The 253,506-nt window shown below is 36.7% G+C and overlaps 4 protein-coding genes and 3 pseudogenes across 17 annotated transcripts; 4 read left to right on the plus strand and 3 right to left on the minus strand.

The window, feature by feature from the left end:
* Window positions 1-22,213: 22,213 nt before the first annotated feature.
* Window positions 22,214-54,852, plus strand: Ildr1 (immunoglobulin like domain containing receptor 1). Of its 5 annotated transcripts, none has more exons than XM_078044133.1 (8): window positions 22,219-22,516; window positions 35,903-36,073; window positions 37,315-37,464; window positions 41,487-41,606; window positions 41,994-42,140; window positions 48,662-48,793; window positions 49,007-49,824; window positions 50,143-52,959. In XM_078044133.1, exons 1-8 carry the CDS (start codon window positions 22,462-22,464, stop codon window positions 50,350-50,352), a joined length of 1,803 nt encoding a protein of 600 aa, XP_077900259.1. In that variant the 5' UTR covers window positions 22,219-22,461; the 3' UTR covers window positions 50,353-52,959. The 5 variants fall into 5 exon arrangements, with proteins under 5 accessions (XP_077900260.1, XP_077900259.1, XP_077900262.1 ...); XM_005327657.4 differs by lacking the exon at window positions 50,143-52,959 and adding an exon at window positions 54,065-54,852 and having other exon boundaries at window positions 22,220-22,516; XM_078044135.1 differs by lacking the exon at window positions 50,143-52,959 and adding an exon at window positions 54,065-54,852 and having other exon boundaries at window positions 22,220-22,516; window positions 49,007-49,783.
* Window positions 54,853-83,955: 29,103 nt separating this feature from the next.
* On the plus strand, window positions 83,956-86,201 carry LOC144375876 (large ribosomal subunit protein eL29 pseudogene; annotated as a pseudogene).
* A 3,592-nt stretch (window positions 86,202-89,793) lies between these two features.
* Window positions 89,794-125,284, minus strand: Slc15a2 (solute carrier family 15 member 2). 2 transcript variants are annotated; one of them, XM_005327655.5, is made up of 22 exons: window positions 124,988-125,280; window positions 123,090-123,177; window positions 122,398-122,539; window positions 117,394-117,486; window positions 116,201-116,300; window positions 114,237-114,327; window positions 113,849-113,926; window positions 107,908-107,990; window positions 107,405-107,491; window positions 107,162-107,251; window positions 107,026-107,070; window positions 105,683-105,715; window positions 104,732-104,820; window positions 103,480-103,561; window positions 102,570-102,704; window positions 101,881-102,045; window positions 101,684-101,730; window positions 100,058-100,168; window positions 99,325-99,421; window positions 92,791-92,937; window positions 92,097-92,201; window positions 89,794-91,763 (listed from the first exon to the last, which is right to left on the minus strand). In XM_005327655.5, the coding sequence occupies exons 1-22, from the start codon at window positions 125,123-125,125 to the stop codon at window positions 91,593-91,595; spliced, it is 2,217 nt and encodes a 738-aa protein (XP_005327712.2). In that variant the 5' UTR covers window positions 125,126-125,280; the 3' UTR covers window positions 89,794-91,592. The 2 variants fall into 2 exon arrangements, with proteins under 2 accessions (XP_005327712.2, XP_040126215.2); XM_040270281.2 differs by lacking the exon at window positions 92,097-92,201 and having other exon boundaries at window positions 124,988-125,284.
* Window positions 125,285-132,121: 6,837 nt separating this feature from the next.
* LOC101970062 (protein yippee-like 2 pseudogene) lies at window positions 132,122-133,209 on the minus strand (annotated as a pseudogene).
* A 9,444-nt stretch (window positions 133,210-142,653) lies between these two features.
* On the minus strand, window positions 142,654-192,332 carry Eaf2 (ELL associated factor 2). 6 transcript variants are annotated; one of them, XM_078044139.1, is made up of 7 exons: window positions 192,120-192,177; window positions 188,812-188,876; window positions 184,396-184,490; window positions 167,772-167,908; window positions 162,887-163,032; window positions 153,473-153,733; window positions 142,654-148,743 (listed from the first exon to the last, which is right to left on the minus strand). In XM_078044139.1, exons 5-7 carry the CDS (start codon window positions 162,978-162,980, stop codon window positions 148,697-148,699), a joined length of 402 nt encoding a protein of 133 aa, XP_077900265.1. In that variant the 5' UTR covers window positions 162,981-163,032; window positions 167,772-167,908; window positions 184,396-184,490; window positions 188,812-188,876; window positions 192,120-192,177; the 3' UTR covers window positions 142,654-148,696. The 6 variants fall into 6 exon arrangements, 3 of the variants coding, with proteins under 3 accessions (XP_077900265.1, XP_005327710.1, XP_040126217.1); XM_005327653.4 differs by lacking the exon at window positions 188,812-188,876 and having other exon boundaries at window positions 192,120-192,331; XR_013436854.1 differs by lacking the exons at window positions 142,654-148,743; window positions 188,812-188,876 and adding an exon at window positions 162,474-162,575 and having other exon boundaries at window positions 153,585-153,733; window positions 192,120-192,332.
* LOC101963419 (armadillo repeat-containing X-linked protein 3-like) lies at window positions 181,351-182,452 on the plus strand (annotated as a pseudogene).
* A 47-nt stretch (window positions 192,333-192,379) lies between the features above and the next one.
* Iqcb1 (IQ motif containing B1) lies at window positions 192,380-241,815 on the plus strand. Of its 4 annotated transcripts, XM_078044137.1 has the most exons (16): window positions 192,380-192,534; window positions 192,966-193,048; window positions 195,315-195,927; window positions 196,035-196,146; window positions 196,349-196,511; window positions 198,551-198,680; window positions 206,037-206,130; window positions 209,357-209,456; window positions 215,742-215,920; window positions 218,486-218,595; window positions 220,006-220,115; window positions 225,386-225,528; window positions 228,039-228,187; window positions 234,288-234,419; window positions 240,321-240,477; window positions 241,237-241,815. In XM_078044137.1, exons 4-16 carry the CDS (start codon window positions 196,047-196,049, stop codon window positions 241,464-241,466), a joined length of 1,797 nt encoding a protein of 598 aa, XP_077900263.1. In that variant the 5' UTR covers window positions 192,380-192,534; window positions 192,966-193,048; window positions 195,315-195,927; window positions 196,035-196,046; the 3' UTR covers window positions 241,467-241,815. The 4 variants fall into 4 exon arrangements, with proteins under 4 accessions (XP_077900263.1, XP_005327708.2, XP_013215151.2 ...); XM_005327651.5 differs by lacking the exon at window positions 195,315-195,927 and having other exon boundaries at window positions 192,966-193,056; XM_013359697.4 differs by lacking the exon at window positions 195,315-195,927.
* Window positions 241,816-253,506: the final 11,691 nt, after the last annotated feature.

Raw genomic sequence — 253,506 nt, forward strand, 5'->3', positions numbered from 1 at the left:
AACCGGGCGGCTAGAGATTGCCTGCCCACCAGTGACAGCTGGCCCATTGCCCCTGCGACTGGGCGGATGGAGACCACACGCCGGCCGGCGACTGATCGCCAACCAACCAGCTGCCCACGCGACTGGGCAGCTGGAGACCACCCGCCCGCTGGTGACTGACGCACGACTGGGCGGCTAGAGATCGCCCGCCTGCCGACGACAGCCCACCCGCTGTCTGCGCGACTGGGCGGCTGGAGACCGCCCGGCCGCCCACCGGAGTCCAGGAGCTCAAACAAACCAGAGACAGTCCAGTCCCACCCCCCCATTTGGGGCCCGCCATAACAGAGAGGTGACGTCACTGGAGCTCGGCTGTCGGAATTCCTTCCCAGCGGAATCCACTTTAGCAGGCATAGTCTACCAACACAAAGGAGAGACAACAGAGATATACAAAAACAAAACAAATTTATAGAAGAGAGCAGAAACACAGCAATCAAATAGAGCTGGAAAGTAGCCTGAACATCATGAAAAAACAAGGAAAAAAAAAAGTACAAACAATGCAGGACAACTTAAATCTACAGGAGGACCTAGAAGCATCAGAAACATGGATAGGGAAAGAACTCAAGGCATACCTAACTCAGATGGAAAGGAATATTAGAGAAGTCATGAGACAGCAAGTCCAAGCAATAAAAGTATATTTTGAAAATGAATTAAACAAACAAATTCAAATAGCAAAGAACGAGCTTTACCAGGAGATAGAGATCTTAAAAAAATCAAACAGTAATCCTATAAATGCAGGAAACTATAAACCAAATTAAAAACTCAAATGAGAATATTACAAATTGACTAGATCAAGTAGATGTCAGAACATCAGATAATGAAGACAAAGTTTATCAACTTGAAAAGAATATAGTCAACACAGAAAAGATGCTTAAATCCCACGAGCAATCTATTCAAGAGATATGGGGTGTTATAAAAAAACAAATTTGAGAGTCATCAGGATAGAAGAAAGCATAGAGATTCAAACTAAAGGAATGGACAACATATTAAATGAAATAATTCTAGAAAACTTCGCAGAGATGAAAGATGGAATGGATTGCCAAATCCTGGAAGCCTACAGGAACCCAAACATTCAAAACCATAATAGACCAACTCTAAGACATATAATTATGAAGATAGCCAACATACAGAACAAGGAGAGAATATTAAAAGCTACGAGAGAAAGGAGGCAGATTACATTCAGGGGTAAACCAATTAGGTTAACGACTGATTTTTCATCACAGACTTTGAAAGTGAGAAGATCCTGGAACACTGTATTTCAAACGCTAAAAATAATGGATTCCAACCAAGAATACTGTATCCAGCAAAATTAAGCTTCAGATTTGACAATGAAATTAAAATCTTTCACGATAAACAAAAGCTAAAAGAATTCAAAGCCAGAAAACCAGCACTACAAAGCATCTTGAGCAAAATACTACAAGAAGAGGAATTGAAAAATAGTGCCCAAAAGTAACAGCAGGAGGTATCTCAGAAAAGGGGGAGGAAAATAACCAAAAAGTAAAAACTAGCCAAACTAAAATAAATAAATAAATAAACGTGACTGGAAGTACAAATCATATTTCAATTGTAACCTTAAATGTTAATGGCCTAAACTCACCAATCAAGAGACATAGGCTAGTAACCTGGATCAAAAAAACTAATCCAACAATATGCTGCCTTCAGGAGACTCATATGATAGGAAAAGACATACACAGGCTGAAGGTAAAAGGTTGGGAAAAATCATACCAATCACATGGCCCTCGGAAGCAAGCAGGAGTGGCCATGCTCATATCGAATAAAATCAACTTCAAACCTAAGTTAATCAAAAGGGATAAAGAAGGACACTATATATTGTTAAAAGGAACCATCCACCAACAAGACATAACAATTATCAATTTGTATGCACCAAACAATGGAGCTGCAAAGTTCATAAAACAAACTCTCCTCAAGTTCAAGAGTCAAGTAGACTACAACACAATAATTATGGGTGACTTCAACATACCGCTCTCGCCATTAGACAGATCCTCTAGACAAAAGCTGAATAATGAAATTATAGAACTCAATAGCACAATCAATAACCTAGACCTAACCTACATATATAGAATATATCAACCATCATCAAGTGGATACATGTTCTTCTCAGCAGCACATGGATCCTACTCAAAGATAGACCATATATTATGCCATAAGGCAACTCAGTAAATATAAAGGCGTGGAGATAATACCATGCACCATATCTGATCATAATGGAATGAAATTGGAAATCAATGATAAAAGAAGGAAGGAAAAATCCTACATCACATGGAAAATGAACAATATGTTACTGAATGATCAATGGGTTACAGAAGACATAAAGGAGGAGATAAAAAAATACATAGAGACAAATGACAATATAGACACAACATACCGGAATCTATGGGACACAATGAAAGCTGTTTTAAGAGGGAAATTCATTTCTTGGAGTTCTTTCCTCAAAAAAAGAAAAAACCAACAAATAAATGAACTCACACTACACCTCAAAAACCTAGAAAAGGAAGAGCAGAACAACAGCAAATGAAGTAGAAGACAAGAAATAATTAAAATTAGAGCAGAAATCAATGAAATTGAAACAAAAAAAACATTGAAAAAATTGATAAAACTAAAAGTTGGTTCTTTGAAAAAATAAATAAGATCGACAGGCCCTTAGCCATGCTAACGAAGAGAAGAAGAGAGAGAACTCAAATTACTAACATACAGGATGAAAAAGGCAATATCACAACAGACACTATAGAAATACAGAAGATAATTAGAAAGTATTTGAAACCCTATATTCCTATAAAATAGAAGATAGTGAAGATATCGATAAATTTCTTAGTCATACGATCTGCCCAGATTGAGTCAGGAAGACACACACAATTTAAACAGACCAATAACAAAGGAAGAAATTGAAGAAGACTACCAACCAAAAAAGACTACCAACCAATCAAAAGACTACCAACCGAAAAAAGCCCTGGACTGGATGGGTATACAGCAGAGTTTTACAAAACCTTCAAAGAAGAATTAATACCAATACTTTTCAAGCTATTTCAAGAAATAGAAAAAGAAGAAGCTCTTCCAAATTCATTCTATGAGGCCAACATCACCCTGATCCCGAAACCAGACAAAGACACTTCAAAGAAAGAAAACTACAGACCAATATGTCTAATGAACTTAGATGCAAAAATTCTCAATAAAATCCTGGCGAAATGAATACAAAAGCATATCAAAAAAATTGTGCAGCATGATCAAGTAGGATTCATCCCTGGGATGCAAGGCTGGTTCAATATACGGAAATCAATAAATACTATTCACCACATCAATAGACTTAAAGACAAGAACCATATGATCATCTCGATAGATGCAGAAAAAGCATTTGACAAAGTACAGCATCCCTTTATGTTCAAAACACTAGAAAAACTAGGGATAACAGGAACTTACCTCAACATTGTAAAAGCTATATATTCTAAACCTCAGGCTAGCATCATCCTAAATGGAGAAAAACTGAAGGCATTCCCTCTAAAATCTGGAACAAGACAGGGATGCCCTCTATCACCGCTTCTATTCAATTTAGTTCTTGAAACACTAGCCAGAGAAATTAGACAGACAAAAGAAATTAAAGGCATAAAAAATAGGAAAAGAAGAACTTAAATTATTGCTACTTGCTGATGACATGATAATATATTTAACAGACCCAAAAGGGTCTACAAAGAAACTGCTAGAGTTAACAAATGAATTCAGCAAAGTGGCAGGATATAAAATCAACACACATAAATCAAAGGCATTCCTGTATATCAGCAACAAAACTTCTGAAATGGAAATGAGGAAAACCACTCCATTCACAATATCCTCAAAGAAAATAAAATACTTGGGAATCAACCTAACAAAAGAGGTGAAAGATTTATACAATGAAAACTACAGAACCCTAAAGAGAGAGATAGAAGAAGATCTTAGAAGATGGAAAAATGTACCCTGTTCATGAATAGGCAGAGCTAACATCTTCAAAATGGCGATATTACCCAAAGTTCTCTACAGGTTTAATGCGATGCCAATTAAAATCCCAACAGCATTTCTTGTAGAAATAAATAAAGCAATCATGAAATTCATATGGAAAAACAAAAGACCCAGAATAGCAAAAGCAATTCTAAGCAGGAAGTGTGAATCTGGAGGTATAGCGATACCAGAGTTCAAACTGTACTACAAAGCAATAGTAACAAAAACAGCATGGTACAGGTACCAAAACAGGCAGGTGGACCAATGGTACAGAATAGAGGACACAGAAACCAATCCACAAAATTACAACTTTGTTATATTTGATAAAGGGGCTAAAAGCATGCAATGGAGGAAGGATAGCATCTTCAACAAATGGTGCTGGGAAAATTGGAAATCCATATGCAACAAAATGAAACTGAATCCCTTTCTCTCGCCATGCCAAAAGTTGACTCAAAATGGATCAAGGAGCTAGATATCAAATCAGAGACACTGTGTCTAATAGAAGAAAAAATTGGCTACCATCTACATACTGTGGGGTCGGGCTCCAAATTCCTTAATAGGACGCCCATAGCCCAAGAGTTAATAACAAGAATAAATAAATGGGACTTAAACTAAAAAGTTTTTTCCCAGCAAGAGACACAGTAAGAGTGGTAAATAGAGAGCCTACATCCTGTGAACAAATTTTTACCCCTCACACTTCAGATAGAGCCCTAATTTCCAGAATATACAAAGAACTCAAAAATTTAAACAATAAGATAACAAATAACCCAATCAACAAATGGGCCAAGGACCTGAACAGACACTTCACAGAGGAGGACATACAATCAATCAACAAGTACATGAAAAAATGCTCACCATCTCTAGCAGTCAGAGAAATGCAAATCAAAACCACCCTAAGATATCATCTCACTCCAGTAAGATTGGCAGCCATTATGAAGTCAAACAACAAGTGCTGTCGAGGATGTGGGGAAAAGGGTACTCTTGTACATTGCTGGTGGGACTGCAAATTGGTAAGGCCAATTTGGAAAGCAGTATGGAGATTCCTGGGAAAGCTGGGAATGGAACCACCATTTGACCCAGCTATCGCTCTCCTCGGACTATTCCCTGAGGATCTTAAAAGAGCGTACTATAGGGATACTGCCACATCGATGTTCATAGCAGCACAATTCACAATAGCTAGACTGTGGAACTAAACTAGATGTCCTTCAATAGATGAATGGATAAAAAAAATGTGGCATCTATACACAATGGTGTACTATGCAGCATTAAAAAATGACAAAATCATAGAATTTGCAGGGAAATGGATGGCATTAGAGCAGATTATGCTAAAATAATCCTTAAAAAACAAATGCCAAATGTCTTCTTTGATATAAAGAGAGCAACTAAGAACAGAAGAGGGAGGAAGAGCATGAGGAAAAGATTAACATTAAACAAAGATGAGTGGGGGGAGAGAAAGGGAGAGAGAAGGGAAAGCATATGGAAATGGTAGGAAACCCTCAATGTTACACAAAATTACGTAGAAGAGGTTGTGAGGGGAAAGGGGGGGAAATAAGGGAGAGAATTGAACAACAGCAGATGAGGTAGAGAGGGAAGATGGGAGGGGAGGGGGGATAGTAGGGGATAGGAAAGGTAGCAGAATACAACAGTCACTAATATGCCATTATGTAAAAATGTGAGTGTGTAACCGATGTGATTCTGCAATTTGTATTTGGGGTAAATGGGAGTTCATAACCCAATTGAGTCAAATGTATGAAAGATGATGATATATCATGAGCTTTGTAATGTTTTGAACAACCAATAAAAAAAATTGTTCTTGTCAGGTCTTTGGGTCACAGCAGAAAAAAAGCTGACTAAAACACTGGCTTCCATAGTGTCTCGAGGGGGCAAAATTACGACGTATGCAGTCGAGGAGAGAAACAAAGAATGTCCATGGGCTTCTGCCCCTTTCAATGCTTTATTCACTCAAATTACTCAATACAATTTCATTCTATAGGTTCTTAAGCAAGAAAACGATAGTCCTTAATGCTAGGCACTGCAATTGACACCATCAATTCACAGCAAACAATTCTAGATTAATTCTAAGCACTGCAAAACACATTGAATCACTTTAGGCTAATGACAGACATTCCCTCTGCATGTTAAGTTCAAAGGTCTTAAGTCTCAGGCTTTGAGTCCAGCAGATGCACACTCACTCAGACCGCAGTAATCAGATCCAGAACCAAGTCAGGTTTTTTTCCTGGTGTGGAGTGGACGACCCATTGAGGAGAGGGTCCTAGGGAGAAGTTGCAGCTCTCACCAAGGTCCAGAGGAGGTGATAGTGGATCATGCAGAGGATCAGGAATGATGACAAGTGATGGGACCTCAGGTCCTTATCAGGCTCTCCAGCTGAGTGCATTTTTGTTTCGGCTGGCTGATCCCTGTTTATCAGCTCTATTATTTATACTAAATTTGGGGGCTTTTGACCTCCCTTTCAATCCTTACCAGTTACCACTGGATTTCTCAGTGACATCATTTACCCTGGGGTCAGAAACATCTGGTTTGGTGGTCTCCACCCTGATCTTCTGGCCTTTCCCTCTTACCAGGCGAGGACAGCCTGCCAGGGGCTTTGCTGTGTTTATCAGGGTGAGGGAAGTAACTTGTCTGAGGCCATACTGGAGGGCTGTGTGTGTGTACCTGGTGAGACTGCAGGTTTCAAACTGGAGTTTTTAAAATGGAGTTGCTTAGGCTCAGGCCTAAGGACATCCTCATACACGGCATCTGGAAGAATCTACCCCAAGTAATGAAATACTAAGACTGTTTTTCCATATGTCAGCCTGAGTCTTGCCAGATTTTATCTAAAGTTTTGCCTTGTGACTTCAGTTCTCTTCATTAGTTTTTAGTTTGTCCATGTTTTTCTTGTTGTAAGAATATGAGCAAATCTTTCTAGCTGTCTACATCTCAGAAATGAAACCAGAATTTATATAATTTTCCATATGTAAGTCCTAAAAATCAATAAAAAATAATCAGACACAGAGGTGTCTGGATATAAGATCAGTCTTCAAAATCAACTGTATATCTATATAACAAGAACAAACAATATAGAATATTAAATATTAAATGTCACTAAAATAAATAATAAAAATATCTCTTCATTAATCGACATCATTAAGAGAACAAAAAGGCAAGTTTCAAATTGGGATAGTTTAATATCCCTAACTACAAAAAATTTACTATATCCAGGATGGATAAAAAATTCTTATAGATTTAAATAATAAAACAACAGAAAACTGAATAGACAAGTAAACAAAAGAATTCAACAAAGTCCCAAAAGGGATATCTAAAAGTTCAAAAATCTAACAACTATATGAAAAAACATTCAACTTCATTAGTCATCAGGGAAATGCAAATTAAACCACAGCGCTAAAATACACCCACCAGAAGAGCTATTATTGAAAAGACTGTTGATTCCAAATGTTATCAAGTATGTTAAACAACTAAAAATCTCAAACATAACTAGTTTGAGAAAAATGTTTGGCATTTCTAAGGCTGAACATGTGCATACTATATTGGTCACGTATTGCTGCATAATGTATTCTCCTAGGACTTAGTGATTGAAAACAATAAACATTTCTTTCACCATTTGTGTATGTCAGAAATGTGACAGCAGTTTAGCTGGGTGGTTTTTGTCTTATGGTCTTATGAGTTTGCAGTCAAGATGTCAGCACTTCTGAATACCCGACTACAGCTAGCAAATTGGCTCTCAAGATGGTGTACCCATGTGACGATCGGCAGGAGAGCTTAGTTTTTCACAACATGGACCTCCCCATATAACTACATGGCAACTAGCTTCCTCCAGAGCATGTAAGAGAGAAGTTATGGTGCTTTTGATGACCCAGTATTGGAAGTAACACTCTGTGACTTCTGCTATTCTATTCATTAGAAGTGAGTCACTAAGCTGTTCACACATGAGGCTCATGAATTTAGCCCCCTACCTCTCCACCCCCACTTTTGAATGGAGGAGGGTTGAAGACCACACACACACCATATGACCAAACAATTTCACTCTAAGCTACAGAAGCAAAAATGGGTAGGTGTGTGGCTTCCCAAAGAAGTACAAGAATGTTTGTGGCATCATTATTCATAACAGCCAAGTAGTAGAAACAAAGTGAGAGTCTATCAATAACAGTGTAATGGTGTTCCACTTTACCTTTTGAATAATGCCCTTGTTTCTTATTTTAAAAGGGACATGTTTTTCTTTTCCTCTTCTTCCTCTCCCCCTCCCAAAACCTGAGTTATCTGTTCTCTATAGGAAGGAGAAGTCATCCCAAAAACTAGGAAGTGACTATCTCCCAAATTAACAAGTGGATTTCAATTCACCCTCAGGATGCACCTGGAACACCCCAGCCCCAGGTCAGAGCACACCTGGAATGTAGCCTTTGAATAGCTCCTTTAAAAGCCCTCTGTTTTCCCTGATGGACAGAATCACAGCCTCCAGTACTGGAGTCCCCAGTGTTTCTCCTTTGCTAGCAAGGCAAAAAAACAAAACAAAACAAAACAAAAAAGCCCAAACCAATCAACCAAACAAACAAAAAACCAAACCAAACAAAAAAACTTTTCTTTTTCTTAAAACCATGTCCTCATTATTAAATTGTTATAAATTCGTATCAGAGACAAGGACCAAGATTTTTGTAACAATAGCATGATTAAATAAATTGTAATATATTCTTTTATTTTTAAGTTGTTTTATTTGTTTTAATTAGCTATACATGACAATAGAGTGCATTTAAGTACTTGGATATATCATACATCAATGGAGTACAATTTATTATTTTCTGATCATATATGTTGTAGAATCACATGGATCATGCAGTCATATATGTATATAAGGTTATAATGTCTGTTTCGTTCTACTATCCTTCCTATCCCCATATCCCCTGCCTTCATTCTCCTCCTACCTAAAGTAAAACTATTCTTCCCTAGCACCACCCCTATATTGTGAATTAGCATCTGCATATCAGAGAAAATATTCAGCCTTTGTTTTTTTAGGACTCACTTATTTCATTTAGCATGATATTCTCCAACTCCATTCATTTACCAGTAAATGCCATAATTTCATTCTTTAAACCTGAGAATATTCTATTAAATATATATACACCACATTTTCTTTATCCATTCATCTATTGAAGGGCATCTAGGTTGGTTTCATAGCTTAGCTATTGTGATTAAGCTGCTATAAACATTCATGTGGCTGCATCACTGTAGTATGCTGATTTTAAGTCCTTTGGGTACAAATCAAGGAGTGGGATTGCTGGATTAAATGGTGGCCCATTGTGAGTTTTCTGAGGAATCTCCATATTGCTTTTCATAGTGGTTGTACCAATTTGCAGTCCCACCAGTGATGTATGAGTGAGCCTTTTCCCCCACATCCTTGTCAACATTTATTATTGCCTATATTCTTGATGATTGCTATTCTGACAGAAGTGAGATGAAATCTTAGGGTAGTTTTGCATTTCTTTAATTGCTAGAGATGTTGAACACTTTTTCATATATTTGTTGATCGATTGTATTTCTTCTTCTGTGACGTGTCTGTTCAGTTCCTTAGCCCATTTATGGATGGGTTATTTGTGTTTTTGTTGTTGTTACGTTTTTGAGTTCTTTATATATCCTAGAGATTAATGCTTTATCTGAGGTGCATGTGGCAAAGATTTTCTTTCAGTCTGTAGGCTCTCGCTTCATGCTATTGATAGTTTCTTTTGCTGAGAAGAAGCTTTTTAGTTTGAAACCATCTCATTTATTGATTCTTGATTTTACTTCTTGTGCTTTAGGGATCTTATTAAGGGAATTAGATCCTAGGCCAACATGGTGGATGATTTGGGCCTATTTTTCTTCTAGTAGGTGAAAGGTCTCTGATCTAGTGCCTAAGTCTTTGATCCACTTTGAGTTGAGTTTCATGCAGTGAGAGATAATTAATTTCATTTTGTTACATGTAGCTTTTCATTTTTCCCAGCACCATTTGTTGAAGAGGCTATCTTTTCTACAGTGAATGTTTTTTAGCACCTTTGTCTAACTATAAGAAAACTGTATTTGTGTAGGTTCAATACTATGCTATTTTTGTTACTATAGCTCTGTAGTATAGTTTTAGGTCTGGTATTGTGATACCTCCTGCTTCACTTTTCTTGCTAAGGATTGCTTTGCCTATTCTGGGTCTCTTGTGTTTTCAAATGAATTTCATGATTGTTTTTCCTATTTCTATGAAGACTGTCATTGAGATTTTAATAGGAATTGCATTAAATCTGTATAATGCCTTTGGTAGTATGGCCATTTTGACATATTCATTCTGCCTATCCAGGAGTATGGGAGATATTCCCATCTTCCAAGGTTTTCTTCAATTTTTTTTCTTTCGTGTTCTGTAATTTTCATTGTAGAGGAATTTTGCCTCTTTTATTAGATTGATTCCCAAGCATTTTATTTTTTCAAGGCTATTATGAATGGAGTAGTTTTCCTAACTTCTCTTTCAGTGGCTTCATTGCTGATGTATAGGAACAGTGATTTATGGGTATTGATGTTGTATCCTGCTAATTTGCTAAATTCATTTATTAGTTCTAGAAGTTTTCTGGTGGAATTTTTTGGATCTTCTAAATATAGAATCATGTCATTGGCAAATAGTGATAGTTTGAGTTCTTCTTTACATATTTTATCCCTTTAATTTCTTTCTTTTGTCTAATTGCTCTGGCTACAGTTTCAAGGTTGATGTTGAATAAAAGTGGTGAAGGAGGGCATCCTTGTCTTATTCCAGTTTCTAGACGGAATGCTTTTAATTTTTCTCTGTTTAGAATTATGCTGGCATTGGGTTTAACATATATTGCTTTTATGATGTTGAGATACGTTCCTGCTATTCCTAGTTTTTCTAGTGTTTTGAACATGAAGGGGTGCTGTATTTTGTCAAATACTTTTTCTGCATTTATTGAGATGATCACATGATTCTTGTTTTTAAGTCTATTGATATGATGAATTATGTTTATTGATTTCCATATGTTGAACCAACCCTGTATCCCTGGGAGGAACACCACTTGATCATGATGCACTATCTTTAAGTGTAATATAGTCTAATACAGTGTAATACTATTAAGAAATGAAAATAAACTACAAAAATGTCCAAAAACACGTGAATCTCACTAACATAGTATTGAGCAAAAGAGACAAATCCAAAACATATGTACTAGATAATTTCTTTTATATAACTGTTTAAAGGAGGCAAAGCCAATCTATGATGTAAGAACTCAAGATGGCAGTTACATTTGAGGAAGAGAAAGGAAGGAATGATGAAGAGGGGTGGCCAGAAGGAGCTTCTGACGTGGCAATACTGGTTTTTTGTTTTGTTTTTTTTTTTTTGTTGTTGTTGTTGTTGTTGTTTGTTTTTTGGTACCAGGGATTGAACACAGGGGCACTCGACCACTGAGTCACATTCACATCCCCAACTCCACTCCCCCTCCCTTTTAAAATTTTATTTAGAGACAGGGTCTCACTGAGCTGCTTAGTGCCTCACTGTTGCTAAGGCTGGCTTTGAACTCACAATCCTCCTGCTTCAACTCCTGAGCTTCTGGGATTACAGGAATGTGCCAATAATCCCAGCAATCAGCAATATTGTTTTATATCTTGCCAAAGTTTTTGCAAGGGTATTTGTACATTATGGTTCATTGAGCCAATTATCTCTGATTTTTGTGTATTTCAGAACTACCTTCTACTTCAATTTTAAACTACCTTCTGCTTCAATTTTCAAAAGTCTTTGAAAGATATCAAGGAAAGTAAAAAAGCACTTTTTGGGAAAAAGAGTGTTGGATTTGGCTTGTAGATAGTCAGTTTATAATATCTGATCTAGACCAGGGGTAGTGTCTTAGTCCATTTGGGCTGCTATAAAATAACTACAATTAGACAAGGTAGCTTATATAAACAACAAAATTTGTTTCTAAAGTTTGGAGGTTAAGAAGTCCAAGATCAAGGGGTTGGCAGACTCGACACCTGTAAGGCCCACTTCCTAGTTCACAGATGGACATCTTCTTGCTGAGTCCTCACAGGACAAAAAGGGCAAGGGAGCTCTCTCTTAAAGGGATGCTAAGCCCATTCATTGTCATTAGTTAACTCCCAAAGACCTCATCTCCAGAGATGATCGCTTTAGGAATTAGGTTTCAATGTGAATTTTTGTAGGGACATAAACATTCACTCTACAGTAGCCTGTAAATATAATCTTTGGCTGCAAAGCATATGGTTATGGTGAGACTTTGGTGGTAGCATCCATCTAATTCCTGTAGAATTTAGAACTACAGAATGTTGGTAAAGACCTCTGGATCATTTGTTCCAGGGATTTTTTAAACCAATGCCCTTGGCAGAATGTCAGAGCTTCTCAGAACATAGTATGAAAACTACCAACCTGTTAGCTACCTGGTGTTATGAATAAAGAAACTCAGGTTTAGAGAGGCTGTGTTACTTGTTTGGCATTACATAGCTACTTGGTGGTAATGTCCTGAGATTCACTCTTATCTGGATGTACCAGGAGAATGTTAAGATGTACTGATGGAGAAGCGAGAAAGGAAAGTTACACACCTCAGTGTCACAGGAAAGCAGGGAGCTGAAACGCCAAACCTCAGTTCTTGTGTTAATATGAAAGATAATTTAAAATTAGACACCAAAAGTTATGCAAGAGAACTTATTATTAAAAGTAGAAGTGAGGTGAAAGTAAAGTAAAAGCAAATTGAGGCTCAAGCAGAGAGCACACTCGAGAGAAAGAGTGGACCATATCTGAGAACGACAAAGGAGACAATGCTGTCCCCAAATTTATTATTGTTTTATGGTCGACTTGAAAACTGGGGTCCTCCTTCAGCAAGCTTCCCCAGGCAGGTGTTCAAGTCCTCCTTCAGGTCAGGCGGTGGAGTTTTTGACTTTAGTTGGTCCTCTCCAGAACTGTCATGGTGGCCATCCAATTTAGGGGTGCTTCATCTAAAAGTCAATCCCATGTCAATGTGGGCACTGGGGTCAATCGCTGGTCTGGAGTTACCTTAGTGCACCTGCGCTACTAAAGGAGTCTTCCTTCCCAGACAACTGGAGACACTTAAAGCCAGAAATTCTTTGCATGAACCTCAGTGGATCCTATCAAAAATTAGTCCCATTAATCCTTTTCTCTTGATGTGTTTTGCAAATAGCTCCCTTGCTTTTGTTTTCTACAGATTAACTGCCACCATTTGATTTCTTAAAATAGTTTGAAGAAGGACCCTTAAGTAATTTAAAGAATACTTTGTGACATTACCATGCCTTTCACTGCTTATTGATAAGCTACTACCTAACATCAGGACCATGAACTTTGGAGTAGAAAGTCTCCCATTCTGCTATAGGTGGTAGCAAATCAAAGTTACCCGAGAGAAGCTGAGATAGAAAATGTGTTGGAAAGTGTTCCATTTAGGGACTGCCCTGGGAAATGCCCTGTTTGGTCACAAATGTGTGGGGCATTCTCTCCTTCAACTCACCCTTTAAATTCTCAACTCTGGGTACACATTAGAACCACCTGGGAACTTTTTAAAAAATACCGTTTCCTGGGCCTCTCCATAAACCATTTGAATCAGACTTTCTGAAATGGGATAGGAGAACTGGATATTCTCTCATCGAGCATTGCTGAAATGTGCATGGAATGAGCTCTTCTCATTAGAGAAACTCAGAGTCTAAATAGCATACTGGGCCTTTGTTTCCTCCCTCTGGGTCTGTCTGAGCTCCCAGAGTTCATTAAAGGAAACCATTGACACCAGCTTATCCATGGTTGGCTTTAGTGAGTGGTGGCATGATCCAAGAGGAGAGCTTCAGATCCACTTGGCACAGCCTCTTACATTTTGGTCAAGAAGAATATACACAGAGATGGAGAGAGGGTGGCAACTGGCAGTGGGGGAAAGGAGAGGATGCATGACTGAATGGTATTGTTTCTGTTTCATCACTGTATTGTTGATTCTCTCTCTCCTCTTTTATGAACTTCACATGGTCCAAGGTGGGAGTGGCAACCTCCAGGCTCTGTGCCTTTGTTGCTACAACCTGAGGACTTAGAACGCTTTTCAGTGGCTCTATCCATAGTGCATTAGCCTGGGTTCCATTAGTGTAACAAATGCTAGAGAAAAATTAAAAGAGGAAAGGTCCATTCTGACACACAGTTTTGGAGATTTCCGTCCATGACCATTTTGGCCTCATTGCTTTGGGCCTTTGGTGGCACAGGAGCATGACAGGAGCATGTGGTGGAGCAAATTGCTCACCTCTTGGCAGGGAAGCAAAAGAGAGAAAGGGCATGGTTCCACTGTCCCCTTCAAGTGCACAAAAACTCAGTGACCTCCTACCAGGACCCAGCTCTGAAAGGTTCCACCACCTCCAATTCAGCCACTCTGGGCATCAATCCTTTAGCCTAGGGATAATTTAATATCCAGACTATAGGAATGCAGTCGCCCATTTTTCCCTGATTTCTCTCCTTATAAGAAAATGTTGACAGAATCGGATTCTTAAGTGTTGCCTGGAAAATGCAATAGAAGTATTTGGGGTTCATGCATGGTCTTTGGCAGGGCATGTAGTCTACATCTCTGCTTAGAGTGATTGGATCCTAGCAAGTATCTCTAGGGTGACCCTTAGAAATATTCTAGTTCTTTTTGCCTTCCTTCTGTCCTGCCAAGGGAGCCTTATACTTTCCTAACCTGGTTCTTCTCCTCTTTGAACAGTAGAATGCTAGAGATGAAAAGGGCTGAAGAGGTTATTTCATCTAGTTCACCATCTTATAGATAAAACCATTCTTAGACAAAAGTGACTTATTCCAAAGTCACACAGTGTGTCAGTGGAAATGTGAGGAGACATTCTATGCTGACTCAATACCCAGTGCTCCCTCTTTTTCACCTATAAGTATTTTAATGATAAAATATGCCAAATATACATGATAGTACACAAAATATTATCATCCGTGCCATGTATTTGATACTACCTAAATTTAATGATTACATTTTAGTGTATTTGTTTCATATATATATATATTTATTTCATATATGTTTCATATATGTTAAAATCTTTAACATTTTATTCATAAAAGACATTCAAAATATTCCCCAACCCATTTCCTTTATTCCCTCCTTCAGAAGTAACAACATCCTAAGATTGGTGAGTCACATTCCCCTGAATGTTCTTACACACACACACACACACACACACACACACACATACACATGCATGTATCAATACTTCATGATATTGTTTTGTGTCTTAACAGTTGTCTTTTGTAGCTTTTTAATTCATAAAAATATTTTAATATTCATCCACGTTGTCTCTCTTGATAATTCATTTTAACAACTGTGTACTATTTCATTGCATGAATGAATGACACACTATTCATTTATTATGCCTCCGGTGGAAAGTTGTTTCCAAGTTGTGCACAAATTGCTTTGCATCTAACATTGCTTACATATGTGTCTGTGTGCACAAGAACATGAGTTTCTGTGCAGTGGAGGCCTAGAAGGGAAATCATGAGGTCCTAGGATATGTACGCCTTCTGATGTACAAGCTGTTGTCAAATGGTTCTTCAAAGTGGTTGAATTCATTCACCCTTTTCACACCTTTTCCAACACTTGATTGGCTCAAATTTTTTATTTTAACCAGTTTGATGTATGTGAAAATCATGGATTGTTTTAATTTTCTTTTTTTTAATATATTTTTTTAAATTTTTATTATTGGTTATTCAAAACATTACAAAGCTCTTGATATATCATATTTCATACATTTGATTCAAGTGGGTTATGAACTCCCATTTTTACCCCATATACAGATTGCAGAATGGTGGTCCAAGTTAGTGGTCCAAGTTGAGCATCTTTTAATGTTTCACAGTGAATCAAATTACCTCTTAGGTGAATTGCCTGTTTATCTGCCTTGCCTTTGGGCTGTTTCCTACTGAATTTTAAAGAGTTCTTGTATATTCTAGGTTTTGCAGGGTTTTTTTTTTTTTAGCCTTTTAATGCACAATAGATATCTTTTCCTAGTTTGTGGTTTATTTTTTTTCATTTTGTTTTGTTACTTTTATTTTACAGAACTTTTTAATTTAATATAGTCCCCTTATACTCTCATGCAGTAATTCACTTCTGACTCCAGATATGGCTAATTTCCATCCACAACATAATTCTTTATTTCTCTGAGAACACAGACCCTACAATTTAGCTCAATTCTGACACTGTGTACCTGGATATAGGGGACAGAGTCAGATCCCATAGGTTAAAGTCTCTGTCTTCCAAGACTGTGCTCCCCAATTTCAAATGTCAATTGCAAGTGGAAATTGTCACCTGTGATTCTCATTGTCTGGCTATGGTTCCTACAACTCCAGTCCATGCTTCCCACAACTCCTTCCTTGGGTTCAGTAATTTGCTGCAATGGTTTATGGAATTCAGGAAAACAGTATTTACTAGATTACTAGTTTATTTTAAAGGATACAACTCAGACATAGACAAGTGGAAGAGATGCACAAGACAAGGTAAAGGAGAAAGGGTATGGAGTTTCCATGTTTTCTCTGAGCACATCACTCTCCCAGTACCTCCACCCAGAAGCTCTCCAGAGCTCATTCTTTTCAGGTTTTATGGAGGCTTCATTACATAAAGCTCAATTGATTAAATCATTGGCCACTGATGATTGAACTCAAGCTCCAGTTCCTCTCCTCTCTGGAAGCTGGGAAGTGAAGCTTAAAGTTCCAACGCTCTACTCACATGGTTGGTTCCTGTATGAGTCAGCTTTGCACCACTATAATGAAATACCCAAGATGGACTGCTTACATAGTAAAAAGAGGCTTGTTTTGATTCGTTGTTCTAGAGGTTAAAGTCAAAGATTGGGCAGCCCCATTGGTTTGGGCCTCTTGTGAGGGTGGCACATTCAAAGCAGGAGCCATGTGTGGAAGTGAGTACTCACATCATGAGCCATGTGAGTACTCATATCATGAAAGATGAATGGGGTGCCACAGCCCCTTTTGACCACACATCTTTAATGACCTAAGGACATCCCACTAGGTCCTACCACTCAAAAATCCAGAGAACCTATCAAATGATATCACTCTGAGGGCAAACTCACACATGGGCATTTGAGGGACACCCATCCAAACCATAGCAGTTCCCTTGGCAAGCAGCTCCTACGCAGGAGCCTTCTACCTTCAGTCATCTCATTAGCTTACAAGAACACTTATTACCTCAGAGATCCCAAGTCTTTAGGAGCTATATTCCAGCGGTGGGGGTTGGGGGTATGGGTGGAGAAGACAAAATAGCATTTCTTATTGTGTTGACAGTCTTACGTATGTCTTTTAAAATGAATTATGTTTTAAAACTTCTATTTAAATGTCATTCTTTTCTTCAAAGTCCTATGGATATTCCACCATATTTATTCTAAAACCTTGAAATTTTTGCTTTTAACATTTGGAGTATAAGAAGTTTGAAATTTTTGCATGCAGTATGAAGAAATGATACATATTTTACCTTTTAACATACAAAAAAGACATTTGTCTCAGCTTTGCTTGCTAAATAGTTTATGGTTGTCCCACTGGAATATGCCACCTCTGTTACATATGAAGTCTCCATCACGTATAAGAGTATGTACTTCTTGAATCTCTTTTATGTTTCACTTGTCTGTCTGTCTGTCTCCAAGGATGCAAACACCACACTGTTTTCCTTACTCTAGCTTTCTAGTTTTGAAGTCTGTTAGAGCAAATTCCCCCACTTCCTTCTTCAAAATTGTGTTGACAACTTACTCCCCTATAATTTCTATTCAATTTTAGGAACAGTTTGTAAAAAATTCTGGGGAAACTTTTCAGATTTTTGTGAGCAATATATAGAATTTATTAATTTTGGAAGAATTATCATCCTTAAAGGTATTGAGTATTCTCTCCAAGAACATGATCTATCTTTGGATTTATTTAGGTCTTTAAAAACATGTTTTCAGTAACTATTTATGATTTTCTTAAGATATTCTATGTATTTCATTAAATTTATTTTTTGTTACTTTTCAGGTTTATTGTTATTGTAAGTGTGTATTTTAAACTCATAATCTTTCAAATGTATCTTGCTGGCATATTCAAATGTCAGTGACATTAATATATTGACCTTGTTTCCAGCAACCTCATTTGCTAGTCCTCATATGCAATGCATAGATTCCTTTGATATGCTGTTTAGATAATAGTCATAATATTGTAAATAACAACATCTTTATTCTTCAGTTCCAACCTTTTGATTCTTTTTTTTTCTTATTGTGCTAATTATCCAGTAAAATGTTGAATAGGATTGGTAATTACGGAACACACTTTTTTCAAAACTTCTTTCACTAGATTTTACCACTCTCTGACTTTAGCCCAACTTCAAAATGAACTGTTTCCTTATATCCTACTAAGCAAAAATAGGTCTCCCAGCCCCTACTGACCCAGACTTCCCCACACAGTGATGAGCTCATTCACCCAAACTTATTCAGCCACTTCCACTTAAGAAAATTGTCCAGCCATCCATAGGACTTTTATTTGGATGATTCACTATTCTCTCTGGTGTAATGTGTCTGAAGTGATTAAAAAAACCTGCTCTTCTCTCTGTGTATCTATATTCTTCACATGCAGGACCATTCATCCAAGGTCAACAGACAAAAACTTATATTCTTCCCCCAATCACCACTAATGATTGGTTTGGGCCCCCAGTATCTTCCACATTAATTATAGTTACAATTCCTTCATTAGTCTCCCACTTTTGGTTTCATTTCCCACCTACCATTTTTCTCACTGCTGCCAAGTTTATCTTTCTACAGTGCACTTCTGCCTCACCCAACTTAAAAATGCTTCGTTGGCTCCTCATTGTCTATTGTATGAAGCCTTAGTTCTCCAGCTGGTCAGACAAGGCCTATTATTCACCTTAGCTAGATCTCTATCATACTAGTCTAGCAAAACTGAAGCACTTATAGTTCAGCTGTGCTGTTCCTTGGTGCTGTGATTTTTTTTTTTTTTTTTTTGCATGCTGATCTCTCTCTTCTTGGATTGCTTACAAAGTAAGACTCATTTTCAAACCCAGATCAGATGCTACTTCCTCTAGGAACTATTAATAAAGAGCTAAACAAATATTTATTGAGTGTTATTTATTATGTCAGGTAACTATACAAATGCAGGGCATATAAAAATACATAAGACATAGTCCAAGTTTGCTAGCATTAGTTAACTATTCTCATTTTTTTGCCTTCCATTAGTCCTAAGTGCCTGGTGCATGATTTTAACTTACATGATTCTTCACTTTCTTGTGGGTCTAACAAATAATTTCCATTTTTGCTCAATACACTCAGAAATGAGTGAATATTACATTCTTTAAATACAGAGGCATATGCCCAGTACTCAGAAAACACACAGTATTCAGCAACATTCATGGATTAAGTTTCCACTAAGAAGTATAATAATAAATAATGAGATCACAGCACAGTACTGGTAGTCAGTCCCTGGCTCAGTCAAAATGATATAGACAGGGTGGTGATTAGGGGTACCTCAGCCGACAGACTGCCTAAGTTTTTATCTCAGCTCTGCTGCCAATAAACTTAGGAAATTTGGATAAGTTACTAAAACTTAGTGCCTAAGTTTCTCCTTTTTAAAATAAGGACAATGATACCTCATTGCCTAACAGTGTTGTTAAGAGGATTCATACCAAAAAATGGTTGTTATTATTACTAATTTGTATATGAGAATAGTTATCTCTCTGATAGTGAGCTGATAGTGCTGGTCAAGCAATTTTTTTTTTTTTACTTCTATGTCTAGCAATGAGACAACTGTCTGTTGTTCTGAGCCAAATAAATGCTCTTACTTAATGTTGATTGAACTAATAGCAATGTTGGAAGAATAACTGGCTCAAGAGAGTTTAAGGCTTGGAATTGAGATTTCCTTTATGTAGAGCTGAATGATACAAGTGGAAAAACCTATATTAACATACACTGATAGAGTTGGCCAGCTATGAACACAGATTGAGACACACAGAGGTAAGGGTCAATGGTATGATAGCTAAGCTGGAATCAGACTGTCTCACCTAGACTCAGTACTCCACCTCTGACTAGTTTTGTGATCTTGGGCAAGTTACCTCTTTGTCATCTTCGTTTTCACATCTATAATAACAGCCCTTTCAGCATACAGTTCTATTGTGGGAATTTGATGAGCTAATGCATGCAAAGCTCTAAGCATACTGCATGGCACATGGTGCATAATAACTGTGAAGAACAACGATGCACATAGTAGACAGAGAACAGATTGAAATAAAATTAACCTAAGTGTTCACCAAGAAAAGCCACAGAGGTATTCAACTGAATAATTCAACTGAGTAATTCCTAAGAGAAAAATAAGGCAATTCTAGTTCTTGATTAAAGTCATTTTGTTTGTTTCTACCTAATTTTCCAACTTATCTCAATTATGTTTGGTTTAGAACACCAGGATTTCACAAAATGTGTTCTATAGAACATCTGCCCTAAAATATCTGTAAGAAAAGGGTTTTGAGTGATGCTGCATGCCATATTCCCTTGGAGATTCAAACATTCAGTAACACTCCAAAGGTTTAGTAAGTCCTGAAATTTTGATTCATTTAGCTTAATCCAGCTTTTCTCAAATTGATTTGATCTTAAAACACTTTTTAAAGTAAACTCTTAAAAATTCCATGAAATTACCATTCCATGGAACAAACATGGAGAAATAATTGCTTGATGGGTATCAGAGTGGCATTTATATCAAAGCAGGGACTGAAGGGTATGGGAAATAAGTGGGAGAAGGAGAAGGCTCAACATCACAGACACCCAAACATATACAATGTTCCTGGGTTTATGTGCAAAATCCCCCTCAAGGGGTTAAAACAGCCCCCCCCCCCCCAATGCCCTCCTCCTGCTGCTGCTGTGCTGGGATCCTATCCTGGCAGATCTAAAGTCTCTTACACGTACTTGACCATCTGCTTTTGGCCACACACTTCCTGAATTTACTTCCTATTTTCTGGGAGAGACTATAAGAAAAACATTTAAAGTGAAGAGGCCTATTGTGGGAACCAGAGGCCAGACCCAGGAGTGGGGGTGGGGGAGGAGGGTGAGTTGAGACTTTCAATCAGATCCAGGACAAGCATGTTCCTCTGAATGGAGCTGAGATGAAAGACACCAGCAGCACCAGTAAAGAGGACCCAGCAGAGCAGGGCAGGAAATGTGCTTAGGAGAAGTAATAGTGATTTCTAAAGTAGTGACCAGAGAGGAGCCTCCTGAAACTCTGTTTAACATATTTTTATAATTCTATTCTTAAAAAAAAAAAAAGGTTATGGGAGTGGTTGTGTTTGTTACAAAGGGGGAGCAGAGTCAATGAGAAAGCACTGATAAGAGAGAGGTATTTAAAATGCTTGCTCTCTACTTAACATCAACCAGAGTTATCTGTGATTTTGCAAGTTAATGTTGTTGTTTGGTTGGTTCCCAAAGGCAAGTGTGCCTTTCTCCCCTTTGCCCTTCCTATGGGTCCCTACTAGGAAGAGAGACTGAGATTCCATCCTAGGTGGCCTGCGGAAAGAGACCTAGTTGTCTTAGTTAAGAGCTTTGTAATGTTGTGAACAACCAATTAAAAAAAAAAAAAAAAAAAAAACAGTCAAAACCTTGACCTTGGGAGAGCATCCAGAGCAAGGAAGGATGCGGGCGGGGGCGGGGCGAGGGCACATTAGTGATGCCTACCTATGGATGGTGGGAGAGGGCTGTTTTATTAAAGTTTCATTACATTTTTTTCCCTACTTTTTCTATAATGAGCTTCTGTTAATTTTACAATCGTGGAAAATTGTTTATGTCTGTGGTTCACACCTCACTTTCTAAGATCTTTAGTTTCCAGAAAACTTGAATATACATCCCACATAAATTTCATTAGTGTTTGTGTCGCGGGGAGAAAGTTTTCTAAGCATAGAGGAGGGGACGGAAATATAACACAGGAAACACACCCTAGAAAGTTTTATCCACATAATTCTAGAAATCGACAGGGGAGAAATTTGCAAGATGCGAGACTGCCCATGAACGTCTGGAGGAAAATGGCAACGTTCTGCAAGGCGGGCGGGGGCGAGTGGCAGCAGAAGTGCTTCGGTGGGAAGGACGGTCACCGGGCAGCCTGCTCCGCCGGAGGTGTGTGGGTGGGGGCGCCAGGTAGGGCAGGTGCCCGAGGTCCTCCGGAGCCGGGGGCGGAGCAGGAAACCGCTGCCTGGCCAGGTGCAGGGCGGAGCCTCCGGGAGCGCCGCAGGTGCGGATGAGCGGGTGTCACCTGCCGGGTGACCAGAACCTGCCCTCCCACCGAGCGGCGCCGGGTGAGGGGAAACCCGAGGGGATTCTTTGGAGATGAGCGTCCTGGGCGGCGGCTGATGAAGAAAGACACAGGAGTCCTGAAACCCCTGAGCTGAAAGGGGCCAGAAAGGGGTCAGCATGGGCTCAGAGCTGCCTCCGTCTTGGCTGCTACTCTTCACCTGGCTCCCAGCAGGTGAGCCGTGGAAAAATGGGACCCATTCTGGGCCCAGGGAGACAGGAAGCCATTGCTTGGCCTTGCAGAGCTGACCGCCAGCAAGGCAGTGGAGGCCTGGGCTGCACTCTGGCGGAGCTCGGACTGGATCGAGTTTCTGCCTGTAGCAACCTGTTGTTTTCCTCTTTTATTAGTCCAGGTCCTTTGAAATCCGGAGCATTTGGACTTTCCCTCCAGATCTATTCTTGATCTTTAAAGCTGAAGTGATAGAAGGAAAAAAAAAAAAAAAGCAACATTCCTAATTACTTTCCCTGTTCATCTGATACTTGCTTTTTGGTTATAGATATACTAGCGACCATATTGGCCCAGAAGTGCATTTCTTTCATTTCTGAGAAGTTATAGTGTATCATCAGCATATGAAGGAATGTTTGACAGAATCCTGAGTCTATTTTATAGACCCCAACATGTGCCTTTTTGCTAACAGTGTTCAGTGCCACTTTCCTACTTTGTAACCACTCACTTCCTTAACTTTACCCCTGCTTGTTAACTCTCCTTCAGGTGCCCAGCCACCTACTGTCTCAGCTTCAGCCTCCACACTAACTCCCTCTCTACTTTGGAAAGCATGATTTTGAGTGTTCTGGGTATGGCTCTGGAAATAGAATTGAAGCATGCACCAGGTAGGAAAGGGTAGCTGGGTGACAGAATGTGCAGGCTTTTCTGGTCTTTTCAAATTTAGGTGTAGGTGTGACTTTGCAAACAAGAATTATAAGTTCCCTTGGAAGTTCCACCCTGTTTTATATCATTTTACCTTTTTCCCCTACCAGTAGCTACCCACTTATCTTTAAGTTGTCAGTAGAAGTTTAGCTCAGAATTTGCTCACAGACCAATATGAGTATGGTATGTTTTTTGAGGGGAAAGAAAGACGTAATATGGCCATGTAGGCAGAATTTCCTTTTTATAGGATTGATAGCACAGAAGCTGTGCTCAGGAGTAACCAAATCTCACCCAGACAGGATTCTACAATAACTTAAGCTTAATGCTAAGAATAAAAGCAAGGGAGGATTGCAAGAGGGTAAGAAAAACAGAAAGTTAGTATTGCCAAGGCCCTCTGGCTTACAAGATTTTCTGGAGAATATAGTTCTTATAAATTGTCTGATACTCCCTAGACAAGATATTGGACACTCACAGTGCATAAGAAAATGGGCTAAACCTCACCTAAATTTAAGTACCCCAAATTCCACTAGAGCAGTCACCAGCTTAGACTGTGAATGCAAATTCAGAAAAATCCACAGTTCACAGTCTTTTTCTCAGTGCTCTGCATGTTCATCTCAAACTCCACAAATCTGGGGTCTTCAGAAGTTATCTGGGCTCTCTTTTCAGAGAAATAGAGGTCTGCTCTCACCTTCCACTGGGAATCTCATTCTCACAGTTAGGATTTTAGAAACAGCAGTTACCTGGGTCAATAAAACAAGAAAAGAAGTCTTACAGATGAAAATCCCTGTAGGGGTATTAACCCAGTCCTTAAATCATCAGCATAATGTTTTAAAAAGCTATCTAACTCTAATGAACAATATTGAACATGGAGCATTTCTCAAATACAGTGAATATAACCAAAGAGTATATTCTTAGAGTAAGCAGCTTGCTAAATGGTCAGGGACTTAAAATCTCTGTGCACCTGCCACAAGGTATTAGTAGCTCAGACACTGAAGTAGTACAATTACACAGACTGCTTATTTGCCTGATGTGCCTTAAAAGGAAACTTGTCTGCATGATATGTTTTAGAAAAAGAGAGTGCCAAAAGAAAGAAAGTCCTAAAATGAACATCTAAGTCCACTTTCATTTCATACATGAGAATTTAAGATTTCAACTTTAACTCCAACACTTTGAAGGGAAATAGCTATTTTAGCAGATATTTTCCCTGAAAAATATATATATATGAATGTAAATAAAATTGCACTCATCTATTTAATGTGGTTTTCCATCAGTAATGTTTATGTGACTCTCTAGGCAATTTATGAAATTGTTCAAGGTTCCAGTAAATAGTGATGACAATAGTACATGAAAGGTTTTTGTGATGTGTAATTAAAATGAAATTTTAAGGCACTTTGTTCAGTTCCTACACAAAGCAAGAATAATAAATATCAGCCTGGTGATAATAGTAGACTCGATTTAGGACCAAGTAGGATTGTTTAAATATAATGTTAAAGAAATTAACTCCCCCTTCCCCTGTGGCTAAGAAACTGAACAGAGAGATGACTGTTTTTCAGCTTTTCATCACTGTTACAAAATAACTGAGATGATCAACTTAAAAAATAGGAAAGACTAAGCACAGTGATGCATGCCTGCCTGTAATCCCAGTGGCTTGGGAGGCTGAGGCAGGAGGATTGCAAGTTCAAAGCCAGCCTCAGCCACTTAGTGAGATCCTAAAGCAAGTGAGACCCTGTCTCTAAATAAAATACGTTTCATTTTGGTTCATAGTTTTGTAGGTTTCAGTCATGGTTGGCCCCATTGCTTTGGAGCCTGTGACGAGGCAACACACCATGGTAGGAATGCTTGGTGAAAGAAGCTGCTCACCACATGCAGTCAGGAGCAAAGAGAGAAAGAGAAAGAGATCTGGGTCCCAATAACCCCTTCAGGGGCATGCCCCAAGTGACCTAAGACCTCCCACTAGGCCCTACCTCTTAAAAGTTCCATCACCTCCCAATGGCACCAAGCTGGGACAAAGCCTTTAAGATCTAGGCCTTTGTTGACACTGCAGATCCAAATTGTAGCAATGATTATCAGGTTAGAACTCAGAATCTACCTCATGTTAACTGCGACTTAGGGAAATTAATTAAACTCCCTTTATCTGGAAAACAGATAAATCTCTACTAAGTAGTCCCCTGCAAACCCAATAAGGCCACCTCTTATCAGGTGGATTAAGATCAAGCACAGCATCTATAGCATGGTCATCACTCAAGAAATATTAGGAATGAGTCCATTCCTTCTGTTCTCACCTCTTTCTTTACTTTTAAAGCAAACCTCCCCAAATGTCTCTTGAGATCAAACTGAAAATCAAGCTTCCTTTCTTTCTTTTCATATGTTTTTCACTATTCCCAGCTAAATACAGTTTACAACGGACATATATGCACATAGGCAAGGTTTATAAAAAAGAAACAAAAGGGTCACAAAAATCTTGTTACCATGTCAGATAAAATCATTATATCAAATATTTAAATTCATATAAATTAATCCTGACATTAAAACTATTAAATAGAAAAATCCAGTAAGTTCATTTCCAGTAAATATGTCTTTTGGAAAATCCTATACTAGAGTGTGTTCATTGTGGTCCATCACCTGTTCTCTTCTGTTTTCAAAGAAGAGTCATCCCAGCTCTCTGATTAGCATTCAGATTCCCACAACTGCAAAGTATAGGCCACTAGTATAATGGTGTCTGGTTTAGGTACTCATTGGTTAGTGTGGCTTGGGGCCCTGATGGAGGTTCTGAGGTCAGGGAGTCTTGTGAAGTTACCACAGTCCTCATACTCTGAGCTACGGAAAAATTAGCTGACAGAGGTGGGTGGGTTTTATTTTAAAAATTTTTTAATTCTTTGATTTTTTTTCTTTAGAAATACATCTTTATCACTCAAATGATGCCTGGATACCTGCTCCTTAGTGCAAAATATTAAGATAAGGTGAAAGTACCTGTAGCTCTTTTGCATTATTTGCTAATATCTCTGGTTGCCTTCACCCAACCTCAAAGTTTATTCTTGGAATGAAAGTTTATTCCTGTCCCCTACCTCCAAATTCTAAAAGGGTGTGCGTCATTTGTGCTTTTGTGAAAACTTTTTAACATTGTTGAGTGGTATTACCTTACAGAACCACCAGTTATCAACTTGTAATGTTTTGGGAAATCAGAAAATGTATCCAGACTAGTAATCTCCCCTGAATGGTGGGGAAGAGGAGTAGATTATTCCACAGACTTCATGAAACCTGATGTGACAGCTAGCAGAGCTTCTCTGTGATAGACAAAGAGACTGCCCACTCAGCTTCTCCTTGCCCCCTTGGAGGCTCCTGAAGTACCTCCCCAGAATCCCAGTGCTCTGTGGACACAGGCAGAACTCTCATCCTCTGTCTTCCTCTCTCAGCCAGTTGTACAGATAGGGAAATCTTGTGTCTTGGACTGGGACAGGGGAATGTTTGAGAGCTGGGACGACGACCAGAGCTCTGGCACTCTCTAATCCTTTGCTCTTTGCCCTATCTCGTACGGTGGAGCAGGTTTGTTTTATTTGGTTGAATCCTGGTATACAGAAATAGAACCAAGTTTGTCTGACTAAATGCCAATTATTAAACCCCTGGCCCCACCCACAGTACAGTGGAGAGAGATGTTGGGAAATTAATGGATTGTCGACTGGGTTTCTTTTAGCATAATAATTTGTTTCGTTGTTTGTAGTCCTAGGGAGAAAATAAAATTACATGTTTTAAGAACTTGGAAGATTCTCACATCTTATCTTTCTGTAGTTCTTATTTCTAGATCTCCTGGTTTGCACATGTTAGAGGACACCAGTGTGATACTTTTCTTCATTTCCCATCTTCAATTAATCCCCCAATTCGATTGCTCAGTCCCACAATCTGCTGCTGCTTTACTGTTGTAGGCAGCAGTACTCTCAGTAGCTTCCGTTGAGCACTTTAACTCTGTCCTCCCCTCTGGGACTGCTACCTCTCTATCCACTTCCAACTGTCCTCTACTCAGATGATAGGTTAACCTACCTGGATTAATTTTTCCCATCTTCACTTGAATCGTGAACCTCCCTATAGCTTATAAGCTTTTTGTTTGGAATTCAAGGCTCACTATCTTGGGCAGCCTTGTTCCCACTGATATGGGCATGGTTTAGTGTACCCCATGTCCCTCTAAAACACACAGTTCTTCCTTGCTTTTAGTCTGGCTATTCTACAAATAGTTAAGTTTAACCATTTATTCTATGAACTTTTAGAGCACTTAAAATTTGTTCCAAACCTATCTTGCATACATTCATTCTTTCATTTAGCCAGTGCTTAATGCAAGCCATGTGCAAGGCATTATGCTGGCAAACAAAAGCCGTCATGGCCCTCACTGCCGTGATACTCACTGTCAAGAAGGGATACAAAGAAATGTACAAAGGCAACTGTGAATGAGGCATATGGTACTACAAGAACGCGTAATGGATGGATTCTGTTCAATCAGGAGGCCCTCCCTGAAGACACAATGCTTGAATTGATAGCTGAGGAATGATCATTCTAAGCCAAAGGAATAGCATGTGCAAGATCACTGGATAGGAGCTCAGTGAGTATGAGAGATGGGAAGAATGCCAGTGTGACTATAGGGAGGCAGCTACTGGGAGTGTGGTAGAGACAAAGCCAGAACCGCGGGTAGGACCAGGTATACTTGTTTTCATGGGCCATAGTAAGAGGTTTAGCATTTGTCTTAAGAGCAATGGACAAGCTATTGGAGGTAAGAGTTAGGGGATGGAACAGCAGTATGGAATCCATATAGAGAGAATTGGAGGGTGTGCATGAATGAGGGCAGATAAGGCAGAATGCAGACTGGAGGTTATGGCAGCTTGTACTAGGATGGTTGTGAAGGTGGAAAGAGATTCCAGAAATATTTAGAAGATAAATAAACCCAACGTGATTACAGATTGCATATGAAGAGTGAGGGAGAAAGAGAGATCAAGGATGATTTCTAGTTTTTGATCTTGTCCATTCACTAATAAACATGTAAGAGACCCAGGTTTGTAGGAAGGATGATGATTTATGCTTGATTCAGAATATGAAACAATCAAGAAGAAGCATCAGGAGCATTGGATTCATGTATCTGTGTAGTGCCTTTTTGTACAGAGATAGGATTTAATATTCAAAGCTCTAATAGTTTCTGAGCCATATTGTAAGACTTATCCATAACAAAGTATTTTGTTTATGTGTTTATACTTGTTTATTGTTGACTCTCTCAGTGAATATAATTTCTAAGAGTAGACCAACCTTGTCTCTTTTATTTGCTGTTGTATCCCTATCATCTAGAATAGTGCTTGGCTCAGAATAGGTACTCAAAAATTGATGCATATGTGCATTCTCATGGGGCCCAAATTTGCATGTGCTCTGAGATTAGTATGTGGGTACATGAGTCACTAATCTGGGTGAATGGCTTTGGGAAACCCCGAGTGTCTGCCCTTCAGCCAGATCTTATTCTTTACCCCTAGTAACCAAAGGAATGTCAAATTCAAATCACCTGAGTGATTTTTTTTAACCTAATAGTTTATCAAAATTTTTTTGAAGATTGAAATTTTCCCCTTTTGGAAAGATTGTGGTGAAGCATGGATCTCTTATTCATTGTTCACAACATTTTTTCCCTAAAATATCCATTAAAATTTAGAAGACTTTGACCTAGCAAGCTCTCACTGAGATACATATTCTACTGAAATAAAAGTATGCATGTAAAGATATACTTATATAAAAATATTCATTTCAGCCCAGCATGGTAGCATACCTTGTAATCCCAGTGACTGGGGAGGCTGAGGCAGGAGGATTAGAAATTCAAAGCCAGCCCCAGCAATTTGGTGAGGCTTTAAGCAACTTAGCAAGACCCTGTCACTGGATAAAAAAAATTAAAAAGGGACTGGGGATGTGATTCAGTGGTTAAGTACTCCTGTATTCAATCCCCAGGACCAAAAAAAAATTTTATTTCAGCAGTTCTTGTCAACATTGTTCATAAAAAAATGAAAAATCAGAAGCAACTTAGATTCCCACTATTAGAAAAATGTGTAAATGAATTACACTTCATCCATGGAGTAAATTTTCATATAGTCACTAATAAAAATGAGATCTGAATGTACTAATATAGACTATGCTATTCATTTGAAGAAAAAGTTGCAAACCAATGTGTATAATATGATTAATAGTTTTTAAAAATAATGTAGGAAAAAGTATAGAGAGTTATACACCAAATTATCAACAATAGTACTTCTAGAGAGTAAAATTCATGGTAAGCAAGGAGGAACTTTCTATTTTACCCTTCTCTATTGTTTATTTTATATTAATCAACAGAAAGAAAGATGTGATTCTTTTCTTCTCCCCGCCCCTTCGGTATTAGGGATTGAATCCAGGGGCACTTTACCACTATGCAATATCCTTAGTTTTTTAAAAAAAATTTTTTTAAGACAGGGTTTTGCTGAGTTGTTAAGGCTAGCCTTGAACTTGTGATCCTCCTGTCTCAGCATTCCAAGTCACTAGAATTACAGACATGCACCACTGCATCCAGCTGAAATAGTGTTTCTGTACAAAATGATGGAAATACATTTGTGAACATCTCTTACATTTATGAAGTCTCCTTAAAGGGTCAAATCACATTTAGAAAACTTATCTAAAAGACAGGTGGCACATTAGAAACAGCATAGGCTCTGTGGCCTTAAGTAAGTTAATGTATCATGGGTGATTTTCTTCACCCATGATATTGAGGGGGGAAAAAGCCCACATATCTCCTGTTTTGTTGGAGTTTTTCTTTTGTAAATATTAAATGAGATAAAATAATGTATATCCAAGAACTCAATATCACGTCTACCAAGAAAGTAAGTGCTCAGTGTCCATCACTGTCCTCCTCGGCATAGCCACATGCTTAGCTCCCTGCCCCTCTAGCCTAGCACTGTTCAACCAGACCTTGTCGCACGCATAATTCCTGGACAAAATTCCTCCCTCCTATCTCACTGTCCTCACCCCATTTCTCCTGTCTCCATACTCTCTCCCTTCTTCTCCATTATTCATTGCCAATCTCTTTCCTCCTTGATTCTTCTAGTATTTACACTGTTATCTAAGGAAATGTAATAAGTATTGATGGTAAATATACTTGGGGAGATAGCTTGCTCAGACGTAAACTCTGATAGGATTGAAAGTGTGTACTTTTTGTTAACCTGCTGAATAGAGCTGAGGAACCTGTGTTTTTGAGAAACACACAGAGCCCAGAACCCCCATCTGTGTCTGCATCAGGCTGCAACCATTACCAGGCATGACTATACTCTGTGGCCTTGCTTACTACCCTGTATTAGTTAGCTTTACAAAACTATAACAAAATACCTGAGACATCAATTTGGAAGAAAGGATGATTTTGATTCACAGTTTTAGAGGTTTCTGTCCATGGTTCATGGCTCAGTTGCTGTTGAGCCTAAGATGAGGCAATGCATCATGGCAGAAGCACATGTAGAGTAGAGCAGTTCATTTCATGGAAGCCGGAAAGCAAAGAAAGAGCTGAAGAGACCAGCATTCCACAATTCCCTTTGAGGCCTAAAAACTTCCCATTAGGCTCCACCTCTTAAAGGCTCCACCTCCTTCTGAGAGTGTCTAGCTGGGTTGTAAGCCTTTAGCACATGGGCCTTTGGAAGACATTCCAGATATAAACGATAACACTCCTTCTACCAAACCAGACCCCTTTGTATGGAACAGAGGAGGAAACACCATGTAGTCCCCTCAAAGCACTCTTTAATTTAAAATATTTTATTTTGCATCTATATTCCTATACTATGTAGATGATATCATCTATGAACTGGAACATCTTCCTCAATTTGATACAACATAAGAGAGAAAGACTGAATTAAAAGATGTACAAAGATAAACCTGTGTTTGGGAATATAGGTATTTAGCTGCCAAATACTTGGCTTTTATAGGTCTATTTTGCTTTTACTTTACCCTGGGATGGTAGTGTCCCCTTGGCATAGCACCATGGTCTTGGAAAGTACCTTGTGGCGGGAAACAGAGAATCCCCTTTCCCATCCGTCCTTCCCATAACTCTAACATCTTATTCTAAAGTTTCCTTTTCTACCCTTCAATGACAGGTCTCCCTCTCTTCCTCTTTCACAGATGAGGCAAATCAAATAGGCTCGCTGGTATACAGAGCTACAGAGTTTTTAATATATTAATTCATTTATTGCAATGAAAAGACTATAATGATAGTTTTCATTTGTATAATTTTAATTCTTTCAAAATGATTTTTTTTTACATGCTGGCCTCTAATTTAGTCTCCTAAATTAGACAAGATCAGTACAAATGGTACAAATGAGGTCTGACGTGTATTGAATGTCTACCATGTGCCCGGCTCTTTGCTAAGTGGGGAACATTTATTATCCTTTAACCCTAGGAGGCATGTATTGACATCACATATAATTTTGCATATAATGAGAAGGTGTAGTTTGGAAATAACTTACCAGGCCTCTAGGGTGAGGAGTGAAGGCAGAGTCTGAACAGAGGGAGTCAGGCTCCAAACTTAAAATTTTCAAGAGCAAATGATAACAGACAGTTAGGTGGCGATGGATCTGGAAGAAGGAAATGCCCTTAAATCAAGGGAATTTAAGAATTTGGAAACTTTTGGTGCTAAGTTTGAAAGAACAAGGATGCCATCAAGATGTTTATTTTGAAATACCCAAGGGGCTATTTCTCTTTTTGAAACTGCACATATTTTCAACACAGATTCTGCTTGTTTTTGGTCTCTTCTTCGAAACCCTACCTACTTACTGCTTAGTGTGGATGCCCAGTGTGGTTCGTTGTACAGAAAAGCAAGAGACTAAGGGTAAAGAGAGATGGAAGATTTTGGCCTTTGACATAGGCTTTTGCTACTTACTTTTTCTCCTTCTCAATCTGGAAAATTGATATTTTTAACAGTCCAGTGCCTGACTTCCACCTTGGAAGATTACGCTTGCCTACTTGGGGAAAAAATGAGTTTTATGTGTCATTAGGACTTAAATTAAAATCTTGGTGCTGATATGTATTAGGTTAGGTGTGTGTTGGTGTGTACATGGGGGCTTGGCTAATATCCTCTGAACTTTTGTCCACATAGGTGAGCAGAGCTGATCCTGCTCTAAGGGGGTTTTGAGATGATTACAGACAAAGAACATATATTATCTGGTGGACAATAGATGCTGAGGGCCAGCAGCAGCAACTGAGAAGGAAGAAGTTTGCTGGGTTGTTAAGACCTCTTCTCTGGGGACTCCTCCAAGTGTGTGGGCGTGGGTGTGGCAGGGCAGAGGGTGAAGGTGTGAGATCTGTGCGAGATGATGTGAGGCTGGCATTCCCCTGGAGAGAGGGTGAGTGAGCTCAGTATGCTCAGAACACGTGGGGACCTCATATATGTTAAGCCTCAAAATTCATATGGGGGGGGTGAAGTTGTAGAGAGAATAAAGAGCACCAGGCAGCAGGGCCAGCACTGACGCTGGCAAAGGTGAGTTGGGTTCCCCAGACGTGCCTTGCCCATAATAAGGGCATTCACATAAGGAGATCTAGTGTGTATTTGGTGATCAAGGTGATTGCTCTTGTCCTCATTTCCCTCCCTCAAAGGGATCAGATTCACCAATCTTCAAAGCTTCTGGTGCCAGCCAAATTTTTTTTTTCTGACCCTCAGCAAGCCTGCCCTCCCCTCTCCCAAATGCTCCATCTCTGTACAAGTAATGTTGACTAGAGTCTTTGAATAGACTATATCAAATTACCCTTCCACCAAATAAAGAACGGGTAGGTTATTAATCGCCATGCTAGAGTGGCAATCAATAACCTGGCCCCAACCGCCAATTTGCAAACTTTGAATGCTAATTATTCTTCTTTTTGTAAGAAATAGCCAGGCAGAGTGGCAAGAACACTGCTCGGGGACAGAATGTTGCCTCTGACTCCCTTAGAAAAACATAGATGGAGATGATTCACTTAACTTTTCCAAGCCTCAGATGTGTTGCATATGAAGTGAGCACAGCTTGTCTCCTTCCAGGATCATGTTAATGTGTAAATATATATATATATATATATATATATATATATATATATATATATTGGAAGGTGCTATGTGAATCTAAGGTTTTGTTTTTCTTCAGTCAGTATGTTTTACTGAATAAAACATGCCCTTGTTGACAATGGCAGTCTCCACTCATTACCAGAATCTTATCTGTAGTGCTTCTATTGTTCAGTGAAATCTGCGATGGCTGAAAGCTGCAAGGTCTATTTCAGGACAATTCTGGAAGAACAAACAAACAGCAAAGGGGTTGGTGAGGGAGGAGCAAGAATAAAAGAATCAGACTGTGAAATAATCCATGATAGACTTAAGGTACGCACAGGGGCCTTCCATTCTGATTGGCCTGAGTTCTAAGAATCCTATGGTTGGTAGAAGTAGCAGCTATTTTCCCCCAAACTCCTGAAGGTTTATTCTGAAAACAATGCTCTTTTCCATTCACAGCTGAATAAGGAAGTCACCTTTCTTCTACTTTGATGCTTTAGAAAAACATACAGAAATCACCTGTGAATTGGAAATAGGCAGTGGATTGTGATTTAGACTCCTCACCATACCCCAGCCTCCCCCCCCAGCAAGGCTGCCATTAGCCCCCCTTGTTTATTCCCCCACCTCCCTGGCAGCCAGAGGCACCAGCTTGAGTGGATTCCTTTAGGCTCCCTAAGTAACTGCCCCTTCCTGATGAAAGTCTTTGCTTACTCTTTTTCTTCTTTCCTCAGTGAGTTTCCCTGCCCTTTCCCTATTTGCCTGCATAATCCTAATCCCACCTGAGCCTTAGGGTCCAGTTTAAATCCCTTTATTCTGTGCAGTCTTCCTGCCCATGTCTCCCCTGCCACGAAGCAGAGCCCTCTTCCTCACATCTGTCATAGGAGCAGGGTGGTGGGGAGGGGCATCTTTATCACAGCCTAGTCTTGGGGACGTGACAGGTCATTTCTGAGGGCCAGAGCCTGCCCTGAGCCGCATTCCACTGTCCCTTCTGGACATGAGAAAATCAGGTGACAGTACTTCAGAGGATGGTTTCATGAGGGCTGTGGCCAGAGATGAAGCAGGACCCAGAATCACAAGGCTTTCGCTATCAAGACGGGCCCACGACAGGCCCACTGAGCTGCTTTGCGAATGGGGACACTCCACCAAAACGAAGGTGGCTCCCCCTGAAAACTCTCTGGAAGAAAATGCTAGAATCCCCTTCTCCTTGGCTCTCATAAGGGAAAAGAGGGAAGACACTCAGACGCGAACACAGCAGTGTCCGTGTAGGTTCTGATCCAGGCATCAAAGTGAATTAGTTCATTCATTCTTGCCAGGACCTGATGAGGTTAATGCAGGTTAATGATAACCTCTTTCTGGAGATGCTTGGACCCAGAAGTGTTTTAGATTTTTGAGTTTTTCAAATTTTGGAATATTTGCATAGATTTTACCTGTTGAGCATCCCTAATCTGAAAATATGAAGTCTGATATGGTCTAATCAGAAACTTTTTGGGTATCATATTAGCATTCAAAAAAGTTTTGGATTTTGGAACATTTCAGATTTTGGATTTTCAGATTAGGGGTGCTCAACCTATAGTATTATCATTATTTCCACTTGGAGCTGAGGAAATAGATGCTTAGACAATAAATAGCTTGTCCCATGTCAATGAAAAAAAAATTGATTTGAACCAAGTTATAACTGAATCCAAAGCCTGTGGGTTGAGTTTTTTTTTTTTTTTTAAATCTACTCTAGACCAGTGGTTCTCAAGTATGGTCCCTAGAGTAGTAGTATCAACATCTCCTGAAAGTTTATTAGAAATATAAGTCCTTGGGCCTCACCCAAGTTCTATTGAATCAGAAATTCCTGGCACAGGGTCCGGCACTCTGGGATGTCTCCAGTCCTGCTGGTGATGCACACTCAAGTGTGAGTGCTGCTAATCTATACTAACTCTCCCCCAACAAGAGGTCCCCGGTAACTCGGCCTAGAAACCATGCTAACATAGGAACATGCCAAGACATGGTTACTGATTGACCCCTGACTGTGCCAAGCCCCTCCTGGTATTTCTGTGCCACCTGGCTCCTCCTCCAGGTACGCTTGGAACTTTAAGGATGCCTACAGGTTTGGAGGGTGGTGTGAAGGAATTTTTTAAAAGAAACAATTTCTCCAAGTCTTTCTTAATCTGGTTTGTCACCATCTGACCATTTATGTTTGATTTGCTCTGTGATTATGTTGACTGGCTGTCAGATTTTCACTGGTTACTGTGTCCTTGGTCATTTATTCCATCATATATTCAACAAATATTTATGGAGTGCCCTGTAAGTGACAGGCATGGTATGAAGTATTTGTGTTTGAAGAACAAGCTAGAGACAAACCTGCCAGCTGTCCCAGAACCTCCAGGGAGCAGACCACCACCAAGAAGTGGGAAAGGTGCTGCCTGATGTAGGCAAGGTTCTCTAGAGTTCTTAGGAGTTAGACTTCTTTTTTCCTGTCCCTGCCCAGGGTGCTGAGGGTATTCTCCAGCCTCTGTTCTGCCCAGTAAGAAGCCAGGCTCTGCCTATGAGCTCCCAGCCAGCCAGGCAAGAGAACAGGCAGTGAGTTTTGCTCATTTGCATTGCTTTTATTACGGCAAGAATAAAAGTAGATCACTTTCCACATTGTCCCCTGCTCTTGCCTACAGGGTGCTTGTCCTTGCTGGTGACGGTCCAACACACAGAGCGTTATGTCACTCTGTTTGCCTCTGTCGTCCTCAAATGTGACTATACAACCTCTGCCCAGCTCCAGGATGTGGTGGTGACATGGCGCTTCAAGTCCTTCTGCAAGGACCCCATCTTTGACTACTTCTCTGCCTGTAAGTGTCCTCCCCCTTCTTATTCTCTCCACTTCCCCAGCACCTCTGTGATGTTCTATGTCTGGGATCTAGAAATTATTTAGGATCCCAAATCCTCATAGTGAGAAGAAGCCACAAAGATGTAGTCCCTTCATTTCATAGATAAACTGTGCATAGGCTGACAAAATAACTTGTTCTAGGTCACATATAAGTTTATTTAAATTTTTTGTTTCACCTTGTTCTGAAAAGATTTAGGACAGCTCAGACATTAAGCAAAAGTAGAGCTAGTCCTGCTTCTTGGTCCACTCGTGGGTCAAGCCAGTCTGCTAAGCTGATGATGCCGACCTGTCTCCCATCACCCCAGGGCCTTAGAATGCAGATGAGAAAATTCCAACACCACTTAGGATGCAGGGCCTTAATGGTCATTTGTGAAGCCTCCTGCCCTTCCTCAGCCAGCCCTCCTGGCAAATGGCCATTCCTCAATGGTCTACACACTTGCAATGGTGAACAGCTTGGTTCCCCTGGCTGCCCCTTTGCAGTTGCCCCTCTCGGTACTACACAGCCCCTCCTATGTTCAGCCAAGTCCCACCTCTCAGTAACAGTGGCCTCACTCATCAGCTCTGCTGCCTGGAATCAGAATCCAGAGCCCCATAGTCAACCTGAGACAATGAATCTTTTGGAAATGTTGAGAATAGAAGTCGATGCCCTGTTTGGAGGAAGGAAATGCACTTTCTGAGATGAGGCAGAAGGAGCAGGAGGCATCAGCTTGCCATTTTTAGCTCTGGGGTATTTGAGCAGAACCACAAAATCTGACTGTTTGAGCCACTTACCAAACCAAAGCCACTTATCACCCCCAAAGACTCCTCTCTAAATTGAGGCTATTTCCTGGGGTTACTTTTAAAATGCTTGGGTTAAGTGGGGAGGAAGGGGACTAGCATAGCAGGCACTGGCTACCAGAAGATTTAATAGCTCTCAAAGCTCCTAATGGAAGGGCAGGTGGAGGAACACCGGGAACAGAGACTGGGGAAACTCTGAAAATGAGACTAGGGAAGTTGGGCTGGGAGATGAAGGATACAGCCAGAACTTGAAAAATAATGACCTGTAAGGGGGCTGGAGGCTCCTTGCTGAAAGTGGGGTTCTGCTATCACCTGTGGTTGAGTAACATCACCTGAGAATTTACTGGGCATCAAACGCTCAGATCGTATTCCAGACCTGCAGAATCAGAACTTTCTGTGTGACTTGAGTGTGTCTTCTCTCCTCAGCATACCAAGCAGCTTTATCCCTGGGCCAGGACCCCTCCAATGACTGCAATGATAATCAGAGGGAAGTTCGCATCGTGGCCCAGAGACGGGGACAGAATGAGCCAGTGCTGGGGGTGGATTATAGGCAGCGCAAGATTACCATCCAAAACCGTGAGTGTGGGGGAGGTACAAAGAAACTGGGGGTGGAGGGAGGAGCAGACTTGGGTCTGGCAGGCTGAGTCAGCATGGGATTTCCCAGTTACTTCTCCTCCTGGGCTCCTTGTTCACTCTCATTGAGGAAAATGCCAGATTCTTAGAATGTGCTGCATGGACGAAGGTCACTTTCCTGGAACGTGTTGACTAGATGTTCAACAGCTTTGGCTAAAGGTTTGGATGAAATGAGTTTCCTTGCTTTCCTGAGATTCAGGGCTAAAGTGTGGATCCAGTTCTTTTGATCCTTTCCACAAATTATTCTCAGGGTCTACACAAACCCCAGGTCCTTGAGTTCCTCTCGGGTCATTCTTGTTGCCCATCCAATGAAAACAGGGACTTGCAAGTAGGTGGCCACTTCGAGACCACTGTCCTCCAGTGAGAGCCGAAAGAGCACGGGACTCAGATACGAAACCCTGGTGAGAATCTCACTGCTTCTGCTCATTAGCTCAGTGACCAGCGACAGGTCAGTTATTATCCCTGGCTTTTTCCTTCATCGGAGAGTTGGGCATAATGTAATGGCTTTGTCTCCCCACATGTGATGTATAGGAGCTGGGTCTACAGCAGTTTTATTCTCTGTGCCCGGTGCGGGGAGCATAGCCAGATACCGGCGTGGCTGCCAATTCTGCACTTGGAAGGCACATGAACTTGGGCAAGCCCCTTTAAAATTTTTAACCTCAATTTCTATATAATGGGACTTGCCATAGTACCTATCTCAGAGATTTCTGAGGACTACGTGAGATTTTGTGTAAGCATCACTTAATATACACTGATTGTACAGTGAACATCAGTTATTCATCAGTACATTTTGTATGAATGGGTGCGTTAGCTCCCCATGCTCCTAACCTATGATCCAGAATTGCTGCACGGTATTCAGAGCCAATTTCAATGAGTGTTATGTGCTGTAGTAATTTTTTTCCTGATTAACAAAAGGGAAAATATACCCCGCAGGCCACTCAAGATGCCCATAGCTATATCCTGAAGAATCAGTGAATATTCAATGACCACTCAAAGGTAGATCATTTAAAGGTCAGTTTGACCATTGCTTCCAACTTTCTCTATAATTCTGAAATCTTATCCTTTTACATTCAACCTCTGATTTGCTCAAACCAGCCCTTGAGTTCTTGGCTTTAGGGAACCTTTGTCCTTCTTGAGTCTCTAAGTGCATCCTCAAAGATTCAAGGTGGCTTTACTTTCTCCAGAGCCCCAGCAGAATTAGTTCTGATCCAACCCCAAGTTTAAATCCTCTTTCATTAGCAACCCCCCTTTATAGTTTCCAAAGGACACAAGTCCCCTTGGATGACCATCCTTACTCTTTTGTCATGTTCTAAGTCAGAGCAGTACCTTCGGCACCTCCACTTCCTCACGCTGCCTCTTCCTCATTCCTACAGGAAAGCAGTCTTTCCCCTGGGTTTTATTTCTGCATCTGGGCTCATTGAGACTTCCTGGAGCCTTTGCTTTCTGATACTTCCATGGCTGTGTTTGTATCATTTGAGATGCCCTTGTCAAATCAGTTCTTGGGTCATCTAAAATATTAACCTATCTGAATGTCCTTATTATACTGACATCCCTTAAAAAAAATCTCTTTATCACTCCAATAAAAAGATGGAGCATATTTACAATACTTATCAAGCTTAAGGGGGGGCTTTCTCTTAAAGCACTTTCACTGTTCTTCCAAGTCTAGGGTGAGCTTGTTTATGGGAAAGGCAGTGGGTTTGGAAAATTGTGGGTAGGAAAAACATCATAGGCACTGACGTAAAAGAGAAGGAAACAGAAGTCAAAGTTTGCTCCAGTGTTGCATGACCTTGTGTTTTTGTTTCATTTCCTCAATAAATATCTCTTGACAAACAGACAATAAAGAATTGCAGATATGACCACCAACTAGGCCAGGGCAAATCTACAATGCTAAGTTCTTTGAGACTAGCCAATGTCCTTTTGACGGAGGGGGTAACAGCAGGTACTGCCATCATTCAGGAATGTGGAGCTGCTCTGCTACCTCTGACTGGCTTTTAAACCCTTCCAGGACAGAGAAGTCCTTGTTCCTCTTCAGATCTCCCACAGTGCCTGACGTGGTGTTGGGCCCAGGAAAGGTCTTTAGTGAATATTTGTCCAATTTGCTGAACTTCAATGTGTATGTTAATATTTATTGTCACAGGGGGGGCAGAGTATTCAGTGCTCATGAGAACTTCAATTCTTTTCTTGGGTAACTGACTCTTAAAATATTGGCATTTCATTCATACTGCTTCAAGTTCGTCTCATAATCAGTCCTTTCAAGATCCAGAGATACTTGCTCATCTCTAATGAGGTGTCCAGGCCAGAGAGTTTTTTTCTGGTTTGGAGAGTCCAGTAGAACTATGTTTGGGAGCACTAGATTTGAGGGCGGAGAGACATGGGTTTGAACCCATCTCTGCTAAGCACCTTCTGCACATTATTTGGCCAACTCCCTGACCTATTTATGTTTCATTTTCTCATCTTAAAATGCAGTGAAATTCCTACACATCAGGTAGGATTAGATTGAAAGTAAGCAAAAGCCCAAAATATTAGTGACTTAAGGAATGAAGAAGTTTGTTTCTCTCTGATGTACAAAATCAGAAGTATATAGCCCAGGCCTAATGTGGTCTTGTTCCATTAAGTCCTCAGGGACACAACTTCCTTCCGGCTCAGCAAGAAGGTCATCTTCTTCCTCCTAGCCCAAGATGGAGCTGTAAACATTTGTTCTTCAGATGTATTAGTCCATTTATCTATTGCTATAAAAAATGCTAAAGCTGGGTAATTTGTAAAGAAAATAGTTTTATTTATTTAACTCCTCATTTTGGAGGCTGAAAGTTCAGGATCAAGATCGATGGTTCTGTCAGTTTGGTCTTGGCAAAGGCCGCCTTGGCTGGATGGAGGATGACCTCATGGTAGGAGTGTGTGTTAGAGGCAGAGATCACATGGTAAAATAGGAAACCAGAAAGCCAAGCGAGCCAGGCTTGCTCTTTTATAACAGTCCACTGTCTTGGGAACTAACTGAGGTCCTACAAAAACAATGTTAATCTCCTTTCAGATTAACATTGCAATAAGCTCACCTCTTATAGGTTCCACTATCTTCCAACATCGCTACACAGAGGACCATGCTTCCAACATAGGAAACTTGGGGGACACCCTCAAACTCTATCCAAACCATAGCACCAGATAACAGAGTAGAGAGGAAAAGATAAATGGGAAAAGGGGGGAAAAAGTGTTCTCAAGCTGTTTGAAGCCATTATGTGACACTTCTGATTGCATTTTATTGGCCATAACTGAATCACTTCTGCACGTCCATCTGTAAGAAAGAATGGAAAACACTTACCTTATTTTGGATACCCCCTATTTTGTGCTGCTATTATCAGAACACCTGAAACTGATTAATCTATAATAAGTAGAAATGTGTTGGTTTACAGTTCTGAAGGCTGAGAAATCTGGTGATGGTCTTATTGCTGTATCATCACACAGCAGAAGGTGAGAGCGTGAGAGGGTCCCAGACTTACCCCTTTGTAATCCCACCCATGAGGGTGGAGCCCTCGTGGCCCAGTCACTTTTTAAAGGCCCTACCTCTTAATACTGTTTTACAAGGCAATTGAATTGTGGCATGAGTTCTGAAGGGCCAGACACTCAAATCACAGCAGCTGCACATATGGCCAAAAATTCAATTCTATGAAGGGAAGCATATATGCTGGGAGTCAAGGTGTAATTTCTGCCTCACCCACTTACAGGGTCTCAGTGAGAATTGAGTGAGGCCATGTATGCAGAATCCTTGTGACGTGCCTCGTGGTAGGCTCAGGGGTAATAAACTCCACCATCATTATACTGTTTGGAGAAGGAGGAAGGTCTCAGAGGAAGGAACTGATACCCATTTACCAGGGCTCCTGAGGATGTGGAAGGATAATGCTGGGGTCTTGAAGCTACCGTGGGTCTGAAACCAGTGCCTGTCTACTGGCACTTTCTCCTTCTTTCCCATGTAGGAGCTGATCTTGTGATTAACGAAGTGATGTGGTGGGATCATGGAGTGTATTATTGCACCATTGAGGCCCCAGGGGACACATCAGGAGACCCTGATAAGGAGGTGAAGCTCATCGTCCTTCGTAAGTGCTGCTAGAATTTTCTGCTTGACTAACCCACCACTGTGACACTTTTACCCAGGGGAAAACAACAACAACAACAAAAACAGAAATGAACCTGTTATTGTCATTGGATTATGAACCTCTGAAGTTCCCTTATCAAAGCTAAACCTAGGGGCTAGGGCTGTAGCTCAGTGGCAAAGCGCTTGCCTAGCATGTGGGAGGCACTGGTTCAATCCTCAGCACCATATAAAGAATAAATTCATAAGTGAAATAAACCTATGTTTCCAGCATAGTGCTCCACTTTACCATGTGGGTCAAGAGCTGTGTTTGCTTAGACCTCTAGAGTGTTAGAACAGGTGGCATTCTGCTGAATATCCAGTACACTGCTGCTCGTCTTCTCCCCTGCAGACTGGCTGACAGTGATCTTCATCATTCTGGGAGCACTGGTCCTCTTCATGCTGATTGGAGTGTGCTGGTGCCAGTGCTGTCCTCAGTATTGCTGCTGCTACATCCGTTGTCCCTGCTGTCCTACCCGTTGCTGCTGTCCTGAGGAAGGTGAGAGGGGACAGACCAGCAGTGAGATGGGGGTGGGATGCTCAGCACTCCAAGTAGATGGGCTTCCCATGCCAAGGTCAAGGCCCTGGGATCTTCCTGTTCCCCTCTCTGCATTCTCCCATCACAGGCCCAGAGGACATGAGCCTCAGCCTTGTAAATGATGCTTAGGGAAGCTGTAGAGCCTTGCAGAAGGTGGCTGATAAGGGGATTTCTGCCTGTCCACCTCTTACTCTGCCTAAAGCCCCTTTCATATACCTCTGTGTACCGGTGGCATTTCCTCAGTGTCCCTGATTATCCTGTGCTACAGGCTTTGCTCCCAGAACTGACCTTGCTTGGGCATGAGGAATCTAGAGGCAGCGGTGTGAGAGAAGGCTACCTGTAAAGGAAAAAACAAAAACCACTTAGCACACTTCTGATGCCAGATGTGGAACGTGGTTCCTTCCCCCCATACCACGCAGTTCTCCAGCAGACACCAATTTAACTCCCTTCTGACTCTGTCTCCCTGGAGGTAGCAAATATCCCCAGGTTAAGAGTTCAGTCCTACAACTGCTCCCCAGGTCTGATGGCACTTGCAAGTAATAGGATGTCACCTATTCTTCTGACCAGCTGACTATAAATTGGGATTTCCCCCACCCACCTCCTTGGGCTCTATTCATTTGCTAGAGTGGCTTGCATAACCCAGGGAAACACTTCATTTACATTTACCCATTTATTACAAAGCATATTTAATGAACAGCCAAAGAAAATGAACAACGAAAGAAAGAGACACATAGCGCAAGGATTGTGGAAGGGGACATGGAGCTTCCTTACTGTTTCCAGGTGCACGAAGTGTATTCTAAACAATTCAGTTTACCCAGCAGCTTCCTGGACCCAGTCCTTGGGGGTTTTTAATGGAGGCTTTATTATAGATGCTTGATTGGTTAAATCACTGGCCACTGTGATCAACTCAACATTCAGCTCTTCTCCCCTCCCAGGAGGCTGGGAGTTGGATAGAGCTGAAAGTTCAACCCTCTGATCATGCATTGGTCTGAAGCTATCAAGAGGCCCCTGGCCACCAGTCATCTCACTGACATACAGAAAACTCACTACTCTGGAAGTTCCAAGGATTTTAGGAGCTTATGTCAGAAACCAGAGGCAGAGTTCAAATATGTATTTCTTATTCTATTATAGTTTCATGGTGCTCCTTCAAGATGATTGAAATAACAGGAGAAAGGTCTTAAGAGCAGTGATTCTCAAACAAGCTCACGTTAGAATGGAGTGGAGGTTTCTTCACAGTGAACTGCTGGCCCCACCCCCAGAGTTTCTGACCCAGTGGATCTGGAGTAAGGCTCAAGAATTTGTATTTCTCAAAAGTTCCCGGGTGATATAAGGCTGCTGATCTGGGAGTTATTTCTTTCCCTCCATGTGTTAGGGGCAGGGAAGAGGGAGCAAAATATCTTGTTCTTACTTTGGTCTTTCTTAGGACTAAAATTTGATTCTTTAAAACAACTACAACATGCCCTCAAAAATTTGGCTGCAGAATACTTGGTAAAGGTGAAAGAATAAAAAGTTATAATGTGAAGATCTTTTCTTAGTGAATGGAAAGGAGTAGAATCAACTGCTTTAAATGAAAAGAATTATTTGAAAATGATATTTCCTATTCCTGATCATGTAAATAAAGTACCACATTGTGGAGTATTTGGAAAATTCAGGAAAATGTAGACTAATCTGAGCACCCAGAGATAGCCACTTTTATCATTTTAGTTCATTTGAAAGTAAAGGCTTTAAAGGCAAATACAGAATTGCCCAGTAAGATAGAAACAAAACCTAACCTGCAAGGTCAAAAAGGTCATGGGTCATTGTTTCAGGCCTGTGCTCCAAAGTTACTGTCTTACAGGAAAAGAGAACTAACTTTTGTTGGGCGACTATAATGCATATGTCCTTTGTATATATTTCCTCCCAACAACCCTAGAAGTCAGATGTCATCACTGTTTAACAGATGAGGGGACTGAAAGTCGGAGAATTCTCACAGCTAGCAAGTAGCAGTGGCAGTGCAGTGTTCAATCCATGTGCATCTGGCTGTGAGTGTCTGTGTGTCCCACAACAGGGGCTGCCTCTGCCTCTGTGGGTATGTCACCCTGGGACAGACTGAGACAACATGAACTCCTTAAAGAGGAGCTTCAGGGAGAGAGCCCATGGAGAAGTCACAGTTGCTGCATAGTTTTATGTGAGATGGGAGGAGAAAAGCTCTCAGGTTGCCTTCCTAGAATCCCTAAGCCTGTGGAGCATTAAAAATGGGCAGAACTAGGGACAAACCGAGCACAGATGATAAATGCATCCAACCAGTGAACTGATTAAACAGAGGTTCCGGCAGAGAATAGTTTCTCTAAGTGGTTGGAGTTCATTGAAAAGGACTGGTCAAAGGAAGAAGTGCAGGCCACAAATAAAGATCCCAGGGCTTGAGCGGATGAGGTCACTTCCAGAGTACGTCACTAGGGCACACTGTCCTGAGAACTTTGGTGACAAGAGGAGAATTGCGTGGAGGGGAAGGAATTATTCACGAAGGCTCTCTGATGGGGGAAGCGGGTATAGACTAAGGTCACTCTAAGCATGTTTGTAAGTAAAGAACCAAGACCAACCACAAGGAAGGGAGAGATCACTGAGGGTGATGGCGCTATGGTGGCAGGGGTGGGGGCGGGGAGTGGTGGCAGGCCTATAGGGAAAGAACTCGCCTTAGAAAGGGAAGGGAGGGAGGCATCCTGACCTCTGAAAAGGCAGAGGAAGTCATTAAATGTGGAGGCTGACTCGGGTACAAGGGAGGAAGCTGACCCAGCTCGTGTCAGCCTGTCTTGATTTCCCCAAGTCAAAGCACTACACACAGAAGGGACTCCGGGAAGGATGCCCGTGGTGTCCTGGAACTTCTCTAACCACAGCCTGGCTTCCCAAAATGTGAGCCACCTTCCTGTAAGAGGTAAAAGTAGAGAGGAGAACAATGAAAGTGACACCCAATTTTAATAGCCTATGATTATCCACTGAGCACGGTAAACAACCCTCAGTAGGACTCACAGATGAAAGTTCTTGAAATGGAGTCTTTTTTTTTTTTTTTTTTCCATGAGAACTGGAGAAACAGCTTCTCAGTCCCTAGGTCGGTTACTGGCTCTGTTCCGCAGAGAACCTCCAGGCACACCCCAGAGCAGGGCTAGTTCCTTGTCCTCAACAGCCATGATGTCACCAGCTGAAAGTTCATGGGGGAGGGAAGCCCTGAGAAGTGGAGGATGTTGAGGGTGCTGCTGGAGAGGAGGGAGTGCGTGCGTGGTGGACAGATAACCTAGGAAAACCCAGTTGGGGGGAGGGCCATCTGAAGCAGTGGCCCGATTGGGTACAAGGAGCATGGCTGGTGGTTCCCCAAGGCTAAAATGACAAGAGTTCAGGGGGCCTAGGGATTCCAGGAAGCTCTTGAGAATGTCGCTGAGAAGACTGGCTGGTCAAAGTAGGGGAGACCGGTAGTTTGGGAAAAAAAAAAAAAAAAGGACTGAGTCCCCATGATTAAAAGGAAGACAAAGAAAGGGGATGGTAAGGACTGGTAACCAGTTTACGGGGAAAGTGAAGTTAGGGGTCTCAAGGGCACGAGTTTACACGGTGAGGCATACAGAGGACACCTGCTGGAGGGGAGGGAACGTGCTGGTCTCTGTAGGAGGGTGAGGTGTTGAGTGTCACTTCTGCCACACAGGGGATGTCTTAAAGAATGTGCCCTGAGCCTGGTGTGGTGGTTCAGGCTGTCATTCCAGCTCCACGGGAGACTGAGGCAGGAGGATTGCAAGTTCAAGGCCAGCCTGGGCAATTTAGCAACAAGACTCTGTCTTAAAATAAAAAAGGACTGGGGATGTAGCTCAATGGCAGAATGCCCTGGGTTTATTCCCCAGTACTGAGAACTGAGATTTTTAAAAGATAGGAAGAGGGGAAAAAAAAGGGAAAAGAGTACAACTTATCTTTTCCTCAGAGATAAAGATTAATATGCCTTTGGTGGTTTAGTCTCCTGTGAGTTCTATGGCAAAAGAAGCAGTTTATCTCCAGGTGTGGAGGCGCACACCTGTAATCCCAGCAGCTCAGGAGGCTGAGGCAGGAGGATCATGAGTCCAAAGCCAGCCTCAGAAAAAAACAAGGCGCTAAGCAACTCAGAGAGACCCTGTCTCTAAATAAAATACAAAACAGGGCTGGGGATGTGGTTCAGGGGTCGAGTGCTCCTGAGTTCAATCCCCAGCACCTCCCCCTCAAAAGAAGCAGTTTATTATAACAATTTATTATAACAATGAGAGCCCCTGTCTATTGACCATCTGTCTTCTGTGTTATGCATTTGATGTGTATTGCCTCATTTAACCTCAACAACCTTGTGAACGATTATCACCTCCAGCTCACAGATGAAGAGAGTGAGCACAGAGACTGGAAATTCACTCAAAGTCCCACAGTTAGTACATGCTCAGAGGCAAATTGAAGTCCATGAGACCCTCAAAGCCTATATTTAAGGAAACCTATCCCTGAGGGTCCTTCTCTCCAAGTGTAGTTGAGGCTCCTTAGCAGTCACCTCTAAGGTGACTCCCAGCGTGTGTTTGTTGAAAACACATGCTTTCTTGCCTTCTGTTAGACTAACTGAAGGAAAGTCTCCAGGAGTGGGACCCAAGGAAGTTGCCAAATTCGGGAACATCTGAAAGAAGCCAGGATTCAGTTAAAGCAGTGGCGGTAGGCAGGGCTGTTCCCAAGGGAATCAATCAGATGTCCCCAGGCCTTAGGGGCAGAAGCTAGTTGAACTACGTCTTTAAAGTTGTGGAGTTGAGTTAGAGAGTTGTAAACTGAAGAGGTTCTCCTGGGGAAGGTTTATTGATTTCATCAAAGAAAATAAAAGAGCCTAGGGACACTGTGGTGCAGCAATAAATAGGCTTGAGCATCCGAGAGTCACAGGTTCACACCCTGATTCTGCTGGTCACTGTGGGACCTTGGACTGGGAAGGCCTCCTCTCCCAGCCCAACTTCCTTGTCTGAGTCCCACATTAAGAGATTTCTCAGAGGATTAGCTAGTTTATGTAAAATGGCCAGGTGTGGTGAGCAAAAAGCATTGTGCTTGTCCATGATGGCCGGTAGAGGGAGCCAGGGGGAAGGCACCTGTTAGCAAGAGGCAAAGTGCTTACTTTGTGGACTTCTCCTCTGCCAGGGTGGAGGGCTGTCAGTTGGCATAAAGGCGTGGCAGCTGAATGAGCTACTTAAAGTTTGCATCCTATTTCCTTCAGGCTGGGCCGTGACTCACCATCAGGGCTGGAGCTGCAGACACTTGTGGGGGCTCTGCTGCCACCACTTCCTGTTGTGTTGGAAGTTTGCTTCTCACTGGAGCCTCCAGGTGGCCCTCCAGATGGCCCCTTGGCCACTGGCCTCAGCAGACCTCCTACTCTGTGTAGCGGGGGTCTAGAGTGCCTGCCTTCTGCTCCCTCCTGCTGTTCTGTGAGGAAGGCTCAGGCAGAGCCGTGCTATTCTCAGGGTGGTCCCAAGGTCTGGTGAATTGAGCGGGCATTGAGAGTACCAGGCTACGGGATCTGTCATGGTTCAGAGGCCAAGTATAACATGCAAGTATGTGTTCATGCGTGAATAGGCAGAGACTTTAGGAGTCATGCAGTGCTCAGCTACACTACCTCAAAATAGAGATTTGTGAACAAAACAAACAAATACTTTTATTTTTAACTTGTACTCATTGTAGGTTGTGTGCTTCAGACCAGCTGCATGTGGAGTGACTTTTCTATGGACCCCTTGTGCTGCTTTTTTGCACTCTTTTCTTTGCCCTGAAAAGGAGTGGTATTTCCCTTCCCCCTTCCTAACCCCACTCTATCCCTTAGAGATTTCCCCTAATTAGGGGAAACCCCAATACTTCATAAAGTGCGGAGAAGAGTAGAAAAGAATTGCTGGAATCTACTTCAGTTTTTGCACGCTAGGGCCTTTCTCCCATGGCGCTCACCCATGGCACCCTCTTGCAGAAACACCTCTGGGCTTCATGCCCTTCCCTTTGCTCCCATCAATGGACAGCCCTAAGCTTGCCTAGCTGGCAGACCTAAGGAGCCCCTAAGCCCTGACTTACAGCTTCCTCTAAGACCTTTGCATCTGTACCTTTTATTTCTGGCCTGTGGCTTCTGGTTTTGCTGCCTGTGATCTGAGATGTGATTGTGAGCTAGTATCTGTGTATATATCTATGCACTTCAGGTGGTCTGGGAGTGGGCAGGATGAGGAAGTATTTTTGAGGCTAGGAAGTTGAGTTTGAAGAGTACACTTTCCTGGGGTGCAGAGGTTATAGTCTTGTCTACAGGAAATTTATTCCCAGCTCCTTGCCAGAAACATGGGTGACTTGCTACGCCCTTAACTCTTACTCCCATGCAAGATGGTGAGAATGGACACTGGAGGAGAGAAGCTGGCCTCGTGGCAAGACTATTAGGTGGACAGAAGTGAAGTGGTAGGTGTGGGGCCTTCCCTGGCTGAGGGTCTGCATTTCTCCTTCTTCCCCTGCAGCCCTGGCCCGCCACCGCTACATGAAGCAGGCTCAGGTCCTAGGTCCTCAGATGTTGGAAAAACCCCTGTACTGGGGGGCGGACAGGAGCTCCCAGGTTTCATCTTATGCAATGAACCCGCTGCTGCAGCGAGGTAAACCTTGCCAGAGTCTTGGGAGGGGGAGGACAGAGGGTAAGGGTAGGACCATGGGTGCATCTGGGCCTCCATGACCAATATGGGAGGTGTGTATGATTGAGGATGGGAAGGAGTGGAATCAAGCTAAATAATGTGACTTTTGATATCCTGATTTCAAGGTATTTATTTTGAGCCAGTAGTTCTGCATGTTCTGTCCTTGTTTCCATTCAGATTTGTCCTTACGGTCCAGCCTCCCACAGATGCCAATGACCCAGACCACCACTCACCCTCCTATCACCAATGGTGTCCTGGAATATTTGGAAAAAGAGCTGCGGAACCTCAACCCAGCCCAACCTCTGCCCACTAACCTCAAAGCCAGGTCTGGCCATCCCTGCAGCATGCTGTCCTCCCTGGGTTCTGAGGTTGTGGAACGCAGGATCATCCACCTGCCCCCACTGATCAGAGACCCATCCTCCTTGGGGAGGACCAGCGATTCTTCACATCAGCTGTGGCACACCCCAATTTCCTCCAGACCCTGGGATCTGAGGGAGGGGAGAAGGCAGCACCATTACTCTGATTTCCACCAGGAGCTCCAGGACTGGGGTCCAAAACCCTGGGCACTGGGGAGAAGAGAGCTGGACCACCCAGGGAGTGGAAGGCGCCACCATTCCAGGCGGAATGGGTCACCCACGCCACCCTGGTCAGACAGGGACAGCCTGAGCGATGGCTTCTCGTCCAGTGAGGCCTGCTGGCAGCCCAGCCACCCGCCTCCCAGGAGCCACTGGGAGAGGCCAAGCAGGCGCAGGCCCCGGGAGAGTGTCCCTAGACGCGGGAGACGCAGGGCCAGCAGCTGCTCCCCGCCACCGCCCTCTGGACTCAGCTCTGGGAGCTCAGAGGAGGAGAAGGAGAGGCCGCCCCGCAGCTGGGGAAGCCGCCGCCACCGCTCGCAGTCCCCGAATTGGCCAGAGGAGAAGCCACCCAGCTACCGCTCGCTGGATGTCACTGCAGGCAAGAATGGCAGGAAAAAAGGGAGTGTGGAGAGGCGCTCGGTGAGCCTGGGGCATCCTGCTGAGGGTTGGGCGTGGGCAGAGGACCCCTCCAGCTAGGACTGGCTGAGACTGGCACGGGCGCCTCCTGCTGGTGAGCCGCCTGTCAGTGCGGGGTGCAGGGGGAGGCTCCCAGCTTGCAAGGGCTTCTGGGCCCCATCACTCCTGCTCACCTGGTCCTGTGAGGCAGGTACAGTAGGGTCCTCCTGTTTCTCAGGTGAGGAGATGAGGCTGAAATGATTTGCAGCCTGCGGGTGGGGATGCAGGCCTAGGCCTTGGCCCTAAGCCTTTACCTTCCTTTTTTTTTTCTTCTTCTTCAAGGTTTTGCCTCCTGTCACAGCTGCCTGGCTTTGCTTAGAACCCTTATTTTCATACCCCAAATTAGAACATGCAGGGGGCTTGAGGATGTTTGTCGATTCAGCATGCAAAGCCCATGTATATGTGAGGATGAGGCCTCTCATACACCCCTGGGAAGGTGTCGTTAAACTGATACACAAATCCTGGTGTCCCCAATATGGCTCAAAACTTTAGGGTATGTGAACAGACAAGGTGTCAGAGGGTCTTCACCCCAAAAAGGGAACATAGGAAGACACAGGCTTTTGGGGTCTCCAAATATAGATCTTCTTTTTTAAAAGATCATTATATGATTAATACACGCAAATGACAGTCTCCCTTTAATACTGCTAATTGTTGCCATCACTCAAAACAAACAATTAATGAACTTCTGAGAAACAACTTTCAGGCTGCCATGAAAATCTTTTTTTTTCTATTCAACAAGATCATTTTCTCTTTTGCTTCTGTTGAGCTAGTCAAAGGGAACTGTAGACAGCTCTAAGGAAGTTCCCAAAGAGTAGAGGGATATTATCAGAAAAGTGTTGTCTCTTGTGGGCTTTGAAGGATACATCTTTCATTTGGAAATGTTTTTGTTTTTGTTTTTTTAAATCCATCATGCATAGTGTGTGCCAAGGAGCAGGCCCACTTTCTAGAGCAAATCTTGGTTAGAGAGCAATTTTTGAGGCAAGAATAAAGACCAATAGGCATTTCTGAAATAATAGAAGTTGTGACATATTCTCCCCAAGTAGCCCATGAGAGACCAAGATCAGCAAGCGTGGAAATAGCTGGGGTATGCAACTGGACATCTTATGCAACACCTCCTTGCATCCACACAGCAATCTGAGTTCAAGCAAGACTACGATTTTCTGACAATTACTCTGCTCTGGGAACTTCTCTCATAATCCTTTGACTAGCATAACAGAAGCAAAAGAGAGTAGTGTTTTCACAGTGATCCTCACTTGCAGGTGGCACAGCTATTCTTCCATGTTAGCATTAAGAAAATTAAATCCTGAAAGAAAGTGCAGAATTAGTCAAAGCTGGGACAACTATAGTTACTTTCTTCATATAGTAACTAAATATGTCTTTTCATTTTAACAGAAAAAAATGTAATTTTTTAAAAGTTTTGGCCCAAGATCGGAACTCTACTTTCTCCTAAGTTAAATCTTTAAGTTAAATTATATGACTTGTAAGTGAGAGAAGTGTTCCAAACACTGGAGTAAATCCTTTCCAAGTCCTATTTCATTTAATCCTCACAACAACCATGTGAAGCTCAGAGAAGTCGAGTAACATGCCCAAAGCCAAAGAGCCAATAAGAGTGAAGCCAAAGTTTAACTCCCCTCTGACTCTCAAGCCTGTGCATTTTTCAGTAACTCATACTGCCTCCTTAGAAAAAGGATCACTTAGAACAGTATGTTATAGGACAGATCCCTCCCCCAAGAGGACTTCTCCTTTGCACACCATGTATGATGGATCGTTTTTTTTTAGTCACAATAGAACACACACTTCCAAATGAAAGGCATACCCTTCAGAGCGCACAAGAGACTAACTTTCTTAAAATATCCCTCTACTCTGGGAACTTCCCTAAAAGCCGTTCACAGTTCCCTTTGACTATCTAAATAAAAGTCAATGAGAAAAAAAGGTTTTGGTCAAATAGAAAAAAGATTGGGAAAGGTTGGGAAGAATGACATTTTCTAGTGACGTTATTTCTTCCTAATTTTCTGGAAGTATCACAGCTTCCTTTATCCTCAAGACGTATACAGCAATAATTTTACCATGAGTCAACCAAATTTTCAACCATAAAGTCATTTTTGAGAGGCAAAGTGTTTTTTTCAAGGTCATTTAAAAAAGTTCCATTGTTTGGGGTGTCTTTGAATTTGTTTCCCAAAGAGTTACCACTTGACCACATTCAACATATTCTGACAGTCCCCAGAGGCGGAGAGACAAAGCTGGATTGGTGGATTGATTATTTTGAAGGGCCAGTGTTTGTTTTATTTATAGCTTGAATTTAGAATGCCTTTAGTGGGGCCAAAAGTCTTCAGGTCAAAGTCTTTCTCTCCCCCTCTTTCCTTGGTGGGTCTGGGTGCTCCCCACAAAGGTTATCTTCCTAGCTTAGCAGCTTGCAGCTAAATTCAGACATTATAGTACTGTTAGGCCACTAGATGGTGATCTTTGATCATGTGTCACCTGAAATTTGCTTAATTTATAGAATTAATCGTATGTATCACTATTTTCTTAAGTCAGACTTTAGCTCTTACAGCATTACCATAACTGCAACAAAACATTGATTAAAAAAGTCTTCATAGAAATAGCAATTAAACTAAATATTTTGGGCTTACATGGAACTTTCTCTTTCAAGAGTAATGTTTAAGAAACAGAAACCTGGCTATTGGACATGTAATCTCATTGTACCTGAAATACATGAGAACTGTTCTCTGCACAGTACCCAGGAGAAGATGGATCTCCTACCCCACTACAGTTCAGAGATCACGTCCACCAAAACTACACTCTCTGAAGTAGAAAAGCAGAAACTTTAAGCTTTTTACTCTAGAGATTACAGACTGAATGGTCCCTGTGTTCTGGCCTCCTTAAAATTGATGATATTTCTCTTCACTCTTACCCTAATAGAAAGGGTTTCCAAAGGAATTTTGGGGTTGTTCCAAACTTGACTCACACTTATCTGTTCTAATACCAAGAGAAAACTACCATGTTTTTCTCTCTGGGTTAACCTCATATTTTCTGTAAACAATCCCAGCTTTTTTTCTTTTTGTCTTTGACTTTTTGATTTAATAAAATATTACATTAGAATTTTTATAGCTTAAATCTACTTTAAATAAAATATCTACTCCTTCAACTTTCTAGGTCTTCCTTTAACAGGTTCCTTTTGCCCCATTTCATTGTTTTCCTCTCTCAGAGAATATTCATCCCAGAAGATTTTGATTTAAAAGCATGTCCCCTAAAACTCACTTTCCTAATAAATTGGAAACAGGCTTTTTACAGCAACACGAATGTCATACATATATGATACCTTTGCAATAGTATATTATAGGACAGATCCCTTATCTCCCTATTTCAAATAAGATGAAGACTTACATGCTCATAGATTATAACTATAGATGTTTGAAAGTGATCTCTACAATACATAATTAGAGAAATATATTAGAGAAATGTGAGAAACATAAACCATAGTTCCTCCTCTCATTCAACATGTAGAAAAAGCTCCAAGACCAAGTGGAATAACTTTTGAAGAAAAGACACTGAGAGCTGGGGTTGTGGCTCAGTGGCAGAGCCCTGGCCTAGCATGTGTGAGGCACTGGGTTCGATTTTCAGCACCACATATAAAGAAATAAAATAAAGGTCCATTGGCAACTAAAAATATATTTTTTAAAAAAAGAAATGAAAAGCCACAGAGTTTGGTCAGGAAGAGGTAGTGATTTTTGAAAAATAACTCCAGAAAAATACTAAGGTATGAAGCTAAACATTTTAGAAAAGGGTGGAAGAAATGATTCAGGAGATACACATAGGAAGAGGAGACTACCTCCACAATGAGTGGGAGAGAGATATTGATGAATGGAACAGGGTATCTTTTTCTTTCTTTTTTTTTTTTTTTTAAGTCTACAAGAGACTTGAAAATGTTTGAAAAACAGTAAGCAGGAGGCAGAGTGAATAAGACTCAGAACTTTTCAGAAATAAACATTGTGTGAGGGAGACTATAAAGAAGGAGGAAAACAGAGAAGGTTAAGCCTGGGGAAGGAGACTGACTCCATGAAGAGTCAACAGTTTTCTTCAGGTTCAGATCTGCAGTACCAGCAGCCCACACTCACTCGGTTGTGCACCAGCGCACCGTGTATGTTGTTTGCACAGACAGTGGATCACAGCTGACTGGATTGCTTTGTGTTCTTCTCTTCCTCAGGAGAAAGACAGCTCCCATAGTGGAAGGAGTGTGATCATTTAATCCCCAGGCACGGCACCACTTCTGTGGCTCCATCTCTGCTCCTGTGTGTCATCAGTATCACCCAGGTTCCCAGCTGACTTGGGGGCAGGGGACACTGCAAGTCTGCCACCAACAGCTTTGGCTTAGATTCTGAGAATCAAATAGAGGAATTTTAAAAACAAGAGTTTGAGGAATCGATGACTAGTTTTAGCCTTGGTCTATGCTCTCTGCATAATTTGTACCGTCTTTGATCCGTAGCGGACCCTAGCTGGTTCCCTCGGGAACATAGTAGCCTGAGTCTTCAAGTAGGTTACAGTGCTAAGGACCGGGGCCATTCTCAAACTGAGATCTCAGGAATCTTTAAGAAGAGATTAAAAGTGCTTTAGGAACAGGAAATCCAGAGTAATGGGGGAGAAATTCCCATGGGAACTTGTCTCCCTCTATTGTAGATCTTGGATATCTTGGATATTGTAGACCTTCCATGTTTGGAGTCTGGCTTCCTGCTCCCATCTCCACTCCTGAGGACTCCTGAATTTCCACTCCAAAATAGTCCAGAGATTCTATAGCTGTGAGTCCTTTCTCAGGCAGTTTATTGACATGTAGAAAAATCACAAGGAGCAGTTTTGCACAAACCTTATTCCTGTCTTCTTTTCTTGCTCATTCCCCCTCTACATCTAATTTATATTTTCTTATATATTATGTATCCATTAAAATCACTTTAAGTGTTTCTTTGTAACCACACAGTCTAAATAAATAAGTAAAGTGTACTGGGCTGAGGATTCTGCCTCTTATAAATATCTGCTTTTATACTTTGGTATCCTTAATTACAGTAGCTCATTCTTCTCCCTGAATCTAATGGAGTCATGGATAACCTCAGGCAAGGGGACCCGTTGGGAGTCCTGCCAAACAACCATGGGATGCCCTCTCCTTCCCTCCTGGACCAGAGACTCCTTTTCTCCTGAGGTGAGATTCTAAAGTGAGTCTGAGGAGCCAATAAGAGAGGCCCAGGTAAAGAAGATGACTCAATCAGGGAAGCTGAACTGTTTCCTGAGGCCCAAGGCTCTTCTTCCTTGCCCAGAGACAGTAGGGCCGACTGGTAGAACCAGGAAAAGAAACCTGTCACAGCTAGCAACCTGGTCCTAGAAGCTGTTTTGTGGAACCAAGACTCTCCTCCCTGGCCCAGAGAAAGCCAGGTAGCAAGATTCTCCCACATTCCTACCTCTCCTACAGATATCTGAGACCCTGTCAGGGGGTATTCCTCCTTTCACAGAGCACCAGCAGAGACTAGTGGGGCCCACGCAGCACCAAATGAACCAACCAAGCCAAAATAACATTACAAGGGCTTTGGAAATTGAACTTCCATTGGACAGTAGGCAAAGACCTGGAAGCAAACAAAAACAGAATGATTCCCTATAAAACAAAATAATAAATAGGACCCAGAGTCACCTAACATAACAGACAAAATGTTTAGAATATACATCAAGAATCAAGAAATCAACTTCATTGAAAATGGAAATCAACAGATGCTGCCACTTGATCAATCAGATGTTAGAATTATCTGATGAGAATTTTAAAAGAAACATAATTACTGTGCAGATCAACTACAAATTCTCTTGAAACAAATGAAAAAAAAATTAAAAATCTCAAAAAAATTAATAAAAAGTGGAAATTATAGAACTGAAGAATACAACAACAAATTCAAAACTTGCAAGGTGGGCTCATCAGCAGAGATGACAGAGGATAGAATCCATGAGCTTGAGGGCTGAGCAAGAGAGGCAAAATAGACTGGGTTCTGTGGACAATAACAAATACACAACATTCATGTCACTAGAGTCCCAGAAAGTAAAGAGAAAGAGGGTGGGGGTGATTGAATATTTGAAGAAATAATAGCTGAAAACTTCCCAAATTTGACGGAAGTCTCCAACATAGGGATCCAAAAAGCCAAGTCAATCCCAAACAAGACACACCCAAAGAAATCCATGCCAACACATGTCATAATTAAACTTTGAAAAATAAAGTCAAAACTTCATTTAAGCAGCCAAAAAGAAATAATGTACTACATGCAGAGGAATACTAGAGGATTTTTCAACTGAACAACAAAAAAAGGAAATGTTCAAATATTTCTTAAGTGCTGGATGAAAAAACGTCCGTCAACCTACAATTCTATTGCTGATGAAACTACCTTTCATGGGTGAAGGAAAGATAAAAACATTCACAGATGAGTGAAAAACAAAAGATTTTGTGACTAGGAGACCTATCCTTAAAATGCTGTTGAATAGGAGTTCTTCCAACAGGAAACGGTAAAAGAAGAAAACTTGGAAGAAGAAACAACAAAAAGAGCAGAAATATGGGTTCATACAATCTCTTTTAGGAGTTTGATGATTGAAACAAACTTCAATGTTGTCTGATATTCAAAACAATGATATTTAAGGATGAGAAAGTCAAAGGGTCTTAAATGGAATTGAGCTTCCATATTTCATTTAAAATAGCAAATATTGATACTTATACAATTTTAAAAATAACGTGTAACACCCAGGGCAACCAGTGTGACTTTTTGTGTGAAGAAGCAAACCCAAAACTACTATAAATAAATCAAAATGGAATATTTTCAAATAAACTGCAAAAAGATAAGAAAGAGAAAAAGATTAATTAGAACCAGTGAAAACAGAAAATAAATAATAGAATAGCAGATTAAAATGCTAGCATAACAATGATTACGTTGGATGCAAATGTTCTAAATATACCAATCAAAAGATGAAGATAGGGAGAGTGAACTAAAAATAACCTACATGTATTAATCTCCTACTACATATGAGAAACTCCAAACACAGATAAACTGAAAATAAAAAGTAAAAAAAGATATACCATGTACACATTAATCAGAAAAAGAAAGAGAACGGTAGTAGCAATAACAAAGATTTCAAAGCAAAGAAAATTACCAGAGACAACATGGGATATTATATAACAATAAAACGATCAATCCACCCAGGAAGCACAACATACTAAAAGCTAAGCCACAGATAAAGCTAAAACTGATAAAACTGAAGTGAAAATTAGAATAACCTACAAATACCATTAAAAACTTCAACACCACCCCAGATCCCATCCCCAGTAACTGATAGAGTTATGAGGCAGAAAATCACAAAAACATGGGAAATCTAAACAGTGCAGTCAATCAAGAGGATCTAATTAACATATCAAATATACGACCCACATCAACAGAATACATTTTTCTCATTTGCCCATTGAACACTGAAAATATACATAAACAAACAAAGTATACTCTAAAACAAAACTTGATGGCCAGGCATGGTGGCATATGCCTGTAATCCCAGTGACTAGTGAGGCTGAGGCAGGAGAATCAGAAGTTCCTGGCCAGCCTGGGGTTACAGCTCAGTGATAGAGAACTTGGATTACAGGTGTGTGCCACCTTCTCCAGCTTAGTAAACTTCTAAAGGGGAATTAACACCTACTTTACACACTGTCCTCCAAGAAATGGAAGAGGAGGTAAAATTTCTCCTCATTCAGTACAAAACCAAAGAAGGACATTACATGAAAAGAAAACCACAAACATCTATCCTAAATTTAGAAACAAATTCTTAAATAGAATATTAAGCAAACCTTTTGGCACATAAGAATAATTATATGCCAAGAACAATTGGGATTTATTCCAGGTTAGTGAGGTTTAAGGATTTGCATCTAAATCTTGGAGAGATGTTTGTTTATAGTTATCTGCTTTTGAGAAATAGGAATCTAATTTCATTCTTCTTTTCACCAATGTATGTTCCTGGCTCCCTTGTCAAGAATCAGATGACCGTTGCTGTGTGGGTTTGTCTCTGTGTCCTTTGGCTATTCCATTGGTCTACATATCTGTTTTAATGCCAGTACTATTATTTTGTTTTGTTTTTTACTATGGATCTGTAATATAATTTGTGCCTCCAGCTTTGCTCTTTTTGCTCAGGATCACTTTGGCTATTCTAAGTCTTATTCTTCGATACCAATTTTAGGATTTTTCTTTTTCTAGTTCTGTGAAGTATGTCATTGCTATTTTGATGTCTCTTGCATTGAATTTGTAGACTGCTTTCAGTAATATGCTCATTCTAATTATATTAATTCTGCCTATTCATGAACATGGTATGTCTTTTCATCTGCTAGCAACTTTTTCAATTTCTTTTTTAAATGTCTTATAATTTCCTTGTAAAAGTCTTTCTCTTCCTTAGTTAGATTTTTTCCCTAAGTGTTTTTTTTAAACTATTGTGATTGTTTTCCTAATTTCTTTCTGAGCAGAAAAATCAAATTTTTTTAAGATAGAAAGATTTGAATAAAAATTTCACCAAAGAATATATGAAAGTTCCTAATTAGTACATAAAAAATGATTCATGTCATTAGTCATTAGGAAAATGCAAATTAAAACCAGAATTAAATGCCATTGCACTGCCACTAGAATTGTGTGCTAGTTTTCTAAGTGTTAGTTTGCCTCTAGACTGGTGTTTTCCATGACAAAATGCCATAGATGGGTGTCTTAAACAAAAGTAATTTATTTCTCACAGTTCTGAAGACTGTAAATCCAAGATCAAAATTACAGCAGGTTTAGGTTTTTCTGAGGTTTTTCTCCTTGGCACATAGATGGCTGCCTTCTCTGTATGTCCTAATCTCTTTATATAAGGACATCAATTGGATTGGATTAGGACACTCTATAAACAGATTGATTTTAAGTTAATTGCCTCTTTAAAGCTTTATCTCCAAAAACAGTCACATTGTGTTGTACTGGTGGTAGGACTCCAACATATGAATGGGGGTAGGGCACAACTCAGTCATCCCATGGATACTCATACATAGGATTCTGTCTACAATAGAAAGGAACACTTTACCAACACATACTATGAAATGGATGAGTTTCAAAAACATTATGCTAAAAGAAAAGAAACCAGATGCAAAGACCTCATATTGCATGATTCAATTTATATGAAATATCCAGAAAAGACAAACCTATAGAGACAGAAAGTATATTAGTGGTTGCCTGGAACTGGGTTGAGCAAGAGATGTTGGCTGGATAAAAATGCTCTTACTGGGATGATGTGAATGTTCTAAAGTTGGGTTGTGGTGGTAAGACAGAGTTCACACACAGGGAGCTGGGGATTCTCCACCTGGACCTACCACGTTGCAGCCAGGATCTCTGAACCTCACAATGAGGCCTTTTGGAAGTCAATGGTACCCTACAGATATCAGAGAACAGAGAGCAGACTGGAATTGTGTGGCATGCAGACATGGAGATGGTTGTGAAGATGAGAAGAGAAGTGAAGAGAAACCAAGTTTTGGTCATTATGAACTTGTCAGACTGAAGTCCAAAAAGGGCACTAAAAATATGCTATTAAAAAACCAAAGATGGATGTGCTGGGGAGGTGGCTCAAGCGGTGGCGCGCTCACCTAGCATGCGCGGGGCACTAGGTTCGATCCTCAACACCACATAAAAATAAAAGAGATAGCATGACCACCTAAAACTAAAAAATAAATATTAAAAAAAACCCCACAAAGATGGATACAGTGGTTACTTGAAGAAATTGCCATGAAGGAATTAAAACTTAATACAGTGACTAAATCTACTCTTGATGATGATATTGACTTTGAAAAAATCTGAAAAAAGAAGACTTATCAACTATTAGTGTAGGATGACTTTTCCTCACTGAGTTTCAGTAGCACCACTGAAAAGGATTTTGAAGCCAGATTCTACTCCACTGATAGAGCAATTGCCAGGTTAGCAGTACACTCTCTTTTGAAGAAAAAAAAAAATAGATGTGCTAAAAGCTTCTGCCCAAGCCTTTAAAGATGCAAGACAAAATGCTACCCAAGTTGACTTTTCAAAAAATACTTCAGAAGAAAATCATTTTAAAGATACCTTATGTTCAAATGATGATACAAGGAAATTACAGCATGAAGAAACTATCACCAGTGATCAAAAAGTGAAAGAAGCCAAAATACTGGCCAAGAAACCAATAAATAATTCAAAAGAAAAAAATAACCAAGGTGGAACATGGATCCATTACAGATTCTCTGTCAAAGCCTTTGGGAAAGGATTCTGTAGTTCTTTGAGAACCTGAGCGGACACCTGCTGAAACAAATATAAAAACATTAAGTCAAAAGAAGAAGAAGAAGAAGAAGAAGAGGAGGAAGAGGAAGAGGAAGAGGAAGAAGAAGAAGAAGAAGAAGAAGAAGAAGAAGAAGAAGAAGAAGAAGAAGAAGAAGAAGAAGAAGAAGAAGAAGAAGAAGAAGAAAGAAAGAAAGAAAGAAAGAAAGAAAGAAAGAAAGAAAGAAAGAAAGAAAGAAGAAAGGAAGGAAGGAAGGAAGGAAGGAAAGAAAGAAAGAAAGAAAGAAAAGAAGAGAAAAAAAGAAAAGAAAGGGTCTGGTAGCTCAGTTAGCAGTAACAGTGATAATTAAGAACAATTATGTGAAGAGAAAAAGGAGTATTTTGATGCAGCACAGAAGAAAGCTTCTACAAACAGTCTTCCAGTCCGAGGATAGTGACAGCGGTGAGGACTTCCTCATTGGGAAAGCCAGGTGGACCTCAAGGAAGGAAAGTAGTTTCCATTCTTCAGCTAAGGAACAAAAGCCCCTCCAACAAGCGTTACCCAAGGAAGATACACATGAAGCCCATTGGAATATAAGAAGTGACCAAAAAATACCGAGTACAGAAGCCAGAAAGTTAGAATCAGTGTTTCTCCACTCTTTATCTGGATCTAAAATCTCTAGAAGGGATTATAGACAACAAGCTCCAAAGAACAAAACCCCAGATTTTCTGGAAAACAAACCTCAGATTGATAATCAGTTTTAAAAGAGGTGTAAAGAACAGCCATCTAAGAGGACATACAATCAATCAACAAATACACGAAAAAATGCTTACCATCTCTAGCAATCTGAGAAATGCAAATCAAAACTACTCTAAGATACCATCTCACTCCAGTAAGAATGGCAGCCATTATGAAGTCAAACAAACAACAAGTGCTGGTGAGGATGCTGTTGAAAAAGGTACACTCATACGTTGCTGGTGGGACTGCAAATTGGTGCAGCCAATTTGGAAAGCAGTATGGAGATTCCTTGGAAAACTGGGAATGGAACAACCATTTGACCCAGCTATTCCTCTTCTCGGACTATACTCAAAAGACCTAAAAACAGCATACTACAGGGACACAGCCACATCAATGTTTATAGCAGCACAATTCACAATAGCTAGACTGTGGAGCCAACCTAGAAGTCCTTCAAAGGATGAATGGATTAAAAAAATGTGGCATTTATACACAATGGAATATTACTCAATACTAAAAAATAACAAGATCATGGCATTTGCAGGGAAATGGATGACATTAGAGCAGATTATGCTAAGTTAGCCAGTCCCCCAAAAACAAATGCCGAATGTCTTCTCTGATATAAGGGAGGTGACTCAAAATGGGGTAGGGAGGAAGAGCATGAGAAGAAAATTACCTCTAGATAGGAAGAGAGGTGGGAAGAAAAGGAAGGGAGAAGGGGAATTGCATGGAAGAGGGAAGGAGACCCCCTTCATTATACAGAATTCAGGTATTAAGATATGAGGGAAAGAAAAAGAATTGTGTCACATTAGATTGGGTAGAGAGAAGTGATGGGAGGGGAGGGGAGGGGAGGGGAAGGGGGGAATGGAAGGACAGCAGAATAAAATAGACATTATTATTGCTGTGGGTATATACGTGATTGCATGACCAATGTAATTCTGCAACCTGTACACTCAGAAAAATGAGAAATTACATCCCATCTGATTCAAATGTATGATATGTCAAGATCATTGAACTGTCATGTGTAACTAATTAAACAAAAAAGAACAGCCATCTAAAATTGCTATGTTTTTGGGGGGGTGAATTACATTTGATAAATTAGTGCTTCCTTTTGGAAAAGGATTTCCATCTAAAGTTATTTTCCTGTTCCCCCCGTCCTGCAGGATATTCTTTTTTAACTAGATTTTTATTGTACCTAATATCTGAATGTTATTGATATAAATTATAGAAGGTTAAGTGAGAGTTTAAGTTGTGTTTATAAGTGTCTTTCAGAATCAAGTACATACTTAAATTCATTTTTTATAGTCCTCCTTGGATTATTTCTTCCATAAAAATTTGGGAATTATAGCAATCTTAGGATTTCTCATTTGTTCATATCATTTCACTGGTCCAACTTTTTTATTTGTTATGAAAATAAATGTCCAGGTGTATTTAAAATATCAATAGAAAAATTTGAGGAACTCATTTAAAAATAGATTACCTTTGTTAGAAGTTATTCTTTTTTTCTTGTCTCTCTTTTTTAAAATTTGCTCTAATTAGTTATACATAACAATAGAATACACTTTGACATATCTGATATAAATGGAGTATAATTTCTTATCCTTCTGGTTGTACATGATGTAGAATCACACCAGTCACGTAGCCATACATGTACATAGGGTAATAATGTCGGATTCATTCTACTATCCTTCCTCCCCCCATAAGAAGTTATTCTTTTGAGCAAAACAAAAACAGTTGCTTTAATATGGTTGTACAGAAAATAAATTACATAAATAAATATTGATTTTTATTATAGTCCTAAAAGAGCTTGACTGTGGTGATGGTGAACAGCTTTTTAAATTTATAAAGTTATTAATCCATACATTCATAACAGATGAATATCCTGTATATTATACCTCAATAAAAACTTTAAATATAGTTAGATGAACATCATTCCAAGTATGTTCTCCTCTGCATATATAAAATGTAAACAATAGATATCCTTTTAAAGTGTACTTACATGAATGCTGTTTTTAGATTTAAAAAAAAAACTGGCTTGACTTTAACAGAAGAAAAGGAAATTGAAGTGAAACTGGAGGAATTTTTAAACTTCAATCTTTCATATTGAGGTATATTACTTCTTACAGGAACTCTCCCAGATTATGAAATAAAAACAAAGGAAAAATTTGAGCAACCCTAGTCATTGTGCTTTAAAACGTCAGAGTTCAAATGGACTTCCTGGTATAAAATCATAAATGTTACCACTCATACTTCCTTTAATATTACAACCCCTTGCCTCCCAGCTTAGTTTTATTTGTAAAATTAAACAAAACTCCTAGTTTATGTTTATTTTAGAAAATCTTAAAAATATCATTTTTATTCAAGGTTTTTTTCCAACTTCTGCCAGGAAAAAAAAAAAAAAGATTTCTGCTGGTCATCTTTTAAAAAATCAAAAGCTATTCTGGTCTTTTACAAGTCTGTAGAAACAAAGTTACACTTTTTGCAGGGAGGAATTTTCCAGAGAACGGAGGTCATAGACCTCCTTACAAGTTTAGGTACATCAAAATATGAACTGACCAACCCTTTGGACTTTTGAAATGAGCTCAAACATTGCACAATTCTTAACAAACAAAATGGCTTACATTTCAGATAAGTCTTTAGATAGCATGACGGTATGTGAATCTTAATTTCTTTACCATGAATGAAAGGAAAGCAAATAGAGAAATAATGGGTAAAGACAGAGGATAGTCAAGTTTTATATTACTGGAAACCTTATCATGCCTGAATGAGTTTGTAAATCCAACCTTTCTTTAAACAGCCAGGTCATAAATACACTGCGCTTCCTAGATCCTGTTATCAGACAAAAACATAGTTTACAAGATAGTGTCTGAATTTTTTAAAAGTATTTTTAGTAACTGGTTTTGATTTTGTTCAGTTTCCTTTTACATTGATACTCTTCTTGGAAGCTTAAATTTTGGCTTATATATCTTATTCCTTATAAATGAGAACTATTAATCCATTTACATATGTAAGTATTATTTCATCAAAGTTTATAATGTTATCTGTTTAACAATCACAATTCTCATAATTTTACACTAACTCAGCTTCTCCATTCCTGAGATCTTTATTTTTATTCATCTTTTCTTATCTGGATTTTGATCATCAAAGAGCTTTTGCCAAAAGTTCTTATATAGGCAAAGTTCCTTGAGTTTATTCATGCTTATGGAAGTTGTCAGTAGCCTTAAAATGTCAACCACATCTTGGAATATTTTTTCTTTTGAATATTGTAGCAATTGCTTAATTATCCTTTCTTTGATATTAAATGTTGCTATGGGAAAAAAATGAGGACAGTCTGTGGGGCTTGTTTTAATCTCTATTTCATTTTCTCTCTTTCCCTGCTTCAATAGATCAATATTTCTTAAAGTCTGGTACCTGGGTGATCTGCATCAATTCAATTCCATTTCTCAGGCCTTTATATCTATTGAATCAGGAATTCAAAGTACAGAGCTCAGTACTTCATTCTAACAAACTCACCCAGGTGCTTCTCATGCACACTGAAACTTGATAACTGATTAATTATTTACTTTGTCTGCCTGAATGCTTGAGAATGTCTTGCTTGAAATTCAGGACAGAATCGAGAGCTCTCTATCAAAATTCGATGGATTCCTTTTTTAGCTCTGGCTAATTGGCTCTTCAGCTTGATGATCATCCATCCTGGGATGATTTTAATTTATGCCTATTTTTCCCAGACTAGTGCCTCCTTTCACTTTCTAAACTTCTCTAGTTTAGGTGATAGGGTACATGGTCACTCTACTTATTACCATTGAGCCCAGTTGTTTTCAAAATATCTATGGCTTGGGGCAGGAGGTGTAGCTCAGTGGCAGGCAGTTTGCCTAGCATGTGTGAGGCTCTGGTCCAATTTCCAGCACTGAAAAAAAAATGTGACTGATCAAAATGTGAAGCCATGACAGGAGAACTCAGCTAGCATCCCATAAGGGTTCGTAGCAAAATCATGCCTGTTTTGAATTATCTTCATTTTGAGAGCGAGCTCTTGGCTCTGTATGGGGCCTTCATAGAGACTGGACACCTACTTATCTGTTGGACACCAGCTGCTTCCTTGATCCACCCAACCATAGTCTAGCATACCATTAATACTCCTTCATCATTTGCTGTACTGTATTTGGGATTGGGCTTGAGCAGGTCCAAAAGGTAAGCTGGACGAGCAGGTGGCTGTCACTCCTGGTGTGGTATTCCCATCCTACTGTTGTCCTGCCCTCATCTATGTTTAAGCCACATACAGTGTTTCCTATGACCAGTTAAATAGAAAAAAAAGAGTCTAATTTACACTTTTGCATGAAAGCTGGAGATGAATTTTTGTAATGCTGCAGCCCCATTAAGGGATGACCCTTCAGTAAAAGAGTAGAGATTTCCTTTGAATGGGAGGAATTTTAAGTGAGATATCTCATTGGGCATCTTGACAAAAGGAAAGATGGTCTGAGGAACAGTTTTAGAGTAATGAATGGTTAGGAAATAATGATTTGGCATGTCAGTCAAGGAAAGGAATAAGATATAATAACTTGGAAAAACTTGTCCTCTCTGAAGAAAGGTATGTTAAGGGACCTCCCAAGTCTAAGAACATTTGTGTCCTATGGCTCTTTCTTTCTGCTGAGAAAGCTTTCTTTACCCAGGTAAACATGATAGCCCTCCTATTGGAACCCGATGATCATTTATTCAATGCCAATCATTCCTGTGTCAAGCTACCATGGATTTTTGCATCAGCCCTTCTACCTATTAAAATAATCAATCCAAGCTGTCTCTGATAACAGGATGCTTCTCATTAGTTTCATCCTGAGACGACATCATCCTTATTTAAATCATAGAAGTTCTTTCAACATCAGTATTTTCCATCTTAACCTCTGGGGTATAGAGTACAGACAATATAGTGCTTTTCAAATATTTTGGCACTACCTTCATTAATGCATCTCTCAGAGCTCTTATGACAAGCTGTAGGGCTCAGAGGTAACAGAATAAATCCATTCTTACATTCTCAGCTGCCTAAATCTTTCTACTACTTTATCTACAAGGGATTTCTAGAATTTCAACTCAGCACTGGCCATAGTTGAATCCAATTTTCCACCTATCAACAACAACAAAAGGAAACAACTGCATGTATTAGCATATTGGATGCAGAATCTCTGCTAAATACACCTGTATAATAATATAAGCTTAAATTTATTTGCATCCATCCCTGGTGTGGTACTCTTATAATTCTATACTTGGACGATAGAAATTGGTGCAATTCTAAAACTCCTGCACCAGGCAGGCCTCTTGCTCCCAAGTTTGACTTTGCCCATGGGTATTGTAGGATCTGCTTCTAGTTATAGATTTGGAGGCAATGAGGGAGAGTAGAGGAGGGCAGGAGGAGAATTGGCACTCACTGGACAATTAATCACCCAAGTGGAACCACTAGAAGGTCTTCAAGCAAAGCAAGGTCACCATTAGGCAAGGGTTAAATGGAGCTGCTTCTGATGGTAACAGAAGCCCATTGGGGCTTATAGTTACTAGATATTGGAGCCATCTGGATCCTTTTGGAGTAATCATTCCAGTTAATGGTTCTATATTTTCCTAATTGATAGCCTGTCTGGTTAACTCTCTCATCCAGAAGGTCTCAGAACAATGCAGAAATCAGGTCTGTTAGAAGTAGATTGGGCTGGCTGGGTTTGTTGGTTATGGCCAGCCTAGGAAGCAGGCCTCATGCCATGTCTCAGGCTGCACATTTCAACAAGCCAAGCCCCACTGTACAGGCCTCCTAATTTCTTAGGAACCACAAAAGATCGCATAAACTCTCCCTTGCTGCTGTACCAAACATTAATCTCACCCTTGAAGAGGTTGCCACTTAAGTCTGTTGGGGCGGTGGGGTGGTGGGGAGATCAACAAGACAAAATAAAAATCATGTGTGTTTGAGTTTTTCAAAACTATGTTGGAAAAACTGTTCTTCTTCTACACAATATTATCAACACAGAAGACTTCTGGGTCCCCAAAAGTATAGAGGTCCTCACCAGCAAGCAAGCAATGAATTCTGCTGTAGCAAACCCCAGCTGGTGTCCTATAATCCAAGTCCGCTCTAACGCTGTCAATATGGAGGAACCCTGGCCTTCTCATTTTATGGAAACCTCATTGCATATCGAAGGCTAGTAGACTGAGGGAGGAAACCCAGGAGGTCTCTCTGTTCAGATTCCTCCTTTTCTCTCTACGCGGCATTTCTTCCCGCAAGGTATGGGACAGAACTTTCTGAATGGTAGTCTTGTCATCTACTTTCAGATTGCCTTTTTCTGACCCACCTTAGGGAAGAAAACTTCTAGTTTTAATGACTGCCTTAGGGGAGGGAGTTATAAGCCAAGAACCACGGGCAAAAAATTATATCTATCATTACATCACACAAAGCAATTTTTTTTTTAATTTAAAAAAGTCTATGATAGTAGGGGAATGACCGAGAAAAACAGTTTTTAAAAAAATAGGTTTTATTTACAATGTACCTTTTAAAATATCTTAAAAGTTCTGGTTCTGGCCATGGTTGAAGTTTCCATTCCTTTCTAGCTTTCCTAGTAGCTAAAATAATATAGGGCACAGGAAGACCTGAAGATGGACAAAAAAAAGTGGACCCGCAGAGACTTTGAGATTTGAGGAACTAGGTGGTAGTAAATTTGGTTTTCTTTTTACCTCCTACATATCCCAGATAGGTGCCAGAGAACTTGCAAGTGGGAACCAGCCAATCAATCAATCAATCAATCAATCAATAAAAGTCTTCCATTTGTATTCCTATTGACCTTCTTTGGCTCTGTTCTGGGGTGCAGTGAAGTTAATTGAAACAGTGTGATCCTTTGCATCTTACCCGTGGGATTTGTCAGGCAGATCCAGGGCAGTGTTCATTCTAGGGATAATTAATTCCCACTACAAACATTCTCAGTACTTTACCCAGTATCCCACAAATTGCTAATTTTCCAGTCTAGTTTGCGGAACAACACATTATTCTCTGTCCTGTGTGGCAGATACTCTTCTCTCATATCCTTTCAAATAATTCTTTCTGAAGTTCTGGGTGGTTTCCTCACATGCCTGCACTGAATGTTGGGGGGCACTGGTCTCTGATGCTGCCCCCCCACCAACACACACTTTCATGCAGCTCCTTTCACTTTGGTACTTACTCCTATGAATTCTTGTCACGTTGGTTTTCCTGGACTCCTTATCTCAGGGAGTCCACTAGGATAATTAAGTTTTCCCTCTTTCTTCATGACTAATATCTCAAACTCAGACCTTTGTATGGCTCATTTCATTTCTCTCTCATCTCAGGGACAATTTTCCTTTGAGATCTGTTTTTTCGGTGCCTTTAAAATCAGTGCCATGCCTTTTGTCTGTTTTTGTTTGTTGATTTCTTTTTTTCACATAGGATGGTAAATTCAGTCCCTCTTCCTACATCTTGACCAGATGCTGAATTCTCTATTTACTTTTTGAAGATGTACTCTGGGATCTGTCATATTTGTGTCGATTAATGTCTCTAAAAGTGTAGCTCTTAAACCCATTTCAAAATAAACGCTAATGCAGACCTATCGTTTAAAATAGTTCAGCCTGGCATGGTGGTGCTCATCTGTAATCCCAGAGGCTCAGGAGGTTGAGGCAGGAGGATCATGAGTTTAAAGCCAGCCTCAGCAAAAGCAAGGTACTAAACAACTTAGAGAGTCCCTGTCTCTAAATAAAATACAAAAAAGGGCTGAGGATATGGATCAGTGGTTGAGTGCTCCCAAGTTCAATTTCTGGTACCAAAAATAAAATAAAATAAAATAGTTCTATGGGAAATATTATAAAACTTTATTGCAAGATAATAAAAAGATCTAAATACATACAGAAATATACCATGTTTATAGGGGGAGATACTTATTATCATAAGGAAGTTGACTTTTCCCTCAAATTGGTCTATATTTTATCTATATTCATATCTAAGTTCATGTACTTTTTGATGTTTTGGTTGATTTTTTAAAGCTTTCAGGTCATTTTTCTCTCTTTATGATATACAGTTCTATGAGAACATGGTTTCTCAACTGTTGTACTAGTGTCATATTGGATCAGATAGTTCTTTGTTGCAGGGAAAGGGATTGTTTTGTCCCTTGCAGGATGAATAGAAGTATCCTATGCTAGTAGCACTCTTATTTGTGATCACCAAAACTGTCTCCAGACATGGCAAAATCATTCTCAGTTGGGAACAATCAAAATATTCAATGACTCCACTATTACACACAACACTTCCATCCTCTGAAACACTTTGCTTCTCCACTGTGGTCCACAGCTCCCTCCTCTCCAAATCCTGGCAACCACTGGCCTGTTTTACATCCTATAGTTTTGCCTTTTCCAGAAGGTCATATGAAGGGCACCACACAATATGCAGCCTTGCAGGTGTGGTGTGTTTCTCTGAGTAAAATGCATTTATGATTCCTCTATGTTGTTTTAAAAATCAGTAGCTTCTTCTTTTTATTTATTCAACTATATGAATGTTCCATGGTTTATCAATTTAACTGTTGAAGAACATCTTGGTTCCTTGCAGGTTTTGGCAAGATAGATGAAATCTGCTATAAACATTTGTGAACAGCTTTTGGTGTGCACATAAGTTTTCAGTTCACTTGGATGAATACCTAGAAGTGAGATTTTGAGGTCATGTGGTAAAGTTGTGTTTCAGGTATGTGAGACAGCCTCTCTAGCTATCAGTCTTATGGGGTTAAGGGACATACCAGAAAATTAGGAGTTAAAAAAAGTCAATAGAGCCAGGTGCAGTGGTGCACACCTGTAATCCCAGTGGCTTGGGAGGCTGAGACAGGAGGAGCACAAGTTCAAGGCCAGCCTCAGCAATTTATCAAGGCCCTAAACAACTCAGTGAGACCCTGTCTCAAAATTTAAAAAAACAAAATAAGAAAGGGCTAATGGTGTAGCTCAGTAGTAAAGTGCCTCTGGGTTTAAAAAAAAAAAAAAGACCCATCTTCAAGGTCATGAAAGTAAGATAACACACCAGGAGACAGGAAGTTGAGAAGTCCAAGTTGAGAAGCTCAGCTTTCTGAGACTATGTGGACGACAGAAATATCAAGAAGCTAGAACCATACAAGATGAGGTCATTAAAATCAAACCCAATGAGACAGGATAATAGCACGCCTTGTAAAGTAATATTATAATATTAGAGATTCTCCTAGATGATAAGGGTCACATTCCAGGTGGTGAAAGGCAAATACATGCATACAATAGTCATAGATGTAACTTGCAGTTGCCCTGACTTTATTAGCACAGTAAAGAACAACACCCTGTGGTGCAGACTATGATAAAACATTCACACAAAGAAGCACTATAAAGAAGTGGTCTGGCACAACTAAAACCCCACCTCGACCTGTAATGACATTGAGTCAGGGTCCCTGCCTACCCTACAGACACCATAAAAGCTGTACACTTTTGTCCTCTGTGACAGCCTGACACGCCCTGTCAGAGCTGCAATGCCCTTCAGAGCAGAAGTCCCCATGAAAGCCTCGCCTGTATAGTCACACTTACTATCAGTTTCATCGCTACTGTCACTGGGTCAGACGGTCCATCTCCAGTATCATATTTAATCAACTTACTTATAAACTATCAAACAGTCTTCAAAAGTGGCTTTACCATTTTGCATTTCTATAAGGGAACAAATGAGATCTCTGGGTGTTCTTTTATCCTCCCCAGCATCTGGGGTTGCTTTGTGTTAATTTTTGTCTTCTTGTTTTGTTTTTTCTTCACATTGTAATAGAAGTGTAGTGGTATCTAACCATGAGTTTAATTTGCATTTCTCTAATAACAAATCTCTACATGTGCTTCATCCATATTCTCTGGTGTCTGTTTATTTATTTTGCTTATTTTTAAGTTGAGTTGTTTGTATACTTGAGTTTTAAGAAGGAAAAAAATGAACTACATAGAGTCACATTTGGTTTGATCCCATTTCGATAAGTTACGATAATATTCAAAATGAAATAATACATTGTTTTGTATACAAATATATTTGATAAAACAATTTTTAAAAAAGCAAAAGACTTGGCAATGAGGCTGATAGTAGTAAGGTACATTTTTTACCATTTGTTTCTTTTTAATTTAACTTTTAATTTTGAGACATAATACATTCATGTGTAGTTGTAAGAGAGAATACAGAGAAATCCTTGGTACCCTTTACCCCAATTTCAACATCTTGAAAATCTGTGACATAAACAGTATTACAAGTAGGATCTTGACATTGGCACAGTCAAGAGGCAAACCATGTCCACCACCACAGGGTTCCTCATATCACCTTTTTATAATGTCCACTTCCTTCTGCCCACCCATTCTGTAACCCCTAACAACCACTAATTTGGTCTCCATTTCTATTTTTGTTGTTTGAAAATTTTTGTTGTATTAATGGAGTCCAAAGTTATGTATCCTTTGGGAATTGGTGTTTATCACACAGAATAATTCTCTTGAGATGCACTCAGGTTGGTGTGTGTATCAATAGCTAATTATATTTTACTGTCTAATAAGGATGAAACATAGTTTGCTTAACTACTTACTTCCTGAAGAACATCTGAGTCTTTCACATTGTTTGGATATACAAACACTATAAAATTTTCATATACGGAGTTTTTCTTGTTCTAATGAATGCCCAGGGTCATATGGTTTGACATTTAGTTCTATAAAAACTGTTAAACTGTTCTAAGGTGTGGCATTTTACATTTCCACCAGCAATACATGAGTGTTTTAGTCGGTTTTTTTTTTTATAGCTATGACTAAAAGACCTGACAAGGAGGAAAAGTTTATTTGGGGGCTCACAGTTTCAGAAGTCTCAAACCCTAAGAGCTGGCTCCATTCCTCAGGACTAGAGGTGGGCAGAACATCATGGCAGAAGAGTGTGGTGGAGGGAAGTGGCTCATATGATGATGGGAAAGCAGAGAGAGACTCCCCTTGCTGGATACAAAATATATACCAAAGGCACACCTCCAGTGCCTCACCTCCTCCAGACACACCCTACTCACTTTGAATTACTGCTTAATTAATCCCTATCAGGGTTAAGGCTGATTAGGTTAAGGCTCTCATAACCCAGCCATTTTACCTACGAATGTTCTTGCATTGTCTCACACATGAGCTTTGGAGGGACATCACAAATCCAAACCATAAAAGTGGGTGATGCAGTTTCCCTGCATCCTCACCAGAATTTAGTGTTGCAACTATTTATTATTTTAGCTACTCTAATTTATATGTAGTTGATATTTTATTGCAGTTTTATTTTCCATTTCCCCTGAAGCTAAATGATGTCAAACATCTTTTCATGTGCTTACTTGTTATCCATATGTACTACCTTTTAAAGTGACTCTTCATATTATTTGCCTGTTTCCTAATGGAATGATTTTTTATGCATTTATTTGTTTACTTACAAAATTTTTTAACAGTTCATAATTTGTCTTTTTATCCTTTTCACAAAGAAATTTTGATGGTTATTTAGATTAACTAACTTTCCCTTTTATGGATCATGTTTCAGTACTAATTCTATGAACTCTGCCTAAATCTAAATCTCAAAGATTTTCTCCTATGTTCTTTCATAAATGTTTTATGTTTTCCATTCAAGTCTATGCATTTTGAGTTGATTTTTATATGAGGCATGACCTTTAAATAAAAATTCTTGGTGTTGTTGTCTGTCTGGTTGGATTTTTGTTTTGGTAGGGATGTTTTTGTTGTTTAGTTTTTATCTGTAGCAAAAAATGCTTCAGCACTTTTTGTGAAAAAGGAAGTTCTTCTTCCACAGAATTATTTTTGCACCACTTTCAAAAATTAGTATTCACAATACTGAAGAAGAACAAAGTTGGGAAACAGATGCTACTTAATTTCAAGAGTCACCATAAGCTATGGTAATCAACTGTGGTAGCAGCAAGAATACACAAATAGGCTCGATAGATAAGAGCCCAGAAATAAAACCATTCAAATACAGTTAACTGATCTCTAACAAAAAAGCAAAGGTGGTATAATGGAGTAAAGAGTGTCTTCTCAGTATGTGTTACGGCAACAACTGGAAATCACATGAAAGAAATGAAAATAGACATAGGCTTTACGTTCTTGGCAAAAATTAACCCCAGATCAATCATGGATCTAAAGGTAAAATGCAAATCTATGAGACTTCTAGAGGAAAACAGGATAGAATCTAGGTGACCTTGAGTTTGTAATAACTTTTTAGATATAACACAAGAAGCATTATCCATGAAAGAAATAACTGATAAGTTAAACTTCCTTAAAAATTAAAAACTTCTTCTCTTAGAGAGATTTAAAATGTCTAATTTAATATTCCTTATTAAAAGAACCAGGGAAGCCAGGCACAGTGGCCCACGCCTGTAATCCCAGTGGCTCTGGAGGCTGAGGCAGGAGGATCACCAGTTTAAAGCCAGCCTCAGGAAAAGTGAGGCCCTAAGCTCAGTCAGACCCTGTCTCTAAATAAAATACAAAATAGAGCTGGGGATGTGGCTCAGTGGTCAAGTGCCCCTGAGTTCAATTCCTAGTATCAAAAAAAAAAAAAAGAAAGAAAGAAAGAAAAAGAAAATCCAGTGAAGCAGACTTAAAACAACACTAAATGGTCGATTGCTGTGCTTACTCTACGTATGTAAATAATTAGGTCATATCTAATGAATATCTAATGAGACTAGACTTACTTTGCAAACAAATTAATCTTACTGTGATTATCTTTGGTAGAAATAGGAGTGATCATAGGGAGAAAATAATGTTTCAGGACAGTAAAAAACTACAGTGCACTCCTTATCTGTCCTTTTTCTTTCTTTTGGTTTTTGTTAAACTGAACTGGATCTTGAATTCATCTAGTTTCCATCAATATCTGGCTACAACTCTCCAAACTAACATTTCAATTTTCTCCCACTCTTCTGACTTGAAACCATTAAAAACTGAAACTAGCCATTTCTTGAAGTCCTGAAAACTGAGGCTGGAAGACTTGATACAAACTTCAGGGAAATCATCACGGAAGCTCATAGGTGCAAAACTTCCACGGCTGTTGATGTGGAAGCCACTCAGGGGAACACCCTTCCATATCACCAGAGATACTCAAACTACAGACCAGGAAATTTCATTGGATTGAAACTGCCATTCTAGTTGCACCAGATAAAGATGCTCCAAGATCAGATCTAGAAATCTCAACTGGCTGCCCTCTGAACTCAGAAAGGGGCTTTTTGTTGTTGTTGTTTTTAGATATACATGAGTATGTAGAGTGAATTGTGGCATTTTATGGATACATGGAATATAACTTATTATGATCCCATCCTTGTGGTTGTGCATAATGTGGAGTTTCACTGGTTGAGTATTCATTTATAAACATAGGGAAGTTATGTCCTATTCATTCTACTGTCTTTCCTATTCCCATCCCTCCTCCCTTCCCTTTATTCCCCTTTGTCTAATCCAATAAACTTCTAGTCCTCATTCCTCCCACCCTTTATTGTGTGTTAGCATCTGCATATCAGAGAGAACATTTGACCTTCGTGTTTTGGGGGGATTGGCCTATTTCACTTAGCATGATAGTCTCCAGTTCCATCATCCATTTACCAACAAGTGCCATAATTTCATTCTTTTTTATGGCTGAATAATATTCCATTGTGTTTACATACCACAGTTTCTTTATCCATTCATCTGTTGAAGGGCACCTAGGTTGGTTCCATAGCTTAGCTATTGTGAGTAGAGCTGCTATAGACATTGATGTGGCTGTGTCACTGTAGTATGCTGATTTTAAGTCCTTTGAGTATATACTGAGGAGTGGGATAACTGGGTCAAATGGTGGTTCCATTTCAAGTTTTCTGAGGGATATCCATACTGTTTTCCAGAGTGGTTGCACAAATTTGCAGTCCCACCAGCAGTGTGGGATATATATTTATTGTTACTTGTATTCTTGATAATTACCATTCTGATAATTGCCATTCTGACTGGAGATGAAATATTAATGGAGTTTACTGGCATTTCTCTAGTCACTAGAGAAACTGAACATTTTTTCATATATTTGTTGTGAAGTGCCTGTTTATTTCTTTTGTCTATTTATTGATTGGGTTATTTGTTGTGTTTTTTTTTGTTGTTGTTGTTGTTTTTGTTGTTTTGGGTTTTTTTTTTTTTTTGGTGTTTAAGTGTTCTTTATATATCCTGGAGATTAGTGCTCTGAGGTGCAGGTGGCAAAGATTTTCTCCCATTCTGTAGGCTCTGCCTTCACATTCTTGATTGCAGAAAACAGTTCATAATTTATCTTTCTTGTTGTGGTGGTATGTGTTTCCACAGACATGTCTCTTATTAAATACCTGTTTACTAAAACCATATAAAGTTATCACTCTGATGGGAGCCCACCTACAGCACTGTCTCCTGAAATGACACTGCTTAAGTGTTTAACTCAAGTGACCTATCCTCAGGTTCAGTAAGATACAGGGCAATCTACTATCTCAACTGTTAATGTATGAAACTTTCGTTTTTTTAAAAAAATATATCTTTTATAGTTGTAGATGGATAGAATGCCTTTATTTTATTTGTTTATTTTTATGTGGTGCTGAGGATCGAACCCAGTGCCTCACGCATGCTAGGCAAGCCCTCTGCCACTGAGCTACAGCCTCAGCCCTGTTAATGAATGAAATTTTCTAACAATAAAATTTCAAAAGGGAGACTATAAGAGACCAGAATATACAAACCCAACATATGCCACCTTGGGTATGGGGATTATTTCATGTTGAAAGAAATTGAGAAGGAATATATATAAGATATAAAAAGAGATACAAGAAGAGCTTTATAAGATATAAGAAGAGCTTTCGGCTCTCCCCCATTTGCCTCAAAGCAGGAAATACATTTACCAAGGTGTCCCTTCTCCCCTCTCTACCAAGGACAGCAGTTGATCACCAAAGTCAACATTAGCCCTTCTTGGCCTCAGTACCACAGTTATCTATATAACAAGCTTTACTAACTAGCCTTTATCTGCTACTTATTTGCCTTCCTACTATGGACCACCCCTTTTCCTCCAAAAATTTGTGTTCTTTTTGAAGTGATGCTATATAAACCACCTGATTGATTTTTATTCATTTTCTGGGTAACTTCCAGGCATACATAAGATACTCATGTTATTAAACTTGTTTTTTTTTAATTAAAAGAAAACTTTTAGACAAGTTGAATTTGAGATTATCTGAGCAAAGAGATTCATGAATCAGTCAGCCCTCGGAACCCAAAGAAGGTCAGAAAACTCTGCCCCACAAGGTAGGCAGGCAGCATTTATGGCCAGAAAAAAAGGAGGTGAGGTACAGAAACAGCTTTTGATTGGTTGCAGCTTGGAATTTGCCTGTTCGCACATGGTTGGATCAGCTGGTTGCTTGTGATTGACTGAAGTTTGGCTGCTGTCATCAGCTGAGATTCAGCTATTGGTTGCAAGAGTATATTCCTAAATTAGGCTTTCAGCTAGTTTACATTCTATATTAGGTTGTGGTTCTTTATGTAAGTACTCAAAGTGAAAATTCATCCTTGGACCAAACTTGGTTTAATTTGAAAGTTACTGTTAAGAGAAAGAGAAGACAAGCCAAAGACTGGAAGAAAAATATTTACAAAACACACATCTGAGAAATGACATGTATCCAAAATATACAAAGAACTTTTCAAACTCAATAAGAAGAAAACAGATAACCCAATTTAAAAATGGGCAGAAGATTTGTGTAGATAGCAAATCCACCAAAGATATACAGTTGAAAAATAAGATATAAGATAGACATGTCTCTGAAAACATGCTTAATATCATATGTCACCAGGGAATTGCAAATTAGGACAATAATATACTACTACACACCTATGAAAATGGCTAAAAATCCAAATAACTGAGAACTCCAAATGCTGATGAGAATGTGGAGCAACTGGAACTCTCATTTACTGCAAAATTGCAGGTTTTTTGAAAAACACTCTGACAGTTTCTCATAAAATTAGAAATAGTTTTACTACATGATACAGAAATTTTGTTCCTAGGTAGTATTTACCAAAATGAGTTGAATACTTGCATCTAACAAAAACCTGCATAAGGATGTTTACAACAGTTTTGTTAATAATTGCCCAAATTTGGAAACAAATAAGATATTCTTCAATAGGTGAATGGCTAACCAAACTGGTACATCTATATGATGGAATATTTTTCAGTGATAAAAGAAATGGAATATCAAGCTATGAAAAGTCCTGGAGGAACCATTAATTCATATTGCTAAGTGAAAGATGCCAGTCTGGAAATGCTACCAACTATGTGACATTCTAGGAAAGTGAAAGAATATCAAATATCAGTGGTTGCCACAATTTAGAAGCACAGGGCATTTTCAGGATGATGATGATGATGATGATGATGATGATGATGATGATGATGATGATGATTTTGGTGGGGGTAGTGCTGGGGGTTGAAATCAGGGGTGCTTGACCACTGAGCCACATTCCCAGCCCTATTTTGTATTTTATTTAGAGACAGGGTCTCACTGAGTTGCTTAGTGTCTCGCTGTTGCTAAGGCTGGCTTTGAACTTGTGATCCTCCTGCCTCAGCCACCCTAGCTGCTGGGATTACAAGCATGCACCACCACATCCGGTTCAGGGCAATTCTCTGTATAATTCTGTAATGGTGGATATGTGACATTACACATTTGTCAAAACCCATATAACTGCACAACCCAAAGAGTGAACCTTGATGTAAACTATGGATTTTAGTTATAAAGTATCAATATTTGTTAATTAATTGTATCACATGTAGTACACTAATGCAAGATATTAATTATAGAAGAATCTCAAACTAAAGTTTCTTCTCAGCAAAAGAAACAATCTGTGAGGTGAACAGAGAGCCTGCATCTTGGGAGCAAATTCTTACCCCTAACAAATCAGATATAGCACTAATCTCTAGGGTATATAAAAACTCAAAAAGCTAACCACCAAATAAACAAATAACAGAGTCAATAAATGAGCCAAAGAGTTGAACAGACCCTTCTCAGAAGATGATATACAATCAATCAACAAATATATGAAAAAAATGTTCATCATCTCTAGCAATTAGAAAAATGCAAATCAAAACCACTCGAAGATATCACCTCACTCCAGTCAGCAAGGCAGCTATTATGCATACAAACAACAACAAGTGCTGGCAAGGATGTGGGGAAAAAGGTACACTCATACGTTGCTGGTGGGACTGTAAATTGGTGCAGCCAATATGGAAAGCAATATGGAGATTTCTTGGAAAACTGGGAATGGAACCACTATTTGACCCAGCTATCCCTCTCCTAGGTCTATACCCAAAGGACTTAAAAACAGCATAGCACAGGGACACAGCCACATCAATGTTTATAGCAGCACAATTCACAATAGATAAACTGTGGAACCAACCTAGATGCCCTTCAATAGGTGAATGGATGAAAAAAATATGGCATATATATATACCATGGAATATTACTCAGCAATAAAAGAGAATAAAATCATGACATTTGCAGGTAAGTGGATGGCATTGGAGAAGATAATGCTAAGTGAAATTAGCTAATCCCCCCAAAATAAATGCCAAATGTCTTCTCTGATATAAGATGACATACTCAGAGTCGGGTAGGGAGGGGGAGGATGGGAGGAAAAGATGAACTCTAGATAGGACAGATGGAGGAGAAGAGGCAGAGCAGGTGGTTAGCAAGGATGGTGGAATGTGATGGACATTATTATCTAAAATACAAGTATGAAAATGTGAATTGGTGTGAACATACTTTACAAACAACCAGATATATGGAAAATTGTGCTCTATATGTGTAATAAGAAATGTAATGCATTCTGCTGTCATTTGTTTTTTAAAAATCAATAAAAAATAATAGAAGAATCCGTGGGTTCAAAGAAAGGACAAGGTGTTCATGTGATCTCTGCTTTTTGTGCTTTTTTGTATAAAACTTAAAATACTCTAAAAATAATAAAATCTGTTAAGAAAAAAATCAGTTTGGCATATTTATACGGATCTGCTCCTGGGTCATCTTTTCTATTTCACTGTGTCCATCCCTCTGTCAAAACTACACAGTACTGATTATCGTGATGACATAGTAAGTCTTAAATCAGATGAACTAATTTCTCCCACGTCATCCTTTTCAAAATTACTTTATCTATTATATTTCCTTTGTCTGCATGTATAATTTTGGAATATTCTTGTCTGCTTACAAATCTACTGACGTTTTGACAAAAATTTATGTTAAACCCATATGTCAATTTGGTGGACAAATGATATATTTCCTATGCTAGGTCTTCCAATCTATGTGTGTATCTATAGTTATTTAAATCTTCTTTGATTTTTTTTCCATTGGTGTTTTGTGGTTTTCAGATGCAAGTTCTGAACCTGTTTATTAAATTTGCACCTAAATATTTGTTTTTCTTTGATAGAGTGTAAGTGATATTGTAAATCAAGAATGGTGTTGAATTTTGTCAAATATGTTTCTGTATCAATTGATGTGATCGTGTGATTTTTTCCTCTTTAACTTGTTAATATGATGTATTTAGTCCATTGACTTTTGATGTTATTCTGAAATGTTAGAGCTTGTATCTGCTATTTTATCTTTTCTTTTCTGTGTACTCTCTCTGATTTTCTTTTTCTGTCTTACTGTGGGTTATTTGAACACTTTTTAGAATTCTGTTTTTGGCAATCTGTAGTGCTTTTGAATGTACCTCTTGTATGAATTTTTTGTGTGGTTATTCTAGGTGTTACATTACATTACACATGCACACACCCACACACAGTAATTTGTGTCTTACAGAACATACAACTTTGTTGATTTTTAAAATTCAAATAGAATATTGTAGTGCCCTCAGAAATTGAGAAAATGATGCCAGCTAATCAAACATCAGGGGAAAGATCTCTACGGATTTAAGGAGGAGATTGTCCCTCACACATCAAGAGAACTGTGAACCAGCTGCAAGGTCAATGCATTTTAGATCATTGGAATCTACTTTTCCAGAGAAGTTGCTATAAGAATTAGACAAGAGTGGGATGTTAACTGTTTAGCATTAGGAAGTCCAAGCAGTGATGGAGCTTAATCAGGCTACAGAGCAAGATTCTAGAGGTGCCCCTTGGCCAATTAACTTGTAATTTTGTGAAGAAGTCCAGGAGGTACCTAGCAAGAGAGGACAGAAGGATGCCGGCGTAGTGAGAGAATATTTGAGGCACTGGATTAGTTGATTACCAACCAGAATAGAGGAAATCTAAGGTATACCAGAGCGCACATGATGATACAGGCCCTATTATTATTATTATAGGTGAACTGCTTAGCACAAGTCTGGACTTAGTAAGTGCTGGCTTCCTGGCTATAATTATTACTTTTACCACTTCCTTCTTCTTCTTCCCCCTCCTCTTCCTCCTCTCTCTCCTTCCTCTTCCACTGTACTTTATTTTTTTAAAGATAAATATCCAGCCTACAACATTGGCATAATACTTATTTTCTTTCCAAACTTTTCACCACTCATGAAATTAAACCAGGGTTTCCCAAACTTCTCGTATCTCTTGGTGTCTCAGTAACTCTTTTATGCTCTAGGCCAAAAGAAATACTGAACTGTTCTATTTTTTAAAACCAAACAACTGAATAAGTATTTACATGCTAACAATTTAGTAGTCATGTAGAAAACTATTACACATAAATTGAAAGGCAAAACAATACTTTCATTTCATTCTTAAATAGCCGCAATGCCTACTAATGCACGAGTGTACTTGTGGAGCCTACACAACCTTTCCAACCCTGGATGCGGGTTGGATAATGTCATGCTCACTTCCAATCTGACATGATTTTAGTGTGGTATTTGTTCTTTCCAGTAGCAACTATCAAAAAACCCAATTCTGTAATGACCGGTCGTTGAGAGAAATGTAATCTGCCTTAATGTTTAAACTATGAACTCTCTCCTTTTTTTTTTTTTTTTTTTCGGGGGAGTGGTGGGTAACCAAGGATTGAACTCAGGGGCACTCGGCCACTGAGCCATATCCTCAGACCTATTTTGCATTTTATTTAGAGAGAGGATCTCACTGAGTTGTTTAGCACCTCTCTTTTGTTGAGGCTGGCTTTGAACTCACAATCCTCCTACTTCAGCCTCTTGAGCCGCTGGGATTACAGGCGTGTGCAACCACACCCAGCTGAAACTATATACTCTCTTAAGTAGTAGTATGCATAATGTTCAAGAGATGTTTGTATATATCTCTCTTGAAAAAAATTAAAATGTGCCTGGTCCCTGGGAATCTGTTGCAGTGCCCTATTATACATTGGTCCACAGTTTGGAAAACTGGGCAACTGCACAGTAATGATCAGTAGTTGGGGTCACCTAGAGCTAAGAAGCCGTAAATCAAGGATCGAGTTTCATATGTCATTGCCCTTTACTTTGGATTCCAAAAGTCAGAATGGTTGTTCCAGCTGACTTCTCATGATGGTTTAATTTGTCAATTTTGAATTTTTAAGAGAAGTGAGAACATACCAAATGAGGAACTCCAGTCCTTGTTTTAAGTCAGCATTAAGGGCGTTCTCTGCTAAAGCTTATTTATGCATGAAGAGGGGTGCAATACATTGTGCTAGTTTTCCATAGATTTTTTTTAATCATTGGATTACCAAACTTTATTGTTTTTTCATCTAAAATTAGATTTTCATATCTCTGATATATCATTGGATTTTCTCCATTTCTTTAAGGTCTGGAATCTTGGGGTGTGATGTTGGCATGTCCTGTATGGTGGAAGGGGGAAAACCATTGTTTCTGATAGAATTAAGGAATTCTAGTACACAAGAGAATTTTTTAAGTAAATGAGGACACTCTCATTTTGCTTATGAAAAAAATGTAGATTATATATCATTGAATCTCTCTCTCTCTCTTTTTTAAATCCAGTTTAAAAATATTTGCCTTTCAACTGAATGGTTTAATATACTTATATTTGATGTTAATTACTAATGTTTGGATTTACAGCTGTCATTTTGCAACATGTTTGCTATATGTTTCATGTTTTTAGTTGTTCTTTGCTGCCATATTTTGTTAATATATATTTTATACTATACTAGTCTACTTCCTTTGTTGGTGTTTAGCTTCACATTTTTGAGTGATTTTCTTCATGGTTGCTCTGGGGGGCACGATATATATGTTAATTTAAAGAAATTGAGTTTTGCTTAACACTAACTTAGTTTCAATAGTATTCGAAACTTTGCTCCAATAGAACGTTTTCTCTTTTTATTATTATTGTCATATTAATAACATTTTTATAATGTTAAAACCCTCAAATACATTTTCATGGTTATTGTACTATGCAGTTGTCTTTTAAAACCACTTAGAGAAGACTAGAAAGTATATTTATGCTGTCCCTTATATTTACCTCTGGAATTGCCTTTATTGATGCTATTCCTTCATACAGATTAAAGTTGTTACCATCTAGTGTCATTTCTTTCCAGTATAAAGGACCCTCACTATTTTTTTTATTTGATGCTATACTTTTCAATTCCAGAGTTTCTATCTGGTTCTTTTCTGTAAATTTTTTTCTTTATTGATATTGTCTATTTGGTTAGGCACTTTAATTCTTTAAAAAACAGTTTTCTTCCAATTCTTCACACACTTCTGACAGCTGATTAAAGATTTTATCTAGGAAGTTTAATATCTGAGCCCCTCTGACACTGTGGGCTATGCTTTCCTGTTTCTCTGCATGTCTCATTTTTTTGTTGAACATTTTACATTTTAGATAATCAAAAATTTTTTTCTAATTAGTTATTCCTGGTAATATGTTTTAACAACTCAAATTTCATCACCTACCCACACAAGGGTTGTTTGCTCAGGGACTTCCCTTGGCAACTACTTCATGCAGTATGTTGCCACTAAAATCTCTGCTTATTTTAAAAAAAAATTTCATTGTTGTTTATACTTTTAAGCCTATCTTCCTAGAGGTTTTCTCTGTGTCTACATAGTTCAGTGGTCAGACCATGATGGGGTAAAAGATTTTTTTTTCTTTTTTGGGTTTGGAATACCTGGGATTGAACTCAGTGGCATTCAACCACTAAGCCACATCCCCAGCCCTATTTTGTATTTTATTTAGAGACAGGGTCTCACTGAGTTGCTTAGCGCCTTGCTTTTGCTGAGGCTGGCTTTGAACCCACGATCCTCCTGCCTCAGCCTCCCAAGTTGCAAAGATTTTTCTTAAATGACTTGGATAAGTACATCTCCATTTTGCTGAACGGATCTGTGTGTGTATTTATAAATCTCTTCAACAATCTGGCAATTTATGTCTGCCTTAGGCTTCACATCCTGCTTTCATTGCATCCTGGGTCCAGTCAGGGCTGAATAAGTAACTGGGTCCTTGTCAATGTCTCCTGAACATATATACCTCCTTCCAAATCTCCTTAGAGCTTAGCAGAATTTTCTTTTTCTTTTTTCGTTTTGTGGGCTGGGTACATAACAGTGGTAGAGCACTTGCCTATCTTGTACCAAGCCTGGGGTTCAATCTCCAACACAGCAAAAACAAATAAATAAAAATTTAAAATCTTTCTAATAGATACATGATAATTAAACATATTTACGGGTACAATATGATAGTTCAATACATGTATACAATGTGTAATGATCAAATCTAAGTAAATTAGCTTTTTCATTTCTTTTTGTCTTCTTGCTTTTTCTTTCTCTTCTCCTTCTTCTCCCTCCTCCTCTTCTTATAGTTTTTGTTTGTTTATTTTTTAGGGCTGCTTTACTATTGGGCTACATCCTCCATCTCTTTGTATATTTTTATTTTGATTCAGGGTCTCACTAAGTTGCCCAAGATGGCCCTGAACTTTTGATCCTTCTGTCTCAGCCTCTGGAGTTGCTAGAATTATAGGCCCATGCCACTTCACCCTCTCCTTATCATTTCTTTGTGTTCAAAGCCTTCAAACTCCACTCTCCTAGCTCTTTATAAAATATAGAAAAGGTTGCTGAAAACTATTCAAAGCTTTGATGGAGTTTATCAATGCTTCTTATAGATCTCTTGTTCCTCAGGTCACTCTAAACTTTTTGCTGGTCTCTATGGCTTCAGCCTATATTGTGGTCCTATAGCATAGTTGCAATGCTGATCTTGACTAGATTGCTTCTGATTACTGTTCTAATAGAATATTCCCAGACAGAGGTACTTAGGTCAATTCCTTCCAGCAACAGCAAGTCCTCAAGACTACCTTGCCACAGTGCTGACATATAGAAGGAAAAGAATTTTAAAAAATACCAAAATGAACACGAGGAAGGCCATGAACAATTCTAACATGCATTTGGAGTTCCAGGAGAACATGAATAAAAGGAATAAAAGTTTACATACAAGACTTGGAAAACTTAATATTGGAAAAGGTGCCAAATCTTCTCAAATCCAGCTGTAGAAGCAATGCATTCCAGGTTGAGATCTCAACAGATCTGTGTGTAATCATGGGTATGTGTAGGTGTGCAAGTTGACAAGGGCCAATGGTTCTAACTAGATAGGTTGTTAGGGGTCTGGTCAGGTATGGTGTGTTGACCTTATTAAGGAGTTGGAAGTTTATCCTTAAACCAAATAGGGAGCACTGACAGGTTTTAAAGCAGAAGAGCAACACAATTTGCATGTTAAAACAGATCATATTGCCAGAAGTGTAAAACATAGATTAAGCATAAAAAGCTATTGTCATAATGTCATAAGACATGATGTTGACTTTTAATTGTTTTAGTGACAATGATTGACGGGAGAAAAGTGGGATAAATAGAATCTAAGAGACTTGTTGATAAATTGAATATGTGCAGCCAGCAAAGGGTAGAGTCAAATAATGCTTATGTTCCAAATTTGGAAAATGAGTAGATGGTGCTGAATTTTGAGCCACATGATCATAATGTTGTGATTTTCTTCTGCAGTTCCAAGTAGCCCAGAAGCAGAAACAGAAGTAATATTTAGGCTTGTGCACTGGTAAAGACTAGCAGAAATGATAGAAACTCAAGAAGGCCAAAAATTCTACAATGCTAACACACAACTGAAATAATTGAGCATGAGTCCCAGGGTAGTTTCAAGGCAAAGGCAAACAGATTAGATTGTAATTTGAGAGAAGTGGGATGAATCAATAGAAGAGTATAATGAAGATAAAAGAGTTCAATGGGAAGTGGAGGGAAAGTTGTGAAAGTTCAGATCAAGATTAAAAATTTCAAAAATAGAGATTTTTTTTGGTGTGTGTGTGTGTGTGTGTGCACGCCAGATATGAAACCCAGGGGTGCTTAACCACTGAGCCACATCCCCAGCTCTTTTTTATTTTTTCATTTTAAGAATGGGCTCGCTAAGTTGCCGAGGCTGGCTTTGAACTTGCAATCCTCCTGCCTCAGTCTCCCAAGCCTCTCGGATTACAGGCATGTACCATTGCACCTAGCTCAAAATTAAAGATTTGGAAGGTAGAATCTTTCAAGACATACTTCAGTTTGAGAAAAAGCATAGTCTGGTGATGACCCAAGGTAAAATGTAGATCATTGGAATTAAAAAAGAGGTCAGAGAATTGGGAGTTAATGATTTTTGTCTGTGGACGAGAAAGACTCCAAAAGTGATTGCAGGAGATAAGTCTCAAAAGAACTGAGAGCCAGATACTACAGTTAGGAAAATACAATCACTTCAAAACAATTTTGAAAACAGAAAAAGTTTTGAACTCATTGATGGTAAGAATAATGTTTCAGCTCTTCCTCTTCCCGTCTCAACTACTCCAGGAGCAGCGGCTTATTGTACAGACATGGCCAAGTCCAAGAACCACACCACACACAACCAGTCCCCAAAATGGCACAGAAATGGCGTCAGGAAATTCTGATCACAAAGATATGAATTTCTTAAGGAGGTAGACCCAAGTTCCTGAGAAACACATGTTTTCCCAAGAAGCACAAGAAGGGCCTGAAAACAGTGTAGGCAAGCAACACCAAGGCCGTGAGGGCACGTGCCGGGGCTATCAAGAACTGGTAAAGCCCAAGGAGGTGAAGCCCAAGATGCCAGGGGTGCCAGCAGCAAGCTTGGCTGCCTTGCCTTTCTTGCCCACTCCAGGGGTTGTAGGCACTACCAACCAAAGGCCAAAGCCCAAGCCCAAGCCAAGACCCAGGCTGCAACTCCAGCTCCATTATCAACTCTGGCTTCTGCTCCTGCTCCCAAAGGTGCCCAGACCCTCAAGGGTGCCCAGGTCTTTGTGAAAGCTCCATAGTAAAAGCCTCTGTCTGGAAATGCAAGGGCAGAAGGACTGGTGTGACCCCTAGGCCCCTGTCTACAGGAGACTGGTGTCCTCCTGGACTATTTGTATAAATAAATCCAGAGTCAGGAAAAAAAATAAAGTACAACATTTCATCCGTCTTTGTCTTTTGTGTATACTGCACATCTGGAACATAGCAAATGCTCGACAAATATTTACTGATTAAGCTGACTCCATTGTCCTTTTTTCCTCCGAAATGCATATTTATGTTTAAATGGCTGTTTCAAATTGAGAGATCAGGAGATGAAGAAGTAACCCACAAACTAGTGGCAAAAATAGCCAACCAAGAGAATCAGAGGAAAGACCATCACAGGTAATGCAAAGGTCCTGGCCAGGAACAAGTGTGGCTGCTTGAGAAGCAAAGATGACTAGTGTAGTTGTAGCTCAGTTGTCAAAGGAGCAGAGAATGAGAAAGACCAGGTTAGACAAATCCAGATCACGTAGGGCCTTAGATTGGGTTAAGTAGATTGGATTTTATTCTGATTAGGATGAAAAATCTCGGAGAGTAGTAATTAAGGAATGGATCAAGATCAGATCTGTTTACTTGAATCTATGGCATCAACATATTGTTAAACTTCTTCTTCTTTTCTAGCCTTATCTCCCATTAGTACTCTGTACACAAATGAGCCTATTTATTATTTCCCCAATCCCACTCATGTTTTCTTGTCTGTCTTTTCATCTTTGTGAAGGAAGCTCTATCTGGAATGCTTTCTTATCCCTTGCTTTTATATCCAGACTCTAGTCATTTTCGAGGTCAAACCTAAAACACTGTTTGTTCCATGAGTCCTTTCTTAATTCCTATGGCCAGAAGTTATCTCTCCTTTCTATGTACTTCCACAGCATTTAGCAAATTTCTTTGGTACAGGTCACATTCTATCTTCATTAAACAGATTTGATATAATGCACATGGAAAAATAAGAAGCTAAACAAAGATTATATTACTATGAATTTAAATGGTATTTGTATATTTCTTATCTTCTTTGATATTCTTTATTTATGACCATTTATTTGTCCCATAATTCCCAGCATAATGCCTTGCAGAAGAAAGGAGAAAAGAGACACCATTAAACTGGCCTAAACTGTGGAAGAAAAAGGAGTCAGGTACACTTGCATAGAAATTACCAGAACCCAGGTTTGCTAATAGGAACAATTGCTTCCTTCAGGCCAAAGATTATTGTTTCATGCTGGGTTTACCTAATTGTAATAAAGAATATGTCTTTAATATTGAATCCCATTCTCCTGGGTTTCCTCTTACTCCCATAGGTCACCTACCTCTTTGTCTTTGCTGCATCCTCCTCTTTCCTCAGACATCTAATGTTGGAGGATTCCAGGACTCAGTTCCTGAACCATTTCTCTACGTACATTTCCTCCTAGGAAGTCTGATCTTGTTTCATGACTTTAAATAGCACTTATATGTTGATGATTCTCAAGTTTATATTTCTAGCCCCAGTCTTCTACTTGAGCTTCAAACTCAGATGTGAAACTGCCAGTTTAATATTTCCAGTTAGATACCATTCATTGGCAGCTGAAACTCAACATGTCCAAAACAAAATGCTTAGTTACTTTACACCCCAAATCCATTCTTTCTCTAATTTTTCTAGTTTCATAAAATTATACTATGATTCACCCTCATTATTCAAATCCAAATCTAGGAGTCAGCACTGATGATTTCTTTCTTTGTCCAACCATGTTCAGATCTTGTCAGTTCCACCTTAAAGTTTAGTTCCCAAACTACTTCTCCCCAGTTCTATTCCTAGAGCCAATTCAGGAGCTTTTTTGTTGTTAGTGGTGGTGTTGTAGGGACAGAGGAGGCAAGGCACCAAAGATAGCAGGAAACAGTTTTATTTGGCTGCAGCCAGGTTCAGAGGGCACAGCTTTTGCTGTAATCAATCAATCCCCTGAACCCCGAGTTCAGGGAGTGTCAGAATTTTATACCCAGCATGTAAGGGGAGGGACTCAGAAGTTCACAGTCTGCAGAAGTTCACATAAAAGCAGCTTTTTCTTTCACTGTTCTGGGCAAGTTAACCCTTCAAGGACAACACCTGAGAAGGGGAGAGCTTCTTCTCCCCTTTCTTACCTCCCCCTGCCAGCTGTTACCATGGAGCCCACTTGTAACTTATCTTAAAAAGGTAGACATCTCTGTGAAACCCCAGCTCAAGGCCAGAGGCCTTGTTTGCACATTTCTACAAAGTACTATACTGGATATGTTTGTAAAAAACTAGTAAGAGGGTGTCCAGCACCTGGAGTGCTGGTATCCTCCCAGCCATGGCTAAGTAAAACAGGGCAACATGAAAATAGGAAGTTTATTACATTGGACTCTTTTGCAGAGACTCTTTTGCTGACAGTCCTAAAATCAGCCATGGTGAAGAGGAATTTTCTGTGGAGAAAGAGGGTGCCACTTCAGTGGTGGTGCTGGGGATTGAAGCCAGCAGCACTCTACTCTAAGCTACATCCCCAGCCCTTTTTGTTTTTGTTTTGAGATAGGGTTTTGTTAAATTTCTGAGTCTGGCCTCAAACTTGTAATCCTCTTGCCTCAGCCTCCAGAGTCACTGGGATTACAAGCAAGTGCCACCAATACCTAGCAAAGCATGACCATCTTTTCCCTGGAATATTCCAAAAGTCTCCTAACTGGACTCCTATTCCCATTTCTTCCTGTCTATAGACATTTCCCCCACTCAATGGCCAGACTGGGCTTAAACAAAGAACCATATTGTGTCACTTGTGTTTTTAACCTTTAATAGTTTCCTATCTCACTTAGAATGACCTAAAAATATCTTATCATGGTCACAAGACCTCACACAATCAGATCCCTAGCTTTCTCTGACTGAATCTTTGGTCGTTTTGCACATTACTCTTGTCATACTCTTGCCATCTTATCCTGATTGCTCTTCCTCATTGTACCATGACTTTCTCAAGGCCTTTGAACTCCCCAGGATCTTCACAGTCAGTCAAGATAAGAAAGGCACCTTGTGGGTCCTCATATCATCATATCTCCAACAGCTGGTTCAACCAATGGCATATAGTTGAACCCGAAGATGTATGTAAGTGAATAATGACTCTCTTTCAAAACTTTGCGGTAAGCCTATCCTATCTTGTAGTTTCCAAAAACATCTCATGTTACCTTACCTGATTTAACAGAAGTGCTTTGTTCAGAGAATGGCAGTTGCTAGCTCTTCTGGTCTGACAACTTCTGGAATGTTGTACTTGGTTCCAGTACTTGGTTCACTTATTAAGATACTTTAATCTTAATTGCTGTATTTCAGGTAAAGTATATTTCTTTAGAAGAGAAAGATCCAGTGGTGAAAGAACAGAAGTGTGCCTTGTGAGTAACCATTACAGGAACTGAGGATCTTTAGCTTGATGAAAATTAAGAGCATTCATAGTAAAGGAAAGAACTCCTAAATAGCTAAAAGTCTGCCACTGATAGGGGTTAAGCTCATTTTTGTTTGCTATAAAGAAAAGAACCAGTAGTCAGATGTAGGAAGCTGTTGGTTCAGCATATCAAAGAACTGCCTAACAGTTTTGTGGAAACTAGTGTTCTGCAGAACATGATAGCACATTAAGCTAAACAATGCCTCGTGAGTTTTTTATCTTATTTTTTTATCTTATTTTCCACAGGATCTCTCGATCTTTAATTTGCAAATAATAAGACAGTATGCCTCACTTCCCAAACATATTTGTCCATAGACACTTTTATTCACCGAACAGTGTTAACATTTCTTGAAACAAAATTTACAACACAGTTTGGTTTAAAGCAGCTTAACAATGAGTACAGTCAGATTCACATCAATATACCTGGGGAAACTGAATGGTATTGCTGCCAGTTTTGCACTTCTGAAACCTTAGTTATGAACACTAAAGTATATAAAACTTGAGGAACTAGGGGAAATTCTCTTACCTATTATATTGTTAATAATGTGAAACCCAGCACTGTTCTAGATGAGAATAGCAAAGTAAAATGAATAGAATAAGGCCCTCAGGTTCAACAGAAATATTCTGCACAGAAAGATCAAGAGAGTAGAGAGAAAGAAGCAGGGGAGAGAGGAAGGGAGAGAAAGGGGAAATATCAGGGACTGAATTAGACCCTGATATTATATTCCAGGCTTTTATACGTATGTCAAAATGAGTCCTAGTGTTATGTTTAACTAAAAAGAACCAATAAAAAATTAAATAAAAAAGAAATGTACTGCACAATCATATTTCCAGGTCTGTGCCATCATTAATTCATTGTGTGCAAGGTAAGTTTCTCAACTTTTTTCATTCATACAGGCAAAAACCCCTCATTCTCTGGTCCCTCTCACACACAGATTTTGATAGAATCCTCAGGCAGGACCATTCCCCTATGTTGAATGTTATTATCACTTAGAACCTCAAATCTGATAATTAATATTACCCTTTTTGAATAAGCAGGAAATTTCCAAGACTAAAGGAAGAATTAGCATTTATATATTTATGGAGAAAGTAAGCCAGGAAAAATCTCAAAACTTTGAGGCTAAATGAAAGAAAAAAAAATTAAAGGAAGTTGGCTGTATAAAAGCCTTTTGTTATTAAAGATCTGTTGCAACAAGCAAAACAAGAAGTAATAATAAGAAAAAGCAGTCCTGGCAATACTGAAAAGTTAAGTTGCAAAATTATAGTTAATGTCAATACAGCTATGCACAGAAGAGCATGTAGTCCAAGGGTTCAAACAGTTCCTAAGAGCAATGTGCACTGTAGAGGACTGAACAGCTCATCAGGATTTCTGCAATTTCTATTTGTTTCTATTTCCCAGGACAATGTTTACTAATGTTCACTATTTTTAACATGGCTTCCAGGATCTGTAAGTACTGAGAAATGGGATATATGCATGAGTATGTAAGTACTGTGGTAATCAGAAAGATACATCTTCTATATGGTAACAAAATGGCATATTGTCTCCTTCCATATAAGATCTTATTAAACATGGACAAGCCAGCCACTCCCTGGACCAGATCATACCACAAAAAACACTCTAGAGGTCCTTGTGAAGAACACAATTACATTACTGATAAATTAACTTGAAAAACCACGTCTCTAATATTGTGCATTTTTGCCTCTAAACTAGCACCTCAAAAATTGGGGTCATCAATTCTAGATGGCAGATACCTTTAAAGGAATCCTCCATAACTGACTTATTTCTATAGAGATTTCTTTCTATCACACACTTACATTTTATGCCCATTTGGAGACATGAGGCCAGCTTGAGAATGACAGAAGGTTTGCTGAGTTCACTGATGGATGGGAAAACACGGTGTCTTAGGGCCTTGATGAAAGATGTACTAGAAAATTCAGTTCTGAAATTACCTCTATCATGGGAGAAAGGTATAAGAAATCAGCTCAGATATGATGTAACCTTTCTCCTAAACCAGTAGGAGAAAAAAAATTGCTTGAAGATGGGTGATGACTGAGATCAGGAACAGGAACTGGAGTCAGTCCAGGGAATCATCAGAGCTTTGTATTCTTGGTCTCTAAGTTGATCACCTCCCCTTGGAGAATCTGCTTATCTGCTGGTTGGTGAATATTCTCTGACTTTACAGGTACATAGTAGTAGCCCATGATGGAGAAGATCAGGCACACCACCAGGAGGAGGCAGGAAAACAAAATGAATTCAGCCCACTGCAGGGAGAAATAAATACAAGAGGAGAATATGGAGAAACCTGAAACTAAAGAGAACTTTATGGGGTGGAGACTGAGGAGCACCTTGACTTGGGGTTCACCAATTCAGATAGACTTCTCCTGGATTCACTGACCTCTCCTCACATAGGCATAGGGTGGTCATTATTGCCACCCACACATCTACCTCTTGACAATCTCTAGGTATCCAGTCCATCTCATATCACAGCACTGAGTGGGGAATGTAGGAAACAGAAAGATAGGGAAAAGGAAGAAAAAAAATTGCTTGAAGATGGGTGAGTAGACACGAACTCCTTGTTTCCCTTGGATCCATACCTGTACCAGGCCACTGAACTGCGCCACAACAAGCACAATGATATTCCCAACTGCAACAGTCAACAACCAGGCTGCCTGGAGTACAGACTTCATGCTAGATGGAGCCTAGGGAAGACCAGGTTTGTAAGTAAACAAACTATATGCCAACCCTTTACCCCAGAAGTCTATCCAGTAAACTTCTCCCGTGACAGTTTCCATATTTGAATTTCCCCCACTAAGTTCAACTATCACATTGATTCCAGGGATGGTAATAATGTCAACAGTAAGAAAAAATTAGAACTCTTGAATATTTTAATTCATTATGTCATATAATCTTTATACAATCCTAAGGGATAAGTTATATTAGTATTCTTAAAAGAAAAGAAAAATAGCATTTGAGTGATGATAATTCATTTGCTTAAGGTTACACAAAAGTCATGCAGACAAAATCTGAACTTAGGTAGTCTAACTCCACTGAGCTGAGTCTTCATATTTAAGTGTTCTTTCCCAGAGCCCAAACAGCATGTACAGCTAGGCTGCACTGTCATGATCCTGGCAGTCAAGGTGACTGTTCAGGGTCATACATAGGAACCCAAGGTCAAAAGAGATGGAGGTCTTGGCCAGGATCACATACCTATGTAAGGCAGTGCTAGAATTAAAACTTGCTATCCCTCAAGCAATGATTCCATTTTATGTTTCACTTAGAAAGTCTTACCTGAGAATAAGAAAATTCAAGTCCTGTGACAGAGAACATGACCTCAGCAACTGTAACCAGAATATACTGTGGTAGTTGCCATGCAATGGACATTTTATTGGCTGGAATGTCTTCTGTCTTCCAGGCCTGAAGACCTTGATTGGTGATCTTAGTGAAAGAAAGAGGAAATGGTCTTATCTGTAGTCTCAAGAAAATATGCCTAATTGTAGCATTCTATGACCTATATCCATCCCTTTTAAAATTTTCATCCTTTTGCTACTTTGAAAAGATTGAACATCTCCACACAATTCTAGTTTTTAATTTTTTTTTTTTTTTGGTAACACTATGCTCAATTGCCAGACTTCAATTAGTTACATTAAGTGAGAGTGGGGTTGAGGATGTAGTTCAGTTGGTATAGTGCTTTTCTCACATGCACAAGGCCCTAGGTTCAATTCCCAGCACTGCCAAAACAAAAACAAAAACAACCCCCACCCCCCCCCCAAAAAAAAACAAAGTCTGTGAGAGGAGCTGGAGTTCTGGCTCAGTGGTAGCGTACTTGCCTAGCATGTGCAAGGCACTAGGTTCAATTCTCAGCACCACATAAAAAAAAATAAATAAAATAAAGATATTGTGTCCATCTACAACTAAAAATATTTTTTAAAGTATGTGAGATAAATAAATTGATGCCCAAATATACCCTTAATTCTCTGAGTTTAGAAGCCATTGGGTTCAAAATAATATGGTAAAGATTTCCTGTTTTGCTTCTGTTGAGAGTACAAATAATCTAGGCATCTATTTGTATTTTCTCAGAAGAGAAGATCATGAACTGAGCTTCTAAATCAAGGTCAGATAGTCAAATGTTCAAATTCAAGTCATTAAGTAAATAAAACGTGTCAAATGGAAATGGGAAGAACTATGTGAGGTGGACAGCACAGGTTCCATCTAAAGGGTACAGCCACTAAAGCAACAGCCAAGTGACACAGTAATATCTGTTATGGAATCCCTGACTTTATTCCAAGACACTTAGCAATCCAAGTTCCTAGGTAAAACCTCTTGAATTTTAAATATTAACAATTAATTATTTTATTTTATTTGTCAACAAATGCAAGCCAAACAAGATAGGTCTATAGAAAGAACTGGGTTCCCAACTTCCTTAATAAGACTCCCGTGGCACAAGAATTAAAATCAAGAATCAATGAATGGGATGGACTCAAACTAAAAAGTTTCTTCTCAGCAAAAAAAAAAAAAAAAAAAAAAAGGCTGTGAGGTGAATAGAGAGCCTATATCTTGAGATCAAATCTTTGCCCCTCACAAATCAGAGCACTAATCTCTAGGGTATAAAGAACTCAAAAAGCTAAGCACAAAAACAAAAACCAAAAAAAAAAAAAAAAACCCAGGACAAATAACCCAGTCAATAAATGGGCCAAGGGCCTGAACAGACACTTCTCAGAAGATGATATACAATCAATCAACAAATATATGAAAAAATGTTCAACATCACTAACAATTAGAGAAATGCAAATCAAAACCACTCTAAGATATCATCTCACTCCAGTCAGAATGGCAGCTATTATGCATAAAAGCAACAATAAGTGTTGGTGAGGATGTGGGGAAAAAGGTACATTCATACACTGCTGGTGGGACTGAAAATTGGTGCAGCCAATATGGATAGCAGTATGGAGATTTCTTGGAAAATTGGGAATGGAACCACCATTTGACCCAGATATCCCTCCCCTCAGTCTATACCTGAAGGGCTTAAAAACAGCATACTACAGGACACAGCCACATCAATGTTTATAGCAGCACAATTCACAATAGATAAACTGTGGGACCAACCTAGATGCCCTTCAATAGATTAGTGGATAAAAAATGTGGCATATATACACAATGGAATATTACTCAGCAATAAAAGAGAATAAAATCATAGCATTTGCAGGTAAATGAATGGAGTTAGAGAAGATAATGCTAAGTGAAGTTAGCCAATTCCCCCCAAAAAACAAATGCCAAATGTTTTCTTTGATATAAGGAGGCTGATTCATAGTGGGAAAGGAAGAGGGAGCATGGGAGGAATAGAGGAACTCTAGATAGGGCAGAGGGGTAGTAGGGGAAGGGAGGGGGCATGGAATTATTAATGATGGTAGAATGTAATGATCATTATTTTCCAAAGTACAAGTATGAAGACATGAATTGGTGCAAATATACTTTGTATACAACCAGAGATATGAAAAATTATATAATAAGAATTGTAATGCATTCTGCTGTCATATATAAATTTTAAAAAAAGAAATAACTGGGTCCCCAGGCCCCCAATTTATGACTTCTGGTCCAAGTGCCTATTCGATTTTGGCATTTAGAATTATCTATGGCCTCTATCTCGATCAGCATATAAGAGAGAATAAATGAAAAATTAAATAACACCAGGAATACAACTGTTACAAGTTGAATTGTGTCCCTCAAGACTTGTGTGTTGAAGTTCTAACACCAGTACCTGAAAATATAACCTTATTTGGAAATAAGCTTGTTTATAGATGCAGTTAGACACATTGAATTGAGGTCATTAGGATATATGACCAACTTGATAGGTATCCTTATATTTAAAAAGGGAAATTTGGACACAAAGAAGCACATAGGAAAAATGCCATGTGAAGATGAAGGCAGGCATTGAGGTGATTGTACCACACCCCAAGGAATACTAAATTTCCAGAAAACCACCAAAAGGTATAGGGGAGGCATGGAACAGATTCTACCCCACAGCCCTAAGAATGAACCAAACCCACCAAACATCTTCATCTCTGACTTCTAACCTTCGTAACTGAGACAATAAATTCCCATAGCATAAGCCACTCGGCTTGTGATACTTTGTTAAAGCAGTCCTAGAAAATTAATTGGTCTGGATTGGTTTAATATTTGAAAATCAATTAATGCTTCATGCCATATCAACAGAATAAAAGACAAAACCCACATTATCATCTAAATAAATGTACAAAATTTCATTTTGCATTTGACAAATTCAACCCCATTTATGATAAAATGATCAGGGGGAAAATAAAATAAAATCTCAAAAAACTATGAATAAAAGGAAACTTCAATTTCATAAACAGCATCTATGAAAAACCCACATGTAACCTACTTAATGATAAAAGACTGAATGCTCCCCACTCCACCCCCAGAGAACATCTGCTCTAACTTCAACATTGTACCAGAATAACCAAGCAAGGAAAAGAAATGAAGGCATCAAGATTGAAAGAAAGTTATCTCTATTTGCAAATAGCAAGATTTTGTAGGTAGAAAGTCTGAAGAGTCCACTAAAAAAAGCATTCAACCTAACAAATAAATTCAGTATGGTTGCAGGATGATATAGAAAGATTAAAATTAAAAAAATCAATTGTATTTCTATAATTTACAATGAACAATCTGAAAATGAAATTAAGAAAATTATTCCATTAACAACAGCTTCAAAAGTATTGATGCATAGGAATATATTTAACAAAGCAAATCTAAAAGTTATTATACTCCGAAAGCTACAAAATATTTTCAAAAAAATAGAGAACACTTAAATATATGGAAGACATTTCATGTTTACTGAACAGACAACTTAATATTGTTATGATGGCAGAACTTCCCTCTAAATGATCGATCTATTTTGAGTGATATGTAAAAGCAGTCTCCAGCAAAATCCCAGTTGGCTTCTGGTCCTAATTTGATCCTGAAAATTTACGCGGCAATTCATTGGCCCCAAATAACCAAACCAATGTTGAAAAAGGAAACTGAAGTTGGAAATTCACACTTCCAGAATACAAAATTTACTACAAAGAAATAGGAAACAAAACAATTTGGCATTGGCACAAGATAGACATGTAGATCATGGGATAGAATTCAGAGACCAAAAATAAGACCTCACGCTTAAGGTCAAATGATTTTCAACAAGAGCTTCAAAACCATTTAATGAGGGAAAGAAAATCTTTTCAATCAATTGTGCTAGGGAAACTGAATATATACATACAAAAGAATGAAAATGAACACCTTAGCTCACATTACATATCACTCAAAATAGATTGAAGACCTACACGTAAGAGCTAAATCTATAAAATTTTTAGAGGAAACCATAGGCATGAATCCTTGTGACTTTGGTTTAGGCAGTGGTTTCTTAGATATGACACTGAAACCATAATCAACCAAAGAAAAAGTAGATAAGTTGAACAAAATTAAAAACTTTTGTGCTTCAACAGATATCATCACTAAAGTTAAAAAACAACCAAATTATTAAGTGGGAGAATTTGCAAATTATCTATCTGACAATAGGCATGTCTAATATATATAAAGAATGTTTACAAGTCAATAATAAAAGAGATAAATAACCCAATTAGAAATTGGGCAAAGGATCAAAATAGACATTTCACCAAAGATATACAAATGGACAAGAAGCACATGAAAAGATGTTCAACATCTTCTCTAACCACATCACTAACCATCTGGGAAATCTAAGTCAATACCTTAATGAGATGCTATTTCACACTACCAAAGTGGCTCTAACCAAAAAAGGAAACTCATATTGGTGAAGATGTAGAGAAATTGCAACCTGTACACACTATTAGTGGGAATGTAAGATAGTGCAGTTGCTTTGGAAAAGCCTGGAAGCTTTATGAATGGTTAACATAGAGTTACCACGTGACCCAGGAATTCTACTTCTAGGTATATAGCCAAAAGAAATGAAAATGTATGTCCCCACAGAAACCTGCATATGAAGGTTCATAGCACAATTATTTATAAACCTCAAAAGTCAGAAACAACTCAACTGTACATCAACTGATGGGTAAATAATAAAAAGCGGTATAGTCATACAGTAGAATATTATTTGGTAATAAAATAAATGAATTAATTGGTGTGAATATACTTCGTATACAACCAGAAATATGAAAAATTGTACTCTATATGTGTAATAAGAATTGTAATGCATTCCACTATCATATAAAAAAATAAAAAGTAACAAAGGAAAATTTATAAAAGGAAAAACTAAAAATAAAAAATAAATGAACCACTAATGGATGAGCCTTAAAAATTATGCTACATGAAAGAAGCAGACACAAAAACATTCTATGATTTCTTTTATTTTTATTTTTACTCACTTATTTACCTCTTTTGGTACTGGACATTGAACCCAGAAGCATTCTACCGTTAAACTACATCCTCAGCCCTTTTCATTTTTTTATTTTAAGACAGGGTCCGGCTAGTTGCTGATCTGGCCTCGAACTTTGTACCATCTGCCTCAGCTTCTCAAGTCGTTGGGATTATAGGCATGTGCCACCATGCCCAGCATGTGATTCTGTTTACATGAAATGTCCAGAATACAAAATATCATAGACAGAAAGTAGAATAGTGGTTGCCTAGAACTAGTGGTTTAGGAAGAAATGGAGAGTGACTTCTAATGGGAATATGAGGTTTCTCTTCTTTTTCTTTTTTCTTTTTATAGTAGGGATTTAGCTCAGGGGGGTTTACTGAGCCACATCCACTGCCTCTTTTATTTTTTTATTTTGAAAGAGATTCTCATTAAGTTGCTTAGGGCCTTGCTAAATTGCTGAGGCTGGCTTGGAACTTACAATCCTCTTGCCTCAATCTCCTGAACCACTAGCATTACACGTGCCCAGCATATGAGGTTTCTTTATGATGTGATGAAAAATGTTCCAAACTGTACAACTCTGGTTATATTAGGAACCACTGAATGCACACTATGGAATGTTTTTTCTCTCTATATATTGAATACATATCAACATATATTGAACACATTAATATAGTAACAGCCATTGTATAGTTTAAATGGGTAAATTATACGGCATACTAATCATATCTCAACAAACATGTAATAAAAATGTATGACCAAAAGGATCAAATTAAATTAATTAATCAATAAATTATATAAAATTGTATACTTGGTATTCTCATCACACCTCTAGAAATATTCTCTCCTACTCATTCTTTTTTATCTTTAAAAGTGTCAAAAGTAATCAAATAATAAAATTTAAACCAAGATTGGTACCAAAATTAAAATGCAGACGTACCCTGCCCTGATTGCTGAGACAATTGTTTTTGATGGACTGATCAGTTAACAGATCCCCAAACTTTGTGTGGCAATTGACATTTACTATTGGTATTGGTATTTCAGACTGTGATGAGTTAGTAGGTTAAATTTCTAGAGAGCTAGGAGACCTGCCTATGGAGCCACACAAGAAGACATAAATAATTTTGCATTAATAAGCTTTGGTTTCTTAGGGCTATAATGAGACTGGAGTAGATCACGTGATCTCATAGTGAGGACTCAAGATGAATTACGTTTCCCATTCCCAATAAGATTTGCCTATTGCTGATGTATTTTCTATTTAAATTCCCTCTGTAGACAGTGGGCTTTCTAAAAATCACTGTAGAAACTGCCACCTTACATTAGAAATAAGCACTTGATCCTGTCTTGTCGGAGTCTTCTCCCTTTGCCCTTCGTCCCTGCCAAAAGGACCCCAGGATGTGGTGGAAGGGGGCAAAGGGAGGTAGCTGTGAGCTACTTACATTAATAATAACAAACAGATACGATGCACCGAAGTCTAGTAGACCCAAATTCAGAGAAAAGTCCTTATCTTCAGTTTTACAATGCACTTCAGGGTATCTGGAAAAGGATGAGTTTAGGTTAGGATATGCAGCATAGCTCAGCACTCATCTCCAGAGAAAAGAGTGATCCCAGCTGTCTACTGATCATGAGCAAAGTCACCTCTTTGAAGAGAGATGCTTCTAGGAACAAGTTATTTTCATGCCAGGTTATTTGCTTCTGACCATGAGCTCTTTATTGCCTGTAAGGTTTTTGTTTTTGTTTTTAAGTCCTAAATCTGAATAAAGAAGGCACAAATCATCTTTTGTAGATTTCAGGCCCAGGTGAAGTTTCTTGTGCAAATCTTAAGACCTGGTGGAACAGGTCATAAGGTAAACACAGTGAACCTGAGTGGGTAAATTCTAAGTAATGAAGTGCCAATGAAACATCCCACAGAGTAAGAGCCAGAATCAATAATGAAGTTTGTGAACCTCACAGAGATGGGCCATGTTAACTACCCAGTGTGGCCATCACAACTACCATGATCTCAACATATCCCTGCCTAAAAATGGTGAGACTGAGGGCAGGAGGCAAGAATGGAAAAGCAGTAGGAGTCTGTCTATACAGACGTACCTAAGTTCCCCATCTATAGACAAAGATAGCATTTTAAAAACAATTCTTGATAAAATTAAAAAGTCCACAGGGCAATGCTCTTACTCTCCTCTATGAACAGTTCTGTAAGGAGACACACCATAGTCTTCACCAACACTGATGGGGGTGTCGGTACCCAGGGAGATGTTGACATCTGTACGCAAAGTGTTAATAAACCTGAGGGTAGAGAAATTATTTACAAATCAGACAGATACAAACAGGACACCTGATAAAAGAGGGTAGGGACCTTTTCTATTCTCCCTATCACTATTTCCCCAGTGCCTAGAATAATGCCTGGTAACTTAAAGGTTCATGATACATACTTATCCAGACAAATGAATGAAGTCACATGTAAGAAGTAATCAGTAGTCTTAACTTTCTCTAACTTCTTCTTCTTGGGGTATTAACTTATCATCTGTCACATTCTCACCAGATCTCTAGCTGGATGGACGCTGTCATGATCACCCAATTGCAACCTGAGTTTCCTTTCTAATAGAGCTTAGGTATATCCAATTTCTTTTCCTCTTAATGGTGGAATTCGCCAACTGAGACTTTACTAAAAAATAATATAATTATTATAATATAATATATAATAATATATAATAGATAACTAAATATAAACTATTTACATAAAAGTGACATCTTACCCTATCATGAAGGAAGTCCCATTTGACTCATGAAAAACTTAGATCTTAGTGCATAGTAATTTGTTATTGTTTTCTAGTCTCCAGAAACGTTGGACCCTTCCAGAACCAACTTTCCAGTCTTCTCAACCTAAGTCCCTAGATTAATTCCTCGAAATGGGTTTTTGGTACATTTCTGTTTTGATAGCTTTTGCCTTGGTCTCTGCCAGGGGAAAAGAAGGGCAGTTTCCTCAGAGTCTTACAGCTTGATTCCTGGACTATAGATCATCCTGCGCTGATCTAAAAAATACCCACCCTCTTGTAAGACTTAGTTCTCTGGCTTTCTGGCCTCATTCTTGCCTTATTGATTTTGAGCTGTTTGCTTTTCCTGAAGAATATTCAAAAGCAAGTGATTATGATTGTTCCATCCTTCAGTGAAATTCAGATTTTTCATCAAAACTTCTGTACAACACTCTTCTTAACAACAACTACCTCATCTTGGTGGCACATACAAGGCACGTGTATCTCATGTCTAATTCCTACCACAGACAGCAGGTGACCTCTTTGGTGCTCCATCTCTGTATCTATCCCTTGCTTCAGCTTTGTCTAGATTCAAAATCAAATCTTTTGACTTAAAAATGTGGACGACACCACAATGCCACTGTAGATTTACAATAATTTAAACAACAGATTTCCAATTGCCAACTTTGAAGGGAGATTACTTGCTTACTTCTAAATTTGTCTCTCATGGCCACAGAAAGAAAGTACTTAAATTATTTTCTTGAGGTCAAGATAAATGGATAAAATACAGGAGAAAAATATTTGCAGTGGAGCAGAGCAGGCATATGGAGATAGTGTCCTTTTTTAATTCCACATGAGAAAGCAAGCCTAGCTCCCTCTCCCTGCCCTGGAAGATGCTTTCAGACACCAGTGTCCCTGACCTTCTAGGAGAGACAATCCCTGTTCAGAACAAGTCAAATGAGGCCTCTTTATCTGAAGCCCCAACGATCAGAAGAGACCCCCAGATTCAAGAAAATGGTGTGGCCTGGGGTCTGCCTGATATCCAAACCTGATGGCTGTCATCCCATTTGTTGTTTTGTTTTCTATATCCTTTACCTAGAATAGAGGAAAGTAAAAGATCAGTAATAGCTGATAAAGGGAACCGATGATCAGAACATTGAATCAGCAGACAGATCCTTGATATGGATGAGCCAGCCATCCTACTTTGAGATGGCAACTTGGAACATGGGCAATTCCTCAACTTACCATCATGCTGGAGACACTTTTCCCATTCTCATGAATGATCAGACTGTACCAGTTCTTCTCCTCCACAGAATGCTCAGTATGGACAGACAAATTATGATACTTCAGATGGAAGTGGAAATCCTGGCTTTTTGTTTTCAGGTGCAGTTTGGAATAATTTGTTGTTTTCTGTAGAATGAAGTACCTGTTACACTCACCTTCTATGCCGGCTTGAAAATGTTTTCGTATGTTTTACTTTTTGTTTTGGGAATCACTGGGAATTAAACCCAGGGCCTTATATATGCTAGGTAAGCTATCTACCACTGAGCTACAGGTCTGAGCCCGCTAACCCAGCTTGGATACTGCAATTTCATAGCATCTCAGGGTGAATCACCTCATCAGATACTAATAATTTCTTTCTTTGAATTAGTTAGTTCTACGAATGTACCATAAGAAATAGAGGCATTCATAAAGATTCATGAGTAAGGATGTTCATTATAGGATTATATATAATAATAAAAACTTGAAAGTCTATAGGAAAATATTTAAATTAACTATATATATAGGATGGAATATTATATACTCATTAAAATCATGTTGTCATAAATTATCTAAGAACACAGGAAATGTTTATGATACAATTCATGTTAAGAAAAAAAATCAAGGTCAATACAGTACATAAAGCTTCTGATTCATTCAGGTTCATAACTCACCTGAAAGGATTTGATGGACTCTATCAACAGAGAATGATTTCCATTTCCCAGCACTGTCACTTTCACTTCATCATCTGCCAGGTTCAAGATTTGTAGGTAGATTTCTTGAGAACCTGGCTGGAGTGGGGCCATTCCCTTAGAACAAATAACATATATTGGAATCACCAACAAATAACCCTCCCGGAACATGATAACACATAACTTGGTCCTGCTCTGACAACCTAACCTATGTAGTCAAAAGGACATGGTTTTCTCCCTCTGAAGAGCATTTGGCACTTGTAATTTGGAAGGCTGAGGTAGGAGGATTGCAAATTCAAAGCCAGCCTCAGCAAAAGTGAGGCCCTAAGCAACTGAGTGAGACCCTGTCTCTAAGTAAAATACAAAATAGGGCTGGGGATGTGGCTCAGTGCTTAAGTGTACCTGAGTTCAATCCCCGGCACCCCCCCCCCCAAAAAAGAAGAAGAGTGTTTGGTTTAGAGAACCCTAATGGTAACTTGAAGGGGGAAACAGTTCAGTGAAGCAGGCACCAATGCCAGGAAACAAACTATGTGTTTTTCAACTCAGTCGTGACCTTACACTTCACTCCCCATTAGTGGCTATTTGACTGCCAACAATAATCTATTAAGTATTTGGAAAGGCATCACAAAAGCCTGTGTTCCCTAAACAGATGGCTAGATATCTTGGATATTAGTGTTTGGGAATTCCCTGAAAATAAACTCTGAATCATTCATGCAAAAGTTGGACCTCATTTTGCATCCGTATCTATTTACCTATCATGCATACTTACCATGCACTTCCTATAAAACAAATACTGTGCTAGGTCCCAGGGAATCAAGAGTGAACAAGTCAGTACAGTGAACAAGACAGATATGGTCCTGCCCTCCTGGAGCTTAAGATTTGTTGAACTCACATTTATTTTTATTTCTATCGCTGCTGCAACTGCAAATGCCAGGCATGCTAGGATCATGCCAACTGCCATTTTCCTGAGTGATCTGCAGACAAAAGGGAGAGAGAATTGTTCTATCCTTTAGACTTTACAGTAAGAATTCCAAACTCCTCAGCCTATCATTAAAGACCTTTCCTGATTTATTACCAATTACTTTTCAAAGCCTTTCCCAGAACTCTTATTAATACATCTTCTCCCCCTTCTTTTACTAGAGGCACATCAAACTTCTCTTTGTAAATTGTACCACCCTTTCCCACCTCTACCTTGACTTATGAGTTTCCTATTCATTATGTCATAATATCAAAAATAACAGCAATACTACCAGATTTGTTGAACATTTACCATATATCAGGTCCTGTACATGCTTTAACTTATTTTCTTCTTCAGAAGCCTTTTTTTGACCCTGGTGACTGGAAGGACTCTCTCCTTTTCTACACCTTTCTACCATTTTCATCTTCCCTTCCTAGAGCATTTAACATAATTTACCTATGTAATCGTTATTCTCACATGTGCTCTAGCTCCCTTACTAATCAGTAAACCCCTGGATGGGAAAACCTGTGCTTGATTTACATTTGCATAGCACTTGGTCCTGAACTCCCTGATGTCTGTTCAGTGAGTGGTGAGTAAATGATAGGCCATTTGAATGCAGTAAAATAATAATAATAATAAAACAAAATAATAATAATAATAATAATTTAAAAAGGAGACTTGAAACCCTCCTCTGGAAAATATTACTAAGAATAACTTCTACTACAAAGAATAACTTCTAAAATAGGAGAGAAGGAGTAATTGGGAAAAATTCTAACCTCTGCCCAACCCTGTTCCCCGCTTGTTTCATAGGGACAATGGTAAATTTAAAGGAATTAACTATCATCAAAAACTTTGGGCTTCTTTGAAGAAGCAACATGCAAAGACAAAGCAATAAGTTGGTTTAGGAGCCTACCCTCATATACTTTTGACTTTTAATAAAGCCTGGACCCACCCCTTCAATATCACACACTTACATTCCTAGTGAAGGCTTTGACTCTCATTGATTACACCTAACTCCCACTCTTCAATATTAATAGGCACATAATTCAATGAGGAAAAATAGAAGCAAAAACAATAAACCAAACCCAGACATAATTAAGTAGAAACATACAGGTATTGAATCTGTATCAAAGTGAGCAAAGACTGAATCAGTTTGTAGTTAATTCAAGGTATAGTGAGCACTTACGAGAAGTTAATTCCACACTTGGAAATCAGAGGATAAATGACAAGGTCAAACAATGGGATGCAGACAAGAACCAAAAAGGGATTTAGTACCTGCAATGCATGGTAGAAAAGGATTAGCTACAAGTGTTCTCTCATAAGTGTGAGCACATGCTGGTATTCGCATGCTTGCACTCTCATCCACATACACTTAGTACATATGGAACGATTCAACATTTCTCAGCCCTTTGCTCCCAAGGCTATTTTCCTTGTATAGTACCTTCCAAATATCCCAAGGGGCTACTTTCTCTCTGAGAGTGTTTTTCAGCCAATCATATTCAGAGTTCTCCTCTCCCACTGTTACTTTTTAAATTTTTTTTTTTTAAAAAAAAACATTTTTAGTTGTAGATGGACACAATAACTTTATTTTATTTATTTGTTTATTGTTATGTGGTGCTGACGATCGAACCCAGTGCCTCATATGTGCTAGGCAAGCACTCCACCACTAAGTCATAACCCCAGCCCCTACTATGACTTATTTTCATAGCTTAGTTTCATAGCTCAAAGGGAATATGACATAGTCAAGGGAAAGGAAGGAGAGAAGAAAGAAGTAGGTATTGTTGAACAAGAGGCTTAAAAGGGAACTGGGAGTCATCAACAGATTCTGACTCCATTGCCCACACAACAAAGGCTTACACTCTCTTTGGCAATGTTTCCATTATCCACTGCCTTGACAAAAAAGAAATCCAATGATTATACTTTACCTGTGGGGGGACAAGCTCACTCTCCCTGGAATTGGGAGACAGCTACTTTCCTAATATTTAAAGTTTAAAAAGAATTTTATCATCTCTGCAGTTGTTCCTCCTCAGTACATAAGAAGAAATGCATCAGATTACAGCTGTTAATCCTAATACTGCAGGTAGAGGGATAGATGAGGAAAGAAACACATCCACATGCCTACAGGGAAGTCTCTTACCTGCATCTGGTCCGGCTGAAGCACAAAAAATCCCTGAAACATTATAATAAATGGTAGTGAGATGGTGCAGAAGACAAGAAAAGTCCAGATGAATAATCTTGCTAATTAGCAGGCAAAAGCATTTAAAAGAAAATTCATCAGATCTTTGGTTGACGACCACAATCTTGCCTGTTTGGGACTGAGAGTAGACTTGGAATGGCTTCTGGCTACATTTGGTGAAGGCTGATGGGCCTAAGGGAGAATATTCTTTTCTGTGTACATGTTGAGTATACCTGAAATGCTTGGATTAGAAATGTTTTGCACTTTGGAATATTTGCATATATATAATGAAATATCTTGGGGATGAGACCCTAAACATGAAATTCATTCATGTTTTATATTTTTCTCATACACATGGCCAAAGATAATTTTACGCAATACTCATAATAATGGTATGCATGAAATAAAGTTTCACGGTTGGAATTTTCCACTTGTGGCATCATGTCAACACTCAAAAAGTCTAGGATTTTGAAGGAATTTAGATTATGGATTTTGGGGTTAGGGATGCTCAACCTATACTATACGTTTCTTAGACTTTGGAGAAGATAGAATTGGTGTGTTTTTATTAATTTCAGCAACTGCAGTTATCAGTGGTAATAATGAAAAGGAAAAGACACTGTTCTTAGGGTGAGGATTCCCACTGACACAGTGCTTCCAAAGTTGTTCTCCAGAGGGTCAACAAGAGGACCACCACGGTTAATCTTGGACTACTAGAGAAAGGGAGAGGTAAAATTATATTTAGCAGGCTGGCTTCAAACATACTGTTAATACGACTCTGGCATCACCCTACCCTGTCTGTCTTTTTCAAAACTATAATATCATAACCTAGGAAGTAGAAAAGTTGAGAGCATGGATGATACTTTGAGTGAACTGAAGAACAGCATTTGGAAAAAGAGAAAAGAATATTTATAACTTTTCCATTCTTTCTACATCCTTATACAAAATGTTCTACCTCTCACAGGTCCCCTGCTGGGCCATGCCTGAGAGATGGAACCAGCTGTGTAATAACACCAATCAGACCTGTCCCTGCTTATGTTCTAGGATTAGCTAGAAGAAAATCTCCACCCCAGGTCTGTATCACTTCATTTGATATCCCACTATCTAGCTACATCCTGGTATACTTATTTCTCATCCTTATGTTCCTGATTTCTAAAGATAAAGTTCTGGTTTTTATTTCATTGTCTGCTCAGTTCTTAGGCTAAATGCACCTGTATTGATTTTTAGGCAAAAACACAAATAAATTAAATTTTCTTCAATATGGATGATGAAAAAATAAACCTCTCTCAAAAATCTCTTCTACTCACCAAATTCCCATTCATCTTGGTGGCTTGCAGGGTCCATCGTGAGCCCTGGGGCAGACAAATGTTAATAAGTTAAATTTCTATTCTATGGGAGTAAAGTAGTGGAAGAAGGGGTAGCTTTCAAAAGGACTATTCTTACCTGCTGATCCAAAAGAGCCCAGAACATGGGCAATGGAATATAAAGGAACAGTATCCTAGTCAGTGCCTTGACATCCATAATGAGACGCTTCTGCAGGGAGGAAGAAAGAATGGGCAGAATTGCCAGAAGTTCCACTTAGAAAAGAAGTTCCCAAAAGCAGAAAGAGAAAAGAGTCAAATACACAGGAGAAGATGTATTTGGAAGACCCCATAGAGCAAGGAGACTTCTGCAGTGTTCACTTACTGGGTACTTCTCAGAGGCCCAGTCCAGCCAGTGCTGTCGCTTTGGAATATCCCCAGAACGGTTCTTGAAGCGGTTGGAAATAGCAAACTAGTGCAGAGCATAGATATCAGGTGAGAGAAAAAGAGAAACCATTCTCTGCCTTTTCCAATTCTTTTTTCCCCCCTCACACACATACACACATACCTTTTGTGACCTATTCCAACTCTTTGATCTCATTAGACATTGAATTTCAGAATACTCAAGATATAAATATATCTTTTTTCCCATTAACATCATATATAACTATATATCAGAATATTTTTGCCAATTTCAAAAATGATTATGCTATTTTTTTAATTTAATGGTTAAGTAGAGATATGGAGGAAAATCAATTAATCTCAGCTTGTCAAAAACCATGCATGTAGAACAGAGATCACAGAGAAAAATAAAAGGCCATTTTCAAAGGTGTATACACTGAGCATAGCATCTCTTTATTCTTTTGATTGCAAAAGGTAGGTACTTACCCAGATACATTTCATAACTTGAGCCACTATGTTTCCTTCAGGAGGTGGTTTTTTGTACATTTTGCTTCCCATTGCAAACACAACTGCAATTGATACACAAACAATGTTCTTAGCATGTCATTTGGTGTGCTCAGTGCATCAATGCTGAACTGTAGGAGTGATGGGCAAATCTCATAAAGAGATTACACTTCCTGACTTTGATGTTATAAAAATTACAAGCCAAGAAGAGATAAAATGGTCAACTGGTATCTATTGAGACTTTCATGTAGTCACAGAGATGTAAGTCATCTTTGGCTTCTCATTCTTCTTTCTCCATCCTCATATCTGATGTTACCAACTTTCATAGATCACCTTTCTTCAATGTATTGTCCATTGGCCCCATTTAGGTTACCATTGCTCCCACCCTTGTACAGACTTTCCAACTTTTTACCCTTGACTATAAAATGGCCACCAACTTGTTTTTTATCCTCTGATCTCTTCCTTTTTTTTAAAATATGATGCCACATTAAAACCTTCTTTCCAGAATCTTCCTAATAAGCCTGAATTCCTAGCAGGAAAGATTCTCTAAAATTCATTATTAACCTACCATCTTCAAGGTTATTTGTACATGTAAATTATTAAGCATTTTACATACATCAACTGATTTAACCTGACAAAATATACATATTATTTTCTTATACACAAATAAATCAATGATTAAAAAATCAACCAACTTGGGCTACAGAGGTAGCTTAGAGGTAGTGCACTTGCCAAGAATGTGCAAAGCCCTGGGTTTGGTCCCTAGTATCACTAAACCAAACCAAACCAAACCAAACCACACTAAACAAAAAAAGTACCATGTGTAAAGTTATACAACTAGAAATTGTCAGGAATTTTTTTCACCTGAGACCATTCTGATTCAAAAATCCATGCTCTTAACTACATAAAGCATCTCATTCACTAATCATTGCATCACACACTGTACTAGATACTACCAGGAACACAGGTGAAAGGGATGGCTCCTGTCCTCAAAGGACACCTCAGCTTACTATTTTTTTAATGTTTGTATTAGTGCATTAAAGTTATACATAATAGTGGGGTTCATTTTGACATATTCATAAATGCACATAACATAGTTAGCTCCATTTCAGGCTTCAGTAGTTTCTCTTTCCCTCCCCTCCTCCCTCCCCCTAATCACCTTCCTGTACTTGATTGGTCTTCCTTCTATTTATTTATTAATTTTTAATTAGTGCACATAGCTATATACAAAGTTTGAATGCCCTGTGATATATTCATACATGCACATATAATGTGGTCAACTTCATTTCCCTAGTTCTTCCACTTTCTCTTCTCTCCTCCTTTCCCCTGTATCCCCTGTCTCTGTCCTACTGATCTTCCTTCCATTTTTGCAAGGTTACTTTTTTTAAAAAATCCTTTTCTTTCTCTCTAGCTTCCACATATGGGAAAAAACATTCAATCCTTAACTTACTGAGTCTGGCTTATTTCTCTTAGCACAATGTTCTCCAGTTCCATCCATTTACCAACAAAAGACATAATTTTATTCTTCTTTATGTCTGAGTAGAACTCGATTGTAAATATATACTACATTTTCTTTATCCAGTCATCTATTGATGGGCACCTAGGCTAGTTCCATAACTTAGTTATTGTGAATTATGTGCTATAAACACTGGTAAGCATATATCAATATGGCATGCTGATTTTAGTTCTTTTGGATAAATACCAAAGAATGAGATAGCTGAGTCACATGGTTGTTCCATTTTCATTATTTTGAGGAATCTCCATACTGCTTTCCTAAGTGGTTGTACTAATTTGCAGTTCCACCAACAATGCAAGAATGTCCGACACCTCACCCCCACACATCCTCATCAGCAATTAACATTACTTGTATTTTTGCTAATTGCCATTCTAACTGTGGTGAGATAAAATCTTAGTGTATTTTTTATTTGCATATATTTTTAAATTTCCATATATTTGTTGGCCAATTATATTTCTTCTTTTTAGAAAAGTCTATTTAGATCTTTTGCTCATTTATTAAATTATTAGTTTTTTGATTTTTAAAAATTTTTTATATATTCTGGTTATTAATCTCCTATGGAAGAGTAACTGGCAAAGATTTTTTTTTCCTCAACCTACTGCTTCTCACCTTATGTTTCATTACTCTTCTTTAGGTACATCATGCTCTAACCACTATTCATCATTCTTACACAAAATTATATTCTGTACCATTTGTATTCTTTTTTAACATTGTTTAGTTGTCAATAGACCCTTTTTCGCTTGTTTATATGTGGTGCTGAGATTCGAACCCAGTGCCTCACACATGCTAGGCAAGCTCTCTACTACTGAGCTAAAATTCCAGTCCCCATTTCTATTCTTAAGCTCCTCCTGTTTCCCATAACCTACATCTGTATTTCTTATTTCCCTTTTATTTTTCAAATCATTGGCAATAATTTTATGATTATAAAATTTTTATGATTATAAAATAGTAAGTGCCATATTTTTCAAGTTTACTAAGCTTCAATTAAAATCAGTGGAAAGATTTCATCTTGGTTCCTCTCTACGTATTTTGCCCTTTAACAAATTTCCCATCTCCAGCAAGATGCCTCTCTAATACATCTCTGCTAAAGATGGCTTTCTCAGTCACCAGTAGCATTTTCCAATATCCTTACATAACAGAACTCATGAGTCACCTTACTTTTTTTTCCTTTAGTTTTATAATTTCTTCATCCTTAATCAGGTTAACTCTACAACATCCTCTCAGTTTCCCCAAAGCTTCTTCAAACAGCATTCATTATCTATCATGACCTTCTTATTGTTGAAATAAATAGCGTTCAGGGAAAGAATGATAATGCTGAGAATGAAGTGGTCAGATAAAGAGGTACAAAAGAAAGATTTTGCATGGGAAATAAACTGCTTATGAAACTAAGAATGATCTAGGAGAGGCCTTGATCCCTGTCAATGTTGCAACATGACAGTGGAGTGATAAAGGATGGTTTATAATCAATTTGATAATGTCACACTTAAATTTTAACGTCATTTATCTGAAGGAGTCAGAAATGTGTCTCTATACTATCTCCTCCCTCTAGGAGATGATGTTGCTTACTGCACTAAGAAAACTGAAGTCTTCAATGGAAATTCCATTTTCTGTCACCACATCCATTAATTCCTGTGTCCACATGCATCTTTTCCTTCCTCCATTTAGGTGAAGGTGATGTTCCTCCTCTGTCTAAAGCTCATTCTTCCATGTGGCTATCGTACCAACGATACTGTCCTTCTTTTTTCATCTTCTACCTGTTTCTATACTGGATTTTTCCTAATAATATTTGGGCTCAATATCTCATCTCTTGAATTCCTATCACATTCCAGCACAAATTCTTGCCATTTTCACTTTTTAAACCTTATTCACTTCTAAATTACTCCAATCAGTCTGATATCACCATATCAATGACATCCTATACGGATATTTTCACTTTTAGCTTCTCGCCCAATAACAACTGTCACTCTGAACAAGTCCCTTCTTGAAATTCTCTTTGTATTCAGTACAGCACGATTACCGCTGTGGCCATCCCTTCTAAATTTCATTTGTAGAATTTTCCTCTTTGCCTGTCCTTTATACGCTTGTGTGCCTTGAGGTTTGGTCCAAGGACTTCCTTTTATCTTATTTTAATTATCTCTTCTTTATCTGGGCTCAAGATTTAATTGCTATCCATGTACTCCTGACTCCAGGTCTATATCTATAGCTCAAACAATTCCTCAGAGCCCTAAATCAGTTATTTCCAAATAACTGTTTGTTGATTATCATTGTTTCAAGAACACCTAAAAGGCAGCATATCTCAAACAAAATTCATCAACATTGCCTGTTCTCCCACACTACCTCATCTGACAACCTCACTATCTACCCAATTGTTTGAGCCAGAACTCTGCATCCAACATTGACTTGTCTTCTCCCTTATTTAACATCTTTAATCATACCTAGGCTTGTTAATTCCACCAGGGCCTCCTTAGTGAGTTGCATAAGGCACTTGCCTTGAGCACAAAATTTAAGGGAGTGCCAAAAGTGCCATAATCAAGATAAATATTATCCTTGCCTCACCTTAAACCCAACCTTTCTCCATATTACAGAGACACCATTGCAAAATAAAAATCTAACAATCATTCTTCTGTTAAAAACTTTTTTCTTTGTTGATTCCCATTTGCTTAAAGTAACCTTCATTGTCTGGTTTCTGCCAATTTCTTCTTTTTATCTTTCTCATTTATGCTCCAGGTAATCTGAATTCCTTTGAGACCTTCCAACATACCATACTATCATTCACCTTGTCCTACAAGTACCATGTTCTCTTTCTGAATCACTTACATTCCATTTTTTGGTTAATTGCTGCTCGTCCCTGAGGTCTTCCCTTAGAACCAATTTCTTGAGGCAAACATTTTACAACTTTCAATCTTAATCAACCATCCCTTCTATGAACTCTCTCTCTCTCTTTCCTTCTTCGGTTGTGACACTGACCATACTATACCGTCAATTCCTGTTTCCTTATTTGTCTTCCACTCCCTCCTAGACAATTTAACTTCCTGCAGAGAGTGAACTGTATAGTTGTCTAATTCACCAATGTGGCCCCAATACCTAACACAAAACCTGTCACGTAATAGATATCAATAGCACTCAGAAAACTAAAGCAGCCAACTAATAATGACATCCCTTATGTAACATTTCAATTTATAAAACATTTCACTGGCAGCATCTCTTCTGAGCTTCACAATTACTGGATATGTAAATTTCCTTATTGTGCAAAGACCTAGAGAAGGAGTTATAGTACTAATCAGTGGAAAATCAAAAAATACTTGAGAAAATATTTGGCATTGAAGGGAGAAGGAAGCAGAGAGTGTATGCTCATAGCTCTCCTGGAATACATTTCCTTGGAATTGAGAACTCTGAGAATCACTACCAGCCCTGATTCAATCCCAGTAGAAAATGAGCAGACTGAACATGGAGTCTCTGGACTCCTTGTCCTCTCTGGAGCCCTTGATGTGTTTGGACTGGCTATCTTCCGAGGGGGCGTCACCCTGAGTCTCAGAGTGAGAACAGGTTTCCAGGTCAATGATTAGAAACAATCATGCCCAAGTTTCCCTGTGGCCTGCCTAAACTAAGTAACCCACATATACTCCTCCTCTTCCAGGGTTCTTTAAGGTAAAGAGGATGCCTCTTGATCTAAGTTGTGTTACTTTCCAACCACTTATTCTCCTTGTTCCAAGGACAAATTCCTTGGGAACACTGAAGAACAGGGCAAATATAGTTAAACCTAGAAACTGCTTTAAAAGGCCCACAGAACTTTTGCCTTCTATTTAGCAAATAAATAAGTAACAACTGATATAAATTAGTTTGTGAGAGGATTAATTATCTCATTCCTTCTTTATGGCCTTGATTACACATTAGAATCACTTGAGATACTCTCAAACTTATAGATTCCCAGACCCCTGGTAGGTCCTACATGTGGTCCAGAGACTGGCTTTTTTTATGGGTTCTTATTTTTTTTTTTTTTAAGAGAGAGTGAGAGAGAGAAAGAGAGAATTTTAACATTTATTTATTTTCTCTTAGTTCTCGGCGGACACAACATCTTTGTTGGTATGTGGTGCTGCTGAGGATCGAACCCGGGCCGCACGCATGCTAGGCGAGCGCGCTACCGCTTGAGCCACATCCCCAGCCCCTTTATGGGTTCTTAAAAACTTCCTATCAGTTATGGAACAGTGGGCACCTCTTTTTTTTTTTAAAGGGTTCTGACTTCATTCGTAATTTATCTCCAAAGTCAAGGGAAAACTTCTATAACACTTACCTGGAACATTAGCATGAAGAGTGAATGAAGTAGTTTGTGTAAAGTGCCTACAAGACGCTCTTCCAATTGAAGGCATCAGTGACTCTGAGTTTCTTTCCTTTGCTGGCTGTACTTACCCAGTGCAATTACCATGAGCAGTCCTGGAACTCCAAAAGCCAATGCGTAGCAGTCATCTCCAAAACACTGCACATCTCCTGAAGAAAATGGGGGGAAAAATTAAAAAGTAACTCTGGATCTTGACTCTTCAATATTTTATTCTATTTTATTCTTGATGTAGACATCACCATCCCTTTTCCTCCCATCACCCCTTTTTTGGTTTGTTTGTTTTTTGTTTTTTGGCCAGATAAATTCGAACTAAAAGAAATAATCACGGATTTCCAAGCCATTATAAAAGGAGAAGATGGACTTCAGGAAGCTATGAACAGCTTTTTGGCTGGCCAGAGTAAAGCCTTATACAGCTTCCCCAACACCCCGCCCCCCCCACTTTTAAGAGAGGATCCTAACCTCTCAGCATGGGTGTGATAAATGTAGAAATCAAGCTCCCTGCATTGATGGAGAGGTAGAAGACTGAGAAGTATCTTGTCCGTTCCTCTGCCTAAAACAAACAGGATAAATCATCAGTGTAAAGTGCCTCTAGCTCCATCTCCATCACATGTTCAGAATTAGGTGGAGGTACATACAGACAGACAGATTCAGATACTACCTCCATGGTATCTGAATATCATATTAGATACTTAGTAACCCCAGACACACATTTACTTATCTTTTAAACTCCAGTATGATCAGCTTTAACATTTTTATACCCCTTTACCTTAGCAAAAAAATGCTCATTCCTCCCTCAATACCTGTACATATCTACTTTAACATTAATTTCTTTACATTAAAAGTCTTTGTTTCCATTGGCTTTGTGTTCCTTTAGGACAGAAATTGTACCTTATTCATTCTTATAATCCCTAGTTCCTAGAACAGCATTTGACAGATATTAGAGACTTAATAAATGTTTATTGACCATATTAGTTAAGTAAATAATAGATTTTGTGGACTGTGTGATAGGAATGGAACCAAAACACAAGGCAGTTCAGTAAACTGTTGACCAAGCAGGATGGAAGATTAGCCAGTGACTACAAAAAAGACATCAGTGGGCTTAGAAGTGGCCGGGAAAAGTTTGGAATTGGTTTTGTCCTCTTAAATAAAATATATTTGTGAACCAGCTACTTAATAAAACACCTTTCAAGGAAAGTTGCTGATGAATGATTCATTATACATTGCTGTGCTTCTTTCTGGCACCTCACATCTTTTCCTGACACAGTAGCACAATCAGTCAGTCCTTCCTCATGTTTAATTTATAATGTGCTTTGCTTCTTTTTCTGGTTCCCATTTAAACCTATTCCACTAATCTAATTTGTATAGCTCCATGTACATAGAATCCCACTTGCCAAACTCGGTTATTTTCCCAAGGTCAGCAAGTAATGAGGATCTATGGACTCTTGCACAGATAAAAAGTATAAAATAATCTAAATGGTATGAATGGTAAGAGAAACACGGGAAGAGAGGAGACACAGAAAAAAAGCAGAAAGAGACAGTAGGCACTATGTCAGAGAGAGGCTGGGGAAGGAAGGAGAGTGGGAGAGAGACAGAGGGAGACGGCGAGGAGGGAAGAGAGAGAGAAAGAGAAACATGATAAATAGCTACAAAATAAGGAATAGATACACGAACACACACATACAAAAAAAGGAAATTAAGAGCAAAAGCTAGGAAGACAGAAATGTTGGCTAAGAATAGACTCTTCTCTTACATCATTGCTCCCTCATATGGGCTCATTTACCTTGGTCATATTGCTGTTTTTCTCCACTGACCATGGAAAGCATTTAGGGAAAAAGGGAACAATCAGCCAGGCAAATTCCTCTATGGAAAGTTATTCTAGTTCATTCCATTTAGTCTTTCTTTTTTTCCCCCTCACACAAAAATCTCAAAAAACTAGACATGCTTACATCATCACCACACCACTCAATAGCTCCCATTCTCAAAGGGCTTACCTTGCTTCTTAAATACCTCAAGAGACATCAACTCACTACCTCCAACTCCTACTGCTTAAAGTTTTTCCTTCCATCAAGCAAACAGCTCACTTCCTTTAGCTTTCACTGGTCTTAGGTTTATACACCAACATCCTTTCAACATCTATAAACATCTAAAAACTATTGTATGATACTTTCCTATATTGTTATCCAAGGTAACTCTCCTCATTTTCCTCATATGTATTTTACTCCATCTCCCCCTGACCCTCAGTTACTTTTCTTTGGATGTGTTTCAGTTTTTCTATTGGTGACCAGTATCCAGTATTGGACACAATTCTTCAGACAGGATGTAATCAGTGGACTACTTCAATCTTAGCGAATCCAGGTATCCCCTTTTAATACTGGCTCTACAGTCTTGAAAATACAGGGGGAAGAAAAAAACAGGACTCTTACATGTTCTTCTTCAAACTGGTCTCCACCGAAAGCTGCCACACAGGGTTTGATACCTCCTGTCCCCAAAGCTATTAGACTCAGACCAACCAATGATAGGATTCTGAAATGAAAAGTTTAGGATGCTAATAATTTTAATATTGAACACAACTGCAAAGATGGAATAGTGTGCTAAAGACAGGGAGAAATGTACACAAGGGCAAAGACCCTCTTCACATTTCTACCCAGTGGGTGAGCACTTTCCATTTGCCTTTACTCCAAGAAATATTCATGGGCACTTAACTGTCTTTATGACACTTGAGCATACTTTGTGCTAGTATGCATGGGAAGATTTTTGTTCTGGGTAGTTCTATTTACCCTTTGCATACATCAGATGGAAGCGGATACTGAAGTTAACACACTGGTTCTCAGTCTTGTTTTAGTCAAAGAGACACTTCAATAGAAAGGTTTTTATGGATCCTAATACCACATACCTTTACTAAGCACAAAATAAAAATGTTAAAATTCATCATAATAAATAGGAACAGTGTCAATTATTTTTTATAAGAAACCACTAATGAGGTATCTAATATTTATTAACTTTTAAACAAAATCCCTAACTTAAAGAGAAAAACATGTATAGGCACATTATAGTAAGAATAAACATGACCTGAGTCTTAAGCAAGTATAATCCTCTCTACTGACTGAGCCCAAAGCATCAAAATCTACCAAATGCCTCTGACTCCATAAATATCAATACCTTAAGTAAAGAGGGACAGAGCAATGGGAACAATATATAAATAGAAATATCTCAAACCTTGAATTTGAGTTCTACTATATATTATAAAGAAATACAATTTTTTAAAAAAATCTCTGGTGAGATACAGATGCTTGGATGAATGAGTAGGTGAGAGAAAACAACGGGTGTGAAAGTTGTAATTGTTTTCAAGCATATAAAAGGATTTTATGAAGAGAATAATAACTGGGCATTCTACATTCTCAAGTGCTTAATTAATAAAAGCAAAAGAGTTCTGACAACATAGCAAAGACTGCTATGATTGCTCATAAAACTCTTTTCTTAACCAATTTGGTAATAAAAATGTAGAGTGGGAAATAAAGGGATATCTCTGGTAAGAAAATAGAAAATCATCTGTAATGAATTCCTGAGACGTATACCTGTCTAACAGAAGAAAATTAGTTCAGATGATTCTACTCACGTGTGTACCACGTTTCCCCCCAGTATTGGTATCGCACCCAAGGACTTGAGCACATGGCCAAGCACATACACCAGGGAGAGATAGATGATTGTCCTGTGGAGAAAGTTAAATGAGTCAGTCAATCCTACATTACCCAGAGACTTGGGCAATACAGACTCAGGGGTTCATGCTGTTCTCAGTAAACAGAGGAGGAGGACTGGAGGAGGAGAGAATTAACCAAGAAACACAAGTAGAAATGACGAGGAGTGGAGTAAATAGACTAGGAAAAGGGACTGCAATTCTTCCCTTCACGTTCCCATCTCATATTCACTCCTCTACACCCATTCCACGCATACATAGATCCCCCACCCCAGCCCACGTTGGTACAGATGTAACAAGAGTAGGGTGGTGTTGCAGCAAGAATGATGACGTTTCAAATTAGAAAAACAAGTAGAACCGGATACCTTGACCAGAGGTGTTTTTCCCAAGGAATGTCTTTTGCTCTAGAAAGACAACTCCGAGTTAACAGGAGTGGCTAAAATAAAGGACTTTCTCTAAACCAACACTGGGATATGGAGAGAGGCTAAGGGCTTCTAGGTTCAGTCTAGGTAGTTTGGATACTTGGTTTAACTGTAGCCTCCGCCACAGTTTCCTCATAGACAATTGCCAAAGGTAAGAAAGGACCAGAGAGGGAGACCATCCACTGATAAAAATTATACTGTTTGGCAGAAGCTTCCTGTGTGTTGTTTTCCCAAGGAATTCAAATGGCAAACAGAAAGAAGAGCAAGGAATTCTAGTGAGAACACATACAGAGATATACACATTGAAATATGCCACTTTACCACCTATCCTCCTTATGTGTCCTACCATACCAGTATTTTCTAGATTCATAAGTAAAATGTTAAAATTATAATGAAGCTTAGGAGTTATATACTATATATCTATGATGATTTTAAAAGTGTTTTATGCTAGGGCTGGGGATGTGGCTCAAGCAGTAATGCGCTTGCCTGGCATGCACGGGGTGCTGGGTTCGATCCTCAGCACCACATAAAAAATAAAATAAAGATGTATGTCCACCGAAAACTGAAAAATAAATATTAAAAAAATTCTCTCTCTCTCAAAAAAAGTGTTTATGCTAATATGAAATGTAAAAAAATGGAATGAAAGTATCAGAAAGACATTAGAGATGACAGAGACCTTAGGATGTGGATTCTTAATTCTCAATACCTAATTTTCCTAGACTGGTTTTCTAGGAAAGAGACTTTAAAGGGTATTTCATGGTAGGCAGGAAATAATAATTTGGATGGTTAATCTAGAGCCCATGCATATCAGGGAAGAGGACAGGCTTTCCCAAAAGGTCTTGTGTGATCTTCTTGAGAAAAGTTATCTGTTGGAATAAAAAGAATTTAGAGAGAGAGAAATTGAATGAAATGAAATAAAGTCCACCTATTAAGAACCCCAAAGAAATGATCTATGCTAGATCATCAGAGAGAAGCAAATAAACCAAGGGCGTCTGAGCTGGAGTGATGGAGTCTGAGAGGAAGATCAAATCTTTATCCAATTGTTGGATTGAATAGAAGAAAGAAGCGTAAATGGTTTAGCAGGAAAACAGGCAACCTTTTCAATGAAATACCAATAGGTATGAAGGCATAAGAAAGGAAACTAACATCATGAAACATTACCAGAAGGAGAAAGAAGTCAAAAAAGACTTGAAAATTCTGCATTTGAAATAGGATCATCTACTGGATGCAGAACCATTTTAGGTAGAACTGACCAATTCCCCAACTGTACAAATCAGAACACTGAAATCCAAAGAAGTCAAATGAACTTCCTTAAGTACTATTTTCATCAGTAAGAAACTTCTGCTTTCTTACTCATAGGTCAGCATTCCTTAAGTTTTATCACAAACAAGTTGGTGTGGAAAAAGAAAAAAAGGAAGAAGTTACAAATGTTATTTCACCATAAAGATATCAAACGACAGAACCATTTTTAATTAGGTCTTAGAAACTGAGGAGTATTTGCAGAGGAAGAGACCTTGCATGAAGTCAAGGCCAGACAAAAGGAAAAGGTGCAGACATCCAGGAGCATAAAAAAACACATTGAAGAGAGTAGATCTAGAGATTTACAAGGTCAAGAACCCAGTCTAATAGGCATGGGTCATATGATATAAAAACTAAAAACTATTACTGTGAATATTTTTCTCTCTTAAAAGCAACTGGACACTAAAATACCATCCTCTAACATGTAGTTACCCTCTCAGTCAATGTTTATAGAAATCACGATGAGACCATATGTTTAATAATTTTTGTTTTCCACTATATTGTTATTGGCTAGTTTTCCTCTGTGTGGCCTTAAAGGAATCCTCACTTCTTCCCACACAGAAGATAAATGGATTTCCTTATACAGGAGTCAGGGATTCTGGTGTCCATTTTCTCTTAACCAGTTTGGATTCTGGAATATTGAACAGAAAAAGGGTTTTAGCAATTGCTGACCACATTCAGGAAATTGTCCCTTGAACTGTCCATTGAACAATATTTCTAATGTTGTTGAAGGTTTTTCATCCTCAAGGTAAGACCTGAAATAGGATCATCCTGAAAAAAGTAAACTAAAGTGAAGGAAGGAGTGAAGGAGGAAGAGAGGGAGAGAAAGAGAGAGAAGGGGAGGTGAGGAATAATTTACAGTTTAAAAAGCATAAATTTGCCTTATGTTCCTCCAGCTAGTGAAGAAAGCAAGACTTTGGATTCAAATTAAAGAAGGTGAAGGAGGCTAGCACGGTGGCACACACCTGTAATCCCGACGGCTCTAGAGGTTGAGGCAGGAGGATTGAAACTTCAAAGCGAGCTTCCGCAAACGTGAGGCCCTAAACAACTCAGTGAAACTCTTGTCTCTAAATAAAGTACAAAATAGGGCTGAGGATGTGGCTCAGTGGTCATATGCCCCTGAGTTCAATCCCTGGTACCCTCAAAAAAGGTGAAGGAGAATCTTTCTTTTCTTGACTTTACAACTTAAAAAAAAAACAGACATAAAATATAGTGGGAAGATAATACTAAAGGCTTATTTCTTTGGATTGTTGTCATTATTCTATTTGTATATGTGGTCTCTCTCTCTCTCTCTCTCTCTCTCTCTCACACACACACACACACACACGCACACACACGCGCACACACACACGCACACACACACACACATGTACACACACACACACACACACAATTCCTGTTTCCTCTCATTCTCTTTCTGAAAGAAATATCAAGTTACTACCAAAAGAGTTTTTATTTTTTGTTTTTGTTTTTGGTACTGGGGATTGAACTCAGGGGCACTCAACCACTGACCCACATCCCCAGTCCTATTTTGTATTTTACTTTACAGACAGGGTCTCACTGAGTTGCTTGGCACCTCGCAGTTGCTGAAGTTGGCTTTGAACTCTCGATCCTCCTGCCTCAGCCTTCCAAGCCACTGGGATTACAGGCATGTGCCACTGCACCCAGCCAAAAGAGTTTTGTTATTAGAAAAAAACAAAACAAACCCCAAAATACCCACAATAAAATAAAAGACGTGTTCATGCCTGTCCACATCTACACTTAGTCTTGTGCCTATTTGAGGATCTGAGAGTACATAAGTGTATTAATTCAAACATTCATTGTGGGATAGCTCTGACCCAGGCACTGTTCTAGGTGCTATGGATGAAAAAAATAAATAATAAATGACTCCGTGCTTCAAGTTTTTGGGAGAAGACTAAGACGTATATCCAAACAATTATAATAAAATAGTTTGATAAATGTTAATGATGGTTAAAAAAAAAAGAGATCAGAGAAGACTAGATTACTTCTGGCTAGTAGTAAAAAAAGAGGAGACAGAGAACACTCCATAGTGTAGGTAGTATTCAAGGTGAACCTGAAAGGTTTGTATATGGAAGAGTGCGGAGGAAGGGAATTCCATGAAGTGATACCTCTTTTCCATGTTTACTTGCATCATTTTCTACTTCACAGAATCCCTTTATTTAACCTTCATGGTCAAACATGATTAAACTTAATTTTTCCACCTAACTTATTAGGTTTTCAACAGAATGCACTTTGAGAAATGCTAATTTAGATAAATCTATGAATGATGAATCCACAGAAAATAAATGAGCAATGGATATCCAAGATCCATTTCTCACTTAGAAGGACAATGTTATAAAGGACAACTATCACATTATACCATGTATGTCTCTTAGTGCTAGTTTCATGGACTTAAAAGATACTGAAGTTGGCTGGAGTTGTTGTAGCTCAGTGGTAGAGCGCTCGCCTAGCACGTGTGAAGCACTGGGTTCGAACCTCAGTACAATATAAATTTAAATAAAATAAAGGTATTGTGTCCCTACAACATATGTATATATATATATATATATATATATATATATATATATATATAACTTTAAAAAAAGGCTACTTAACTAAATGGACCATTATTCTAACTCATGGAAACAGCTTCTGGAAGAGCGCCTGCCCTCACACGCGTGTGAGGCACTAGGTTCGATCCTCAGCACCACGTAAAAATAAGTGAGTAAAGTTATTCTGTTCATCGACAACTAAAATAATTTTTTTTAAAAAAAAGAATCTACAGAAAGAGGCTAAGAAGACAAACAGATGGCAAAAGAGCTAAAAAGAGAAACTGTGTAAGAAGATACCAAAGGAGTTAGGATGACTCAGTCTAGAGGAGATTTGGGGAAAGTATCAAATCACCACATCAAGATCTCTAAAATTATAAATTGCTGATATGTAGCAATCTTAATCCTCACTGAGATCAAAACAAGTAGTACAGAACGGAATATTGAAATTAGATTTAAAAAGAAAAAAAAATCTCTGACTGAAAAGGATAGGAAAAAATTGAAAACCCTGATAGTGGAATGAAATAGCTTTTCTGTGTCATCAGTCTTAAAGATATTCTTATTTGTTATTATGACCTAAGCACAAACAGAGGAAAGAAGCTTCTACACAATGCATCTGTGAAATTTCTAGGAGAGGGACCGCCCATCTGTCTTACTTGAATTTTCCCAACCACGAGTCAGCAATGACTGCTCCCAGGATGGGGGTGAAATAACAGAGGCTGCTGAAGGCATGGTACACAGATGTGGAGGTGTCTTCGTTCCAATGCAGGAAATACAGGAAATACAGGGTCAGCACAGCTGAGAGGGAAAAAAAATAGGAGACAAAAAGGATAGATGAATTAAAATGATTTAGAAAGAAATATATTTGATCTCTGGCCTTGGAAGGTAGTTTGGTTTTCAGCACTCCTACTACTGAAGTAACTGGGGCATGACTGCCAAGCAATAAAGCTGGGCCCATGTGAGAGTCAATGGGCCGTGACAACCACACAAACACAGTGCTCCTCCCTTCAGCCTAAGTGCATCCCCGACATCATCTGGGCCAAAGATCAAGATAACATGGGGCTTCCAATATCCCTTCCTTCTCCTTCCCAGTAGCAGTGTCATTCATAGACCTGAGGAGAATGGAATTCTCATGCTGAGAGCTTTTCCACTTGTATCCTCATAGGCTGTGTTCTGGTTTCCATCTTGGCCAGCATGAGTTATTAGGTGAAATCCCATAAGGCATTTACTCAAGGTCTTGGCCAAAGGAAAAGATCGATTTGCATCAAGGCAGGAAGAGCCGACAAGGGAAACAAGTACATTCGAGATCAGGCTGCCAAAACAGGGTGACTCTAGGACACAAAATTACCTTTCATGCCATAATAGGAAAAGCGTTCACAGAATTCATTCACCACAATGAAGGCAATGCTCAGTGGATAGCTGGAGCCACAGATTTTCTGTGCAACAAAGAGACAACAGGCATGAGCTGTTTTTCTCTGGTTTAACCGCTTAATTTTCCCACCACTGAAAATTTTATTTATTTTAAATCACAATAGTAAGTAATATGGATCTGTGTCTCTGTTCTTCATGAAAGAACTCTTATCATTATTAAAACTGCTTACATTGCTGACTTAGGAGTAACAGAAGCTAATCTGAGTATTACTTTATTCTTCATTGAATATGGAACTGTTCAGACATTCCTTGATATAGGACCTGCTTACCTTGCCATAACTACTAAACGGGAAGCTGGAGCTCTGGGCAAGAATACAATCATACTTACTGCTAGAACAGAACAAAGAGATGGCCTATAAAATAACTGATACCCAAGCAGTTAGATTTAGATGTCAGTATCCTGCTTAGCTCCATTGTGGGGACTCACTCTTCTTGTCCCCACCTACTCTATTCACCATCTGGAGGGAATCCTGGCAGTATGATGGCTTCCTCTTCAGAGGCTGACGAAATCAGGCAAAGAGCTCAACATGGAGGGCAGAGATTGCTAAAGGTAAACTGATTGATCACCTTTGACTTTGGGTGAAGAGTTCTGAAATTCTGTGGAAATTAAATGTCTGCTCTTCTTACTAACGTGATTCTATGGCATCTTTGTGATAATGCTACCAGAACTCAAAGGACAATGTTATAATAATATCAATCAGAATATCAAGATGGTCATGTTTTATTTCAAATCCTTACCCATTAAAATAGCTCACCTAATGTGAGGGTGGAGTATGGAGATATATCTGTCCTTGGGAGAGCCAAATCTTATCAAGAGATTTATATTGTCTCTAATCTCATAACAAGTATACACATCTTTGTAAGTCTTTAAATTCTTTGGGACCAGAAGAAATTAATAGATAAATGAATACATATAGTAAATCAATATACTTATTCTTTTATTTGTACAGATGATACACCCACACCCTATGAATATAAAAATTTATTACTTTAGGATAATAACTTGCTTGAAATGTGTGTCAAACTGGGGCTTCTTACCTTTCTAGCTCACAGATTGAGAACTATGTAACTGGAGTTCATTTAACCTATTTGTACTTGCTACATGACATGATTACTGACTGTGTTAACATACTGACCTTGGCCATCCCATTACTCCTGCCTCATTGTCTCAGTTCTGTCATTCAAAAGAAATAAGACTAATACTAGCTCTCAGTCTACAATAAGAACTATTATTATTAAAATCTCTCTACTTGTAGGATTTGATATAGGGTTAAATGAGATAACAAATTTGGAAGTGTTTTAACAAGTAATAATGTATTCTTTGTTTCTCTATCATATCTCCTATTGTAAACTGAGGGTACTTACTAACAGAAATTGGACCTGTTCTAAAACTTCTTTTGGTTTTCAGAAGGCGGCTCTGCACACAGGGGTAACTAAGGGCTGAGTTTTCGTATTGGTAAAGCAAGAACAATCACACACAGTTCCCCAGACAGGAAGGCTTGCCAAGTTTCCCTGGACATTCAAATTGCTTTTTTCCCCCCCAAGGGTAACTCAGAATATGCAATGAAACCCACAGCAAAACTTTGGATTCCAACTAAAAAGACTGCCTCTTCCTTCTGCTTCCTCTCATAAGCAAAAGAAATTTCAATATGGATTTGGTTTTCAGGTAAATCTAACTGCAAGAGAGAGAGAGAGAGAGAGAGAGAGAAGTTTTTATACCCTAATACAGCACAGTATGAAGTTCCAGAGGCCAAGGAGGAAAGCCAAAAGAACAAGGCTACTACTGTCAGAGGCAGAACTGAATTGAGAACTCACCGGAGATGACTTCTTTGGAGGGCTGGGAGGTCTGGGTGGTACCTCTTCAGTGGAGACAGGTGAAAAAAGAGTTTCCTTGGACTCATTTTTCTGGAAAGGATTCATGACTGGCTCTTTTCTCTCTCTCTCCTCAAGCATTTGGCTTCAGTAGGCAGTTAGGACAGCTGCCAGCCTACAGTGAAAAGGGGACTGCTGGGAGGAGGGGAGGCTACAGCAACTAGTTTTAACCCTGTAGGTGTCAGTTTCAGAAGCTGACTGGCTCAAGGCAAAGCTGGAAGCTACAGGAAAAGAAAAGGCTGGTGTACCAGTTTAAAAGAATGATTGCATACAAAGTAAGGCATGGGGAAGTGAGAATGGATATGTCACACATCACAAGATGAGATTAAACTAATATGGGTATCTGTTAAGAAAAACTGCAAATAATTATAGTTTAGTTAAGAACACAACATCTTGAGCACAGATCAAAAAACTGATTTCAGGATAATAGCTGTCATTTACTAGATACTATCATGCACAAAATTTATATACATATTTATATATTTATAGGTTATATGTATACATATATTTATTTATTGTAATTCTCACTACTATTTCTATTTTACAGAACCTAATGTTCCAAGAGTAACACTAGAACTTATGAAAAAAATGACACGGCCAGTAAGTGGCAGATCTGGAATTTTTGCTATGCCATAACACATAGGAAAGGTAGAGATTAGCATCAGTAATCCTCTGGTCATTATTCAGGTGTGGAAATTATGTAAATGGAAATGTAGGAATTTAGGGAATTGAAAGGTTTTTGAAGAAGGAAAGTCATCAAAACTAACTTTGAGAGTCAAGAAAGATGTTGATTTTGGTTTCAACATCATAAAGTTCAGCGAGAAATGTCCTACAAACATAAATTTAAAAGATAGGGCTCAAGAAGAACAGAGAAAAGAGTGGGTAATATACATCTGGGAATTATTCCTCTCCATTGCTAATGCCATCCCTTGAAATTTTATTTTTTTCACTTCAATTGAAATCTATCCTTTTATTTTAAAAAATTAAATTTGTGCAGAGATTGTGAACTGGTTATTTTTCAGGTGTTATTGCAAACATTATTTTCCTGAATTTTCAGTGGATAGACTAATGATTCCAGAATATCATATTTAGTCCTTATCAGAAGAAAAACAAGAATAAACATGATGACAATAGGTGCATTTTCTACATATTATTTTTGTTAAATAGAAAAGATCTGAGAAGAACAAAAGAACATGATACCCTTCTAGTTCTCAGTCCAATGGAAAGGGGAAAGAATGGCCAAGAGCTATAAAAAGAATAAGAAAACCCAAACCACAAAGTAAATCCATGAGTAAACCGTGAGGATCAGGCAACATCAGACTACTTATTTAATTTGAGAATATGAGAGAGAAAACTTATAACTCTATCCCTTGAAAAATTCTCACATTATCTATTTGAATACTTTATCAACCAAAAAGTTCTTTTTCTCCCTAAACTTTAACTCAGACTTTGACCATGTTTTCTTAGCTTCTTTTATACTCTTCATTTCCTCTCTCTCCCACCAACCTTTACCCATAGAATAATACAACTTCATTTCTGAGTGTAGCATTAATGATTAGTCTTGGTTATTCTTTTAGGAAGAATAGACCTAGTTTGGCTAAGGACTCTGCAAAACAAAGAAGCAGTCAAAAAGTCAAGTAGAAATAACAGGTGCCTTAATGATATAATTCTGTCCATGGCTTCCCTTGCACTGGTCTTGTACCTCAACAATGACATTTGATCCTGCAGAATAGATGAAATAGCTCCTGTATGCAATGCACCAATTCATTTGTTCGAAGAAGACCCCAAATACCAAACTTCAGAGTATGATCATTAGTTTTTCTGACACTCCTTTGTTTGGATGAAATTCTTTTGATTATGGCAACAGAATGATAATATTCATAGAATCAAATATCAAAAATGAATGGATTCTTAATTTTATTCTGTGTAAATGAAAATTCCCTAACAAGATCAGTTCGAGTAATATTGCATATTTGCCTTTGCCTTGAAAATTCTAAGTCAGTAAATCTCAATAGGAATCTGACTAAAATTTTTAATAAGCACCACTACTGATCCTCAAGCCAGGAATTTGGGAACCACTGGTCTTAAATTTGTCTCCTATTGTAGCCTGAAGAGTATTTCAGAGGAACTGTCAGTGGAAGGATGAAGGACTAGAGTCTCAGGCTCCCAAAGCACAGTCTAAAGACCTTTATATCATATCAGGTTTGTGTCTTATATCTTATTATTTTTGGTAAGTTGCCATCAGATAGAAGAATAAAGAAGATAGCATTTCCCAGATAGGAATAGTTTACTCATTCTAACACAAAAGACAATAAAAGTGGAACAATCTAAATATTAGAATTAAATATCCCAGAGTGAAGTTTTATAGTTATATGAAGAAAGGAGATTGAAGACCTGAGGTTGTGGCTCAGTGGTAGAGTGCTTCCCTAGCATGTGCAAGGCACCAAGTTTGATTCTCAACACCACTTATAAATAAATGAATAAAATAAAGATCCATCAACATCTAAAAAAAAGTATTTTAAAAAATTTTTAAAAAGAAAGGAGATTGAAGCTCTTATATGAGAATTATAACATAGTTGGAGAGAAGAGGCAAAAAGGAAGTGAGAAGAGAAACTGTGTTTAACAAGGTCCCTGGAATATAAAATCAGCACACACAAAATTGTATTTAAATATCAGCAACAAAGAAATAGACAAGGGGACTAAGAAAATGATTCAGTTCTAATAGTATAAAAATATGTAGGAATAAGTGTAATAAAAGATGTTCAATAACAACACTAAATACTATAAAATAGGGCTGGGGTTGTGGCTCAGTGGTACAGCACTTGCCTAGCATGTGTGAGGCATTGGGTCTGAGTCTCAGCACCACATATAAATAAATAAAGTCCATTGACAACTAAAAAAATTTATAAAATGTTACTGAAAGAAATTAAAGAAATTCTAAATAAATGAAGACAAACCATTCTCATGATTTGGAAGGCTCAAATTGTAAAGATGTCATATTCCTCAAATCAATCAACCTATGGTTTTCTGTGAGTATGGAAATGGCAATTTGAAATTTGAAATTGCCATTTCCACAAAATCCATGTGGAACTGAAAAAAGCCAAGAATAGCAAAGTCAGTCTTAAAAGAATAATTGTGGAGGACTTCTACCCAACCTTTGACCTGTTATAAAGCTATGATAATTACAACAGTGACACAAAGACAGACAAGGCAATTAATGGAATAGAATAGAGTTCAAAGATCCACTCGTGTTATTTAAAACAAAAGTGATCCCACAGTACAATAGGGGAAATGATTGTATTTTCAGTAAATAAACACCATTTGGATATCCATGTGGGATGGATATGCTTATAAAAACTCAATCCTATATAGATTTCAGATTTACATATTAAAGTAAAAAAATTTTAAAGGAAAACATAAGACCTGTGGATTAAGCTAAATTTCTTAAATAAGACAAAAAACAGGAGAACCATGAAAGAAAAAATTGGTATATTGAACAATATTAAAATTAAGAATGATTATCAAAAACACCATTAAGAATGAAAAGGTGGAGCTGTGGCTGTGGCTCAGCAGTAGCACACTTGCCTGGCACACATGAGGCACTGAGTTGGATTCTCAGCACCGAATATAAATAAATAAAATAAAGGCATATCAACAACTAAAAAACAAAACAAAAAAAGAGTGGAAAGGTGATTTATAGAGTGGGAGAAAATATTCATATTACATATACCTATCAAAAGATTTGTGCCCAGTAGATGGGGTAGAGAGAGAAGAAGGGAGGGGAGGGGAGGGGAGGGGGGATAGTAGAGGATAGGAAAGGCAGCAGAATACAACAGACACTAGTATGACAATATGTAAATCAGTGGATGTGTAACCGACGTGATTCTGCAATCTGTATACAGGGTAAAAATGGGAGTTCATAACCCACTTGAATCAAAGTGTGAAATATGATATATCAAGAACTATGTAATGTTTTGAACAACCAACAATAAAAATTTAAAAAAAAGATTTGTGCCCACAGTACATAAATAATTCCAAAAGTCAATTAACAGAAAGATAAATGAGTGGAAGAATGTTAAAAGAATGAACAAATATTTCACAAAGAGGACACCCAAATAGCCAATAAATCTGTAGACACAATATCAACTATATGAATATAAATATGGTTTATTTAACTCATCTTTAATTAATGAATATGGAGGTTTGATCTTTCGCTATTGTAAGTAATGTTGCAATAATAGCTCTGCACATACATTAAATACGTGTGTAATACAAAATTCCAGAAATGAGACTGCTGAGTCCATATATATTCTTTTGTAACTTTTGTAACTGCCTATTCATTTTCTTTTCCCATTTTTCTATTGAGTTATTTGTCTCCTTCTAATTCTGCAAGACCTTGTGTGTATTATTGATATTAGTGTTCTGCCATCTTTTACATTGCAAATATTTTCCCTATTGATTTTGTCTGTGGGACTTTAAAACTTAAATATAGCTTGCAATAAGGTACACAAACCTTAACTGTAAAACTCCACTAACATTTGCATATGTGAACTCACACAATCACCACCCAGATAAAATTTAAAGAAAAAAAAATTTCTAGCACTTCAGTGCTGGAACTCCTGCAGAGAATAATAGCCTCTGCTTCTCTTCTGCCTTCCTGTCAAACCATCTTCTCCAAAGGTAACCAATATTCTTATTTTCATCACCGTAGATATGTTTTTCCCATCCTGAACTTCATGTAAATGGAATAATTCTGTCTGTATTTTTGTATTTGATTTTATATTACTCAATACTACATCTGTGAGATTCGTCAGCATTGTTGCTTGTAACAAGATCCACCCCACCCGTATTTGGTAGGATTCACTATATGAATATGCTACAATTTATTTAGCCATTGTTCTGTTGATGGATACTTGGATATTTTATTTTAGTGTTAGTTATTGTCAATTTAGTTTGTACTGGAAACTTTGCTTATCAGAATCACTTTCTTTGTAAGGTTCTGGGCCAGAAGAACTTGTGTGAGGTTTAGAAAGTAGAATCAGATATTACTCTTAGTGGTCAGAGATTGTGCTCCAACACTTTGAGTCAATAAGGCTTTGTCCTCAGATGATGGGTCCATATGTGTAGGGGAATGCTTCAAAGTTCATGCTGTTTTCATATCTTCCCAGGTTTTATTTTTCATCAGGGCCTTTTGAGTTTTTGTGATATTAGGGTGTGTGTGTGTGTGTGTGTGTGTGTGTGTGTGTGCGTGTGTGTGTGCGTGTGTGTGTTTGGTACTAGAGATTGAACCCAGAGGGGCTTAACCACTGAGCCACATCCCCAGTCCGTGGTTTATTTTTAATACCAAAATTTATTTCTTTTCTTTTCTAGCCAGTAGTGGGACACGAAAATATTTCAGTGCTCAACCTGTTAAAAACCTGTTAAAGTCAGGTCCGTTGGGGAAAAAGCACAGACTAGCATTGATTTAAAGCCTTGATCAAGATTAAAGTGATAGAGATTGTTTAAAAAACATATTGATTACTGTTTCTCTTAAAATATACTTCAAGAAATGTTGGTTCAGTGCTGAGGCTATAGCTCAGAGGTAGAGCGCTCGCCTAGCATGTGTGAGGCCCTGGGTTCGATCCTCAGCACCATATTAAAAAAAAAAAAAAAGGTTGATATTGTGTCCAACTAAAAAATAAATAAATAAATAAATAAATAAAAGAAATGTTGGTTCAATGTAACAAATTCCTCTTTCTCTCATGAACATTATAGGGACTTTTTTTTCTCCACTTCCATAATGGAAATTAATATTGTAATATATAATCCCTCCACACTGCTGGATCATAATGATAGGAGATTTCTCTTCACATTAGACATTTAGGTGCAAGAAGAACAACCAGGGTCATGAGAAATCCACCAAAGATTATCTCTAAGCTTAAAGCCATTGGTCTTCATTTTCCACAGTTTACAATGATAGAAGTGGATAAAAACAACCCAAACACTACACACCGAGAATTGATGATCCCACTGAAATCACTGCATATCCAGAGAGGGCAGATGCACCTAACCTGGACTGGTTCAAATATGAACTATTCCTCACACGGTTCCTACTCCGCCTGCCCACCTTGTAACATTACTCTTATTAAGGATCAAGGAAAAAAGAATGGCTAGCTGGCTTTTTAAAATTTTTATGGCTCAAATATTGCTTCAGGAGAGCCTGAGCTGCAGGGCCCCTCTTGTTCACTGCTCTTCTCAATTACTGATTTTACTTGATTGCTGGTCAAAGCCTTCAGGCTACTTGCATCTTGCAATCATCGCAAAAGGCTGTCCCCTCCTCTCCGACCTCCAGTGGAGGAGGAAGCCAAGATGATTGCCCAGAGGCTGAGTGAGGAATCACAGTGTTCAAAACCCATCAGGGCTTCACCCACCTCACTCACTGATGCCAGGACATTCCCCAACTCAGCCTGAGAGAACCAGGCCCTTGACCTGTCAGCTGGAATTAGGGTCACTTCTTGTGCTCATTTGCTATCCTGGCACATTTGGTATCAGAAACAGAAACTTTTGATCAGAAAGAAAGAAAGCAGTCATGAGGTGTTTCCCCCACCCTTTGTCCTTTTAATCAAGTTGATTATTTCAAGCCTAAAATTACCAGGTCTCCAGGAGCAGTGCAATTGTGTCCCTACCTCCACCCTCTTGCCCCCTGCCCCCCACCCTTAGACCCTCAGATTTACCCCTTTTTCTTCTGCCTCATGCTGGTGCCACTGCTCTCTTGACCAAAGACTATCAGGCAGCTTGTACCTGGGCCCTGAGATCTTTTTCAAGGTGGACTGCAGCCAGCCCTGCAGCCAAGAAACTCTTCCTTTCATTGTTTTGTATTTAGCCAACTCTAGAGAAGCCAGGATGAACTCAAAAACAGTTATGAAGCCAAGAGACAGAGAGACGGCAATTTTAGAGGTCAGGCCACCGGAAAGATGGCATCAGTGTGGGAAGATGCCCCAGATGATAAGTCCCCTAAATGGATGTAACCAACTTTTCAATCACTGTCTTACACTTGGGTAGAATGTTCAGTTGGATGGTTGGGTAGATGCTGTCTGATCAGTCCCAGCCATTGTTCTTGATCATGTGTGCTAGCTGAATGTTGTATTTGTCTTCTTTGGATTTCTGGTTGTTTTCAAAAGCATGTTCATATTTTCAGCCCCCCAGGGTGGTTTTGCAGTTTTGACAGTAAATGTCTGCAACTGTATGCCATCCTGTTTGTGACACTTGCTCTTCTGCAGGCCCACAGCCCATGTTAACTACTAAGTTAAAGAGGCATGCTCCTCTTTGACTTCCTCGGAATGGCTTGGAAAGCCGTCCATCGTGATTGGCCATGTGAGCGCTACAGTGAGTGCAGCTGTAGATCCTGTGACAGAGGAGCAGACATGCCTGGAAACTCTTGAATCTTGTCATCTTCACCTCTGGCGCTGCTGAAAGAGGGTTGAACTCTGAGGCAGCCTTCGAGAAATCCCCACGGGATGATTCACATAGGGAACACACAGGTAAAGGCTGTGATTTGGAAGGGCGTGGGGGTGAGGCAGCCTCACACACTGGTGATGTCTTCAGGGGAAGAACCCTCAAGCAGGGTCTAGGGGTTGGTTCTTAGCAGCCTGATATCAGGCAAAGGACTGCCCTGCACTATATTTTGGTTTTTGTCTATGGTTTCTGACTTATTATACTTATAACCTTTGTTATTTTTAAAATTTTGTTTTAGTTGTAGATGGGCACAATACCTTAATTTTGTTTGTTTTATTTTTTTATGTGGTGCCAGGAATCAAACCCAGTGCCTCACACATGCTAGGCAAGCGCTCTACCACTGAGCCACAAACCGGACCCTAACTCTTGTTATTTTCTAAGTGATAGAATAATGTTAAGGCACTTTAGGCCTCAAATGCAGGCCTCAGAAAGCCAAGTCTTTATTTCTCTCTTTTTCTCTCTCGAATTTCTCCTACCCTTCTTGCACCTGCTCTTTTTCTCCCTGAGGCAGGACATAGGAATCAGAATTTCTCTTTCCCAAGATGGGATCATAAAAACTAAACATGTACTCTAATCTTCTCCTACAGTTATCTTAGAGATGGCCCTAAAGAAATGTACCTTGTCTGATAGTAATTCATTCGACTCCTTGTTCCAGAAGGGTCTTGCCCCATACCCCCTGAGGAAAGAATGTTGAGGAATCTAAAGAGAAGGCCCTGCTGGGTTTCCTCATCCAGTCCATTAGCAATCACACCTGTGCAATGAAGTCTCCCCACCCACCCCACAAAACAAATAATCTAAAAGGACAGGATTTAGTGAGTTTCCTGATGGCTGAATATGTGAAATTCCTAGAAGAGGGTGTGCCTAGACAGAGCATGGAAAATCCAAGCCTATTCTTCCATACCCACTCCTATTTATCTCTTCCTCTATACCATTTGTAGTATTCTTTATAATAATCCAGGAAATATGTTTCTCAATCCTCTGAGCCATTCCAGCAAATTAATCAAACTTGAGGAGTGGGTAATAGGAACCCCAGCTTATAGCCCATTAGTCAGAAGCATTGGTGCTTCGCAAGGTGACTTGTGATTAGCATCTGAAGTGTGTGTGGTGGGGGCAGTCTTGGGACTGAGTCCTTGACCTGTGGGATCTGATGCTCTCTCCAGGTAGTGTTATAATTGAATGGAATTAGTGTCTGATGCAGAATGGCTTGCTTGCTGGCAAGGAAAACAAATCACCACCCATTTTGCAATCACCAAAGACTTCTGTACAAATTGTGGTTTGAGAGTAAAGGAAGAAACAAAAACTGTTTTTTTCCCAACTCACTGTCTTAAGCACCCACATGTAGTCTCAGGGTTGGTCAAAAGTGTGTGAGTTATCCATGACCTCTGTTGCATATATAGCTTTATCCCAAAATATTGTTACACAACTAGGATTGCTACCTCAGTATAATCAGGCTAAGCTCTGGCCAGCATCAAAGATTCTGCTTAAAATGTTCCTGGGCATGAGTGTCACTTCAAATTGAATGAGTATCCTTCTGGGGACAGAGAAGATGTCAGTCATTGAAATTTCGAAGTTATTGGCTTTTAAAAATTACACATTTTACCCGTTCTTGAGTTCTTCATTTTGACTCATTTCTTAATAAACTGGAAATTGCTAAATTAATAATTATAGGAATGATGTGTGTGCAATCTAATTCCTGAATTCTGACATGTCTAAGAGTGTCTCCTTACCAAACTATGGATGGCAGTTCATGAATACATAATTCATAGATCACATTCATACCCATGTGCAGATGAAATATTATTATATTTATATTTTTAGTGCTACAGAGTAGCTCAAAACCCTTTGATTTTTGTTCTTTAGTAACCAACTTACTTTTCCTGCTTGTATTCTTATGAATTTAATCAAACCATTCAGAACAGGTCAAACTAAAGGAGTATGGGCTTATAAGTATGTGTTAGGTCTTGTATAATGTACAAACTCTCAATACATGCATCAAAAAAAAAAGGAGAAACAGAAGCACAGAAAATACTATTTTTTTATTCCTCTACGACGTGTGTGTATGTATATGTACACACACACACACACACACACACACACATATATACACACCCTTGAGGATATAGAGAATACTGACATACTAGGTATTGAATTAATAAAAATGGACTTTAAGAATTCTTCACTTATGGGGGAAATATCAAGGACAGAAGAGAATACTGACATACTAGGTATTGAATTAATAAAAATGGACTTTAAGAATTCTTCACTTATGGGGGAAATATCAAGGACAGAAGAAGTAAACTTTGAGAACATGGTGTACATTATGTAGCGAGCATTCTAGCTCATATCACCACATACTCATTTCTTATAAAGTCAATGATAATAAAAAGATTCTCAGTCTAACAACTTTCAGTAAAAACTATTATAATTTTCATTTATATATTAAAATGAAAAGTATGTTTTCTAGTTACTTTGAATGTATGAGCTTGCTTTAGTTATGTAATAAATGACAGTTTATTATAATAAATGTAGTTCTCAAGAAACTAAGTATTATATAAATCAGAAATAAAAATAAGATAGTTTAACTGAATGTATTCTAGAGAAAGGAAAGAAGAGAGAAAGGAAAGAGTAAAACCAAAACATAAGAATTTTTCAAAAACAACTACAGGAATTTCAATGGTAGGAGGTGAAATGGAATAAAATTTTATTTCCTAATTGCCAAAACTTGAAGCAGTTTTTGGTACCAGGGATTAAACTCAGGGGCACTTAAGCACTGAGCCACATCCCCAGCCCTATTTTGTATTTTATTTAGAGACAGGGTCTCGCTGAGTTGCTTAGTGTCTCACTAAGTTGCTGAGGCTGGCTTTGAACTCGTGATCCTCCTGCCTCAGCCTCTTGAGCTGCTGGGATTTCAGGCATGTGCCATCACTCCCAGCATAACTAAGATATCCTTCAGTAGGTGAATGGATAAATAAACTAGTACATTCAGACATGTACCAATCTCTCAATTATGAAAAACATGGAGGAAACTTAAATGCTTTAAGTGAAAGCCAATCTGAAAAGGCTAGATATTTTATGATTCCAATATATGTCATTCAGGAAAAGAAAAATCTATGGAGACAGTAAAAAGATCAGTGTTTGCCAGGGTTTAAAGAGAAAGAGATGAGTAGGCAGAGCATGGAAGATTTTTGGGGACAGTGAAATTATTCTCTGTGTTATTACATGCATCAAAAATACTGTATACATGTGTCAAAATCCATTCAAAAATCCATTAAATGTACATAGACTAAATCCTAATGTAAACTATGAACTTTGAGTGATGATGATGTATAATGTAGGTTTATCATTTACAACAAAGATACCATCACTCTATAGAGGATATTGACACTGGGGTCAGAGGACATAGGAAGTCTCTAAACCTTTTGCTCAATCTTGCTGTGAACTTAAAACTTCTCTAAAATATTTTAAAAGGATATTTTAAAAGTCACTGCTGGTCAGTGACTTCTAATTATAATTAAATAGTTTTAATTTTTCCCAAATTCAAGGATATTATAAAAATAAATATTAATTATCTCAACATTTAATGACTTTATCCTAAATTAGTTTAGTTTTATCAAGAATTAAAGTATTTTATTTTTTTCCACATTTTTAATTGGTGCATTAGAGTTGTACATAATGGTAGGGTTTCTTGTTACATATCCATTCATGCACATGATATAATGATATAATTTGGCCAATATCATCCCCCAGTATTTCCCTTTCTCTCCTCTTCCCTTCCCCTGGGCCCTTTCTTTTCCTCTACAGCTCTCCCTTTGATTTTTATGAGACTAGCACCACTGCATACCGTTCTTTTCCTTTTTCTTCTTCAGCTTCCACCCGAGAGAAAACACATGAGCCTTGACTTTGCATTTGGCTTATTTTGATTAACTAATCTCCAGCACAACTAAGATGTTCTTCAGTAGGTGAATGGATAAATAAACTGGTACACTCAGACATGGAATATTATTCAGCCTTAAAAAGAAATGGACTCTCAATCTACGAAAAACATGGAGGAAACATAAATGCTTTAAGTGAAAATCAATTTTAAGTGACTCTCCAATCTCTATAGTGAGATAGACATACACTCTCTCTCTCTCTCTCTCTCTCTCTCTCTCTCTCTCTCTCTCTCTCTCACACACACACACACACACACAAACACAAACACAAACACACACACACATATCCTTGGGATAAAACCCAGTTGGTCATGATGTACAATCTTAATATATTGTTGAACATGATCTACTAACATTTTAATCAAAGATTTTATATCTAAATCCATCAGATATATATTGTATATGTCTCACAATGGATGTGTGTGTGTGTGTGTGTGTGTGTGTGTAACAAATCTTATTTATCCTTTCATCCATTTATGGACATCTAGGCTTGTTCCACAGTCTGGCTATTATGAATTGGGTATGCATGTATCACTATATTATGATCATTTTAATTCTTTAGGATAAATACCAAGGGGTGGTATAGCTGGATCATATTGTGGTCCCGTTTCTAGTCTCTGAGAAACCTCCATACTGATTTCCATTGCATTTTACTAACTTACAATCCCACCAACACTACAAAGTGTTCCTTTTTCTTTGTGTCCTCTCCAGCCTTTATTATTGTTTGTATTCTTTTTCTTTTCTTTTCTTTTCTTTTTGTACCAGCAATGGAACCTAAGAGTGCTTAGTCACTGAGCCCCAGCAACAGCCCTTTTTATTTTTTAAGACAGGGTCTTGTTAGGTTGCTTACAGCCTTGCTAAACTGCTGAGGCTGGCTTTGAACCTGCAATCCTCCTACCTCAGTCTCCAAAGCTATTGGGATTACAGGCACCACCACACCCAGCCTTGTTTGTATTCTTGATAGCTGCCACCTGACTGGGATGAGTTGAAATCTGTGTAGTTTGGTTTGCATTTCCATAAATGCTAATGATGTTGAATACTTTTTCATATATTTCTTGGCCATTTATATTTCTTCTTTCAAACAGTGTTACTTTTTCCCATTTATTAATTGGGTTATTTGTTGGTTTTGGGGTTAAGTTTTCTGACTTATTATATATTCTGGATATTAATCCTGTATCATAAGAGTAGCTAGAAAAGATTTTCTTCCATTCTTTAGGTTCTTTCTTCACATTTTTTAAAATTTTCTTTGCTGTGTGCAGAAGCTTTTTAACTTGATGCCATCTCATTCATTAACTTGGCCTTATTTCCCGAGTTTTAGGGGTACCTTGATAAAATTGTTGCTTATGCCTACATGTTGGAGGGCTGACTCTGTTTTCCTCTAGGAATTGCATAGTTTCTGGTTACATTTCTAGGTCTTTGATCTACTTAAGTTGACTTTTGGACAGGGTGAAAGATAAGGATCTAATCCCATTCTTCTATAGGCTGATAACCAGTTTTCCCAGAGCCATTTGTTTAGAAAGGCTGTCTTTTGTCCAGTGAATGATTTTGGTATTGTTGTTAAGGATCAGGTGACTCTATCTGTGTGGATTTGTCTCTGTATCTTCTATTCTATAACATTGTCTTTTTATGCCAGTACCATGCAGTTTTTGTTACTATAGCTCTGTAGAATAATTTGAAGTCAGATATTGTGATACCTCTAGCATTGTCATCGTCCTCCTCCCCCTCCCCCTCCCCCTCCTCCCCCTCCTCCTCCTCCTCCTCCTCCTCTGCTTTGGCTATCCTGGGTCTTTTATTCTTCCAAATGAATTTTACTTTTTTTTTTTACAACATTTTTTTGACAGTACATTGCTATAAATCCCTTTCTTTTGTATCTTCTAAATTAAAGTCCTTGAAAGATATAAAAACAACCTGTTATTTCATCCATTCCATTGTAAAAGATGCCTGCCCACGATAAAGGGAAACCAGTTATATAGACATTGAAGTGAAATGAAATGAACTGAGGCTCTTATAAAAACATGTATGGCTGCAGTACTAGGGTTTGTACTGAAGATGGAAAGACCACAAAGCAAACATGCATAAGTCAAGTAGATGGGCAATATGTGGTCTGATGTGTCTGTAAATGTTGACTATGAGCAGGGTAATCCTGGCTGTTCTAGGGTGTTGGTACCTTAGAGAAAAGTTAGAGGAAGGCAGGCAGAGAGACTAGAGACTAAAATCTGAATATGAGGGACCTCAATGGCATATAGAGAATTTAAGATTTTTTTTCTGGTTTTTTTTTTTGAGCTTTTTTTTATTGGTTGTTCACAACATTACAAAGCTCTTGACATAGCGTATTTCATACATTAGATTGAACTGGGTTATGAACTCCCAATTTTTACCCCAAATGCAGATTGCAGAATCACATCAGTTACACATCCACAATTTTACATAATGCCCTATTAGTAACTGTTGTATTCTGCTACCTTTCCTATCCCCTACTCTCCCCCCTCCCCTTCCCTCACAACTTCTCTCTCTACCCCATCTACTGTAATTCATTTATCTCCTTGTTTATTTTCCCATTCCCCTCACAACCTCTTATATGTAATTTTGTATAGCAATGAGGGTCTCCCTTCATTTCCATGCAATTTCCCTTTTCTCTTCCTTTCCCTCCCATCTCATGTCTCTGTTTAATGTTAATCTTTTCTTCCTGCTCTTCCTCCCTGCTCTGTTTATAGTTGCTCTCATTATATCAAAGAAGACATTTGGTATTTGTTTTTTAGGGATTGGCTAGCTTCACTAAGCATAATCTGCTCTAGTGCCATCCATTTCCCTGCAAATTCCATGATTTTGTCATTTTTTCGTGCTGCATAATATTCCATGGTGTATAAATGCCACATTTTTTTTATCCATTCATCTATTGAAGGGCATCTAGGTTGGTTCCACAGTCTAGCTATTGTGAATTGTGCTGCTATGAACATCGATGTGGCAGTATCCCCTGTAGTATGCTCTTTTAAGGTCTTCAGGGAATAGTCCGAGAAGGGCAATAGCTGGGTCAAATGGTGGTTCCATTCCCAGCTTTCCCAGGAATCTCCATACTGCTTTCCAAATTGCCCGCACCAATTTGCAGTCCCACCAGCAATGTACAAGTGTACCCTTTTCTCCACATCCTCACCAGCACTTGTTGTTGTTTGACTTCATAGTGGCTGCCAATCTTACTGGAGTGAGATGGTATCTTAGGGTGGTTTTGATTTGCATTTCTCTGAATGCTAGAGATGGTGAGCATTTTTTCATGTACTTGTTGATTGATTGTATGTCCTCTTCTGTGAAGTGTCTGTTCAGGTCCTTGGCCCATTTGTTGATTGGGTTATTTGTTATCTTATTGTCTAATTTTTTGAGTTCTTTGTTTACTCTGGATATTAGGGCTCTATCTGAAGTGTGAAGAGTAAAAATTTGTTCCCATGATGTAGGCTCCCTATTTACCTCTCTTATTGTTTCTTTTGCTGAGAAAAAACTTTTTAGTTTGAGTAAGTCCTATTTGTTGATTCTTGTTATTAACTCTTGTGCTATGGGTGTCCTATTAAGGAATTTGGAGCCCGACCCCACAATATGTAGATTGGAGCCAACTTTTTTCTTCTATCAGACGCAGAGTCTCTGATTTGATATCAAGCTCCTTGATCCATTTTGAGTTAACTTTTGTGCATGGCGAGAGAAAGGGATTCAGTTTCATTTTGTTGCATATGGATTTCCAGTTTTCCCAACACCATTTGTTGAAGATGCTATCCTTCCTCCATTGCATGCTTTTAGCCCCTTTATCAAATATAAGATAGTTGTAACTTTGTGGATTAGTCTCTGTGTCCTCTATTCTATACCATTGGTCCATCCGCCTGTTTTGGTACCAGTACCATGCTGTTTTTGTCACTAATGCTCTGTAATATAGTTTGAAATCTGGTATCGCTATACTGCCTGATTCACACTTCCTGCTTAGAATTGCTTTTGCTATTCTGGGTCTTTTATTTTTCCATATGAATTTCATGATTGCTTTATTTATTTCTACAAGAAATGCCGTTGGGATTTTGATTGGCATTGCATTAAACTTATAGAGAACTTTTGGTAATATCGCCATTTTGATAATGTTAGTTCTGCCTATCCATGAACAGGGTATATTTTTCTATCTTCTAAGATCTTATTCTATCTCTCTCTTTAGGGTTCTGTAGTTTTCATTGTATAAATCTTTCACCTCTTTTGTTAGGTTGATTCCCAAGTATTTTATTTTTTTTGAGGATATTGTGAATGGAGTGTTTTTCCTCATTTCCGTTTCAGAAGTTTTGTCACTGATATTCAGAAATGCCTTTAATTTATGCATGTTGATTTTATATCCTGCCACTTTGCTGAATTCATTTATTAGTTCTATTAGTTTCTTTGTAGACCCTTTTGGGTCTTCTAGGTATAGAATCATGTCTTCCGCAAATAGTGATAATTTAAGTTCTTCTTTTCCTATTTTTATGCCTTTAATTTCTTTCGTCTGTCTAATTGCTCTGGCCAGTGTTTTGAGAACTATATTGAATAGAAGTGGTGATAGAAGGCATCCCTGTCTTGTTGCAGATATTAGAGGGAATGCCTTCAATTTTTCTCCATTCAGAATGATGCTAGCCTGAAGCTTAGCATAGATAGCTTTTACAATGTCGAGGTAAGTTCCTGTTATCCCTAGTTTTTCTAATGTTTTGAACATAAAGGGATGCTGTACTTTGTCGAATGCTTTTTCTGCGTCTATTGAGATGATCATATGGTCCTTATCTTTAAGTCTATTGATGTGGTGAATAACATTTATTGATTTCCATATATTGAACTATCCTTGCATCCCAGGGATGAGTCCTACTTGATCATGGTGCACAATTTTTTTGATGTATTTTTGTATTTGATTCGCCAGAATTTTATTGAGGATTTTTGCATCTAGGTTCATTAGAGATATTGGTCTGTAGTTTTCTTTCTTTGAGGTGTCTTTGTCTGGTTTTGGAATCAGGGTGATGTTGGCCTCATAGAATGAATTTGGAAGAGCTCCCTCTTTTTCTATTTCCTGAAATAACTTGAAAAGTATTGGTATTAATTCTTCTTTAAAAGTTTTGTAAAACTCTGCTGTATACCCATCCGGTCCTGGGCTTTTCTTGGTTGGTAGTCTTTTGATTGCTTTTTCAATTTCATCCATTGATATTGGTCTGTTCAAATTGTGTGTATCCTCCTGACTCAGTCTGGGCAAATCATATGACTTAAGAAATTTATCAATGTCTTCACTATCTTCTATTTTATTGGAATATAGGTTTTCAAAATAATTTCTAATTGTCTTCTGTATTACTGTACCAAATGAATTTTACGATATTTTTTCCTAGTTCTGTGAAGAATGTCATTGCTATTTTGATGGGGATTGCATTGAATCTATATATTGCTTTTGGTATATGGCCATTTTAACAATATTAATTCTGCCTATCTATGGCAGATCTTTCTATCTTCTTGAGTCTTCTACAGTCTCTTTCTTCAATGCTGTATAGTTTTAGTGTAGAGATCTTTCATCTCCTTACATAAAATTTATTCCTAGGTATTTTTTAAGTTATTGTGAATGGGATTGCTTTCCTGATTTCTTTTTCAAAAGATTCATTATTGATGGATAAGAAAGGTATTGATTTTGTACCCTGCTACTTCGCTGAACTTGTTTATTGGTTCTAGAAATCTTCTGGTCGTATTTTGTGGGTCGTCTAAGTATAGGATCATATGATCTGCAAATAGTGATAATTTGACTTCTTCCTTTCCTTTTTTTATTCCTTTTATTTTCTTCTCTTGCTCTGGCTAGAATTTCTAGCACTACATTAAAAGAAATTATGAGTGAACATCTTTGACTTGTTCCAGATTTTAAAGGAAAAGCTTTCACTTTTTTCCCCATTTACTATGAGGATGGCTTTAGGTTTTTTATATAAAACCTTTATGTTGCGGCAAGTTCCTTCTATCCCTAGTTTCTTCAGTGTTTTTATCATGAATGGGTGTTGAATTTTGTCAAAGGCTTCATCTGCATCTATTGAGATGACTAAGTGATTTTTGTCTTAAATCTATATATGTGATGCATTGTGGCTGTGTTGGTCAATGTGGTTGAATAGGTCACCCGGCTACCTCAGTCGTAGGGGCAGGGATGCACAGTCAACACACAGATACCAGGAATTGGTGAGAGATGGCAGCGATGTCCTGCAAGACATCCAGCAAGTTCATTTATTATGGAAATGAATACAATTGATATTGAGCTCGGTTAGGGCGCATCCTCCAATCACACACAAGTAAAGCAGGTTATACAACATCTAGAAGGCAACAATCATAAATATTGTTACGTGGTGGAAGGCAGATTAGTAAGGTCTTTGTCCCTATGAAAGGGGCCTTATCACTGAGGATGTGGTTTCTCAAAAGGCTGGATCCTGCAGGTGTTCCTGTCAAGCCTGTATGGTTTTTCAAGCACTCTGAGTTGCTAATAGCTGATATCTGCAAACCAAGAGTGACTCCTACATTGCATTACACTTAATGATTTGTGTGTGCTATATCATCTCTTCCTCCCTGGGATAAAACCAAATTGGTCATGATGTACAACTTAATATGTTAATATGTTGTTGAACATGATCTAACATTTTGTTAAAGATTTTTACATCTTAGTTCATCAAGGATATTGGTCTGTAGTTTTTTTTTTCCCTTAATTTGTCCTTACCTAGTTTTGATATGAATGGGACAGTAGCTTCATAGAATGAATTTGGAAGTGTTTAATCCCTTTCTATTTCATGAAATAATTTAAGGATCATTGGCATTAGTTTTCCTTTTAAAGTCTGATAGAAATTAGCTAATAATTCATTTGGTCCTGAACTTTTCTTTGTTTGAAGGCTTTTAATCACTGCATCTATCTCATTACTAGTTATTGGTCTGTTTTAGTTTTCTGTGTCCTCTTGATTCAATTTTGGCATGTCATCTGTGTTTAAAAATGTATCCATTTCTTCTAGATTTCCAATTTATTGAAGTGTAAGTTTTCAAAATAGTCCCTAATGCTCCTCTGGATTTCTGTGAAATCTGTGGTGCTTTCTCTTTTTTTTAACTTTAATTTTATTAATTTGAGTCTTCTCTTTTTCTTTTGGTTAGTTTGGTTAAGTGCCTGCTAATCTTATATTTTCAAAGAACCACTGTTTCAAGGATCCCTTGTATTTTCTTTTTAGTCTCAATTTCAACAATATTGTTTTTGATTTTAAATTATTTCCTTCCTTCTACTGGTTTTAGAATTGGTTTGTTCTTTTTTTTCAAGGGCCCTGCCACAGTCTGGCTGGGCACAATTCAGGAGCCACTTGTCAAAAGAAACGAACTTTATTTTTAGAACCACACAGGCCAAAAAAAACAGCTCCTCAGGAAAAACCTTCAGAGCCCAACTGCCACCACCAGCTTCCCACAAGCCTCTCACACAAACACAAGCCTCACCACCTCCCACAATCCTCCTGGTCTTGAGCCCGATTGGCTGGGCCGCGTGGGCGGAGCCAAAGAAGTCCCCCAATGAGCATCACCGCAGAGGAGCCAACCAGCTAGATGTTGTTGGGGCCGCTGTGAGCCAATCATCAGCTGGCAGTCTAAAAGTTTGCTGGCAGCTGGAAGTTTGCTGGGGCCCCTTCGGCTGTGGCTCTCAACATCTCCCCCTCTGTTTAAACAATAAGCATGTGGCTTAGGGACCATGCCTGCCTTAGGTTGTCCAATAGTACATATGGTCCTTACCCATTATTGGATGAGTTGACCTCAAGGCATCAGCCTCCTGTCTTAGGTTGGTACCACTGCAATTGGATCTTGCCCGTCACTGACTACCGGTCCAGTACAGCCACACCTGTGGACAGGTCTTTGTACCAGCAGGGGGGTGAGGTTCTTTGCCTCACTTCTGTTGGCCCCCAAATTTCAGCTGAACAATCATGACAAGCAGAAGGGAGGAAGATACACCAAGCCAATTGACGGCTCCTTTTGGAAAAATTGTACCACCGATGACATCATCAGCAAAAATACCCCAACACTACCACAAGTCGCTGCACCAACAGATAGTTCACAAGGCATACAGGTGAATTCACAATGCATACAAGTGATACATAGTCCAGGCAAGTTCTGCAAGCAGTTCAGTGATGGCTATTGCAGAAGCTGTAGATTGGTTTTATCTTTGTCTTCACTGGCACTGGAATGAAGATAGGAATTCTGGCAATAATGGCTAAAGAAAAAATTATGTAACATTCCAGAAGGCACTAAAAGAAAACAATTTTCTTAACAATTTACATTATCTTGAACAGAATTATTAAATATAATGAAAAGGAAAGGTGAAAGTAAACAAACAGATCTGTTAACCTCCTTTCTTGTTCATATATTAAAACAATCCTCAACAGTTGTTTACCCAATTTAAATTAAACCATTTAAATCACATGAATAAAAAAATATTTGGATCCATTTTTTCATGAGCGCTCATCATATATGATATATGGACATACGTACATTCAAACATATAACACAAAATACAAGTGTGCACACATAATATAATACATACAAGACATAAAATAATAGTAAAGGCCTTATAACTTTTTACAGGTGAAATCTCCATTGCAATGTTTAAAAACTCTATAGTCAAAAAATAGAACTGATCAGCAAAACATTAACCTAGGTCTGTATGAGCTCAAAAAACAAAATAGAACTTCATGATGTGGGAAAGGGCAATAATAAAATAGATATTGAACAAAGCATCCTGGTTCTGTCGAAGATGTAAGGATAGCCAAACTGGAGTTTTGGATATCAGCTGTTATGGATTTGAGCCAAATCATCTTCTTTTTGGTCTGTAGAAATCGCTTTAGTTAATCTCTCTGGAATCCAAATCGGCTACTGTTCTTCCTGTGGAAACATACAAACAGACCCCCGACTCCAGACAATTACTGGGTCAGGACCTTTCCATTGTCCTATTAGAATATCTTTCCAAAGTACCTTGGGCTTATGTACATTTTTTGGACACATATGCCTTTCCGCAGCACTAAGTCCTGATGAATCCAAATTTAAAAAGTAAAAAGGGTTATTTTAAGTTTATCTTTGGGGAATATATACCCCTTCCCAATTCTGTCTTTTTGCTTTAATAAGTACATTTTAATAGTTTGATGGGCTCTTTCAACTATGCCTTGTCCCTGTGGATTGTATGGGATTCCTGTTATATGAGTAATGCCAAATGATGAGCAAAATTGTTTAAAAGAGGTAGAAGTATAACCAGGGGCATTATCTGTTTTTAAATGTTTTGGAACGCCCACAGTGGCAAAATTTTGTAAGCAATGAGCTATAACATCTTTAGTTTTATTCTCCGGCATGAAGGGACCCCATCAAAAATCCAGAAGAAGTATCAACTGTAACATGCAAATATTTTAATTTTCCAAATTCTGGCAAGTGTGTGACGTTCATCTGCCAAATATGGTTAGGTATGAATCCTCTAGGATTGACTCCAAGATTAACTTGTGGTAAAAAGGTCACACAATTTTGACATTGTTTTATTATTTGTCTAGCTTGTTCCTTAGTTATTTTAAAACACTTTTGTAAAGTATTAGCATTGACATGAAACCTTCTATGAAAATTTATAGCTTCTTCTAGTGTAGAGAAAATATGTATGTCATGTGTAGTTTTATCTGCTAAATCATTGCCCAAACTAAGGGCTCCAGGCAATCCTGTATGTGCCCTGATATGTCCTATAAAGAATGGATCTTTTCTGTTCCAGATTAGACTTTGTATAGTGGAAAACAAAGAGAAAACAGTAGAGGAAGGGGAAATCCTACCAGCATCTTCAAGGGATACTATAGCATTAACTATATACTGACTATCAGAAAATAGTTATATAGTTATATAGTATATAGTTAATGCTATAGCATTATATATTATAGCAGGCCCTAAGATGCATCATTGTTTATTTGGCATGCATAGCTATAAACTTTATTTTTAGAACCACCTTTATAGTGTCCTAGAGGTTCTGATATGTTGTATCATTATTTTTGTTTGATTCTAAGAATTTTTTTTGGAAGGAGTACAGGGTATTGAACTAAGGGGCACTCAACCATTGAGCCACATCTCTAGCCCTATTTTGTATTTTATTTAGAGACAAGGTTTCACTGATGCTTACCACTTCAATTTTTGCTGAGGCTGGCTTTGAACTTAAGATCCTCCCATCTCAGCCTTCCAAGCTGCTGGGATTATAGGCATGTGCAACTGCACCTGGCTGACTCTTAACAATTTTTAAAATTTTTTCTTTGACTTTTCTATCACTCATTCATTAATCAAACATGTATTTTTCAACCTCTGTGTGTTTATATAGTTTCTGTAGTTTTTCATGTTTATTTTTCATTTCATTCCATTATGATCTGATAAGATGCAAAGAATTATATTATTATTTTTTTATTTGCTGGAGTTGCTCTGTGGCCTAAAATATGATCTATTTTAGCTGCTGAAAATATATTTGGCTGTTGTTGGATGAAATTTATATTTAAAAAAAATTTTTTTTAGTTGTAGCTGGACACAATAACTATTTTTTTTTAATTTAACTTGTTTACGTGGTGCTGAGATTCGAACCCAGTGCCTCACACATGCTAGGCAAGCTCTCTACCACTGAACCACAACCCCAGCTCCTGGATGAAATATTTTATAGATGTATGTTAAGTTCCTTTTATTTACTTTTTTTCAGGTCCAATGAGTTTTTACTGAGTCTATATCTGGATGACCTAACTATTCATGAGTGAGATGTGTTGAAACCATCTAGTAATATTATACTGGAGTCTGAGTCTTTAATTTGAGTATTGTCTGTTTTATGTAATTAGGTGCATCAATATTTGGAGCATAAATATTTACTATCATTATATATTCTTGTCAAATAGTTCCCTTTACCAGTATGAAGTGAACTTTTTGTCTCTTTGGATTAATTTTGGATTAAAGTCTACTTTGTTAGACAGTAGCTACTCCAGCTCATTTTGGGGCTCCATTTTCATGGTTTATCAGTCTATCCTTTCTTGTAAAGAACATATAGTTGAGTCTTGTTTTCAAATCCATTCTAGCAGTCTATGTCTTTCAGAGAGTTGAGACCATTGAAGTGTTGAGACCATTTACATTCAATGTTATTATAGAAAGATGTTTATTAGTTTCTGCCATTTTCATTTATTTAAAATGTTTAATTTGGTATTGTTTCTCATTTTTAAGCTACTTTTCAAATGAGATTTGTTAACTTGTGAGCTCTGAGGCTGGGTTTTGATTTCTCCTGTGTAGAATACTTCTGTAGGTATTTTCTATAGTGTGAAATTAATAGTCAGGAATTCTTTTAGTTTCTGCTTATCTTGGAGGGTTTTTATTTCTTAGATTCTGAAAGATATCTTTGCTGGACATAGCAATATTGGATGATGGTTATTTTCCTTCAGGACTTGGAACACATCATTTCAAGCTCTCCTGGATTTTGGAATTTGTGCTGATACATTGGAAGTAATTCTGATTGGCTTGACTGTAAATGTGACCTTTTTCTCTTGAAGCTTTTAAAATTTTTACCCTTGTTCTGTATGTCAGGCATTTCAATCATAAATGTGTCATAGAGAGATTCTTTTTGATATTATCTATTTGGGTTCTGAATGCTTCCTGTTTCTGGATGTCCATCTCAAGAATCCACTTATTTTCACCCCAAATTTAAGGAATATCAGACAGGAAAGGCTCAGATATAAAATTTAATAAATTCATTATAAATCATTATAAATCATTAATTTCACAATTGGAGACAGCAGTGAGAAAAAAAATAGTATATTGAACTTAAGACTCTAGAAATCTTTTTTTTTTTTTTTTTTTAATAGTGCTAGGGATTAAACCCAGGGCTTTGTGCATGCAAGACCAGCACTCTACCAACTGAGTTATATCCCCTGCCCTAAGACTAGAAATCTTGAATTCCAACTTGTTAACTAATAACACCTGGGCAAGTTAACAACCTCTGACTCTGTTTCCTCATTTATCAAACTTCATAAAAATTTTCTTTAGATTAAACAAAGACAACACATGAAAATGCTAGTATTCAATAAAAAGTTAAAAATTATGAATTGAATTTAATTTCCTTTATCATAAAAAGTTAAGGCATATTTTCCTACCATACTAGTTTTTATTCTTAATACAAAATAAATTATCACATGCCTTAAAAATGTTATATTTATAGCTAAAAATTTCCTTAGTCATCACTGTCACTTTCTGATTCACTCAGCTGCAAATCATTTCCTAAAATAAAAGAGAAATAACAAAATTTTAGTAACTAAATATTTAAATTAATTAGTAGTAATTAATTAAATATAAATAGTTACTTATTTTTCATAACATAAATATTATGCAAAATGTAACACCACAAGTGATTCTATTTAGATAGCTTTTTGTCATTTATAATCATATTATTTATCTTGTAAATAACTCAAGTAATATTGCCTAAAAAGAAAAAAGTATTACCATCAAACTTTTGTCATAGCTTTAGCACCACTGGCATCTGCTTTAGTCTTCTTTCACATACCAACATTACTTTTCTTTTTTAATACCACTGACTTATTACATGTGGTTTAGATCAGATCATCATTTTGGAGAGTTAAAAAAATGTTATATAATTTTTTACTTAAAATGCAGTCAAAGTCATTAAAGAATACATTTCAAGAATATGTCATCATTGATTATTTTTGTAAATCATCTTTAATTTAGTCATGGGGCTTATATTTCAGTGGAGGACATGCAGTAAACAAATGAACAAACATGTAACATAATGGCCAGTATGAATAAGTGTTATGAAAAAATAAAGATGAGTATAGAGATAGTGGTGGAAGGTGTTTTAGACAGGGTAGCTAGAAAATATTAATGTAGAGAGAAAGTCATAAAAAATGAGGGTGGGGAGATGCAGATGTCCAAACTAAGGGAACAGCAAGCAGAAAAGCCCCAGGGAGGGAGTATGCTTGTTGTGTTCTTTATCTTGCAAGAAGCCACTGTGGCTAGAGTGGAATGAATGAGGAAGAGAATGGTGGGAAATTAGGTCAGAAAGATATCCAGAAGGTCAAGGTAAAAACTTTGAATTTTGTTTGAAACATAATGAGGATTCATGTGAAAATTTTAAGCAGGCAGATGACGAATGAGAGCTGTACATCAATTAATACACTACAATGGAGAGGAAGAAACACAGAGGGAAGGAGAGGAGTTGAGTCTATTGCAGTTTCTCACATAAGAAAAAATAGCTTTGAAGTGTCTGGAGCTTGTCCTTTCATCCTTGAGGTTTACTACTGTGGATTTACTACTGCGTTGGGTTCTATATTTATTCATATTTATCTGGCTTATTAGCTGAAATAGATTCATAACTTCCTTCAATTTTGGAAAATTCTCAGAATTGAGTTTTCATTCTATTCTTTTCATTCTTTCTGGAATTCCCACTGCACAGTGTTTAACTTTCTGTTATCTTCCTTATCTCTAAACTGCTCTCTCACTTCTCATTTCTATCTTGTATCGTGTTCTGGAATAGTTCCTTAATCTTATCTTCTATTTCAATAATTCATTCTTCAACTATGTCTAGTCTACAGTTTTTCCCATTTATTGATTTTTTAAAAAATTTCAATGACCAACCTTTCTGTTTTTACTTTTTTGTGGTGCTGGTGATAAATGTTCTACTACTGAGCTATATCCCCAGTCTTTGAATCTTTTTAACAATCTATTGGATTTTGATTCATTTCTGCTTGACTTTGTTGAATAATATGGCTTTTAAAGTTATATCTTTGTGCATCTTTTGAACATTTTTAGCATACTTCTTTAAATGTCTTTGTCTTAAACTGTTCTACAACAAATTTTCATTTGCAAAGAATTCATGTTCCAATTGTTAATTTTGTTAGCTTTCTAAGCATTAGATTTTTTCTTATGTTTTAGAATTATGTTTGCTCGTTTACTAACCAAAGAGTATCCCCACCTGTACCAATACCTTGCATCCTCTCATCCTCTCCAAAATACTGTAACTTCAAATATAAGCAAGACTCAGGTTACCTAAATCATATCAAGCACTTTTAATCCTTCCCTGAAGCTCCTTACCACTACCAACTCTTTTTGAACTCAGGAGCCAATGAGTAGGGCTTCAGCCTGACCAAGCCTGCAGTTTTATGTTTGTATTCTAGTTCCTGTCTATGGACATGTTTATTTTATGTTTGATCCTGGTCATGCCTGGCTTTTATCTTTTAATATTTTATATATTGTTACAGTATTTGGCACAAAGACAATTTTTAAAATATAAATTCACTGTGCCATGCAGTACCAGAAAACTATCCTACAGTTTTAAAAAAAATTTCTAAGAGATAAACTCTCCTGAATTCCAAATTCTATAAGACAATGTGACCTTCATTTCCGAGGAGGAAACTGAAGCTTCAGAAAAGTTAAATGAATTATTATTGATTAAATAATTAGTGATAAATAGGAATATAATACATATATTCTGATTGAGCACTCAGGTCCTCTAGGATCCAGTAATTTCTCAGAAAAATTTCCTAATGTCTACTCAGCTTCTCATTCAGTCCAACCAACCTGAGTTTTCTCAGTGCTCCCTTAGCCATTTAAATTGAATGGTCCAATTTTAACTCACAAGTCAGGAATAATACTGAGTAACTGGAGGTTCAAAATATCTTTTCTGGTCCCCAATTAACTCAAAGTTTACTCTCTCTACCACTCAGTCTTGGTTCCTCCCTTCGTTAGTTCAGTTATTGGGCTAGTAATTTTTTCAAGATGCTTACCTTTTTTTCATCAGAATTAGCAGTCAGTTCAGTTTTAAATAAATAGAAAGTTCCTTTCCCCAGGGAATACCAACATGCATGCCTTGATTAAAAAGTATTTACTGAGCATATACTATGTATCAGATACTATGCTAGGTGCTAGTATTCTATGATGAGCAAAACAAAACAAGATCCCTGTCATTATGGAGATTCTACTCCAGAGAAAGACAGTAAATCACACAAATAAATGTTAATTTACAATTGTTACAACTGTTATAAAAAAATATCTGGGCTGTGGCTGAGTGATAGGGCACTTGCCTGGCATGTGTGAGGCACTGGGTTGAATTCTCAGCACCACATATAAATAAATAAAATAAAGGTCTATCAACAACTAAAAAAATATTTTTTAAAAAGATGTATCTGATATCTTATGGAGCTATACAAAATATTATCAGACTATCAGAAGAGGAAGGAAGACTTTTTTTGAGAAAGTAAACATTGAACTGTAATCTAAAGAAGAACATTTAAACCACATGAAAGGAAGAAAGGTTACTGGTTGTATGAATAGCATTTATAAGGGCACTGAGAGGAGTAAAAGTATTTGAGTACAGTAATAAAAAGAAGGCAGAAAAGAAAGACATAAAACCATTATGTTAAAATATTCTGTCTCTATTTTCAAAGAAATCATGTTATTGAAAAGTTTAAAGCAGTTTAAATTGTATTTAAGTTGTGAAAAGATCAATATAGCTATAATGTATATAATGGATCAAAAATGGCTTTGCATAGATAAGGGATGAATCAGTTAAGAAATAATTATAGTAGTTAAAGCAAGAAAAAAAATGAAAGTTGAACTAGAATGGTAGTGGCAGAGATGGAAGAGAAGTAGATAAATTTGAAAAATATTTGTGAGGCAAGTAAAAAAGGACTTGGTGAAGGATTAGCTACACTGTAAAGAGACACAGAAACTCAACCCTTGAATGTAATCAGGCTTCTGTTCTGCATAATTAGATAAATGCTCCCTTTCACTAAGAGGAAACAAGGTGAGCCAAGGATATGAAGTGGGTTGGGACAAATTGAGTTTGGATTGCCTTTCACTAGGAAATGCTAGAACATGTGTCTAAACCTCAGAGGTCTGGGTTAGAGATGAAAATTTGCAAGTTACCTGCATGTAGGTATTGACTAAAACAGAAACAAGAAAGAGATTATCTAGGGAAAGAGGACGGAATAAAAAGAAAAAATGACTCTGGAGTAAGCCTTGAGGAACTCCAACTAAAATGACTGAATAGAAGTTTATAAACCTACAAAGGAGAAAGAAAAGAAGATCTTAAAAGAGCATACTATAGGGATACTGCCACATCGATGTTCATAGCAGCACAATTCACAATAGCTAGACTGTGGAACCAACCCAGATGCCCTTCAATGGATGAGTGGATTAAAAAAATGTGGCATCTATACATCATGGAGTATTACACAGCACTAAAAAATGACAAAATCATGGGATTCGCAGGGAAATGGATGACACTAGAGCAGATTATGCTTAGTGAAGCTAGCCAATCCCTAAAAAACAAATACCAAATGTCTTCTTTGATATAATGAGAGTAACTAAGAATAGAGCAGGGAGGAAGAGCAGGAAGAAAAGATTAACATTAAACAGAGACATGAGGTGGGAGGGAAAGGGAGAGAAAAGGGGAATTGCATGGAAATGGAGGGAGACCCTTATTGTTATACAAAATTACATATAAGAAGTTGTGAGGGGAATGGGAAAATAAACAAGGAGAGAAATGAATTACAGTAGATGGGGTATCAAGAGAAGATGGGAGGGGAGGGGAGGGGGGATAGTAGAGGATAGGAAAGGTAGCAGAATACAACAGTTACTAGTATGGCATTACGTAAAAATGTGGATGTGTAACCGATGTGATTCTGCAATCTGTATTTGGGGTAAAAATGGGAGTTCATAACTCACTTGAAGCTAATGTATGAAATATGATATGTCAAGAGCTTTGTAAGGTTTTGAACAACCAATAAAATAAATAAATAAATAAAAATCAAGAAAGCATTATATTACAGAGTCAAAAGAAAATGAATAATTCAATAATTCAATAAAGTCATGGTTAACAGTGTTGAATACATAAAATAGAAGTCTTCCTCTTTACCTAAAACTTAGATCACAATCCATATGGCTCCACCGTGAATTCCTACTTTTCTAATTGCTCATGTTTACATATACTTACGTAAAGTATTCATTAGAAGGCCACTGTTGTCATGAAATCTATTATGACTAGTATCTACATCAGAAGTTCTGTACTGTGGTATGGCAGACATGGTAGGATGTCCTGAGATATATTTCCCTGGATCAGAAGGAGAGGTTTTGCCTCTTTCATCATCTGAGTCATTAGAACTATCCTCACTACTTGAAGATGAAGAACTTTCAGAATCTGATGAACTCTCACAACTGCTCATCTGGTCCATTAGACTAGCTTCTGCTTTCAGTTCTGAAAATAAAAAAGGAATAAATAAATAGGTTAAACAAATAATACTGAATATAATAAGAGCAGAATGTACTGGTTTCTGAGAAACCATTGATGATGAATCAATAAAGCCAAACATACATCATCTAAAGCATTCTACGTAGCTGGGCACAGGGCACACACCTGTAATCCCAGAGGTTTGGGAGCCTGAAGCAAGAGGACAAGTTCAAAGCTAGCCTCATCAACTTAGCAAGACCCCAAGCAACTCAGTGAGACTTGTTCCTAAAGAAAATATTAAAAAAGGCTGGAGATGTGGCTTAATGATTAAGTTCAACCCCCGACCAAAAATAAATAAATAAATACAAATAATTAAATAAATAAATAAAGGATACATTAAAAAAAAACTACTTCTATGATTGCCCTACTTCAGGCGATTATGAGAATTAAAAGACATATACAATGACTATATCTAAATTCTACATTTATTTATACCACTGTATTTAAATATTCAGGTAACTAAAATAATATATAATAAATAATGTGAAAATTAAGACTATAAAAATTAATACCTATTTTGGCAGAAATTATCTTCCATTTTTTCTTATTCTCTTATTTATAATGCAACGTGATACATGCCAATGAATTTCCTCATTCTTCTCTATTGTTATAATATTCCTTTATAAATATACCATAAGTTATTCTTTTCTATAAATGGATATGTTTTTTCCAGTTTTTAGCATTATGAATGAAGCTGTTATGAAAATTTTTCTATAATTCTTTTTGTGAATATATGCATTGACTTCTCTTGGGAAGAAAGTGAGGAGAGCTGAGTGACTCTCCTCTACTTCATCCATCCACCATGAAGTTCTGTTTCATCTCAGGCCCAAAGTCATGGAGTTGGCCGATCATGGACTGAACTTCTGAATCTATCAGCCTCAACCTTTTTGTCTTCAAAGTTGTTCTTGTCAGAAATTTTGGTCATATGATTAAGGGCCTGGTTCTGCACCCAAGGCAGCATTATTTTATGTAAATTTATTTATTTATTTATTTATGACAGCAGAATACATTACAATTCTTATTACATATATAGAGCACAAATTTTCATATCTCTGGTTATATACAAAGTATATTCACACCAATTCATGTCTTCATAAATGTACTTTGGGTAGTAATGATCATCACATTCCACCATCATTAATTACTCTATGCTCCTCCTTTCCCTTCAATCTCTCTGCCCTACCTAGAGTTCGTCTATTCCTCCCATGCTCCAGCTCCCTATCCCACTACAAATCAGCCTCCTTATATCAAAGAAAATATTTGGCATTTGGATTTTTGGGATTAGCTAACTTCACTTAGCATTATTTTCTCTAACTCTCCATTTACCTGCAAATGCCATTTTATTCTCTTTTATTGCTGAGTAATATCCATTGTGTATATATGCTACATTTTTTTAATACATTCGTCTATTGAAGTGCATCTAGGTTGGTTCCACAGTTTAGCTATTGTGAATTGTGCTGCTATAAACATTGATGTGGCTGTGTCCCTGTAGTATGCTGTTTTTAAGTCCTTTGGGTAGACCGAGGAGAGGGATAGCTGAGTCAAATAGTGGTTCCATTCCAAGTTTTCCAAGAAATCTCCATACTGCTTTCCATATTGGCAGCACCAATTTGCAGTCCTACAAGCAGTGTATGAGTGTACCTTTTCCCCTAATTATTGTTGTGTTCATTATACTTGCCATTCTGACTAGAGTCAGATAAAATCAGAGTGGTTTTAATTTGCATTTCTCTAATTGCTAGTGATGATGAACATTTTTTCATGTATTTGTTGACTGATGGTACATCATCTCTGATAAGTGTCTCTTCAGGTCCTTGGCCCATATATTGATTGTTTTTTTTTTGTTTTTTTTTTTTTTGGTGTTTAGCTTTTTGAGTTCTATATATATCCTAGTGATTAGTGCTCCATCTGATGTGTGAGGGATAAAAATTTGCTCCCAAGATGTAGGCTCTCTATTCACCTCACAGATTGTTTCTTTGGCTGAGAAGAAGCTTAGTTTGAGTCCATCCGATTTATTGATTCTTGATTTTCATTCTTGTGCCAAAGAAGTCTTATTAAGGAAGCTGGGGCCTAATTCCACATGATGGAGATTAGTGCCTACTTTTTCTTCTATTAGACACAGGATCTCTGGTTGTATTCCTAAGTCCTTGATCCATTTTGAGTTGAGTTTTGTGCTTGGTGAGAGATAGAGGTTTAATTTCATTTTGTTGCATATAGATTTCCAGTTTTCCCAACAAATGTCTACCATTGTTGAAGAGGCAATCTTTTCTCCAATACATGTTCTTGGCACCTTTGTATAATATAAGATAATTGTAGTTTTGTGGGTTAGTCTCTGTGTCCTCTATTCTGTACCATTGGTCTACCAGCCTGTTTTGGTGCCAATACATGCTGTTTTTGTTACTATTGCTCTGTAGTATAGTTTAAGGCCTGGTATAGCAATACCACCTGTTTCACTCTTCCTGCTTAGAATTGCTTTAGCTATTCTGGGTCTCTTATTTTCCAGATGAATTTCATAATTGCTTTTTCTATTTCTATGAGGAATGCCACTGGGATTTTGATTGGAATTTCATTGAATCGGTATAGTGCTTTTGGTAGTATGGTAATTTTAATAATATTAATTCTACCTATCCATGAGCAAAGTAGATCTTTCCATCTTCTAAGATCTTCTTCTATTTCTCTCTTTAGGGTTCTGTAATTTTCATTGAATAGATCTTTCACTTCTTTTGTTAAGTTGATTCCCAAGTATTTTTTTTTTTTTGAGGATATTGTGAATGGGGTAGTTTTCCTCATTTCCTCTTCAGAGGATTTGACACTGATATACAGGAATGCCTTTGATTTATAGGTGTTGATTTTATATCCTGCTACTTTGCTGAATTCATTTACTAGTTCTAGGAGTTTTCTGGTGGAACTTTTAGAGTCTTACAGGTATAGAATCATATAATCAGCAAATAATGCCAATTTGAGTTCTTCTTTTCCTATATGTATCCCTTTAATTAGTTTCGTCTGTCTAATTGCTCTGGCCAGTGTTTCAAGAACTTTGTTAAATATAAGTGGTGAAAGAGGGCATCCCTGTCTTATTCCAGTTTTTAGAGGGAATGCCTTCAGTTTTTCTCTATTTAGAATGATGTTGGCCTGAGGCTTAGCATAGATAGCCTTTATGATGTTGAGATATGTTCCTGTTATACCAAGTGTTTCTAGTGTTTTGAACATAAAGGTGTGCTGTATTTTGTCAAATGCTTTTTCTGCATCTATTGAGATGATCATATAATTCTTATCTTTAAGTCTATTGATGGTGATGAATTACACTTACTGATTTCCATATGTTAAACCAACCTTGCATCCCTGGGATGAATCTCACTTGATCATGGTGCACAATCTTTTTTATATATTTTTTTATTTGATTTGCCAGAATTTTATTGAGAATCCATGGCAGCATTTAAAAAAATAATATTTGTAGTTGTAGATGGACAGATGTCTTTATTTTATTGGTTTATTTTTGTGTGGTGCTGAGGATCAACCCCAGTGCCTCATGCATGCTAGGCAAGTGCTCTGGCACCAAGCCCCAGCCCCAGACTACCCATGGCAGCATTTTGAGGTAGGGAAGCTTTATGAGGCAGGGCCTAGTTGGAGGTCTTCCAATCACTGGAGTAAACTGTTTGCTCTGCCATGCACTCCTTGCCATTACCATCTGACACCCCAATCAGAGGCCTAAAAGCATGGACCTACTGGATCGTGGATTAAAATTTTTTAAACTGTGAGCCAAAATAAACCTTTTGATTTTATAAGTTGATTATCCGAGGTATTTGTTACAATAATGGAAAGCTAACATAGAGGAAACATAAATAAACTAATTTTATGAGGTTGAGCATTTTTATTTTGGGGATGCTTTTTAATTGCTAATACAAGTTCTTTAATGCTGTGTTAGTCAGCTTTAAGTTTCTGTGACCATAATACTTGTTAAGAACAACTTAGAGGGGAAAAGTTTATTTGGGGCTCACAGTTTCAGAGGTTGAGTTCATGGTCTGCTCAATCCACTGTTCTGGGCCTGAGGTGACAAAGAACATCATGGTAGAAGGATGTAGTAGAGGAAAACGGCTCAGCTCATGGCAGCCAGGAAGGAGAAAGAAAAGAGTTGTATAAAGCCAGGGAGAAGATACATAATTCCCAAGAGCATGCCCCCACTTCCTCTAGCCATTTACCTTCTGCCTACTGTTACCACTTAGTAATCCATTCAAATTATTAATCTATCAAATGGATTAGTCCACTGATTAGTTAGGTGGCAGCTCTCATAAACTCATTATTTCACCTCTAAACGTTGCTACACGAAAACCTATAAGCTTTTGGGGGTCACCTTATATCCAAATCCTAACAAGTATTTATAGGAGTAGATTGTCTACTTCATCTTGACTGAGTTTTGCAGTTTTTAACTTTTTTAGAAATTGGTCTATTTCTTCTAAATTGTTATTTCTGAGTATAAAGTTTTAATATTCCTCTATAACCCTTTGAATAGCTATTGCATTCTGTAATGAACTCATTACTGGTTATAGAAATACATATTGTATTTCTGAGGTTAGTAAATTGTGTTTTGTTTTTATTTTGTCTCTTATTAGAGATTTATCAACAGTATTAATTTTTTGATGAGCTGCTCTTATCTCACTGATTTTTTTCTATCATTTTTAGGTTGTTAATTTCATTGATTTCACTTATCATTTTTATTATTTGCTTCTTTATGCTTTTTTGGGTTTAACTACTTCTCCTATTCTAGTTTTCTAGTTTTCAAATTATCATAACACCTTTATTCTTTTCTAATGTAAGCATTTGGTGCCACAAATTCCTCCCTCAGCACCGCTATACTGTATCCCACATATTTTGGCATGCTGTATTTATACATTTAGCTATAAATATTTCTGATCTTTTATTCTTCTTTAATTCATAAATCATTTAGAAGTATGCTAATTTCCAAATGTTCATAGACATTTTTCCTATTGTCTGTTATTGATTTTTAGTTTAATTCCATCATAGTCAAGGAACACAGTTTGTATGATTTTGTTTTTCATAAATGTATTGAGGTTTGTTTTATGACTCAGGATATGAAATATCTTGGTGAACACTTAATGGGCACGTGAAAAAAAAAAAGGTGCATTCTGTTGTTGTGCATACTGTTGTATATATATATGTATGTGTGTTAGTCAGATCCTGTAGGTTGATTGTGTTGTTCATACTTTCTACATATATTTATTGATTTCTTATCTAGTAGTTCTATTATTGACAGTTGCTGATAGTAGAGTGAAGACATAACTCAAGCATAACTGAACTTTTATACTTCTCCTTTCAACTCTATCAGTTATGTTTTTGATAGACAGAATGCCTTTATTTTATTTGTTTACTCTTAAGTGGTGCTAAGGATCAAACACAGTGCCTCACCATGCTCAGCAAGTGCTCTGCCAATGAGCTACAGCCACAGCCCCAACTCTATCAGTTTCTACCTCATAATTTTGCAGTTCTTTTGTTGGATATAAAACACATTTATCTTTTTAGTGGATCAATTCTTTAATTATTATTAATATACTTATTTGTAGTAATTTGTTTTGCTCTTGTCTACTTTGATACTAGTATAGGTACATACACTTCTTAAAATTAATGTTTACATGGTATATTTTTTCATTCTTTTACTTTCAAACTACTTATTCCATTTTTTCTCTTTAAAAAGCACACAGCTGTATGTTTTTTATAGACTGAATTTTTTCTTTTCAACTGGTTTACTTATTCATATTTGAAGTAATTATTGATATGTCAAGGCTTAAAGGTGTCATTTTATTACTTATTATTTGTATTTCCTCTGTATTTCATTCCTCTGTGTGTCTTCCACTTCTATGTGTTACTTTAATTATTTTAGAATTCTATCTTAATTTATTTATAGAGTTTTAGAAGATGTCACTGTATATTTTTTCTTAGCAATTAGTTTGGTTTCCATTATACACACATGTCCTGCCAATGTTTTACTGTTTTGAGTAAAATCTGAAAACATCATGTCCATTTTAGGTCCCCCTTTTTTCCCCTCTTAAATATCATTGTTATAAGTAACAGAAGATATTATAATTTTTATTTTAATTGTCATATATAATTTAGAAATCATGTGGAAACCATAATCTACTGTACTTTATCTTTCTATTGTTCTTTTTCCCTTCCTGATTCCTTTTTTTTATCAATTCTTTTCTGCTTGAAAAACTTTCTCTGATTTAACAGTAGTCTCCTAGCAGCAAATTCTTTCAGTTTTCCTTTTTGAGGAAGGCTATTTACTCTTTACCAATAAAGAAGCATTTTGGTAGAAAAAACTCATGGTTGACATTTCTTTTTGCACTTGAAAAATATTATGTCATTTTCTTTTGATTATCTGGATTTTTGATCATCTGGATTTGTTGGGAAATATGATATTTGTATGGTGTTCTTTTACAGATAATGTGTTATCTCACTCTTGCATTCAGAACTTTTCCCTTTGTCTTTATTTTCCATAGGTTTAATTATGATGTTTCTTGCATGTATTTCTTTAGTTTATTCTATTTAGGGTTTGTTCAGCTTCCTGCATCTTTGGATTATGTTTTTCATGAGCAGTTTACAGGCATTATTTCTTTGAAAACTTTTCTAGTCCTACTGTCTGTCTCCTCTGAGACTCCAGTACCATTTTATCATTCTTTCATCCTTGGGGCTCTGATCATTTTGTTTCAATCTATTTCTGTTATAATTTTGTGTTAATTCTATAAATCCTTAAGTTCACTGATTTTATTCACTCTCTAGTAATTGTGCCTATCTAGTGAAATTTTTATTGTTATTGTTGTGATTGTATTGTTAATTCTATAATTTTCATTTGAATCTTGTTAAATACTTCTATTTATTTTACATGACTATTTTTTCATTTGCTTCAAGAGAATGTGTAATTAGACTGTATTTGTTACCGATGTTCTAAGATCATTATCAGATAATTGTAACATCCAATACATTTTGGTGTTGATTTTTGTTAACACTCTTATTCAATTACTGATTTTCCTTATTTATGAGAGATAATTTTCTATTTTGGTGATTATGTTAGAGAAGATCTATTTAAACTCTTTATTTTAACAGGTAGTCACCCTATTTAGGTTTAGCATGCAGATCCTTGCCTATATTTTAGAGATGTTTAATAATTTTCCCACAGCTAGAGTTCCCACTGGTCCCTGCTGAAGAACTTGAAGGGAAGAAGAAACTTTAGCAGGCAATGAGGAAAGGGAGCTTGGCCTGACAGAATGAAGACTGTTTCCTGAACCAGGTAATTTCTTTTTTTTCCCTTTTTGGTGGTTGGCTCTCCTGCTTATATATCATGAGTGCTTCCAAAATGGATTTGGAAAGAGAACAGAAAGTGATTCACAGTGAGGTGCTGGTTATGGTAGAATCACTCTTGTCAGTGCCACACAGTCTCAATATGTCTTTCCATAGGAGAGAGGAATATGAGGGGCAAAGATGGATTTGGGAGGTAAAGAAGGAATAACAATATTCCCAGGCTGAGTGTCTGTCATAATGGGATTCCACTTAAATATTCTTTTTGGTCATAGAGAGTCTCTGATGTGGCAGGGAATCTTAAGTGAGAAATAGGAGAGCACTTCCAGAACTGCAACCATTCACTGTGGCATTAATCTCTTTGCTGGTACCCCTAGCTGTGTGGTCTCTGGATGGAGGAAGGGAATCCTGGGCCCTATCTTGTTTTTTAAACTCAAATTCCATATAACTTAGAGACATGAAAGCAAAAACTAGGGTACAAAATCCTAGTACAACTACTAGACATAAATTTGAGAAGATAGTTCAACCATCATAGCAATACTCAGTTGCACAGAAAGGTCAAGAGTATATTTAATAGGATACAGTCTAAGAAACATGCTATACAAATATCTCAAGGTAAATGGTGCTCATTCTCACACAAAATTAGAACAAGAAAACTATGTCAACCTCTACAACTCTTTTCCCTGAGTTATGCTGCAATCAATACATAAGGTCTTTGCTACAAAAGTGCCACATGAAGGAACCACTTGTATTGGGAAATTACTGTTGAGGACATTATGTAGTTTAATGCTTTCTAGAATAGTTCCATACAATAAATTCCTTTTAGGATTTAGTAGCAAGAAAGAGTCTGATTCTTTGGAACTGGTCTCATGTAATGTAAAATATGCTATTTGTGTCTTCATTTTTGTCTTGATAGCCAAGAAGCTCAGAGCTAAATTTAATATCTTAATAATTAGCAAGTTTGTTTTAATGTTCTCTTCAATCTACTGATTTTCTATTCCAATTTTATACTGTATACATGTTTAGAATGACATCATGATGCAAATCCATTTTGGAAGCATTCATGATATAAAAATAAAACAAAGATCTTTTGTAACAACAAGGATTCTTTCTTTACATCTATTAGTTTAGGGCTACTAATCCATTAGGGAATTAATACTGTACTGGACTTAGAAAAGGGAATTAGAATTGGACAACTACACATAAATTATGAAGGTAAACTGTAGAAGCAAATATACTTTGGTGGCTGGGGTCTCACTGTTGCCACAATTACTGTAACATCAACAATCTCACTAAAGCTTGGAAAAAAGGAGGTTTAAATTTTCTTACTTCCAAAAGGACTGTATCTTCCTACAAATGCCTTCCTACTGAGAAGTACACAGCAATTCAGAAAACTTGCCTGCTGCTTCTGTTTACTACATCTCCTCATTTCCCTGTTGATCTGGTGGCATCTTAGACATCTACAGCCTGGCTATACATAAAGAACCTTGACAGGAAGATGCTGTAAAGAATTGAATATGAATCAGCACAGCTGCCAAAAAAGAAGAAAACTATAGTTACACACATATAAACAGCCATTCTTTTTGCCCTAAATAATAGTAAAAAGATACAAATTCTTTTAAATGTACAGTCTAATGTATATACTATCCTAGATCATAAGCTACATATTTGCCCCAGAAAAATGCATAACTACAAAAAATACTTTGCTCTCATAAAAGGCTTATAGTTAGTCCCACTGTTAATTTAAATGAAAATCTTTACTTAATATTTCTTAATTATATCATATAAAGGGAAACTATACTTCAATTTTACCTCTTTCAATATCATCCATTAGAGATGTTGGGGACATCTTATCTTCAGATGGAGAATGTTTTACAAGATTGGGAATGCTTGTTGAATTCTGCATTTGCTGATGCTGTTGTTCTATACGATGCTGAATTTTACTGCTTCCTTCAACTCTGCAATTAAGAATATCAATGATCAAAACAGGTGTCTGGGGATGTCGCTCAGTGGGTGGAGTGCTTGCCTACTATGTGGGAGACTATGAGTTCAATCTCTAAGCACAGCAAAACCCCCAAACAGGTATAATAGTAATAATGTCAACTTAATGAAGTTACCAAACTTGACCACTTCTTTTCCTCAGAAATCTTTAATATTCAAGAATGAAAATATTAATTTAATTCAGAATTTCTCAAGTATTTATTAAGTGCTTGCCATTTGCGTGGCATGCACACAGGTCTATTAGAACAAAAGCAAAACCACTGATCAATTCTGTACATAGGACATTCACAAATGACCAAAATAAAAGAAAAATATGTTTATAACATGTTGAAAGTACTCTCTAAGTTCTAAATTTAGTATTGTTATAAAATGAAATCATGCCAGCATGGTGGCACATGCCTGTAATCCCAGTGGTTCAGTAGGCTGAGAGGCTAAGCAACTCAGTGAGACCCTATCTCTAAATAAAATACAAAACAGGAGATGTGGCTCAGTAGTCAAGTGTCCCTGAGATCAATCCCTGGAACAAAACAACAATAACAACAACAACAAAACTATATTCATTTCTACATTTTCCATTCGTAACTTAAAGATATTAGTAAAGGAGATTCATATGCTTTCCTTTTTCCTTTTCTTTCTTTAAGAAAAGAGTACATAATAAAATTATGCTTGACCTCTGCCTCTCACATTCCCAGTTATCAAATCTTGTCAGTTTTTCCTTTACAAAGTATTTAGCACTTCACTTTCTTCTTCATTCCTGCTCTCAAAAATCCTGGTTTATACATTTTTGTTTCCCATATTATTTCATTTTACTCAGTCTCCTGATGGGATTAACATTTCAAAACAGAACTTAAGATATGACAGATACTGATTACAAAGATTTTAATATGTAACAACTGACATAAAAAATCTTAATTTCTTAGTTAATAGTAAAGGAATTAACCTCAACCTTATTTTTACCACTTTACCTCTAACTCACTATTGACATCACCCCTACCTTATTTTCCAATACTTATATATAGATACAAAGAAAAAATTCTGCTCTGTTCCAGGAAGTCTGATTCATTGGCCCTGAAAAAGTAAAAAGTATCCTGCCTTCAAATCTTGCTTATATCTTATATTCTTTCTGATTAATATAAATTAATATTTTCCCAACTTTCCTACTAGTAAGAATCAAAGAGGCTGGAAGGGATAGGTGAAGGTGAATAGATATTAATAAATAAAACTACCCAGTCTCTTTTTTCTTTTCTTTTCTTTCTTTTATTTATTTTGTGTGTGTGTGTGTGTGTGTGTGTGTGTGTGTGTGTGTGCGTGTGTGGTTGAGCTCAGTGGTGCTTTACCTCTAAACATCATCACTGGTCCACATCCAATGTTTATAGCAGCACAATTCACAATAGTTTTAAAATATTTTGAGACAAGGTCTTGCTAAATTGTTCAAGGGTCTCACTAAATTGCTGAGGCTAGCCTTGAACTTGTTATTCTCCTGCCTCAGCCTCTTGAGACACTGGGATTATAGATGTGTGCCACCAGGCTAAGCTCTAGACTCCTGCTTTGAGCTAAGGTTGGATTAGAACTCCTCTTTTTTTTCTTTTTTTTATTTATTTCTTACATAAATGACAATAGCTACATTCATAATTATCCATTCATAGCACAGTTTTTTGTAACTCTATATATAAAGTATGTTCACACCAAATTATGTCATTATACATGAGCTCTCTTATTTTTTTTACATACAATTCTTAATTCATCTTTATACCACCATTTATCATATCTCTGTATATAAGGTATGTTGACACCAAATTCACATCTTCATACATGTATTTTGTATAATGATGACCCTCTCCTTCCACCATCCTAGCTATTCCCTTTCTCCCTCCTTTTCCCTTCCACCTCTATTCCCTATCTAGAGGCAATTTTACTCCCATGCTCTCCCTCCCTACCTCACTTTGAGTCACCCCCCTTATATCAGTGAAAACATTTGGCATTTGGTTTTTGGGGTTTGGCAAACTTAGCATAATCTGCTCTAATGTCTCATCCATTTCCCTGCAAATGCCATGATTTTATTCTTTTTTAGTGCTGAATAATATTCCATTGTGTATAAACGCCACTTTTTTTTTTTTATCCATTCATCTACTGAAGGACATCTAGGTTGGCTCCACAGGTTAGCTATTGTGAACTGTGCTGCTATAAACACTGATATCGCTGTGTCCAGATAGTATGCTGTTTTTAGGTCCTTTGGGTATAGTCTGAGAAGAGGGTCAAATGGTGGTTTCATTCCCAGCTTTCCAAGAAATCTCCATACTGTTTTCCAAATTGGGTGCACTAATTTGCAGTCCCACCAGCAGTGGACCTTTTTCCCTACATCCTCGCCAACATTTGTTGTTTGTCTTCATAATGGCTGCCATTCTTTCTGGAGTGAGATGGTATCTTAGAGTAGTTTTGATTTGCATTCCTCTGATTGCTAGAGATGATGAGCATTTTTTCGTATATTTGTTGATTGATTGTATATCCTCTTCTGAGAAGTGTCTGTTCAGGTCTTTGGCTCATTTACTGTTGGGATTATTTGGGGTTTTTTTTGGTGCTTAACTTGTTGAGCTCCTTATATACCCTAGAGATTAGAGTTCTATCTCATGTGTGAGGGGTAAAAATTTGTTCCCAGGATTTAGGCTCCCTGTTCACCTTACAGATTATTTCTTTTGCTGAGAAAAAACTTTTTAGTTTGAATCCCTCCCATTTGTTGCTTCTTGGTTTTAATTCTTGTGCTATAGGCATCTTATTAAGGAAGTTGGGGCCTTGCCCCATATGATGAAGATTAGGGCCTACTTTTTCTTCTATTAGACGCAGAGTTTCTGGTTTAATTCCTAGATCCTTGATCCATTTTGAGTTAACTTTTGTGCACGGTGAGAGGTAGAGAGTCAACTTCATTTTGTTGCATATGGATTTCCAGTTTTCCCAGCACCATTTATTAAAGATGCTATCCTTTCTCCAGTGCTTGCTTATGTAAGATAGTTGTATATTTGTGGGTTAGTCTCTGTGTCCTCTATTCTGTACCATTGGTCTACCAGCCTGTTTTGGTGCCAGTACCATGCTGTTTTTGTTACTATTGCTCTGTAGTATAGTTTAAGGCCTGGTATAGCAATACCACCTGTTTCACTCTTCCTGCTTAGAATTGCTTTAGCTATTCTGGGTCTCTTATTTTCCAGATGAATTTCATAATTGCTTTTTCTATTTCTATGAGGAATGCCACTGGGATTTTGATTGGAATTTCATTGAATCGGTATAGTGCTTTTGGTAGTATGGTAATTTTAATAATATTAATTCTGCCTATCCATGAGCAAAGTAGATCTTTCCATCTTCTAAGTTCTTCTTCTATTTCTCTCTTTAGGGTTCTGTAGTTTTCATTGTATAGATCTTTCACTTCTTTTGTTAAGTTGATTCCCAAGTTTGTTTTTTTTTTTTGAGGATATTGTGAATGGGGTAGTTTTCCTCATTTCCACTTCAGAGGATTTGTCACTGATATACAGGAATGCCTTTGATTTATAGGCATTGATTTTATATCCTGCTACTTTGCTGAATTCATTTACTAGTTCTAGAAGTTTCCTGGTAGAGTTTTTTGGGTCTTCTAGGTATAGAATAATATCATCAGCAAATAGTGCTAATTTAAGTTCTTCTTTTCCTATATGTATCCCTTTAATTTCTTTTGTCTAATTGCTCTGGCCAGTGTTTCAAAAACTTTGTTAAATAGAAGAGATGAGAGAGGCATCCCTGTCTTGTTCCAGATTTTAGAGGGAATGCCTTCAGTTTTTCTCCATTTAGAATGATGTTGGCCTGAGGCTTAGCGCAGATAGCCTTTACAATGTTGAAAACTCCTCTATTTTAAAAAAAATATTTTTAGTTGTAGATGAACACAATACCTTTATTTTATTTATTTCTTTTTCTAGTGGTGCGGAGGATCAAACCCAGTGCCTCACACATGCTAGGCAAGCACTCTACCACTGAGCTACAGCCCCAGCTCACTAAAAATTCCTTTTTTTTTTTTTAAACAAGCACTCAAGGTAATTCTTATGATCTTAACCTCCTTTCAGGGTACATTATCAATAAGGCTTCCATGAATGCTCTAATCAACTATAACCTTTACCTTCCTTTACTTTCCTTTACCTTTTTAATCTATACTCTTTGTACAGCTTTTAGAGCAGGTATCCCTAAATTACATGGTAAATAATGCACTACTTATTTCCAAAATTTCAGATAGCTATATTTTCCTGTTCATTTTAAAAATTAAATGGTCTGTTAATCTGATTTGAATGCTGAAGTTCTGAGGTTAGTGTTTATATAGCAAACTTTCCTTTTTCTAGTGTATTACATATTCTAGGTGCTCATAAGTTTTTACTAATGGAAATAAAATTATTTTGTTAATGTGAAATGACTGCTTCCAGTCCATCCTATGAAAGCATCTACAAAAGAATGAAAGGCATGCTCACCCATACAGAAAACATTTAGAAGCAAAACAAGCTTATATATATATATCTACAGGCCAATGTGAGAATTGACCAAGGATCTCCACCCACTTAAAAATTAGAAAAATATTAAAAGATTTCTCAATACCTCAAAAAAACCTTATATAATACTTTGACTTAATCGAACATTTCCTTAGAAATTCCTATGTTGATAAGATGATTTATTTAATTGAACCACCTACCTTGTTTTTTTTACAGTGATGTTGCTGCTGAGTTTCTCTAGTCGACATTCTCCAGTATCATGGTTAATAATCAAAATGCATTCTTTTAAGTAAGGTTTCTTTGAACCTTTGAAAACAGTTACTGGTGTAGTTGAACCCTGTTTAAAAAGTTAATTATCATTACTTGAAATTTATAATAAAATTCAGTTGGAATGGACTTCGAGTTCTTCTGATACTGTATTTCTCGATCCATGTTATACTTTAAGCAACTTATAAACTTAAAATTTACTAATTTAAAATTTACTAACCTGGAACCAAAAATTAAGGTTTAAAAAGAGATGGTGAAAAAGGCTAAGTTCTCAGAGCTGCTATCATTGTGGAAAGGGAAAGAAGAGGTACTTACTCTAACCCTAAAGATTTGTTCCACTAGTCTATAATGGGTAATAGGAATTGAATCTATTATAAACATATATTTTACATGTAAGGAAACAAGCCTTGAATTATATTTCCTATACCTCTTCTTCCTTCCTAAATTTAATTTTTAAAATCTGGTATTTTCTTAGTGGTACTTCCTTATGCAGATTAAGGAAAATAAACATTATAAAGTATAACTGTTATACACTAAACCCACTGATTAACTGTAGCATCCTTAAGAGTGAGAACTAGGGCTGGGGATGTGGCTCAAGCCGTAGTGCGCTTGCCTGGCGTGCATGCGGCCCAGGTTCGATCCTCAGCACCACATACAAACAAAGATGTTGTGTCTGCAGAAAACTAAATAAATAAATATTTTTTAAAAAAAGAGTGAGAACTAGATATTATGTGCTTCATGATATAATTTAAGATAAAGTGCACATCATCACACATACTTTTTTCAACAAACAAAAATTCCAAAGACTCTAACTCTTATCAAAGCTCAAAGAATATAACACTGATTAAGCCTTTAGTTATATACCTATCATTTATAAGAAATACGGTAAAGAGAGAAACAAGTTAAAAAATACTAGATGGGAGTAATTCTAACAAGTTTCTCAATAAATCATTGGAATAAAAAGGAGAAGGGACATTTATAGAATAAAAGAGGTAAGAAATACAATATGAAAATCAATATGGGAATTAGGGCTGGGGATGTGGCTCAAGTGGTAGCACACTCGCCTAGCATACATGAGGCACTGGGTTCAATTCTCAGCACCACATAAAAATAAAAAATAAAGATATTGTGTCCACCTAAAACTAAAAAATAAATATTTTTAAAAAATCAATATGGGAATTAAAAAATTTTTTGTAGTTGTATAGATGGACAGAATGCCTTAGGGGTGGGGGGAACAGGGGCACTCGAACACTGAGGCACAACCCCAGTCCTATTTTGCGTTTTATTTAGAGACAGGGTCTCACTGGGTTGCTTAGTGCCTCACTTTTGCTGAAGCTGGCTTTGAACTTGTGATCCTTCTGCCTCAGCCTCCTGAGCTGCTGGGATTACAGACATGCACCACTGTGCCGGCTTTATTTTTTATTTGTTTATTTTTATGTGGTGCTAAGGATCGGACCTAGTGTCTCACACATGCTAGGCAAGCACTCTGCCAGTGAACTACAGCCCCAAAATGGGAATCTTACTTGGAGTCAAGTTAAGATATTTTAAAGACAAGTGTCTTAAAAAAAAGACATTTTCAAGGTTATCATGAAAATGTGAATATAGACCAAGTATTATTGTTAAGTGTGATAATATCACAGTACTTAGGGAAAGATAAGAATGTCTTCTCAGTTGAGATGCATTTAAAAAAATCAAAATAAGTAATGGCATAATGTCCAGGATCTGCTTTAAAATAGCAGATCCTGGACATTATTTTTCCCCTGACAGGATCTGCTTTAAAATAGCAGATCCTGTCAGGGGAAAAACATTGGTAAGGGAATAATTAGTAGTGATAAGTACATGGAACTTCATTATATTATTCTGTCTTTCAAAATAAAAGATTTAAAGAAACCTAGACTATTACCATTAATCTATATCTACCTTTGTGCTCCTCCCTATCTTTTGTTATGCCACCTGTAAAACTAAAGGAATTTTATGTTTATCATTCTCTTGCTTTATTCCACATATCTGTACTTCTAAGTAGAATATAGCTATCTTATTTTTGAACTTTATAAAAGTGTATTAACATTTTAAAAACATTAATTATAATGATTTTATTAAATAAAATAGTACTATTAAGGTGAGGAAAAGATGACTTCCAAAGACTAAAGACCTGTCATTATTAAAGCATATAATCACTAGAATTTACTAAGTGGCCACTAGGAGGAGTTAAGAAATAAGTTTAGTGACTGAGAATGCTGTAACTGCAGGGAGAGGAGGTAGATGAGTAACTTGTGGAAAGTGTAGAGTGAAAATGACAAAGATTTAAAAATGAGGGCTTTGTTTTGACCTCTAAGACCAGAGTAATCTAAGGAAATCAAGAATCAGAGCACACAGATGAAGACACATCTGGGCTGGCTCTAAAAGGGTTAGGCATGGAGCAATTAGCTGAATTCAGAAGCATGATCATGACAAAACAAACTGGGTCCACTTGGCTGGCAAGTTAATTTTTCACATATATTGGCTGAAAACAAGTGAGTAATATCTATCAAAATAGCAACCTAAAGACTCTCAAGTTACAGTCAGTAAGAGATTTGTGCAATGTTTTTCTTAAGGACGTTTTATTATTACCTATAATGAAAAACATTTTAGAATTACAACATATTATTGTACATTGAGCTCCTGAAGAATAAGAACCGGGTCATTAATTTTAAAAATTGTTTCCAGTGCCTATAGAAGTACCAAGACCTTTACAAATGCACATGAATGCTAAATACAAACACCACGAACAATTTCTCATCATAGGTCACAAGTTTTCATAATCTCTGTATTTGTTTTCTATGGTTTAAACAAGTTTTACAAATCTCAACTTTCTTCCTCATTGAAATGAACACCACTCACGTAACCTTTAAGCCTTAATTTCTTCCCATTCCCTTAGGTAACTAAGAAATATCTGGACCATCTTTAAATAACAATTGAATACCTCCTACTATTTCCATGTTCACTGCTATTATCCAACTTCAGAACCTAATTCATTACTTCATTTAAGTTACTGTTCTTTCTCTCTTGCTCTAATTTTACTTCCTACTTTGCTGACAAGAAAATCTAATCATATTGTTCCCATGGTTAAAATATTCATGTACTTTAAAAACCTTATGCACTCAGGATAAAAACCATAATCCATAAACCTATACATGGGGTCCTTCATGGTCTTCTTATCTCCTCTCCAACATTCTCAACTTGCCACTCACTCTTCACAAAGAACTACATATAATTGATTAGTGTGTGCTATAGTTTAGATCTGGAATGTCCACAAAGGCCCATGTTTAAAGGCTTGTTCCCTATACTGGCACTTTCTGGAAGGTGGTGGTAGAACCTTTAAGAGTGATCTCATAGGAGGTCTTCTAACCAATGGGACTCCAGTCTCACCTCTTCCTAGCCATGAGGTGACTGATTTTTTTTCTGCCATGTACTTCCACCATGATGTGCTACCCTTAGAACAAAGACCTAAAAGCAATAGGTTCACTTGATCATGAATCAAAACCTCTGAAAAAGTAAGCCAAAATAAAATTTTCTTTTTATAAAAAAGTTAACTATCTCATAGATTTATTATTGTAACAGAGAGCTAACATAGTAAATGGTACCAAGAAGTGGGGTCATTTCTGTGATTATACCTGAAAATGGGAGGGCACTGAAAATGGTTTACAAGGGAAGTTCGGAAAAGTCTGAAGAAGCAAGCTACAAAAGTCCTAGAGTGCTCTAAGTGGAGTATAATGGGTGATTCTGGTGGAGGCTCAGAAGACCAGAATGCTGACAGAAATGTGGACAGTAAAGATGATACTGGTGAAGTTGCATATTGAAATAAGGATTTTGTTGGCAGCTGAACTACAAGCCATCACTGTTAAATCTCAGTAAAGAATTTGTATGCATTTTATCCGTACCCTGGGAACATGTGGGATGCATTTTGAGATGTGGTTCACCAATTTTAAGGCAGCAAGAGTAATATCCTGGCTATAGCATGGGTATTACAGGCTGCTGTTAGCCTGATTTACAGTGAAAATCAGGAACAAAAAAAGCAAACCAGAAGTGGAATATTTGCAGTCTGGCCAGAAAAGTAGTGCAGTTAAAGATGCAGTTGAGGAGAATGCAATTGCTGAAGAGATTGGCACTGTTAAAAGTCAAATGCTTTGCACTAGGACAAAAGGAAAGAAGCTTTAAGGTATCTCACTTGAACAGCAGGCCTTGTCGTTTTGGGTTTTGTTGGTATGCAGAGTCATGGGATTGTGGGTCATACAATGTTTTTTTTTTTTAATTTTTATTTATTTGTTTATTTGAATTAGGCATATATGACAGCAGAATGCATTTTGATTCATTGTACACAAATGGAGCACAACTTTTCATTCCTCTGGTTGTACATGATTTAGTATCACACTATATTGGCAGTCATACATGTACTTAAGGTAATGATATCCATCTCATTCCACCATCTTTCCTGCCCCCACACCCCCACTCCTTCCCTGCTACCCTTTGCCCAAAGTTCCTCCATTCTTCCCTCTCCCCCCAACCCCACCCATTATGGATCAGCATGCACTTACCAGAGAGAACATTCGGCCTTTGGATTTTAGGGATTGGCTTACATCGTTAGCAGGATATTCTCCAGTTCCATCCATTTACTGGCAAATGTCATAATTTTATTCTTCTTCAAGGCTGAGTAATATTCCATTGTGTATATATACCACAGTTTCTTAATCCATTCATCTATTGAAGGGCATCTAAGTTGGTTCCAGAGTTTAGCTATTGTGAATTGAGCTGCTATAAACATTGATATAGTATGCTAATTTTAAGCCCTTTGAGTATAGACCAAGGAGTGAGATAGTTGGGTCAAATGGTGGTGCCATTATAAGTTTTCTAAGGAATTTCCATACTGCTTTCCAGAATGGCTACACCAATTTGCAGTGCCACCAACAATGTATGAGTGTGCCTTTCCCTACATCCTTACCAACACTTATTATTGGTTGTATTCTTGATAATTGCCATTCTTATTGGAGTGAAATGAAATCTTAGAGTAGTTTTGATTTGCATTTCTCTAATTACTAGAGAAATCAAACATTTTTTCATGTATTTGTTGATTGATTGTGTATCACATTCTGAGAAGTGTCTGTTCAGTTCCTTAGCCCAATTATTGATTGGGGTTTTATTTTTTTTTTTGGTGTTATGCTTTTTGAGTTCTTCATATAACCTGGAAATTAGTGTTCTATCTGATGTTCATGTAGTAAAGATGTTCTCCTACTCTCCTTTGCTGAGAAGCTTTTTAGTTTGAATCCATCCATTTATTAATTCTTGATTTTTATATCTTATGCTTTAGGAATCTGGTTAAGGAATTCAGAACCTAATCTAACATGATGAAGATTCGGGCCTACTTTGTCTTCTATTAGGAGCAGGGTCTCTGTTTAATTCCTAGGTCCTTGATCCACTTTGAGTTGAGTTTTATTCATGGTGAGAGATAGGAGTTTAATTTCATTTTGCTGCATATGGATTTCTAGTTTTTCCAGGACCATTTTTTGAAGAGATTATCTTTACACCAATGTATGTTTTCAGTGCCTTTGTCTAATATGAGGTAATTTTATTTATGTGGGTTTGTCTCTGTGTCTTTCATTCTATATCAAATTGGTCTACATGTCTATTTTGGTGCCAATACCATGCTGTTTCTGGTACTATAGCTCTGTAGTATAGTTTAAGGTTTGGTATTGTGATGCCTCCTGCTTCATTCTTCTTGCTAAGGATTGTTTTGGATGTTCTGGGTCTCTTATTTTTCCAAATGAATTTCATGATTGCTTTTTCTATTTTCATGAGGATAATCATTGGGATTTTAATTGGAATAGCATTAAATCTGCATAATGCTTTTGGTTGTATGGCCATTTTGATGATATTAATTATTTCTATCTAAGAACATGGGAAATCTTTTCCATCACCTAAGGTCTTCTTCAATTTCTTTCTTTAGTGTTCTGTAGTTTTCATTGTATAAGTCTTCCACTACTTTTGTTGGATTGATTCCTAAGTATTTTATTTATTTTTTGAGGCTATTGTGAATGGGGTAGTTTTCCTAATTTATCTTTCAGAGGGGTTATCACTGATATATAGAAATGCACTTGATTTATGGGTATTGATTTTATATCCTGCTACCTTGCTGAATTCATTTATTAATTCTAGAAGTTTTCTGGTGCAGTTTTTTGGATCCTCTAAGTATAGAATCATGTCAGTGGCAAATAGTGATAGTTTGAGTTCTTTTCCTATCCTTTAATTTCTTTCATATAATTGCTCCTGATAATGTTTCAAGGACTATGTTGAATAGGAGTGGTGAGAGAGGGCATCCCTGTCTTGTTCCAGTTTTTAGAGGAAACACTTTTGGCACGCAGAATCAAGAGTCATGGGGTTGTGGGTCATGGAATCTTCCACTGATTTAAAGGAAAGCTTGGGAATCTCCAAGCTGTGTGTGGAAGAATCTCATTTCCTGACAGGAGTTATTTATATATATGTAACCTTAAATGATAAGACTATACTGTATAAAAATGTAAACTATAAGCTCTAGATACTCTTGACATGAAGATATTCTGCAATGTATTAGGTTATGTTGGCAAAACACGGGTGTTTAGCCAAGGTAGAAGGGAAGGGCAGTGGAAAGGGGAAGGAAAAAGGCTTATTACTAAGGGACAATAAAAGTATTCAAAAAAATATCAATTAGTAGAAATAGAGAAAAAGAGGAAAAAATAATGGAGGAGCTTCATTTTCATATAAAAACAGAATTACATGCCTGATTATGAATATTGGGATAGGAATAATAATACTCCCAAAGTAAGGGGAAAAAAAAGAAAAAAGAGATACTTCGTGAAACTAATGAAGAATTAAGAAGATGCAGAAATGATAAAAACCAATTATATATCAAGAGCTGAGGGAATAGTTGAGTGGTAGAGCACCTACTTAGCATGTGAGAGGTCTTGAGTTCAATCCTCAACACAAATAAATAAATAAAATATAATGAGGCTAAGTAAGATGACATCTCAGTAAGATCTTCTGGTGATTTTTTCCTATAGAAACACCAAGTTGAACAGCTACTCACACACAAAACTACTTTAACAAAAGCTAAGGAAATCAGGTGAGAAACCACACATCTGCTGTTTTAAAATTTCTATTTTTAGTTGTAGATGGATATAATGCCTGTATCTTATACATTTTTTTTTAAATGTGGTGCTGAGGATCAAACCCCTAGTGCCTCACACATGCTAGGCAAGTGTTCTACCACTGAGCCTGAACCCCAGCCCCATGCACCTGCTTTTAATAAAACAAAATGAAAAGACATATTGAAATCAGGAAGGAAAGAGTTGCTTATATCACCCTATCCCATAACTTCAAGAGTGCAGTATGGAGAAGAGAGAGAGACCTCCTAATTGGGAGAGGAGAGAAAATTAAGTCTAGGCCTCCAACTTGAAACTCAGTTAACAGACCAGCTATGATGAAGCACAGTGCGAGGCAAAGCCCCACAATCCTCACCTCCAGGACAATATCCACAGACTGAGCTGCTGGAACTATGTTAGGCTAAGTAGCTGACTGCCTCCCTGAATGCTACTCCACCCTAAAGCAGCAGAGCAAAGAGCAGGACTCCATCCACTAGAAAACAGGGCACAAAAGATAGCACAGGGCTTTGTCTTGGAGCCCAGTGCCAGGTTCCTCCATGGTGAGACCTTGTACTAGGCAGAAACTGAAATCCCCATTTGTAAGCCAGAGCTCATAGGCAGAGCCTCTAGATTGGCTTCAGCAGTAGGCAAAGACCTTCGTGCTGTTGGGGCAGTTCTGAGTTTTTGATACATTGCTTCCAGCCTTGGAGTGAACCTGGGACACATGTACCCTCATCCTAAGACTGTACAGTCCCTTGCAACTTTGAGACTTGGGTATGACCCAGCTTAGAACAAGTCTTGGTGGCTAACAGACTGTTTCTACCACTCATCCCCCCAACCTTGGGCAGCATGTCAGTGGTCACAGATGGGCCTCTAGGCTGTGCAGGTCCATGTGGTTGTGAGACTCAAGTACAAACCAGCTTAGCCATTAGGGACAAGGGACTGCTTTCACCAACATGACCCCAAACTTGTGAAGTACAGAGTGATGTAAAACCCTATTCCCTGTGCTGGGGATGTAGGGGAGGAAGAACAGGGTAGCAAGCAGATTTTGTCCTGGAACTTAGTGCTAGGCTGGTGCAACCTAACATTGACGATATTCTAAAGGCTGTGGAACAGCCCTAGCATCAGAGGAAGACATGCCCCAGTCCACTGGACTTCTTCTCCAGCTAGCATCACCTGGTAGCCATCTTGGTCCACAAGTCTACCTTAGCAACAGGGACCCATAGCAGTGTGGATCCAGTGTTGTGCTGTTCTTGGCAGAGTATAGGGTCAAGGTGAGATACAGCTTGGCAGCACTGGTGTCCACAGGTATGACACTTTCTAGAGCTGAGCAGAATGCTGCAGAGTTGATCACAGGCTAAGAACTGTGAATGAGGCATCCACAGTTGGCCCCAGGTTGAGGCTTGTGGACCCATACTAGTACTTCAGGGTACTCTCCTGATTCTTTCTGAAGAACATACCAACATTGTATTTGGGACAAAACTGGGTTTAGATTGCCCTCTGGTATTCCCTGAAAAATCTGGATCTGAGTGCCACCTAGTGTTGAAATATTAAAAATGAATACAGGTGCGGAGAAAACAGACAACCTGTTTAGAATTTCTGAAAAGATAGGCACAAATAAGTCAGATTAGGAAAACTGATTCTTCAATGCCCAGATGACATCATAAGCCAAGAAGTATCACAGCTTTCAATAAACCATGACCATACCTAGAACTCATAATCAGGTTACAGAAACTGACCAGATAATAATCAGTATGGGAGAACTCTCAGAGAATTTAAAATATTTAAAATGGCTGTTATAAGGAAATTCAATGAGCTTAAAATAATTAGAGAAACATTTCAATGCTCTAAAAGAGAAACCTAATGAAGAGACAGAAGCAATCTGTTAAACAATAAAGCAAAAATTTAAGCTGATACACTCAGTAAAACTAAAAATGCTATACAAGGCATCAATAGCAGGATAGATCAAATAGATTAAATTCCCCAATTAAAGGACATACAGTGGTAAAATAGAACCCAACTATATGGTGTTGATGAGAACTACTTTCCCTCTAAGAATACACATGGATTGAAAATGTTCAACATCTCTAGGAATTAGAGAAATGCAAATCAAAACTAAGATTTCATATCACTCCAGTCAGAATGGCAGCTATTAAGAATACAAACAACAATAAATGTTGGTGACTTATATAAGGAGGCTGACTCACAGAGGGGTAGGGAAGGGGAGCATGGGAGGAATAGATGAATTTTAGACAGGGCGGAGGGGTGGGAGGGAAAGGTAGAGGGCAGGGGATTAGCAAGGATGGTGGAATGTGATGGACATCATTATCCAAAGTACATGTATGAAGACACAATTGGTGTTAACATACTTTATATACAACCAGAGATATGAAAAGTAGTGCTGTATATGTGCAATAAGAATTGTAATGCATTCCATTGTCATTTATTTTTTAAAAAATCAATTTAAAAAAGTGTTGGGGAGGATCTGGGGAAAAAGGCACATTCATACATTACTGGTGAGACTGCAAATTGGTGCAGCCAATATGGAAAGCAGTATAAAAAGTCCTTGGAAAACTTGGAATGGAACCACCATTTGACCTAGCTCTCCCACTCCTTGATTTATACTCAAAGGACTTGAAAACAGCATACTATAGTAAAGCAGCCACATCAATGTTTATAGCACCACATTTCACAATAGCTAAATGGTGAATCCAACCTAGATGCCCCTTCGGGAGATAAATGGATAAAGAAAATGTGGTATATACACACAACAGAATATTATTCAGCCTTCAAGAATTTGAAATTATGGCATTTGCCAGTAAATGGATGGAACTGGAAAATATTATGCTAAGTAAAATAAGCCAATCCCAAAGAACCAAAGGCTAAATATTTTCTCTAATATGCAGATGCTAATTCACAATAAGCCGGGGGATAGACATATTTTGGACTAGATAGAAGGGAGTAAAGGGAGGGGAGGGGGTAGTGGGATAGGAAGGATAGTAGAATGAATCAGACGTTGTTACCCTATGTATATATATGATTACATTACCTGTATAACGTGACATCATGTACAACCAGACAAATGAGAAGTTATACTCCATTTACGTGTGATGTGTCAAAATGCATTCTACTGTCATGTATAACTAATTAGAATAAAAATATATAAAAATAAAAAAGGATATTGTGCAATGATAAAATACACAATTTAAAAATGTAACTAACAAGATATTAAATAGGATGCTGGTCCTAAAGTAGGCTAAAGTCTCAATAATGTGGTGGAGCTATTTCCCCATGTGTGCTAAGTAAACCTAATGAAGGGAACCAGACCAGGTTCATCTTGAAAGGGGTTTTGCCTAAGATATGTTGTCTAGTATGACACAGTAGCACATCGTACTTGTAAAACCCTCATAAGCCCAAGGTTTGAGAATTAAATTTATAAACAGTCAAGAAAGTTATAAGAAATGCACTGTCTGCATAATAAGAGAGATAGTAGCAACTTTCATGTAAGTCCCACAAAAGTACTCCACAAAGTAAAGAGTAAGAATTGAAAATAACCCAATCTCAGAAGTGTAAATGACAAATTATTAACTGTTGAGTAAAGTGAAATTTTTCAAATTTGAAATTTTGAATTTTATAACAACCATCTATAGAGAATTGTCTGTAGGAGAAAGAGATTTGTAAATGCCCACTATTTAACCAGCCTAACAGTTTTCATTTTTATTAATTTCTTCTATTCTGTAACAGCAAAGAAATTAGAAATTAGAAAAGAAATTAGAATTAGAAAATCTACCCTACAAAGAACCACCAGAATCTGAAGACTCTACTGTTCTTTCTAGGCTACCATGATGATGAAAGCAAGTTCATAAAGAAAATACAAGAATCTAAGTGCTTCCAATTAATAATTATTACATTTCCATATAATATCCACAGAATTAAAGATGCTAAAAAAGTAAACCTCTTACTCACTTAAAGAAGTTCTTTAAAAGAAGGGTAAAACACTCTCACAAAGGTAATTTCCATTCTTATTTACAATTGTTCAAGTACTATATGCTCAGCAAAAATATATTTGCTCTTAGCGTGGCAATTTGAACAATTCTCTTTCAACTGTCTAAATGAGTTACAGAAAAAAAGTTCAAATTAAATTATAATGCATATTAGGTCCTTTATTAATCTGATTCCTAAATACCTTTCTATCTTCATCCCTTTTGACCTGGCCATAGTGGGATGTATAAGTAGTTCTTCAAATATTTTCTTTTGTTGCTGTCTCTTGGTCCATGTCTTTTTCTTTTCTCTAAAATATCTTTCCCTCTTTCCTTCAACTGGGTAACTTCAATTCACCTTCAAGATTCAGTGTATCCTGATGTCTCCTCCTCCTCTGTTAGGGTTACCTTTCTTTTGTGCTCCTATAATATTCTATGTATATTAGAGAAAGGGTCTCACTGAGTTGCTTTGGCATAATCAGGAGCCACTTGTCAAAAGAAACTAACTTTATTTTTAGAACCACACAGGCCAAACAAAACAGCTCCTCAGGAAAAACCCTCAGAGCCAAACTGCCACCACCAGCTTCCCACAAGCCTCTCTCACCACCACAAGCCTCTCCACCTCCCACAATCCTCCTGCTGGGTAGCGTGGGCGAAGCCAAAAAAGACCCCCAATGAGCAGCTCCATGGTCTGAAAGGGCAGGGAAACAGCCCAATGAGCATCACCGTAGAGGAGCCAATCAGCTAGATGTTGCTGGGGCCGCTGTGAGCCAATCATCAGCTGGCAGTCTGAAAGGGCGGGGAAACAGCTCAATGAGCATCTCCAATGAGCATCACCACAGAGGAGCCAATCAGCTAGATGTTGCTGGGGCCGCTGTGAGCCAATCATCAGCTGGCAGTCTGAAAGTTTGCTGGGGCCCCTTCGGCTGTGGCTCTCAACAATCCTGATGTCTTCTCCTCCTCCTCTGGTAGGGTTACCTTTCTTTTGTGCTCCTATAATATTCTATATATATTAGAGAAAGGGTCTCACTGAGTTGCTTAGCACCTCACTGCTGCTGAGGCTGGCTTTGAACTCTGGATCTTCCTGCCTCAGTCTCTAGAGCCACTGGGACAGAAATTTACAGTGTTTCATCTTGAAAATATATGCCCCCTATATAACTGTCATTTGTTTAAAAGAGATATTTCAATTGAGACCCTAACCAAACACATAGTAGATGAAACTCTAGATAAAGCAGAATAAGTGTAAATTAAAAAGAAACATACACATAAGACTAATATAAGTTAGTAAGAATCCCCATTTGCTAGGAGAGAAAAAGTAATATAAGGAATGAGAATGAGAGGACTACAATTTAAGAAAACAATATTCTACATGCAAAGAAGAATCCAATTGAATTTTTTTCTGCAAAACCAACCATAGTTGACCAATAAAAATGCAGTTCCAAACAACAGACTAATGGTTCTTAATGTCAACATAAGGCTTTTCAGTAAATTTTAAAATTAAGTGACTATTTTAGACTATTCTTCAATAAAGATCATGAAGCAAATAAGCCTTAGATTGCAGAATAAATTTCCAAACTATTTTAGAAATACCAGAATGTGAGCATTTTTATAAGATAATAATACAAAGGTTAATTTATCTACAACATTTCAAACTGAATTGACTTTTCATTTCTTTCAGATCCTATAGGAGTAAATGAGGAATATTCAATAAGAAACCCACTCCCTATTTAATTAGCCTTAGGAAAACCTTCAGCAGCAGCAACTAATACAGTCTGACATCAGTGGGTTCTCAATAAGTGGTGTTGGCTGATAAAAGTAAGAAAAAGACAGCAGACTAGAGGACAGACAGCTTACTACACCTCTAACCATGACAAACCATCTCACTGATACACAAAAGAAAATGTGGATGGACCAGCACAAAAACCACTCCTACTAAAAAATTAAAACAAACAAAAACAATCTCAAAACTCCAGGATTTTCTTTATATTTTATAGTAAAAAGTTACAGTCTTTGTTTTCTCTGAGGATTGATAAAGTTAGTATAGAAGAACAAAAAACCCCTGAATACTAGGAAATTTCCCTGAAGGCAGATGGGCGTGAGGTAGAAGGAAGAAGAAGGAAATTGGGAAATTATTCTGGATCCCTGTAGTGGGTCCAAGACTTTCCAGTTTAGGAGTGAATTTGAGATCAGAAAGATTGTTGGGTGTAGCACCAATCCAGGTCATCGATGAAGGGCAAAATAACTGCTGCAAGGAAGTCTACTTCCAGAATCAACTATTGTGGCTTTGAAGCAGCTGAGGAAGATCAGACTTCACAGGGCTGCACCTGGACCCACAGCCCTCATGACTATTCTGCTATGTATTTAAATCCCTGCTATGTATTTAAAAACTGACCATGGGAAGAAAATAGAATAAGGATAAAAAGGCTAAGGGTAGCTTTGTGGGTGTGGATGATGCTGAGGATTGTTCTTCAGCTAGTTCTGATGATGATGACAGTAATGAAAGCAATAATATAGTATAGTGCTCAGATTGGAACTGAGGTCAGGACCAGAGGTAGAGTCAGGCCAAACCTAGACAAATCAGGATGTCTAGAAACAGGCTTCCCCTAGTTCAGATGACATTATTTTGTCCCCTCAAGAATACAGAAAGTTGCTTTGGTTGAAATGTCTGAAAAGGCTCATATTCTTATAGAAGCATTACTTGCTCTAGATAATAATGCTGCTTATGTATTTAACAGATATTATTTGTGATCCAAGATTCTCCCAACTATTGCAAAGATTCTCAATATTCAGGATCTGTTGTTAAAGAATTTAACATTCTAAATAACAAGTGTGAATGCCAAAAATTAGTGCACGCTTAAGATACACAGGAATCAAGTGTGTTATGACACATCACTTCTCACTTGAAATCATCTGTACAGCTGGCTGGACTAAGATTGCTTATGAATAAGATTGTTAATAATAAGTAACCGTATATGCTTGATAATTCCATTTCAAACTTTTTTCATTTTTTTTTTCGGTCAGAAATGAAGAAACTAAATTTCAGCCTTTGGAAGTCTTTTTAAATTTGGCTGAAAATTCAGCAATGACTATAGAACTACTCAGGGGCCAATCTTCACTGGGTTCCCTCTTTAATGAGAAACAGAACAAAAATGTTATTCCAAAAGTTTGGTCATTTTTGAGAATGTAAATGATAATTTTAAATAAGAAGAAAATTAATCTACCAGAATCAATTCAGTGAAGGTTCACTTTTATTTTATTCTTAAAAGAATTTCAAGTGTGGACTGATAAGGTATTGGGAATAAAAAGGCACCATGGGCTGGGGATGTGGCTCAAGCGGTAGCGCGCTCGCCTGGCATGCGTGCGGCCCGGGTTCGATCCTCAGCACCACATACCAACAAAGATGTTGTGTACGCCGAGAACTAAAAAATAAATATTAAAAAAAAATTCTCTCTCTCTCTCCTCTCTCACTCTGTCTTTAAAAAAAAAAAAAAAGGCACCATGATTGCTTGGTGAAAGTAAAAGTCAGACAATTCACAATCAAACTGGGTATGTATATGTTCCCAAAGAGCTAGAAGTAACTTCTCGGTGTTGTACTTTAGAAACAACATATATTATAAATGATTCCTTTTCTCCACCTCGCTTATATGGTAAAGAAATTCTTTCAGTCACTGATTTTGAATAATGGACACCATATTGTATTATCAGTGCTGAATATTTAAACAAGTTGGTCTTTGGGTTTAAGCTGGATAAATGAACATCACTGAACACATGTTTGTTGTTTTTTAACTTCCTGCCTAGCTTGAACTATTTCTACCATTTTTTTCTGCATAAACGACAGTGAATCAATTTGTTATAAGTAAGCTCTCTTTTGTTGTTTGCATTGTTTTCATTTCTGTATCATCAATGAAGTTGTGTGTTAATGCTGAAAAGAAAAATAAGGGAAAAAATGAAATTTCTAACTCAAGGACTATGAAAAACAGACCATACCACAAAGGATTTGTATTTTAATGCAAATAGTATTTGATAGTTATGGATATATCTAGAAATTTTAAAGCAGGCAAAATTTTTGTTTAAGGTCTCCGTGACCTGGTCACTTTCTTTTTCAACCTTTTCCCCAAACTAAGGTTAAGTATCCCTAACCTGAAAATTTAAAATCCAAAATGCTCCAAAAAAAAAAAAAAAAAAAAAAACTTTGAGTGGCAACATGACACCACAAGTGGAAAATTCTACACTATGAAACTTTGTTTCGTATGCAAAAAACATTACAAATATTGTCTAAAATTACCTTCAACTTGTATATAGATGCATACAGAAAATAAATGAATTTCACATTTAGTCTTGGGTCCGATTCTTAGGATATTTCATTATGTACACGCAAATTTTATAAAATAAAAAAAATCAGAAATCAGAACAATTCTGGTTCTAAGCAATTCAGGTGAGAGATATTCCCTATACTGCTAAAAGCCCTCCAAAACTACAAATCTAATCATATTACTTTCTCTGCTTAAAAACCCCTAATGGTTCCCGAATGGCTATGGGATAAAGTCTAAATTCTACATCACAACATAAAAGATACTCACAATCTGATCCCAACTTATCTTTCACATTTCTATTCTTGCACTTTTCATTATACAATGATTTACTACATAAAGTCCACAAATTCCTTGTTCTTTCAAAGCATTAGAGCCTTTCACATGTTGTTCTGTTTGAGTAAATATTATACCCCCTTTCTGCCTGTTAAAATCCCCCTTTAAAGCTCAGGTCAATTAATGTTTTCTTTGTGAAGTCTTTCAAAAGTCTGTATCAGAGAGTATTTGATTCAACCTATATGCTTGCACAGAATTTTCTATATGCCCTTAACTTATAACACTAATTTTTTTTTGGTACCAACTCAGGTGTGCTTAACTACTGAGCAACATCCCCAGCCCTTTTTTGTATTTTATTTAGAGACAAGATCTCACTGAGTTGCTTAGGACCTTGCTAAGTTGCTGAGACAGGCTTTGAACTCGCAATCCTCTTGCCTCAGCCTACCAAGCTGCTGGAATTACAGGCATGCACCCCCACCTCCAACCAACACTAGATGTTTTTGTGTCTGTTATATCAAATTAGAACTAGAAGGCAAGAAACAAGTTGTTATCCCTAGTTAAGAATACAAACATAGCTCATAATAGAAATTAAATGAATATTTGCTTAGACCACCAATTTTTTCAAATCATTTGCTATGATAATTCTTACAAGTATTAAATAGATAAAGATATTTTAAGATTATTTCACCCAAAATAGTTTAAAATATCTTTTGTTGCCTTGATGTGCTTATTAACTATTTTAACCAACCATCATTACATAAATGTGCAATTATTTTCATTTAAATTCATTGAAAATCCTGCAAAAAGATCCTTTTAGTCTTAATCTAAAAATATACTTACTTCTATATTTGGCAGAGTTATTGTCACCTGTTCACCTTTGCCAACTTCAAGGTCTCCTTCACAAGAAGTGTCAATAGAAGCAGGTTTGAAATCATCTAAAATTAGATACAAATATTGATTTTTTAAGATAGAGCAAAAATACCTTGATCTCAAAAATATGAGCATGTTCTAATGCGGTAATCAGTTTTCAAAAAACAGTAATTAAAATGGCTTAGAAAGTTATTACTATTACAAATAAGCAAATACACCTGAGTTTATTTCTGTATACTTAATTCTGAGGAAAAAAAAAGAAACAGCTATACTCTAAAAACAGTATTTATTAAACAATGATAGAAATATTTTTAGACTAAAATAAACTAGTCTAAGATTTTCTGCTGAAAGCTAAATAATTTCAGGACTGGAGTTGTGGCTCAGTGGTACAGCACTTGCCTAGCACATATGAGGCACTGGGTTATCGCCTCAGTATCACATAAAAACAAACAAACAAACAAACAAACAAATAAAGGTATTGTGTCCATCTACAACTAAAAATAATCTTATGTTAAAAAGCTAAATAATTTCAGTGTTGCTTAAAAGATGATATAAGTAGAATATTTTTTAATTTTCAGTCTTTTTCCCTCATAAAATTTTCTTAAACTACCTTTGGTCCCTACTACTACTTATACAGCAGAATAAAATGAATGAACACACAGCAAAGTATTCATGGGAAACTTCAAAAAGAAAAAGCAACCTTTTTAGTTTAGTACTTTAACTTTTTCATGGATAAGTACATCATTAAAGGATGTTGAAATTTAACCAAATCTTCCACTTCAGAAGAGTCTAAAATAAATTTTAAATGTGAATTAAATCATGGTTCAAATGATGCCATTAAAATCTATCACCTAGAAAAAATTTAGGATACTGAGCTATCACAAGCTAAACAAGTTTAAAACCTCTAAGATATGAAAGCTATAAAAAATTATACCAATATATATCAATAACTATAATAATTTTGATATATAATTTCTCAGGTTATAATGTGTTTATTTAACACTTTATTAAAATATAGCATACATACAAAATAGAAAATAAACAATAAACTTGGTGAACTTTTACAAAATAACAAGTGTAAAACTACCAACCAGATTAAAAAAAAATAGAACATGGCAATGCAGCTCAGTGATACAGCACCAACAGAACATGACCAGCCCCTAGATTTATCCTTATGTTAAACAGATTTATCTTTTAAACAGATTTATCTTTATGTTAACAATGTTACATAACAAAGTTTGATAGGTGAAAGTCTAAATTCAAATTAATGGATATCCATTACTATGGTGGGTAGATCTTGGGAAAGGAGAAATTTTAATGTTCATAAAATCAACACTGCTAATAAACAAAAGACTGGCCTTACTTTACAATGACAACTACAGTGGCTAACATTTTTAGAACACTTACTATGAGCCAGACATTATGCTTCATACTTCATATTTAACTTTTTAAATAGGAAGTGATTACTCTGAAAAAAAAAGAAATCCATCCCTCTAGCCCTTAAACAAACATAAATGTAAATGAATATAAAAATTCACACCATCTTTATAACAGATATTCTTCATACTGCTTTAATTCAAAACTGAATACATGCAAAATTATTTTTTAAAATCTCAATGTTTATCCCTATATTTTAAGAAACAGATATAAAAAAATAAGCAATATGAAAACTGTGAGGTTGGTTTATAATATCCCTAGAAGGTACAACTGAGAAATCAAAGGATAAAGATTAAACTGAAAATAAACTAAAGAGTTTGTTAGTAGTGGCAAGCTCAGTGAAAAAAATGAAAGCAGAATGAAGGTGTTAAGTTTTAGATGCTTGAATGAGGGTTTGGACAGAGAGAAATAGGTGTTAATGTCAACTAATGCGAAGACAGTGATTTGAAGAAAAATTAGAATGGAACTTGAGTATCAAAGAGATGAGAAAGTAGAAAGCAGATATCATAAAAACCTAAGAAAATGAACACCAATACAAAACAAAACAATGATAATAGCTATTATGTATGAAGCAATTTTAAAAGTTTTTCCTAATCACTTTGATCTTTCAGCTTTCCAACAATTCTGTAAAGCAGTGAATATCCCTATATAACAGATAAAGGAAATGGGAGGTGGAAGAAATGAAGTCCCTGCCCATGATGATGCAACTAATATTTACTAAAGGTAGAATATGGAAGCACAAAACTAGTTAAAATAAAAAGATGAGAGGTTAGCTAAGATATATCAACAGGTAGATAAGAAAACTTCAATTTTGAGCTAGCATATATTATTTGTGAATCTAAAGTAAGAATCAAAGTTCTTATATAAAGATATGTACAATGGAGATGCCACTCAAATCTCTCACTATTTATATGTATCTTTCCTTATTTATAAATATTATAATGCCCTATGTGAGCACCTATGGTAATGGGCTTTTTTTGGTCTTCAATTTTCTAAATTTAACTCCTTCAAGGTCTTCTCATCAATCTATATATTCCTCTACCTCCTTCATCACTCACATCTAGTCCTATATTTTCTGTCATAATTCTTTCAGAGTCATGCCCTTCCATTCTTGCTAAACACAAACTAATTTTCAGTTGACTAAAGGCTAAACTACTACAGCTTGTCCTGCTTTTCTCTGCACTTTAGTGCTATTAAAATTTGAATCCTATTTCAAAGTTCCTTCTTCCTTGAAGTCTTTTCCCTACTATTCAGAATCCCAAATTCCTTTCCTCTCCTGAAGCATTTACAATGCCATTCACCAAAATCTAACACAAACTACCTGGTATCATTTACTTCTTTGTGGACATGTCTATTGGATTGTAATTTTTTTTTAAAAGAATAGAAATGTGGTTTTTGCACAGTATTTTTAACACAATGGCTATATGAAAGATCCTTGTAGTTGACTTGGGTTCATATTGCTCATGCCTCTCTAAAAGACATCCAAACTTATTTTAAGTAAATATAAGGTGCTAAATTATGTGTAAAATAGTTCTTTTCTCATTATTTCCTATGGACCATATTCATGTCTATTTCAAGATTTTATTGTTTAGTGTAGATTCCGCTTTATTCCTCTGTTCTTTTCACTAGTACACTTCTGTTCTCACAGAGTGCACACACTACCTTAATATGTGACAGAGAATTCTCTATGATAATAAATGTGTAAGATATTAGTAATGGCATCCTAGAGCAAAACCATAGCCCTCTGACTTTCAATCTTTTTCTGAAATGACATAAGGGAAAAACAAAGAGAGATGACTGTCATTTAACTACAGCTAAATGATGCTATAGAGAAGCCGGTCAGGTAACTTAAATGGTAAAGTAGACCTGTGGGAACCACAATGACCTAAAGAATGAATAAGCCCAATCTTAGAAGGTAATTACACTGTGCTCCAGCCAACTGCTGCCAAGAGGAGATATGGGCTTGATGATTGCCAGGTCACCTTCTGGTTTTTTTTGTTTTGTTTTGTTTTGTTTTTTAAGAAGGTAGAAATCTAGTTTAAAAAAAAAAAAAACAACTGCCAAAGTGGCTTTATTTGAAATGAATAGCAGATTAATGTTCAGTTATGCTGTAAAATCATTTTTAAAATATTTAAAAACAGAAGAGAAATGATCATTAACCTATCTAGATGGTAAAAATAAAAAGACATAATTAACAAGAATAATTAAATAGAAAGATTTTTAGTTTTTGTATCTTTGAGTTAAAATGTTATTGTTTTAATGAAACACTTGGAAAAATATTTATTTTACCATGATAAAAATCAGTACTCATTCCAAAATCAGCATATTTAGTGGTATTCATGTGTAAATATGGTCTCCAGGCTTTTAGACCACAAATTAACAATAAAGTGACATAAGAGGAATAATTTTAAATAATATTTCCTCTTTTATATTTTAATCCCTTTGCCAAACATCAATTAGGTCAAGGAGGAAATTAAGAACATAATAATATCCTATGGGGAAAAAACTGGAAATCTTGATTTTTATATAAAAGACCCTGATTTTTAGGCATTTGCAATTAATTCAAAACAAAACATATAGCTATGAGGGCCAAACAAAGTACAAAGTATCTGTTAATCTTAACCTCTGTTTTAGAGTTTTATTAAGAAGTTTTTTTTTCAATATATTATCACTTTTATTTTCACAATAAATCTTTGAATGGAATACTCTCACCACATTTTACCAATGGGAAACATCTTTAAATTAATGAAGCTAAGAAATGATCAAGTTAGGAACTCAAACCACATACTCATCCATTTATATGACATGACCTCTTTGTCTTATATCCACAGTTTTGTGCCTAGGGGGTGTTAGGGGATACAAGATAGTCATAAATCCCTATGAAAACTTGATAAAAATTATAAATCAATTACTGTTCCCTTCCATATAAAAATACATTTGAGAACATACCTATCAAAGACTGTTTAATTACAAGGAGTTCACAGCCTTCTGCAGCTTGTATAGAATGAGATAAACTGCAAAAGACAGAAATGTACTCAAAAGATCTTTACTTAACAATAAGCATGAATTTATTAATCAATAAGTCTACCACAACTATTCTGGACCAATTTATAATTCTAATTATTCTACAGTTATACAGTTAAAATATTCAACTTTTTAGTACTGCCTTTTCTTTGCCTTCAAACATGTTATTTTTTTAAGTAAACAACTTTTCAATTTCAAAGGGTTACATATATAGTTCTAGAATTAAAGAATTTGTTGAGCAATTTCATGTTCATGCTTTCCATATGCTCTAAATAGCAAATGTATTCTCTAAATTGACTAAATAACTTACTTTTTAGTTCTTACTTTGAGAATCCTATCATCAATTCTACCATTGATCTATTCTCTCTGGATTTCCTTCGTCTATGTTAGTATCTTCAGGTTTCAAATATAATTACTATAGTTATAAAGAACAGGAAAACATTTTCTACTTTGTCTTTAACACTTCTCTGTTTTTGCTGTAGCATCATATAATGTCAACATCTTCATAAAAGAACATACAATTACTATTGTCAGTTTATTTCTTACAATTTGAACTAATTCAACTAACTCCAAAACCCATACTCTGTCCCATATTCCATCCTAAGCAAAGAATCTTAACTGTAAATATAATTTTAATCAATTTTCATTAGTATAATTTCTGACATGTGCTCTAGAGCTTTACTGCTTTTTGAGGGGAAGGTCCACTTAAAGACAATTTTTCTATAGTCACTGCTCATCATCATTCCATTAGAGCAAAAAGTGATGCCACTGAAAACTTAAAAATTTTATAATTTATCAACCTTTATCTGAAAATAAATGTTAAAACTAGCACTATCCCAAATCCAAAATTAATTCTACTGAATTCTGTTATTCAAACTCTTTTACCAGTGAATCAACTACTGCTAATCATTTAGTTTACAATTTTAAAAACATACTATACCTCCTGACCACATGCCAGACTTTTTAATAGATCTTATTTTCAAGGTCTGATAAATGTTTTTTAAAAGTTTATAGAAATTACATTCATTGGCACTCCCTATATATACATTACTATAACTCTTCAAAACTAATCATGATTACAATTCATTTTTTACCAGGCACCTAATACTGCTCTATGTTTATGCCATCTTACTTAATCCTTACAAAAATTATGAAATGTCACTATTATCATTATCATTTTACACATAAGAAAACTGGGGCTAAGAGTTTAGAAAATATCACCAAAGTCAAAGTGTGTGTGCACATATATGTGTGTGTGTGTGTGTGTGTGTCTATGTATATACATATACATATAAATATATATTTTTAAATAGAGAGGGAGGGAGAGAAAGTAGAGGATAGGATTCCCAATCAGGTTTGTCTAAAGCCTTAGTATATTAGACTATCCAAATTTCCCCTGAACATAAAAGACAGAATACTATTTTCTCTCAAATTACATTAGCTTAAGTGCTAGTTATAAATTGGATGCACTTATCCTATAAATGTGTGACATTCTCTATTCTATAGTTTCTATTCCCGCACTCTGAATTTTTAGGAGTGAAGATCACCTAGGGAAAAACCATACGCCTGCTTAAAAAGAAAGGGGAAAAAAGACTGAAAAAATTTTTAATGCCTTCTACATAACTGTGTGTTCAACATCTAGGTTTATTTATGGTTACTATTATTGTTGTTTGTCTATTTTTATCATCATTCTTGTACCAGGATTATCTAACTCTAACTTTGAAGATTTGATTCTGGGATATTAAGAACTTTTATAAGTGAAATGCTTTGACGCACTAGCAAGGAACTTGTCAAAGGCTACTTTTTTATTAATTTAATTTGGGGTTTATTCCCCTAGGAAGAGAATGTATACCCAAGTTATATAAAAATATATTCTAGAGCAATTTTATAATCTTAAACCTTATAACTTGAAAAATTAAAAAATAGTACTTTTTAATGAAAGTTTAAAATTACTGCATACTTGAGAAAGAAGAGAGGAGAAACTATGAGAAAAAGGACTGTAGAAAACAGATAAGAACCATATCTTGCTTTGGGAAATGAAACTGAAGAGAAAGAGAAACCACAGAGCCAGTACAGCACTGTCTCACTATGGGGAGATTTAGATGACAGAATATGGCCATAAACAAAAACAGCTCTGAAGATCTTCTCTTGTCATATATCTTCCCAATTGTTCTATAAAATGGATATTAATATTGCTTAAGAAACCCCTTTAATAAAATGTAAGCATATCTTTGAAGGGTTAAAACCATTGATTCTTCTTACATTTACTATGAACTAGTATAACTAGATTGTCTACAATCTAAGTAAACTTTTGGAGACTGAATTTTAATTAGGTGTTTAAATTGAACCATTGAACGTTCAGAATAAAATCCATAAAGTTTCTTTACAGCCAATCTGACAGAATGACTGAAAAAGGTGGAACGATGAAACAGTAGAGAAGGGCTGAGCTGGAGAAAGGAAGTGAAAAAATATCTGCTTTACTATTTTGCCATAGAAAAATAAGAGGTCATGATTCAATGATCTCAACGTTTCCTTCCTGCTCTAGAATTCTATGAGGGCTGTTATGCAAAAAATGAATATTTTATAGACAAAATCATATGCTGTACTTTTCCTTCCTGTCATGTCATCCAACTATTAAAACAAGTGGGTAAACCAAAGGGTAGAAATCATAGAAAGATAAAAATCTTCCCAATGAAGAAATTAATAACACACCTTCAAATACTTCGATAATCAGTATTTGATAACAATGAAATCTGGGTTCGGAAAGAGAGAGAATGAAATGGTTAAGAACTTTTCCCCACCAAAAAAAAAAAAAAAAAAAAAACCCAGTAAATAAAAACCCTCATCAGACAGAGGTGAGGAAAAGGAAGAAAGTCTGTCCCCATCAGCTTCAAGGCATTCCCTTGGCCCTGCCTTGGGTCCTTTGTACTGTTTGTCATATTATTTTCCTTTCCATTTCTGCATCATACTCTTGTCATGTTAGCCTCCACAGTCACCCCTGCAGATCTCCACAAAGTGTCCCTTCCAGTCGGCTGGTCACACTTAAATGCGCCCAAGGTGTCACACCTAGGGCTTCTAACAGGGTAGTGGATTACCCTGTACCCGCTCCACTCCCACCTCAAGAGGAGTGCAAAGGCGGGGAGGTTACGGGAACAGAACTCAGGGGTTTACGCCTTCACAAGCCCAGCCAAGAAGGAGGCGCCCCTTCTATCCCCCGGGCAGTCCCCACTCACAGCGTATAGTGTGGAAGGCGCAGCGTGGGTGCTTCTCGAAACTCTCGCCTAACTTGAGAACTCGCTCGTGACGGTCAATGCGCGAGAGTCCCGCTGGTCCATTCATCCTTTCCCACTGGCTCCGACTTCGCCTCCACAACCATCTGCCACCTCAGCCCAAAGCCCCAACACTAGCATCCGGCCCCTAGCGCCACCACCCCAGACTCCGCCCCGCGCCCTTACGTGCACGTCTCTCCGGCCGCCCCTGGAGCTCTGATTGGCTGCCTAGTGACGGACGCCCCGCCCCTTGGCGCTTCTCTTCCCCCTCCCAGATCCCTTCCCGCGTAGCGACGCACGCCGCTTGGCAAGGGCCACCTCAGTGTGGTACGTGGGGGAACTAGGATCCCTTGGTGCAGGAACGCGAAACCGGGATGAGGTAACTGACCTGAGGTGGTGGCTGGGGACCGAGAGGGCCCTGGGATACCGGGATGTCCGGATGCCGGGCTTATGGACCCAGTGAACCTGCATGTAGGGCCTCTTAACGGGGGAATCGGCCAACCACGCCTTCTGTGAAGATCTTGGTGTGGAAACTGAGGCCGAGGAGGGCGGTGTCTGGGTACTAGGCCTGGCGACTGGCCAAAGGACTGGTAGCGCCAAAGCTGAGTCTAGAATCTCCGGGAAAGGAGCCTCGGAGCTTGTGCGTGACTGGAAGCGACGCCGTTACCTCGGCAATCTTTTTGACCTTTTAATTACCGAGGACGTTCCTGGTGGTATTAAGACTGGAGGAAGGACGTGTAGGAAGGAAAACGAGGATCAGTTGTAACTGGATTGCAGTGGATTTCTTTCTTTCATTTATTTCCATCACAGTGGTTCATGGAGGCAGTAAAAGAGCACGACTAGGGAGAGGTGATTCCCAAAGGATCAAGACTGAAGCTCGAACTGGTGTTCTGGTAACTGGGTAACAGTATTAATAATTGATCAATAATCGGCATTCTTTTTCTCCGTCAGTGTTCATGAATTTATTGTAAAGATGAGAAAAACATGCACAAACGTTTACAAATGATTGGTGTAACAAGTGGTTGATTTTCAGGAGAGTTGTGTAATCCAACTATGCTCCCTTACTTCTTTCTTAGGCATATTTGTCAATTTATTGTTCTATATGGGTAAGTGAATGTATCTCCCTCGGTTTGTGAACTAAGACTGTTTCATATGGTAGGTAAGTGCTCAGGTTTTAGAGCCAGGATCTCTGGGTTTGAATTCCAGCTTCATACTTAAAAGCGTGAGTTTGTGCAAACCAAACTGTCCCAAAATATGCTTAAGGGTAAGAGATGTGGCTCAGTGACACAGTGCTTGCCAAGCACGTGCAAGGCGCTGGGTACCAGTGGCAGCATTGCAAAAGAAAAAAAAGTTATAAGTATACTTATCATTAAAATTAGGGGAAAAGAATACTGTTTTTTTGTGACCCTTGACATGATTAAATGAAAGCAATTGAACACTTCATAGCACATAGTAAGCTCTTCAAATGATTATTATTAAGCTCAGTTGTACTGTCATATTTTTCGTTGCCTTCTTTTTTAAATTTTGGATTATTCTAGGAGGTAGGAATTGCTGTTAATTTTACTTTCAGATAAGAAAACTGGTTAAGAGAAGCTTACTTCTTTAATTATTGTCTGAATTCTTATCTATATCATCTATTTAGCATTTCACATATTTTGTATGCTTAAGAAGTTTTACGTACGTATATTTTTATGTATGTACACATAACACTTTTCTTTCCCAACCAGAATATTAGCAAGGAGTCTGCCCCATATGTGACATCATAAAAACTATGAATAGAAAATATATAAAAGAAAAAACTGACTAGTGAACATGAAATATGGCAGAGTCCCTCTAAAACTCATAGAAATGCAGTTTCAAACAAGACTATACTTTTTAATAGAAATCTAACAGATTGGCAAAAGTGTAAAAGATAATAGTAAAATATGTATTCTTACGATTCAGTCATCACCATCATAGGGAATTTGTCCTATGGGAATACTAGCATGATTTCATAAAGACTCACACATTGATATTCATTGCTTTGTTGCTTCTAATAATATACAGCCTAAATGACATCCAGTTAGCGCACTTAAATGTTTTTTGATGCACTCTTATAAAGGAAGGATAGCATAATGCATATTCTTTAAAAAATATTTGCAAAAGCCGCATATCCATATATGAAAAGCTTCTATTGAAGAATAAGACAAGCCAATAAAAAATGGTTAAGGGATATGAATAGAAAATGTATAAAAGAAAAAAATGACCAGTGAAATAAAATATGCCTGACCTCCCTAATATTCAAAGAAATGCAAATTAAAAGAGTATACCATTTGGATATGAAATTCAGTAAAATATTTTAATGATTTATATTTTTCCTAACGAGGGATGATTTTGATGCCTATATTATGGTCAACTTTTTGAAATAAAGGATAGACTGTAGTGCCAGTTCTGAATACTAGCTAAAAAAGTGAGCTAGAAGTAGGTTATTCAGGAATATATTTTGTGATTTTTACTCTTTTACAAGGGAGAGAATACAATGAACATTGTAATTAAAACCAAAGGTTTTGCAGTCAGACTAATCTGATATGTCTAATGCCACCATATATTGATGAAACCATGATAAGTTTTAAAACTTTCAAGTTTTACTTTCTTATTTATAAAATGGAAATGATTACAAGGTCTATCTCAGAGTCCCATTGTGAAAATTAAATAAGATAATTCATTTAAAAGTACTTAGCAGAGTGCTTATCTCATAGTAAATACTTAAATATGTTAATTTTTATTAAAAGTAAGGGAAAGCTAGGTATGGTGCTGCATGCCTGTATCTCAGCAATACAGAGATGTGAAGCTGAGGCAGGAGGATTGCAATTTCAAGGCCAACCTCAGCAATTTAACAAGGTCCTAAGCAATTTAATTATACCCATCTCAATATTACAAAATAAAAGGTGTTAAAGTGCCCCTGGGTTTAATCCCCAATACATGAAAAAAAAAAGAGAGATACTTTTTATTAAATGATGACTTATGTTGAACTTCAAATACTTAAAAAGTTTTATATAAACAAATTTTAGTAACAATTTGAGATGTGAACTTCTAAAATTTTTAGGAGAATTGATTTTATTCACTATACTCTAGAAATAAGTTTTGGTTTTCTTATAATTACACATTTCTGAATCTTAGTGTGATGTTTAACTCATGTCATGTTAAACATCTGTGGTGTGACACAGCCACAGTGATGGGATGGAGGAAATCACCACAGCCAAGCCGATATGTAGCATGCCCTGGGACTTCCAGAATTGTGAGCTAAATAAACCTCTTTTTTTTTTTATTAAGTATTGGAAAATGAAGTCATGTAGATACCTTTCTGCTAGCATATATCAGAATTCCAGAACTCCAAAGAAATCAGGTGTTCAGCATAAACAACATTGTTTTTAGGAACAGTGAACTACTCTTTTCACAGAATAGTAGAAACCCTTCTAATACCCACATTCAAGATGCCAGCCAAGGAATGACCTTGTAAGCAGACCTTTAAAACAGTAGCCTTATTAAGTCTGCTATATGAATTTTTACCGCAACACTCAGTTTTTCATGTGTAAATTCTACTCTAGAATTGTACATATCGGAGAGAGGGAATGTAAAGCTCCTAGCACAGTGAGAATGCAATACCAATACCTATTATAAATGTTACATGTAAGGTATAAGGATGTAGAACTCTTTTATATGTACATTAATTAGAAAAACTAATTTCCTATAAAGGAAGAAATGAAAAAAAACCCTGCATTTCTAAAACAAGGCAAGAAAAACTTTTTATTCATATTGATCTTAAATTTCATACATTATTTAGGCAATAAATATTTTATGGCTTTTTGACCTTTATTTTCTGATTCTGTTAAAATACAGGTGATATGTGAAATGAAGCCAACAGGTACAGACCCAAGGATCTTATCTCTAGCTGCTGAGGTTGCAAAAAGTCCTGAACAGAATGTCCCTGTTATATTGTTGAAGTTAAAAGGTAAGAAAAAGACTTTATGATTTTTAAATAAAATCAATTCTATCATTGGTTCAGTTTTGAATTGTGCAGAGAAACCTTAACACTATGATATGGCAATGATTTTTTTCCTTTATATTTTTAGTATTGTTCAACATATAAAAATATAAGTAGCCTTTGGATGTACTGAGCAAAAATAAGTATATCTTATTTTCTTTTTCCTTAGAAATAATAAACAACACACCTTTAGGAAGCTCAGAATTGAAGAAAATCAAACAAGATATATACTGTTATGACCTCATTCAATATTGCCTTCTGGTCCTCGGTCAGGATTGTTCTCGAATCCAGGGTGGGTGGACTACAATTTCCCAGCTTACACAGATATTAAGGTAAAATGAATCAATAAGTCAGCTTGTTCTTAAGGAATTTAGTATTTTTATTGTGATTTACAACATTTACTTCTATTTTATTTATTTTCCTTATAGGAATTGGAATATCCTGTGATAGGTTTTTAATTATACTTTTAGACTATTATTTACTTACTCTATTTGGAATTTTCTAAAACTTCCCTGCTAAACTTCAATAAATGATGATCATTTACTATGCTTATTCCTAAATCACAAGTGGCTGATCTGCTCTTTACTGACTCAGGAATATTTGAAGAAATGAAGAAATTAAGAACCTACATCTGTACTTGAGAAACTTAAAATAGAGATTGGGTGGCAGTCATGTAAATGTATGTCACAAGTAGAATGAAATTGGTGCTAAAATGAAAGTGCTTGAGCAGAGTAGTATAGGAGAACAGATATAAAAACTATTCATTTCACTTTGTATTTATTTTGGAGCCTAACTTTCTAAACTGCTTACTTTATTAGATAAAGTATTTATTTAGATAAAGGCCAAATTCAAACTATACAGTTGAAAATTTTAATAAATGTATACAATACTCTCTTATTCTTTAGTTTTTGAGTTTAATGATTTTCTTAAGTAATCTTTAATTACTTTATGTTTTGATAAAATATGCTAGCTCATGACAGTACTGACTGAGCATAATTATATTTACTAATGCTCTCTATTAAAAGTGTATACTCTTAAGTAATTAAACTAAAGGGAAAATAAAAACTGTTGCAGTATATGAACATTTGCCAGTTTGGTGTATAGTGGGCTCAATATGTAGTTTTTATTGCTTGTTATTGTACATTTTGTTGGAAAGACTCAAACAGTAGTACTCACTCATTAGCCTACAACCCTTGATTTGGGGACTCTTTGGTATTAGTCTACTCCATAGGTACTTTTTTGACTTCTGAGTGTTGAATTTATATCCAAAGAGTGGCTTTTATGTGAAGATTGAAGAAGATTCATTTCTTTTTTTTTTTTAATTTTTATTATTGGTTGTTCAAAACATTACATAGTTCTTGACATATCATATTTCATACATTTGATACAAGTGGGTTATGAACTCCCATTTTTACCCTGTATACAGATTGCAGAATCACATCGGTTACACATCCACTATTTTACATATTGCCATACTAGTGTCTGTTGTATTCTGTTGCCTTTTCTATCCTCTACTATCCCCCCCTCCCCTCCCATCTTCTCTCTCTACCCCATCTACTGTAATTCATTTTTCCCCCTTATTTTTTTCCCCTTTCCCCTCACTTCCTCTTATATGTAATTTTGTATAACAATGAGGGTCTCCTTCCATTTCCATGCAATTTCCCTTCTCTCTCCCTTTCCCTCCCACCTCTCATCCCTGTTTAATGGTAATCGTCGTCTCATGCTCTTCCTCCTTGCTCTGTTCTTAGTTGTTCTCCTTATATCAGAAAAGACATTTGGCATTAAAGATTCATTTCTTCTAAATGACTTTTTGTCCTCTAATGTATATTGTAAAGTGTTCCTCCTAGAGTTGGGGTTTTGCTTGTTTTTCCTTCTAATATAAGAAATATGCATGCAGATAATTTTCAGGTCTTAGAGAAGTTGATCTGTTGGAAAGCAGAACTGATGTAAAAGAGTATTTTATTTCCTTATCTGTCCCTCAAAAATTAATCCCATCCTGAGTATGGTATTTTTCAGCTGTTGGATGTCTGAAATGCTTCACTTAACAGAAATTTTATTCATGAATTAAGGTATTTTATGACTTTTAGAGTGATTGAGCCCAGTTCAATGAAAACTCAGCTCATGTCTTTTTATTGATTTCCTGAATGGCTGACATGTTCTTTTTTAAGATCTATGAATCCTGGACCTAAATACAAACAAGATCCATACTACACTATGCTTTTTATAGAAAGTTATTAGACTAGTTTTACAACAAGTTTTTTATTGACTTGGCAACAAAAGCAGGATATTCATTAATGTACAATGTCTAAAAAAGTTAGAGCATTCAGCTGATGTTTATGATTAACACAAATAATTTACATTCTTCTTTAAGCCATTGCTGTGTAGGCTTAGATCCAGGAGAAGATGCAGAGGAATTTTACAAGGAATTACTTCCATCAGCAGCAGAAAATTTTCTAATTTTGGGGAGACGATTACAAACATGTTTCATCAATGCAGCTAAGGTGTGTGTTTAAGTGTTTTGTGTTTATAGCCAATTCATTTTAATTCCTGAGAATATGTCCTATTTTATTTTTCAAATGTGCAATATTTGACTGAAAGTACATTTAGTATAGAAGATTTAACATTCTAAAAATCACAATAAAAAAGTTAGCATATAAAAAAATTGACTTTTTTTATATGCTAACTAAAGCAGACTGTATTTTTTTCAAAGAATCTGCCTTACTACTCAATTTTGTGCTTCACCCATAGTCACTTATGTCCATAACATCTTCCTAAAACATACTTTCTACTTCAATTATCTTGTTATTCCACTCTGTATATGGAAAAAAGTTTGTTCTCTAGGCCTAGAACTTTTCTCAGTAGCTACAATGGTGAAGAATAATAAAAATGATCTTTCACATCTCTAATCAAGAAATGAGATATTTTCAGTTTAATAAGTATTTCTTTTGTACATTGTGCTAGATGCTACATGAACTCTTCTTTGATCCATGTATTTAGAAGTATATTGCCCAATTCCAAATATTTGAAGACTTTCTGGATACTTTACTGGTACCAATTTTAAATATAAATTTTATTGTGGTCAGATAACATTATATCATTTTAATTCCTTGAATTATTTTCAGAGTTGTTTTATAGCCCTCTATATGCTTCATATTGGTTTGTTTTTTTCCTTTTTGCACTTCAAAGATTTTTTAACATTGTCTTTTACTATCTCTTATTTCTGTTATAAATTTAGCCTTTGTTTATTTTCATTCCCCTTTATATAATATAGCCTTTTTATTTGTGGCTGCTTTTCAGACATTCCTATTTTCTTTGGTTTTCAGCAGTTTTTCTTTGATGAACATTAGTGTGGATTTCTTTATATTTATCTTGCTTGGGGCTTACTGAACTTTATATATTTGAGTTTATGTATTTATTCACATTAAGAAAATTGCCACTGTTTTTTCAAATAGTTTTTTTCCTGCCCCATTCTCATTTTTTTCATTTGGATATTCCAGATTGCTAAGGGTCTATTCATCTTGTTATTATTGTTTACTTCAGTTTGGATCATTTCTGATGCAGTTCACTGAGCCCTTTCTTCTGAGATGTCTAATCTGATGATATTCCTGTCTAGTGAATTTTTTATTTCATGTATTATATTGTTTAGTTCTGTGATTTCTATTTTTCTGTTTTAGAGTTTTCATAATGGATGAGATTCTCTGTTTCTTCACCTATTACTCCCATATTTTCTTAAAGATTCTTTACCATATTTATTATAATAAGTTCTTATTTACAAATCAAGTTCATTTGAGAGTCTTTCTATTAACTATATTTTCTCTTTACACTGGTTCAAATTTTTCTGCTTCTCATGTCTAATTTTTTGTTTTATAATGGGCACTATGACTGATACATTCTTGAAATGCTGTTTTCCTGTGAAAATTATTAAGAGCAACTAAATTCTGGCAGATTGGTTGAGTTTATAGAGCATTGGCTTTAGCTTTTCTCAGGATACATTTACTCTAGTTTTGTAGTTAGAGTATTGCCATTAGTCCTGATTAATAATTCTTACTTCTTAAATGTGGTCCTTTAGTTTAAAAGTTGTTAATTCAGATTGTCTAGGAAGAACTGAAACTCCAAATTTTTTGTGCCTAACACTGGGTGGATGATGAAATTGCTGCTAATTTCTTTCAAACTTCCCCGGAACTCCTTGGAGTCTCTTCATGCACATTATAGAAATCAAGAATTTATTGGAAACGTATAAATAGATTTTAGAACTCCTTGCTTTGTGGCTTACTTCCTTCAGAGTTATTCTGGCAGCCCCAAACTCCAACTTCTGATTCTTCAGCCTATTTAGACTGTAGTTGTTTTTGTTTTTTTAATTGACATATAAAAATTTACATATTTATGAGGTGCCTGTGATGTTTTATTACACATATTCATTGCATAGTATTTAAATCAGAGTATTCATATTTAACTACTCAAAACATTCATTATTTTTTTAATACTTATTTTTTAGTTTTAGGTGGACACAATATATTTATTTGATATTTATGAGGTGCTGAGGATCAAACTCAGTGCCTTATGCGTGCTAGGTGAGCACTCTACCACTGAGCCACAACCCCAACCCCACACTATTTCTTTACAGTGAAAACATTCAAAATTCAGTCTTACAACTTTTTGCATGCATAGGACATTATCATTACCTATAATCACCATATTGTGCCATAGAACACTAGAACTTATTTCTCTTATCTAAATACAACAACTTTTTCCCATTTCTCCCCTCTCCCTACTCTTCCCAGATTCTAGCAACCACTATTCTACTCATCTTCTCTGAGGTTTTGTTTGTTTGTTTGTTAAGATCCCACATTTGAGCAAGATTCCATATAAGTTAAGATCATGTGGTGTTTGTCTTTCTGTGCCAGGCTTACTTCGTCTAACATGATGAAATTGACTTCTATTCATATTGTTACAAGTGATAGAATTTTATCCTTTATGACCAAATAGTATTCCCTTATATATATGGGCCACATTTTTATATTCATTCATCAGGTTTTTTGTCTTTGTTTCTTGGTACTGGGGATTGAATCACAGGCACCTTATCTTTGAACTACATCCCAGCCCTTTTTTGTTTTGTTGGTTTATTTGTTGAGACAAAGTCATGCTAAGTTGGTGAGGCTTGGCTTTAAACTTGTGCTTCTCCTCCCATAGCCTCCCAAGTTGCTGGGGTTACTTCATGCTCATTGCACCAAGTTACTCATTCATTCAACAGTTAATAGACTCATGAATAGTGCTGCAGTGAATTATGGGAATACTGATTTCTGTTTGGCTTCTTGATTTCATTTCCTTTGTATATATATATACACCTATTAGTGGGATTATTGGATCATATGTTAGTTGTATTTTTGATTTTTTGAAGAACCTCCATACTCTTTCCCATAATGGTTGTACTAATTTACATTCCCACCCACAATGTTTAAGGGTTCCCTTTTTACCACATTCTTGCCAACACTTTAAATCTTTTGGATAATAGTCATTCTAACTAGAGCCAGGTGAAAAGTCATTGTGGTTTTGATTACATTTCCCTGATGATTAGTGATGTTGAGCATTATTTCATATATTTCATGTTGGCCACTTGGGTATCTTCTTTTAAGAAATGTCCTTTTAGTCTAGTGCTCATTTTATAATCAGTTTTTGTTTGGTTGGTTGGTTGGTTTTGTTTTGTTTTGTTTGCCATTAAGAAGTTCAAGTTCCTTATATATTCTTAACCCCTTATCAGATATATAGTTTGCAAATATTTTATCCCATTTTTAGTTTTATGTAATCCTGTTTGTCAGTTTTTGCTTGTAATTCCTATGCTTTTAGAGCCTTAGTCAAAGAATGTTTGCCCATTCCTGTGTCCTAAAGCTTTTCCCCCATATTGTCTTCTAGTAGTTTCAGTTTCAGAAGTTAACATTTGTCTTTTATATTCATTTCAAGATAATTTTGTATATGATGAGTTGCAGTAGTTGCAATTCTTCTGCATGTAGATATTCAGTTTTCCCAGCACCATTTATCTCCAGTATGTGACACCTTTGTTTTAAATCAGTTGAGTATGGATTTATTCTGGGATACTTATTCTGTTTTATTGGTCTATTATACCTATTCCCTGCTGCTTTGGTTACTGTAATCTTATATATTTTGAGGTGAGTTTTGTTCATTTTTACTCATGATTCCTTTGGTTATTTGAGGTTGTTTGTGTGTGTGTGTGTGTGTGTGTGTGTGTAGTTCCATGTGAATTTTAAGATTTTTTTTTTTTTTGGTTCTGTGAAAAATGGCATTGTTAGATTATAGCTTCTTGTTTGAACTCCTTTCCTTGTGATTTGTTAGAGGTCATTTCCCTGTGTTACTCAAACACTGGCAAGTACTCTCGACAGAAAAGCCAGAAGTATTAGGGATCTCCTGAAAAACAGAACCAAAAGGAACTAACTCTCTTTCTCTCTCTGTCCTCCCAACCTCCTTCCCTCTCTTCCTGGAGGGTGGGGAAGCAGGGGCAGTGGGAATTGGCAACTGGGGAAGCTGACAAGTCCCAGGATCTACAATTGGGTGGTGGCATAGTTCCAGTCTTAGTCTAAAAGACTGAGAACCAGTAGAGCTGATGGCATAGTACCAGTCTAAAGGCCAACAGGCTCAAGACTCAGGAAAAAAACGGTGTTTCACTTTGAGTCTGGCCAGCTCAAAGGCTGCCAGGCAAGAGGAATTTCCTGTTGTTTGAAGGAGAATCAGCTTTTTTGTTCTTTTCAGGCTCTGAACTGATTGGATGAAGCCCACCAATATTAGGCAAAATAATTGTCTTTACTCAATCTAAAACATTAAATATTAATATTAAACCTATCCAAAAATACTCTTGTAGACATACCCAGAATAGTGTTTGGTGCAATATCTGGGCACCCCCATGACCCAGTGAAGTTGAAACATAAAATTAACCATCACACAAGATAAATTTGTATCTCAGCCAATACATTTTCTTTCAGGGTTGCATCTACATGGTTTTGTCTATTCTTTAGGATCTTCAGATAATTGCTTTTTACATTTTTTTCCATAATTTGTCATTTTGATCAACAAAAGGTTGGTTAGCAAATTATGGTCTGTAAGACAAATCCACTCTGTTTTTGTAAAATAAACTATTGGAACACAACTCCATCTATTTGTTTATATATTATCCATGGGTGCTTTCATTCTACAACAGTAAATTTTAGTTGTTAGAGAATGTAACACCTAAAATATTATCTGGCCTATAACTAATAGAAAAGTAAAATTTATAAAGAGAAAGAGAAGGAATAACAAATGTGAACAAGAATGTTTGGAAAAAAGCTTGAGGAACCAGTGGTACTTGATCAATATATCTCAAAAGAATGGATAAGTTTTGAAAGTATGAGGCAGGGGAAAGGGACAAGACCAAAAAAGAAAAAAATAAGTAAGTATGGCATATTTTAATTCCTGTTCAGATACTTACCAGACTTAAATTTATTACTGCAATCTTTCCATAAGGTTTAAAAGTAAAGTAAGGTTGGACAAGATTGCAAAGGGCATAGGATTTCAGAGAGAAGAGTTTGAACTTGAATGTACAAATATTAGAAAAGGCTTTTTAGAAGGCATGAGTGTGCTAATAAGAAAACATTTCTAGATTATTTCAGTAAGTTAGAGCTAAGGTAATAATGCCTTGATTCTTTGGACAAAGAGAATTAAATGAGATATTATGAAAGAAACATTGAAAGAATATAAAAGATAAAATATCAGACAGTGGTTTTAAATGGATAGTGTATATCATTGTAGAGCTAAATTAAGCTGACCTCAAGGGTTTAAGGCCTCATAGATGTTTAACAGAATTAGGAAACTAGAAACTTCATGAAAAAAACAACATAATTGCTTTGAAGTCAGTTGAATTTTCAAGTGGATATGTCCAAGTTAAATATATGGAATCAAGGTTTGATATAAAGGACATGTCAGTACTACATCTGTATTTTGAGAAAGCCTCATAGATGAGTGCTAGTTAAAACTTGGAAGAAGAGAGTAATAGAGAATGAGCTTTCTTAGAGAGACAATTTAGAGTTAATATCCAGTAACCATCTCCAGAGCCTTAGAGATGTCTGAGATAGATGTGGTTTATTTGTGCAAAGTGAGAAACTGTGGCTCCATGTGCTGGATAGGTAGAGAAAAATCACAAAATCTTAAGAAAGCCATATTTAATTTTTTCATATATTTGTCACCTTAAAGATATGATTTTTTAGGTGCTTTGCCTGCAATTTTAAAAATTTAAGTGGCAATATCTATTTTTATGGCTTCATGGTCTATTTCTGCACGGTCCAATATAGTAGCCATGAACCCTCTACTAATTCAGCATGTAATATACCTTTGTTGAGGAACTGAGTTTTTTGTTTTATGTTATTTTAATTATTTAGAATTTTAAAAGTTATGATTAATTAGTAAACTTAGGTTTGAAACAGTGTGAAAGGGTGTCTACTTTTTCCAGTTGTTAGATTTTTAAAATTCTAAGTACACATTAATTATTTCTAATGAGAATTTAGCATCCAGAGTGAGTGGTCTAGAAATGTAGCTGTACTACCCTTCGTGACTGACAACACTTGAGAATTACCGTGCCTTTTCTGATGTATCTTTGGGTGAAAATGGCAAAGGCAGTTTATGGAACCAAAGTGATTCTTAGATCTAATATAACATTTCTTTTGTTTTAGTGTTTTTTTAAGAAGGTAGGTTTGTTGTTTGTTAACACATGCCTGTTTACTGAGCACTTAACTTTGTCCTAGAATAATGGGAAGAAAATACTTAGCATTATTACAGAGAATAATCATAGCTATCATAAATTTTTATTCTTGTCCTCACTTTTTTGCTACAGAACATTCAGAATGTGTTTCTTTAAAGTTAGGTAGCCAAGCCATGGTAGCACACACCTGTTAATCCCAGCTAATTGGGGCGCTGAGGCAGGAAGATCACAAGTTCAAAGCCAACCTGTAGCTCAGTAGTAAAGAATCCATGGGGGGATGGGGAAAACAATTCCAATGCATTCTGACTGCAGGGATTTAAGGAATATCCACTGTATGAGGCTCTGGGGTTAATCCCCAGTACTACAAAAAAAAAAAAAAAAAAAGTTACATGGCCAGTAAATGACAGAAATTTCCAGTGGAATCAGTGTTTCTTATTTTCCACTGTAAAACACTTAATTAAACTAATATTTCACCTTACTTTCCAGAAAGGAAAAACAAAAACAAAAAAATCATCATTTGTTTATTGAATAAATATTGATTGAACATTTACTATGTTTCAGAACATTGAGTTATAATAGGGAGCTAAATGGCTTGATCTCTGCCCTCATTAAAACTAGAACTGAAAAGTACTATTAAAAAAAGCATTATATACTGACACCTACATTTGCATATCGAGGTGGTTTTCAAACCTGGCCACATAACCACCAACTCTTCTACCTAACTATAAAAGATACAGATGTCCAGACTTTGTCTTTAGAGAATGAGAGTCAATATATTTGGGCTAAAGCCTGTGCAAAGGTATTTTAAAAACTTCACACAAAATTCACACACATTTTTCACATTTTTCAAGTGTTGAAAAATGCTACTGTATCAACTTGTACTTTTGTACTACTTATTTTATCTGGATAACAGCCATTTATAGAAGGTAGAGTAAGTATTAACATACTATAAGCACAAGTTTTACAGTTAAGAAACTAAAAGGACTACAAAACCATGTAGTTCTTAGATCCAGAAACTGAGTCTTCTAACACCCCAAAGAAGTCTTTTTTTTTTTTTTTTTTTTTTTTTGTGAAAGTAATTACAGAAATGTCAATTGGGTTTGTCTTTTGTGTAAAGGGTGAAGAAAAAGATGAAATATTGCACTTTTTCCAAATTGTGACTGATTCTCTGTTCTGGCTATTAGGTGGCCATGTTCAACTCATACAGAATGGTAAGAGAAAAGATTTTAATGTAACTGACAATAATTGTAGAGTTAATTGCTAACAGTTTGATCTTTTCTAAAAATAAACGCCTTGTATACTATACAGATAACCATAGTGAAGTGACATCATGTTGAAATAATCCCATAATTAAAAAGTCATTTGGATATTCCAGCTTTAAATAGTCCACATTGACATTGTGAATATTATACTCAAGGTAATATTGCTAAAATACAACTTTCTCCTTAGCTTTTTTGTCTTTAGCAAATCTGACATAAGAATTAATAGAAGTTTAATCTTGGAAAAATAATTTGTTTTAAAGATTACTGTTACTGTTTTAGATATGCTATAAGACAAATTCCTATGTACATAGTAGATATGATTTAACTCATATCCTAAGTGAGAATAAACTTATATAATGACATTTTACTGAACTTAAAAGTCATATTTTTCTGCTTACATTGAGAAATATAAATATGGGTTAATTTTATGTTGTTTTTAAGATTAAGAAAATATTTCTTGGTGATAATTATAGCACAGTTCTTATTCTTGAAAAATTTCATTTAACATAAATGCGACACCATAAGAACATTGTTTTTCATTATTTTGTTTTGTTTTAGGAAATAATACTTAAACTGAAATCTTCTTTTAATTCAGCTTTTTTCCTTCAGAATATAATAGACATTGAGTCATATAGTTCTATAAGTATTGTGAAGAAAAACATAATCCCATTCTATTTCCCAAAGGCATCTACTTTAATAATGTTTTATACTTTGGATAGTTATATGTACATAGCTAAGTAACATGCATAAATAATTGTTTAGCATTATTTCCTGGTATGGACAAATATCATTATAAGTTCCCAATTTAAAGAACTTTATTTAACCAAAAACATAAAGTATTTAGGACTTTGGTTATAAAGATCTAGTAAAAATTGAGAGAGTACTTGAAATATGCCATATTCCATTTTGAAACTACGTTTGGAACTAGATTAAATGATTGTAAATTCATATGCAAAAAAAACAAATTAGTACATTGAAAATGAGGTTTCTGACAACCTTTTCATTCTAAATGGAAAAATCTCTTGGAGAAATGGCTGACTATAGGTCTGGGGTAGGAATTACACAAAGATAAAACCCAAAAGGCTCTAAAATACCAAGTGGAAAGGAAGCAATCAAAATCTATTAGAATTCTGTGAAAAGAAGTCAAGAGCCAATCTAAGGTGCCTTTTACTGGCCAAATAAGGAAATTTGAACAGTCATAAAGATAATAACTATAATTGATTGAAACACATCAAATTCATTAGCAAGACTTTTTTAAAAATCACCATAATGTCTGCTAGGGAACTTATTTTTTATAATTATCTTACATATAGATAAAGAAAAATTTCTCTTTGTAAAAGTATTCCAGACTATGGCCATTCCACCCCTGAACATGCCCAGTCTTGTCTAAAAGTGTTCAAAGTAATAAGTGAAAATATATGATAGCACAGCACCCATTTTGCAGCCCTTAGTGATTTAACAGATTTGGAGATTATTTAGCCATGGTTGTCATTAGGTGCCTCCTAATGTATTATAGCGTCATAGATAAACTGTATGTGCCAGAAATTCTATCCTGGGTCATTTCAATCCTCTAATGCCAACTATTCATATTCAAAACATCAGAGAAATAAATTATACCTCTGGAATGTATTAAGAAAACTGAACTGAGAAGTTGAAAGAAAACTAGACTGAGAATTGACACAGTTTATTCAACAAATAAATTGCAAGGGAAATAAGAAAGAAGAATCTATAGGTTAAAAGGAATTTCAAAGATAGCCAATCACAATTTATGCATATCATTTGAACATTGAATAAATTTTAAAAATTCAAAAGCAGTTAGAACTTGATACACTTGACTGGCTATTTGATGAAATTAAGAGATAGTTATTATGTTTTATTGCTTAGTAATTAATGTCTTTTGGCAATTTATATTGAAATATTTATGGATAAAATAATTTGATGTCTTAGATGAGGGAGTAGGTAAAATAAGTTTCACCACGAGTTGATCATTGTTAAAGCTGATTGACTGGTTTGTGGGTATTCATTATAATCTCTTATGTGCTTTTATGTATGTTTGAAACTTTCATTGTAAAAAGTTGAAATAAGTAAATAAATGGGTACAGCGTCAGCTTTTGTTTGGAGCAGTAGTGGCAGTAAGGTAGGACTTATTCTACCAAATAGTTTTCTGACTATTGAAAAACAGAATAGGAACTCTAAAAATAAATTATACAATAATTTATTTTAAGCTAACTGGCATAAAATCAAAATGGAATCACTGTTTGGTGAGTTATTTTAGCTAAATTTTTCCAGTGGGGGAAAAAATTGTATACATAATAGGTACTATGTGATTTTAGTTAATTCAAAGTTAATTTCAGAGTTATTAATAAACATTTAAGTAAATAAAAATGGAAAATATGCTTATTCTAGCTACAAAGAATGTTTTAACTAAACTAACAAAACATAAAAAGCAATAGAAACATTTAATAATAGTAGAATTATTTTTAAGTTGTTAAACATTTGGAAAACTGGTGGACTATATAAATAGAGTCAAAAAACAGGAATTAATATGGGAAAGAAATCAAATCTGTTCCTTCAGAAGAGAAAAAAGGGAAAGAGTCACATTATTTGAAAGAAGCTAACATAGTGCCCCACAGAGCCAGCTTGCCAACATACCTGATTTTATTTTACTTTTCTGCTCAGCTTTGAAGAAGGGATAAATAGATAGATAATGACATTTACTGGGAATATACCCTTTTCTAGGACATTTGTATTAGCCTTTGTGAAAGCTACTTATTTCTAGTTTTACAGATGAAGAAATGGAGTTTCTAAGAGGTTAAGCAACTTGCGTAAGCATATTATACCAAGTCTTCATAATTTCTCCTCAGTATTTAAATTAATTCATTGCTAGAAAAGGTCTTCAAATTTGGAATATATTATTTTATGTTCACTTTAAAGAGAGGTAATAATAAATTCATTATTATTTATAGAAGTTATCTTGAGTATAACCTTTCATGAAAATAGAATGCCTATAACTGTTTAAATACATCTGCCTAGATCTTAAAATCTTTATTGTAGAGTACAAAAAGCCAAGAAATTCAGCAAAAATGGTCATGCTTTGATTATATTTTAAAAAGGCAAAATTCCACTTGTGGTATTACAGAATCTACTTTAATCTTTCTTTCTTTTCTTCTTTTAGTATTACAAAGTGACCATTTCTTACACTTACTGCAGACTGACAATGTTCAAATAGGATCTATAGTCATGACTTTACTACAGAATATACTACGGATCAACAGGTGACTTGATTTTATATAATGATACTGATTTTTTATTTTTTGAACAGAAGCATTACCAATTTTATTCCAATTTTGCTGAAATCAATTGCATTTGACTTGTATGTGATACTTAAGCTCTGTTACCATTGTCTTTCAGGAAAAAATGTAAAAATACTATAAAAGATTAGAAATTTATTATCAAATTGCTATCAAAGCTTAAGAAGATCTTAGCCAAATCTCAGGCTTAAAGAAGAAATTAGTGTAATATCCAAAGAAAAATATTAGGGTCACAGTAAAAAATGCTTATTCTCTTATTTATTTAAGAAGCAACAAGCTTAATATTGTGATAAATACTAAAGAAGCATATAAAAAAGTACTAGTTCCTCAGATGAAAATAAAAAGGCAGAATATACACAGTTGAAATCATTCTTTAGTTCTGTATGAATTAAGCAGCTAGTATGTGCCAAGTACTATCTGTCATTCCATTTACAAAGTTGATTAAAACTCAGAATTTATCTTCAAAGATAAATGGTGGTAGAGTGGAAGAGATTGGTAGACACATGAACCTAATTATTGTGTAACGGTATTAAATATGTACACAAATGTTAGAGAGCTTCTGGCCCAAACTGAGAAGGGATTCTTCCTAATGAAGATAACACCTAAGATGAAAATTTAAGGATGATAAATTGTCCAGGGAAGATGAGGAGAAAGCAGTATATGCAGATAATAACATGCAAAAGCATAGAGGTAAGAAACACACTGAGAGTGAAAAGTAGGACAAATCATTGTTGTTGGGACTTAAAGTTCAGTATCAGAAAAGCCTAGCAAGTTCTGCAGAGGGTTAAATCTTGAAAAATTTATATTCTATGTTAAGAAAATTAAGTCTTATCCTATAGGCAGTGGGAACCATTTTAAGTGAAGATATTTTAAGTGGATGAAAATGGTCAGATTACATTTTAGTTTTTTTACTCTAGTTGCTACTGGAAGAAAGGTAAGTGGAACAAAACTCTAGACAAAGATGGCACCTAGTCGAAACAAAATGCAAGTGAAGAAATGAAATCTTGATTTTGAACACTGATACCTGAGGATGGATTTTAGAAAATAACCGATTAAACTCATCAAGACTTCATGTCCACTTTTTGTTAAGATGGAATAGTAGAAATGGATTTACCATCATCTAAAAAAAAGACATTAGTTTTCAACAAACTGACATCAGTCAACTAATGAGTTAAAGTAAGCCCAAAGAAAAAATAAATGTTGTATTAGATTTCTGTCACTATAACAAAATATCTGAGACAATCAACTTAGAGAAAGATGATTATTGCTTAGTATTGAAGGCTCCAGTTAATAATCAGTTGACCCCATGGATTTGAGCCTATGGTGAGGCAGCACGTCATGGAGGGAGAACAGAAAACAAAAGAGAGGAAGGGGCCAGGGACCCACAATCCTCTTCAAGAAAGTGTCCCCAAAGACCTAAAGACCTGCCAGTAGGCCTCATCTCTCAAAAGTTGTAGCACCTTCCAATAATGCCATCATGGAGACTGAGCCTTTACTATACATGGACCTTTCAGGGACATTCAATATCCAAACTGTAACAGAAGTGAACCTCATAATTGTCTTGACATAGTATTCAGACAGTTTCTAGGCAGTGATATAGGGAGGTGTATCCGATCCAGACTGAGTTGAAGACAGAGCTGAGAATACAAGAACAACAAGATAACTAGAGTACACAAGACAGAATATCAGAGAAGAGAGCTACCAGAGATTGGCAGAGAGGTCCCTTCAAGTCAAGAGTGAGGTAAAAATACTGGTCACATATGTGTAAAAAGAAAGGAAGAAACTACCCAGTGTCAGGAAAAGCAATAATTTAAAAGGATTAAACAAAACAAAACAAAAAACACAGTTCTAGGAGCTTACACAGGTTTGGGAATCATGCCTGTTACTAAAAGCTAAACTGGAAAACCTCATAAACACTGGAGCATCAGGTAGGGTGGTATTCAAGAAGGTTTCACCCTGTTGCTGTGAAGTGGCACCAAACTGAGCACTATTCCAGACCATCCAAATCAATCATAAAATTGGGGCCTAAAAAGATCAAACTATCTCAAAGTATCTTAACTAAACATGGCTTTTGAAACTGCTATGCATATTACAATTTTTTTTTCTCACTGGAGGGTATATAAATGTAGAAGTGTAATTCTTAATAAATAAATTGGATTTATCCCAAGAATTTAGGGCTGGTTTAATATCCTAAAGTCAATCAGTATATTGCATCACTTTAACAAACCAAAAAAAGAAAAACCACATCATTTTATCAGTAGATATAGAAAAAGTCTTTGATATAAAATATAAACTGAAATTTTATATCCAGTTAACAGTCAGAAGTTGAAATATTTAAGAATTGCAATTTATAAAGCATAAAATATTAAATCTAACAAAAAGTGTGAAAGACCCATTAACTGAAAACTATAAGTATTGCTAAGAAGAATTTAAAAATGTAGAAATAAATGGAAAGATGCCATGTTGTATACCTTAAATGCATCCCACTAAAATTTCTATTTTTGTAGAAATTGACAAACTGATTGTACAGTTCATATGAAAGAAAAGGATTTAAAGTAGTCTAACCGGCTTTGAAAATGAATAACAAAGTTAGAGAACTATACCTAATCTAAAAACTTTTTCATAAAACTACCATAATTAAGATGATATGCCAGGGGGCTGGGGATGTGGCTCAAGCGGTAGCGCGCTCGCCTGGCATGCGTGCGGCCCGGGTTCGATCCTCAGCAGCACCACATACCAACAAAGATGTTGTGTCCGCCGAGAACTAAGAAAAAATAAAATAAATGTTAAAATTCTCTCTCTCTGTCCCCCTCTCTCTCTCACTCTCTCTTTAAAAAAAAAAAGATGATATGCCAGTGATGTTACTTCTGTAATACGTCAGAAACATCAATGAAACAAGATAGAATCAGGAATAGACTCACACAGAGAATAGTTGAGAAGAGTAAAGGTCATTCATTGGGGAAAGGTATAGCCTTTTAAAATAAGTTGGAACAGTTGGCTATCAATATGCAAAGACCTACATGCGAAACCTAAAATATAAAACTTCTTGGAGAAAATTAGTATAAAAACTGTGTTGAGCAAAAATTTCCTAGATTCTTAGGTTTATGCTTAATGTAAAATCTGAAAAATAAGAAATTGATCAGACTTAAATTAGACTTCATCAAAATTTCAGAAGTCTATTTCTGAAAAGATACTTTTAATGAAATAAAACATTCACAGACTGGGAAAAATATAAGTGAAGTATATATCTTATTAAATACTTGTACCTAGAATACGTAAAGAACTCTCAAATTTTAACAAAAAAAAATTTTGAAAAGTGTGGAAAATAATTGGATGCTTCATGTAAGATATATGGGATGTATGAATGACAAATAAGCAAATGAAAATATTTTTGTTCAACGCCCTTAGTCAGTAGGAGATACCACTACCTAGCCATTAAATGGCTAAAATTTAAAACACTAACTCAAGTGTTGACAATGATACGAAGGAGCTAGATCTCTTATACATTGCTTCTGGGAATGTAAAATAGTACAATCACTGTGAAAAATAGGTTAGTAATTTCTTAACAAGCTAAATGTATACTACCACATTATATATCCATTCTACTCCAATACTCTTATGTATTTGCCTAAGAAGAATTGTATACAGCTCTTCATAGCAACATCATTTGTAATAACCAAAGACTAAAAACAATTTAGATGTCCTTCAACAGGTAACTAAATGGTGCTATATCTATTCAATAGCATACTACTCAATGATAAACAAGAATGAACTCTTCACATGGCAACATAGAAGAATGTAAAAATAATGTTCCATGAAAGACACGAGAGCAAGAAATATAAACTGTGTAATTCCATTTATGTAAAATTCTAGATAATGTAAACTAATTTGTAGTGACAGAAAGCAGGTCACTGATTGCCTGAAGTGTCAGTGAGGCAAGAGGGAGAAACTATAATGAAACACAAGGAAGCTTCGGGAATTATGGATGTATTCATTTTCTTGTGTGTGTTGGTGAAACATCAAACTGATCAAATTCTATGTTTTATATATGTGTAGTTTCTTGTATATCAATTATACTTTAGCTATTAAAAATAAAAATCCTCAGGATGTGGGAGTTTTGTAATGAAATAAGATGAAAGGTACAGTCAAGTATGACACCAAGTTGTCTATTTTGGGAAATTGGACTCTAGAATATGAAATACATAAGGAGCTGGCTCTGTGAGATAGGTGATGAATTCAGTGTTGGATAGGTTGGTTCAGCAGGCAGTAAAATAAGTGTCTATGGGGCTGGGGTCATAGCTCAGTGGTAGAGCGCTTGCCTACCATGTGTGAGGCACTGGGTTCGATTCTCAGCATAACATATAAATAAATTAATTAAATATAGGTCCATCAACAACTAAAAACAATTTTAAAAACCAAGCATCTATCCAAATCTTTGTAGACTAAAAATTATCAAATGTCCATCAATAAGTGATTCATGAAGAGAGGTGAACTAGAGTTACAGATTTACAAACTAACAATTTATAAATGGTAGTAAAACTGAACAGGAGAAAAGATAAGGTCAGTAGGAAATATGAATAGATGGTGAAAAAATGGGTTGAAAATGGATTCCTGGGGAATAACCTTTAAGGGATGTGCTGGGGAAGGGGAGTCTATAAAGAAAACTTTAGAAAATTTTGTCAGAAATATATGGGTGGAGAGTGAAGGAGTGAACAAAAGAACATTGTATCAAAGAATCTATGTGGGTGGAGAACATCAAGTACAAATAGGTAGTAGGAAAATAAGCTGTTAGTGATATATGTGTGACATGGTATTTGTGAAGTTATATTAATTAAATGCACTTTAATGAAGAGTAGTGAAGTAATGAGGAAGAATGCCAAGTGTAGTCATTTAAGAAATGAGTGGGGAGGGAGGAAATAGAATCAAGGAAGTTTGGACTTGAAGCAGAAAAATAAGATGGGAGTTAGTGGCCTACAGAAAATATTTTTAGAATTGGGAAATTTAAAGAGCATTTAAAAACATTTGAAAAAATGTATTATAATCCATTAAATCCTTTTGGAATGTGGAGTAAAGAAGTAATCAGACTGGGATATGTTTATCTACGGAAGGCTTTTTGAAATGAACATATATTTTACTTGAGTTTTGAATGGTGTGATAATAATGAAATGATGCAAAGGAAAGGATTGGACATCCCTGGCATAAGAAATAACTTAAAAACCAAGGCAGCATAGAAACATGTGGCACCAAGATTCCCACATATTTCGATTGAATGACCTTTAAAGTCTTTCAACTCTGAGATTTTAAAATTTAGAATAGGCTATTGGACTCTCTTAAAATTACTTGGGTCATGATTGAAGTATAATTTCCAAAAGGCTAAAAACATGACATAAGCAAATATAAAATTTAAGTGATCAAAATTTTATTCAACTCACTCATGAGGGAACTAGTAAAATATTTATAGAGGCTCAAAGGAGAAATGGAGGGAGATTTATAGAATTGGTTTGTCAAAGGATTATAGAAATGAACTTGCAAATAAATTTTAAAAAATACTAATAGAAAAAAGATCACTGTCTAATAAAGCAATATATCATAGTAGCCTTTAGAATTACCTTTTGTACAGGACAGAAATCATTTGCATTGCTATTGTGTAGGCGTCTTATTTGCCTTGTTCTCAACTAAACATCATTGACAATATTCAATTTCTACCATCAAATTTAAAATACCTTAATAGTAAGTGGTCAAACAAAGGTATATGTCCCTACAAAATCACATGCTCCTTAAGGCACATAGTGAAAGAATAATGAGTAACCCTATCAATTGACCTTGAACTGTCTTGTGATTTTGCTTATATTGTTGCCTTGAAATTTTTGAAATGCTTGTTATTTAATATGTTGTGAATTTCTCTTCTGAATTTGTGAGTTTCTCTGCGGAGAGGACTTTTTGTGACTACTTTTTGTATTTTCTATTATATCTAGCATGGTACCTTATACACAATAGGAATTCAATAAATAAATGTTAATGTTTTAGGGGCTGGGGCTGGGGCTATGGCTCAGCGGTAGCACACTAGCCTGGCACGTGTGAGGCACTGGTGTTTGATTCTCAGCACCACATATAAATAAATAAAGGTCTATCAACAACTAAAATAAAAATGTAAAAAATAAACAAATAACTGCATATTTTATTTTAAATTTATAATAATAACTATGTATCAATTAATAATGATGTTTTTAAATTTTTTTCTTCTATTAGTGGTGATTTACTTAGAATAGAAGGAAAAACCCTGCATTCTATTTTAGATGAAGTTATTTTCAAGATTTTATCAACTCCTAGTCCAGTCATAAGAAGTACTTCTACAAAGCTTCTACTGTTGATGGCTGAATCCCATCAGGAAATTTTGATTTTACTGAGACTAAGTGCCTGCTACAAAGGTAGTACATTCATACTTTTCTTTTCTTGGGATTCTCAAAAAAGAATGTTTACTGATGGTATATGAAACACAAAATTCTTATAAATTTATTGAATTATGCAGATAAAATTTGATTATAACAGAGAAAAATGTCTATATAATCAAGCTATCAGTGTCTCAACAGTGGCATGTGATAGTTCATAAATGAGGTTACAAAAACTATTTACTCCCTCTCTAATGAAAAGGTTCTGTGTTGAATATACCATGTAGTATAATAAAATAATGACCAAAGAAATCAGTGATTTTATCACAGCTAGCTTTATTGGAAAAAAATAGAACTATGCTGGAGAGGTTGAGAACCCTTTTGGCATTTATATCAGTTAATTAATTAATTACTCTTTAAGTACTTCACTGCCTTTCTTCAGAAACAACAAAATCTACCTTGCCTCGAATATCAATCACATATGTGTAAAAAGAACCCCGCCTTTGAGGCTCAAAGGACTCAGTGTATACCATTCTCACATAATAGCTTTCATTGACTTGAGCATTTACTATGTATAAGACACTGTTCTACATGCATTAAGATTTTTAATATTTATAATGACCCATATACAATAGAAAGCATGGGAAAACTAATTTATCCAAGATCACACAGATCATGTACTTTTTCCAGTTACGAGCAAAGTTATCTGTTAGCTTTTATTTCTTTGCTGACCAGAGCCATGAATTAATTATGATATATCTTTTTTATTCAACATAATTAGGAAATGGGTTTCTATTTCATTAAATATATTTAATATAGGATTATCCCATATGACTTCCCACTAGTCCAAACCAAAACAGAAGCCAAACACCCCAGATCGTTTCCAGTGTTGTAGATAATCAGAGATACTCCAAGGCCCTCATCACTTTTATGGGTCATGGACCCTGAGGCCTAGAAGTAATATATGCACCATAGCGAGAACCAGGACGAGAGTCACAAAACTCACTGGACTATGTGATGCACTTAATAACTAAACAACTAAAATGGCATTTTTTATCATTCTTTATGATTTGGAAGATACTTTAGCAATATACCTTGCATTAATCATTGCTGTGAACATTTTAATTATTTTATGAATTGTAGGAATAGAGAGGAAGAGAAGGTACTATTAATAGAACTCTAGTTGAATTGTGTCAGACGTACATTTCCCAATTCTGCAATTAGATTCCCACATAAATGTGAATGTCCAGCAGAGTTCATTATAAAGGGTTTACTTTTGACTGATATTTCAACAGCAGAATTTATTCACTTTTTTTCTTGATATTTTATAATTATCAATATTGCTGAGAAGTTTGATTTTAAAGAGACTGTAAGGCAGGGGAATATTTATACCATGGCTTTGTAATTGTATACTGAGAAGAAGCCGCTTTATTTACTTTATTTATATTGAATAACACATCATTCAAACATGCTCTGTTATTTTTACTTTTTGTTAATACTCTATTATTTACTTTTTGTTAATACTCTATTATTTGGGAATGAAAATGCAGGAGCTTAATGTTACAGCACTTCTGTGTTTGTTCAGGAATCTGTTGACTTGTCCCAATATTAGATGTTAGTGGGTTTTTTATTTATTTAATAATAACTTTCCTTAATTAATAATGACTCATTGTAACCTACTTAAATACTTCTACAAGGTAGGCATATACTGAATAGGTATTCTTAATAATGACCTTTAAAAATGTTTTGGTTTTTAAAATTGTTCTGGTTTTGCTGTGGTTGTAGCTCAGTGGTAGAGCCTTGCCTAGCATGTGTAAGGCCCTGGGTTCAATCCTCAGCACATAAAATAAATTTAAAGAAAGGTATTGTGTTCATCTACAACTTAAAAAATTTTTAAAAAATATTTTGGTGTAAGGTGTCTTATTTTCAAACAAGTTTCTCTCTATTATTTGACTAAGTGCACTGATTCTATTGTTCTTTATTAAAGAGATTGTCTAGACAACTTTATTAATTTTTTAGATCGAACCCAAGGACAACCCAAGCTACCTCCCCAGCATATTATCTTTTAATTTTCAAAGAGGGTCTTCTTGAGTTGCTGAGGTTGGCCTCGAACTGTGATTGTCCTGCCTTGGCCTTCCAAGTCACTGGGATTATAAGCATATGCCACCATGCCTAGCTATGTGGACATATTTTTGTATCAGATCTCACAAGTGAGCAACAAGAATTATCAGGACAGACGAATATCCTGAACACCTCAACCTTGATTCTTTGAGGAAAGGAAAAAAAAAATCATGTGATTAACCTTGTTGTATTCATTCATTTCTAAACCAGACTTTTTAACTTCAAATTAATACTAATTATCCAGGCATGGTAGTCCATGCCTGTAATCCCAACAATTCAGAGGTAGAGACAAGATGATTTCAAGTTCTAGGCCAGCTTCATCAACTCAATGAGATCGTTTCTCAAAATTTAAAAAAAGGGGATAGGAGGCAAGTATGTAGCTCAAGGGAAAAGTGCCCCCCCCCAATACTACAAAAAACAAGTAATTCTGATTATATAATAAAATCAATTTATTGTTAATATATCTTTTGTTATCTATTTCAGGACTCAGAAATCTACTAAATAAACAGGAAACTGGGACAGAATTTAGTCAAGAACTTACACAGCTCATTAGCCTTTTAAGCCCTCAGATATATCAGGAAGTAGAAGACCAGGTATTAAATTATAAGAATAATTGGGGATATTTGCTAACTGAAACTATTGAGTTACAGTTTTCCTTAAATGTGTCTCACTTTCTTTTTCTTAATATTTTAAGCAAAGTGCTTCCCTGGAAAAATAGAAATATCTTTAAAAGTGTCTTTTCCATTTGGCCTATCCATAAATATAATTTTAGTCTTATTTATAGATGCTACCACATCAGGTTTTGGGGGGTTTTTTGTTTGTTTCTTTGTTTTTCAGGAATTCTTATGAAATTCCTATCTCTGATATTCATCATCTTTTATGCATAAGCTATTTAAACTTTTTCTTTGCTTTTTTCTTAAAAATATCTAATTATGCCAAACTATGTAGTTATGGAAAGCTAACCTTTTTAGTCTTTGAGAAATAATAATAATGCTTTTTGCCTCTACATGAAAAATTATATTAATAAAAATTAGAAGTTTGGGCTAGGGTTGTGGCTCAGTGGCAGAGTGCTCACCTAGCAGGCATGATGCACTGGGTTCGATCCTCAGCACTACATAAATATAAAATAAAGATATTGTGTCCACCTAAAACTAAAAAGTAAAATTTTTAAAAATTAGAAGTTTGAGGTAGCAAATTATTGATTATTTTAGTATATATTATTTTATCATACTTCCTTTAGTATACTTGAAATGGTGGCTCCAAATACCTCATTCCAATAGGAAAGTCATTTCCAGGTGAAGATTTAAAATAAGTATGGAAAATAGACTTAAATATAAAACAATAAAAACTTTTTTAATTTAAAAGTCAATAAGTGCACTATATATTTAAAATCCTGAGCCAAAAAGATAATACATTTAAAAATACAGAGTCAAGTTAGGCAGGAGGATGAAGGAGAGAACCTGAAAGAAAGAGAGCAGAAGAAAGGAATTTCCTGCTTCTTTGTGTGAACCTTCACATGTCTTAAACTAATCATAAAACTGTGTATGTGTTTGACAGATACAAAACAGTATACCAAAAGCTTTCAGAACTATGCAGATATTTGAACAACCACCACAAAAGATCAACAGAGCTTATAGTCAGAACCAATCAACCAGGCTGATTGCCTATTAAATAAAAATAATGACAAGGTAACTCAAAAAAGATTATGAAAGGTTAGGCATTACTATGAGGTCTTTGAAAAGAAAGTGAGATAAAACAGAATTTGGAGCTAACTAGATTACATCTTGAATATGTTCTAGATAATGCCTGACTGAGCCTAACAAACTTCCTTTTGGAGGTAGGGTATAGTGTTCTTAGGCCTTCCTTGTCCTGGGCCTATGGATTTAGTGTTGTCTTCTACCCATTGTTAGAGAAGGGGATTAATTCTTGCCTTGGCCTGATGTTTTAAGAAGTATACATTTTCCTTGAGATGTCTGTAAATTATTTCTGGCATATAATTTCAGAAACTACATCAAGCAGCTTGCTTGATTCAAGCTTATTGGAAGGGTTTCCAGACTAGAAAGAGAATAAAGAAGCTTCCTTCTGCTGTGATTGCTCTGCAAAGGAGTTTCAGGTAAAGACATTTAGTGATAGGAGTGATGATTTCAGGGCCTTATTAGGAGTACATTTGAGGGGCTGGGGATATAGCTCAGTTGGTGGGGTGCTTGCCTCACATGGACAATGCCCTGGGCTCAATCCCCAGCACCACAAAAAAAATAAATAAATAAAAATACATTTGAGTGAAAACTTAAGGGGATTTCGGTGGTGGTGGTGTTGCTTTGGATTTTTTTTTTCAATTTCTTTATAATATGTGTCCTTTTTTTCCTTGCTTTCATTCTATTGCATATGTTACTGAGTTTCAAATCTCCAGTAACTATATGCAATTTCAAAGCAAAGGGCATAACATAAGAAGATTCTGGTGTGTCAAATATATAGTCCTGTCTACTTAGTAAGATTGTTTCTGGGCCAAGCATACAGAGGGAGCCAATGATATTTATATTAAATCCTTAAAGCCAATAGTTCTCGTTAGTATTTTTATCTAATTATGATAAAACAGGTATGAATATATAATAATTAAATGTGTTAACCCAGTTTTTCTGAGTAAATGGCATGGATGGATATGATCCTTAAGATCTGACAGTTTATCATTTATCTGTATCTCAAGTGGACTGAAAATGAAATACTGAAAATGTGGTCCATTTTTGTTTTGACTAACCCATCTAGATTCTTAGAGGTTACAAAAAGAACAAAAAAGGATTTAGCTTTTAAGTCACTTATGATAAAGGAAAACCATCTCAGAAATTATTTTCCATGTAGCCTAACTTAAAGTCAGGTTTTAGCTCACTAAAATGAAACGAGCATATTACAGAAGTAAACTTTTTAAAGAAAACTGAAACTCTTATTTTAATAAATGCACCTGCATTTCTCAGTTATAAAAAAAAACATTTAAAAATAGCTATGGGGTTCAAAATGCTATATTGCCACAAAATTGAGGTCTTTAAAGTTACTCTGGCTGGGTCTCTTAATGGATGTCCTCTTCTTTGATGATAGTTTTCTTCAGGAAAGACTTAAAGATAAGTTATAAATATCATTGGGCATGAATATTGTTGGTAGCGAATAAAACATTAATTTTTAAAACATTACTTAAGTGCCTACATACTAGAAGATGCATTGATGGAAATATATTATCTATATCTATCTAGAGAGATGGAGAATTTAATAGACTTGATTTTGTACCCACTTCAGCCATTTTTTGGCTAAGTGATCTTGTGCATGTTGCCTCACCTCTCTCAGCCTCAAATTTTCAATCTATTAAATTGGGATAATCATCTATTACCTCATGCGTTAGTCAACTTTCTGTCACTGTGACAAAATACCTGAGATAAATCAATTTAAAAGGAGGAAAGGTTTATTTTGGTTCATAGTTTATCAAAGGATTAATCTATTGATGAGGTTAGAATCCTAATGATTCAGTCACCTTCCTAAGACCCACATCTGAACACTGCTGCCTTGGGAATCAAACCTTCAACATATGAGCCTTTAGAGGACATTTCAGGTCCAAATTATAACAACTCACAAGACTGAGATAATGTAAAGTCTTTCAGCATACTACCTGGCACTTATAAAATGGTAGGAGGAAAAAATGCATATGGCAGATTTTCTGCCCTTGAAGATTTACAAATCTAGACAGACACATCAAATAAATAGAGGCAGGTATTATCCTTCTAATATTCCTTCAAATTGTTGGTAGCAAACAAAACATTAATTTTGCCTATCCTACAAGCTGTCTCTTTTTTAAAAAAATGGGGAAAAATAGCATTTTTGAGGTCAAATAAATTTGAGAAATACTAAATATTTTAGTACCACAATATATATTCTTCGACTCAAGAATCTGAGATGCTTTTGTTATTGTCTTCTGTGGTGAAGTCAGAGTAGTTAACTACTTATGAATTCTACCTGTAATCATCCTCAGCTGTCTGTCCTCTTTTATAATATTTAGAAGAATCTCAGGTGGCTGGGGTGTAGCCCAGTGATAGAATGTGTATTTAGCATTTATAAAGTCCTGCATTCAGACCCAGCACCAAAAATAGTATCACAGGATTACAGATTTTGTCCACTTAGAAGTATATTTATGGAATCTGATTAACATTCCACTATTTTAAAATAGAAATTCCATTGCTTTCTTTATGTAACAAAACCAGACCAGTGTGATTATTTAAAAAGATAAACTGAAGGCTGTAATGATTTATTTCACATTATGTGTTCATTTCCTGTTTAGTATTTTTAATTTGAGATTCTGGAATACACAGAAGTTCAGTTTTAGCTCTTAGGTTTTATTTACATTTTTTATTTCAAATGTACTCCAGACTTTAGCACCTTTCCTCTTTTATAAATTATTACAGTTTATGCAAATATCTCTCATTTCCTTTGTAGCTGAGGTTTCTGCCTCATCATTTTTAGGTCATTAGCTTCATAATTTCTCCCTCCCATGCTTTTTTTGGGGGGAGAGAAACTACTGAAACTACAGATGTGGCCAAATTGATCAGGGTTTTTTTAGATTCAGCAAGAGATACTTACTTATAGTCACATTCTTGCTAAAGCACTTTCATAGGAAGCTCATTTTTATTTAATTGTTTTTCATGGTCAAAAACTTTATTTTCTATTAAGCATCCTTTTTCTCAGCAAGATTTTCTGAAACAGCTAACAGCTGCTCTATTATCTTAGGAAAACTTCATTATTTATCTACCTTTATCTTGATGCTGATGTTTAGGTATTTTAGTTATATTTGTTTGATTTCCCTTTGATTGGTGCCTCTGTTAGTCTGAGGCATAATACTGAGCAGGCAGCAAACACTTTTAAAAGAGCAAAACTGCATGCCAGTGGTCATATACTTAATTGTTCTTGCAAAAATGTCTATTGGATGAATGATCTTTTTAAATTTTTAAGAGATTATAAAAACATAGCAAAATAACTAGAATGTAACTAAATGGTGAAAGGAACATTCAAAATCACATCAGTTCCTGGTAAATGTTTTCAAACATGATATTAAAACTCACAAATCCAAGAAGCACATATATTTACAATTTATGGTTGGCATTATGATCACTGAATCCCTCTTTTCTACTCCCTTCCTAGTTTGTATTTTACTTCCATTTTCATGCTCCATGGTCTTTTTTTTTTTTTTAAAGAGAGAGTGAGAGGGGGAGAGAGAGAGAACTTTTTAAATATTTATTCTTTAATCATCGGCGGATACAACATCTTTGTTTTGTATGTGGTGCTGAGGATCGAACCCGGGCCGCCCGCATGCCAGGCGAGCGCGCTACCGCTTGAGCCACTTCCCCAGCCCCATCCATGGTCTTTTCATTTTAACCATATTTCATAACCTGCATGTCTGAACTATTTCCCAAACCCAGTTTCTGACAAGAAATATGTTAGCAAGTTGTTTTAATGACTACCATGTTTCTTACATTATTAGTGTTTTAAATATTGATAACACCATATTAGACATTACTATCTATAACCAATTAGAAGTTAGAAACAGGTAGGTGTTTTTTTAAATCAGCCTGAAAGGACCCTAATTAGGGCCTGCTCTCTTTCATCCTCCATAAGTGGGTAAAGGTCAAAATGCCATAATCTACATGCTGTACCACTCAGAAATTGGGGTGAGGAAGTGTCTTTAGGACAGGTTTCTTATCATCTGCTCTTTGGGAAGGGAGAGTCCCTCACCTACTTGATCTCCAATTTACCTGTAAAAAGAGATACTTCACACCTATCCAACTAGCCCATTATTCTCTCTAAAACCCCTTCTCCTTTTGTAACACAGGAATAAGAAAACGTTTTGAAACAAACTCTCAACTCTGACCTAAGTAGAAGGCTAGAAAAAACTTAAGTTATTATTGATGGAAGTTTCAAAGTTGTGAGAAAACAACCACAGTAAAAAACATTTTTTTTGAGTTTTCCTTCTTTACTTAAAAAAGATTTCTTTTAGAAGTTACAGTTGTTACTAAAATGCTAATTGATTGTTTTTCTTTTTCAAGAGAAAGCCGCATTTAACTACACCGTTTTAAATTCTAGCTTAATACTGCAAAACTGAAGCCAAGATACTAGAGTTAGCAGTTTAATTCTAGGAAAAAGATCTAAGAGAAAACATGCTCTGGAAGGAGACATACAGATTAATTCTATAGAAGTAAAATAAATAGTATATTCTGTTTTCCTTTTCTCTGTAATCTCCTGGCTTTCTTTTTCTATGGGTATCTGAAAGCATTTTGAGTATATTTACTACAAACTAATATTCATGGTCTTCTTACATAGTGATGAAGGTAAGAAGCAACAAAAACTGGGTTGGGCAGGGTGCAATGGTGCATACCTGTAATCCCAGTAGCTTGGGGCTGAGGCAGGAGGGTTGTGAGTTCAAAGCCCAGCCTCAGCAAAAGCAACAAGTTAAGCAACTCAGTGAGACCCTGTCTCTAAATAAAATACAAAATAGGGCTGGGATGGGGCTCAATGGTTGATTACCTCTGAGTTCAATCCCCACTATTCCCCCCCAAAAAAATTGGGTTGGAAAGGCTAAGGAGAAAGTTGATAAATAAAAGCAAATAATATAAAAATAATAAATAAGATGTTTTTAACACATGAAAAATTTATAACTAGCTATAAAACAATGTTTAGTAGTAAAGTAATTGAGAAATAGGTAAACCTAAGGAAAAAATCGGCCATAATCACACCATGTAGTAAAAACTGCTATTGAAATTTTAATGGTTTTTATCATTAGTCTTTTATGTAACTATATATAAATTTTTAGCACAATTTGGATCACATTCTTATTTATCTGATTTAATTTTTACCTGATACTGCATTACTTGTCACTAAATATACTTTGAAAATTCTATTTTTTCATAGTTCATAGAATCTCATTAGATGAATGAACCAGTATTTCTTTATCCAATCTTTGTTGTGGCATATATCATTTATTTTCATCTTGTTACTGTTGTGATACTATGTTAGCACATCTTTGAACACATTTACATATTTGATTATTTCCTTAAGAAAATTATTAGAAATGGAATTTGTTGGTCAACATTTTTAAGACTTTTGATATGTATTTCAAATATTTCTTCGAATATTTCTTTTGATGAATGTATCCAAATATTTCTCCAGAAAAGTACAGCAAAAGCACATGACAGCATAATTCATCATACCCTACCAACACTACAAATTTTCCCTAAGAAACTTTTTTTGTCTGCATTTATTTGATTACTTATGACATTAAGCATTTCATACCTTTCTTGAGTGGACATATGATTTATGAAGTTGTGTGTAAGGCACTTACTGTTTCCATCACAGATCTAAACGAACAAAGACACAGCTGAAACTCAATAGGAAGAAGGAAGAAGAGGATCTTAGATTACAATTGCAGCTTCAAAGACAGAGAGCCATGAGACATTCTCGAGAATTACGACTGAGTATGCTTGAAATAGTTCATCCAGGTGAGTGGCATTACCAACTTCAAAAAACTAAGAATGTTTAGAGAATCTTTTAATTAGCTAACTGATGATTTCTTTTTTTATTATTTTTTAAATAAATGACAGTGGAATGCATTACAATTCTTATTACATGTATATATAGCACAATTTTTCATATGTCTGGTTGTATAGAAAATATGTTGACACCAATTCTTGTCTTCATACATGTACTTTGGATAATTATGTCTATCACATTCCACCATCCTTGCTAATCCTCTGCCCCCTCCCTATCCCTCCCACCCCTCTGCCCTATTTAGAATTCATCTATTCTTCCCATGCTTTCCCTCCCTACCCCACTATGAGTCAACCTCCTTATATCAGAGAAAACATTTGGCATTTATTTTTTGGAGATTGGCTAACTTCACTTAGCATTATCTCCTCCAACGCCATCCGTTTACCTGCAAATGCCATGATTTTGTTCTCTTTTATTGCTAAGTAAAATTTCATTGTGTATAAATGCCACATTTGGGACTGCAAATTGGTGCACAATATGGAAAGAAGTATGAAGATTCCTTGGAAATCTGGGAATGGAACCACCATTTGACCCAGCTATCCCTCTTCTTGGTCGATACCCAAAAGACTTAAAAAACAGCATACTACAGGGACACAGCCACATCAATGTTTATAGCAGCACATTTCACAATAACTAAGCTGTGGAGCCAACCTAGATGCCCTTCAGTGGGTGAATGGATTAAAAAATGTGGCATATGATTTCTTTTTTTTTTTTTGTATTTATACCTTTGCTGCGTTTTTTTCACCTAAACCTTACTAAATTTCTTGAGTCAAAAAAAGTTGCATTTTTTTCCAATTGATGATGAACAGTATCCCCACCAGTTTTTCTTATCTTTCAGATAAATTTGCAAAACATAAAAATTTATATTTAAAGATAGCTGTTAAAGACGTAAACTTGTTGAACTTAATTAAGAAGTTAGAATATTGCTACATTGTGCCATTAGAACTTTACTTATTCCCTAGTATAAACCTTGTGATATCTTCTTGCCATCTGTGAGAGACTAAGCTGGAATTAGTGTAAGTGTGTTCTGGGAGGGCTGATGGGTACAAGATTGTTTTTTTCTAATTTTTCCTTTTTTATTATTCATTCCCAGGATTCTTCACTAGCGTCTTATTTCTCTTCTTTTCCCTTAAATGTAGATAGTGTCCAGAGTTCCAGCCTTACTCACTTATCCTCTTTTACTCTGGTATGTCCCATTCATAACTATAGCTTCAACTATCAGTTGAATGCTTGGCACACAGAATGCTTGGCACACATGTTTGGTTTCCATCCTCACCCTCTGTCCTAAGTTCTAAAGCAGTACTGTCCAGTACAATGTATTAAATAAATAAAAGGTTATGTGTCTGCATCATCTAAAACAGTAGCCAGTGGCCAGAGGTGATATTGAGTATTTGAAATGTGTCTAATGCTTTCAAGGACCTAATTTTTAATTTTTATTTTATTTTAATCTAGGTAAGCACTTAAATCTAATGTCTACTACTTGAAACAATATAGTTTTGTAGCAAGCTGCCTGTTGGATAGCTTTTCATGTTTATCCATAGGCATCCCAAAAACTAATGTCATCGTTTTGCCTCCCAGATTTCCTTTTCCTTGCTTCTCCATTTCAGGTGATGGTACCAACAATCTACTTCATTTCCAAGCTGAGATATCCTAGAGTTCCTTCCCTTTCTTACCTCTACATCTTATGAGTCATTAAATCCTATCATTTTTAATACTCTATCTCAGATATACTCCCCCCCCTTTTTTTTTTTTTTTTTGATACTGGGATTGAACTCAGGGGCAGTTTACCACTGAGCCACATCCCCAGCCCTATTTTTTTTATTTTATTTAGAGACAGTGTCTCACTGAGTTGCTTAGTGCCTCATTATTGGTGAGGCTGGCTTAACTCAGGATTGTCCTGCCTTAGCTTCCCTAGCTGCTTGGATTTCATGCATGCAACCCTGCACCCAGCCAAATATACTCCCTATTTATTACCACTGGCACTACCTTCTACTGTTTTTTGTCACTTTACTACTATGATCCCTGGGCTGTATGCTAACTCCCAGAAAGTAAAAAAAAAAAAAAAAAAAGTAATCTGTGTAAACCAACTGGAAATTTGGATGAACACAAAGTAAAGCAGATAATCAATCATAAACATATTTTGCCTTTTCCATCTGGTAGTACCAAGTGATTTCCTAACCATGTACTCATGATTATTTCTTTTAATGTTCTATTAAATTTTCAGCCCTTTTTTCATTATCCTGCCACAAAAATATTATGTGTCCTTTCTCTAAAGAAGGTGCATAAGCTGAGAAAGTTTTTGTTTCTACATTTTAAAAACTATGTAAAATAATAGAATTAGGGAAATTAGTGAACAATATTCTTAAAAGAGTAAGATTGTTATTATTACCATTGTCCTGATTCCAGAACTTAAAAAAACATAGCAGTAAGTATGTTGTAATAGCGTCTGTCATCTTTTTAGGTCAGTTGGAGAAATACAATCGGGAAATGGAAGAGAAGTCAGCACTAATTATCCAGAAATACTGGAGAGGGTACAGGGAAAGGAAAAAATTTTACCAACAGAGGCCATCTCTTACGGAGTATAAAGCAGCTGTCACACTTCAAAGAGCAGTGAGTCTGATATAGTAAAAACAGCTCTGAATGAGAAGGCAAAAATGTGTTCACACCTGACACTTCTATTGACCTGCTGTAAAAACTTCATCAAGTCACTTAGCTTTCCTGAACCTATTTCTTCCTTTATAAAATAAGAACCTCTTTGCCTCTGGCCAAACCCATTTAGCCATTCAGTCGGTAATGCTTCCTTAGAACCATACCATACTGCCGTGTTTTCTGATTAACGTATTTTCTTTCTTTCTTGGACTACAAGTTCCTTGAAGATAAGGAGCTGTCTTATTTATCGTTATCAGCTCTCAAAATGTGTGTGTTGTATGAATGGATATTTTTATCTTACCTTTTCCACTCAGTTCTTACATAGGTCAGTTTTATTCTGTAAGTTGAAAAATCCTATGCAAGTGCATCATTATCAGATGTGATTCATTTAAATATACAGATGACATATTAGGTATAATTATTATTGATGACATATTAAATACAATTATAATTCCACCTTCAATTGTAGAATGATGTTTTTAAATAATAATTTTTTCTGAAAATTTTCTAAAGCAGAATGTTTCCTTTCCTTGGAAAAGCATAACATAAGCTGGGTTTTTTTTTTCTTTTTTTCATTTAATAATCAGTTTTTCTAATATCCACTTGTTCTCTTATACAGAATTGAACTTCATATTAGGTTTTCAGGTCTTAAAACATTTAGTTTAACAATCCTTTATTATTGAATTTTAAGATCAATTTTCAGTTTTTCACTGTGACAGATATTGAACATTCTCTGTGGATTAATATTTTATGGAGGGCTGGGGTTGTAGCTCAGTGGCAGAGCACTTACCTCGCATGCATGAGGCACTGGGTTCAATCCTCAGCCCCATAGAAAAATAAATACATAAAGGTATTGTGTCCATCTACAACTAAAAAAAAAATTTTATGGAGATATTTTAAAACTATCCAAAAGCACAGTAGAATGAGTTCTAGGGAAGTAGGAAGAAATACTTTTCTCCTTCTTCTACAGACTGTTTTGGGGAATCTCAAGTTATAAATATAATATATACTCCTACACTATCACTAAATTACACACACTCCTGATATTTACTCCATGCTAAACAAAAATGTCTCAGGATTTACCCATTGATAGCAAGGTTGGAGACATTTAGAAGAACCTTTTAGTCTTTTTAAAACTTTTACCTAAGGGCTACCTCCTTTTTAAAGTCTTCCCTGCCAGAGAATTAGCTGGGCTTTTATGAGGTTGACTTACTATCTTGCCTGATTTAGGTGAACCCAGTACTTTATTTTTTGTTCTGTTTGTTTTGTTTTCAGAAACACTGACAAATTTAAGAAAACAGATACACATTCAAGGGAATGTGGAGCCCAGAACTTCATAAAGAGGCCCTCTGAGATAACACCAGTTTGTTAATCATTCCCTAGGGAGCAGTGGTCATCATGGGAGTGTATCTGAAATCTAGGAAGGTCAAGTCGTTTTGGTTTTCATACTTTCCATGGCATCTGAGAGGAAAGATTAGTCACATTTGCCTCATGTCTGCCCAATGGAAAGGAATTAGTCTCTGTTTAATAAGAACAAAAAGGGATGGGTCAAAATCATGTCTATAGTCTTTGTATCTCACTACCAAAATAACACTGAAGTCAAAACAAAGCTAGCAAACTAGAAAAGGAAATAAGAAGATTGGTTTTTTTGTTTTGTTGTCTATGTGTGTGTGTGAGAGAGAGAGATGCTGGGAATAGACCCTTTCCTAGGCAGACGCTTTACCACTGAGCTACATCCCTAACACCAAAATTATTTTCAAAGGAGGAAAAGAGAAAGAAAATGGCAAAGTACAGAGAGAAGAAAAAGTAGTAGAGAATATTAGGACAATGGTTAGTAAAGGATACATTTTGCTATATTTTTAAAGCTTCATTTTCTAAGACCTGTATTATCCACTATAGTAGCTATTAAGCACACATGGCTGGACATGTAACTAGACCAAATTGAAGTATACTCTAAGTGTAAAATACAGCAGATATTTTACTTATATAAGTGGTGCTGAGGCTCAAACCTCAGCAGATATTTTAAAGACTTGATAGGAAGAGTGTAAAATATCTCATTATTCCTTTTTTATGCTGATTACATGTTGAAATGCTAATATTTTATGTATGTTTTTATAAGATTTACTATACATAAAATATTATCTCACCTATTTATACTTTTTAATGTCACTAAAAAAATTACATATGTGACTTACATTTTATTTCTTTTTGTACCGCTATTGACCTTGGCAAGTAAGAAAAAGAGATAATTCATTAGCTTCCTTGAAAGTAATAGAAGGGAATAAGTTTATCCTTTCAATCAACTTGTCCTTTAGTAGATGGGTTATTAGTGTCCTTGGGAGGAAAAGAAAGGTCAGACTGTTATCATCCTTTTCTTTTTCCCTTACATTATACAAAAACAAGAGACATTGCTTATCTAGTAGTAAAAATTGATGAAACACTATGAAAATTGGCTAGTTTCAAATTCCACAGCCTTACTCACATAGACAAGTTGTAACTCTCAGTAGGACTACAGTGCTAGAATTAAGTTTGAAGAGTTAGCTGCCTTTTCCTTTTGAATGCTCTAGGATGCTCTTCTCTTGCTTTCATCTCTTGAAATTAAGAAGCTGAGAAAGGGGATGTGTCCTGCTCCCTAGAGCCAGAATGATGGCCAATCAATTGCTATGTGCTTGTAGCAGAAAAGTATTATAACATTATTATACATGTATGTCACTGACAAACCACAAATGGACTTAGTGAAACAAACCAGTGGCAGTTAAACAATAAAACAAAATGTTAGAGTATTGAAAAGACAAACATTAAGAAAAGAGATGAGAGAACAGTCAAGGAAGCTTTTCTGATCTAGAAACAGAGAACCTCCCAATATTGCATCGTAAGCCCAGGGTGGTACCAAAAGCATGGGGTGGAAGACTGAAAGAGGCAAAAAAGAAAAGTCAAGGAAAAGGAAGAATAGAGGGAAAGGAAAAGGTCCTCATTAGGGTTGGCAGGGTGCACAAGAACAGTAAAGGATCTAGTATCATACTAATAACAGTTTTAGATACTTAATGTCAAGATCTCCATTTGTTTTTTCTTCTCAGCTCTCAGAGTGCTGTCAGCCAGGCTTATACCCTGTAGACAGTATATTGGAATCATTTTCTCTGGGAAATATGAATAGCCCAAGAGAAAAGTCATAAGTATGTTCACACTGAAGTGCCCCAATGAAACAATATGACTCATTAACCCTATATTGAAGTATACAGTAGATAATCCCTATCCAGCTGCTCAGAATTTCAAAATAGCTCTTTATGGCCCACCCTTAAATATCAGCTGAAAAGATAAGTGTCATAGAACAGCTGAAGAAAAGCCATGACCTAAACAAACTGAGTAATGCTATTTGGTAGAAGGAGACATTGCAGAAATTCTAAAATAAAATTTATCTTTATGTATTATTTCTTCAGATAAAAGAAAATAATTCCTGTTGGAGATGGTTTAGAACTGATGTAAAGGAAAGCATACATAAACACCTTTTAATAGTAGGAATTAAAAATTCATGAAACCAATTCAGGATGTTGTATAAAAGGGAAAAATAGAAATAAAATTTGTTAGAAATATTGAAAGTCATAAAGACCTAAGGGGGAAGTTAAGGAAACATCTTAGAAAGTGACACAAAAAGATTATTAGTCCAGGATGTTCAACATCCAGAAATTTACAGTCAAGAGCAGAAAAAACAGGAGAGGAAATTAATAACTTAAGATTTTACAAACTGAATATTATAACCTTTAGATTAAAAGGACCAACTAAATATCTAAGACAATGACAGAAACACACCTACATTTATTTTACATTACCCAGAAATATACTAGGATCGAATGGAGTTCTCAATAGCACATACTTAACCAAACACCAATTAAGGGCAGGACAAAGAATTTTTAATTTACTTTTATTATATTTTTTGAGATGGGTCTTGCTAAATTACTTAGACTGGCACCCAACTGGTGATCCTGCCACATCAGCCTCTCAGGTAGTTGCAATTACAGGCACATAGTACTGCCCCTGCCTTCCCAAAGATATTTATAAGCATCACAAAATCTCTGAAACAAAGGAGTAATCCAAGAAAGAAGATAGTGTGGAATCCAAGAAATGCAAAGGAACGGTGAAAGGAATAGCCAGTGGTGTATGGGGACAACAGGAAAACAGTTTTATGCCCCAAGAATAGACAGTCAAGTCAGAAAGTATGTCCAAGAAAATGTATTTGGCAGAATGCCTGATGTGTTGTAATGGCTTGACAGGGCAGAGTTCACATAACTGGTAGTAACTATATAGAAAATGAAGCACAAAAACAAAAGAGAAATTTTAATCCCAGAGTAAATGTGCAAGAAAGGAAAAATAATCATAATGTATGCTTCAAAAGTGAATAGCTTTTGTGTAGTAATAATGTGCAAATATTCAACATTGATTTAACTAAAATTTTGACATAATAATGTTGGATGGATGGGATATGGAAAGGATGTGGGAATATAAACAGTAAAAGGAATTTAAATCCGTATTTTACAATCTGAAAAAATAAAACAGAAAAGTAGATAGAGCTCACTATCAAAAGAAAAACCTGACAAAAGTTATTTCCTTTAGGATTGGGAACAGGGTAGGGCAGAGAATGGTTGTTCAGATAATAATTACTATAACATTGACACTTTAAACAATAGAATTATACCAACAAACTTTCTCTGGAAAGAGCCAGATAGGGAAATATTTTAGGCTTTGCTGGACATGCAGTCTTTGTAGCTACTAAACTCAACAGTTGTAGTACAAAGGCAGCCACAGACAATAGTAAACTAAGCGTAACTGTGTTCCAATACAACTTTATTTGCAGACATTGAATTTTGAATTGCACATAGTTTTACATGTCACAAAAGATTCTTTTCCTTTGAATTTTTTTAACCATAAAACATACAAAACCATTTTTAGCTTTCAGGCAATATCAAACCTGATAGCGGCAGGGCACAGTGGTGCACACCTATAATCTAGTGACTCAGGAGGCTGAGACAGGAGGACCACAAGTTCGAGGTCAGCCTAGGAAGTTAATGACATCTTGTCTTGAAATAAAACTAACTAAATAAAAAAAGATGGAGATGTAGTTCAGTGCAAAGTGCCCTTCGGTTTACAAAAAAAAAAAAACAAAAAAAACCTGGAAACAGACTGGATAAGTACTTCTTTAAAGAGTGTGAACTTGTAACTTTGATGAAAATAAAAACAACAAAGAAAAAAGTAAAGAAAGGTGGGAAGAAAGATTTTGTCTCAAATTATGCCTGTTACAAGATTTGTTTTCCTTTGATTTGTGGTGATGGAGATTCAACACAAGACCTCATGCATGCTGGGCAAACACTGTTCCACTAAGGTATATCTCCAGTTCTATTACAAGATTACTTATTTTACCAGGAGTCCATTCTGAAGGACATGAGAAATGACATTCAGACAATGCTTTTGTCCCCAGCCTCATACCTTACAATTTTATAAAATTTTCTCAATTACCATTTTCTATATTATTTCTTTGATGTTTACAATCCTGTAGGACATGTAGAATCAGGGTTCCTGTTTTCTATAGATATAGAACCTTTCATAGAGCTCATGTCACTTGTTCAGAATCATATAGTTAATAAGGAATTAGAATTGAGACTAAGTCAATATTTATTTACTTTTTTATCTCCATTGCTTACTACAAAAATGTTATCTGAATATACCCTTATAAAACTTTGAGAGCACTACAGAATATAAATGATCTTTGCCTTACAGTAGTGCACAAGTGATATGCATTCAGTAGAAATCAAACTATGGTGTTAGGTAGGTTAATGCATTTTTTACTTATAGTATTTTCAACTTAAACAGTGGGTTTTTTAGGACATAACCCCTCACATGTCATGAGCATCTGTAGAGTTAAAAAGTCACTGTCCTTCCTTACTCGGTCATAGTCTTGTCCCCCTCCTCATACACAGAGTTACCATTGTTACATTGGTGTTATTACTCTACAATGTAGGGAGAAGATACTAATAGGGGAGAAAAATAACAAACTTTTTTTTCTTCTCAGGTCCTTAAATTCCTAGCAAAGTGCCGCAAGAGAAAGAAACAACTTGCTCCTTGGCAAAGACTCCAGGAACTCACTGATGCACGTAGAGTTGAACTGAAGCAACAAGTGGATGATTATATCAGAAGACATTCAGTATGTAGGCTTCTATGCCATAATATCCATGTTAACACTATTCCATTGCATGGTATCTACCAGTAAAGCAGGGTTTGTATGATTCTGAACATTATTATTGATATAAGATGATTCATTGACTTTACCATAGTGTTAATGGATTTGTAGACTTTATTTATAGTAATATGGCCATAGAGGTATACTCAGTGGTAAAATGTACTTTGCTTCAAATCAGTTATATCTCTAATCATACCAACAAGACTACGTCATTTTTTTTACAATACTACAATAAAACTTTAGCTTTGTTGCATCTTCCAAAAACAGTATATGTAGCTGTCAGTATTCATTCCTATATATATGTGCTCAAACAAACATGAAAACTTAAATTTGCTAGATTGTTAATAGACCTTCAGGAGCTGATAAGATACAGCATTTGACTATCTACCTTTTATGATGTTATTACTATAATACTGCTAACACTTTTTTCCCCAACAGAAAGATCCATATCTTTTTTGACTTTCAGTGAACACAGTACTGCAAATCAAGTGTTATTTGCTTCCACCACTTTCTTCTCTCTTCTCTCATACCAAAATGCTTCTTGAATTTTACAGAGAAAATTGACAATTTATACATTTCAATCAATCAGAATTCTTATTTCTCTCATCTGAACCAACCATTCATAGTATCTTTTGGCACTGTTCACATTAATTTTGTTGTGATTGTGATATCATTGTGTTTTAATTCACTAGAATAGTCAACTAGTCTCCCTCCCTCCCTCCTTGCCTTTCTCACTCCTCCTTCCCACACACATAAACATATACTTCTAAAACCTAAAGATTCTAGGTAACTAATGTTAGAGGTTTGATGTGATATTTAAGTACTTCTGTCATTTACTCTTTCATTCTTCCGAAGCTCCCAGCCCCTCAAAAATATATATACAAATAGGAAGCAGAGTACAAATGTGTTAGTGACTAAGTGTGAATTTGATAACCACTGGAGCATAGAAATGATAAAAACTAATTTAGATAGCAGGGTTCAATCCAGAGAAATAACTAAGGCCTCCTGCTTATAGAGGCTTTAATGTTTATTATATAAATTTTTAATAAAGCATAACTGACTCTTATAATGTGTACTACATGGCAAATATTTTCAGGCCATTTAGCCTGTATGGTAGCTATTTATCTCTGTTGTTGTAGCATTAAAGCAGCCAAAGAATATATATAAATGAATAGGTGTGGTTATGCTTCAGTAAAATTTATTTTCAAAGGATATTAGCTTTAGTTTGCTGGACTTTTTTTTTTTTTTTTGGTTGATATACATGTGGTTTTGCTTCAGGTAAATATTGGTGTCATAGCAATTTTTACAGGAAGCTGAAGACGAAGGACTTGTAGGATGGGAGCAACAAATATTTTATATACCAAATAACATTTTTTGTTGGCCCAATTCTGTTCAGACCTCTTTGAAAGGATGAAAACAAACCTAATAACCCTATGATAAGGCCTTTGTTTTGAACAAAAATTATGGTAATTTTTAGTAGTGTCTATAAAGTCTAAAAATAAAATCAAGGAGGGGAGAAATAGATATATAAGGTTGAAAGGCTTTTATATATATAAAGTTGTATGTATCACTCAAAGGTGATTGAGAAATTAAAGAGGTATACTATGAATCCTAAATCAATATATATTTCAGTTGGTAGAGTGCTTGCCTCACATGCAAAAGACCCTGGGTTCAATCCCCAGCACCACCAAAAAGAAAACTAAATCAACCACTAAAATTAAACAGCAAAACAGCAAAAAAAAAAAAAAAAAAAAAAAGCTTAAGCTAATTAGCCTATAAAGGAAATTAAAATGAATCATAAGGGCTAGGGATATATCTCAGTTGGTGGAGTGCTTGCTTTGCATGCACAAGGCCCTGGGTCCAATCCCTAGCACCCAAAAAATAAATAAATAAATAAATAAATAAATAAATAAAACATACTTGATTAATCAAAGAATAGGCAGAAAAAAAGGAAGCATTAAAGAAAGTGATGGGACAAATAAAAAATATCAAAATGATAGATTTAATAATGACCATATTACAATAAATGTAAATGGTCCACCAATTAAAACACAAATATTTTCAGATTAAATTAAAAAGTAAAGCCTGAGTATAGAAACATATTTTAAATATGAAAATATAAAAAGAGAGAGCAAAGTATAATGGTGTAGGACTATTTTTAATGAAGAGAAAATTTAAAATTTCTAAATGTTTGTGTACCTAATGACAGTTTCAAACTACATGACACTAACATGAATGAACCTTTAAGAAATGCTAAATGAAATAATCCAGACACAAAAGGAACATTTCATTTATCTGAGTTAGAATAGTTAACTTGATAGAAGCAGAAAATTAAATCATAGTCTCCAGGAACTAGAAGTTAGAGAATCTAATCTAGAAATAAACTCATATATATAGCCAGTTGTTTCTTTACTTTTTCATTCTTCCAGAGTTAATGCAGTAGAGACACTAAAGCAATTATATATCTTAAAAAATTGAACTTGGATCCACACATCATACCATTTACAAAATTTAACTCAAAATGAATAACTTGAATGCAGAACCTAAAATTATAAAATTTCTTGGAGAAAAATTGTGACCTTAAGTTAGGCAGAGATTTCTTAAATACAATACCAGAAGCAAAAAGAAAAAAAAATGATAAATTGAGTATGTAAAAACTTAAAACTTCTGCTCTTCAGAAGACACTTAAGAGAATTAAAAAAGAGGACAGATTGGGAGAACATTTTTGCCAAGCAAATCCAGAATATAAAAAGGTCCTTTAATCCAGAATAGTGAAAGAACTTTCAGAACTCAACAATAAAGGCTAGGGTTATAGCTCAGTAGTAGAGGTTTAATCCTCAGAACCACATTAAAACAAATAAAATAAAGAATGTTTGGAGCATGATATTCCCTTTAAAAAAAAAAACCTCAACAATAAGAAAGTATATGACCAATTTTCTAAATTAGACAAAATTCAAACAGAAACTTCATCCAAAGAAAATACACAGGTAACAAATGAAAAGATGCATCATTAGTCATTAAAACAATAAAAAAAAGTGAAAGAGGCCAGACAAGTTAAAATGCATGCTATGTGATTTCCACTTATATAAATTTTTAAAATACGAACTACAGTTAGCAGAAAGTAAGTCCATGGTTGTGTGATATGGGAAGATGGGAAGGGTGTAGGTAAGGGAATATCAAGGAAATTTAGTGGTGATAAATATTTATTATCATCATGGTGATGGCTTCATAGACATAACATTTGTCAACACTTAATAAATTGTACCCTTTTAATATTTGCTAGTGATTATATGTCATTTTTATTGCAGTAAAGCTGCATATTTTTTAAAAAACAAATTTGACCTAAATGCTGTTGTTTTGTTTTGTTTTGTTTTTAACCCTTAAGGGATTAAGGGTTCTGAGCTTTTAAAGCACAATCAGACTGGCCATTAATAAAATATGACCAATGAGCCAGACACAGTGGTTCATGCCTGTATTCCCAGCTATTCAGGAGGCAGAGACAGGAGGATTGGAGGATTGTAAGTTCAAGGTCAGCCTGGATAACTAAGTAAGACGATATCTCAAAATAAAATTTTAAGAAGGTCTGGGAATGTAGCTTAGTGGTAGAGCATGTGTGAGGCTTTTGGTTTAACCCCCAGTACTGGGGGCGGGGGGGAAATTAAAAAATATGACCAATCTCTTAGGTTTTGGTCAATCATATTAACAACTCCTTCCTTAGCCAAAAAACAGAACAGAATTGCAGAGAGGTACAGAAGCACAACTGACAGTTCTTCTCTGTGAGCAGAGAATGAAAGGAGAAGCATTTTTCCTCTCCACCAAATATATCATAGGTTCTTGAGCTCTATAGAGTAGACTGATTTGCTTTTAACAGTTTTAATAATTTACTAATATAATTAGCTTTATAAAAATTACATACTCAAGCCATATGCACCACTCCCCAAATTCTAATTTAGTAAATTTGATACATAGCCTCATTATTCTATATTTTTAAATTTTTAAAATTTGTTTTAAATGTAAAAATCTGCAAAACACAATTTTCATCATATCTTAATATAAAGTCTTTAAGAACATTTATATTGTTGTATACTCATTATCACAATTCATCTTCAGAATGGTTTTCATCTTAGAGAACTGAACTCAAACTGTATCCATTAAACATGAACTCCCTTCCCTCTCCACCCAGCTTCTGAACCATCATTTAAAACCATTTTCTCTCTATGAGTTTGACTACTCTCCTGTAAGTACCACATAGGACTGGCTTCATAAAGCATCCATCTGTGCCTGATGTTTTTCACTTTGTATAATATCTTCAAGGTTAATTCATGTTATAGCTTGTAAGTCAGTTTCCTTATAAAGTCTGAATAGTATTCCATGGTATGTTTATAAGACTTTTTGTTTATCCATTAAATGATAGTACGATAGTACATAGGGTTCCAGTCTCTCCTCAATCTTGCCAGCATTTGCTCTGTTTTTATAATAGATAATAAGTGTAAAGTTTTATCTCATTGTGATTTAGATTTGCATTTCTTTAATGACTAATGATTTTGAGTATCTTTTCATTTAATGTGTTTATTAACCATTTATATATCTTTTCAGAAACGTCTGCCCATTTTTAAGTTATCAGATATATGATTATTTGCAATTATTTTATGCCATTCTGTGAGCCACCCTTTTACTTTGTCAGTAGTGTCTCGATATACAAAAGTTCTTCATTTTAATGAAGTCCTGTTTTTTAATTGTTGTTGCCTAGACGTTTGGTGCAAGAAATCATTGCCAAAACCTATATTGTGATGCTTCCCTTATGTTTTTTCCAAGTTTTACAGTTTTAGCTCTTACATTTAGATTTTTGATATCTACCTACTACCCCTCCACACCTGCTCATAACCTATATGTATCTGTGAGGGTATTGCTTGTAGGACCCTCATGGATATCAAAATTCTCAGATACTTAATTGGCATAGTATTTATTCCATGTAACCTATACACATCTTCTATATACTTTAAATCATCTCTAGATTGTTTATATTACCTAGTACAATGTAAATGCTAAATAAATTGTTGTTATGCTATATTATTCAGGAAATAGATGATCAAAAAAATTTTCTCACTAAAAATGCCATTATTTTCCTAATCACTTCATTATTGTAGTTGGTTAAATCAAATTTGTAGTTGATTTGGAGGGATGACTAATTCTGGTGCATACTCCCCCTGTCTTTTAAAACAAAGTGCTGCTTTGGCCATACTTTTATTTGCTTAAGATTATGTGGCTGAAAAGTAAGGTATTGACTAGAACAGGCTTACAGAGAAAGCTGTGGTGAAAAAGCTGTGGTGTCAGAAACTTTATCAGCTCTAAAGCTAAGATTATTTCCTCCTTATCCAAACTAATCACTTAAGTTTCCCTTAAATTAGCTGACTAACCAAAGGAATATGACCTTATAGCTAATTTGTGTCACTCATTCTGTGAAACCAGAAGCAGTTATAACATTATAACTTAGATATCTAAGTTTGAGAGTAGGAATGAGTCAGAAGTAAGATTGTATTTCAAATGGGGTCTAGAACTAAAGGAATTGTCCTCAGTCAGTGTCTTTACCATACCCTTCATAAATTTCACTACCATCTCTCAGTCTTATCTCTTCACCCATAATACCACATTATCTGCAGAAGTGATATATAGTATTACACCAAAAAGAAATTTTCCCACCTTCATTTTTATCTAAGTCTGTTTTGAAATCATTTAGTACTTACACAAGTAAACAGGAGTCATCCATGAGATACATACAGCTAAGTATTCTAGAACTCTTAGTCACTGAGCAAAACACAGTTAAATATCCTTCTTGTGACAAGTTTTTCTCTCTTGTTTTTCCAGGGTTCTCAGATATCAGGTGTGGCCAGCAGGGAGCTCCATGCCCAGGCTCAAGAACAACTACAGCACTACTTTATGGGTAGGACCCTGGAAGAAAGAGCTCAGCAGCACAGAGAAGCTCTTATGGCTCAAATCAGCACCAATATTGAACAGTTAATGAGTATGTGCCTTCCATTTTTGTTTCATAAAAGAAATAGCCTATGGCATCCAAAATCTTCACAAGAAAACCATTGTTAATAGTCTTTTAATCCAACTCCCATCCCCAGGAAATTTCTAGATCCTGTCAGCACACAGTGATTTCAAATGATGCAGCTTCTATAACTTCCTTCTTGTGGACTTCTCTCAGCCTTACTAACATATATGTCAGCTCAGACAAAATTATAAATTTCAAATATACTGAACCCTACTAGCCAGATTCTATGTAATCCCAAAAGCTTTTAGTCATTTTTGAAGATTACATAGTAATTTTATCATTCTTTTTAATTTTACTTATGTTTTGGTCCTGGAGATTGAACTCAGGGACACTAAACCACTGAGCCACATCCCCAGCCATTTTTTGTATTTTATTTAGAGATAGGGTCTCACTGAGTTGCTTAGTACCTTGCTTTTGCTGAGGCTAGTTTTGAATTCAAGATCCTCCTGCCTCAGTCTTCCAAGCTGCTGGAATTACAGGCATGGGCCACTAGGCTGGTTATTTTATCATTTTATAATGAAGTGTTTTCACAAAAGTTTCTGTGTTTAATGACTGTGTTTCTACCAGCTATAGCTGGAGCTGTTGGATACTAATATACCATCCAAAGTAACAGGTTCAGAATTCCTGTCCCCGCCTTTTGTAGCAGAGTTCCAGCTCTGTAGTTCAAGTTCCTACTTGTTTGCATAGGATGCTTCCACTGACCTGTTTATTTTCTGTTTACTACAGAGGCACCAAGTCTGAAGGAGGCAGAAGGGAAAGAACCTGAACTATTCCTAAGTAGATCCAGGCCTGTGGCAGCCAAGGCCAAGCAGGCCCATCTCACTACACTGAAACACATACAAGCACCCTGGTGGAAGAAGCTTGGAGAAGAACCAGGTGATGAGATTGATGTTCCAAAGGATGAGCTTAGTATAGAATTAGGAACATTATTCATTGGTGGAACCAAACCACCCTAGGGAGTTACCATGAAAATTGATACATTTTATATTTCAGGAAATTATATTACTTTTGCCTCTGGCATATGCTGTTAGACTAGAGCTATCCTAATGTGATTTTCCAGAGGTTTCTCTCCCAAGAAGACTTACAGACAGTAAGCAAAGAGTTATCATCTACCTCTTTTTCAATTCTCTTTTTCTTTTTTCTACACCCCTGTCTGTGGTCCCACATATGTATTTATGTGGCTTTCATTGTGAAACTAAACTCAGCATGGCATTATATTGTTGATTAAAATGTGAAATGTCTTTTGTTTCTGCTCTTTTACAATTAAATGTTTTTTTTTTTTCTAAATAAATATGTTCAACAGTTGTTCTGAAAAACTTGTCAGGATTATTTCAGCTTTTATGTTGTTATTTAGAATTATTGTTTTTAATCATCATCATCACCAGATGTATGTTCTTGGCCTTTATTAAAAGGTAAGGAAAATAAGTGGAAGACATTTCACTCTTCTATAAAGTAATGGTTGAACTCATTTTCCATTTTCTTACTTCTAAAAGGAACTATATATACACATACACATCCATTAGGAGTCTATGCAGAAAAAATTTCTCCAGATACAACTGTATTATTTTTATTAAATTATGACAACTCTAACTATTGCTTCCCTTTTCTCTCCTTGGAATCTCAGAGCTAAATATAATGTCTAATTTTCATTGCATTCCTAGATACCTATACAGTTATGGGCTCTAACTTAATCCCTGATTTATGTATTTACCTTTAATTATATTTTAATACCCAAAGTCATCTCAGATTGTGTTTGTAACAATACAGAATTTAAGGGGCTGGGGAGGTGGCTCAAGTGGTAGCGCACTCGCCTGGCATGTGTGCGGCCCGGGTTCGATCCTCAGCACCACATACAAACAAAGATGTTGTGTCTGCCAAAAACTAAAAAAATAAATATTAAAATTCTCTCTCTCTCTCTCTCTCTCTCTCTCTCTCTCTCTCTCTCTCTCTCTCTCTCTCAAAAGAAAAAAAAAACAATACAGAATTTCAGTTAAAACTGGAAACAAATCATGACTATCATAAAGAACCCAGAGGGTTCTCTTTGTGTAAATCAGTGAAAATACTAGAATTTTAGATGGGAAGACCAAATGTATAATGTCTATTTTCCCAAAATTCATTTTAGTAAAATTCCAGTCAAAATCCTAATGTACTTTATATTCATAGTTCGAAAAAATGTATATAATTCACCTATAAGAATAAACAAATGAGGGTTGGGGTTGTAGCTCAGTGGTAGAGCACTTGCCTAGCACTTGTGAGAAACTTGGGTTCGATCCTCAGCTTCACATTAAATACTAAATAAATAAATAAAAGTATTGTGTTCAACTAAAAATATTTAAAAAATAAAACGATGAAATTCTGGTTCTACTTAGAATGTAGAAAGCTAAATGAAAATGTTGCTCCCACCTTAATTTAAAAAAATGCCAGATGATCTACAACAAATTTTCTTGAACCCATCAATCAGATAGCTAAGGCCTCTAGCCAACCAAGTAAACCAATATGGAATTCAGCAGCTGTGAAATAAAGTATTTCATCTTTGATAGAGTGAAGGAAAAACAGGTGATTAGGTGAAGAAATCAACTAAAATTTAACAAATTCCTAAAGGCCAATGTGGGCTAGGATGTCCACTCAGAATACCTAGGATTCCCACAAAGAGAATTAGAACCAAATGCTCACAAGAAAGGCTAAGGGCAAGGCAGGAAGCCTGAAGAAACCTCCTTAGTGGCACAGGCAAACATGAGGTGATAGGCTGCTACAGGGTAACATAAAGCTACTCTCTCAAAGCTCCACCCACTTCTCCAGTCCTTTCTCTTAAAAGTCTTAACCTGCTAGAGCAGGAAAAGCAAGCTTTCTTACCTCCAAGAGTCAGACTAATTCCATTGTATGTGAGAAAGAATTGGGGAGGGATAGAAACAGGCACCCTAAAGACAATCAGAGTATTGCTGAAGACTGAGCAGAAACTAAAACACTTTACTGCTTCTCTGCCGGATGGCAGAGGTACATATACCCAACTCGCTAGCATTGGCTTGCTAGCATTGGCTCGCTAGCGTTGGCTCACAAACCACTCCTCCTAGTATACTGCCAGGCACCATATTAACTTGGTTGTGGCCCTCATCATCTCCCCCTTTTGTTTAATTTAAACAACAAGTATGAGGCTTAGGGACCCTGCCTGTTTTAGGTTGTCCAATACTACATATGGTCCTTACCCGTCATTGGATGGTTGACCTCAAATCGTCAGCCTCCTATCTTAGGTTGGTACCATTGTAATTGGATCTTACCCATCTTTGACTACCGGCCCAACACACTCAGCCCTACTTGTGGATAACGACCATCACAAGCAGAAGGGAGGAGGATACAAAATGCCATGATATCAAGCCATTGATTGCTCCAAGTGAGAAATCCCTGGAAAAACTGTACCACAGATGATACTGTCAGCAAAGATATCCTGGTACAAATTACAATTTATTGTATCAGTTCATAATGCGTATAAGCAATACACAGTCCAGGTAAGTTCCACAAGCAGCCCAAAGCGAGGAATCCATTAATATGTCTATTTTTTCTTGAAGTAAATATTAATGCAACAGTTTGTACAGTTTGTGTGATAACCATCGCAGAAGCTGTAGTAGCAGCAGCAGAAACAGCAACAGATGATGGCAGCTGTAATTCCGAAGTCTCATTTGGTTTTTCAGTAATACTGGAAATTATTTACATTATCCTGGACAGAATTATCAAATATAATGAAAAGGAAAGGTGAAAGTAAATAAACAGACCTGTTAATCTCCTTATTTGTTCACTTTTTAAAACAATACCCAATTTAAATTAAACTGTTTAAATCACGTGAATAAAAAATATTTGGATCCATTTTTTCATGAGTGCTCCTAATATATGAACATACGCACATACAGACCTACAACACATAACACAAGTGTGCACACAACACAACAGTAAAGGCCTTGTAGCTTTTCACAGGTGAAATCTCCATTGCAACGTTTAAAAACTGCACAGTTGATTAAAAAAAAATAAAACTGATCAGAAAAACATTAACCTAGGTCTGTATGAGCTCAAAAATAAAATAGAAAAACTCTTTTTGAAACTTGCATATGGGTTTGAAGGTATTCCCACAAGTAAGCCTCAAGGTTTTTTAACATTTGAAATAAGCCTTAATGGTGCTCATTAGCCTCCAGGTGTAGGAAAACCATTATCACAGACGTAAGAATAGCTAAACTGGGGTTCTGGATATCAGCTGTTATGGATTTTGAGCCGAATCATCTTCTTTTTGGTCTGTAGATATTGCTTTAGTTAGTGTCTCTGGAATCCAAATCAGCTGCTGTTCTCCCTGTGGAAACACACAAATAGACCCCTGACTCCAGACAATCACTGGGTCAGGACCTTTCAATTGTCCAGTCAGAATACCCTTCCAAAGTACCTTTGGCTTATGTACATTTTTTTTTTTTTTGACACATATGCCTCTCCGCAGCACTAAGGCCTGATGAATCCAAATTTAAAAAGTTTAGAGTAAGAAGGGTTATTTTAAGTTTATCTTTGGGGAATATATACCCCTTCCCAATTCTTTCTTTTTGCTTTAATAAGTACATTTTAATAGTTTGATGAGCTCTTTCAACTATACCTTGTCTCTGTGGATTATACGGGATTCCTGTTATGGCAGTAATGCCAAATGATGAGCAAAATTGCTTGAAAGAAGCAGAAGTATAGCCATGGCCATTAGCTGTTTTTAACTGTTTTGGAATGCCCACAGAGGCAAAATTTTTTAAACAGTGAGATATAATATCTTTAGTTTTTTCTCCGGTATGAAGGGAGCCCATTAAATATCCAGAAGAAGTATCAACTGTGAGATGTAGATATTTTAATTTTCCAAATTCTGGCAAGTGTGTGACGTCCATTTGCCAGATATGATTAGGTATCAGTCCTCTGGGATTGATTCCAAGATTGACTTGTGGTATAAAGGTTACACAATTTTGACATTGTTTTATTATATGTCTAGCTTGTTCCTTAGATATTTTAAAATGCTTTTGTAAAGTATTAGCATTAACATGGAAGGATTTGTGAAAATTTGTATCTTCTTCTAGTATAGAAAAAATATGTATGTCATGTGTTTTTTTTATCTGCTAAATCATTGCCCAAAATAAGGGCTCCAGGCAATCCTGTATGTGCCCTGATATGTCCTATAACGAATGGATCTTTTCTGTCCCAGATTAAACTTTGTATAGCAGAAAACAAAGAGAAAACAGTAGAGGAAGGGGAAATCCTACCAGCATCTTCAAGAGAATTTATAGCATTAACTATATACAAACTGTCAGAAAATAAATTAAATATGGAATCTTTAAAACATCAAAAAACTTGTAATACTGCATTAAGCTCTACTTTTTGAGCTGATTGTTCGGGTACTAAAAATGTAAAAGCTTGATCAGGGGTAATTATTGCTGCTGTACCATTATTTGACCCATCAGTGAATATATTTGGAGCATTCATGATAGGTGTTTTTCTTGTCATTTTTGGAAAAATTACAAGATGTGATGACCAAAAAGACAATAAAGGATTAGATGGTAAGTGGTTATCAAATGAAACATTAGATTTGCACATGATTATTGCCCAAGTATTTAACTCATTACCTAACTCATCAATTTGATTCATAGTTATATGGAGTAATAATTTTATTGGGAGAAATTCCAAACGCTCCCTTTGCTGCTTTTATTCCTTTGAGTATTAATTGTCCTACAGCCTCAGGATACCTAGTAAGAATAGTGTTAGGAGAATAAGATAAATATATCCATAATAATGGACCTTCTTGCCAAAATACTCCTGTAGGAATATTTTTTGTTGGTAGTACAATAAATAATAAAGGCAAACTTATATCAATTCTATCCAAATGCATATTTTCCATATATGTTTCAATGATTTTTAAGCCTTTCTTGCCTCAGGCGTTAACATGCAGGTGAATTTGGATCTGATGGACCTTTTAGGATATCAAATAAAGGTCCCAACTCTCCTGTTGGTATACCTAGATAAGGCCTTATCCAATTTATGTCTCCTAAAAACTTTTGAAAGTCGTTAAGTGATTTGAGTTGATCTACTCGTATTTGAATTTTTGGTGGACGAACCATGGTTGAGGATAATAGAACTCCTAAATAATTAATTAGAAAATTTAATTGTAATTTATCTATTGCTATCTCTAGATTATAATTTTTTAATAAGTTTGTAAGTGTGGCATAACATTCTAGCAATGAGTTTTTATCTTTGTGTGCTAATAATACATCATCCATATAGTGAAATATTTGTAGTTCAGCATTTTGATTTCTAAGTGGCTGTATTACTTTGTTAACATAAATTTGACACATAGTTGGGCTGTTAGCCATCCCTTGAGGGAGTACTTTCCATTCTTATCTCTGATCAGGACCTTCATTATTCAGTGCAGGGATAGTAAATGCAAAACATGGACTATCCTCAGGATGAATTGGAATGGAAACAAAACAATCTTTAATATCTATAACTAAAACATACCAGGTTTTTGGCAAAGCAGACAATTGAGGAATCTCCGATTGAGCAGGTCCCATAATAACCATCTCATTATTAATGGCTCTAAAATCTTGCAATAATCTTTATTTACCAGATTTCTTTTTGATGAAAAAAATGGGAGTATTATGGGGAGATACAGAAGGTTGTATATGTCCTTCTGCTAATTGTTATTTGACCAGGTCATGGGCTGCTTGTATCTTTTCTTTAGTCAGGGGCCACTGAGGAACCCATACTGGTCCTTCTGATTTCCAAGTAATTTTTATTGTCTCAGTGGCCCTTTCTGAAAATCCAACCCATGTCTGTCTGTTCCTTGATCTATTTGTATTGGTGCTGCTATACCTTGTTCTTGTTTTTCTAATTTTTTTTCTTTCCTAAAACCTTGTCTAGTCATAATAGTGGGTGCATTTTGGTTGATGTTATTTGTTAATGTCAAACCTAATTGATCTAGGACATCTCATCCCCATAAATTTACAGGAAGATGATCCAATACATATGGCTGTATAGTTCCTTCACATCCTTCAGGATACTTCCAATCTAGTACCATCGCACTTCTATGGGGATTAGTCGCCACTCCTAGGCCTCGAAGCGTTTGAGTGGCTTGTTGTAATGGCCAATGTTTTGGCCATTCTTGATGAGAGATGATGCTAAGGTCTGCACCTGTATCCAGTAGCCCATTAAATTCATGTCCTTGAATATTTAGTTTTAGCATGGGGCAAGAATCTAAATTTAAAGAAAGCATAGCCCAATCTATACCTGTGGAGCCTAATCCCTTGGAACCTCTTTCTACAGTATGACTGGAAAATTTATCATGTAGGCTGGGTATTATTAGTAACTGTGCTATCTGTCTCCTGGTGAAATTACTGATATACCCTTTGGAGAACTGGCTATAATTTTTATTTCACCTTCATAATCGGGATCAATTACCCCAGTACTTATTATAAGTCGTTTTAGAGTAGAAGAGCTGCGTCCCAATAATAAGCCTACTGTTCCTTTGGGAAGAGGTCCTTTTACCCCTGGGAATGATTTGAACTCCCATCTCTGGAGTTAGTACTGATCTGGCGGAGGCACAGATGTCCAACCCTGGGCTCCCTCTGGTTTTTCTGATGAGGGATCTAATGGACAATGTTTCCTGGGCACTACCCTGATGGGGTTGCTGGGTTCCTCCAGTGCTCCATATATTTGTGGTTTTGGGCCCCAGAGCATTGGGCCCTCCTGTCCATTCTTTGGCAATGGAGACTGATGCCTTTCTCCATGATATCATGGATAAACACCTGGTCCTTGTTCATTTTTTGATAATGGAGTACCCTCTATGGTGGTTTGAGAACGGCATTCATTAGCCCAATGTCTCCCTCTACGGCACCATGGACAAATACCCGGTATTCTATTCCTTTGATACCTTGTTTTGTTAAACCCTCCTCCTATGGGGCAATTCCTTTTAAAATGTCCAGTTTGTTCACAATTGTAGCATGTTCTTGGCCTGGCATCTAAAGCCTGGCATCTAAAGACTGCAGCTGCCATGATTTGCCCTTGTTCATTAAGGTCTCTACATAATTTAATATATGTGTTTATATATTAACATGTTTCCATGGTCTAATGACTTCTCTGCACCAAAGATTCGCTTGCTCATAAGCCAGTTGTTTTATTAACGGCATTGCTTGTTCTGTATTCCCAAAAACTCTGGTAGCTGTTTGAATAAACCTATCTACAAATTCGGCGTAAGATTCATTAGCTCCTTGTATTACCTTAGATAACTGACCTTGTAAACATCCATGTCCTTGTAAAGTCTTCCATGCCCTATCCACCTCTGCAGCAATTTGTGTGTATACGCCAGGATCATATGCAATTTGTTGCTGTTATCCTCATAAAGTCCCTTTCCTAACAACATATCTAGATTTCTCTGAGGATAACCAGCTGCTGCATTTCGCCTAGCCGTCTCCTTGCAAAATTCCTCATTGGCAACCTTCCATAACAAGCATTGTCCTCCATTTAGCACAGCTTTACACATATTAGCCCAATCTGCTGGCGTCATGTTCAAGTTGTTAATGGATTCGACCAAGCTTACAGTGAAGGGTGCTTGAGGACCATAGGTTGTTACAGCCTCTTTTAGCTGCTTCACTGTTTTGAAATTTAAAGCATGGTGAATTTGCTGCCCTCCTGCCTCAAATACAGGGCATGTTAATACTTGAGATCCTGTCTCAGGATCCCAACTATCAACTTCAGGGGTTGGGGGCCTCCCAGCATATGGAGGTGGCCTTGTTAGTTGGATATTTACATCCTCTGGTGATAGAAAGGTGTTAGTAGCAGTCTCCTTTTGTACCTTTCCCCCTGATGGCTTTTTCTGCTCTATGCTTTCTTCCTCTATCTTTGTCTGAACTGAAGGCTTTGGACTAAGCAAACCAGATACCAACGCCCACAATGTCAATGTGCCAACTGGCAGAGTTCCTGGGCTTTTCTTTTCTATTCTTTTTAAATCTTCACCATGATGGTTCCATTGTAATATATTTAACAACTCCTCCTTAAAAAGCCATGGGCTACAGTTTTGTATTGTATCAACGTATGCCCTGACTGCTCTTGATTTTACTGGGATGCCTTCTTCCTCTAACAATTTACTTAACACTCTTTCGGTTTGTTTTTTACTAATTTCTGATCCCATATTTTTAGTATAATACAACCCAACAAGATAACACCAAACAAAACCAAGACAGAATGAAATAAAAATGGAACCACACAAAATCATTATATCAGCCTTTCTATCCTCCTGAAATGTCCATCCGTCCTTTCTCCCTATCTGTTCCTCAGATGCAAATAGTTTTTCCTCAGATGTGAGCGGTTTTTCTTCTGTCTCACTCATCTCCAGGGACAGGCAACTTAAAACAAAAGTGAAAGAAAACAAAAGAAGAATCTTAAAATGGCTACCCATCCTCTCTCCCTGCCCTCAGGGGTGAGCAGTTTACCTTATCACTTACCCTCAGTCATTCCCCGTGCGGCCCACCAAATGCCGCAGTCTGGCTGGGCACAATTCAGGAGCCACTTGTCAAAAGAAACGAACTTTATTTTTAGAACCACACAAGCCAAACAAAACGGCTCCTCAGGAAAAACCTTCAGAGCCCAACTGCCACCACCGGCTTCCTACAAGCCTCTCCACCTCCCCCCCTCCTCCTGCTCTTGAGGTCAATTGGCTGAGTCACGTGGGTAGAGCAAAAAAAAAGTCCCCCAATGAGCATCACTGCAGAGGAGCCAATCAGCTAGAAGTTGCTGGGGCCTCTGTGAGCCAATCATCAGCTGGTGGTCTGAAAGGGTGGGGAAACAGCCAATTGAGCATCACCACAGGGGAGCCAATCAGCTAGAAGTTGCTGGGGCCACTGTGAGCCAATCATCAGCTGGCAGCTGGAAGTTTGCTGGGGCCTCTTAGGCTGTGGCTCTTCCTAAGTCTGGCTGGGCTGCCTAAGTCTGGCTTGGCAAAATAACCAAGAGGTGACAAGCAACTTGAAGGTTGAAGCAGGAACTACTTTATTGCGAGTGATCTCAGCAGGAACTGAGAACTCAAAGTAGCGGGCACCCAAGGTAGCAGGAGCTGCTTCTCTGCTGGACCACAGAGGTACATATACCCAACTAATTACACACAGCTTAACTTAATTGACATCATCTAGACACAGCAGTCAGTCATTAAGGAATACTCATCATCTTAATTGCTTGCTGGAGTTGGCTCACAAACCACTCCTCCTGGTATACTTCCAGGCACCTCTTAACTTGGTTGTGGCCCTCATCACTTCACCCTGGCAGAATGACAAGAAATCATCTTGGGCCCCAAAATCCTATGCCAATACAAAGCAGAGCCGGTTGATGCTGTGGAGGGAACTCCTACCCAAGACCAACACGGATAGAGACATAGAAGTCGGGCTGCCATTGGGTAGAATAATAGGAACTCTGAGAAACCCTATTTCCAAGCACAAGTAAAGAGACCAGACCCAAGATGTAGGCTGGATCAGGACCGCAGAACACCTCCTGTCCCAACAACTAGCCTAGCACAAAGTAATAAGCAATATCAGTTTATCCCTAGGGTAGGAGAAAGTACATGGAGAGAGATGTCTGTGGTAACAGGAACACAGAAATGGGTGAAAGTAGGGAGTGGGATAAGAACACAGAAAGCCACGCTTCCCAGACCCTACCCTGAGCACAAAGTAACAGCAGCTAAAAACGAAATGAATTTGACATGTATGGTTATTATGGTTTAGATACAAGGAGTCCCCCATAAACTCATGTGGGAGATGATGTAAGAAAGTTTAGAGATGAAATGATTGGGCTATAAAAGGTTTAACCTAATCAGTATATTAATCAGATAGGGATTAACCTGATGGGCAACTAACTGTATACAGATAAGGTGTGGCTGGAGGAGGAGGATCCCTAGGGGTATGTCTTTGGAGTTTATATTTTGTCTTTGTTGAGCAGAACTCCTTCTCTGCTTCCTGGTGCCCTGTTGCTAGCTGCTTTTCTCCACCACACTCTCCTGTCATGATATTCTGCCTCACCTCACACCCCAAGGAATGAAGCTTGTGGTGGTGGACTTAGAACTCTCAAATCATGAGCCCCAAAATAACTTTTCTTCCTCTAAATTTGTTCTTTTCAGGTCTTTTGCTTGCAGCAGCGAAAAGCTGACTAAAACAATGGTGTACTACATATAAAACCCAGCTAAATTGATTAATTAGGCTTAAACCACCTGCAATACTGCAGTGGAATTGTGAAGATATCTCCCTGGAGTTAACAGGCTCCAAAGTTGAAAGCACTATCCTCAACAAAAATTCTCTCTTCAGATACCAGCCAGAGGTTTGGGGATCTAATTGGCAAGTAATTTGGGAATTGCACAACATTTTCAGGTTTAATAATTCACTAACAGAAGTTGAGAAAGCACTATACTTATGATTGCTATTTTATTAAGGATAGATTATCAGATCCAGTCATAAACCATATGTAATAAAATGAAATTAGACCCCTATCTCTCACCCTGCATAAAATTCAACTCTTAAGTAGATCAAGGACCTAGGCATTAGACCAGAGACCTTGCATCTACTAGAAGAAAAAGTAGGCCCAAATATCCATCATGTCAGCTTAAGAACTAAATTCCTCAATAAGACTCCTAAAGTACAAGAAGTAAAATCAAGACTCAATAAATATATCAAACTAAAAAGTTTCTTCACAGCAAAGAAAACAATCAAGAACATGGAGAGAGCCTTCAGAATGGGAGAAAATCACTGCCACCTGCACCTCAGATAGAGCACTAATCTCTAGGATATACAAAGAATTCAAAAAACACCAAAACAACAAATAACCCAGTCAATAAATGGACCAAAGAACTGAACAGGCACTTCACAGAAGAACAAATAATGAGTGTTCAACAAATATATAAAAAAATGTTCAACATTACTAGCAATTAGAGAAATGGAAATTAAAACTATACTGAGATTTCTATCTCACTCCAGTCAGAATGGCAGTTATCAAGAATACAAGTAACAACAAATATCAGAGAGGATGTTGGGGGAAAGGTATGCTCATACATTGCTGGTGGGTACTACAAATTGGTACAACCATTCTGTGAAGCACTATGGAGATTGAACCATTATTTGAATGGAACCACTATTTGACCTAGCTATCCCACTCCTCAGCATATATACCCAAAAGACTTAAAATCAGCATACTATTTCAGTGACATAGTCTCATCAGTGTTCATAGCAGCTCAATTCACAATAGATAAACTATGGAACCAACCTAGGTGCCCCTCAACAGATGGATAAAAAAAATGTGGTACATACACACAATGGAATATTACTCAGCCATAAAGAAGAATGAAATTATGGCATTTGCTGGCAAATGGATGGAACTGAAGAACATCATACTAAGTGAAATAAGCCAGTCCCAAAAATCCAAAGGCTTTTGGGGTGGGGAGGAAAAGAGGAGGATGGGAATGGGAAAGACAGTAGAATGAATCAGACATAACTTCTCTATGTTCATGTATGAATACAAAACCAGTATAACTCCTCATTATATCTAACCACAAGAATGGGAAGTTATACTCCATGTATGTATGATATGTCAAAATACATTCTACTGTCATCTATAACTAAAAAGAACAAATTTTAAAATTATTAATGTCCTGAAGGAAAGTGTACAAAACAGACTATTTTACAGGCAACTGCTTTGGGGGCTTTGTTTATCGATTGAATGTTGGTGTCCTCTTGAGATTCATGAGTTGGGGCCTTTGGGAAATGATCGCGTCACGAAGTCACAGCCTTCTTAAATGGAATTACTTGCTCTTACAAAAGAGACACCAGAGTGCTCCCTTGTCTTTTTAACCACATGAGGATGCAGTGAGAAGACAACATCTATGGACCAGGAAGTTGTCCCTGATACAAGCCAGTGCCTTAGGCTTGGACTCCCCAGCCTCAACGGAGAAATAAATTTTGCTGTTTA

The sequence above is a fragment of the Ictidomys tridecemlineatus genome, chromosome 3 (genome assembly GCF_052094955.1).
Source record: "Ictidomys tridecemlineatus isolate mIctTri1 chromosome 3, mIctTri1.hap1, whole genome shotgun sequence".
Taxonomy (NCBI): domain Eukaryota; kingdom Metazoa; phylum Chordata; class Mammalia; order Rodentia; family Sciuridae; genus Ictidomys; species Ictidomys tridecemlineatus.

Excerpts from the sequence above, each read along its gene's own strand:
- Ildr1 (XM_078044133.1), top strand. The coding sequence starts at position 22,462 with ATGGGCTCAGAGCTGCCTCCGTCTTGGCTGCTACTCTTCACCTGGCTC. Across the intron at positions 22,517-35,902 it reads CTTCACCTGGCTCCCAGCAG|GGTGCTTGTCCTTGCTGGTG; the intron begins GTGAGCCGTGGA and ends TCTTGCCTACAG. Across the intron at positions 42,141-48,661 it reads TTGCTGCTGTCCTGAGGAAG|CCCTGGCCCGCCACCGCTAC; the intron begins GTGAGAGGGGAC and ends CTTCCCCTGCAG.
- Slc15a2 (XM_005327655.5), bottom strand. The coding sequence starts at position 125,125 with ATGCTTGAGGAGAGAGAGAGAAAAGAGCCAGTCATGAATCCTTTCCAG. Across the intron at positions 102,046-102,569 it reads AGTCCATCAAATCCTTTCAG|AAAACAACAAATTATTCCAA; the intron begins GTGAGTTATGAA and ends TTCATTCTACAG. Across the intron at positions 101,731-101,880 it reads AAAGTGTCTCCAGCATGATG|GTAAAGGATATAGAAAACAA; the intron begins GTAAGTTGAGGA and ends CCTCTATTCTAG.
- Eaf2 (XM_005327653.4), bottom strand. The coding sequence starts at position 192,225 with ATGAATGGACCAGCGGGACTCTCGCGCATTGACCGTCACGAGCGAGTT. Across the intron at positions 167,909-184,395 it reads TAACTCTGCCAAATATAGAA|GGTTCAACTACACCAGTAAC; the intron begins GTAAGTATATTT and ends CTTTTTAAACAG. Across the intron at positions 163,033-167,771 it reads ATCACTGTAAAAAAAACAAG|AGTTGAAGGAAGCAGTAAAA; the intron begins GTAGGTGGTTCA and ends TCTTAATTGCAG.
- Iqcb1 (XM_005327651.5), top strand. The coding sequence starts at position 196,047 with ATGAAGCCAACAGGTACAGACCCAAGGATCTTATCTCTAGCTGCTGAG. Across the intron at positions 218,596-220,005 it reads ATCAGGAAGTAGAAGACCAG|AAACTACATCAAGCAGCTTG; the intron begins GTATTAAATTAT and ends ATATAATTTCAG. Across the intron at positions 228,188-234,287 it reads CTGTCACACTTCAAAGAGCA|GTCCTTAAATTCCTAGCAAA; the intron begins GTGAGTCTGATA and ends TTTTCTTCTCAG.